Source organism: Copadichromis virginalis, linkage group LG9 (assembly GCF_057382275.1).
Source record: "Copadichromis virginalis isolate Kocher_CV1m ecotype Utaka linkage group LG9, C_Virginalis_male_GT1.1, whole genome shotgun sequence".
NCBI classification, from domain to species: Eukaryota; Metazoa; Chordata; class Actinopteri; order Cichliformes; family Cichlidae; genus Copadichromis; species Copadichromis virginalis.
Window position 1 is genome coordinate 32,643,100 of NC_140626.1, and position 285,608 is coordinate 32,928,707.

Sequence of the window (285,608 nt, forward strand, 5' to 3'; positions counted from 1 at the left end):
ACAGCCCTGTAGTTCCGCTATTGCCTCCTCTGACCACCTCCTAACAGTCCTGGTGGTCACAGGTTCCCTCCTCACAATTGGCACATAGCGGGGGGTGAGGTGAATGTAGTAGTAGTATTTATTTATTTTCATTGTCGGAACAATGAAATTGCGTTTGGGGCTTCCATACAACCCAAAAAAAAAAAGAAGAAAATAATAAATACCCCTTAAAACCCAAGTGTACATATTTAACCCAGTGTGACTCCAATGCAATAAGACAATCCTTAGCAATAACATGAGAACATGACACGTAATGTTCGTAGAAATTCAGACAGAGACCTGAGAAACATGACAGAGTACAACAATGCAATCCATTCAATATTATTGTACTGTGAGATATGATATCAGATATGATAGTTATCTATTTAAGAAAGAGGGGGGGGCAGGAGGGGGAAGAGAATAAAGATATGATGCACCAATGCAGACCAGTTCATTGCTATTAAGAAGTTGAATATGGTTATTGTCCGTGAGAGGGGGGCAGAGAGTTCAGGAGCCTCACAGCCTGTGGATACAGGCTGTTGGCCAGTCTGGATGTTCTGGCCTGTATAGACCTGTACCTTCTCCCTGAGGGCAGCAGATGGAAAAGGTGGCGCGCAGGGTGATGTTGGTCCCGCAGGATACTGTGCACCCTCCTCAGACAGCGAGTGGGGAAGATATTACTGATCTCTGGCAGACTTGTTCCAATAATTCTGCCAGCTTCTTTCACCACCCGCTGGAGTGCTTGCTGATCGGCCTTGGTGCAGCTGGGGAACCACACTAGAAATCCATACGTCAGAACGCTGCTGATGGCACAGTTGTAGAAGTTCAACATCAGAGATCTGGGAATGTGTGCGCTCCGCAGTCTCCTCAGGTAGTAGAGGCGCTGTTGGGCCTTCCGTACAACTGAGGTGATATGGTTGCCCCAGGACAGGTCCTCGGTCACAGTTACCCCCAAGAATTTAAAACTGCTCACCCTCTCCACCGCCTCACTGCCAATGAAGAGAGGCAGATGGTTGTTATGACCCCTCTTCCGGAAATCTACAATGATCTCCTTGGTCTTTTTGGTGTTTAAGACCAAGTTATTGTCGTGGCACCATGACTCTAGTTGTTGCACCTCTGTCCTGTAGTTTGTCTCATCGTTGTTGGATATAAGTCCGAGCACTGTGGTGTCATCGGCAAACTTAACAATGAGATTGGACGCGCAGGAGGAAATACAGTCATGGGTGAAGAGAGTGTATAGCAGAGGGCTCAGAACACACCCCTGAGGGGCACCGGTGTTGACCACAAGGGTGGAAGAGGTGTTCTTACCCACTCTGACACTCTGTCTACGGTTAGTGAGGAAGTCCATAATCCAGTTGCACAGAGAGGAGTTAAGTCCCAGTTGGTGGAGTTTGGGACGGAGTTTGTATGGCCGGATGGTATTAAAAGCCGAGCTGTAGTCTACAAAGAGGAGCCGTGCATAGGTGTTCCTGTGTTCCAAGTGCTTCAGTAATGTGTGCAGCACTGTGGCGATCGCATGCTCGGTTGACCGGTTCTCCCTGTATGCAAACTGGTGCGAGTCCAGGGATGGTGGAAAAGCAGCTCTGATGTGTTTAATGACCAGTCTCTCCAGGCATTTGGCGGGAATGGGGGTGAGTGCCACAGGTCTGAAATCGTTCAGACATGTGACATTTGACTGTTTTGGGATGGGAACGATGGTTGCTGCTTTGAAACAGGATGGTACCAGTGAACAGGACAGCGAGGTGTTATATATAGAGGTGAAGACGTCCGCCAGGTCCGCAGCACAGTCTTTTAGCACCCGGCCCAGCACTCCATCCGGCCCGGCCGCCTTCCTGGTGTTAATGCTCCGGAACACACGCCTCAGCTCATGAGTGCTCAGGACCGGAGCAGGGTCGGTTGAGGGGAGAGGGGACAGGACAGGGTCGGTGTTCTCCCTGTCAAAACGGGCATAAAAGAGATTTAGATCCTCAGCCAGAGTAGAACTGTCGGCTGAGGGTGATGGTGTTCTCCTTTTGTAGTCCGTGATAGCCCTGATGCCCTCCCAGACCTGCCTTGGGTTTGTGTTGTTCTCAAACCTGGCCTCGATACGCCTCCTGTGCTGCTGCTTGGCAGTCTTGATGCCTCTTCTCAGGTTGGCCCTGGCAGCACTGTATGCCTCCTGGTCCCCGGATTTGAAAGCGTTGTTCCTCGTTCGAATAAGTTGTTGAACTCCGTGTGTCATCCAGGGTGGATTATTAGGGAACACACGGAATCGTTTCCAAGTTGTTACATTGTCCACACAGAAACAGATGTAGTCCAAGACAGTGGAGGTGTAACTGTCCAATGCGACACGATTGTCAGTGTCCTGCACCTTGAATACATCCCAGTCTGTGCAGTGGAAACAGTCCTGAAGCATCGGAATAGCATCCTGCGGCCATGTTCTCACGTTTTGGTTGTAATCCCAGTGCTCTTGATCTTTTGTGTGTATATTGGGTGTAGCAGAAGGGAGAGATGGTCTGACAGACCCAGGTGGGGATAAGCCTGGGCTCTGTATGCATTCGCCATGTTGGTGTATACCTGGTCCAACGTTCTATCTCCTCTGGTAGCACACTTCACATTACGGTGGAAGTTGTGAAGTACAGATTTCAGGTCCTCTCCAGTCTTCATATTTACAAAGTGATACAAATCACAGTTTGGCCATAACGAACACAATGTTCCAATATAAGAGTGTCCATAAGTGCAGGTGGTACCAGGACACCCTAGGTCGCAGGTTGATGATCGATGTTGTAATTGTATCACAAGACCTGCAGCAGTATGTTGTGGACACTCAGGTAAAGAGAGGGGCTGAGCTGTTAACTGTTCACCACCTGGTGGTGAGTTGGATCAGGTGGTGGGGAAGACGCTGGACAGACCTCCCGCATCCAAATGTATAGTGAGGGTGGAAGAAAGAAGGTTTGTGAACTTATAAACTTAAAAACTGAGTTTTCTGATTCGAGAAAGGAGTTTAAATGTTATAAAAATGTACCTTAGCAACTGGTTGTATTGTACATAGTACATTTGTAATGAAGTGGCTCTATATAAAGAAATTGTTGAATAATCAAATAATTTGCCCTCTAAACTTTGCACAGACTGCTCCTACCAAGAAGCGAAATTTCCTTCTTGGTTGATTTAGGACTTCTCAGGACACAAGACAAATTTATAAGGTTTAGTCACATCCAGATGCATATTTAATTATTTCTGTGAATGTTAATTATAGAATTTTCTCTCAAAACGTTTTTATTTTACTTTGTAAAGTACTTTGAGATCACTTATCTTAAGCTTCTGAGCTAACTTCTTAGAAAAAAAGAATAAACCTTAAAAATAAAATTGTTTCAAAATTGTTTTTAATAACAAGCACAACATCTGTTTTTTCCTGGCTTTGTACAACAAAACTAAGCATTACTTCAAGTTTTATTGCTAAATGACATTTAAATGGCATAAATCTGAGTTCAAGCGTATTCAGCCACTATGGTTAAACATAGATCTGCTATTTTAAAAAAAACTAACCATACTCACCTGATACCTGAAAAGTAACTTATCAGTAGCACATCACACTTAAAGCACACAATTATCCTTAAAATTTGTTATTCTTGATGAGATCCTTGGCATAATTCATTTTATTTTATTTTCACTGGGAGAAAAATAAGTCTGTGCTAGTTGAGGCAAAAGTAATTTACACATTTCTATTTGTTTACACTGTCTTGTTGTTTAAGAAGGAAATTAAAACGCAGAATATTCTCTAATAGTTCACTTATAAACCTGTATTCTTTAACCATGCCACCCAATTTCTCTCTTCCCCCCCACCTCTCTATACATGGCAATTGTGTAGTATGTGCCACCATGTCGTCAATCTTCGTGATCAGCTCCTCCACCTGCTTTGTGTCTGTGCTTCGGTTGTTGAAGACGTGGAACCTGTTTCCACAGCTTTGGATGACTTGTCGGAGCTCTGGTTTGGCTTCAAGTAAATACTGCTGTATAGTTATGTCCAAGTCTTCAAGTTCATCACCATAGGTGAACAGTACAATAATGTAGTGGTAATTGGTTTTTTTTATCAAGCAGATCCTGCAGGGCTTCCACAGAGTTTTTCTTCTTTGGTGTGAATCAACCAACATGAAGAATAAATGTAAAAAGATGAGGACCCGGTAGAGAGGTAGAGAGTTCAATATATGTGATCATTTCTTTTTTTACAAGTTCTGTGGATTTGCCAGCATTTAGGATCCCTGGTGTGTCTATCAGGGACGGCTGGTATGAATGGACTGACAGGGCTGAGCCCTCCCTATCCTTTTTAATAAAAAATAAATATATATATTTATACTGTATGTATACATTTAAAGTCATCTTAGAACAGATTCTTACATGGTAATGTGACCAAGTGCAACAACAACGCCAACTAATCCAAAGAGAAAAAACAAGAAAAATACAAGATTTACATGGGCTTATTTTTCACAGCCCAAGCTCCACAGGATCATCTACCATTCATCTTCATAGACTGCTGAGTGGCAGGCGTGAGGTCACACCCCTTTGATTAGCTGACCTTTGGGCTAAATTAGTTCAGCCCAGATGTGGGGATTTTGGCAAACAAGAGAAGGGAGCAGATTTAAACCCAGTGGGAGTTTCCCCCCACAGAGGGACAAAAGGACCCCCTGATGATCCTCTAATCGCCTGAGCCAAGGTGTCAAACTGGGTGTGGGTCCCAATCAGCCAGAGTTTCAGGTGAGCTCATTGTGAAACCTGCACCCAACGTTGGCATCCTCGAAAGAGTGACCTTTGACCTTTAGATGCAGATGGACTGCTGAGTCTTGTCCCGTGGAGGTGGCTCTTCTATGTTGTGCCATGTGCTTGTGAAGTGGCTCGCGCTTGCAAATACAAATATTTTTTAAAGTATTTTTTGAAATAAGAATTTGTAAAAAAACACGCTATTTGTGCCTTTCCGAATACCGTATTCGGGTTCAGCTCCACTCCTACTTTTCACATTTGACCAACTTCTAGATGGCATAATTTTGTTAGAGGTCTTAGCTCAACAGGGAGAAACAAAGGCATTGTTGTAAAGGTTTGACAAACATCACATAATGTTGGACTGTAAAGTGGAAATACCTGTCACACCTTTGGGTTTTCACTGGATATGTTTTCATTGTGTGCCCTCATAACCACAAATATGTATGGTGTTTTTTTATGATCAATATCTGTTCAAAAGAAATGTTTGGAACGAGGCCACGAGGAGTTCTGTGGAAATGTCTTAGTCAACAGAGCATTTTCCACAGAACTGTGGTTGTATTCTAAATAAATAAATAAATACAAATATTTTTTAACGTATTTTTACAACAAAGGCATTGTTGTAAAGGTTTGACAAACATCAGATAATGTTGGAATGTTATAAAGTACATAATTGTTTTTTATCTTAATTTCCCTTTTTTTTTTAAAAAAAAAAAAAGTTCTTTGAATTGTTGCCACATAATTTAATTTCAGTTCTCAACATTTTAATTTTAACTAACAGAATCAGCTTAATGCAGAAATCAATAAGCTCCTCAGGAAACTCCAGCCATACAGATATTTTCACAAAATCTAATGGACATAAAGTTGTATTTGTGCATTTCCAAAGAGCTACAAGAGGGGGGTTTATTTGTATGTCCATGCTTGCCTCAGCATGTTTCTATTAAAAGTCACACATATCACACATATTTCCCATTTTACTAATTAACTTGATATCTCTGCATAAATATGTTCACGTTGATATTTGTTTGATACCTTTTTTTCTTTTTTTAAATGAATCATGGCTTTCTCTCCCACTGCCTTCTTTAACTTGGAGGCCTTTAAAGACATGAAAGCTCAGTTGTGCGTCTTTGACTCTCTTTAAGGTTTTTGACATTGAAGTCTGGAACCAAACATGCTTTCAGGTGGAGGAGCAGCAGCACAGTTGGCCATTGTAAACTGAGTGTGTATCACCATCTGCTGGACGTTTGATGTATTGACCTGAACGAGCCTTTGTTGTACCTGTGTGTGTTTAATCTTTTGCATTCTGCCATTCAAACTTTAATGAGTCAAACAAAAAAGTCCTAATATGAAAATAAAAAAAGAACTTAAATAAGAGTAAAAAGGAAACTCCTAAAATTAAACTGAAGAGGTTTGAGTAAAAGGAAAATAATAAATGCTTTGTGTCTTTTGTTTGCTCTGACTCTTGTTCTCATTTTTATTTCAATAAGATCTCTTCACTCATCTTTTATGTTTTATGTGTATATCTTAGATCATTTCCTGTTTTATTTTGAAACTTTTATTTGTTTCGCTTCATATCTTTATATGTAACTATCTTCTCAAACACTCTGCAAACCAATAAATAAATCCATCCATCCATCCATCTTCGTCCGCTTTATCCGAGATCGGGTCGCGGGGGTAGCAGCCTAAGCAAAGAGGCCCAGGCCTCCCTCTCCCCAGCCACCTCCTCCAGCTTGTCCGGAGGAATACCAAGGCATTCCCAGGCCAGCCGAGAGATATAATATAATAATATAATAATAATAAGATCTTTTATGTCTGTTTGTGTTTTCTTTTGGAAAAATCTTTATTTGTGTCGCTTCATATCTTTATATGTAACTATCTTCTCAAACACTCTGCAAACCAATAAATAAATCCAATATATTTTTATAGGATGTTTTTACACTCTGATTTTTTCACTACCTGCTCACTAACAGATGGACCAACACTATCAGTAGTAACAGGATCTGTTTTCAGGAAAATCACAAACTTTATTCATTACTCTTTTTCTACTGATTGAAAACACACACACACTGTTACATGTCTGCAGGCTGCATGTTCTCTTTCCCTCTCCTTTTGTTTTCCGTTCCCTTAGGTCGCAGACTACAGGCTGATGTCAATCTAGGGACGTCCAACTAATTAGAGGAGGGAGGCCCTGATTGGACAAACCAGAAGTGAACACCTTGATAAGGAGACCCACCTGTGGCTGGGCGTGGCTCAATTCCCTCCTTTGAATTGTTTGGCACATGTGTGACGTTTTCCTGCTGTCTTTCTTTTGTTTGATGCTTGTGGTGGGAGTAAAGTGGACTAGGTAAGTTTGGGGGCCCCATACACTTACTCACGTAGAGTCTTTTTGATAGAAACACTAGGTAAGTAGGTTGGTGCCACCCATGTAACTTTGAGCTTGTTTTTAGTGATGGTGAGATGAAGCCTCATGATGAACTGAAGCTTTCCACCCAATTGGTCGACTCATGGTTCGAAGCACTGTGATGATTCATTTGCTCTACTGCGCCATCAAGTGGACAATTCAAGTGAAGCGGGCTCTGTGATTATAATGATGTGTAAACCTCTAAACTGAATAAATAAATTGTTTTCTTGGTTATTTATCCCGAATATTGTCTCAGTATGTGTGCTACAAAAGAGAAAGTGGAAAGTATCAGGACAGCGTTTTGGTATGATTGTGTAACTGTCAGCCTCAGACAGTCAGTCAATACTATAATTCAGATCCTAGATCTGTACATTTGCATATTTGTATAACTATAAAAAGAAAGCTGACACTTTCGAGACTTTATCTAATGTGTGAGCATCACAGCAGATGCCTTTGTGTCAACATAGCTGAGGCTAAAACAGAAAAACGATTTTATGAAAATATTCAGCAGTAGATCAAAACCAAAAGAAAACCATCAATCAACAAATGAACATTACCTGATGCTGCTGAACTGAAGCAGAGCAAATAGAGGTTTTATTAGAGACACACCTTAGCGTTTTGCAATTTTGCATAATGTTAAAAAGTTTCAATTATTTTAGTAGCCTATCGAACGACAGAAATTAGGTTTTCTTTTCGGAAGTATTTAAATGGGAAAGAACAGCGGCTGACAAACAACGGAGGTCTTATGCGTAACAAACAAGCGAATAATGCAGAAAACAGATTTTTAGACGGGAAACTGTTCTTGAAGGTAGGTGTGTGTGTGTGTGTGTGTGTGTGTGTGTGTGTGTGTGTGTGTGTGTGTGTGTGTGTGTGTGAGTGAGAGAGAGCTGTGCATGAAGTGTGATTTTTATCCTGGTGAAAGCAAAACAGCAAAAATCAGAGGAAATTCATGACGATGTTTATGTGAAGCGTAGTTTGGATCTTCTTTTTCTGCTGGTTCGGTCAATATTGTTTGAAGAGAAATAAAACCTGCAGCTTCAGAATCAGCGCAAAAAAGGCGTAAACATGAAGCACGGACCCGCCGACGGATCAGAATCAGTGAACTGTCGGCTTTCAGCCCCGACCGTGTCCGTGCTGTCTGGTGAGAAAGGCGACATCTCACTGATTCTGATCCGTCAGCGGTCCGCGCCTTGTGTTTACGTCTTTGTGCAGAATCGGTGTACCTCCTCTCATTTACTGTTTTAGCTGTTTGGTGGTTGTTGAAATGTAGTAATATTTCTATTAAAAATCGATTCAGGATTTTAATGAATCGACATCCAAGCTAGAATCGATTTTAATTGATAATCCAAACCCGCTCCTAGTACCTGTGTAATCATGCTTATGTACATCTGGATAATGACACAAACTAGTGTTTGGTGCTTCACTTTTTAATAAACTAAAAGACAGAAATCAGATTATAGGATGTGTAGTGTTGTTTATTTATATTATGGTGTTTATCATTTGTGATATTTATTACTGTGTGCATACTTTATTAGGAGAGACAACATTTAAAAAAAAAAAAACATCTCTTCCTTGCTGGTTCCATCGAAGAAGAAATGCATAAGTAACTATGTAGCACGTACGTAATCCAATTCCACAACACAGTGTGATGGGGAATCAGCTGTTTTTCTGCCCATTTTATTTCGAATCTGGCGCGAACCGGTGAACCAGTCCCTGAATCAGTCACGTGGTACGGACTGCCCGCGAGGCCTCGAACGTCACTGCATACGTAATCAAAGCGAGCCTCGATACGCGCTTCACAAAAACGCTCCCGAGATTACCCGACACACGATTCGACGCTTCGACACACAGGACACATCACTACTTGTTTTAAGTTGAGGTCTAGGGCCTTTTTTTCCTGTTTGATGCTTTTCTAGGATAGTAGCTCAGCTAAGTTTTGGTTTTGTCTTTTTGGTGGGGTTTTTTTTTTTGGCACAACCTAACTCCCTTTTTCCCCCACATTTGTTGTCTGACTCTGGGTTATCTGGTTGTCTGACTCTGGGTTATCTGGTTGTCTGACTCTGGAGCGCTGCCATTAAACCTTTTTTCCATAACACCTGTACTGAGTTTCCGGAGTTGTTGTGTTATCCCCTCCTCCTCTCGAGGAGATGTAACACACACAAACAAACTTTGGACCTTTGAGAATCAAGAGTCTTTTTTTCTATAGATATCTTGATGCATTCTCAATCATCCAGGAAAGTAAATCTCCAAAAGTTAATTCTGTTCATCTGGATGTAGAGTTTTGTGGGAGAAATGTTTCGTCACTCATCCAAGGGACTTCTTCAGCCTCAGCTGACTGCAGGTTACTGACTGCGGTTTCCCCAAATCTTATAAACAGCCCATTGTCCCTTCAGTGGGCTGGTTTCATTCATTATGCAAATGTACTGTTTATAAGATTTGGGGAAACCTGCAGTCAGCTGAGACTGAAGAAGTCCCTTGGACGAAACGTTTCTCCCACAAAACTCTACGTCCAGAAAAACAGAATTACAGTTTTTTCTGATTGCTTAAGCACATTTTTTGTAACTATTGGCTAATTTTGCAAAACTCTTCACACAAATAAGAAAACCTGTCACCCAATCATCAAAACATTGTAGTTCTCTTGCAAAAGCAAACACAGCTAGATTAACTCTTCACACCTTCGTAAAAATGGTGTTTCCGTATCAAACAGTACACACAAGCCATCATCTACTAAGCACACAATGCGCCAACTGCACACTGATGGTATGAATACAAAACACATCTGGCTTTTGCTTTCTCTGCGCACAAGGTAGGCTATGTCAGTGTGAGCTCATACGTCTGTCATAGATCCATAAGCATAGAGGGATCCAAACTTCAAGTACTGGTGTACTTGAAACACATCAAAACAAACACAAGTGTTTATTTCCAAGTATAGGATTATTTGCAATCGCCATAATGACTATATGGGTTACTTGGTCTGCAGTGAACATGCTTCCTCTGCCCCAGCATCTGGTAGCAATTCTGTAAAGTAACAATTTCAGTATTTTTACAGCAATGGTATTGGTGTGTTTCTCATTGGCATATGGCAGTGCTACAAATCTTAGTGCAAAGTGACTGTACTCACCGATTCTCATTTCAAAATGTCCTTATGATGCCTGCTACAGTGTAGCAGCTCGAGTTAGGCTGGACCCGTTGGCCAGCTACCCTCAGGGTCATTCCACGGTTGATTACATGGTCCACTATTGTAGCTCTGATGTCATCAGCAATTCTATTTCTTACTCTTCTTACCCTTCCTCTCCCCCCTCCTCGTCCTCCTCTTGCTCCTCCTTGTCCTTGTCGTCCTCTTCATCCTACTTCTTCACCTCCACGTCCTCTTCCTCGGCCTCCTCTACTTCTCACTCTTTCTGCTGCCTCCATTGTACTCCGCACACACAGCTTACCTGTATTATAGTGCTTAGGCTGATTGCAAAGTGAACTAATTATCTAAAACAGTTTTCACATGTGAAAGTGTGCCAGACAGTTGGCAAAGTAGTATAAATAATGGCCGTAAATGTGTATAGTTTTGCTAGGAGTGCGTTGATCATTTGGGAATTGAGTGTAAAGCAGTGAGTTGTGTTTACAGTTCTGCAAAGAGAGTGCTGTGCAGTGGATTGTAGCTACAGGTTTGCAAAGTGTGTGTTACAAAATGGCAAACTGAGTGCAAAGCAGTGTTTGTGCTTTTAGTTTTGCAAACTCAGTGAGTGGTTTTGCTATAATTATCAATAGTTTTAGAAATTGTGCTGTAAGAATCACAGTTAGGGTTTAAGCATTCAGAAAAAACTGTAACTTTTAAGTTAACTGAATTTAAACAAAGGCCTGGATCTGCACCACAGCGACCAACAGAGGGAGCTGTCGTGCCACTCCTGACTTCATAAGTTCTTCTCTTGGCGCCCTATCATCTGCTTTCTCTAATCCTAAAAAGATAAAGTGAAGCTCTTTGAGACCTTCTCTATACTTCTCCATCACTCTCAAAGCAAACATCACATCTGTAGTTCTCTTTCTCAGCATGAAGTTATGCTGCTGCTCATTGATCACCACCTCTCTTCTTATTCCAGCTTCAACAACGTACCATTTCTTCATGATATGGCTCAACAACATTATCCCTCTGTGGTTGCTACAGCTTTGCACATCAACCTTCGTCTTAAAAAACAATTCAAGTACATTTTTCTCCATACCTCAGGTATCCTCTCACTCTCTCCATGATTATTTTAAACCATCTAGTTAAAGAAGAATTGCACGACCCTCTCTCCTACACATTTCCATCAGGTATGTCATCTGGACGACCTTTGCATTCTTCTGTCACTCTCTGTTTATCCTGTTTAACGTAACCTAGTATTCCAGTCTGCCTTCTTCATCTCCCTCCCTATTGTTATTGCTTAAAAATCAATGCATTAAAACATTCTACATTTTATTTATTTTTTACTACTCTTAAAGATTTGAAATGACACAATTGTTTTTTAATGATGCTTTTAATCTGTCGGCTGTGTTTTCTGTTTCCGCTGGCAGTGAATGCATCATGTGGACGTTTTCGAAGCGTCATCCAATCGCTGCTCGGAGGGGCGTGGCTAAATAAACTTGGAGACCCTTGCCCTTGCTGGCTGTGGCACTGGAGTCTCTCATTCATTCAATAAACCCGTTCAGCCGTCATGTTTCCTCGTTCTGGACACACTGAGACGCTCACACACCTGCTGAAACCTGAGCTGTTCTGCACGAGACCACGCGCTGTCTGTCGCCTCTCCGCTGCCCTTAAATCCATCGATAACCTTTTTTATATAAGTGTTTTAGTTTAGCCCTGACGGCTGTGACAGCTGTCATGCGTCAGAGACACCGCTTTGATCTCAAATGTGATGCATAAATATTATTAACTCAACTGTCAAAGTGTGTATTTGCATATTTTGTTTTTTCTCCCGTTGACAAGAGAGAACAAAGAGAAGCTGTCCACATGTCCCTACCACAGGGCCCCCAGCTCAGCTCCAAATTTCATTGGCTACACTTTTATATCATTCGACCTATCGCGTAGGACTCACTGAGGAAACCCTAACATCGGGTTCTGTGATTGGCCTAGACGTTTGGCGCCTCTTGAATCCGCCGCAGCCGTAGTGGGCGGTGAGGCGGAGGACCAGTTTGAACAGAGTCGCTGTTGCCTAGGCGGAAACATTGAAATCCAAATAACTTTTTACAAGCAGGCTGACACCAAACTGTCCCTCATAGACGCACAGTTTCTGTGTCCTAACCAGCCTTGGAGCGAAGGAGCCGATGTGAGTTATTTCATTTACCGGCTCTGGGTGCGTGAAGCCGGGTGTTGCGCGAGCTCGGTCGCTCCCTCCTCCTGAGTTAAACTGCTAGCTAGCCATCGAGCTAACGTTACAGCTAGCCGTAACACGGAGCGAGCTAATCTGCAGCACAAAGGACGACTTTGCCCGGGTTTGTCGCATCGATCCGGATCGCTCCGTTGGATGAGGCCAGAGGCTCGGGTGGAGGTGAGAGAAGCTGTCAGTGTCCGTGGCTGTGTTCACGGTGCTTTTGTTGTGGGCTGCTCTTTGTGCTCTTGGGCGCCTCAATCTTTGTTAACTCGCCAACTGTTAGCTAGCTCGCCGGGGTACCGTGCCAATTCTTGTATCCCCGTAAATATTGACTAGCTTATAAAGAAGCCGTCATTTTTTTTTAAATGACTCGGAGGAGGGTAATCATTCCGATGGATCCACCGTCCACTCGTGTTTTGGGACCTTTGTGAGCATGTTTCAGGGCTAAGGGGAAGCACATTTTGAGGGGAGCCAAACTTGGCACGACATCCGCAAGCTATCGTTAGCTCGAAGCTAGCTCACAGAAAAAGGCTGGTACAGTTTTTTTGATGTATAATTTTTAGTACCTCTCATTTAATTTTCTTTCGTTTTTTGTTCAAGCTTTTGAGGGTTTTATTGTGAAACTGGGGCTGGAGGTGGTGGTAAAAGTAAGTGTCACCTTAAGTTAGGCGATTGTCACATTGATTAAAGTAAAAAAGCTTCCCTCTTGTTTGCCTAGAAGCCTTGCGGGGGCGATATTCAACCACTTCCCTCACCATAAAACTCATAACATCGCCTAGACCAAAAAGAATAGAAGTTTGTGCCGCTTACACATGACAGGAAGCTTGAGTTTCACCTGTTAGTCAAAAGTCATCTTGAGAGTCATGTGGCAGGTTTTGGATAGAGCCCTTCATCTTGAAGGTCAAATGTTTGCAGCGATTTATTTAAGTCAGGACTTTGACTAGGCTGCTCCAAAACATGCATTTGGGGTTTTTTGAACCATTCATGATCATCATCATTTATATAGCACTTTAACAACACACCAAAGTGCTGAACAATACAATAATAATAATATAGAAACTTGGCAAGACAATAAAATGAATAAAAGTGTCAGTCACCCACAGAGTTAAAAGCCAGAGATTAAAAATAGGTCTTCGATCTGGACTGAAAAACCATGTGAAGAGGAAGATTGTTCCAAAGCAACAGAGGTGGACTTGCTGGTGTGTTGGATCATTGTTCTGCTGCATAAACTAAGTGTCCTTCTCCTCCAGGATTTTCTGATAGAGCAGAATTTATGGTACCATTAATTATGGCAAGTTGTCCAGGTCCTAAAGCAGCCCCAGACCATCATTAATACTGCCACCTTGTTTGAATATTGATAAGATGTTCTTTTGATGATGTGCTGTTAGTTTGATGACAGATGTAACGGGAATCAAAGTTCTGCTTTTGTCTCATCAGTCCAGAATATTTTCATGAATTCTGAGCTCACCAGAGACAAGTGACGCCTGCAGTTCTTTAGATGTTGTTCTGTTTTGTTTTTTTGGTTTTTTTCCTGTGACAACCTGGGTGAGCTGCCAAGTAATTTGGAATAATTTTGGTGGGCCATGCACTCCTGGGAAAGTTCACTGCTGTTCCAAGTTTTCTCCATTTGTGGGTAATGGCTCTTACTGTTCTCGTGAGTCCCAAAGCATTAGAAATTTGTATTCTTTTCCAGACTGGTAGATGTCAGTGACTTTGTTTTGCTGCTGTGTCTCTAGACTGTAGCGTGATGTGTTGCTTTTGGAGATCTTTATCCTCCTTCACTTTGACAAACAGGTTCTGTTTAAGTGATTTCTTGACTCAGGTTTGGGTGTGGCTAGTGAAAGTGATTGGGACTTTCCAAGAAATGTGATTATTCCCAGTTTGTTCATGACTTACAAGGGGGGCAGTTACCTTTTCTGTTCTGAGGTCAGGTAATATGAAATTTGAAATTATTTTTGTAAAACGCAGAGTTCACATTCTCTGGAACAAGAAGGGAGAGGAAGCATTCGGTTTGTCATCAGTTCAAAGTCTGCTTCCATGATGATGTGGGAGTCCACTCGTGCCTATGAAACTAGAAATATGAACGCTGAGTCCGGTGCTGAAGTGGCCTGCCTGCAGTCCAGACCTTTCTCACCATAATTCATGCTCAACGTTTGGAGGATAATGAACCAAACAACACAACAAAGACCATCCAGACCTGTTGAGCAGCTAGATTCCTTTGACAGGAATGGGAAAACATTCCTCTCCAGAAGGTCCAGCAGCTGCTCTCCTCAATTCTCAGACATTTACAGGCTGATTAGAAAATACTTTTATAGCATTGTTGGTGATTTTTTTTCCCCCCTCACATCTGTACAGGAAAACCAAGCACAGTTTACCAATCTCGGTATATCCATACTAAGGTTGGGCGATATGTCACAATTTTCCAATCGTCAGTCCAACAATCACTGATGGGCGATATATTCGCGCATGTGCACACTTTTTGATGGGCGGGGCAAAGTAATCATGCATGAACTGATTTGTGCGTTTACAACACAGAATAAGTCCAAACATGGACAAACTAGTTTCCCAAAAAACGCTGTCAGCGTTAACACGGCTTGAACGCGGTCATCACAATTACAATCGTTAACGCTCCCAACACATCTGGAGCGCAGAATGAACAAAATTGGGACAAACTGCCGAAATGCGTTGACGGGGACATTTCAGGGATTTTGACTCAGTCTGGGATCCAGATGGGTTAATTGTTAATCGTGTTAGTCATGTTGACGGCGTGTTAGCGCTCACAGCACAAAAAATATAAAGTCACCATTCTGGGATTTCTTTGGCTTTAAACCAGATGAAAGAGGTAAACCTAAGGATGTAACCAAAGCGGTGTGCTGCAGACGTATAGTGTGAGCAAAGTACTCAAGCACGACTAACTTGCATGAGCATGTACGTGTCCACCATCCGGCTGACTATGCTAGGCTATCACCAGCTTCTGCAGCTCCATCAACAAGCATTTGGGCGCACTCTGAGGTGGGGGCATTTGCTCGCAGATGAAAGAGGGTGCGTTTAAAACGGCGCTATTATTTATTCATTTTTTTGCTGTTGACTGCTTCTATTAGCTCCATCATTATTAGCAAACTTACTCATGGGTAAATAAATAAATGGCTCTTGTAAAAACTTGGATCTGGTGCCCACTGAGGCTGAGCCCATCGTCAATAGTCCATATATTCGTCCAATCACCCAACCCTAATCCGTACGGGATTAAATTGACTCAGTGATAGTCTTGCTCCATTTTGTGCGCAAATCCAACCCTTAAATAAGGTTATAATCGCCTGTTTAGATACTGATTATATGCATTACTGAGACGGTGCCTAATAATCTCTCCACGTTTTAAATACTAATAAGACACAGCAGTGAGTTTACTGTGTGAACATCCCAGCACATTTAACTTGTCCAAAGGGGCTTCAGTGTATCTCTCTTTATTTTCTGTGCTGCAAAATGTGTCAGGCCGGTTCAGTCGTCCACATCTCCATGACGGCCGTCTGTCACGTCTAATCTGAAGTGTGAGGTTTGAGTCAGAGACTCACGGTTACTGACTGACTGCCGGGCAGCAGATGGATCGACAGACGACTGCTGTCATTCACACACAGTCATTAAAAGGAAGGATGAGAACGAGGACTTGGCAGAGGAGGTGCGAGGAAGTAATCCACCTGTGCTTGAATCTCTCCGGGGTTGGCACTTGAATGGTAACGTGAGATTGAACAGAAGGCATTTGAATGCTGGCAGCGAGGTTTCAGACGTTTGATTTGCAGCATATCATTTTTACATCAGCTGTTGAAAGAAAAGAAAATCAGAGGTTGGCTCTGATTGTTGGACGTGAGGTGAAGTTTATTATCTTAACAAATGTATGTTTGGTTTGCATGTCTGGGGCACCAGATCCAAGTTTGGGTTGTGCCAAGAGGAACATTTTATGCCTAAATTATTCAATTAAATAGATAAAGTGTTTTGGCCCTACAGTCCAGTCAAGAAAAGTGTGAAAATATGAGACCTGAAGGTGTCGTGTTCAGGATCCCTAATCTCTTCCTGTCTGGCTGCAGGTGAATCATGGTGCTGACTGGGAAGCGTTCGGAGAAAGGCCCCGCCTGCTGGAAGAGGAGGGTGAAGTCTGAGTACATGAGGCTTCGGCAGCTGAAACGCTTCAGACGGGCTGACGAGGTCAAGGTTCGTTTACGCACTCACACACAGACACACACAGCAGCATTCATGCTGCAGTTATTAAGAGAAGTTGGGTCTGTTTGACTATAGTTTTTATGTTTTTTTAAGAGCACTAGCTGAGGTTGTTTTGGAGTAAAGAACAGATTTATTTATTCGCCCAAAGTTTTTAATCATGAAAGTGGAAACAGGAAGTGTCCCACGGTGTTTGGGCCGGTGATTGCTTTGACTGACTAGACCAGCCGGGGCTGTAAACTCTGTGATTGGCTCTCTGAGAGTTGTCCTATAAATGGTGTTAAAATGGAGAAGAGATGGTTATCAGGAGTCTGATGGATGACGGTGCTTTTGTCTCACTACGTAACGTTTTCAGTACTTTAAGTTGTTTTCACAGCAGCAGTTTCTCACAGATTTAGGTCTCGTTAGTGACGTTATGGCTCCTTTAACCTTTTTCCGTCAGAAATTAAAATGAAAGCTGATCCAAATTAAAGTTTACGTAGCTGAAGGTCCATATAAAGGCTTCAGCACGTGCTGTTTATTTGCTAAAATGGTCACCTGGCTCACCTGCACAGGTACGATCTCTGCGGGTGGTAACACTGAGGGAGAGTGAAGCTGGCCCTGTGTTTTGTTCTGTGCACTGATATAAATTTCCTTTAACTCTCACAGAGCATGTTCAACAGCAACCGTCAGAAAATCATGGAGCGAACTGACATTTTGAACCAGGAGTGGAAAACCCGGCGAATCCAGCCCGTTCACATCATGACGTCGGTCAGCTCATTACGAGGGACTCGAGAGGTGAGCGGTTGATACTGGTATCAAAAATAAAAATACTCTAAAGGCTCAGAGGGCGGTGTCCTGACTGTAACGCACGCTTCCTCTGCAGTGCACCGTGGAGAGCGGCTTCTCCGAGTTCCCTCGACAGGTCATCCCCCTGAAGACTCTGAACGCCGTGGCCTCGGTCCCGGTCATGTACTCCTGGTCGCCGCTACAGCAAAACTTCATGGTGCGTACAAAGCTTTAAAAGCTGCACTTTGTGAACAGCTGAGGCTGGGATTCAGGACAGTATACTACAGTCACAGGTGGCTGAGAAGCTGTGTGTGTGATGTTTCTGGGTTTCCTCCTGCAGGTGGAGGATGAGACGGTGCTCCATAACATTCCCTACATGGGAGACGAGATCCTCGACCAGGACGGGACTTTCATCGAAGAGCTCATCAAGAACTATGACGGCAAAGTCCACGGAGACAGAGGTGAGGGTCAGTGGGCGCAGGAGCAAATGGTCTGAGAGCCAAAGTAGTAATTAATGAAACTTCATCTGATAATCAGTCTGAAGGCAGCAAAAACAGTTACTGAAATGTGACTAATCAGCTGATGGATCAAAGCGCTTTGTTTGTGGATCTTAACCCTGGAGAACCCATGGGGTCAGAGCCGACCCCATGGGTTCTCCAGGGTTAATATAAAGAGCAGAAAAATGGTTTAAAAACGACTGTACGGCGGCAGTTTATCAGAACAAGAACAAGACAATAATTTCGAGTCGTACATGAACACAGGAGCCTCTAACTTTTCAGCGTTTTTTGTTGTGTTTGCATTTTTTAACAGCTCATTTGCAGGATCTAGACCTAGCATGGCAACAGGAAAAACCATTTGAAATGCTGGCGTGTCTCCTCTCTGTTAGCATTAAGCTGCTTCCATAAACATATGGGTCATTTTGTTGAAGCAAAGTGTCTGTCAGGGTGGATGTTTGGCTTCTGGAGCCTCGTTAGCATTAGCCACCTTTTTCCTGAGAGCTCAACCTGCTGGAACCATACGATGGATTTTTCTGGCAATACTTTATTTCTTCAGGTAGTCGGTCATCTGTAGCATGTGTTAGCTGTGGTGTGTTAAACTTTGTGCACAGACGATGGATTTTTTTCCTTCCTTTTCGTATGCACTCATTTCCCTATGAAAATGAGTTGCTACCAAGCATTGGTGCAGAAAATAAATATTTTGTGTGTAACATTGTGTGCAGTCACGGTGCCACTGCTCTGAGGAACAAAGTTGTTTTGGAATCAACATTTCACTTTTCATTCAGACTCGAAACAAATGTGCCGGTCAGAGTTTTCTATTAGGAATAAAAACAAAACTGAATTCAGGAAGTCTAGTAATGAACTTTTTCCACAATTACCTTCTGTAATCAGTTTTGGTTGTTTTCCATTACGATTGAGTATCACTTAATGTGACAGATCGTTGCAGCTGAAAGTCCTGTGCTGCTCGGTGCTCGCATGGCTTCTTGTCAAACTCGGGCTCCTGTGTGGGCGTGCTCCAAAGTTTCTGAAAGAGAGATTTCTGAGTATGTGGGACAGAAAAAAACTAGCAGAGATTAAACGTTTTATCAAAACTCTGCACAGCAGTTTGTAATGTGAGAGCTGATGCAGCACAGCTGTTTGCTGTCCTCCCTCAACATCTGAGAGAAACCGCAAAACCAGGAATGTGAACGTGCTCGTGTGGTTGGTCAGTGTGGTGTCTCATCAGGAAAACAGTGCGATGAATATTTGCTTTGTATCGTCGTCTCAGTAGAAAGAGAAACGGCTCCTCTGCTGCTCTGTAAAACTATCTATCCTGTGTGTTGTGTTTTGCAGAGTGTGGCTTCATCAACGACGAGATCTTCGTCGAGTTGGTCAACGCTCTGGCACAGTACAGTGACAACGAGGATGATGAGGAGGAGGAAGAGCAGGACTTTAAAGTGGACAAGATGGACGTGTGTGATGGCAAAGAGCACCCAGAGGAGCCCCGCAAGGATGGGCTTGTTAACAATGAGAGTAAGTCCTGAGATGTTGGAGCTGTACTGCAGTTAGAAACGTGTAATAACCAATGAAGACGTGTTTGTGCTGACCTGCTGTGAGGGGGTAGCATTCACGCTGGTCCAGCTGACAGTTTTGTGTCCTGATGGAAAGCGTGTGTGTGTCGTCTCCAGGCCGAACCAACAATGACACCAGCAAGAAGTTTCCCTCTGACAAGATTTTTGAGGCCATCTCCTCCATGTTCCCCGACAAGGGCTCCCCCGAGGAGCTCAAAGAAAAGTCAGTGGGTTTGTTTGTGTGCGAGTGAGTCGGTACTGTGACGATAACAGAGGAACTGATTCTAATATGTGTCATGAAAGAAGGTCAAAGAATTTATCCATGAACATAAAAAGCACCTGGTTTCAAGTTGATCTCCTCTTGAGAGATTTCAAGAAGTCCTGTTTTGGCGCTTTGGTCAGATGGGACGAGGCGATGACTTTAAAGGGCGTATTGACAGCAGGTGATCTCACTGGTGTTTGGAACTCAAAGTCCAGTTGGTGCTGAGATTGCTGCATGTTGTGTCACTGGAGACGATGAATCCAGTCATTGCTCAGATGGACTCAGGCGTGATGTTGTCCTGGTGGTTGTTAATTTTGCCAGAACGTCAGATGTGTGCTTCCTACAGCCGCGGCTGTCTCATGTGTGAGCTAAAGAGGACACACACACACACAGATGAGTGCTAATGTTGAGACAAACTGATGATGGCGTGCATCATTAAAGGCGATGCACGTTTTTGTACGAGGAAACGTCAGGACAGGTCTGATTTCAGACTGTTTATGTCTTGGAAGCCTTTCAGGACCACTTTGATTCATTCTGTAAACACACAGACGTCATGAGCTGCTTTTAAAAAGATTTATCAGTAATACTGATGTTGTTCAGGATGATCCAGTATTTAAAATAACTGTTTAGCTGATGGTCTGTTCCATATCTTCTGTTTGTTTACTTGAATGTTGTTTATTTACTGTTCATGCCTCAGCAAACAGACTTTTAATTATAACAACATTAACCTGTTCTTAAGTGTTTAAAATGTTGATTATGATGTAAAATATATACAAAATATAAGAGCAGCAGTTGGTCTTATACGTACTTTAAAGTATTTGTACAATACTAAACTCGAGATTTGACTTAATTTCAATTTAATACTTCAAGACTTACCACAGAACCAAATCCACCAGAGTTTATATTTTACATGCTGTGGAGCCATTTTTGGGAGCATTTCAAGTTGCTATACCTCAGTACAACCGTTATAACCAGATTCTAATAATATGATTGCACTAAGTCCATAGCAACTACAAAAATAGCCAAAAAGTGCAATGAACTACAAAAAATTGAAAATCATTTTTACTTTTTTTTTTAAACACATATTTCTTGTTAGAGAAAATTTTGCTATCCAAAAAGGTTGTACAAAATAGTTTCCAACCACAGGAAATGTGTTTTGAGTGTCTTCATAGTTTTATTTTTGAGCTACACCAATTTTTATATACTGCAGGAAAAAGGAAATTTAATATAATAATGCAAATTTGCAAAAAAAAAAGCAGCATGTGCATCAAAACAAACTATTTCCAGATCTCTTTGGCGTTCTAATCATCCCAGAAACTACACAGAAAATCACCAGTATAGGCTTATAAGGCTCTGAAGGGGGAAACTGGCATAAGTTGTAAGTACAGTTCCTCCGGTTTCATATGCAAAACCATTATTGTGCTAGCTTACGTGGTTGCAGTGCTACCGCTTTAAAAAGAGTCGCACAAAATGAGCGGCCATAAAGGGTTAAACGCATCACGTTAATTTGGATCAGTTCATAAATATAAAATCATTTTTCAGAAACATTTAAACCTCGTGCATGTGTTAGCTGGAGCATTAGTGCAGACTGGAGTCAGGCTCTTTTGTTTTGACCCACTTGGTACTAAACCAGAATATTTAGTGGCTGAACTTTGACTCACAGCTCCTCTGTTGTTGTGACAGCAAATCTCACAGTGTGTGTGTGTGTGTGTGTGTGTGTGTGTGTGTGTGTGTGTGTGTGTGTGTGTGTGTGTGCACTGTACTGCATTCATCGGTGTCTCTGCAGAGCTGTGGAGTACTTTAATAAACTTAATATCAACATCTGTTTAGGGCTGAACGATTATGGAAAATAATCTAATTGCGATTTTTTTGCCCCAATATTGCGATGCGATGCGATTATTTTTTAAGGTCTTTGTCTTCTGTATTATTAAACAAAGACAAGCAATACATCATATAGTATGGCCAATACTATATTACATTAATTTTAAACTGTTCTTTCCTGGAAGACAGACCTCTGTTATGATGACATGAGGTGATGCATGAATTGATGACTGACATTTTTATTTAACTTCTTCAATCACAACAGTATATTTGAACATACACAATAGTTTATTTTTAGCTTACAAACATCTGAGCATAAAGTGCTGACAAGGAACCCTGGTGTAAACATTAAAATGAAAGTCAGTACAATGTGCAGATTGCAGAAATATACATAAAAAAAAATCAGTGGCTTTACCACACTCAGTTTTTCGACATCTGTGAACTACTAGACAGTCATTCAATTAAAAAATATTTAAAGGCGTGAAATTGGACGGTCTAGTTCTGATTAGCGTCACCGCTGTCTCGGTGGAGTTTAATAAACTCGGCCGTCTGCTTCTTGCTATCTAAAATATAACCAGACACTGGTGTAAATTCTCGACTGTCTCATACTTCTGTTTAATAAGTTTTCTGTTTGACGTTTAGTCAGCTGTGTGAAAACCAAGGAGGAACCCACCCGGGGGATTAATAAAGTTTTATTTTATCTAATCTAATAACTTTAATCTCAGCCAAACCGATTTACTCACGAACAAACAAAACACTGAAAAAAGCCCAACAATAACATTTTTAGGTTGTCTAAGTGACTTATATATTACGTTTAACCCGAGCAGCGAAACTCCGCGGTGATCTGAAAATGATGTGCCGGGAGTTGTGCCGTTCTCGGCCGCATCAGTAACCCTCGAGCTCCCGGCTAGCTGTCGAGCTTGGTGGGTAGCAGACGCCTCTGAAAACGTCGAAGCACTTTTGCAAATATGGGATATCTTGATAAACCGAGCAGATATTTGATGTTTACACAACTACTTTCTCGCCTGAAAATATGTTAAAAGTTTATTTTGTGACCCAGAAAGATTAGTATGAGTAATTTTAAAACTTAGTAGCGGCCGCCATTGTTGGAAACTGGAGTTTGGCTGTGCCGCGCTATGAATTCTGGGATATGGTAGTAATTTGGACAGCCTTCGGCACGTCGCTGTGACGTAATCGGTCTACAAATGCGGCCTCAGGAGGATGCAGCCCATGAATTTGGACATGTCCAGAGTATAATCGCAGCCTTTGCGGTTAGAAAATTGCACTTGATCATGTCGCGATATTATCGCAAATGCGATATATCGTTCAGCCCTACATCTGTTCATGTTAAATGTTATAGGAGGCGAGGGGGGCGGGTTTAAATCTGCTGTTTTGGTTTATGGATTTATATCTTTAACCTGACAGACTTTAGTTCTTGTGGGTGTGACTCTTAAATCCATTGTTACACAACACCAGGTGTTTCCTGTTTACGTTCAGGTCTGTGTTGTGAGACAGTGTTACAGCACAGAGCAGCTTTACAGTAACAAACTGATGGGATGTTTTAACCTGATAACTCAGTGATGCGTGTTTGTCTCACTGCGTTCATCTGACTTAAGTAAATTTGATCTCTCTCGTGTGCGTGTTTGTATTCGCAGGTACAAGGAGCTGACTGAGCAGCAGCTGCCCGGCGCCCTGCCGCCTGAATGCACGCCGAACATCGACGGTCCGAACGCTCGCTCCGTGCAGCGCGAGCAGAGCCTGCACTCCTTCCACACTCTGTTCTGCAGACGCTGCTTCAAATACGACTGCTTCCTCCACCGTTAGTGCACAATAAATACACTTCACAGCAGTTCCTGGTTATACAGGCTGGACTGCTACCTCAGAGATCTGTGTAACTGTCACTGTGTGATGTGGTCACATCAGCCTGCAGAGTGACGTTATCACATCTGCAGCTCACCTTCATCAGTACTAATCAAACTTTCTCTGATATGTTCCCACCTGAAAACCAAGAAGTTCACTCTGTTCCCCAAAAGTTATCAAACCTTATCTTTGGAGTTTTAATGAAATAAGAACTCTAACCTCACATAACTCATAGTCCAGCCAGTTTTAAGAATCTTGGGTATAAAAATGGCCTCAAAGCTTTCCATTAAAAACCTGACAGTCATAAAATAACTTGTGGTAATGATTCCTTTAGTTTGATCGTGTCAGTAAAGTAAAGAATAAAACATCACATCCTAAAAAGACTCTGCTCGACTCTGTGCTGATGGTGTTATAAACGCTGCTCGACACGTCATGTGATCGACGCTGAAACGCCAGCAGCTTTTTTTGATATTGGCACCAACCTGAGTTTGTTTTTGTTGGCAGTGTTTGCATCATATAAAATCTTTAAAGGTCGGAGTCTTTGCTTGTTTGACAGATGAGGCTGTTGAATTCCTAGAAGCACTCATCTCTCTCTCTCGTGTCTCTTAGCTTTCCATGCAACTCCCAACACGTACAAGCGGAAGAACTTGGAGAACCTGGTGGACAAAAACCCGTGTGGCATCGACTGCTACATGGACCTGGTGCAGGCGAGTCGCTGCTTTTCTTTTAAACTGAAACAGAAAAGTTATAAAATATATTAACACTCTTCCTGTTGCTTCCTCAGGACGGCATGATGAGGGAGTACGCCACAGGCGTGGGAACCGAGCGGGCAAAGACGCCCTCCAAGCGTAACGGGGGCCGGCGCCGCGGTCGGCTGCCCAACAGCAACAGTAACAGCCGGCCCAGCACCCCCACGGTGTCCTCTGAAACCAAAGACACGGACAGCGACCGCGAGGGCAGCAAAGAGGACGAGCGAGACAACGACAAAGACGACGAGGACAAGAAGGACGAGACCACCAGCAGCTCAGGTGCAGACGGGCGGTTATTACAGACGGTAGAAGTTCAATGTTAACAGGGTTACAGACGTCCGTCTGCAGAGAAGACGCAGAGTCTCTGTTTGTCCATCAAACCTAACAGAAACGTTTCTGCCTGTGAAGCGCAGGCTTCAGAGCAGCGATGACCTCAGAGTCAATGAATCTGCCGACGCAGCAACAGTTCTGTTTATTTTCATGAAGCTATTAAAAAGCTGACATCACATCTCCTCCCTCGCTGTTCTAATTACAGCTCTGATGGGACATTAAGACTTCTGTTATGTCCCTTATTGTCTTTAATAGATCTTTGAAGGAATTGGCAGCAGAATTTAACGCTGGAGCACACAGAGACAGCCAGAGAACCTCAAACTTGATCTCTCAGGAATTCTTTTTCCTGGGAAGTTAAAGTTATTTCCTCTGAGGAGGGCGATTCCCAAACAGCAGGCACATTCATTTGATGCTAATTTAGGACTTTGGATAAATAAAAACCACCAGCTGGAGTGATGTCTGTTTCTGAGCCCCTTTTAAACAAAGACTGTAACATTGCTGCTTCATCAAGACTTTAAAACTGTGATTAGCCCAGACTGTAGAAGAGATCCTGCTGCTCCTGTGAGGCTCTTTGAGTCGAGCATCTCTTCATCCGTGCAGTAACCTGCACCGTGCCTGCGGTTCACTGATGAGAGGCTGAACGCTGGAGCGATGCTCTTGGTACCCCTTCCCCTCTGCATGCAGCCCCCTTGTTGTGGGAGGTTTGTTTGCACTTCAAAGCTGCTGCAGATAAAGTCACAAACACGCGATGTAAACAGCAGACGTGACGACAATAACGGCCTGGAGTTCATACAACGTTATGACACTCTCACTCTTTTCCTTCCTTCCTGTCGTTACTGCACAAACTAGTTTGCAAGCAAAGCAACAGGCAGCAGCAGTGAGTCTTCATACAGTGCAGGCACACGTGGTCATGTGACGCTTGTACTTCAATCATATTGGTGCACGGAGACATTTGAAGTTATTTAAATTTAGGCTCAAAGAGATCGATTTGACCAGGAGTCACTGTGACATCAAATCAAATCACTTTTATTGTCACATCACATGTGCAGGCACACTGGCACAGCACATGCGAGTGAAATTCTTGTGTGCGAGCCCCACAAGCAACAGAGATGTGCAAACACAACAACACAAACGAGCAAAATACAAGAATGGCCAACCTGAAACTAATAAATATATGTACAATATATAATAGTGTATGCATTTCTGGATGTGTATACTAAATATTTTCCTGTGTGTGTGTGTGTGTACACATTTTTACAAATTAAATAGTAAAAAATAATAATAATAATAATAAAATATATAAAATATACAGAGTTGAATATGTGCAAAACAAGTGGCATTACTGTACAGTATGGAGTGCATAATGTTGAAGTTCCAGTAGTGAAGCTGAGGTGTCTATGAAGTGTTCAGCAGTCTGATGGCCTGATGGAAAAAGCTGTCTCTCAGTCTGCTGGTACGGGATCGGATGCTGCAGAACCTCCTTCCTGATGGAAGCAGTCTGAACAGTTTATGGCTGGGGTGACTGGAGTCCTTGATGATCCTCCCCGCTTTCCTCAGGCACCGCTTCCTGTAGATGTCTTGGAGGGAGGGAAGCTCACCTCCAATTATCCGTTCAGAGCACCGCACTACTCGCTGGAGAGCTTTGCAGTTGTAGGCGGTGCTGTTGCCATACCAGGTGGTGATGCATCCAGTGAGGATGCTCTCAATGGCACAGTGATAGAAGGTCCTGAGGATGCGGGGGCTCATGCCGAATCTTTTCAGTCTCCTGAGAAAGAAGAGGCGCTGCTGCGCCTTCTTCACTGTTTTGTTTGTGCGTACTGACCACGTAAGATCCTCAGCCAGATGTACTCCAAGGAACTGGAAGCTGCTCACTCTCTCCACAGCAGCGCCGTTGATGGTGATGGGGGTGTGTACTTCTCTGCACCTCCGGAAGTCCACTATCAACTCCTTTGTCTTTGCGACGTTGAGGGTGAGATGGTTGTCTTGACACCAGTGGGTCAGGGCGCTGACCTCCTCCCTGTAAGCCGTCTCATCACCGTTGGTGATAAGACCCACCACTGTAGTGTCGTCCGCAAACTTCACAATGATGTTGGAGTTGTTAGTGGCTGTGCAGTCGTAGGTGTAGAGTGAGTACAGGAGAGGGCTCAGTACACACCCCTGTGGAGCACCAGTGTTCAGTGTGATGGGGGATGAGGTGATGCTGCCCAGTCTGACCACCTGGCGTCTGTCAGACAGGAAGCTAAGGATCCAGCTGCAGAGGGAGCTGCTCAGTCCTAGATCCTGCAGTTTCCTGTCCAGCTTCGAGGGAACGATGGTATTGAATGCTGAGCTGTAATCTACAAACAGCATTCTCACATACGTGTCTCTCTTCTCCAGGTGTGAAAGGGCAGTATGTAGTGTCAGGGCTATGGCATCATCAGTGGACCTGTTGTGGCGGTATGCGAACTGTAGAGGGTCCAGTGAGTCGGGTAGTGCAGAGCAGATGAAGTCCCTGACCAGCTTCTCGAAGCATTTGCTCACGATGGGGGTCAGGGCTACAGGTCGGCAGTCGTTCAATGAGGAGATGGTGGAGGATTTGGGTACAGGGACGATGGTGGCCATTTTGAAGCAGGCTGGGACTACAGACAGAGAGAGGGAAAGGTTGAAGATGTGCGTGAACACTCCAGCCAGCTGAGCCGCGCATGACCTGAGGACGCGGCCGGGAATCCCGTCCGGACCAGTAGCTTTGCGCGCGTTCACCTTCCTGAAGCACTTCCGCACATCCTCCTCAGACACAGTGTGCGCACTGACGTCATCCGCGGTGCGCACACTGTCCGGTCTCATGGTGTTCGCTGTGTCGAATCTAGCGTAGAATACGTTTAGATCCTCACACAGAGAGGCCGTGGTCTGCGGTGTGCTGGTTTTCCCTCTAAAGTCTGTGATCGTGTTTAGTCCCTGCCACATACTCCGCGGGTTGTCAAACTGTTGCTCCACCCTGTCCCTGTACTCACGTTTGGCTGCTTTGATCGTCTTCCGGAGTTGGTAATGTGCGTGTTTGTAGTCCGATGTGTTCGCGGAGGCAAAGGCGGTGCTCCGTGCCGCGCGAACATCTCCGTTAATCCAGGGTTTTTGATTTGGGAAGGATTTGACTGTTCTGGATGGGACGACATCTTCCACGCATTTCCTGATAAATCCACAGACTGAGTCTGTGTATTCATCAGTATTCATCAGTGTTTGTAATAAGAAGCCTTTTTGTTTTCGTTTATGGTTTTATCTAAAGATTATTTCTCTTGGCAGTCGAACTTTAGGTTGCACTGCTCGGCTGTTTATCTTAGATCCCTCGGAGATGTTTGTCCTTCTGAGGAAATTTAAGCGAGCTCAGTTTCAGCCATGAGACCATCGCGCTCCTTGTTTTATGACACAAACCTTTACCACTGCTGTCTGTTAGACCCTTCCCTGAAAGTAGGACCCTCGTTTATGACCTGTCAAGATCCTCACAAATGCAGGTTTATTTCCTGCGGCGTTGGAAACGTCCTCAGTGTTGATTTGATGTGTGCAGAGGGAAACTCGCGCTGTCAGACTCCCGTGAAGATGAAGCTGTCCGGTGAGGCCGAAGCGGTGGAGTGGAGCGGCGCTGAGGCGTCTCTCTTCAGAGTCCTCATCGGGACGTACTACGACAACTACTGCGCCATCGCGCGGCTCATAGGCACCAAGACCTGCAGACAGGTGAGCTGCCGGTTCATCGCACTCACCGCCGTCTGTTTCAGCTCGTCTTAACTGACCCTGGCTTCACGATGACACTCGGTCTAACACGCCGTCTTTACCGGGTCCTGCAGGTTTACGAGTTCAGGGTCAAGGAGTCGGCCATCATTGCTCGCGCTCCCGCTGAAGACGAGGACACGCCGCCGAGGAAGAAGAAGAGGAAGCACAGACTGTGGGCTACTCACTGCCGCAAGATCCAGCTGAAGAAAGGTCAGAGGTCACAGCAGCACAAAAGTTTACAATAGATTACATCTGCTGACACGTCTGTGAGATCAAGTCAAACTGGAAGTACTTTAATCCTGCTTTCTTTATAATGGTCAGCAGGGGGCGCCGTGTTACCTGTGCAGAAGCACAAACATTTTCCTCGTCTTTACTTTTTGTCATGTTTGCTCCCTTTAAAAGGAGAAATTATTCATTCATATTTGTTTTTGTTTCACGGTGTTCACACATAAAGAGTTTGTTGGTGGAAGGTTGGACAGTAAGGTTTAAACCAAAGGAAGATGGACGACTGGAAGCAAAGCTCGGGCGTTGATGCTGTTCAGAGAAATCACAAGCACACAACTCGCTCTGTTCTTAAACGCCACATCTGACCTCTTACAGATGGCTCATCCAATCACGTGTATAACTACCAGCCATGTGACCACCCCCGTCAGCCCTGCGACTCCTCGTGTCCCTGCGTCACCGCGCAAAACTTCTGTGAGAAGTTCTGCCAGTGCAGCTCGGAGTGTAAGAACTTTTATTTTGAAAAACGAAGTAACCAATCTTCTTTGAGTGTGTTTTCACTGGTTTGCTTTTCCCGTGTTTGCAGGTCAGAACCGCTTCCCGGGCTGCCGCTGCAAAGCTCAGTGTAACACCAAGCAGTGCCCCTGCTACCTGGCAGTGAGGGAGTGCGACCCCGACCTCTGCCTGACCTGCGGCGCCGCCGACCACTGGGACAGCAAGAACGTGTCCTGCAAGAACTGCTCCATCCAGAGAGGCGCCAAGAAGGTAACACGTGCAGCCTTTAATCATCGTTCACTAAAAACAAAACATTTTATTGTGAAATCAAACGTTCTAAAAGCGCCGCCTGATCTGTTCCCGTCCCTCAGCACCTCCTGCTCGCTCCGTCAGACGTGGCCGGCTGGGGCATCTTCATCAAAGAGCCGGTGCAGAAAAACGAGTTCATTTCGGAGTACTGTGGAGAGGTACGGCTGATTGATGGTGGTCGTTTAACCTGCTTTTTTAGACCTGGTTAGAAGTTGAAGAATCTTTGATCTGATGCTGCGATTCTCACTGTGGCCTCTGGTGGGCTGTGACGGTACTGCAAGAGGGCTGCCAGAGGCCATTTACATCATTGCTAAAGGAAGGTTTGGTGTCTGCAGAGGAAAACTGTATCCTGTTTTGTCTTATTGTTTTACATTGTAATGTGTTTTTGGGTGACTTCATTTACTAAAGTCAAGCTCCCCGCTGTGTGGAGCCATGTCCCAAAGGGCCGTGCACGTGCTGGAGTCACAGCTGAATAAATGTGCTCACAGCTGCGCGTTAAACGTCCAACACGTTCTGTTGCAGATCATCTCTCAGGACGAAGCCGACCGCAGAGGCAAAGTCTACGACAAATACATGTGCAGCTTCCTGTTCAACCTGAACAACGGTAAAGCACAGCACGGATAAATATATCTGTTACATCTGAGGTCTTTCTTCTTTATTTTACTGCATTCAGCTCAAACGCGTCTGATCTGCTGAATAAATGAATTCTTCCACTCTTGTTTTTGAGGATAAAGTCAGAAATGCTCTCTTCTTTCCAGACTTTGTTGTTGATGCCACGAGGAAAGGCAACAAGATCCGCTTCGCCAACCACTCGGTGAACCCGAACTGCTATGCAAAAGGTACAAAGACCATGTCGCGGGAGCTTCCTGCTGCTTCCTGCCTCTCTGTGGTAACTCTGCTTCTCCTCTCTGCAGTGATGATGGTGAACGGCGATCACAGGATCGGGATCTTTGCCAAGAGAGCCATCCAGACCGGAGAGGAGCTCTTCTTCGACTACAGGTCAGTGAAGAAAAAGTCAAATCGCTGACTGAGAGAGTCCTGAGGTTTTATCTGAGTGACGATGGAGACGAGGCTGTGATCGTGTGATCATCGCTTTTTTTTTGGTTAACTCTGCATGAAAGTAGTTTTGCTGTGTTTGTGGTAAAACAGGTCAGGGTCACATGGAGGTCTCAGCTGCAGAACAGCTCGGTTAATGTTTCAAAGTGCTTTGAACACGCCTTCATCTACATACATCACCTGCAGTCAGTGTCTCACACTCAGAGCTCTTCGTGTTGTACTTTAAATGTCTTTGTATTGGAGGATTTCTTTAGTTTTGACTCTCATACAGACGCAGCTTTTGGTCTGTGTGCAAAGGTTCCCTGTCATCCAGGTCAGGCCAGTCTAACTGTTTAAGGGTCACGTGATGACTCTGGATCTCCTCCAAGAGGTCAGGATGTTGAATAACCAGGAGTGCCGTCAGCTTTTGATGGCACTCGTTCAAAAGCAGTCAGATGAGAAGTTTAGCTGCTTCAACTCGAGTCCTAAAAGTTTTCTTGGTCTGGCTTTTTTGAAACCGTGTGTGCATATCAAGATTATTATTAAAAAAAGGTCAGTTTTTCTGCTTTTGTGTCTTATTAGCATCAGAAAACATTTCAAAGGTTTGTTTCCTGTTCCTCAGGTACAGCCAGGCCGACGCTCTGAAGTACGTCGGGATCGAGCGTGAGATGGAGATCGCCTGACCGGGACTTCCTGTGTTTTTCAGTGACACAAAGGCCTTACACACACACACAAACAAACAAACCACACCCTCACTTTCAGGAGACTCAGACGATTCGTCACAACGCCACAAAGCTTCAGGAAAAACAAACCGGGGATATTTGAAGCTGATATTTGTTGTTGTCTGAGTTTTTGAGAAACTTGTCATGTTTTTTATCCTTTGATTTGTCGACAAATCTTCCTCTTTGGATTCATAAATCTTCCCTCTGCTGAAAGCGCACCGACAAAAAATATATAAATATCTGTTATCTGTCTCATCTTTGAGTAAAAATGTTCTGGAGAAAAAAAGCCCGACTGTTTTTAAAAGTTCTCAGTTCAAGCTTCAGGGACCAAAATCCTCCACCAGCCACTTTCACACCGCCGACCAGACTGTTTGTACTCCTCGTGTGTGTCTGTGTGTGTGCGTGCGTGTGTGTGTGTGTGTCTGTGTGTGTGCGTGTCTGTGTGTGTGCGTGTCTGTGTGTGTGTGTGCGTGTCTGTGTGTGTGTGCGTGTCTGTGTGTGTGTGTGCGTGTCTGTGTGTGCGTGTCTGTGCGTGTCTGTGTGTGTGTGCGTGTGTGTCGTGTGAACCTGTCACTCCTCAGAGCGCCGCTTCACTGTCTGTCTGTAAATCTGGAGGTCGTTCACGAAGCAGCGTCACACTGAAACCAGCTGACCGCTAAAAACAAAGTCGATGAACAACAGGAATATTTTAAGAATAAAAGAAGCTGTACGTTAAAGATGGACACGGCTGTAGTGCAGTGGGCTGCTGGCTCTGTGAAGGCGTTTTGGTCACCGTTTAATTTTTTTTGCTTTGTTTTTGAGCCAGAAGTGACAAAATCTGGATGAGAGGATTAACTCTTCAGTTACGAGGTTAAGGGTCGGTTGTCAGGCGGCAGGTGCACAGGTGCACCCACAGACAGGTAACTGCTGGCTAACGGTTAGTGACTGCTAACAGCACAGACGGAGCCCAGAGGCCGAGCTCGGAGGCTCAGATTAGCAGTTAGCGTCCATTCTGTAAATAGTACAGAAAGTTTAACACAGGTGAGTGTGGAGTGGGGCGTGTAGCTCATTCTCACTGGTTTCACTGGGCTGATGTTGGGAAATGCTCAGATCAGACATCACCCTCCAGGACTGACATCAGTGTGATCTCCACTCGAGGCTCCTAAAGTGAGTCGGTCCTTTTGTTTAACTCGCCTGTTTGGATTTTCTTTAGGGTTAGAATTTGGGGGTGTGGCTTATTTAACAGGTGAGCCTGTAATTGAAGTTTGTGACCTGAACCTCTGGATCATGTTTGTGCAGTTTGGAGCTTTTTTAATGCAGTTAAAACATCTTTGTGGCTCAACTGAAGATATTAGTGCTGCTGGCATTAATTAGCAGGTATCTGTCGGAGACGCAGGTTTGCTTGAGTCGGAGCTGCTGGACACGCCCACTGAACAGCAGGTGTAGCACCTCTGACATGCTCTCGAATCCTCAGCCTGACGCCATCGTTCACTCGTGTCCTTAACCGCCACACTGCAGCGACTTCTGAGCATGAGTAGAAGCGGCTTTGTGGTGCTGCGGTGGCGTGCGAAGCAACCACTGTGGAGGGCGCACTGACTGTGTCCCAGCCGGGCTCTCCATCAGCGGCCGATCTGGTGCTAACGTTCATTTTTTCCAAAGGAACAAAACTAACGAGCCGAAACAAACGCGATCACCGGCGCGTCGTCACGCTGCAGACCGAGGGACTCGAACTCGTTTAAAGTCCAGATTGTTCCACTTTGTCCAGGTTCAGACGTTTATGTGCATGTTTACTAAACCAGTCGGTGATAAAAGTGACGGGACGCCGTCTCCGTGTGTCCACAGTAAGACGAACGTCTACGCGCTGCCTTCAGAGACGACTGTACAGAAAAACAAAGACGGGCAGTTCTGATGTTTAATGTTTGATCTGTAGAGAAAAACAGTTTCTTTGTAGTTCAGTGGTTTGTGTGTTAGTTACTTTAGTGTAAGTAATCCAAGGCCGTGGGTGAGATCTTCATCAGAGGCTGATGAACTGATGAAGATTCAGGTGAAACTGATAGTTTAGGCTCTCGTGATGTGATCCATCCTAAAGATGTCCTGCAGCGTGTCGTAGAGTCGCTCTTGTGGTTGTTCTTGTGCTGAATTTGCTCCAAACGAATCCCAGGCCTCGTTCTCGATCAGTCTCCGATTCCTCGCACACACCGCGACGTGAAAAGCGAGGTCCGGCGTCCGCCTCCAGCTGGACGTGACTCTGCTTTGTGACGCCGCCTCTGCTTCAGGTGCTTACGTGAAAACTAAGCCGGCCCGCTTTCCTTCAGCCAGGCACTTGACCGCAGCCGCCGGGCGAGCCTTTCAAATCTGGGCGGAGCCTCAGTTTCATGTCCGAGTGCTTTTTGACTCGGGTCGGGTTTTCCCAGCATCCTCAGCAGCGCGCTGAGGTTCCTCTGTTAATCAGGAAACAAGTCTTTTTTTGTATTTGACTTACGCACATTTAATCAAAGTTTTCCCAGCATCCTCTCTGCCTCCTTTGAGGCGTTTTCTATCTTGTGTATACCACCTTTAACTTAAGGATGTAATCACAGCACTAACGAGCCGTCAGTGTTTCGAGCTGAAGCTGAGCTCAGCCACAGTCTGAGGTCTCTGCTTTAATTCATCTCAGTTGGATTTTGACTGTTTGAATTTGAACAGCTTAAAAAAATCGTCAGATAATTCAGTGACTTGAGTTTTACTTTGAAAAACTCTCCTTCCTCTGCACTCTCCCTGATCCTTCCTCCTCCTCTTCCTCCACAATGTGAATCTTCTCTTGTGGGAATTCTGGTGCTCGGAAAGACCCCAAAGTCTGACCAACTCGTAGCAATACCAGCCTCCCCCCTCCTCCACCTCCCTTTTCTTCACCTGTAATTTATTACAAACGTCACAGAGAGCGGAGTGTCGTCTGTAGTCGTCGGGAGACTTCAGGGCCTCTGAAACCTGGTGCTTCACTCGCAGGTTCCCACGTCGATCTGTGCGGGAACCTTTCGTGTTTTTTACTTTTACTGCTGATGCAGATGTTTGTAGCAGCTGCTTTCTAATCAATGAACAGATGTGTAAACGCTGCTGTGACTGGAGGGCTGAGGAGCGTCTCTGAACACGGAGGAGATTGGGGAGCGGTGCTCCTCGGCTCTCCCCGAACTGAAAGCTGCGGGTGTATTTTCTTTTCTTCTTCCTGTCAACAGGACCACGTCTCTCCTCTGATCACACAGGTGCTGATTTTGTAATGTTTACAGGGGTTTTTGTTGTTCAAAGTGTTGCAGATTAAAATATTATAAACTGTTCCCAGTGTCGGTTTTCTTTCTTCATGTAGTCAGAATAACCTATGATCATACTCTTTAGTGGAAAGAAACACAAGTGTACATTAAACCTATAACACCACTGATGAGCAGCCTGAGAGTAGAAACACGGCACACTCTCAGATCTATGAGACTCGCTTTTATTGCTGGTGCAAATATTGAAATAATCCCAAAATAAAGATACAAAAACTTTCCTAGAACTCGTCTTTATTTAAATATCCCTGTGATTGGACAGATGCTGTTCCTGTGAACGTGTTGGCTGTCAGGTGAATGAACCCTGGGTCAGCTTATGGGTCTGATAAGACGGAAGGAAACGATGCTGGAGCCAACGTGTAGTTCCAGCTTCTGATTGGTCTGTTTCAGGGTTTTAAACATGTGACTTCCTGTTGGAGTCATTGCACTCACTCACGTAGCCAGGCTCCTAATGAGGTACATTATGACTCAAATCCACTCAGTGACATTTCACACCCTTAACACAGGGGTGGGGAACTCCAGGGCCGGTGTCCTGCAGGTTTTAGATAAAAGTGATTTAAATGATCTCAACATGTCTTGAAGTTGTCCAGAGGCCTGGTAATGAACATGTGATTCAGGTGTGTTGACCCAGGGTGAGATCTAAAACCTGCAGGACACCCGCCCTTGAGTTCCCCACCCCTGTGTTAATGGGTAACTTGGGCTCCATTTGTTAAATATAAACCTAATTATCTGTTGACATCCCTGATAAACTGATTGTTAGCATTTAATAAATTCAAAGATCTGCAGGAACTCTGTGGAATAAAGTTTGTCAGGTTCCTTAAATGAGATGTGGAAACTCCAGTGAGGACATTTCAGTTTCAGATTTGCGTCTTTTTGTAGTGAATCTCACCTCTAATCTGCATGAAGCAGAGGAACTTGTTTCCTACTTAGTCACCACCACCCAAAGTGAAAGTCTGCTTCAGATCCGAGGTCTCAGGTTTCCCCTCACATCTTCCAGGCTGCCCAGTGTTCGAGACATCAGCCTCATTTTTGATAAACACTTTGTGGTGCTCAAAGAAATCGAGAGCCTCTAATCCCATTAAAATATCCAAAAACACTCATGTGCTTTTTTCATGCAGGGACTATTTTCTTTCTGTTGTCTACATCCGCTCAGTGTGAGCCCTTCATCACAGGTAAAACTTTAAGAGCTGCAGTTCCTCCAACGGCCGCTTGGAGGCTCCATAAGTCTCCACCTTTATATGATCTTTATTTAATAACTCACCTGTTTGAAGCTTCGAGTTTGGTGGGTGACTCCAGGAAGTGTGCTGCAACTTCAGTGACGTGCAAATATTTTATTAACCTGTGTCTATGTGTTGTGCTCAGCTTGTGGACGCTCCGTTCATCAGGATTCAAACCTCTCCAAATATGGTCATTTAATACCGTCACTCGTGTAATACCGCTTTGAACCACAGGGTGGAGCAGCGAGTCAGTGCTGAATGCAATCTAAGGTGTGGGTAGTCATCTGTGCAAAAAGCATGTTAGTCATGCTACTGATTCCAGCGCAGACAGGTCGTTTTTCTGTGTGAGTGCATCATTTCTGTTTTAAATAGAAACCACACAGATCATCTCAGAGTTTTACATTTAATGACATTCCTTCCAGACGACCTGTTTGGCAGCAGTGTTCAAACTGAAGCCTGCAGCAGCCGACATGAGTGCAAGTGTGCGTCTGCAGACCCGTGTGTCACCCAGCCTGCAGATCCTCGGGGTGATTAATTAAAACCAGTTTTATCCAACAGCTTTAAAAATATTTATTTTAAGAATTTAAATAATTACATCATGCCAGAGTATTTTATTATGAATTTATTATTTAAAACAGACATTTTAAGGTTTTTAAATCAAAATATTAAATATATCTGACTGCACTGAAACTCAAACTGAACGACGTGCTGACTCGAACAAACTGTTTTAAACAGAAATGATGCACTGAGATGAAACATGGAGCTCAAAGCTCGAGAGGAGGGTCGCTGCCTCCCTGTGGTCAAAGTGCTCGTTACATTTTTCAGTTGTTATAAAGCAGCAGTGAGTAAACTCAAACATTACTGAACCATGTCTCTCCGAGTACAAAAATATTCCAGCAGCTGGTGGGCTGCAGCTCCGACCTGCTTGAACGTGGCAGCAGCGGAGCTAAACTCTGAGCAACACGTGAACCATAAAACAGCGAGACGCCGGCGAGCTTCTGCTCCAACATTGAGAGCTGAAGAGGACATCAGAGACAAACATTTAAATAAAACCCAATATGAGCTCATCAGCTGACCCTCACCTGTCCGTCCACCATTAACCCGAGCCTATCTGTGCAGTGACTGAGGACCTGTGACCTCTGACCCAGAGCAGAAGCATGTGACTGATTTCAGGGTGTACCGGCCCTTTAAACACGGGTGAACAGAGTGTCGGGGGAGGCGGGCATTAGAGAAATCTTTCCTTGTTTTTATTCATCACACATTTAGAAAATGAACCACACTATACAAATGTCCACCGTTCGGTACAGAGACTCCTGCTCGAACCCACCGACCTCGCTCTGACGCGACCTCAGCGGCTCCTCCTCCTCCGATGCAGTGGCGGACTTTAAGTTACAGGACCGGCGTCGACCTGGTGGGCGTGCGGCAGCAGCGGCCCGGGCGACTCCGCTCTTTATGCTTACGTGAGAATCTTTTTCGTGGTCGCTGTGGCGCAGGTAGGCAGTAGCATGCAGAAACCTTTGGATGCGGCTCTCCTCTGATTGGCTGTAGGCTATTTCATCACGCTTATGTAAAGGGGATGGGGGTGGTGATTGGGGGGCGGGGCTTGTTTATTCCTCTCAGTCTGTGGTTGTTTTTTTACAGTATGACAACAAGGAAGTGAGCGTTCGAGTCGCACGATGAGGCGGGGACGGGCGAGCGTGAAGAAGGGGTTTCCCAGTTCCGACAGGAGGGGCGTTTTCGTTCCTTCATCTCTTGAGGCGAGAGGAGCGAGCTGCCCCTCCCCCCCTCGGGTTTGGTGGCGGTCATCATCAGGGTGGTCACGCTCAGAGGGATCCACACTTTATTACTCAGACATAAAATAAAAAATAAAAAACAAAAAAGATAACAAATTAAAATTAAACTAAGGAGAGCCGGCGGCGACAGGCGGGCAGGTGGGAGGGGGGAGGGCGGGTGGCGCTCAGGCCAGGTAGCTGTACGTGTCCTTCTCGCCGTCCACTCGCTCCAGGTACTCCTTCTCGATCAGGATGTCGATGCATTTCTGTCCACGGGGGAGAAAAAACACTCGTCACACTCTGAGCCACACACACACACACACACACACACACACACACACACACACACAGGTGTGCGTACCTTGATGACGGGGACTCGGGGTTTGAACCGGGATGACAGCTGGTTCAGGACCTCAGCCAGGAGCTGCTGGTGCTTCAGGACCTTCCTCATCTTCATGATCCTCACTATGGCAGCCTGCAGGGGACACAGGAGCGCCGTGTGAGAGCAGGAGGGCAAATCTGACAGCTGGCTCCATGCATGGAGCCTCGGAGAATCAAACTGATTCATGCCCAGCGACGGCGCCTTTTACATGTTTACAACATGGGAAATATTTTTAGGTTTTAGCAGCAGATCCCCCATTTTTTACATTTACAGAGTGACTACAGCAGCCGTCTGAAGAGCAGCGGCACACGTCTCCAGTTTTCCCGCCTTCACAGGGTCGACCGTCTGGTTTTGTGTGTTTGAATCTGATCAGAAAATATTTTAACAGTCACTGTTCTACAGTTTCAGACGAGCTCACCGTAGCTGGGATCATACACACCGTTACTTTAACGCAGATAAGAATCTTTAGCAAACTGATTTGTTTGGATTAGAGGTTTTTGCTTCTGTCACACATTCAAACAAACGTTTCCTCGTTTGCTCCTGATGAACTCTGTGTTCATGCTCTTATGTTTGTGGGTCTGTGACTTTTAGGGGAGCAGAAGCTGCACTGAACCACTTTATGTCCCTTCATGCCCTCATACAGCTCTGCTGGAGACGGAGGAAAAGCTCAGTGTTTGGTTTTTTTCAGCATGTTTTAAACGTGATGCAGAGGGTGGAGTGGAGTGGAGTGGGAGCTGCACCTGGATGAGGAGCTTTCGATCCTCCTCGATGTTCTTGTGAGTCGTCTCCTGCTCCTGTTTCTGCTCCGTCTTCATCGGCACGTTGATGTTCACCCTCAGCTTCTTACTGCGCAGCAAACAAGAGCAACAAGCTTCAGCATCCTCCTACATCACAGGCACACTTTTATTTAAGGCGGATTTAAGGTGGAGCGTGTCTCACTTCTTATATCCAAGGAAGAGTTTGATGACCGTGTCGGACTTGAACTCCACCTCGTCCACGTTGGCGTTCTCGTCCTCCAAAACCTGACGGACACAAAGTTTGGATTCAGCATCAGGTCTGCCATTACTAAAGCGTTTCTATGGAAACTAAAGACCAGCCACACGTGAGGATTTCACCTCCGGACAGAAAGCGTGACTCACCAGCAGCTTCGATTTTAACAGAATCTGAAGAACTTGAACCAAAATGTCCTGAAAACAGAGCAGAGGGGTCAGAGACGCCTGCTCCGCGGCGACAGAGCAGCACGAAGGAAGGCGGCGGTGTTTGTGCGCTTACAGTTTTGATCTGTGTGCTGTCAGTGAGCTGCTGCACCGTGTAGCTGTCCTCCGTGTTGTACTGCAGCAGGATGGCCATCTGGAAGGTGGAGGCCTGCAGCGTGTACCTGTCAACAAGCACAGCAACAGTAAGGAGCGGCGTGGGCTCGGCTCCTCGCGGCCGCCACACGTACCTCACGACGGTGCGCTCAGAGCTCTGCAGGTCTGCTACCAGCCTGAGAGTCACCACAAAAGAAGAATTCAGCACGAGCCTCAGATTCTGCTCCTCTGTGTCACAAATGCCTTAAAACCTTTCAGAGGCACCAAATACTCACTACAGTCCACGTGTGTATTAATCCGCCTCTGAAAATAGTCCCTAAAGTGGTGTTTCATTCACTCCAGTGTGAAATAGAAACTCGGTAAGACACAAAAATACATTTACTGCAACAAACTCGCCGCGCAAGAATCTCAAATATATTTGATGTAACTTTCATGGCTGATCACCAGAGCTGTGGCGCCACAGCGCCCCCTACCTGTGCGCTCACAGACTGCACGCGTACCTGTTCTTGAAGCAGTTGGTGACCAGCTCTCCTTTGGACAGGTGATACAGCCAGGTGAGCTTCCTGCCGCTGTGCCTGCTGGCGTAGAACGCCGTGAAGCGCTGATAGCTCCGCTCCAGCTGTGCAGGAGGAGAGGCAGAGGGTCAGAGCCACGGTACTCAACCTGAGGTCTGCGGACCTGTAAGGGATCTTCTTATTAACACCATTTGTCACGGCACAAAGCTGTGACCCACTTCCACAGTCGTCTGTCTGCACGTCTCTCCTGTAATCTCTCATCATATTAGGTTTTTATTTCTTGGCACCTTCTGGCAGCAGTCGTTTTCTTAGCGCAGCTTATAAAGCAGGAAAACAAATACCAGGCATATGATTTAAACCCTCCATCCACACGTCCTTCAGCTGAAGGCGTTTAAAAAGTAAGAACAAAGTGTTGCTGATGTGTCACCACTCAAACGTCCACACTGAGCTTTAAATGTTTAATGAGGAAATCAAACTGTCCTTGTTTTTACAGGAGAGATTTAGTTAAATACTGAACTAGAGCTTCAAAGATGTACGTTTCAGATGCTGCCGGATGACAAAACCTACGACGTGTTAAATTTACCAGACACGAAACATTCATGAGGGGAAAACTTTAAGTTGAGGAGCAATATCGCTTCACTTTTCAAGGTTTGGTTGGAAAAGACATTCATGTCTTTGAACTCCTGGGATCAATAACTCATAAGCAACATTATGAAAACACCTCCTCCTTCATGTCACACCATTAAAGCAGTCGAGCTAGCAGCTCGTTTTCATTACCAGCAGCACTGCTTGATCATGTTTTTATGACTTATTGATCCTGTGAGATGAAATGTGGGAATCCTTTTCCAATCGTACCTGGAAAAGGTGGAAGCGCCTGCAGGGGGGAGAGGTTTCTTTATCAAATCACGACTTTGATCTTCAGAAGTCAGAGTTTTATCTCTGAAATCAGCAAGAATGAAATTAGAAAAATGAATTTTAAAGCGTGCTGGATTACCTCTGAGGGCAGAGCGAAGGTGCAGGACTGCTGGAAAGGCCAAGAGCCGGAGCTCAGAACCTGGATGCTGAAGTCCACTGTGACACAAACACAATGAAACTGCGTCCATCTTCACATACATGTGAGACTTTATTTTGAATGTGTATTTGATTTAGACAGCTGTGTGTGTGTGTGTGTGCGCGCGCACTTACAGTCCAGCGGCTCAGAGTTGGTCAGGTGCTTCTTGAACTGCTCGTTCAGGTCCTTACTGACTCCGATGTCCTGGAACATTCGCTGCAGTTTGGACGTGTACTCAAAGCCGCACGCTTGCTGCAGGAGGAAGAGAAGAAGTCAAAACAACCCTGCAGACGCCCCACACCCACACACACACACGCTGCCTGGAGTGTGTAACGAGTGCACACGCATGTGATTCCGACCTTGAGTTTGGAGATCATGCTGGCCTCGGCGTCGTCGCTGGCGCTGTTCTGGTGGACCAGACGTTTGGCCAGCATCTTGGCGTAAAACTTCTGGAAAACGTCTTTGTCCTCGATGTACTTGAACACAACCATCTAAGAGAGGAAACAGCGTGGAGTCTTTGGTTTCACTGCAAAACTAAGACATCACCTTACAGAGAAGCTCGGGTCACAGCATCTCACCACTTGGTTCAGAGTGTCCTCCAGTTCAGCCTCCTCTGGGTTTTTGGAGCTGAAAAGGAAACAAAAACAAACAAAATGTTGTTTTCAATCTCATTTGGAGGTTAAATTACAGACAGGCAGATGCTATACTATTGTTCAGCCTCTGAAGCAAAGCTAAACCATCCCTGTGTGGATGAAGTAAACACTGTCTGCTCAGCTGCATCACTCTCACACTCCTCAGCTGCTTTTAAGCAGCTTCGTCCACCTCGCCGCGCTTTGAAAAGCGTCTTTGTTTTTGTCCTGAGTTTAACAAAGCAGTCAGGATGCAGACGCCACTCAGAGTTACTGAACCCACAGAGAGCGCAGTCCTGCTGGGGAGAGTCCCACAGTGGAACAGCATCCACTGATCAGGAAACAACAGCTGCCCAAACAAACCCCTCGTGGCGCACTTCTGTTTGTCACAGAGCTTTTCATCATTCGTTCAATGTTTCACTTTTAGGACTGAAAGTGTTGACTCTGTTTGAAACAGGTCACAGAGGAAGAAGAAAGTAAGAGCTGGCGACAGCACGTTTGACTTTATTTAAAAGACAACGGCAGAAGCCTCAGAAGGAGTCCAGGGAAACTACACGACATGCTGAGCTGCGCGGCTCACATGCATTGTGCACATCACCCACCTCTTCTTCAGTAAAGAGTCGCAGTATCTGGCCAGCAGCTCGGGAGACTTGCTGGACGACTGAGCCATCCTGGTGACGGCGTTGTTGTTGATGAACCGACCACACGCCTTCAAAAGGAGACAAATCCACGAGTCTAAAATTTCACCTGCCTGTAGGAATCCAGTGGATGACATCACACTGTCTGCTGCCATCTGTTATCTACAGTCTGTGGTTACTGACCTTGTCGAGTGCGGCCACGAAGCCGGCGTCGTTGTTGAAGGCAGACATGACCAAAGCGTTGTACTTCTTATGGACGTCCAGGGTGGTCTGCACGTACACTTTGGGGTCCTGGAAACAAACACGCACACACACACACACACACACACACACACACACACACACACACACAGGTCAGAGCCTGTGAGCCATTTTTAACATAAATGCTAACGTGTGATTGTCCTGTTAGTACATCTGCTGTGGAGCTCAGGGATCCGCCCACTCTCTCCATCAATCTGCTTTAAAAACTCCAACAAACTCATTTGGTCTCCGTGTGTTTGACTAACAGGCCACACGTTTATCATCTCACTGCTACCTGACAGACAAACGAAGCTTCAGAGCCTCCTCTCCTTCAGTCGACTCCTTACATTAAACTAGTGAGAAACACTGAGGTGAAAAAAAAAGTCCTGCGTACGTTGAGCGCTGCCTCGCCGCACTTCTCAATGGCGGCCAGGCCCTGGTTGTGGATGTGGGTCTCTAGAAGCTTCTTCAGCTCACCCAGACCGTCTGTGATCCGCGACACCAGGTTGTACATCCGGCCCAGGTCTGAAACACACAGAGAGAAAGCTGCATCTGTGAAACACCAGGTCATCGTTACTGGAGACAAAAGCTTTCAGTTATCCAGGAAAAGATCGATGTTTGGAGTGTGTGTGGAATGCAGCGCGCGCACACACACACACACACACACACACACCAGAGGGGATCAGAGCTGCAAAAATATTTCCCTGTCAGCGTCACGGTGCCGTCTCTCCCATCCAGCAGGGAAAGGACACGGTTACCTTCGTTCTTGTCAGCGTCCAGCAGGTTCTGAAACTCTGTGTGGAAGATCTCCAGGTGCTTCTCGATCAGGACTTGCTCACACTTTCGGGCCAGTTCGTCCTGGGTGGATTCATGGAGGTAAACCTGCACACGCCGCTGCTCCTCCAGGAGACGGGCCTCCGCCTGAGGAAACGCACACAGAGGAAGCAGACGGACTCTGGTCACGACTCGGCGCTAAAAGCTCCACGTGTCTCTGCTCGTTCGCCCACAGCTGTTTGCAGCTGGACAGCACAGCGCCTACCTTCTTCATGTACTCTGTGACGGGGTTCTGCTGCAGGAACTCTGTGCTCTCACGCGTGTAGAAACGTTCTGTGTCAGTGAGGAACTGACATTCAAAGTACTCTTTGTACACGGACAGCGTGGGGCCTTTGGCGAAGGCGTCCTCCTCGTTCAGGCCCAGCTCGACTGCAGGAGGACAGAGGTGGGATTAATGAAAGCATCCACATCCTGTTAATACAAAACAAAAGTGTCTACACATCTAATTTAGCCTGAAACGATCCTTTCATTTAAAACAACAATAATGTAATATGTGCTCGCAGACAGCACCACGTGTCACAGTGAGCAACCAGCTTCATTCAGCCCTGTGCTGCTGTGGTTAGCATCGCCCAGCTGTGAGCAGGCATCTTCATGTTAAATCTTAAACATAATGTACGTGTGACCTTTGCAGAATAGATGTTAGGCTAATAACTCTGAAATCATTCAAATCATTCAACAGCTGCACAAAAGTCAGTCAGAAAAATCTCCAGCTGGGTTTAATTAGTCAGATTTGAGCTCCTGTGAACACGTGTGCAGACTCCAGCATGGGCAGATGTCATTTATTTATATAAGTGAGACAAGTGAAGACACTGCAGACAGTCTGCTGCTCTGATCACCGACAGCTTTTCATGTTAAACCCAACACATGCTCAGAGTAGCTGCTTGTGAGTCTCCACAGCCTCCGTTCACAGCTCCCACCAAACCAAGTAGAATTTCACATCAGCCTGAAAGTTATGCACAGCTCTCAGTCTGTGTGATCATTGCTGATACTCATAACCTGCTTGTGTTTGGTTACTCCCCTGTTGCACTCGAGGACCTACCATAAGACTGGACAACACCACTGATGAGCCGGGTGTTGATGGTCTCACCGTTCCTCTCTCTCTCTATCAGCTTCAGAACGGCGTTTGTTACCTGACAGGGAGAGAGGTTCGCTTCAGTAAACATGCAGAATTCAGCATTTTAATCACTGCGCTGTTTCTTTAAGAAGGAAAACTGCACACCTGTTTGTTGAGGGGTCGGAATAAACACTCCCTCCAGGTCACGAGTGCCAGCTGAGAGGAGGCAGAGTAAAGGAGAACCACAAGTTTAATAAAACAGTGTTTGCTATGAATCTGCTCCTACTGCGACCTGTCAGGTAAAGCTTTTGTGTAACTGCTGTTTGGGGACAGGTGACGTATTTAACTTCGTCCTGCTGGAACTGCATTTTTAACTCTGTGCATTCAAACAGAAAGGAACTGTCAGACTTACCGAGTATATCTCGTAGATGCCCTTGCGTCCCTCGTCACACTCTCGTCTGACCCAGTGGCGGTTGAGGTAGGCGCAGATCCCGTTAAGGACCTTACTGGAGAAACGGTAGTCCTCCCACTGCTGGGTGTAAAACTTCAACACGCACTCGTCCATCAGATCCTCGCCATCCTGCGGACGATAACGCGGAAAGCAAAGGGAGGAGGAGTTGAAAGGTGTCCGTGGTGCACTCGGTGAGGCTGCGACTGGTAACCATGGACTCACCTTGAGTAGGCTCGTCAGGTAGTTCTTCAGGAACTCCTTGAGCCGCTTGTAGAGCTCCAGGCCTACGAACTGAGCCCCGCCTGGAGTGGTGGACTTTTTGGAGGGCTTTGCTGGAGGCACGGAGCCCCGGCCCTGGCTGGACTGGTGGACGCTGGTGCAATAGTTATATACATGTCTGATCGAAGGGTTAAGGTGCGCACGTCACATCAGGGTAACCGCTGCATTCCTCACATCTGGCTGCTTGTAACATCAAGAGCAAGTATGTGAGGAATGTCCTCGGCTGTCGCTCTCTCTTTTCTGCATGAAATCACAGCACATGTGCACAGAGCCCAGTTTAAACCTGGGCCGTCTGCAGGGACACGACCGCAGCGTCGAGCTTCCACGGCCGGGTGGACTTTATTTCATACTTCAGGGAAATGTGCAACCTTTAGCAGGAAAGGTGCACGAGGGGATAATCAGCTCTTCAGACTTTACGCTCACGTCCCCTGCAGACGCATTTTATGGACTTAAACCTTTTCTTTTGCACAGACAAACTTTATAAAGCTTTTTGAAACCAATTTTTAAAACCTACTCAAAGGTTGGAGGGAAGATTACAGTGTGAACATCAAGCTCAGGGTCGGTGAGTAATCCAAACTCTGCAGCAGCATATCAAAGACTAACCTTGTTGTCAAGCTCAGATATTCTTTCCCTGAAGGTCTGTTTGGCCCCGCCCACCAGGGCGTTTATTGTTAAACATGAACTTCTACTGAGAACAACGTGACCTTCATCCCACATGTTCCCTGTGCTGATGTGTTTGTATGAGAGTCACCAAACCTCCAAACATGGCTGTCGGAGGTTTCAGTCTGTCACTGAACGCGGCGCATCGTAACGAACGCCAACGTCTGATCACTGGACTCGTAACTCTCAGCATCTGTTTGCCTTTAGAAACCAAAACCTGTGTGAGGACGTCAGAAGAGCTAAAGCAGAGACAGTTGAAGCAGCGATGCCACGAGATTACCACTGAAGACATGTTGATGGTTTTTCTATTTATGGCAGGAGATTAAGAAATCTCCATGTTCTTCCCTTTAGCGTCCCTGAAAATGAAATCACTGCAGGCTTATGAATATACGCCAGCTATCTCAGCCGTGGAGGCACTCGTACAGCGTCTGCCTTGTTTGTGGTTTGTTTCTTGGCTTCTTTCTAAACGTGTGGAAAAAATAAACCAAATCTTCTTATTTTCTATTTAGTCTTACAGTTCGTTGTAAGTCTGGATAACAGAGCGTCTAATAAAGAGTCAATGGAGCCAAATGTCTTCATCAGAAAGTGAAATTCTTTCAAACACAACTTCAACCACACAAACACTGCTCTGAATCAAAGGTTTGCTTCCTGTTTGCTCCGTGTGTGAAACTCATTAATGGAACAAACGACTAGAAAAAAAGTTTGTGCTTCGGAGAAAAGGAAGTAACACACTAGTGAGATTAACCATCTGAAACAAACACACACGGAAAATTTGCTGTTAGGTTGTTAACTTTTAGCACTAAAGGGATATTGCAGTTCTTAAGGCAGCCACATTAATGATTAGAGGCAATAGAACAGAAGCTATGGCTGCTTGAATGAAGCAAAAATCCTGATCAGGGTGATTTTGGTTAATAATGTAATTCAATTTTTCATCTGCATTTTGTTTTTAAAGTGCCAAATCACAACAACAGCTGCCTCAAGGCGCTTTATTCACAATAATGCAGAGCAGACAGAAACCTGATGATTTAACACAATTATTGCTAAACATCAGTTACTGCACCTGTGGCTTTGTACAGGGGATTTCCTGTAAATAAAACAAATAAATATGTATTTTAAAGAAAGAGGAGAGGGTGGTGGGGGTTGGAGGGGAGTCAGAGACCGACTCCACCGCAGGACACTTGCGGCGAACACAGCCCAGCACGGCAGCAAACTCGAGCGACTGCAAGCTGACGGCCAACTGCCGCGTCCTGCCAAAAGAGGACCTAAGATCTGAGCAGGCCAGAGCCAATCCGGAGCAGCTGAAGCCAACCGTGAATAATCCTTCCACACCTACGGAAATCTCCAGCTTTACTGCCTCTAGATAGATCCTGTTACGCCAGTGTCAGAGTACTACTCCGAATGCTTACTGATTGAGCCTGCTCCTAAATGCCCTTCCTGCCTCTTGCTCAGTAACACACTGGTTTATCACACTTAATAAAGCTGGTTTGTATGATCACACACACTCAGCAGCACCCGCAGTCACACAGGATACGTGTAGAGTTCCATGTAGCGTGACTTGGCCATGCTTTGCCGCGTGTACACCTGCTGGATGCCAGCCCGCAGGTCGTCCCATATCTGGTCCAGGCCTATCTGTTTCAGTCCGTGTGGGTTCTGGGTCCTATTTGACGACATCGTGGTGGAGCCCAGTGTCCTCTCCGCTCCCTACCAATGCCCTCCCTTTCCTGCTCCAGCGAGCGTGTGCTCCTCCCCCTGCGCCTCCTCTCCTTCGCTTGATTTCGGTCCCAACTGCCTCGCTCTTTTCTCAGAGTCTGGAGTCCATCTGGGGACGATGGTGGCGGCCTCGGGAAGCTGTCGTCGGTTATGTGAGACGGGAAGGGGTCCCACTCTGCACGCCTGGGTGGCGCTGTCTGCCACTCCTCCACCTAAAAGCTTCGGAAGTCTTCACCAGATGACCTGCAAAGAAAATGAAGAGACACAAAAAGCCACCTGATTAACAATCTTTGACTTAAAAATAAATAAAAGCTTCACCAAAACTTCTGTTTTAAAGGATTCCCTTCATACATACGGCACTGAAAAATCACTGCAGCAGCCCTGCTGGTGATTAGCCAGGTAGGTTACCTGGATTTACCTTGTTGACACCTGGATCTGAGCCAGCAGACACAATGCTGACCGGACCCAGCGTCAGTCAGCTAATGAGATTAGTCACTACAGCGCCTGCCTAGTTTCCCTTACCACAGCCTCACTGTACACGAACTCCACATCCACAGTCAATAAGGGTTTTTTGGTTGCTAGGAGAAACACACAAACACAATGACCTACATTTATAACCTGTGTTTGCTTTGGCAGTATGGGAATGCATTCTGGGAGATTCTAAATTAATCAGAAACACTGAATTGTCATCTTGAAGGGCTAAAAACAATTAAACAGGCCTGTTTGGGAGTTTTTCAAACCACTGGCGTACTACTGGACAACTCAGATCATATTTTGAAAGTCTGGGAAGTCAACAGGCAATTTATAATCGAAAAAAAGAAAAACAAACACTGGCAAACAGACCAGATAAAAATTCAGACTGGCACATTCATGAGGGGGAAAAACCTTGTAAAGTCTTGTCTTAATTATACGAGTAGAAGAAAGGTGTTGCTGGGGTTGGATCATGCTTCGTGCGAGGTAGTGAATTTCTTTCCAACTTTGGGACGTGAAGCCATGAGGTTCCTAGATTCAGGAAGGAGTTTAAAAACCCATCCTGTGGGAAAGACTGAGTCACGACTATCGCACCACGAGGAGGGTAAACATCGGCAGCACGCAGAGGCCGGATCATTAGGGATAACAGAGAGACCTACAGCTGTAATTTCATCCCTGCTGACAGGACACGAGCAGGAGGTAAACCAACGCCACGGTTTGCAGCATCAACATCTCTGAAGCCACAGAGACGCAGAGACCGAGACACTAGGAACAAAGCAACCAGGTCTGAACTACAATCCACTCGACTTACTGGCTCTTTGTTTTGATTTACAATCACAAGCTGAAGAATATGTATGTTAGGAAACGTGCACAGGTAGCAGTATGTAAGCTAATAAGCTTTTTGAGCATATGTTCTGTGTTTACTGCCATCATCCTGTCAGGAAACAAAGTCTTTCACCAGCTGCAGCCCTTGCAGCTGCGATTGAGCCATCACTTGTAAGGACGTGGTCTAACAGAGACCAAAGCAAACTTATAAAGAAGATATCGTGGGACAGAAGGCAGAGTAGATGAGGCTGCTCTTAGTTACAGAGGCCTTCAGCTGAGAGCTGGATACAAAGACTAAACCAGCACATTTGTGTTGAAGTCCCGATTGAAACAATAAAATCTGTCCTCAAACATCAAGTTCATGAAGTTTAAGTCACATGAGGCTAATAAACCTGTTATTAGCATTATTTTAGTATAAACAGCTCTATTAGTTGGTATAATTACACGAACTACAGTAAACAAACAGTGTTTAACTTTTATGAACATTAGCTGACCATCCAGGAACAAAAGGTTAGGAAACATGACAGATTGCTCGATGGACTTTTGAAGCTCTGCGGGGAAACCACAGAAGTGAAATAAAGAAAAGCTGCTCGGCACGAACCTTGTGAGTTAACATTTAATGTTATGTTTAAAAGAGAATGGGTAATCATAAAAAGACACGGCTCACTGCTAGCCCATGTTTATAATTCTGATTATTTGAGAACAGACATGAAGAGGGAGAAAACAGACTGAAGCTGCTGCTGTGTGACTGGAGGAGGAAGAGGAGGGTGGACGGCCACAAACTGCTGCTTCGTGTAGGCAAGCGCTGCTATATTTAGCAGGAGCAGGCATGACCACTCACGGCTATCAGGGCCAGATATTCAGGACGTGACACGCGCGAAATCGTCTGTTTACTTCCTTCCAACGACCAGTCTGGGTGATTGCAGGTCGTCTCAGCTACAGCTCTGCTTCTGAAGGCGTAGAAAATGAAACACTGGAAATGGGTCTTTGATTGAGACCTTATGTGAGCGTCTAACAGGCAACTGCTCAGATATAACACGCAGAGTTCCAGCAGAAATGACCGACTCGTGTTGGCTTCTTTCTAGAGCAGGGCGATATGACCAAAAACATTTATCACGATATACATTTGAAAATTTGCGATAACGATATAACTGACGATATAATTGACACCAGACAAAATACTTTACAACTCCACAACTTTATTAGTGCAAAACAAACATCAGTGTGTTTTCACTTAAACAAGCAGCTGTTTTATCTGCATTAAAGTTATATAAAAATGTAACAGCGCAAATTCCTGTCTGACAGTTTAACCAAAAGGCGTTTCCAGTGGAAACTGGCCGACATATCCTCAGCACAACCATGTATAATATCCACACAACTTAAAAAGAGGTTATACACACACAATACGGTAATATTATGTTGAAGCACAGTACGTATCACTCCGCGAGGCTCCGCCTACGATAGCCGTAATGCTCCGACAACCCATCAAGCGGTGCGGCTTCGTAGCTCAGCAAAGTCGTACTGAAACATCTGACAGATTTTCGAGCGCCGTGCACATAAACTCGTTTCGAGGTCAGTAAACACAACCAGAGTTCATACATAAGGCACACGGGATTATAAGGGGCTCTGTCGACTTTCAGAAAAATCAAAGGATGATTTTAAGTGTGCCGTATTTTCCAAAAAACACGGTAATAACGACGGCCCGCTAGCATGCGCTACCATAAATAGTGCTTTGTTGTGTATCTGACGGACGGAAGCTAAACCAGTTCCACACCAGTGAAGCTGCAGCATTTTTACAAACCAGTTCTGGTTCATTGGTTTCATTTAACAATCCGCTTTCGCTCTTCTCATTCTCCGTCGCCGCCATGCTTTTCCGCCATGTGTGTATGAGAACAAAGGCACTGCGCATGCGCGTTTTACCCATACTCCATCGCCATATTTCATTTTCTTATCGTTGCCCAACATTACACCGGTATTACCGTGAATGGTATGATATGGCCCAGTCTTACCTCTTTCTGACTGGAATCACAGTAAAACTCACTTTTGCACTCACTTGAGACACAGCAGTGTGATGAAGATGAGCGCTGACGCCACTGAGGAAGATCCTAAACACAGCACTCAGCTCCAGCTCAGCTTGTTTCAGACAGGGGACGTACCCAAGGGGTTATTTTGATCTGTCAATCATGAAAAGCTGCTCTAGTATAACACTAAAAATAGAAATGAGTGTGATGTCCACTTCACAGCAGCCTCGCGTGTTTCTTTTTCTTTTACTGAGTCAAGCTTTGTAACCTTTTGGCTCCTCTTCAGCAGATCCTCGCTTAAACGCAAAAGGTAGCCCCTACCTGAGCTGTTGCCGTGGCAACTGGGGCAGACAATACCTGTGAATACTCATTGGACCACAGCAGGTAAGAGTGTAAGAGCGCTCAGTCTCCGCCATTTCCTGTTCTTGCAGCGGTGAGAAAGGTGCCCTTCACGGCGGCGCTGTGATCAGCTTTCAGATTCCCACAGCAGCAGGTATCCAGTGCCTGACCTATAATCAGCCCCACAGCCGTGTGACGGCGAGTAACAGGAAACGGAAGCTCGCAGAGCGCTTGTTGTGAAATGGGAATCCCAGCCCACGGTTATCAACAACGCCTCTGTGTGCAGCAGGAAGGCAGCGGAGCTCAGAGGTCGTGACTCGTGTCAGCGGACAGCTGACCCAGATAAGTCTGAACCACAGACAGCAACAAGGCCCACAGGAGTCCACGTCTGTTTATGAAGAAGCTTCATGATGAGGAGCAACAAAACGCCGCTCCTCTTCTTTGGACTTTAAGGTCTCAATGCAGGAGACCGCCGAAGCACCACCTGTGGCTTCCCAAGCGGTTTAAGTACATTATGCTACTGGCCGCTAGGCACGCTAACGAGCACACTGACAGGTGCTGCATTTACCATATTCTTCTCACTTAAGGCCTCTAATCATACGGTTTATGTACAATAATAAGTTAATGTGGTTTATGCTTGCTTCGCCCCTTGCTAATAAGCCGTGTGCACCAAAAGTGGCGTCACAGTTGCTGGAGCGCGCTGCAGTTTACTCTGCTTCCTGTTTCAGCTGCTTCTACTCCAATAAAAGGCTGAGGTGGATGTTTTTCCCTGAGAAGAAACACGCATCATTAGGAGACTGCAGCGAGCGCTCGTGCACCAGAGGGGTCATCAGATGGCATCATGGCAACCCTTACTAACACAAACTACGCATTTCTAAAATGGCCCTGCTGAACAGCATTCTGGGTAATGCTAACAGTGTGCTGGGGACTGGGCGGAGCTCATTCAGGAACGATGAAGAAAAGAGCAGACTTCAAAGAGAGCCATCTCTGCCACTTTTAAACAGGCAGACTTGTTTCACTTCATTTCTTCTTCTGTCCTGATTTACAGGACAGGACTGGAGGGGCTTCAGCACCTCCAGGTAACCAGGTAAGTCAAGAACAACATGTCACTCAAAGTTTTAAACCAGGAGACAGAAAATCTGTTCCACAAAGGTATTCATTCCAAAATGGAGCTTAATGAGCCAGATGTGAAGAAGTGTGAAACAGCTGTCTGGGTTACTCCGTTTGTTTTCCTGTCCACCGTTTCTAGAACTTTTAGACAACTTGGCTTTGAAATCCTATGTCAGTCCTGTTCATTAAAACGAGCATTTCCAAAGTCAGAAGTGTATTACAAATACACTTTATTACCATTCACTACTTTGACAGTTGAAAGTCATTTTAACTGACGCAGCCCAAAAAGTTTCTCCCAAAGTCAAGATGACAGTTACTTCTTATCAGAGACGACTGCAAACGGTTAAATGCTTTAAACCAGCAGCACAATCAGAATAAACCAAGAACTAAAGTCTCTCGCTCCACAGCACTTATGGCTTCAGTTCTAGTTACACGTCAGTGTGAACAGCGTCTCACAGACTTTGTACTGAAGAGTTAACAGGTTTATGACGCCTCTGTCGAGTCAAGTCCAGAAATATTTGCTGTAAGTTCTTACCCTGCTCGGCTGCTGCAGAATAACTTCAAAGCCTCCGTGAGCTTTCATATCAACCTCTGCCTGATGATCACCTGTCCCACAGTGTGGCCGACAGGTAAAGCGACTCCTGAGGTTCACAGCTCACCTGCATGTTTCTGGTTTCTCAGCTCGAGCAGAGCGCGAGAGAGGTTTGCTGAACGGGAAGGAAGCAGGAAGAAAGAGCAGGGAACACGCAGTGCTCGGTAAATCAGATTAGCCCAGTATCAGTGTGTCTGGGACAGACTCCACAACCTATTACCCTACCAGGAAACAAACCACCGCCAAACACACCAACACCCACCAGCGCGCTTCACACACCACCTAGAGTTCACATGGGAGCTTTACCAACAGAAGCAAACATTAAAAATCATCTGAGCCACTGTGACATAAATCTGCTTCTGATGAGCACGCAAACAAAACTTCACATCCAAGGATCTCAAACATCAAGCAGACGAACCCTCAGAGTCCCAGATGACACAACAGGATCATCTTAACTCGTGTGACCAAGGGTACACATTACTATGTACAGCTATACTTTTAAATCATGTTTCCTAAAATGAATTCATCATGTTTACAGTAAATGAGCCACTGCTGTGGTGAATTTTATTTTTAAATTACAGCAGATTTATTTATTTGCGTGGCTAGTGAGGACCACCCAAAGAAAATTCCTTGATTTAATTTACATAAGCATGTCAGCATAAGCAAGTTTAATAACCCGCTTGTTAAACAAGGTAAAACTTCAGCTCCCAGAGGCCACCTGGGGCAGGAAAACCTTTGTGCCACTATTCTGAGCGCACGTAAAAAAAAAGTTTGCAAGTGTTGCATTTTGAGGAGAAAATTATTTTGATGTAGTCGGTGATTTTTTGTCAGTTCAGCCTTTCATATTATGTTTAACCCGAGTGACCCGGTCAGCTGGTGGGTAACAGGCATCTCTGAAAACGTTAGAGCTCTTATGCAAATATGTGATGTCTTGATGAATGGAGCAGGTATTAGAAGTTTACACAGAAACATTCTCTCCTGAAAATATCTTAAAAGTTTATTTTGTGACCCAGACAGAGTAATATTTCAAACTCCGCCCCTCTTTGTTTCTCCACCACTGCCTCGTTTGAGTTTCGGACAAATGGATTCAGGGATATTGCATTTCGTCATTTCGAGCTGATTGGAGACCAGAACAGCCAATCAGATTTTTTTGCATCCAAGTCTGTGATTGGCTGGTTTTGTGGCACAAACATAACGGTGTAGAGAAAGAGTTGAGCGCACACGGGCAGAAATGTTGAGAGCGCGAGCAACACGTTGTGAGCGAGCGCACATGCAAAAACTGAGCGAGAGGGGCTGTTGGTGTGTGTGTGTGTGTGTGTGTGTGTGTGTGTGTGTGTGTGTGTGTGTAAAACAGCAAACGCTGAAATACATTTTTTGCACACAGGAATGAATTTTGTTCACTCAAATTCAACTTTTCTTCGCTCAAAATGCAACACTTGCACCTGCAAACGTTTTTGCGTGCGCTCAATACAGATCTATGTAGAGTTTGGTGACACTGACTGAACTGTGTCGCAGACCTGGACAGAAACTATCACTGATTCCTGTCAGTGATGCAGTGTGAGGTTTATTATAGACAAAAGGTATTTCCATCTCTTCTGGTTATTATTATCATCAAGGACATTTTACAGACATTATGAATCAGACTAATTTAGGAAATAATCAGCACATCAGCCAATAACGGAAACATTTGTTCCTTTGTGCTCTATGCACTGATGCACACCCTGGATCAGCCTCTACGCTGACACCAACCTAACCAGACTGATTATGGCCTTTATTAAATCTATGCTCAGTTCACTTATGTCAGCTCCTCTCAGTTTGAGCTCATGAAACTTTATATTAATATCCTTTGAAGTATGTAGAAAAACACTGATATCAGGCTGGTACACTCATATCTGTGTATGTTCACGTCAAGTAAAACTATATGCTGTAGATTTCCAACACTGATATTAATGTGAACAAATAGTAGGTTCAGTAAATTTAACCAAACATGAGAAATAAGTACACGTTTCCCTTTCCCACCTTTAAATCTCTTTATTAGCCATTTCCAAGTATTCCTAATGACACCGTCCTGTTTACAGACCGCGTCATGTCCACAGAGATCACAAGTCATCTTTAACAGGCAGATTTCAGGCGTCCATGCTGAGCAGAGAATGGACGAGACATCTGAACTCAGCATGAGGCAGTGAGCTGTTGTGAAAGAGCCCATCATGAGGAGCAGAGGGCAGCCAGAAGAAAAAATAAATCACTTTACATGCATATTTCCCATCATGCTACACACGGAAAAGCAACATAAGCCTGAAAGCCACAGATCGAGGGATATCCAAGTGCCACAAACAGCTCCACGGCATCGATAAACGTGTCAGGAGGAAGGCACACAGGCTGCATTTTGCGGTTATTTCAAGCTATAAAGAGGCTGACCGAGCTCAAAATATGACCGAGCATTTTCTTTGTTGTGTTTTGCCCTGTGGCAAATCCACCAAATAACCACGCAAGTGAGGAAGGATGGGTGTGCAGCTATTTCATCGTGGTTACTATACAAACCTACAATACACCCTTTATGCTGCCCCCGAGTTCTTCCTGTGTGTTCACTCTCAGCACAGCAGGTCTGCAGGTCAAGGTCAGCATCAATATTCAGCACTTGTTAAGTTATTCATCAGTGTGCAGCATTACATTTTCCATATTTCCAGAACATGTTTCACTGGACCATTTTTCCATTACACCATACACTCTTAGCTGGCTCCATCTACAAAACAGCGTATTAGTAGATTTTGATGACTAATATAAATAAAAACTAATTAGCTACTAAAGCTTTAAGATAAATGTAGTTTAGCACCTTTTCCACTCGCCCTTGTATGCTGCTAGAAATAGAGAGCCGAGGCTTCACGTTGCTTAAAACTGAGCCCAGTTTATTGCTTCTTTTGAGGAATCTGTGTCGAGCTCCACGGAGTCGAGGAAGAGGACAGGAAGTCAGACGCAGAATCAGCAGAGAGAATGAGCTCAATTTTCAAAATAAAAGACCCCAAGCAGACTAAGCTCTTCTGAAACACCTGGAACATGATTACAAAGCTGGAACAAAACTGCATCAGTCATGACACCAAAGACACACACCTGGTGTGTTTTGGGGGTAAATCTGCCAAATTTACAGACGGAAGCCAAACAAGACGTCTGTCTGTTTACGGGCAGATTTCATTTCATCTTCCTTTCCAATCCCACAGCTTTGTCACTAAAACAAACAGCAGTGGATGGGAACAGCTGAGGAAGAAAAACACTTTTCTTCATGTTCAAGCTTGCTGATCAGGTAACACCTGTAAAGGTTTAGATTGTGATCAGTTTCAAGTCAAACCTTGTTCTTTAATGTACGTCTGCGTTCATTTTAACCCTTCTGAAACCCCACGTCTCTGAGAGACCGATGGATCAGAGAGAAAAAGCCCACCGCCATCAAAACGGCAGAGCAGGACACAAGTGAATAAATGCTGACGTCGTCGTCAGGCACTTGCAGAGGCGAGGCCATAGCTCTTAGATTCAACACAAACTTACAGAATTAAACTTTAGCACCACCTTCAGCGATGTAACAAGACTTTTCAGGCTGCTCTTATAAAAGTGAGCCCTGCTCCGGTTTACAGTTCATGCAGATCTACAGTCACAAATGTGAAACAAACTCTTCGCCTTCTCTAATAAACATTTCCTTATTTCAGTACCTCAAACACTTCATTTCATGGTAAACCGGCTGAAACCAGCATGAAAAGCAAATCAAGCAAAGGTTTGATTCACAGGTGAAGTCAGCTGCAAGGAGCCGGCCAATCAGTGTGCTCGACGTCATTTTTAAACTCAGGCCATCAAGTTTTGTTGAACCTGCACGTGCTGAACAAACAGCGTTAGAAACAAGATGACCTGAACTATCAGACACATTTCAGCTTTAAGCAAAAGGGTCAGTAAAAACAGCAGGACAGTGACAGGTTCAACAGAAGTGGAAATATAACTGCTCTTTGGCACCTTTTGTGTTTAGACTCTGAAGATGGTAAAAAGCTTTAATGTCTTTAGCCCACTATAATAAAGGCCTTTTGTCACCTGTTGGTCTAATAATACGTTTTCTTTTTTAATAAGATTAGGTGACGCCTCACTTATGAGGACAAGTGTACATCAAAATACAATAATCAACACTATTCTTCAAAATAAAAGCCCTGATAAAGAAAACTAGCAGGCCATAAACCCAGGGAAGAAACATCTGTCTTTTAAAACTCCTCTGAACCGCAGCATTTTAAAACTGCGTGGGGGGGTCAGCTTTAAAATCAATATAAAGACAAACTCAAAGTAATAAGGTGATTCTGATTACACAATTTTAGTCAAACTGAGCCAATTATTTCACAATTACATACTGCCGAAGACGCAGATTTATGGAACAAAGTTTAAAACTTAGACTTCACCATAACTTGAGTCTATTCCGAAACCTTAAAACAGAATTATAAACAGACGTTTAGATTACAAGTCACCGTGCAATCCCACAGTTACTCATGAAAGCAATGAGTCCACACACACTGTCCATGTAACAAAGACATATATGAAAAGAAAAACAGACATTTGACGACTATCGGTTGTGGATTGACCTCCAGAGGCATTGAAGCACTGTGGGATCATGTTGACGGACCAGAACAAAAGACAAACATCCAAAGAAAAGCTCTGACTGTCTGAAGCCTGGAGGACTTTTTAAAAAAGTGCTCAGATAACATGATTCAAACTCCTTAGACTTGTAAAAATTCGGATTTTGCCTTATTTAGATTTTTATGTTGAATAAATCGCTGCACACATTTCCCATTACTCCAGAAACACAAAGGAGTGAGGTGTAACTCAGACTCGTGCTGTATATTGTCCTGGATCCTGACAAATTCTAGGACTCCATAAAAGGGAAGCAATAATAAGTGAACTAAACTAAAGAGTTAGAATCCGGTACAACTGCCATCGACTCTTAATATCTCGTTTTAATGATCAGTGTCTAAAATAAGTGCACTGTTTAAATTAAGGAGAACTGTGAGGACGTATATCCAGGAATCTCGATTAGTATGAAAACAGACCTTTTCCAACAGCTGCTTCGCTCTGGCAGCTCAGTGTCAGCACTACCTCTGACTCCGAGCTTCTCCTAATATCTCAGGAAATGAGCGACCGTATCGCTGCTCCGCTCCACCAGTTGTTCCAGGAGTGTGTCCTGTTCGAATGACCAAACCGCACCGCACGGTCCACGGGGCTGTGCTCGAAAAAAACCTACCCCCAACGGATACTTGGGTATATTTTGAATATAATGATCCCCGGCGTCTGTTAATTTGGAAAATATTCGCTGTGATTATTCCCCGGAATGGAGTCAGGCGCTGCTACGCAATACTGCTAGCTCCCATTAGCCTCTGAGGCTCGATTAGCCTGGTAGCTTCGTCTGCTGCCCGAACGATGGATGGACCAGCTTCAAATCAAAACACAGCCTCTATGTGACCCACACTTATCAATCGCTTACACACATGTGTGGTACTTGGACTGTATTCAACATAAAGGCTGTCTTCTCACAGTCAAAGGCAGAGGCCAGGACAGACTAACAGCCTGGTGTAAAATGGCAGCCTAGCTCCTCGAGCTTCTCAATAATGAGTCAGGAAAACAGTTCGCTAACCGCCTAGCATTAGCCTGCTGGCTCTCCGCTTAGCAAGCTGGGAGGAAAAAAATCTCCCCCGGCCCAGCTCGAAAATGTCACCTTACCATTTTAAGGCAGTCCCAGTCACTTTGTAATCGCCGGATGAGTTATTTTTCAGTCCCAAAATCGGTGTCCCGCCGCCGTCTCCGAGTGTGTTTGCTGTCGGTTGCTAACTACGACTGCTGCGCTGCTTCGTTCGCACAAAGATCAGCTCACAGCGCCGCGGCCACTGACTGCAGTTGCTTTCAGGCTCCCTCGGAAATACGCAAGGCACCGCCGAAACACGCATACACTCTTTATCATAAAAGAATACGAGGGCTATGAAATACGTTTGTTTCTGCCACTGAAAAAAACATGCCAGGCAGAGGTTCGTCAAAATTTCAACTAACTGACTCAAAGTTGAACTTTTAAAATAATAACTTACATTTTTAACTTAACTCTGCCTGGCATTTTTTTCTGTAACTGAAAAAATACTTCATAAACAACACTGTGAAAATAATATTGGAAGGGTTTTTTTCCCAGAATATTCCAAAATGAAGTGAAAATACTATTCCAGATGAAATACTAATAATACAGTCTAAATAAAATCCAAATACTGACAGTAAAGTTGAAGTGCTTATGACTTACCCCCTGATTATTTGGATAGATGTGTATCAGTGGTTTGGTATGCAATACTAGTTAAATTGTGAAATACTTCTCTGTATCTGCAGTTATAACATCTGGAGTTCCACAAGGATCTATGTTGGGGGACTGTTGTTGTTGTTGTTGTTGTTTTTCTTCCAGTCAGTTAGCCTGGTGAACTCAAACCCAGGACCCTCTTGCTGCAAGGCAATGCTGCTAACTACTTTTAACCAATTTTAAATTTGACAAACAAATAGTTGCACACTTTGTTCTAACTCTAACATTCCCCAGATGTTACAGGCTGAACATCTGTTTTGTCAAACATTTACCACCTGCTGATCTCTGAAACTGTGGCTCATGGACAGTTTGCTGTTGTGTGTTTTTTAATGCAAGTATCAAAACCATGCTGGTACTGGTATTGGATCCATACTTTCTGTCCTTTAAGTTCAACATTCATGCACTGAATTGTGTTCATTTGTGTTAAATAAATCAGTACTGGTATCAGCAATACTGGCCCTGTATTTATTTGGTATCATATCAATACCAAAATTTGCAGCATAGCCCAGCACTACGGTGTGTGTAGACGGAGCCTGAGAAACATTCTGTTTTTCTCTCTCTATTTAATATAAAGTACATTAATTTAAATGTATTATGTAAATAACATTTACTTACTTACTAAGAATAAAGTCAAGACATAATTATGAGATTCAGATTTGAAGAACAAACAAAGAATAAAACCTAAACTATTCACCAGGTCGGTGTCTTTCAGGTGCTAATGGAGAAATCTTCAGCTTACTTTATAAAACCCAGAACAATACAAACACAGAACAGAGGTCAATCGCAGGTCAGGTCTTTTTCAACAATATCAAAGATTACAAATCGCTTGTGAAAGACCCTTCATTGATTTTATGTAATACTCTTGTTAATGTATTACTTAAATTCATTCATTAAACAGCCAGAACAAATGACACAAAATGACATAACTGAATATGCATTGTTTAAATTTAATGAAATACTCAATAAGCCTGTTTTAAGAACCAAACCTTCTGCTCAGACTTTGTGTTTACAGTCTATTAACGGTACTTATTGTAAATAACTGTGTTTAATGTAAAGAGACGACTGATTTTAGTTTGTGCTGAACTTCAGTAGAACTAAGCCTTATGTTCATTATCAGTTAGAGCCCCTCCTCAGCCTTTTCTTCTTCTTCTTTGGTGCAACCCTATAAATACAGTGTACCCCTTTGGCCTCTCCCCTTTCCTACAATTCCCCTGTGGGAGGGGTTTGTGTCCTTTCTTTGTACAACACACATATACAGTATATTTAGCCACCCTGATGTTTCTGATTGTGTTTTTAGTTCTATTATTGTCATCACTGTGTCTGTCTTTGCTAGATGCTGTAAATGTGTAGTACGTGTGTGTCGCATATGTGTTATAGGCACAGTCAGTGCTAGCATGAATAGATAATTCTTGCTAGCTTGGGAGTTGTGGTGGGTGGAGCCAACCCTCTTCCCTGCTGTTTGTAGTTGGTTGTAGGAGCTGGAGCGAGCAGGTTAATGACTTGGAGGTCTTTGTTTCTTTTTACCTTTCATTGTCAGACACAACATAACATACCTTCATACCGTGTACATTGTAACATACCTATAATAGATCCATATTTTGTAATATATCTATATTACTGCCAAAGCACTTTCTGGATGGATGCAAACTGCATTTCGTTGCCTTGTACTTGTAACATGTGCAATGACAATAAAGTTGAATTCTAATTCTAGCAACGCAGGAACACACCGGTCACATATACATATGATTTTACAATATATTTTGGGTTTTTAAAACCTTTTTTGCATGCATGTTTGATTTATATTACTGTTCCCACAGCTTGTATCTTGGCTGTGTTTTTGTATTTTATAGCTTAGTCAATATGGTGCATACCTGCCAAAGAGCTTACAGGTGGAGATTAGCTAGGAGCTAAATCTGGTACAAGGCATTTCCCTGTTGTGTGATCAGTGATTTTGTGCAGGCTCTGTAACATGCAAACGAACAAACAAAGAATGAAGTTATCCACCAGGCTGCTGTCAGCCTGGTTAAGCTTAACATTGAGTCTTTTTTCAAATGAAACATTAATCTGTGCTCTACAGCAGAAAACACAGAAAAGACAGGAGAGCTGCGAGTGCTACATGTACGATACTTTATTTGCAGTTTTTAGAAATGCGCTTGTTCAGCATGTGGCTCAAATATAACAAAGATCCGAACCCTAAATGACTTTAATTTAAATGACTTCAAACATGCATGTGTAGGCTTATCATTCAAATCTGATAAAAACCCGTTTGAAACGCTGGTGTTTTTATCCAAAAATCAAGTTTACAAAGATTTTATTGGTTTAAAGTTAATATTGTTTGTCTTGTCTTTATATAATAGTTTTTACTTTAATTACATTTCTTATATTTTCTCATTAAATGACCAGAAATTTGAATTTTTTAACACTGGAAAAACAAACACAAACATTCTAACGCTGAAATGTCTGAGCTTCCCCGGATCCCCTGAATGCTGCACCTGCTCCACAAAGTCGCCTCCCTATAAGGACTACAATCATGGCCTCACAAAACAATTACAGCTGCTTCCCTACAGCTGTCACGCATGCGCAAAGGTGGGTTTTAGTTGCCATATGACACATTTTAATTATGCGTTCGTGATACAGAAGAATAATGCTGACATTTAGCTTCCTGCTCTTTAATGTGTGTATGTGAAGGTTATGCAAAGAATTCAAAGAGCTCCTCTGACTTGCATTTGACTCATACTAATGAAACATTATAAAAATAACCACAGTCCTCCGGTTCACTGTGTCTGTGCTTCTCGCTGTGCTGTGATCGTTCTTCATGATGGTGTTTTCCTACTGGAAGCTGAATGCTCTCCAGTCACCTTTCCTCTGTGTGCAGTGTGGTGGTCAGTCACCGTTTACCCACCCTGAGCTCCGCCACAGCCTCTGAAACAGCCAGAACACGACCTCTGCTGGCATGGGAGGAAACACAAGCTTGGATTCTAGCAAGGAAGCAGCCTCATCAAAGGGAAGGTGAATCCTCCCCGACCATGTCCGCTGATGCTCCTGCTTCACGTTTATCAGTAAATCCTGAGACGCGGGAGGTAAATTAAAGCTTCAGGTGGCACTGTTTCTTCACATGTGCGCATACACAGATATATAAAGTTTTACAAAATCTAAAGAAACAATCTCCCTCTCACCTCCAGGTGGTGTTGTGTGTGTCTTCTAAAAGCTTGCATCATCTACCACCTGACAATTTGAGTTTTTTATGTTTCTATAGCAGCCAGATGTTGGAGGTTTCTACTGCAGCTGGGCTGCAGGTAACTGAAACTGTTTGTTTATAAAAGAGTTAAAAAATTCTAAATAGAAATCAACACTGGCCAGATTCAGCAACCAGCGGCTCCACCCCAGACCGCTGCCTGAGCCACCAAGCACCAAACCCCTACGACCTCTCCTGTGGGTAGAAATCAGAACTCCGGACATGTCATTGGAGGCGGTTTCAGAGTCGTGGAATAACACCGGGAAAACTTTACGATCTTCATCTTGAAGATGAGTTTTTCTAAATGTCAAAGAGCACGAGCGCTGCTTTGCACACTGAGCTGTGACGCAGAGAGAGAAGCTGCTTGAACATTTATTGTAAATATTAAGTGAACATGTTGTTATTGCGTCACCTGTCCTCTGTGCTGTCCACAGCCTGTTTATGTCAGTTCTGCTCTGTTGTGTTTGAATTACGTAAGAGTGAAGAGTGGCGTGATGCGTTCACAGGCCACACCTCAGTCGGTCAGAGGTGTTACCTGAGTCTGCTTGTTGCAGCAAACCTTTTATTTCCGGTGTTTGCAGTTTGAACACGTGGCTGCAGATTTAATGAAAACTTCAAATAAAATAAAAACAAAGGTAAAGAAAATGCATCAAAATCTTACAAAGAAAAATGAATCTAACCAAACACATCCAACAGGTGAAAGCCTGGAGTACCTGTGAGCAGTGAGCCAGCTTCTGTCTGTGTGTTAGCACACAACTCTTTATATTTATCACATTCGGGCCCGCGATGGTTGCAGTTTGAGCTGCACATATAAGATTCCCTGAGCTCCATGTTACTGACGTGATGGCTGAAAGCTCGGAGGAAGATGTTTGAATCATCGACCTGTTAATAAAGTTATTTCCTATTTCAACTTGGATAAAAAATACATTTTCATTTGACCACAAAGCTACTCACAGAACTTTGAAACAACCATAATCGAACCACTATATGACAACAACGATGACATACGTGAGCTCTGACATCTGTTTGTTCATCTGTAAATATTTCACTAAAAAGACTTATTTAAAGTTTGCTCCTTAAATATGTGATTTATATGTTTGAGCTGCAGCGAGGAGTCGAGGCAGGAGGAGACGCTCAGCTCGTCAGGACGGACGTTTCCTCCAACACCGGCTTCTTCATCTGAAACGACATCGAGAGAAAAGTATTTTCTCTGTGAACTCTTCAGTCCGCTGCTGTTTGCTGTGATCGTACTGATATAACAACAGATAATGACCTGCTGGATGCTCAGAGTTTAAACGAGCTCAGGCAGAGCTTTCACTGGTGGAAGCAGCAAAGAGCTGCGTTCACTGGCGACAGTTTTCAGAAGTGTTTCTGATCTCTGAGCGAGCTCCACCACAGAATCAGCTGCACCACCAAGTATTTTAATGATATTATGAACCGCAGAAGATAATTAACTACACTCACTGCTTCATTAGGTGGCAGCTCAGTGTTTATTTCCACTCAACTGCTTGTTGCCAATCACATGAGAACTTCAGTGGATTTAAGTTCAAACTGAGCATCAGAACGAGGAAGAAAGATGATTCAGTATTTCAGAAACTGCTCATCTTCCCATACAACCATCGCTGAGGTTTACTGAGAATGATGGTCCAACAAACCATCTGGGCTCTCTGGGTGAAAATGCCATGATAGTAACTCAAATAATCACTCTGCAGGTCTGCAGAGGAGCATCTTTGGATGCTCAACATGTTTCAGTTTACAAACGGCGCCCCATATGAAGAAGCTTACCAGAGCATTGTTGCTAACCTTGTCCATCCCCGTATGACTCAGTCTACTCGTCTACTCGGATGATGCACCACGTCACAAAGCTCAGATCACCTCTAAAAACTGGCTTCTTGCCTGTAATCTGGACTAGACTCCAGACTGAGCAGGAGATTCACATCATGGACGTCCAGATAACAAATCTGTGTGATGCTTTCATGTCAATAAGGACAGATGAATGTTTCCTTCTCATTGTTAAAGCTGTGCTACAAAGAACTGAAGCAGCTCTGAAGGCAAACAGACGTCGAAGCTGATAAAATGAGCGAGTGCATCAATCAGCGAGCGTTTGTTCACACTTTTAAACACGTTACTGGTGTCGAAGTCAAAAGAACCACAGATTAAAAAACAAAATCATTTTAAAGATCTTTGAGATCACATCTTACAGACGCCTCAGTCTGATCGCAGGCTTAGTCCCAGTACTTGGTTTCTGTAAGTAAACTGGGAAGCTGAGTTTAATGTGCTTTACTTCTATTGTTTCCAGTTAAACATGAGCTTTGACTACTTTGCAGATCCACTTCAAAGCTTTTATTAGAATTGAAGCGGATCGCCAAGCAGTTTAACTTGAATGTTGTAGTTTGTTTTTCTTCTCGGCATTTCAGGAAGTTTCGTTTTGTGAGCCTTTGAATCCCACGTGGGATGGGCCAGGTGTTCAACATGACAAATAAGAAAATGAGCCGTCAGACCGGTTTCTGCTTCTTCTTCGCCAGCATCATTTCCTGCTGCTGCTTCGAGCGTACTTCCTCCAGACTCATGCAGCCGCCTGTTAGCGCACAAACAAACAGTCAGCGAAAAAAACAACTTTACATATAACAATTAGATCCGCAGGTCCCGCCTCCTCACCAACACTGCTGGGGTTGATGGAAACATACGCCATTGCTCGGCTCAGACGCAGCTCCTCTAAGGCGGCGAGCTCTGCCTCCGCCTCTGCTCAGCCAATCAGACATCACAAAACAAGTATCAACAGCGAAAATGATGATTTAAACAGCTCCGAGACGACGCTGATGAAATGTGACTCACTTTTCTGGATCTCTCTTCTCTTCTTGGGATTTGGGGGGATGACGGTGAAAGCTTTGTTACTGGAACAGGAAACACAAACTCTTTATTTCACTTTCCACGACTTTTTAAACACAAACGCAGAATATGAGAAGAAAAAGTGAATCTCTAATCTGCTGATGGAGTAATACCATTTTATAAACCACTGGCTGCAGACACGCTTCAGAAATCTCTTATCAAACATAAACTGTGATAAAACCACAGAAACAAATCTGCTTCTCCTCTGATGGATGGGAGGGTTCACGCCACAGTTCTGGCTGCGCTGGATTGTGGTCAGGTTGTTTATGTAGTCGCAGCCACAACCCGGCCGAGCATCAAGGCTCGAGTTCTCTCAGCCACCGAAACATTTCAACAGGATGCCACACCCGACATTCACATTTTTTCATTTAAGCAGAAAAATCTAAAGTGTGGAGGAGCCACGCGGACGCACCTGCTCAGGGTGGTAACGTGAGAGAACTAAAGCCCCGAAAACAAAACAAACCACCAGGACCTTCATCCTGAAAGGAAAGCAAACTAAAGCCCCACTGAGGGGGGGCAGGAATCAGAAGATGCTACAGCCCAGCCTCCTTTAAGCAGGGGCAGGACCATCATCCACCAGGTGCACCAGAGAGCGACGGAGGAGAGGGTGGAGGGGACAGGAAATCACAGGGGAAGGGTGTGCAATGATCCGCTTCTTCATCCACCTACTATTCTTTCCTCCCTCCTCACTGAAGGAGACCGGATGGTCTTCGTTAGTGAAGAGAAATAAGAAATAATGATTTTTATTTGTGAATCATTCTCTGGTCTTTGATTACATTTAAACTCATATTTCATCATTTCACTGGAATATTTTAAGGTGCATTTGTGTATTTGTGCACACATTTTTATCATGTGCAGGATATGGACCCAAACTCAGGAGTGAAGGTAAAACGTAGCTTTGATCTGACAGACTCTGGGACCTGAGGGCGAGGAAACACACAACCACAAGGGACGACTCAACGAAGGACAAGAGGACACTGAGACGGTTTCTACAAACACACGAGGGGATGAGTAACAGAACGACGCTGTGGGAGGTTAAACTAACCTGTAGAGACAAAGGACATTACCCGCCAAATTAAAACAGGAAGAGCAACAACAACAGGAAAAAACATGAGTAATTCAACACAAAGAGACAAACAGCCAGACACGGAAACACAACGGAGGCGCGAACAAAACACAAGCCAAAGTGAAACCAAGAGCAGAACTAGAGCTGAAACTAAAACCAAACAAGGAAATAAAAAACCCAAACACCAGACTGAAGTGATCCCAATGAGACGACCTGTTTAAATAAAGGATTAAATAATCAAAAGGAATCCATAAAACATCAGCTGCAGCTCTAATCTGAGCCCCTCTGGAATGAAATGAATTTCTCCAAGCATGACCTGTCTGTGTCCTGCTCTCTCTGTACGCTGTCTTGATGGATTCTTTTAATTCTTAAATTGCCTCTAAAGGAAAGAGAAATGAGGAGCCAGAGGAGGCTGCAGGAGGTGCTACAATCAAAGATGCACAGATGTGGTACGCAGCTGGAAAGCAGTGGGAGGAAGACCCTACAAATGAGGTGTTACCTTGGATTTAGAAGCTGTTATATTTAAGCTGATGGGAGAAAAAGATGAAAACAAATATGTGAATGTTTTTTTAATCCAGAGAGAAAAGCAACAAACTCCTGTGGAGATGTTGGGAACGTTTCCTGCCAGGTGTAAAAATAGCATATTTGAACAACTCGAGTCTTCTTTGTGCTTCAAATCGAAACCCCAAATCTGACAGCCGGCCACACTGTGTGCTGCTGTGACTCGGACATGCAGCAGTTCACCTGCAGCACTGTCGTGCAGTTGGTGGTAAAACATGCAGGGATTAACCTGCTGCACCAGATGGCTGCGTGAAACTTTACTGCAGGACTACACGTGAACGCCTTCCCCTCCAAACGCTGACCTGCACGCAGCCTCGGAGAGAGAAACTCAAACATTCAGCGTACGCAAGCAGCTATTTTAAATCTGAGGGGAGATTCATTGTCCTGATTCAATAAATGAAAACTTCCAGATTCATGCTAAATTATTTCTACTATCTCAGAATTTAAAAAAAAAGAAAAAGTAGAACTGTTAAACAAAAGTTATGCAAACATCCAAATGTTTTTCCAAAGACAGCAGACATCTCTATAAGACAACAGAAAAAATGGCATTAAATACAAAACAATATGAATGCACTCATATCTCATAATTCACAGTCCCACCTCCTCAAGTCTCAGTTTTTACCCCATCTTAGTCCCGCCCACCATAGAAGTCGTCGAGGTAACAGAAAAAAATGATACTTCCTGCCTTCAGAGTCTCGGTGTGAAGCAGTTAAATACGACATGTTTGGCACAGCTGCGCTACAGACGGAGCGATCCTGACATATTTTTATTAAATTTACAGCATCGCTCAGTGTGGCAAGATCATCTCCACTGAAGGCGGGCTCTCACAGTCCCCGCTGACTGCACGTCCAGCTTTACAGCAGAGAGAGGCCTCGATGGATAACTTCCTCCTTCATTTACACTGTGCAGGTGATCTTTGTCACTAATGCAATTCACTGAACTGGACCTGTGGACTGTGTTGGTGCTGCTGTTGTCTCTTAAAGCATAAATAAACACAATTACCTCACAAATAATCTGCTTTTGTGTTTGGTTCAGACCATCGTCTGACTTTTAATGAATGATAGTGTTTTGCTTGGATATATTTGGCTGATATCAGTGTTTACGCGTTTCTATTACAAATATGCTCGTTTCTCAAAAGTCCAAGAGCTTCAAATATAATAAAAGGAAAAAATCAGGCTTCCCAACTTCCTGTCGCTTCCTGCATGCTAAATAATTTTCTTAATGTTTTTAACAGGAGACGCTAAAATATCAAATACTATCGTTCCATTTTTTGATTTCTACAGTTTCTGTGAGCATTGGTGACGCCACAGACTTCTGCGTCACTTTCAACACGCACAACCAGCAGCTTCTTGTTTAGGCTTCAACTTCACTCCATCTTTTCTATACAGCCTATAAATGTGTAAATGTGTAAATCTGCAGCATCCTCTGTGGACGGACTGAACATTATTTTGAGCATAAAAACATTTTTGCTGTGCTGTTTTTACTACAGTCAGCAGGATGTTTTTAATAGTGTTTCGTTTGTCTTTATTGTAGTCTATTTAATTTTACTGAGCTACTTCTATCTGTTTGTTGTGTTTAACTTTATTTTTCGATGCTGTGATGGGTATTACAGTATAATAATAAAGGCGTTTCTCATATCCATTCTCCCTTCACTGCTGTTTGTGAGTGGTGTTACAGATGGATTCACGTGGTCCACTGGGTGTCCACGAGGCCCCTCTGACGTATCTCACCTGTGGCTTGTTGCGTACTTGGCCTCCGCTCGCACTGTCCGCTCCTCTCTTTGATATTTGGGCTCCACGGCGGCATGATTGGCCCTCCTGCAGTCCCGGTTCGCTTTGGAGCCGTTCTGTGGAGGTTTGGGGGCAGTGGAGGTGGACCTGGTTCTCCTCTCGCTCCCTGGTTTGGAGGGTGACCCCTGCGGCCCGCCGGTCGGTCTTTGGCACCGCTCAGGCTGCGGGTTTCTCGGACAGCTGGAGGCGCGGCTTTTGCGCACAGCGGGAACTCGGAGCTCACTCTGCGCCTCTTTGGCCGCTTTGGGTCTCTCCTGGGTTTTCCTCGTTGTATCGACTGGTTTAGGCTTGATGACTTTAGTTCCTGGCATTTTTACCTCATTGGGATGTTTCTGTATCCGGTCTCGAAGGTTGGAAGGGACCCTTCATCATCATCATCATTTTCTTCTTCCTCGTGTGTTTAAACAACATGAACATTAAAATCTTCACTTTTCCTTCACTGGTGAGCCGGTTGCTATGGCGCGCATGCCTTAGCAACCCCCGAGTCAAGGCTGACAGACTGCAGGAAAAATTCTAGTTCATTATTTCAAAATAAAAGCGCAGCGAAAACGCTCCTAACGGGAAAAATGTCTCGGAGAGAAAAGAAGTCTAAATAATAAAATCTCTTTTACATATACAAGATATATTTTATTTATTTCACGGCATAAATAACAGAAAGTGACTGAAAATAAACTAGTAACAATGAAGATTGCACAGAGCTGTTGCTAATTACAGAAAGTAAAATTTGGTGCTTTCAAATCAGACTATCTACTCAGGACTTTGAGCTATTCTTGATCAGATTTATCAGATATATTCTACAAAATCTGCAGCTTTAAAGATTAAATAAAAGGTTCCAAGTAGAAGACGCCGAATAAGCAACCAAGTCACATAAAGTTAACAGACATACAGGCAATTTACAAAGTTGAGCTTTGTAAAAAAAAAAGATGTATTTAAGAAAACATTCTTGATTTGTAGTTTAAAGAAACAGGTGTGTCTGCTTTTGTAACATGTCAGAGGGATACTGATGTATTTTATTATAGGTTGCTTAAACAGGCTTTTGCAAACTGCTGCATCTGTTTTATTTTTGCCTTTTTTTTCTCCTCCAGCATAAAAAATGTCATCAAGAAGCAAATGTCAAACATAAAGTTAGTTTCTCGTTTTATTTTGAAATCTGTGTGGATTTCCGGTTTTACTCCCTCTCTGCTTTCGCTCGAGGCAGGTGCGGATTAAAGTCAGTGACGCAGCAGAGTATTTGTTGTCAGGTCAATCATCCGATTACTGACACGCGACGCTCACAGGTCACATGACCACACATACTGGGAGCTTACAGGACACGCAGAGTCACTGGGAAGTTTTTCTCCCGGCTGAATAAATATGTGATCAGGATTACCGTGGGTCCCTCCGTCCACGCACCGATGCGTTACATGAAGAACGTGGTTTGTGTTGAATAAACAAAGTGGTGCAAGACGCGTTTACAGGAAGTCATAATCCAACTAACAACAGTTTTCATGAAGTGGTCACGATGCAGAAACATGATCAGAATTATTCACGGTTAATGTGGGAACAGGTTAGAAAGAGAGTGAGAGCGATTTTATCTTTGTGAACAGTTTCTGTCCTCCTGTGTGCTTTATGCAAAGATCTGTCAGTGACTCTAACGTCTGTGGCTAAAGAAGTGCATGCCGTGGGTGAGTCACTGAAACTCTTGGGCGCCTTAGCTGCGCGTCGTTTACACACCACAGCCCACCTGAGCTGCTGCTGACTGTGTCCATGTGTTTATAACCACAGTGTAGCATCTCCTCATGGCTGCTGCTAACGAAAGCAGGTCCAAGCCTGGTGGCAGAGAGGTGCACATAATGATCTTGTGAGCGTATATTAGCAGATAAGAAGCAACTAAAGCTTTCAAACAAATGGCATGAAGGAGAAAGTAGCTGCATCCAGAGTGCAAGGACTTTAAACTGTACTTCAGTGGATGTGCTGAGTTCATTTCACGATCTCACCACCGGCCGCTGCAGGGTTAACTGTAGTGGTGTAGGGTTGTGTGAATGGCGGTGCAGTTATTCCTCAGCTGTGGAGCTGTTTGTTTTGCACTCTGCACAGATTCCAGCTGCTGTCATAAATCTGATGTGGGATGGATTCCTGCGTCATTAAAATGTGGGTTTGTTTGAATAAGTGTGCAGAAAATAAGGCAAACAGGAAAACGTCGTCTTTTCTGAGTGAATCGCACAGTTCGTCATGCTCCACAGAGCTTCCTGCTAATTCTGAGGAAGTTGGAGTCTGTGAACATGACTCGTTTATTGTACAAGAAGAAGAAGTTAGCCGATGGTCAAACGGCTGAAAGGTATTTGGTTAAACTTGCAAACACATATTCAAATGAAGCCAAACTGAAGTTCTGAATCTGATGCTTTTGTGAACTTGACAAAAGGTCAAAGGTGAATCCTGTGGACAGGAAGTCTTCATCTTGACTTTGAACTTGACGCATTAAAACCATCAGATGGCAGGCTGTGTAAATTATTACTGTTCTTCCTTATTATAGCTAATTAAGAATGTCGTGGAGTAGTAGTAGAAAAGAAGAACTTGTATTATGTACATTTTGATAATATTTGTTGCAGACACAAAGCTCACATTCTTTGGTAAAGAGCAGTTCAAATGAACTCTGTGCAGAGAGTCGGTGTTTACAGCTTCTGGAAGTCCTAAATGCCATAATGACCAAATGAGTGGCCTGAAAGAAACTAACAACAGTTCTAAACGGTTTATTTAACAGGTTTTTAGAAGTTAACGACACTGGAAACAGCAGCAGGAGATTGTGCAGGTAACTCTCTGGTTACAGGAAGGTTTCAGAATCAAACTTAGTTTCAAGAAGAAGTGGAGCTGGTATTATCTTTATCTAGAGGCTGTGGAGGATGTCCTGACGGGACGGAGGAATCCAGAGGAGACTGGGAGAAGGAGCTGTGGAAAGCGGGCAGGCAGGTACACTGCAGGTGAGGATTCCTAGGATAGCTGGTAGCTACTGTGACAACAATTTATGATAACAAATTGAAGTAACAGGTTTGGACTGAGGAATGTCCGCAACAGAGGAAGGTCATTAGAAAAATTACTGGAGGCAGATAAGAGCAAAAGGTTAAGCAGAGCATGACACAAAAACTTGTTCTAAGCATGAGGGCGATTAGCACTGTTGTAGTGACAACAATCTGACAGAGATGGAAGACCCACCCCAACCTTTAAACAGTGCTCACTGCTGAGAAAATGAAGGCATGTGTGATTAGCAAAGCCTGGGAAACAGAGACTCCTCCAGCTGCCGGCCCACACCTGCACCTGACAGGAGAGAGAACCTCCAGACAGTAATCAGTGCTCCAAGTTCTTCACAGTTTGTGGACTTCTGCTTGTCTACATGCTTCCAAGAACTGATCATTCACCACGGTTTGGTTTCCTGACCATGGATCCAACATGCTGATCTAATGATCTCTGAGCCACTTTTCACTTATGCTCCATGTTTGAGGCAGGCTAGACCTGTAAACGTGCCTCACAAATCTCAGGATTTTCCACAGACAAAGGATTTTTCCAGATTTCCAAAACAGAAGTTGGCTTCATCAGAGAAAGTAACTGTGCACCAACCCTCTGCTACCCCTTGAACTTCCTGCAGATTCCTTGAACTTTGAGGCTTCTCTGCTGTCCCTTGATGCCTCACTGTGCCTGCAGACGCACTCATGCCTGCTCACTTCTGGAACGATGACTCAGCCTCACTCTGGAGGAGGCGGCGCTCCGTCGTGCTGAAGCCTTCGCAGCAGCTGGACGGCTCTCGTGAAGCTTGTGATGATTCAGTTTCTCTCAAGTGGAAAATTCACAGAAGGAATTTCTTTGCATGCGAGGCCATTTTAGGGCTGCATGAGTTCCTTTTGAAGTAACGTTGCTAAAACTGGAAGTTGCTGTGACATCAGCTAACTCGCACACTCTTTATGTCTTTAATGTAACTTTCATACTGACAAAGCTCCTGCTTGTCACAGTCAGAGGACAGAAATATATAAACATAACAACTGAGGCAGCAAAGTTTGCAAAACAGTGTTGGCTTGACTGTAGTCACAGTTTGTGGGATAGCTTACGACTGGGAGGCACGCCTGTTCCTTATACAAGTTTTGGACATATCACATGGATCAAACAAGTTCAGGTTCTGAAATCCTTGCATGATCACAGAGGGTCACAGGGTCAGTTTTTACACTTCAGGCTGAAACATCCTGAACACCACAGAAGGGAAAATAGTTAAAAATCACCAAATTTCAGCCCAAATCTATGAACTCTGAAAATATTTATAATATGAAGGCAAATATTAGGACTGTACTGTCAGTATTTTTACATGGCTTCATAAAAATACTGAAGGTAACGTAAAAAGGAAAATATCGGCGGATCCTGAGGTGGTCGGATGGGAACCTTTCTCAAGTTTGGGTGATTTGATGGAGAATGAGCCAATATCGAACAGTTGCCAACATTCTGGATTAAATCAGCGACATCGCTCGGACTGCATGAGCAGATGTACCAGAGTTTATGCGTCTTTACCTGTTCTGCAGTTTTTCTAATGCGAAATGTTGGATTCACAGCATTTTCAGCACCTCGTGCCCCTCAATGACGTCTCTGACCGCGTCTTTGCTCCCAGTGTTGCTCTCACAGTAACACATCGAGCTGTTGCGCTGGTACAAACTGTGTTACAGTGTGCAGCGTGCATGCACGGCTGTATATCGGCGTCTTTGCGGTCCTCCTGAGCTCTGAGTGGTGCTGTCTCGCATCTGCCGCCCTGCAACGACTGCACTTCCATTGCATTTCTCCAGCAGCGGAATAACCAGGCCCCTCGCAGCCGCTACACGGTGCCCCCGAGCCGGGCTGATTCCCACCGCAGACCCGGGAGGTGAGACGGTGGTGGCACAGCGGAGGACGACGGACTCCATAACCGCTGCGAAGGCCGGATCTACGGCGGAGGAAAGCCCAGGATGTGATGAAATCCTAAACAAAGTGCGACACACACACAGACACACACAAGCCCCTGCACATCATAAACGGGCCCGTCTTGCACTGCAACTTTGCGTTTTGGGCTCTCGGTGGGCGCAGAGGGCGGATAATCATAGAGGTGAGGTCGGGGAAATTATTGTCTGGGGAAGGGTGACGCGCACTTCTCAGCAGCCCCTGCGCTGTCAGACGAGGAAGTGAAGCTTCACACACGCCCATTTGAGCCTGTCGACCCTGCTGAAAAAGCCCAGAGCCGCTCATCAGATAACACAGCAACGGACTTTCCAAACATGCGCCCACTTTCGGATGGACGGCAGCGGGAATAACCTGCAGGACGTCGAGCATTTCAGCAGGTAGGCGAGCGAAGCGCTTTACGCGCAACGTGGACATGACAATTCTTCAAAATGTTATTATCGTGAGATTTCTCCCCTGTGAAGGCCTGTCTCCATCTTTCTTTTTTCTTTTTTATAGTCACATGTATGATCTCTGGCCTAACTGTCACTGTGCACTGTGGCTCATTGCTATCACCACCATCGTCTGAGGCGGACACGTTCAGTTAACAGGCTGCGGGCCAGATGTCAGCATCTGCCCGCTGTGCGTGGACGAGCACCTGCCTGCGTGGTGGTTTTGCGTGAATTTAGCTTACTTCTGGCCGCACGCTCAGCTCCCATTTTAACCAGAAAAGCGACTTCCCAGAAGATCTTGGCCCTTATTGCGCCCTGATCTCCACATTTCTGAACTTCAAACAATGAGCAGAGGCTCCTCGTGTATACTGTATACAGTGCACACAGATAAACTACACGCGTTGGTTCTAAATGGAGACTAATCGCTTTCAGGGTAATATCAGAGTTATTCGTGTCATTTTTAAGCAGAAATTTGTCGGTTCGAGTTGATAAAAGAAGTTGTTTTTATGTTTTCATTCTGCTGTTAAACTGAGCTCTGGATGATTCATATAATAAAACATGGAGTTTACAGACTTTAAACCAAGTTCTGGGAGTTCTTGATGGATTTTTGAGGCTGAAGCAGACTGAAGATAGACAAAGTGATAGACTGAAGAAATTATCTACATATCTTATGATATCTTTCCCTTGTCCAAACGATAGAGTGCACAAGAGTGCAGATTGTGATCTATGAGGAAATATATTTTGCAGGGAGACCTCCTGGACTTATCCTGGGGCTCCTGTGGTTCAGCGGGCCACATTTTGGACAGCACAGGGTTTTTAATCTTGTTGGCTGGTCAGTTTAGCTTAATCACATCAGTCATTTAAATCCTTCTTCAAACACACTGAAATTTGTTGGTTTCAGCTGAAGGTGGTGGTTTAGTTGATTGTCTGGATATTAATCTTTGAGTTCTGTACTGTTGGTCAGACAACAAAAAACAGATTTTCAATTCATATATTCCATAATAATAATATTGTGTTTATATTGAGTACAGATGCTAGAAAATAAACATCTTACAGGGGAACCTCCTGGACCCACACTGGGGCTCATGTGGTTCTTCCTGCCACTTTTTTGGATAACGACTCAATAACAAGGCGAACCATGTAAAGTGTCCATCGTAACTCATTGATGACTCGATGAAATGAAAACCTCAAGAGGAAATTATTCAGAAATCTGACAGAAAGTCTTACGTAGTTTAGTAGATGTGCTGTGGGATTCCTACACACTTACACACTTTGAACAGCAAAACAAAATAAAGAAATAAAAACGTAGACAAACCTGTTAGTTATGGAGTTGTGTATTTGCAAAGGTGGCACAAAGTTGTTGGTGAAAGCAATGTTTTATTCCTCTGTTAGGTCGGGCGTGTTAGTTACACAAATCAGACTTTTTTGTGTGAAAAGTGATGGTAAATAAATCAATAACGGTTAGATTTTCATTCAACATGATCAGTTTTCACAGGATTTATTACACTAGAAGAAAAAAGGGGCCTCATGAAACCACACTGGGGCCCCTGTGGTTGCCACATCTGGACAGCAAAACGAAAGCACAGAGCCATGTGACACTTTTGCATTGTTATTGGCAGTAAATGTTATTGTTCCTGCATGTGTTGATTTATATTGTTCTTATAAGTTCATTTTATAACTGTTTCCAGTAGCTGACTTAATGTCCCAGAGTCTTTGACTTGCTTTGAATTAGAGATGTTTCCATGTACGCCGGGAATCTTTTCAGTAAGTTTGTGGGCCTCACAGCCAACAGTCAGTCAGGAAGTAGTAAGGGTGGAACTTGGTCATGTTATAGCTAGCTGTGATCAATATAAATACAACAGTGTGCATCTTTAAGTGAATATTAATATGAAAGTGAAGGGAGGATGCTTTTAAAATGACTGAATTTTAATCATCAGCTAAATACAGGAAGAGAAAAAAACTGCTGCTGGACTCTGTGTCTGCCAGAGAACTCAGCTGCTGCGCTTAAAGGAGTATTCAAACCCTTATAGGCGACCCGACCTCCTCATTGTTTCCTCTCACATGTCTGCTGTTCCAGAGGTGGATGTGCAGATTGAATACGGCCAAGTCAGTGTATGTTCCCTGTGAGCCAAAAGCTCGGGCTTCGAGCTACTCGAAGCACTCTGTTTTTACCATTTTTATGGCTACAATAGATATTTATGATGTAATAGAGACAGGATATTTCTAATATAGACATCTCAGACAGAGCAGTCCCTCCTGCCCCGCGCTGACAACGGACAGCCAATCAGAAGAAAGCCTTAACCCTTTAAGGAGGAGCTAAAATGTTTTGTTTTTTCTAAAACTACTTATTTCAGACAGGCGGTGGCTGAGGGACCACAGCAAGGCCACAGTGAGACAAAGGAGGATTATTCTGAGATTGAAAGACACTCATTATGGACGTTAATGTCGTGGTCATTTTGAGCAGCAGGAATGATGCCAGACGCTTGCTGATGCTTACCCAAAGCACCTGGTTAAAGTAAAACTAGCTAATAGACATTTAATTATATATTTAAGCCCCTTAGATGAGAGAAAATCTGAAATAAATTCAAACTTATTCCCCCAATTCTTAGAGACGTATGCTGTTCCACCAAAAACAGCTCAAAGAATCATCAAACACCTAAAATGACCATGAAATTCATTACTGTGAACATCTGACCACAGCTGTGTGCTGCAAGTATAAAAATAAAGAGGTGCATTAGTCGTCTTTTAGTTGGGAAATTATTTCTTTTCTAATTTTGTTTTTCTGGTAGAATCTTATCTTTACATTAATCAAGTTTCAGTTCTTGTCATCTAATGAGGTGTTTGCGTTCTGCTCAGCTGCCAGCTCACAGTTCACTTCCATGTTCACCCGTATGTCTTGTAGCCCTCTGTGTCTCTGCTTCTCTGGCTTACAGAGAAAAAACAATTCAGTGTTACAAGATTAAAAACTGTAAAAAACAACAACAACCCAAAACGTGGCTGCTGGAGGCTGGGGGACAGTCGTTACTGTGTGAAATAATACAAAACAAGTAAAACTGTTAAAGCTGGGTTTAAGATTAAATTGTGCACTATTAACAGTTACTGCGCTGAACACTAGAAATAACATCACGGGTACAATAAGGGCTCCCAGCCAGAGAGCTGCAAAATAGCACAATGTGAATACCGTATAAAACTATCATTCTTGTTACACTAATAGAAAGCTGGGGGACCTCCTGGAACCACACCGGGACCTCTGTGGTTTTTCAGGCCACACTTCGGACAGTAAAGGAAGTAAGAAAAACCTGCAGAGTGTTTGCACTCTTGCTGCATGAAAAGTTACCTACTAGAAACCGAGAGGGCATTCAACAACAACAATGTCAATTTAGCAGTGTTACTGCACACTCGAGTGTTTTATTTAAGGGGAAAAATCCCAGCAGCAAACAAAAACAAAGAAATAAAAAGACTAATTTAAAAAATTGAACTGAGTAAAACAAAGCTAACAAAGTCACAGCTAAAGTGTGATCATAACATGTGCTCTGCTCTGTAACATATATGTGGCCCACTTTATAGCACATTTATAGGAAATGTGAAAGATTGGCTTTAAAAGTCGGTGACAGACACCAAGGTCGGAAAACGTGGCTCTGGGATTTTGAGACCTGCTGTGGGTAAAAGTACATATTTATGTAAGATATGACATGTTTGTTACCTGACTATAACCGCTATCACAGGTGTGGCTTTCTTTAGCACTTATCTACTCTAGCTGAGCACCCAAAGCACCTTTTTTGTTACTACAAATTACTGTAATGTGACTATAAACGAAGCCAGGTGGATCCTCCTGCGGGAACCTTTGAGATTCAGTCGTTTTCTGGGGAAGTTTACAGCAGCAACAAAACTCAAAAATCCGGCACAATAACAATGCAACATTCTGCTGAAAAATTAACAACTTCTGTCATTTAAAATAATCCCTGCTGAATCAATGCTTCGGTTTTTGTCTCAAGTCTCTCAGCTGCAGTAAATCTTTCTACAATAGCTCTGTTAGCCAGGCTTCACTGCAAGACGTGAGGAAAGAGGAAAATTGCAAGAAGTCAAAAATGTTCAAAAACTAAACTGACAAATATATTTCCACCCTACTTCCCATTCTCCTTGCCACACCAACATGCCAGTTCCTGTAAAAACTGTGAAAAGTTGTGGAAGTAGACAAATGATGGGAAACTCGTCTAAATATGCAGCTGCTCCTCACTTGAAGCTGAAATGCGTCACATATTCACATCGATGATGAATTCATTCATTTTGATCTCTGTACACTCTGGAAGGTAACAGCTCTCAGCAGGAACCATAGATATATACACCTATAAGCCACATCATTAGGTACACTTTGCTCAGACCAGCTGAACTGACTCTTTGTGACCCAGATTCAACAAGTTGCTGGAAACATCCCTCAAAGATTTTGGTCCACATTTCCTGTTCTTGCCTGACAGGTGTGGTCTTCTGCTGCTGAAGGTTCGGCATGCTGTGCGCTCACACCTGCTCTTCTGCATAACTTAGTTGTGATGATTTGAGTTACTCTCTTCATTCTCCTCTGACACAAACAAGCCGTTTTCACCCAACAGTCTTGTGTTCGCTGGATTTTTCTGTCTTCCTCTGTAAACCTTACAGACAGCCGTGTGCGTAAATCCCAGCAGATGAGCAGCTTCTGAAACACTCAGACCAAAGTCACTAAAATCACCAGAGTAAATGTTGTGATATCAGATGTCCTCCTCCTCCTTTTCCCTCACGGCTCCTTTGTGGTTATACACCTCCCTCTGCTCCTTCCATGTTGTCATTGAAACGAGATAATTGTGCTCTAAATAACTGTGGAGGGGCACGTGTCCCACCTGTGCCCTGTAACTACTCCATACAGGAGCATTTAAGCAAGGCTTTAAGCAAACTGGGCAAGGTCATCATCTAAAATTACATTTAAATCATTTCAATATATGCAAACTCCAGTTTTGTAACATTTGCATGTCTCTGAATAATATAAAGTTTCGCTCACTGCACTGACATGTGGAGGATCAGGGCTCGGCTGGTGGGAGGACGTTTCTCTGCTCTTTGTTTATGATGGAAGGAGGCCGGCTTTACAAAACAAACCGGTCATTTTTGTCTGCTTATTCTGAAGACGTGTAGGGACGTTTGAGCGTCGACAGGATAAACCAACTTTGTTTATCTTCTTGGTGGAAAGGTCATTGTTTTTCTTGTTCCTGTTTTCTTTTCGGGTGTGAAAACTTCACGGATCCTGGGTCTGATGCATCAGTTGCAGATACGTGAGCTGCAGCATGGTTGCTTTCATTGCTGATTAACATGTAGACGGTTTGCTCAGGTGGGTTTTTTCTATGTAATGTCAGAAAAGTCAAAAAGAAGAAAGAAAAGAAGTAAATTTTCATACTTGAGTTGTTCAAGCCAGAAGATATTTGGAAGTTTTGGCTTAAAAGTGACAGAAATGAATCAGGTAACGGTGTTTTAAGGACACTGAGGCAGTCTGCGGTCAGATAATCCAATAATTACAGATTGCGGTATGGAGATCAGGAGACGCTTTTCTGTTTTCGTTTTGCAGCGACGGTTCAGATTAACTGCTGCAGTGGCTCAAATCCAAAACACACGGCTGAAGTTGACACTAAGGGTGTCGTGTTTCAGCTTTAAAGGGCGAGGCGTGAGCAGGTCCTCAGGGGCGAACTTTAACTCCATCCAAAAATTCAAAAAAGGTGAATCAGAGTCGCCTTTACTTTAAAAACTGGCCTAAAAAGATGAAATAGTGTCAACATGAACAAAGTCACATGAACTTAATATATCAAAGCAGAAAAAAAGAGTTAAGTGGACTTTATACAACCTTTGTTTAGCAAATGTTATAATATGTATACTCAGAAAATGTCAGCAGCCTAGATTTGTAAAGACAGTTTTGAGTGCTTGTGTATATTTGATGCTTTAACCTGGGCTTTATTTACTCAAAGTGCTTTTTAAACACTTATTTTAATAATTTTCTGCAGTTGTTTTCTGTGTTTTTACTTCCCCAGTTGTTTCAGTGTTACGCTCAGAACTCAAACTCTCTTTACTTTGTAACATAGTAATGCATTACTTTGTAACAAAGTAATGCATTACTTTGTTACAAAGTAATGCATTACTTTGTTACAAAATAATGCATTACTTAACACTCAGATTTCAGGCATTCCGTCCTAATATTGTGTTGGTCCCCCTTTTGCTGCCAACACAACCCTGACCCGTAAAGGCACGCACTCCTCTAGACTCCTGAATGTGTGCTGTGGATCAGCATCCTCTAAACCCTCTGTTCGGGGCCTTAGAAACTCACTGCTGTGCTCCTCACACCATCCCTGAACCACTTTCTCTGTGGCCAGGCTCATTTTCCTGCTGAAAGAGGCCACAGCCATCAGGGAATACCATTTCCATGAAAGCGTGTACATGTTCTGCATCAGTGCTTAGGAGGATGGTACGTGTCGATGTTTGGGCAGAACGTTGCCTCCTTCCCATAGTGCATCCTGGCGGCAGGTGTTCCCCAGATAAGCAACACACTCATCCGGCCATCATGTGATGTAAAAGAAACGTGGCTCCTCAGACCAGAACACCTTCTTCTGTTTCTTCGTGGTCCAGTCCTGATGCTCACCTGTCTGTTGTCGGTGGTTTTGGAGGTGGACAGAGGTCAGCATGGGCGCCCTGACTGGACTGCACCGAACTGTGATGCTGTGTGATCCTGCATGAACTTTGAGCTACATTGGCTCTCTGTTGGATCAGACCACACAGGCAAGCCTTCACCCGTGCATCAATGACCCTTGGCTGCTCATGACCGTGCCGCTGGTTCCCTGCTGTTCCTTCCTTGGTCCACTTTTTGACTGACCCTGCAGACCGGGAACACCCCACAGGACCTGCAGCTTCAGAGAAGAAGGCGTCACAGTTTGGCCTTTTGTCAAACTCGCTCACATCTTCATGCTTGTCTGTTTTTCCTGCTTCACACACCAACTTAGAGGACAAAATGTTCACTTTCTCCCTGATGTACAATGATGGAGAGTCAGCGTTATTCACCTCACCTGATGTCATGCTGATCGGTGTATTTACACTGCTTTAAAAGTCATTTATTACGCTACTAATTACAGCTTTAAGCAGCGGCATCACATTTGCATGTGCTGCTTAACAAAATATCAGAAGTACATTGACGTGTACCTGTCTGCTCGAATCTCTGTGTTAATCAGGAGAACACGCGGACCATCTTTCTTTCACTAACCTATTTAAATATAAGAATGAAGCTGATAGACTCTACTTCTGGACAGCCAGACCTCAGGGATTGAAAATCTGTTTTTTTGTTTTCCTGGAGACAAACCAGCAAATTTGTTTGTCCACTCAAACTCTGAGTGTTTTTATTGCTTAAACATAACCAGGTGGCTTTTAATCATAACCCTTTGCAAGATTTTGCATTAACTTTTAAAGCCTGATTGCAAAAGGACCATTGGGTTAAAGAGTGTCTCTCAGGCAGACTTTGTCTTTGTTACGATGACAGTGACATTTGTAAATGTAATTACAAATTAAATTATGGGTCACAAAAGCAAAGTTTTTGCAAATAGATATTAATGACTCTCCTTCTGCCTCCCAGGCAAGAAGAACACTTCCTACCCAGGAACAAGAGACATGTCTGTGTTTTAAATCAAAAACACATTTTAAACATCAAAACAGTCGTGTTGGACTTGAACTGTAGTCAGGTCCAGATTTATTCCACCAACTGTTCCACCCTCAAAAAGCAGTTTTTCATCCTTTAAGACCAGAATATGTCAATGCAAATCAATACGAATGAGGTAGTGAAGGCAGACGAGTGTCAGGGGTGATGTGTGAAAGCAGCAAGAGTGAAAAGGAAGGTTTACAAGACAGTAGTGAGACCTGCTGTGATGTAACAGGAGGCTGAAGATGGACAAACCCACCAGAGGGACAGCTCAAAGTTAGAGGCGAGGCTGAGATGGTTTGGACGCGTGCAGAGAGGGAAGACTGGACATGTTGAACAAAAGGGTTGAAGATGGAGCTGCCAGGCAGGAGAAAAAGGGTTGGTGTGACAGAGGAGGACACCGGGGATGGGATCAGGTAGAGAAGAAAGGAGAAAAAGTGAGGCAGATGAAAACTTGTATCCTGAAACGTGACTGAAACCAGAGGCTTTTTAACGTTGTGCAGGAATCCCAAAAAGTTGGGACTTTTGTGGATTTGCTTACCTGGATGACTGAGCGTGCATCAAGACGTTGTGCTGGAACAAATGTGGTTAGAAATGCACGAGCCCGTTCCAGCTTTTGTTACTTGAAAATCAAGCTGTGACGCTGCTTCAGCATCACTCTGGAGTGTCTCGCTGCTAGCTTTGTACAGAACAGGTTAACATGAGGTCGTGTTTGTGCCGATTGTTGGTTTTGGGCTCTTAACTGTTAGATTTGGCCTCCAGCTCGTCTGTGGTGGCGCCGAGGCTTCCCCCGCTGATCATGAATCCTCACGAGGAACGTTAGGACTTATTTCCATGTCTTGTGTTAATTCTGAGAACAAATGTTGCAGTGAGTTTGTTTTCTCTGGAACTTGAAATGCAAAGTATGCAAATTAACTCTGTGCCTCTGTCTGTGTGTGTGTCTGTGCGTCTGTCTGTGTGTCTGTCTGTGTGTGTGTCTGTGCGTCTGTCTGTGTGTCTGTCTGTGTGTCTGTGTGTCTGTCTGTGTGTCTGTCTGTGTGTCTGTCTGTGTGTCTGTGCGTCTGTCTGTCTGTCTGTGTGTCTGTCTGTGTGTCTGTGTGTCTGTGCGTCTGTCTGTGTGTCTGTCTGTGTGTCTGTGTGTCTGTGCGTCTGTCTGTGTGTCTGTGTGTCTGTGTGTCTGTCTGTGTGTCTGTGCGTCTGTCTGTCTGTCTGTGTGTCTGTCTGTGTGTCTGTGTGTCTGTGCGTCTGTCTGTGTGTCTGTCTGTGTGTCTGTGTGTCTGTGCGTCTGTCTGTGTGTCTGTGTGTCTGTCTGTGTGTCTGTGTGTCTGTGTGTCTGTGTGTGTGTCTGTGTGTCTGTGTGTCTGTGTGTCTGTCTGTGTGTCTGTCTGTGTGTCTGTGTGTCTGTCTGTCTGTCTGTGTGTCTGTGTGTGTGTCTGTGTGTCTGTGTGTCTGTGTGTGTGTCTGTGTGTCTGTGCGTCTGTCTGTGTGTCTGTCTGTGTGTCTGTGTGTCTGTGTGTCTGTGCGTCTGTCTGTGTGTCTGTCTGTGTGTCTGTGTGTCTGTCTGTGTGTCTGTCTGTGTGTCTGTGCGTCTGTGTGTCTGTGTGTCTGTGTGTCTGTCTGTGTGTCTGTGTGTCTGTCTGTGTGTCTGTCTGTGTGTCTGTGTGTCTGTGCGTCTGTCTGTGTGTCTGTGTGTCTGTGTGTGTGTCTGTCTGTGTGTCTGTGTGTCTGTGTGTCTGTCTGTGTGTCTGTCTGTGTGTCTGTGCGTCTGTCTGTGTGTCTGTGCGTCTGTGTGTCTGTCTGTGTGTCTGTCTGTGTGTCTGTGCGTCTGTCTGTGTGTCTGTGCGTCTGTGTGTCTGTCTGTGTGTCTGTCTGTGTGTCTGTGCGTCTGTCTGTGTGTCTGTCTGTGTGTCTGTGTGTCTGTCTGTGTGTCTGTCTGTGTGTCTGTCTGTGCGTCTGTGTGTCTGTCTGTGTGTCTGTGCGTCTGTCTGTGTGTCTGTCTGTGCGTCTGTGTGTCTGTCTGTGTGTCTGTGCGTCTGTCTGTGTGTCTGTCTGTGTGTCTGTCTGTGTGTCTGTGCGTCTGTCTGTGTGTCTGTCTGTGTGTCTGTCTGTGCGTCTGTGTGTCTGTCTGTGTGTCTGTGTGTCTGTCTGTGTGTCTGTGTGTCTGTGTGTCTGTGTGTCTGTCTGTGTGTCTGTGCGTCTGTGTGTCTGTGCGTCTGTCTGTGTGTCTGTGCGTCTGTGTGTCTGTGTGTCTGTCTGTGTGTGTGTCTGTGCTCCTCAGCGTGCTTCAGTGTTGAAGGATGGACAGGGAGCTGGTTCGGCAGAGCCAATCAGATCACGGCGAGGCCACCAATGGAACGAGCCCTCCGACCGCCGCTGAGTCCTCCGCCACCCCTCCGACCCCCACGCCTCCTCGGCTTACCCCCAACCCCATGCTCCTGGACTCCCCCGCACCCTCGCTGACACCCACCACCTCCTCCCCTCCCCCGCCTCTCACTCCCGCTCCCTCCATCACCACAAACCATGGACCAAAGGCGGCAGCAGCAACGGCAGGCGCTCCGTCTCCTCACGTCCTCGTCCCGACTCCCCCTAAACTTACCTCCACCCCTGCCCCCACCCTCCGCACATACTCCCGACACAACCATTCTTCCAAAATGTCTTCCTCCGTGCAAACCCCCCCTTCCCCCTCCCTTCTCCCTCCCCCTTCGTCCTCCTCCTCTCCTGTCGTAGCGACCGCTCCTTCACCACTCCTCTCATCCTCTCCAACTTCTTCTGCAACGCACAACAACACCACCATGTCTGCCAAGATCTCCACCAGCCTGACCAACGGGAGCGCTAGGGTCCTCTCTGCAACCTCAACGCCAATCACACCGTTTCACACGCCAGCCAGTCCACCTGGCAGACAGGTAAAGGTCACACACTGACCCCCACATAGAGAAACAGGAACACGTCTTTCATTTAGAAACACTTTGCTGGAGTTTGTCCAGTTTGTCTGTATTGGATCTTTGCTCTTTCTGTGTTCATACATTGCACCCATACAGAATAAGGACGCACGTCTCCACCCTCTCATGACCACATCCAAGAATCCCACCATGACAGTGGCTAAAACGTTAACTTTGAGGCTTCGAAAAGAAAACCTGTGATGCCTCTTTTATGCACAGTCTCTGGGTTACATAAGGAGGAGGCCACCTACTGGCTGTATTCATAAGACTGACAGCAGTCATTCAACAGGCTGATAACATTAGGACCAAATCATTTTTAGCTTCGTCTAAAAAAGACGCAGTAATTTAATCTCAGAAGACGAGCCTGACGCAGAGGACGGATGTAAATAAAACAGCTTGAGCTCAAAGTTTTATCTAGCCTTCCTGCACTCGTGATGTTTACCTGCCATCTTTACAGAACGCACAGCCAAGACTCAAATCACAGTTTTCACTCTTTGGATTTGGTGCAAAGGTGCACAAAGTTGATAGCTAGTGCTAGCTTTGTTAGCAAGCTTCATCCATAAAGTGAAGCTACAGTAAATAAAAATGCAGGTACAGCACATGACAGTCAACCTGCTTAAATGACCGAATCTGTATTTTATTCATATTTCTGTGACACGTGGTGTGTGAGAATCTTTTAAGCTGAGTTTCATTAAATGTTGGAACAACTGTTGAAAGCGACAGCTGACCTGAACAAACGGATTTAAAAAGAAAGATCAGGTGTGAATAATCTAAATGTAAGAATGAAGCCTCGGACCTTTCACCTGTCAGGCTCCATCTGGGTCAGTGTTTGACTGTTTGGGGTTACAGTTTCCTCTTTGTTTGCTTTCATCTGAGTGCGTTTCACATCCTTACACTCGGGTCTCGCTCTCTGTTAATTCAGTGAGTAAACAGGCTGAACTGTGAGCGAGCCACAGAGACGCTGGCGTTCGCACTCTGTATGCAGGCATTGCTGCCAGATACAAAAAGCTGCACAGTCTGCGGTTCCTCACGTTAGAGCTTTAAAGACACGAGCTTGAGATGAGCACGAAATCAGAAACTTCAATCCTGGCTTTTCTGAAGCTGTTCTCAGAACTTGTCATTAGCTGGATGTCAGCAACAGAAAAGGACAGTTACTGATACCCGATGGCCACCGCTGCGATTTTAAATGAAACAATCGACCGATTGTGATTGAAGTTCAGACTTTCCGCTTAATTCGAAGCTCAACAGAAGTAAGTTTGTGTCTTTCTTCCTTTAGTAACTGAAAAGCTGCTGTGTCGGGTTGAGATCAGGTTCCCGACGTGGCCGTTGAAGAGGATCACGTTTCTCTGCACTGGGTCGCTTTTGTGGTCCGGCTCATTGTCCGTCTGCACTCCGATGCTCTGTCCGATCAGCCCTGCAGCGTTTGTCTGAATCTGAGCAGAGGCTACAGCCCCGTACACTTCGCGGCTCATCCCGCTGCTTCTATCAGCAATCGCATCATCAGTAAACACTCGTGACCTGCTTCCACAGCCAGCCGTGCGCGTTTTCTGGTAAAGTCTGGCTCCTGTTCTTGAGTGTAACCAGTGGTTTGCACCCTGTTGGTGTAAACCCTGTGACGATGATCCTCCCTGAGAGCGTTCTGTGGTCTTTAAAGTCTCGTAGTGTTGCTGAGCTGGCCGATGCACCACAATGTTGATTTTTTCTTTCTGCCTGATGGGTTCATTTGTTTTATTTGGACTTTCAGTCGAGTGATGGCCTGTTTGTCTCGCACTGACATTTATTCGGACCTCGTGTTGAGAGTTCCTCTGAAAAAGCAAACAAATGCAAATGAAACACTTGCATTTGGTGGCCGTGAAAACATATTAAACAGTTGTCTAATGAATTCTGAGCCTCTGAAAATGGGCGACTGTGCATTGAAATGGCTGTAATTCCTGAATATTTGAGGGAATACTTTTATTAAACCCCTTTAATTCAAGTCTGAACTTCAGATTTAAAATCCACTCCTTTGCCTAAAAACATGCCAAACAGTTTCTGACAACAAATTTTACAAACCAGTTTTTCAAATCTTTAAATTAAACCTGATAGATGAGATTAAAGAACTATAAACAGATGTGAGCTGCCTGGTGGAGAGAGTTTAATCTGCTTGGATGAAGCTGTCCATTGTTAAAGTATTCATTTAGTGTTTTTCTTTTTTGTAGAAAAGAAGCATTAAAAATTCGACATTTTCATTGTTTACTCTTTTGGTTTCCACCCAAACACACTCGTGACTGCTTTGCTGTTCGAGGAAATATCACAAAAAGTCATCCCTGCTCTGAAGCACTGCCTTAATTGCTTCCCTTCCCCCCTCTCCTGCCTCTGTTCCAGGTATCACAGACTCCTGTGGGCACACCTGGTCTTGTGCGAACCAATCAGAACCCCTCCCCTGTCAGGCATCCCAAGGTGTCCCAGCAGACATTGCTCCTAGGAAAAGGTCTCAAAGGGACAGGCCAAGACCAAGTGTTGCTTAGAGCTCAGATGGTAAACACACACACACACACACACACACACACACACACACACACACACTTTCATATATTTCCACGTGCATTCTGTTCTGCTGCTCACAGTGAACAGGACAGAGTGTGCAGCTGCAGAAAGGATGACGAGTATTAAAATGAGCCAGTTGGCAGGAAAAGCTCCGAGTTTAAAGCTGCAAACAAATCTGAAAACAGACGTTTCAAAGCTTTCAAAGCAGAAATTTCTCCGAATACTAAACAAACACAAACATGATGTAAATGATATGAAATGCACTGCACCAAAAACCCTGTGAGACGTGATCTGAAACAGTCTGAAAACACAGACTATGAAGCAACGTTACCAGGTTAAGGCAGCCGTGTTGAGCTTAAAGTCAGACTTTTAAGTGTTACAGAGGTGCTTTACCTCTCTAAATCACCATGGTAACTGATGATGTACATACTACCTGTTTGGGAGAAGATTATGTGTTTGAAGTTTTAGTTTAAAACAATCTTGAAGCACCACATTTTCCCCAAATCTTTGATTTACAGCAGAGAGTACACATTATACACTCAGAGGCCACTTCATGAGGTACACGTTGCCAGTATGAGGTTGAGCCCTGTTGTCCTGCTGAAAGTGACCTTTGGAAGATGGATACAGAGGATGGACATGTTCAGCAACAATAGGTAGCATCATTTAAACACCACAGCCTAAGAGGCCCAAGCTGTTTCACCACCAGCAGTATGAACAGTTGACACGAAGCTTCATGTTGTTTAGGCCAAATGGTGACACTGAAGTCTTAATGTTGCAGAAGTCGCGACTCATCAGACCAGGAAACATGTTTCCAGGCTTCTGTTGTCCAGTCTTGGGGAGCCTGTGTGGACTGTAGCCTCAGGCTTCTCGTAGCTGACAGAAAGGACACTCGTGTGGTTTGAGGTTGGACTAGCTGTTAGCTCAGAGATGCTCTTCTGCTACGGCTGTAACCAGTGTGTAACAAACCCACAGCAGGCCCGGGTGCATCTTCATGCTTTGCAGCATGCTTTCTTCTTACAATATTCACACGGTTGCTGTAACAGCTGCCAGCCGTACACATCACCACCAACGACCACTAATGACAACAGCACAGGTGTGATTGCAGATCAGCGCAGGTGCGTCCATCTCACCTGCAGCAGCATCGCAGACCACGCCTCGCCACACAGTGCTTATTTGAGTTACTGATCTCTTGAAGCTTTTCTCCTCCGACGTCTGACCTCAGCGAGGCACGTTTCGCCCAGAGAACTGCTGCTCACTGGATATTTTCTTTTTCGGTGGGAAAATCCCAGCAGATCCTGAAATATTCCGACCGTCCCGTCTGGCACCAACAACCTCGCCACATTCAGAGTCACTTAAATCACCTTTTGTTCCACATGCTCAGCTTTAACTTCATCCCGTCGTCTCGACCGTGTCTACATGCCTACATGCATAGAGACGCTGCCCTGTGATTGGCTGACTGTGTATAGCTGCATGCATGTAGCTAGTACCTGACTCCCATCACTAAGTTGAGCAATGCATATGTTTGTGTTTCATTGTCACTGACATTTGCAGGTCAGAAATATACAAATATATCTGTTTTCATCCTTGAGCTGAGCACTGCTGCAACTGCAGTTACTAAGAACAAGAGTGCTGTGCAGCCGCCATGGTAGAGATAAGTCAACAACAAGATAAATGAATTGACAGCTTTAATGATTTCATGTCTTATTTGCATCATCAGTGTTCCACATACTGAATCTTTGTGTCTGCTCTGATCATGTCTCTGATGGCAGACGGTGGTGCTCAGCTAAAGAAGAGTCAGACTGAGCCTGAGCGACAGAAACAAAGTAAACTCTGTTTCTCAATAAAGAACGGTCCCCAGATATTATGAGTGTTCATGTATAGAAAGAGCAAAGCGGCTTGATTGTGACTGATGAGCTCAAAACTACACATCTGTGAAAACCATCAAATTGTCATTATTGACATCATTTGATTATTTGCACAGAAACCTATTTTAGACTAAAGGTTATTTATCTGTTCATAAAAGTTCTTTTAACGGTGAAATATTAAACCATGGTTAATCTCACAAATCATTTCCATCATCTAGATCTGCCACCTGGATTTAAACACTTAAATGTGTTGTAAAAAAGTCTGTTTAACATTGAAAAACACTGAATATGAAGCATCTGCCTCGCAGTTGTATTAATCCACCGCAGAAAATAGTCCCCAGCAAAATTCACAGTTTTCTTGTGTGAGGGTTCAAATCTGATGTTGATCCGTTTGAAAAAGTAACCTTTATGTTTATGGGTGTTTTATCAGGTCATTAAAAGGAAGCAAAGGCCAAGAAGATGCTTCAGTTATGTCTCACACAAACATCTGTGCTTGTCCTGCTCTCCTCTGTTCATCTCCTCCTTCACCTGTTTCCTCCTTTTTCTCCTGCAGCTAATTCTTACATCTGCTATGCGGCCGCCCCAGCCGTGCTCCTCCTCTTCCTCCTCCTCTGTTTCCACTTCTCCTCCTTCCTCTAACCCCGCCTCGGCTCAGGTGAGCAGCGGAGCAAATGTCTTTATATGCACGTGAATGCATCTTTTGAACTGACCTTAGACGGTAAATGCAAAAAGCTGACTTCTTTACACAGTCGTCTGAAACACGCGAAGCTCAGCAAGCACAGCGAGCGAGCTGCTTTTTTCAGTAACTTTCAGTCATTTAATGAAATGCAAATTTGGCATTTTTAGCATGTTTAGTCTCCGTAACTACAAAAGACGCACACGTGAAGAACACATTCAAGCTGTGGTAAAAACTGCCCTGAGTCCCTTTTACACCCCGTCCCAGTGCTGCGATCTAAAAGCAGAATCTGGTTTCTTTGAGCAGCCGTGCGCATGCGTGTCCCGGCTCTGAGACCTGGATGTTTGATCTGTTTTCTGATCGTTCGCTGGAGAAATGAAAGGGTTATGTCAGCGTGTGGGATGCGTGCCAGCTCAACAAAGTCTGGTATATGAGAGATAGCCAGGCTCAACTACTACCCATAATTCCTTCTGGGTGAAACACACTCCTCTCATACGTTGACTGTAACAGACGGCTGTGACTGGGATCAGGATCAGTGGACGATCTCTCCACAGTTGGTCCTCAGACCCACATCAATAGGAAATGTGATCTTGTTTTTCTGTTTTTGTATTTCTTATTTTCACCTTACGAACAATCAGAAAATGTCCGACGTTTAAGACTAAATCTGCTTCAGAGAGCTTTTTTCCTGCTGCCTGTAACATACCCGCCCTCGCTGGTAACAGTTGCTAAGCTGTGACTGGATAGCCAACGCCTTCGTGGGATCTAACTGAACATCTTTGTGTCCCTTCCAGCTCCAGAGTCTCACCTTGAGGCCTCCTCCCCCCGGGACTCTCGCCATCCCTCCTTCCCTACGCCTCAAGCCCAACGCCACGGCCCCGCCTCCCCTCTCTCGACCTCAAGTCCCCCTCTTCCCGATTCTCAAGCCGCGACCTCAGTCCAGCATCACAGCAACGGAGTGTCCAACCACGCCCAGCCGACACCTCGCCGTGCCGCCTCCAAGTAGGTCCCTGAAGGGTGTGATGAGGCCGGATGAGTACGCTCCTCCATGTGAGGGTCTTACATAGTGACTAATATATTATCATAAATTATTATAATTCTGCACTTTCAGTCAGCTGATGTTTTATTTATATTTGATCCTGTTTGAGTTTATTGGTGGATCCAGCTCTCACCCTGACAGTGACTAACCGGGGGGACTGGAGGGAGGTGTGGTTCAGAGTTTCAAAATAAAAGCCATCAGTGGAAGACCAGTATGCTTTCAAAATGATAACAGTTGCTTCAAGGCCCTTTATATTGTAAGGTAGAGACCCTACAATAATACAGAGAAGCCTGAGCAATGAGACAAATCCCTGTAGGCGAGCACTTGGTGGGAAGGAAACCCCTCTTAACAGGAAGAAACCTCAGGACCGGGCAGCCATCTGCTGCAACGGGTTTGAGGTGAAGAAAGGATAAAAGACACAAAATAAAAGCCTCAAATTACATATTGGATGTTATCAACACTCTGAACCTTTCAAAATAAAAGCCTGCAGTTTAAAGCCGTCTGCATCTCTCTGCAGCTGTTCTGGCAGCAAGCCACAGTCTGGTGTTAGCAACAATCACACTTGTGGTGTGAGGTTGCATGTTTAGTTTTCTTTTCTACAAGCAGTGAGTAAACAAAAAAAATTGTTTCAAAATGAGCGTTTTATACTTTCAATCATTTTTTGTCTTCAGTTTTTAAAGAATTACATTTTTTAAATAGATATTTTTCTTTTTTCACTATTTTAATTTTGGTTACTTTTAAAACAAGAAAGGACAAACTTACTGCTTTTAGCTGTTCAGAGCCGTCTTTAGCTGCACTGCTGTGGTCCTGTGTACCGTTTCATTTCAGTGACTTATGAACCAAATAATTCCTCTCTATTACCCGGAGACGTCAGAGCTTCGGTTTACCCTCACAGAGCACAACAAGTCAGTTTTCAGCATGTTTGCCGTCATTGTCTGCAGCTGAACTCATAAATCACTGGAAGAAAACTGCACTGTGCTGCAGAACAAAGTAAATTGAATCATGGGTCTTGATATATTTTGCAGCCTTGAGAGATGAAAATTAGAAAACAAAAACATAATAAAATTTGCATTTGATCATCTAAATAATTCAGAGTTTTTGGAGCCACTGAAAGGAAATGTTTAAATCTTAATGTGAGAAAGTTTTTCAGCCAACACCCTGAATCCTGCAGCCTGCTGTGCATCAGCAGATTACAGTGAAGCACATGAGAATTAAACAACATGCACGAGTGGCAGTCTGTCATTTATCAGATCATTATTAGTCATATCCATCCCTCATAGTTTAATGGTTTCCTCTTCATGCTCGTCTCCCACAGCTCTCTATTCTCCGGTTCGAGCCGTCCCTCTGAGACCCAGACTTCACTCTCCTAACGGTCACAGAGCGGCGTCACCTCGACAGACCTCGGCCCTCCAACCAATCGCTGCTGCTCCCTCCAGCCAGGCGTCTTCCATCAGCCGGCCGCTGGCGGGACTGAAGAGCTGTCCGTTAACTCACAGCCCGGTATCTGTCTCCAGCGCTCTGTCAGCTGTGCCGCATTTTGAGCGCTCGTTGTCTGCAGCGAAGCAGCTTCAGATCATCGCCCTCTCTTCGGGTCGCCAGCCACAGCCGGGAACGTACACGCATGCTTCGGTGCAGCCGCCGCCTCCAGCGGCAGAGTCGCCTGAGGTTTCCGCCCAATCAAAGAGGACTTTGAGCACTGAAGACGTCCTTCCTCCTCCTCCTCCTCCTCCTTTAAACCCCTCGTTGCCAAAAACCACCTCTCCTCTGCCCTCACCTCCATCCCTTCTGAGTCCAGCCTCTCCACAGAGTCAAGCTGAGCCCCAGCCGCAAAATCTGACCCAGAAGGTGGAGGTAAAGGAGGCTGAAGAGCAGAGAAAGAGAGCTGCAGCTGTGAGACAGGAAGTCAAAGATGAGGAAAGCATTGCTAAAGACCTGAGAGTGGAGAAAGATGACCAAAGAGAGAAGGTGAAGGAGGAGGAGCCCAGTGAGGAGCAAATCAACCAGGAGGTGCAGGAAGTTAGCCGAGAGGAAGATCAAATGGAAGTGACAGAAGAAGGCCAAAGTGAGAGAGAGAGGAGAGAGGAAGGCAAGGACAAGAAGATGGAGGAGGAAGAGGAAGGAGAGACTCCAATGGACCAGTCTGAGAACCAGACGGCACAGCTTCCCCATCAGTGCCACAACACGGACCCTATCCCGGAGCCTGATCCTGTTAAAGACTCCACTGTGGACTCAAAACCCATCACGGGTCTCATTTCAACTCCACTTCCAGTCCAAACTCCAGCACCAGTCCCGGTACCAGAGCCAGCTCCAGCCCCCGAAGCCTCTGCCCAGAGTCAGAGGCTGCCAGAGCCTCAGAAAGACCTTCAGCCCGTCAGCCAGGAGGACTTCTGTGAGAACATGTCGACCCAGTCCGACAATCAGTCAGGTACCGTGAACAGCTCAGACGCAGCAACACTTAGTGCTCATATCTGTGTGTTTACACGAGGCTTTGCATTAAAGCGTTTTCCACAGCTTCATCTGTCCGAGCTGTGCTCCCTTAAAGGGTCCACATGATTAGTTGTTATTGCTCCGCTCGTCCTGGAGAAGCACACATGGTCGTGCACAGTGTGCAGCCAGCAGCAGCTTCTGATGCTTCAGGCTACAAAGCAATTGAGCTGTTGAGCAAACTGTCTTCACGGGACGTCTGGTGCAGTAAAGGCTCGCTGCTACCTGCTGCTCACTGGTGAACTTTAGTGTCCTGCTTTGTTTTCGGCTGTAACTTCATGCAATCAATACTTTTTTCAAAACATGTTCCTTTTAATTTTCAGTCAACTCTTTTTTCTTTCTCTGCTCCTCACAGCGCTGTCCAGCCTCTCCTCTCAGTCTCCCCCCTCCTCACCCATCACCACTCCTTCGGCAGAAAACCCTCCTCCTCTCCTCCCGGCGCACACCGCCCTCCCGACTGACCTCAGCCTACCGCAGCATGAGCCAGCGAAGGTGGACAAAGCAGGTGGCGAGCAGCAGCCCCCCACGGAAACTGAGGCAGAGCCTCTCGGACAATTGGAGGACGAGTCAGAGAGCTTCAGCCAATCACTGAGCAGCCCCTGGGAGCCAAGGCCGTGGCCTGAGGGACGGCAGGTTCTCACCCACCTGGTGGAGGGATTTGTCATCCAGGAGGGGCTCCAACCGTTTCCTGTAAGGAGACGTTTGTTTTACATCACAAAGGCAGAAAAAATGAAGTTAGAATTTTAGGTTTTGATGCTTTTAGTGTGAAATAAGTTGGTGTTTAATCTCCTCAGGCTTATTTAAGCATTTCCTAAATAAATTGTGGCTCAGCTGACAGTTCAATCTGGGTTTTACAGTTTATCACCTTTTCTTGGGTTTCCCTTTCTTAGAGACGGCAAATATTACAATTTTGTTACTAAAAGGGGAAAAAACTCAAAGCCTTTCTCGTGTATGAACGTAGAATAAGTTCTGGGTGGATGTAAACGGATTCCCTCCTTACTGCGATTACCTTTTCAGCCACAGGCGGTGCATTTATACTCACCTTATTTCTGTGGTCCAGGTGAACCGCTCATCCCTGCTGGTTCCAGTGCAGGTGCCCAAACCGCAGGAAGTGAATGGGACCAATGGGAAAGCGGCGCTGCCTGTAACGGAAACGATAAAACAAACTGAGCACTCCACAGACTCGGACGAAGAGGAAGGAGGAGACACGGACGACCCTGGGAGCAGTAAGGAGCAGTTTAACTTTTAAACTTCACATCTGCTCGTTTATCTGCTCTGAAGTCTCGATGCATGAAAGTACTGTTGGTAAGAGCTGCAGAATAGAGCAGCCGCACCCACGTCATACTGTCACCAAATCAACAACAAAGATTCATCCCAGAAAACTCAAAACAGAAGCAGGTGACGCATTTTCCCTGCAGCTGTGAGACTTTAAATGAGAGCAGAGCTTAAAACGGACCTGATTGAATCAAGAATAAAAACATAATTCTTGCAGTTTTTATATAAGATTAGTAAGTTTAATATTAAAGGAAAATCAATTAGGCTTAAAGAAAATATATAAAAAGGGTTTCTCGTGGCTGCACACCAAACAAGGACAAAGTCTTTGCATGTTCTCTAAAAACGGTGAGAGATCTTCTATTTCTTGTCTTGACGCAGCGATTGGTCCGCAGGCTCTAACAGTGAACCAAACCGGAGTTCCTGCATTGTGGCACAGCCTCTGCCCACCACTGTAAACCTGTCCCGTCATGTTCTGCACCTGCAGCACTGGGGCTCATTCAACACATGAACAGGCTAAACACTAAATACAAGCTGAGAGCAGCCCTGGGACTGTGCAGTGAAAGTGTGTGTGAGACGTCTAAGAAGTCAACCACTTTTAATACCCTGAAAACTCGGCGGTAAACCTGACGTTTACCCCACACATGCCCGAATCCTGCTCTGCTCACGTCTGTCACTCTGCTGCTGATGTGGTAAATGTGGGAGCTGTTAGTCTTCTAAACTAGCAGTGGGAACCACGTTAGACTCTGTGTTTCTCAGCTTCACCTCCACTGTGTCCCTCTCACAGGGTCGGGCCACAGAGACCGAACGGTGCTGCACTGCCAGTTCTGCGGGAAGAGGGGCCACGCACACAACTTCATGCGCTCCAAACGCTTCTGCTCCACTTCCTGTGCACGCGGGTAAGGCCTCGCTTCATTGGCTTAAGCGCTAAAGAGGGCAGCTGTGATGTCACGGGACCTTTACACAGCGTAGGGGTGCTGCTGTCGCAGCAGCAGCGTGACAGGATGTGGTGTGTGTGGCCTGCGTGGAGGCGCGCAGGTGTCAGATGCAGATACGAGTGTGAATGAAAGCAGCAGAACGAGGAAACATCACCACGTGTCTCTGTGCTTCTCCCCTTCCTCCTCCCCCCTCAGGTTTAACGTTCGACTGACGAAGCGTCTGCGAGCTCTCAGCGCAGGAAGCCGGTCAGAGAAGCCTCGTCCTGCCCTCAACCGGGCGGAGTCAGTCCCTGGGAAACCCCTGCTGCTGCGGCTGGTAGGGACGCTGAACTCGCCAACAGCTTAAAAACAGCAAACAGAGAAGTGCTGAGATGTTTTAAAGAGCCACACTCTGAAAATGAAGTTAGAGCTCCTGAAGTCCTCCACGAGCCGAATGTGACCGTACACATGCACCGGCTGTATTACAGGAGGCTGATTTTCCAAATATTAAACACATTTTTATGCTTTTATTGATCTTTGTGATGTTTATTTGATGGGTTACGTTCCTACAAAAACGCCACTCTGCGTTTGTAGCTTCATATCTTTTGTAAACTTTTTAAATTTCGTCCCAGAAAAACTAAAAAACACTGAAACTAAACTGAAACAAACACATGAATTAAAAATACTTAGTAGTGTAAAACTACATTAGCTCAGTTAGTCGTGTGCAGTGGATTTTAGACTTGGTCTTATGAAATGAGCCATTTGAAGCCATCTGTGGTTCATCTGTGGTTCAGTGACAGCCGACGGCCTTTAGAGGGCAGCAGAGAGCCGAGAAATCAGGAAGCTCCACCGACAGACAGAAAACAGACGCTCAGTTTTAAGTTCTATGCAGCCAGCAGCCACTTTATTCAGTGACACCTTCCTTGTACTGAGTTGGAACTGCGTTTGAGTCGAGAACTTTCTCATAACTCACAGATTCCTCTGAGGTGTTCGTCCATGTCGACATGATAGCATCACACAGTTTCTACATATTTATCGCTCCACCACATCCCACGTGTTCTCTGCTGGAGTGAGAGCTGGTGACTGTGGAGTCGTATACAAGTAACCAGTTTGAGATGATTGAGGTGGAGTGTGGGGTTTAAATGATGCTGCAGGGCCCCACACTATCACCCCAGCAGCTCCCTGAACTGCTGATATCAGGCAGGACGTTTCCTGGCTTTTACATTTCTTACACGCTTTGTTTCCTTTCAGCCTCGTGATCTGTGGAGCGCCGGTCAGCGGGAGAAAGATGGAAAAGAAAAAGCGGCGGCGGCAGAAGAGGACGAAGATGAAGACGATATGGTGGGAGGTGGAGGCAGGGAGGAGGAAGACGATGACGGAGGAGAGGAAGATCCCGCTGTCGCCATGACGGCTAGGATGGAGCGTCGGGCGGCTCGGAGAGCGAGGAGGGCGTCGGCGCCGGCCGTGACCACTTCCACGCCTACCACCACGTTTAAGCCAGCCCCCTCGCAGTGGAGCGTGGAGGAAGTCACCGCCTTCATCCACACGCTGCCAGGTAAACATGAGCCGATGCCCCACACGTAGAGCTTCTCCCGGGACCTTTAACTCAGAACCGTCGGTTTGATTTACGCCACACTCCGTGTCTTAATTGTCAGCAGGCGACGGAGGCGCGCTCACAGCTTCTTCGTATCCCCCAAGTCCCATTAAAGGTTTCGCAAAATGCTGAAATTAACTGCTGAGTGAAGTAATGTGAAGAATACTTCCAACCACACACCGTCAGACTCAGCGAGACTGCTGTGAAACATCTGGGAGAGAAACTGAACCTCTGTTTCACATGAGACAGATGATTCTGTAGTAAACACTGTTAGCTGCCTTTAATATTCATCACTGTCACTTTATTTCTAAGAGAAGATCAGATGTGGATCTTAGAGTTATGCAGATCTCTTCTGGTCGAAACATTCTCCAGATTAGTTTCTGTTAGAAATAAAGTGGATAAACTGATTGTTGGCTAACGATCCTGGATGAACAGTGTGAAACATGTTACTGTAACAAACCAAATCTTTGTTTGTTGGGTCGTTTGTCCACAAACTCCTCCCACACGATCAGGATTTGAGGAACCAAACAAGGGCTCAGGTAGAACTTGGGCTGCTGAAGGTTCTTATCAGAACCTGCATCACATTATTTCATCATGTGGCCTAAAAACCACCAACCAATCATTTAATTGTCGAGTTTATGAACCTTTAAAAAAATGTGTTCACAGGAAAGCCACCAAAATCTAATTTGAAATGGTGTCTTTATTTTTTTATTAGCCACAAAAAGTCATACAAACACATCACGTGTTCCCACTTCTTTAGTTAAATCTACAAAATAATCCCAAAGTTGACACGTTTGAATGCATTAAATAGCTTTTCTGCACAAACAAAGTGATATTAGCCAAAATTAGCATATCTCAGCACAGTGTGCAGTGTGTCTTTAAAGGATTTGAACACAGTAAAGTACCATCAGTACCATGTAATACCTAATCCTAGTCCTAGATGTCGTTGTTACAGCTATCCTCGCGTAGCATGGACAATAAACAAGGAAGCTGTGGACGACATGAGTGCATCAGGGGTGTGCTTCATCAAGAGGATGATAAGAATAATGTACACCAAAATACTGATGAATGAAAACACCAAAAGCTCTTAATATAAAAACAGCAGAGCAGTGACTTGTGACAGAAGGACAGCAGCAACAGTGAAAGGGGAAAACTGCAGTTCCTCTAATGTCCACTCGAGGCTCCAAAACAGAGTCAATCCCCACAGACTAAACTTTGCAGGAGTTTGGAGGTGTTTTTATTAAAAGTCAAGAGTTTAGATCGTTATACGTGACTAAAGTCAGGGCCATGGCTACTTTCTGTGTGACTGAACAGAATCATTTGCTCAGTCAGACACCGTCAGTGTTTTTAAACTCTCCGCGTTGCTGTTTCAGGCTGCAGTGACGTAGCGGAGGCTTTCCGGGTGCAGGAGATCGACGGCCAGGCTCTGCTGCTGCTCACCGAGGACCATCTGATGACCAGCATGAACATAAAACTGGGACCTGCTCTGAAGATCTGCGCTCACATCAACGCACTGAAAAACCAATGAGAGACAAAGAAAAAGAGAAACAACGTGAGAAAAAGAGAAAGCGTTTAAAAAGGAAGAGGGAAAAAAGGCAATAAAGACGCGAGGAAACGAGAGAAGTCGGCGGAAGTCAAAAGCTGACACCAAGGATGACAGAGCAAAGTCACAAAAAGAGATTTGTGGGAATTTATAATTCATGAGATTATAAATCTAGGCGTGGCCTTAGCAGATGGGAGCTGGAGAGGAGTGCGGGAGCATGACGACACCAGAGTCCATGAGAAGTCTCACCAGTTTTGGGCCCTCCGACTGTAGCAGGAGACGGGGGGGTTTTGTAACTTTGTGTATATTTTACATGCCGCTGGAGAGTGTACATTTGAAGCTATTTGATGAAGGATTTTGAACATTTAATATATAAAATTTGTCTATTTAGTTTTTTTAGAACGTGACGTCAGCAACAAATCTATCCAGTAGCTAAACATAACCCGTGTGTGTAAAAGGAAAAAACAATAATGCGTAGACTTTGTAAGTGATTAATGAAAGTTTAATGTTTTATATCACTATATTCTGGACAAAGACATGTCTGTGTATTAAAAAAGTCACTATCAGGGTAGAGGCTGGTGTCTTCAATCGTCACATTTTTATGGTATCCTGCTTGAAATTATTTAATAAATGAATAATTGATCATCAAACGATTTATTTATCTTGTTTTAAATTAATTCCCAAGTAAAAGACCTTTTACTAGCCCAGTGAAAGCGGGCTTTCTAACAAAAATGTGCATAAACACTTCAGACACGTGGAGCAGATGTTCCACTGAGGAGCAAACGTCGGGCCGCCTCCTGGTTTCATGGATGCATAAAATGCTAAAGTTAAAGTTGGCACAGTTTCACAGTGTAGTGGTTATCAGACCCACTTTGTCGGGGTGTGGAGCGATTGAGAGGTTCTGGGATCCCCCGTAGTGCAGTTTACCCCAGTGCCTACAACCTGGCTGCTGCAGGTGTAGAAGCGGGGCTCTGGGGTTAACTTAGACTTAGAGGCTTAGAGCGGTCCTAAAACTATCCTCAGCAGATGGACAACATCTGAGAGACGAGACGACTATCAAGAAGCACTTTTAGCGCTTCATGCTCTGGGGGGCGGGGCTATGGCTCCCCACAGCCTCCAGCAGATCGTTACATGGAGAAACCTTTTGAACTCAGGCGCGTTCACGCACACGGATGATCACAGACACAAACTATATCTTCCTCAGCTTCTACCTTGAAGCATATCGTGCGCTGTCGGTCTTGTGTGCTGCTCAATAGCATTCAGTATTCAGTAGTTACTGTTACTTACACGTATCTAGGTCGTTGCTTTGATCTCTGTATTCTGTTCTATTGTTTGTTTTCTTTCTTCTTTTAACAGCTGATTCAACAGATTCTCTCAGAGTCTTTCTTTCTGTTCAATTTGTAATAACTTAAAGTAAAATAAAATAAATAACAATAGTAATAGAGATCAATCAAGTGCTGTATTATATTGGACAGAAAAACACACAGTGGAACCATCAGTCATGGATTGGCCTCCCCAGAGTCCAGACCTCAACATTACTGAAGGATGGTGGCGCCGCGTTGGCTGAGAACAGAACAAACACAGAAATCGTTTTCAGTCAGATGTTAAGGTTTTAAATGATTTTGAGGTTTGGAAACTTTACTATTTTATATATTTTATATATTTCATTCTTTACTGGGAAACCGTCCTGTCATCCAGGAAATGCAAACCCAGGCTGAAAATCACCTTCATCAAATGATTGGTTTAAAATGATAATAAAAAAGTTTTTTTTTCCTAATATTTAGTTGTGAATCCTTATTTTTAATCAACTGGTGTGAATAACGACAACTTTTTTGTTTAGATTTGAAATATTAATATTAATATTTTTAATGTTTTTAATAAAGCACCTGAGAACTTCCATATACTTTAAGCTGTACTTTAAGACGTCTTATTCACTGAACATTTCTGCTGATGTCCCAAACTGAGTGGACCTGAGCAGATTTCGGCAGAAGTGCTGCTGATGGGATGGCGGGACCACCAGCAGAGGGCAACAGAGGTGCAGGTGAGTGACACATGAGGACAACTCTGGACTTTATGAGCTAAACTGATTTAGCTTCATCAGGAAGGCTTTAGGTGATGCTTGTTTTTCTGCCTGAGCCTGCCTTTCTCCCCGTATCTGGTTTAGGTTAGGATCTCACATGTGCTCCCATTGGCTTTGGAGAGGAGTACGGTTTCCACCACACCCTGTGATAAATCTTATTCTGGGCATTTTTCTCGTGGATCAGCTTCAGGCGCACTGACGGAACAGGACTGCTTTTAAATTTAGACTTTTAAGCTTTTTAAACGTTGTTTAAAGCTCCAACTCAGAGAAAAACTGTCTGCAGTTATTTCTGAATATATATCAGTTTTTGCTTTATTCCAGTGGTTTTTGTTTTCCGGTGTTTTTTGTTGCTTATTAGACAATAACACAGTCATTTATCCGCTTTTAAGCTCTTTTTGAGTCTTTGGCCTATAAAATTTTTCATTTTTAAACTTTTTAAACTCCCGCAGACGTTAAAAAAAGAGGAAAGCTCTCAAGAAGCTGCCACGTTTCTGAATTTAAAAACAGGCTGAATTTCTTTATCTTTCTCTTTTGGGGCGCTTAAAGACGCACGGTGCTCACCATGTCACAGATGCGCAGGCAACTCCTTGGCACCGCGGCCAGCGGAGTGGGCTGGGTGGGGGTGATCGTGGCCACGGCCACCAACGACTGGGTCCGGACCTGCGACTACACCAAGGCCACCTGCGTCCGCATGGACGAGCTGAGCTCCCGAGGCCTGTGGGCAGAGTGCGTCATCTCCCCGTCCCTTCACCACTGCGTGGGCCTCACCCAGATCCTCACACTGCCCGGTGAGATGCGCCAATAAATGCTCTAATACATGATGTGCGTGACGAGATCTTTCAAGTGTGTTTAGCTCACGTTTGCTGCGTGGGTCTGCGGGAGGCAGCGAGTGAGCAGAGTGGCTGCGTGTCAACAAAACAGTTTACGCTTTATATTTAGAGTTGAATTTATTACAGTTAAATATTAATGGTTATTTCACGTTATTAACATTAAGTTATCGACACATGTATTTAAACCGGCATTGTTGTTCACCAACAAAATATATTCGTAACGAGATTTTTTCTTTTTACAGTTTATTCAATATGTTTATCGAACAGTCTCGTTCATCAGAATACAAATAAAAAATGAACAAATACAGTTTTTCACAGCGTTTGTGAGAAACTTTGCTGTTTTTGTTTGAGCATCAGAACATTTAGGTACTTACTTACTTTATAGCAGAGTTTATTTAATGAGGAGAGACAGAATTTCCTTTTAAATTGTGAAGATGTTGTAAATAAGTCTTACCTTTTATAAGAACATCAGTCAAATATCATTTTAATATGAATTTAATTTTTTATATTTATATTTATTTTGAAGCTATAATCGATCATAAACTGCTTTGACACACTTCTATAGACCACTTTGATATACAGCAATCACACAATTTATGCTCGTACTCAATAACTTTTATTGTGAAAGGAAGGATGGGAAGTGTAGAACAAACACTTGTGGAAACTATGGTAACTTATAAGCTTTATTTAAAGAAACAAATATAACTGGTTATTTAAACTCTTTAAATTAAACTGCTTTATGGTGTAAAACATTGTTCATCATATTTCAATAATGTTTACTCAGTCCTCTGTTTATAGGAGTATAGTTCTATTCTCGTGCTCAGTATTATAAATACTGACTATTAATTTCACACGTTTCATATCAAACTATAAACAACAATGTAAAAGCCAATTTTTCCACTTTTTGAGCTTTTAATTTGTTTACTACCAAACAAACCTTCTGCACGTTTACCAAACAGTGCATAACATAATTAAAGGAATTTATCAGCCTTTTGTTCACTACTCAAAAACATAGGACGACACTCGGCCGTCAGAATATAACACAGTCAGTTAAACTTCGGGGATTTTGATCTATGTTGTTAGGAAGCATAAAGCACTGGGCATCCATCTCACCCACTTAGTGCAAAAGTAAAGTGCAGCAGGTGGAGAGACAACAAACCCGAAATAGGAATGGTTTAGCAGGTGGTGGCCACAGACTATTTCTCCTCCTTGTCCCCGCTGACTGATTTTTATCTAGATGTGCACTTTGGGCGAGTCATCGTTTAGCCTGGATTAACAAAGAAAGCTGATACCAGTCATCTCTGACAGGTGGTTCCAGTTAACAGACCCAGCCTGCCAAAGGTTGAGCTTTCTTCTGGTGGTCTTTTGCACAGTTGTTGAGATTTCTGTAGATCTTAACAGCTTGACAGAAAAATGACTGGGCTTCTTTGCGTGCTTTAAGCAGCCTCTTCAGTTCTAAACCAGAAGCCTGAGAGTCCCAGGTGTTTAAAACCTAGTGGGGTTTGTCTCTCATGAGCTTTTGGAGAAATCATTAACACCAGTGTTTTATTACGTTGGATTTATTCTCTGTGTGTTCAGTGAAGACATGAAGAGTGACGTCAGACTGTGTTTGACTGTAACTCAGAGCAAGATTAGACATTACTTTCTGAGTAAAGTAATCTGGCTTTTTCTTGCATCTTTTTCTTGTCTTCGGTGCATGCAACACGTGTGCACATTCCTAATGTGAGCAGCGCCTTGTTGAGTGCCAGAGGTGAGCTGTGCTGAGAACGTTAAACCAAACAGATGCTCTCTCTGCCTCTCAGCCTACGTCCAGACAGCTCGTGCTCTGATGATCTGCGCCTGTTTGCTGGGTCTCCCCGCCACGCTCCTGATCCTCATGTCCATGGCCTGCGTGCGGCTGCAGAACGACACCTCAGCTGTGAAGAAGCGCCGCGCCCGAGTGGGAGGCGTCCTCTTCATCTTTATGGGTGAGGAGGCCGCACACACACACACACACACACACACACACACACACACACAGTTGTGTTTATATCAGTTTGATTATAACTACTACTTTACTAACACTTACCAAAAACACTAGTTGAGTTTAATGTTTTAGCTTTTGTCAGTGAAGTAAAGAGAAATTTCACTTACACTGACTTTCAGTGTTTGCAGTTTATTAGTCCAAAAGATCTTTTCCTCATCACTTTTCCTTGACATCATGAAGGAACGTGTGGAGGAGATTCAGGGAAAAGACTGTCAGAGAATCTGATTACTTAAAGGAGTGGCTGATGACTGAAAAATGCAAATCTCAGACACTTTGTTTCATGTGTTCTGACCATTTTGTTTTATAAAAGCTGGATAGATGAGAACCAAAATCCAGAATAAGGAGGTAGTAAAGGACCCAATGAAGGTGCTCTCTTTGGTATTCAAAGAATTCAACCAGCTCTTATTAATGAAATGTTGCTTTAATAGCAGTGCCATTGATAAATCTGAGGAATGAGTTTGATTTGACAGACTGCAGATTTGATTTGTTATGTTTTTGATTTCAGATAAGAGTGTAGAGGTCAGCACACTGTGAGTACACAGTACTGAGTGTGCAGTTTGTTGAGGACATGTGTTACATATTTTGTAGTTTTAATTTTAGAGGGATGTACAGCGGGGCAAAAAAGTATTTAGTCAGCCACTGATTGTGCAAGTTCCCCCACCTAAAATGATGACAGAGGTCAGTAATTTGCACCAGAGGTACACTTCAACTGTGAGAGACAGAATGTGAAAAAAAAAAATCCATGAATCCACATGGTAGGATTTGTAAAGAATTTATCCGTAAATCAGGGTGGAAAATAAGTATTTGGTCAATAACAAAAATACAACTCAATACTTTGTAACATAACCTTTGTTGGCAATAACAGAGGTCAAACGTTTACTATAGGTCTTTACCAGGTTTGCACACACAGTAGCTGGTATTTTGGCCCATTCCTCCATGCAGATCTTCTCGAGAGCAGTGATGTTTTGGGGCTGTCGCCGAGCAACACGGACTTTCAACTCCCGCCACAGATTTTCTATGGGGTTGAGGTCTGGAGACTGGCTAGGCCACTCCAGGACTTTCAAATGCTTCTTACGGAGCCACTCCTTTGTTGCCCGGGCGGTGTGTTTTGGATCATTGTCATGTTGGAAGACCCAGCCTCGTTTCATCTTCAAAGTTCTCACTGATGGAAGGAGGTTTTGGCTCAAAATCTCACGATACATGGCCCCATTCATTCTGTCCTTAACACGGATCAGTCGTCCTGTCCCCTTGGCAGAAAAACAGCCCCATAGCATGATGTTTCCACCCCCATGCTTCACAGTAGGTATGGTGTTCTTGGGATGCAACTCAGTATTCTTCTTCCTCCAAACACGACGAGTTGAGTTTATACCAAAAAGTTCTACTTTGGTTTCATCTGACCACATGACATTCTCCCAATCCTCTGCTGTATCATCCATGTGCTCTCTGGCAAACTTCAGACGGGCCTGGACATGCACTGGCTTCAGCAGCGGAACACGTCTGGCACTGCGGGATTTGATTCCCTGCCGTTGTAGTGTGTTACTGATGGTGACCTTTGTTACTTTGGTCCCAGCTCTCTGCAGGTCATTCACCAGGTCCCCCCGTGTGGTTCTGGGATCTTTGCTCACCGTTCTCATGATCATTTTGACCCCACGGGATGAGATCTTGCGTGGAGCCCCAGATCGAGGGAGATTATCAGTGGTCTTGTATGTCTTCCATTTTCTGATGATTGCTCCCACAGTTGATTTTTTCACACCAAGCTGCTTGCCTATTGTAGATTCACTCTTCCCAGTCTGGTGCAGGTCTACAATACTTTTCCTGGTGTCCTTCGAAAGCTCTTTGGTCTTGGCCATGGCGGAGTTTGGAGTCTGACTGTTTGAGGCTGTGGACAGGTGTCTTTTATACAGATGATGAGTTCAAACAGGTGCCATTCATACAGGTAACGAGTGGGGGACAGAAAAGCTTCTTACAGAAGACGTTACAGGTCTGTGAGAGCCAGAGATTTTCCTTGTTTGAGGTGACCAAATACTTATTTTCCACCCTAATTTACGAATAAATTCTTTACAAATCCTACCATGTGAATTCATGGATTTCTTTTTCACATTCTGTCTCTCACAGTTGAAGTGTACCTCTGGTGCAAATTACTGACCTCTGTCATCATTTTAAGTGGGGGAACTTGCACAATCGGTGGCTGACTAAATACTTTTTTGCCCCACTGTATTTGTGTGCTCAAATAACCTTTTTGGGACAGTTTCAGAGGACAGATTTGATTTCTGAGGGCAGTTTCTCGTTTTAAGAGACTTTCTCTTACTGCAGTGAACTTCGTGTGGCTGTAGCTCAGGACGTAGCGCTGGTCACCTACTGATCGGGAGGTCGGAGGTTCAATCCCTGCCTCCTCCAGTCTGCATGGCAAGTATCCTTGGGCAAGATACTAACCCTAAGTTACTCTCCGACGCATCTGTTGCAGTATGAATTTGGTTAGACAGCATTCAGTTTAGAGTGGGTGAATGTGGCATGTTGTATAGAGCGCTGGTCTTCCCCGAGTCATTCCCAGCTGTTGCAGGAAGGAGGATGATGGGTCAGGATCTGTCAGGCTGTTTTGCTTCCTGTGAGATAAGACAGGTAGTTCCTGTCCACAAACTCAGGGATGACAGCCAGACAGATGGAGGCACCGAGCACAAAATTATAACCTCTTCTTTTCCCTGTTTTTCACCTTTTGTGTTTAAATATGTCTGAAACCCAGCTGTGTGCAGCATCATATCTACCGTCTGGTTCCCCATCGGCACTAATAAAGAGGAAGATCTGATGTCATTCGGCTTCTCTCTGTACTCCGGCTGGGTCGGCTCCGCCCTCTGCCTCCTAGGTGGCATCATCATCTTGTGCTGCCAGGGCATCGACCCCGGGACCCCGAGTAGGGACGACAGCTTCTACTACTCTGGGAACAGGGGGACGGCCACGCTCCTCGACCCCCCCGCCAACCACGCCAAGAGCGCCCGGGTGTGAAGGAACCAGGCGCTCTATTTTTAACCAAGTTTTCTTTGAGTTTAAAGTCATATTCACCATCGATGAGACATGCCATTATCTGTTTACTGCTTCAAGACTAAAATCCACCATGAAAATGAATGTTAGCAGGAAATGGAGGGATTAATAATAAGCTCACATTCAGAAAATCTTTTGGCCTCAATCTAGGGAAGTCTGGAGAATCTGTGTATGTCCCAAAAATATCTCAGAATAGCAACAAAAAAAAAAGACAAAGTTTTATTATACTGAATGAAAAAACAAGAACGGGATAGAAAGCCAGGAAGACGAGCAAAACAAGTAGCATCAAAACACAACAATGTAAAGACAAACACTCAGGGCAGACCCACACTGAGGACTAACTGGAGACTGAGAAAAGCTGGTAAACACGACACAGGTTAAAGCAATCAAGACATATTCAAAAGGTGGGAAAGTAAAACTCAAACCAAGGCACAAAGTACAAAAGGAAATAAAAAAACTGAGACAACAAAGCTCTCACTGAATGATACAAAGTAACACGATGGAAGAAAGAACAATCAGTCAAAACAGGAATACACAAATCCAATTTACACAAAACAATCTCAACTTCAAACTCTGGCATTACAGGAAAAAACTAAAACTCAAATATACTGTTTCTAAACCAATCACATGACCAGCCCCCGAGGTCATGACTGTGATTGGTCTGTCAGTAGAATTAACCACACGAACATGGTTCGGACGTCCAGTTCAGGGACTCCCATGAGCCGAGGTGAAGCCTAGCAGAAAGCTTGCAGCTGTTTGTAATTTCATTTGCTGTACATGTATAAATACATATTTCACATCTTCAGCTACTCAGTCAGGAAGGACAGTCCCCCTGTTTGACCGGCTGTGACCATCTAAGTTAATCGTTGTCAGCGGCTCTTTGTTTTCACATTATAAATAGCAAACTGTTGTTTTCATGGTCGCTTTAGTGTTTATGATACTTTTAAATTGCAGCTCATATTTAATCCCCCACAGTCGGCTGTCACTTTTTTTATCATTTCTTTTTACTTTTATGTTAACAGCATAATCAAAATAAATCATCTGCATACCCACATGGTTAAATTCTTGTCTGTGTTTAGAAAAAAGGCTTTAAAATCTCTTGGGCTCTCTGAAAACACCCATACACATTTAAATTAAGATTCATGCTTTCTTAAATTTATGTTTTACTGAATATTATTTCTGTATGTTTTCCATTTGATATGAATCCATTTCAAATACGATTTTTTGTTTGTCTTCTTCTACAGTAGGTATCAGATCATCAGAGTTTAGCCTCTTCTGGCTAAAATGAGGCAAAGCTAGCACAGATTAACCGCAAACTACGTACATCAGAGCACGACAGGCTTTGTCTCGTCACTAGTGCTGTGTGATACTGTAAAGTTTGGTATTGATCCGATACCAAGTAAATACAGAGCCAGTACTGATACTATTGACCTATAAAGGCAGCTTATGTGGGGCAGAGAGGTTTATATGACTCACTGTTAATTTGCAAATTCTGAACACATTTCAATGACCACTTAACACTATGGATATTTGGATTGATCCACTCACCTCTACTTATCCTAGCCTTTGGCTGATGCTAGGAACACAATAATTACCGCAGTTGCCATTGACGGCTCACACAGCTCCTTTAAATTTGGAATGATAACACTTCAGCGTCTTCTATCTGTGAGAGAAGCCGCAATAAAACCCCGATTAGACAAACTGCTGCTTCAAATTCTCTTTATTTCTGCACTTTCCACAACAGACACTGAATAACACCATTCACCCCAAAACAATTAAAGAGCGTAAACAAAGAACTCAAACAAAACCAGAGGAAAAGCTAAACCAGCGTGTGCTGTTCACTGTCTCTGAACAGACTTGTGTGAACGGCTATGGGAAGCAGAAAAGAAGACAACGAAGACCTGAATGTGCAAAAGGAAGCAGTGATACTGCAAAGAACCACGTGCAAGTGGCCTGAGTGACCTTTAGGCACAAAAAGTATAAACATTTAATATGAGCTTGGTTCAGAGCAAATGCTGTATGGTAATTAGTCCAAATTCTTTGGGACTAATTGAGACATGATGATGTACTAACTGGTGGCTGTCTACAAAGCTATGGTTAGGTTAATATAAACACATCAGCACTGGGAAGATGGACAATAAGGGTTAAACTGTTCTCAGTAAAAGTTCATGTTGGCCTGATTGGCAGAGAAAATGCCTTCATACAGCTCGAAGAAGATGCTAAAAAAAGACCAAACTTCAGTTAAGAGAACATCTAAGATGATCCATCATCACACGAGGTTAGTCATTAACATGTTTGGGTATGGTTGGGATTAGTCACTATGGAAAGGTCCTGATCTTAAGGTCATAAGCCTTTTGGTGTCTAAAACGTTAGCCTGAAGACATGCAGCACATGAGTAGTGCTAATAAAAATGCTTTATATAGTATCGGTGCTTGTGCCTGTTAAAAATAACAGGAAATTAACTTTAAAAAGATAAGCATCTCACTCAAGCATGCTCAGTTCGTCTTGATTTAAACAACAGATGGGCGTCTACACAGTCTGGATTCTTTTGAACCTCGGCTGAGCACTACTTTAGTAGCTTGCCATCACCAGTGTGTGAATGGGTGGATGACTGGATGTGTAAAGCGCTTTGGGGTCCTTAGGGACTAGTAAAGCGCTATATAAATACAGGCCATTTACCATTTTATTTATTTAAAGAATAGAAAAAGAATAAAGTAAGATTAAGGCAGGTTTGTTTTGTAACAACACTTCTTCTCACACAAGTCCAACTTGTTTCATTAACGGTTGCTGTCACTGTCAGGTTGTCAGAGGCAGGTGGGTGTTTGTGTACATTCGTGCTCATACAGGTAGATCTTCAAAGGCAGCTGGACTTCTTTTAAGTTCTCAAACACATTTCACTTCTCGTCCAAAAGGTTGCAGAAGCTGGAGTAAAGAAGTCCAGTTGCTTTCGATCCAAACAGGTTAAACTGTTTTGAAGCTTCTGCATCTGCTGTTGGCTTCTCTCAGTGCCCTCCTTCCTCTGCTGATATCTGATCCCAGTTTTCATAAAAGCTTCCACAAACATTAAAATATTGCCTCATACGTACGTTTTATTCACTCTTTCATATTACTCAGTTCTCCTCTTCATCATTAAACCCATAATTGGTCCTTCCCTTGGACCTACTGCCTGTCTCCATATACTGGCCTCCTGCTCCAGACTGGTATCCACACTGGTCCCCATTATCTTCATACTGGCTCTGCTCCTGCTCTCCGCTCTCTTGGTCCTCGTATTGGATCTCGTGTTGATTTCCCTGCTGGTAGTGGTATCCTCTCTCCTCGGGTGCAGACCACCCCTGATACGGTCTCTCGTCCTGCTCCTGGGTGTAAAGGTCGTCACCGGGGGAGACGGTGTCATCCAAGTGGTCGTCATAGCGCTGGTAGGAACTGGCATGTGCCTGCTGCTCCCGAGCATTCAGCTCCAGCGTGCTGTGCCACACTCCATAACAAATGTAGATCAACAGACCTGAGGATGGATATGCAGTAGAGGGTGGGTCAGTAGGTACAGAGATCAGTTTGTGTAGGATTGTCAACCTTTATGAATTCCATATGAAGAGAATTACAAAGCTCTTACAAAATCCTGGATACCTCACATGTAAAGCATTTTCTCTCTCCTTTGTCGGGCTTATTGCATCTTAAAAACGTTTGTACCAAGCATCAGAGCAACCAAAGTACCCAACCAGCGAATCAAAAAGCTAGCCAACCAAGCAACGAATAAACCAAGCAAGTAGTCAAGCAGCCAACCAAACAACTTACCTATCAGTCAACAGGTCATGCAACTAACCAGCCAACCAAGCAACCAGATAACAAAACGACTGCTTTATCACCTATCTGACCGAGCAGGCAACTGCAGAACTGGTGTTTTCTCCTTTTAATATATAACTCGATATTTAAATAAACTGATTGTCATTGAATTACTGATTAATGCTCCATTTCAAATCTACAACACTCTATTATCAAGATTGTTTCAGCTCACCTATGAGGCACCAGATGGTGAACCTTGCCCAGGTGAGTGGAGACAGTTTAAGCATGAGGTAACTGTTGACCAATATGGCTGCTGCAGGGACAAAGGGGACACATGGTGCCATGTAGGGCAGGCTCCTGGTGCTCTCTGGTTGCTGTATGATCATAATCAAAAGCTTTGCTAATGACCCTGCCATCATTGTTGCCATCAGTCCAGAAATCACTGCCCCAGCACCTGTGCCCTGCTCAACCCCAAATATGATGGTAGACCAGAGGAGGAAGGACATGAAGAAGAGGGAGAGAGTGCATCTGGTCACTATGCGGCCGGTGGCTGGGGTTGGTCGAACTGACGCATCAGGCATTCCCAAACGCAGCCGCAGGGTGTAGTAATGACCTCCCAGAAGCCTTTTCAGCAGTGAGGGGTGGCCTGTATGAAAATCAGAGTCATCTCCCTCCCCCTCCGTCCTGCCGGTGTGGTAAGAAGATGACCCGTCATTCTCGCTCAAGATCTGATCGTCTTTGGCATCTTCGTGCTTCAGGCCGTCCATGTCCTGAACTTCAGACTCAAACTGATGTGTGTCGGTCTGTTCGTCAGGCTGATAGCGAAGTAGCAGCACGCACACGCTGACCAGAGTGTAAGCCAGCAGGGTGCCAATGGACATCATCTCAATCAGGTCCCTGAGGCTCACCAGCAGAGCGAGGACGGCCGCCAGGCTCCCCGACACCACACACGCCACCGTGGGAGTGTGTGTGAGTGCAGTCACGTGAGACAGAAACCTTAAAACACAGACACAGAAACATTTCTTATTAAAACTCCTTAAGCTGGCTGTGTGTTTTCATGTACCTCCTCACCTGAACAGCAGTCCGTCCCGTGCCATAGCATAGATGACCCTGGGCATCGGAAACAGGGAGCCAAGCAGAGAGACGGTGAGTCCAGCTATAGAGCCCACAGCCACAGTGTACTTCCCCCACATGAAGCCATGCACAGCAAACATCTCCATGAGAGGAGCCGAGACGTCGATCAGGTTATAGGGAACCATGAGAGTTAGGATCACACTCACCTGTGAAATAAAAAAATGCAGAGGTGTGAGAGACTCTATTATCATATATCTATTATTACAATCACCGTTTTATCAGGAATGAACACTTAGATAAAGGTGATTAAGAGGTCACATGTGATGCAGATATTCTTACAGTATATCTTTCAACTGGCTGATACTGTCTTACATCAGGAGATGTGGCTGTTAGAGTCACTGCACCAACGCTCTCAACAGTATCTGTGACATTTGGAACATTTGCAATCGAATCATTTCACAAATACAAACTCGTGGAAATACACATGCCACGGGGTCAGATCTCTGAGTCTTGTCATTGCACTCTTATTGTAAATACCAGCAGTACTTTTTTTACAATTTGCATAATGACTGAAACCCATGACCTCCCAGCCCATTGTTCCTTCGGTGGGCTGGTCACTTGGATGAGTGACAAAACGTTTGTCCCACTGAAAACATTACGTCCAGATGAACAGAGTCATCTTTCGGAGATTTACTTACCTGGATGATTGAGAACGCATCAATACGTTGAAGTTCAGAAGCTTGATGGTATAAAAGCTGTCATGGTGGGGATTGAACCCAGGACATCACAAATGCAAAGCTTGCGCTCTACCACTGAGCTACATCCCCTTAAGTGTGTGTTTCCTAAGTGTTGCTACATGACACTATCAGTGTAGGTCATAGGTCAGTCATCTAGATCATTTTAGTATAAGGAGCTTCATGAAGTTTTGTAAAGATGCGTCACTTCTCATCCAAGAAGCTTTCTCAGTTCTAAAACAAAATGGTGAAGAGTCCTGGGTATTTAAACCCTAGTGAGATTGTCCCTTAAGGAGGTCGTTGACCCACTATTAATCATGTGCCTCATCACATGAGCCAAGGTGTGGAAAAGGCGTGGGTCATCATCAGAGGTTTAGGGTGAAACCACTTTTTCAAGGACTTAGGCTACGTCCACACTAGCCCGGATAGATTTGAAAACGGCGTTTTCGTCTGAAAGTGCTCCGCGTCCACACTATCGTTTTCAGTCGTTTTCACAGAGATGTGCGTCCACATTGAAACGGATGAAAACGCTCACGTTCCAGTACTGCGCACACATGAAACGCAAGAACATTCGGCCTGCCTCATTTCTGTCTGCCGTGTATTTACTTTCCAGCTCTTTGAAACGTCGCGGCAGAATGTCGAGGAAAAGCACCGAGTTTTTTTAAATGGACTAACAATGAGGTGGAGTTGTTGCTGCGAGTAACACAAATGTACAAAGATGCAAAAGCGAGTGAGAATGAAAGAATTTGAAGAAAAGCAATCTGGAGCATCTGCAGACTGATATGAATCTTTGATAGGGCTGTCAAACAAAACAACTGCTGCATAATGCCCTCCGCTATCTTTGTTTAATTGGTCACATGACTGCATCACATTACTAAAATGTGTCATTTTTTTCAAAAAGTCCTGTCCACACTGTGACGCAAAAGCACCTTTTTCACATGTATGCGTTTTCGAGAGCGTTTTCTCTCGGTGTGGGCGGGAGGCCAAACGGAGAGAAAACGATGCGCTTTCAAACAAAAACGCATTAGTGTGGACGTAGCCTTAATCAGATTCTCCACTCAACTTTTCACTAAGAACAACCTCACCCCTGAAACATTGCCTCACCGTATCATGTCACCGACTGAGGCCACCCAAAACATAATTTCTACATCCAAAAGATAGAAGTCACTCTTTTGAGGATGTCAGTGGTTATTTGAAGGTTTTGTGGTGATTTGGAATCTTTATGTGGTCGTCTTGATGCATGCGATGTATAGACTGACCTATGATCAACCTTCTGGGATGATGAGGAAAATCCCAAAAGGCTGGTTCTTTTCATTAACCGAATCAATGTAAGCTTGATGGCCTGGACATCGAGAAAAACTCTGGAGATGCTGGGGATTGAACCCAGGACCTCATACATGCAAAGCATGCACTCTACCACTGAGCTACATCCCCCTGTGGATGTGTTGCTAACAATTTTATAGCCCATCAGAAGCTCTGGTCTGGTAGGTTTTCGGTGGTTATCTAATGCACATCTGAGTCTCTTTGTGGCCACTTGTGTCTCTGCGTTTTGTTTTGTTCTTTGAGTCTCTTTGTTGTCATAAGTCGCTTGTAGTCATATTAAGTGTATTTTTGACCATTTTATCTCGTGGACATTTTGAATGTCTGAATCAAGGAGGGGTTCTTAGGACACTTTTTTCACCATCTTACAATGCTGTGACTGAGCCATTCCCCAGCTCTCTCTGGATGGTACTCATGGCCATTCATCAGTGGTCATGATAATTTGCATTTTAATGTTAATGAAACTGACCTCAGGCCCCATTGTTAGTCAGTGGTGCTAGTTTTGGTCATTATGCAGATATGCTGTTTATAAGTTGGGGAAATCTGCAGTCAGCAGAGACTGAAGAAGTCACTTGGATGTTTCTCCCGCTGAAAACTCAACGTCCAGATGAACAGAATACACTTTCTGGATTTCTTTACCTGGATTTTTGCGCATGCATCAAGATCATTTTCTAAGTATATTGGGGTTTTTTTTTAGTTACCTTATATTTCCTAACCACCGAAACATTTGGGACTTATTTATTTACTGATGTTTGACTGTCTTATAGTTCTGATATGCATCTTGTAGTGATTTTGAGCCTCTTTGTGGCCACTTACGTCTCTGTGTTTTGAGTCTTATTTTGTTGTCCTAATCTCTTCTACCTATATTAAGTGTATTTGTGATCATTAGAGCTCACCTCACAAAAGCAAATTATAGACTGACCTTAAGGAAATGAAAAACTTCCCTATGCATGTGCAAGACGTGAGAGCTCAAAAGCTTGATGGCATAAAATCTGGAGATGCTGGGGATTGAACCCAGGACCTCGTACATGCGAAGCACACGCTCTACCACTGAGCTACATCCCCTTGTTGGGAAAACAGACTTCATCTGTTTCACACATTTTTATGCCTCATCAGAAGGTTTTGGTTTGTAGTAATTTAAGGGCCCTCTGTGATTTAGTATTTATTTGTATCTTAGTTATCCTAATAGTTTTTTGATGATGAAGCACCCAAAGATTCAGGACTTCTCACACATTTGGTGCCATAAAGCCTTGACACATGTCTGCTGTAGTCAAGTCCAGAAGCTTGATTGCCTAGAGACAGAGGTAAAAACTGGAGATGCTGGGGATTGAACCCAGGACCTCATACATGCGAAGTACACGCTCTACCACTGAGCTACATCCCCATCAGAGCTTCTCCAAGCGCATATGTGCTGCATTACACTGTGTAGTTTTCTCACAACTGACATCAGGCTTGAACATATCAGGACTAAAAAGGCAGAAGAAATAATCTGATGGGGAAATTAATTTGGCTGAGTTAAAAACAAACATGCTGGACTCTGTACAGACCGACACATAGGCAGTGAGGCAGGTGACCAGCGAGACAGTGATGGCGTAAGGGATGGAGGTGTTGGGGTTTTTGGCCTCCTCTCCTGTCGTTGCAATGATGTCGAAGCCAATGAAGGCGTAAAAACAGGTCGCTGCACCTTGCATCACCTGAACAGAAAGAACGGGTTACTAACAGATCTCACAGTTTACATCTTAAAAAAGTGCACCTATTCTGCTTTTGTTTGGTCTCTGTAATATAAAGATTATGCTGTTCTAATGCTAGATTCCCATGTTAAACATGGATAATTGTTTAAAATAATGAAGTCAATGCATTCACAAAAAATTCTAGTCAGTTCAGGCTTCTGACGGTTTTTTTTCCTTTCTTTTATCTTTCTGATGTTATAGCGTCTGTGGGTTAGCTTTTTGGGAAGTGCATGTCCTCTTTACAACTGATCAAAATGTAAAGTCTTGAACTGCTCGTTTGTTTGCTTTGATGCTTTTGCTTTTCTGACTAGGTGATCTCTAAACCCAAACTTTAGATCTGAGCAGTTTAAAAATGCCTCAGACCTCAGATCAACAGATATTTGCTCAGTGGGTAAAGCTAACGCTAAGCTAACTCATGCAAGATGACTTTAAGCCTTTGTAATTGCACAAAAGTTGACTCTTTAACTTTCACTTTTCAATCTATTTATAAAATTCAATTTAAATTTGCCTGAATTCACAACACAGTCATCTCAAGATGCTTTATATAGGAAAGAATATTTTGCAGGGAATCCCAGCAATCATACAGTTTCCTGTGACCAAGCAATTGGTGACACTGGGGAGAAAGAACTCCATTTTGACAGGTACAGAAGCACATTCAGAGAAAGGCACCCATCTTCCAAAAAAGAATGTAACCTCTTGATTGGAAGCTGGAAATTAGTTGATAGAGCCCCTTTAGCAAAACAGTTTCTCACCCCCGACCAGCCATACGGGAGGAACTTGCCACCCTCCCAGTTGCTGCTAGAGATGAAGAAGAGTCCGGCGATAATCATGAAGACCCAGACCACCAGGTTGACCACATTCAGGACATTGTTGAAGCCCACAGTGTTACGCACTCCAAGAGCGATTACAGCAGTGACCACCAGGGCAATGAACAAAGCCAGAACGTCAAGATACGTGTCCTCGCCTTTACCTGAGACAGAAGGACAAAGAGTTTAAGCATCAGGTATTAACTATTGTTTTTATTATTCAACATAACATAAATGAGCTTAGAGGTAAATCTTCTTTGACATAACTGTTTATCCTCTCTAACAGATAAGTAAATAAACTGTAAATGGTAAACAAATCACAAAAGCAGTTTTGGAGGCACTGACCGAGGCCTCTGACCGTGCCCAGGTGTGTTATCATGAAGTCACTGATGCTGTGATTGGCCAGCGAGTCGAACATGTTGCTGAGAGCTGAAGCCCCTGCCGCTGTGCCGATCAGGTACTCCAGGATCAGGTTCCAGCCAATGAAGAACGCCACAAATTCTCCAACAGTCACATAACTGTAGGTGTACGCCGAACCGGTCGTTTTGGGGACCCGCACACCGAACTCTGCGTAGCACACACCTTCACGCAAAAGACACACATGTGGCCAGATTGTTCTAAATCTTTTGTTTGGTTGGTTAGAATGCTTAAAGACTTTTGCTTACCTGACAGTATGGACGCCACCGCTGCAATTATGAAGGACAGAATGACCCCAGGCCCAGCCATCGCGTTAGCAACCAGCCCCGCAACGACATACATCCCTGTGCCAACACAGCTTCCCACACCGAGGGAGACCAGGTCCACAGTGGTGAGGACTTTGGCCAGCCCGACCGCCGACCCCTCCGCGAGCTCGGTGAGGTCGTCTGAGCTGTGGGCCATGGAGCCCACAGGTTTGGTCCTCAGCAAGCGAGAGTACATGTTGTACCAGGCATCCCCCAGTGATACCCGACCCAGCCACGCCGCCATCGCTAACCCTGGTTAATACCTGTTAATGTTGGTGAGTTGTGCACTCCTTCCAGCTTCCTCCTGTCACTGTCTCATACTTTCACATCATCATCAGTCTCCATGAAACAGAAGTCTAAAGAGGGCGCAGAAACTCTGTGAAAAGAAAAGGAACAGACTGCAGCACTTCATGGATTACAGTGGAGGGTTTGATAGATAACATGACTGGATCTCTTGATTGTGTTCATTTCAGTTTTCTTTGAGGCTCTTTACGATCATTTAAGTCTGTTGACAGCAGTTTGAATCTTTTTTGATTCTTTGAGTCATTTTTTAGTCTATCTGTGGTCATTTGACGAAGCAAAAGATTGCTTGTTTGATTCTACCCCCTGTAGGGTAACATAAGGAAGGGCATCTGCATATAAACTCTGCCAAAACAAAGACACAGAGTTAGCCACTACAGTGCCCTGTTATGACAAGGGGGTAGACGAAAGTAGTTTAAACAAGTCTCTGTGCAGTGATTCTGAGTGCATTTCTGGTCATTTGTTTGTTTTTGTGATTGCGTGGAGTCTCTTTGTGGTTAGGAAGTTCCTCGGATGGTATTTGTTGTTGTTGTTTCGAATCTCTTAGCAGTTACTTTAAATCTCTTACTTTGAGTATCATAGTAGTCACTTAGTGTCTAATCATTTCTGTATTCAAGCTTTCCAAAAGAAACGTTCACAGCCATTTGAAACTTTGAAGCCTCTGGTCCTGCTGGTGTGTTTTAAAATCGTTCCATGCTAATGAAGCTGGGATACCATCAGCAGTTCTCCTCACTCACTAGAGCGAGACTCCCTCTCTGAAACTTTAATGATGTCCAAGGAGGATCCTGTTTCATGATGGAAAGGTTCGGACGTGGAGTCTAAAACTTAATCACGCACAGGCGAACTTCTACACCTACACGTCCAAAGCTCTCATCTGTTTTAGAGCTTCATACTCAAACATACAAGTTCAGTCAACACCTAAACTGAAATCAGCCCTACAAAAACAGCCTAGGTTCAAAAGAGCAAAGAGACAGTCTGAGGCTTAAAAACTGATAAAAACACAAATCACGCAGTCTGAACGTGCACACCAGAGCACACAGGCAACACACTCACTTGCTGTTCAGTTTCCCTCCTGAGGCAGATTCCTCCGTCCAACGCAGAGCTGGTGGATATGTGACGAGAGGAGATGGCCGTGTTTAATCATTCAGAGCTGAAACCATGTGACCATTTTGATAAAATATTCAACATCTGAGGCTGAGCATGGGCGTGTGCATGTAGCTGTCATTGGTCACTCAAAGAAGGGACGAAAGAGGTGCTGTGAGAGTGTGTTTGAGTTGAGCTGATGTTTGTTTCTGTTAGTGTGCAGGGCTGGGAACTCAACAGGTGTGTGTGTGTGTGGAAAAGCATCTGTTTTCAAAGCTTGCAGGAGCAAACTGATGGCAGCTTTACAAAGGTTCAATATATTGGAAGTTGATGGTATAAAACCTGGAGATGCTGGGGATCGAACCCAGGACATCATACATGCGAAGCACGCGCTCTACCACTGAGCTACATCCCCTTTACACAGCTGGGGTATTTGTTTAGTATTGATATCTCTGAACTTTGATCAAGAAAAATCAAGAAGCTCCAGAAGCTTGATGGAAAAAACTTGGTCAGGCAACCAAGTTCAAGGCAACTCTCAGCAGCTTTGGGGGGGAAAGTAACTGGACTTCATGAAGTTTTGTAAAGATGTTTCACTTCTTAAGAGGCTTTTTCAGTCTTAAAACAATTTGGTAAAGAGTCCTGGTGAGGGTTGTTCCTGAAGGAGGTCGTTGACCCACAATTAATCATGTGCATTATCGCAGGAGCCAAGGTGTGGAAACAGGAGTTGGTCATCACCAAAGGTTATGAGTGAAATCACTCTGAGACCTAACCTCAACCTGTCGTGCGAGGCCGTGTGTGAGGTTGCCGAACAAATGTCTTGCTGACATCAGGAGTCTCTTTGTAATTGTCACATGTATGTTGTTGACATTTATGTGATGGACATTTTGACTGCGTGGTTATTTGTACAGTGTAGATATCTTTGAAAGTGTCTCTCAGCACACAAACGCAATTTGCTAATAGTAACCAAACTTCATGAATCACCTGACAAACGCACAGCGTAGACGTGATGGTCCTTGAGTCTTGTGGACATTTTTTGTCTTACTTTTCCTAATAGTTTCCTGAAAGCCAGAAAGATTTAGGACTTATCATGTTTAGTGCTATAAACCTTGTCACATGTCATTTTAACCTCAGGTCAAAACGTCGATCAACTTCAGAAGCATAAAACCTGGAGCTGCTGGCTGCTCTTCTTGGGTCTTGTGGACATTTTGTGTTGATTTATTGCCGTCTGAGTCTGTTAGACTTTTCTTGTGATTATAGTGCTATGCAGATTCTTTCCCCACATTTTTATAGACCATCAAAGGTTTTCGGCCTGGCGGGTTTCTGTGGTAATTTAAGGAGATGTGTTTTTTTTAGTTTTTGACCTCATGGTTGTTTGTTCAGTATGATCATCTCTGAACTTTGATCAACTCCTGATGGTATAAAACCTGGAGATGCTGGGGATTGAACCCAGGACCTCATACATGCGAAGCACACGCTCTACCACTGAAGAATCGATAGAATAGAATAGAATAGAATAGAATAATCCTTTAATTGTCCCACAAGGGGAAATTTGGGTGTAACAGCAGCAAGAAAGACACATATACAAACAAACAGGACACAGAACAGAAACACACAATTTTTACATATTTACATCAAGGACAATAGTTACCAAAAACAGAGTACTGTACCGTTACTAAAATTAAATACAGATAAGAGGCAAACCCAGGTTGTAGTGCGAATCAGTTGATAAAATAGTGCAGTTACAGCGCTGATGTAAACATCTGTTTGTTGGGAGCAGTGTTGATTGTACAGTCTGACACTGCAGGGAGGAAGGACCTGCAGAAACGCTCCTTCATGCATCGAGGATGCAGCAGTCTGTCAATGAAGCAGCTCTGCAGTTCAGCAACATTTACATGCATGGGCTGGGAGACGCTGTCCATCAGAGATGTTATTTTGGCCAGAGTCCTTCTGTCTCCACCACCTGCACTGGGTCCAGGGTGCATCCCAGAACAGAGCTGGCCTTCCTGATGAGTTTATCCAACCTCTTCCTCTCATCTGCCGATAAACTGCTGCTCCAACATGCAACACTGTAAAAAATGACAGATGCCACCACAGAGTCATAGAAGGTCTTTAATAAGCGCTCCCTGGACTCCAAATGACCTCAGCTGCCTCAGCAGGTAGCGTCTGCGCTGACCCTTCCTGTACAGAGCATCAGTGTTGTGGCTCCAGTCCAGTTTATTCAGATGAACACCCAGGTACCTATAAGAGTCCACTATCTCAATGTCCACTCCCTGGATGTTCACCGCTGTTAGTGTGGTGGGTCTGCGTCTCTGGAAGTCCACCACCAACTCCTTGGTTTTTCCGGCACCAGTCCACAAAGTCCAGAGTCCACTGTCTGTACTCTGAGTCGTCCTCACCTGTGATGAAGCCGACTATGGCAGAGTCGTCAGAGAACTTCTGTAGGTGGCAGCGTGGGGAGTTGATGGAGAAGTCTGCAGTGTAGAGGGTGAAGAGGAACGGTGCTAGCACAGCAGACCAGCGACACAGCCCTGTGACCTCACAGGCATCCTAAGATGCCACACAGTTCATCTGCGCAGCATCTCAGGAGCCTGGAGCTGACGCCATCTGGACCTGCAGCCTTCTGCACCTTGATCTTGCGAAGCTCATTCCTCACTTGAAGTGCTGAGATGGAGAGAGGGGGTTTCGGGGGAGGGCGGTGTATGTTGGAGTCCACAGAAGCCGGGGGTGGGTGTGATGGCTGGGAGCTGGGTTGTGAAGTCCTGATATGAAAGACAGGCAGCGCCTGAAGATGAGGGAGATTGCAGCAGGGGGGACGATCCTGGGGGGAGGGGTGGGTGGTTGATCAAACCTATTAAAATATTTATTGAGGTCATTCACCCACCCCAAGTCTCCTGCAGCCTGGTGCAGAGGTTTCCCACACAGTGGAACGGAAACAGTTCCTCAGGGCCTCTTCAGTCTCTGCCGACCATTTCCTCACTGTGCGTTTAACAACTGGTTCTCTGTGTACCAGAGGTTTATACACAGGCTGGAGACGAACCAGGTTGTGATCTGAGCCCCCCAGGGGAGGGAGAGGTGATGAGCTGCCTCCTTGGTGTTAGCATACAATAAGTCCAATGTTTTATTGTCTCTGGTGTGGCAGGTGACATACTGGGTGAAGGTGGGGAGACTGGAGGACAGGGAGATGTGATTAAAGATCAGGAAAAGGGCCTGAGGGTGCTGTGTTTGGAGTCTGCTGGTTACAGAGTCCCGGACCCAACGCTGCTGCAGCGCTAGCAGCCTGTGAGATTTCAGTTTCAGAATACTTTATTGATGGAAATTATGTAGGAATTCAGGAGGTTTAGTAACATGCTCCTCTGAACATTTACTTGGACAAAAGCAACTGTTGGAAGTGGGATTTGAACCCACACCTCCAGGGGAGACGGCAGCCTAAACTCAGCACCTTAGACCGCTCGGCCATCCTGACTATTTGCTTCAACTATAGCTTATCTATGATAACATGCATCATAAATGATGCATTTTGGTGTGTGCGTTCTGCAGTATTGTGCTTTAAAACCAGGGTATACCTTTTGTAACCTGTAGTTGTTTAACGTGACATTTTGACCTCAGTTTTATTTGTTTTGTGTGGATGTCTTTGAGTAAGTGCAGAAGCTCGATGGTATAAAACCTGGAGATGCTGGGGATCGAACCCAGGACCTCATACATGCAAAGCATGTGCTCTACCACTGAGCTACATCCCCACTGCGAGTCAGTGTGAGTCTGTGTGGTCTGTTTGGTGCTGCAGTACACTAACACCAGGCTTAAAACTTACCAGGACTTCTTAAACTGAAATGTAACTTTGAGAACATGGATCAGAACCCGGAGGTGGTTTTCAAACTGCTGCATCTGCTGAAGAAATAATCTGTTTGGAAACCCTGTACAGACTGACACACAGGCACTGAGGAAAGGGACCGAAGAAGCAGTCAGGGATTCCCCCTCCCACCAGGAGCAGCACCCAGCTGGCCCTCTAAAACCATCAGTCTACACTCTGTCTGTGCAGCTGTATATATGTGCTGTTGCTCGTCACCTGATCCACAGAGTCCGATTACAGCGTTACCTGCATACACAGTTGCATGATGGTATAAAGCAGCCGAAACAGGACACTCCACCACTGTCGGCACAGGACAGTCTGTGGGAAACACGGCTGAGCTCAGAGATGTTCACACCTTCAGGAGCGAAACTGAGCCCAATCAAGAGACTCGCTCAGTTAAAAACAAACAAAATTTTATGCATAATTTTAATGCTTTATTTATCAAGAACATAGGCTCAAGTCTCAATTTCAGGATTTACTGACAAGCTGCCAACCACTGAACCGACATTTATCAGCGTTTTCATTTTCTGCTGCTCCCCGTACTATTTTGAGGCAAATATTTGAGTTATTGCCAGTGTCAATTACTAGTTTCTATGCAGATTCAAATTTACTGTAAACTGTTTTTCCAGAGAACTGTTTCTGTAATAAACACCCATCGTATAAATGTGAGATGACACCAGCCGCTGACTGCAGAGCAGATGAGGTGGATTCCTGAGGTTCACGCTTTATATGCAACAGATGAGCAGATGGGAGTGAATCCAGACACGCTGCCAGAGAAAGCAGCAGCAAAATAAAACATCCTTTTCTGTTTACGGGAATAAAGCAGTTATCCCAGGCGCTTCTTACAGGAGCACAGAGCTGACCCGAGGGGATGGACTCTGCTGGCACGTCCCCCTGAAGCCAGAGTGCAAATTTATTCACTGCTGCTCAAGGTGAAAGAAAACAATAGTGCCTGATTAGGACAACTACAGCTCCCGTGAGGCTTTGTTTCAGTGTAATTTACTTTTTTGCCCTTGTTTTACTGAGACTTTATGAGAAGATATCGGAATTGAAAAAGAGTCTAAACATCTCTCTATTGTAACTTTTTCATAATCCTGGAGGCATTTTTACTGATCTTTGCAGCTCCTTTCTGCTTCTGCTGCAGTTCCTCTAGTGTCCACTTGAGCCTCCAAAACGCTTCACTCCTCATAGACTCCCGTGTTAATGTTGTTTCAAGAGTTTCAGACTTTCCTTTTTGGTAAAGCTTATATTTGTTATGGCTGTCGTTCTTTTTGAATCTTCATGCAGTACGGTACCTTAAATATGTATGTTACCGTTTTTAAAAATCTTGTTCTGTCTCTTTCATCGCTCTTGGCTTTTGTTTCTGCTATCACATGCATGTGAACCTGAGGGACATCCTGACTTAATCTATAGGGTGCAATTGGATTTTGACCCAGTCTTTGCAGCCATAACAGCCTCAACTCTTCTGGAAAGACTTTTCAGGGGTGTGTTTATGGCAATTTTTGACCTTCCTTCCAGAAGTGCATTTGTGAGGCCAAGCGCAGGTGTTGGATGAGTAGGCCTGGGTCAGAGGCTTCTAATTCATCCCAAAGGTGTTCTGTCAGGTTAAGGTCAGGAGTCTGTGCAGGCCTGTCAAGTTCTTCCACACTAAACTCGCTTATCTTTGTCTTTGTGGACCTTCCTTTGTTCACTGGTGCACATTCATGTATGAAGAGTTGGCAGCATGAAATGATCTAAAATGTCTTGGTTGGGCTAAAGGTTGAGGCCATCTCATGAATATAACCTCACCCTGCACCAAACTTTACTCTTAGCACAGTGTAGTCAGACATGTACCATTCTTCCTGGCACCCACCAAACGCAGACTCACCCATCAGATTGAGACAGAGATCAGACAGAGAAGTGTGATTCATCCTCTAAGAGAACAAGTGTCCACTGTAGAAAGTTGGTGACCTCTGTTTACCACGTGCCTGAGCGTCCACCTACCCCACTCTGTGATTTTTACATGGCCTACTGGTTCACGGCTGAGTTTCTGTCGTTCCCAATCATTTCCACTTGACGATAACACCACTGACACACGACTGTGGAATATTTAGTAGTGAGGAATCTTTAAGACTGGACTTGTTGCACAGGTTGCATCCTATCACGGTACCATGCTGGAATTCCCTGAGCTCCTGAGAGCGACACACAAATGTTTGTGGAAACAATCTGCATGCTGATGCTTGATTTCAGTGACTTGCATGGCTGAGTGAATACTTTGGGTAATATAGGGCATCATTTCTTAAAGCAATTTTACATCTTTTGGTGCATCTTCAGTTCTTTTTGTGTCAAGTTTTGTCTCGTTTTGCAGGCGTTTGTGTCTCTGTGGGAACTCTGGGCCTCAAATCATTTTGAGAATTTGTGCGACACTTTTTTGCGCTCAAGCAATATCATTAAGCTGTATCCCATTATATCACACTGATGCTGCTCATAAACTAAACATGCCAGTGCACCACCTGGTGGTTGCTTGGCCACCTCCTATACACCAGCCTGTCCTATTTTTCCAGCTGCTCCCTCCAGGGGTGCACAGAGCGGGTCATCTGCCCAGATCTCAACCTATCGCTGTCACACCAACACTCTCGACTGCATCCATGAACTTCCTGTGGTTTCCATCTTTTCCTCCTGCACTGCAGCTCCATCCACAGTATCCTTTGTCCAAAATATTCATGATCCGTCCTCTACACGTCCAAACCAGCTGAGTCTCCCCTTTCTTTGTTTTTAATACAGCTTTCCAAATTTGACAATCTTATATTCATTCAGAGGATGATGGTTTATAATCCTTACAGAGGTGCCTGCTACATCTGACGTCACCTGTATTTATCATTGTGAGGGAAGCCAAGCAGTGTGAGGACAGCAGAGCAGGAACTGAAAACTGAGCCCATCTCTGGATGAATGAAAACAGCAGTGCATCACTTCCTGTACCTACATGCAGGCTGTGCTTTAAGAACCCCGAAACTAGGAGTATATGAACAGTGCAGCCCTGCTGTGTGTTTACTCTGCTGATGCATGAAGTAGAACTAGCTACACCTGGAAGATTATTACAGTTAACCAGTTTGTCACTTTAACAGCAGTTAACTGGAATAACAGACTAAACTGGTTCTGTGTAAATACTGGAAATGTCTTTGGCTTCTCATTTTATTTGCTTCTGTTTTCTGATCCTAATAAAATGTTATTTTATTCATATTTTCACTTCTTTACTCCTTTGACAACTGATAATAGAGTACACATTACATAATGTACGCTGACATGTTTTCTGCTTCTTCCTCACCAATTTTAAAATTTCTCACATTTTTTTGGGAATGTTTGATAAAATCTACTCGCTCCATAAAACTGATAAACATGATTTCATACACCAGCTAAGCAGGACGCTGCAGGACTGACTTTGTCAGACAAAAACACGACACAGACGAGATTTCTTTCCCACATTTATTCTCCCGCTGACGCACACACAGATGTGGCTGCAGCTGTTTACTCGTCTGCCTCGGACTCCTCGTCATCCTGGCTGATCTGGAAGTATCGCAGCTCGTACGTCTCCTTGTCAGAGGCCACCACCCTCAGCCAGTCGCGGAGGTTGTTCTTCTTCAGGTACTTCTTTGTCAGGTACTTAAGATACCTGTGGAAGAACATTGACCATCAGAACCGTTTCCAGGAAGGTTCTCTGGTTCTTGTGACACTTCTCGTTTTACCTTTTGGAGAACTGCTTCTCAGACGTCACGTTGATCTTGTTCTTCATGCGGCCGACCTGGACGATGTCACCCAGATTCCCCGTCTTCCCGTTCACCTTGATCTTCTCTTTAAGGAAGGTCTCCTATTGGATAGAGCATAGTAATGCACTAGGGAAGAGAACCCTAGTAAATCTGGAGCTAGGGAAGGGCGCCCTAGTCCACAGATTGGGTCAGCTGCTTGCAAAAACCACCAAATTTACCCTTTAATGAATTAATTTGTCGCTTTTGGGGGACACGATTTGAACTGGATTTCTCCTAAAGTAGTGACGACTGCAAGAAGACTTACAAAGCTTGCAGAGTCCAGGATCCCATCCTCCACAGGGTGGGTCAGGTCCAGGGTGAACTTCCATGCAGCCCCCTTCTTGGACTTCTTACCAGCTGGCCTCTTCATTCTGATCTGTGATCATGTTTCACATGTTAACTTTACTAGAACACGCGTAAACTAACATAGTGAGCAAAGCTTATTGCTATAGCTGGTTTCCAAGGTAACAGTGGTGAAGTGACGTCGCCACATGGTTCTTGAGTTATGCAAAGTCTGTTTCTTCAAATGACATTAGATAAATCTCCGGGTACCGGATGGTTAAAGAAAAAAGATGACGAGGAGACCTAAAGCTAAAAATAAGCCAGAGTCGGAGCCGCTCGGTCAAACATAAACCCTTCAGTGCTAATGTTTAGTTTCAGTGTGTGAGGAGTTTCCTGATGCTTTTGGTTGATGTTTGAATACAGTCATAAAAAAAAAAATAATAAAAAATTTGAGGTCACTCGTTTTAAAAGACGCATCAGGCTCTGTTTATTGGCTCGTGCTCTGTTGTGTTTCCAGTGAGGCTTTGAACAAGTCCCTACTGTCATTTATTTTCTCAAAACGAATGTCTTGCGTTAAATATCTGATATTATGTCTGTCTGGATATGGACTCAAGTCCTGGAAGAAAAAAAAAAGGGACATTCAATCTCTGCCAGATTCAGTCTTGTAGAAACCAGTTTTGCAGGTATGGGACTGACATTTTATTTAAAGCCTGTCATGTACAATGGATGTAATATGTGTGCTTTCAATTAAGACAAGTATTTTTCCTTTGGATTGGCAGGAGGTTTTTTTTAAGTTATCATTATTTTACTCGTGAGATTTGGCGTCTATTTTAGTTCCATGATTAGTGATCCCAAACACCAGTAATAGCACCAAAGCTCAAGAACAAAATAGTAATATGATAGACAATGTTCCTTATTTAGTGACAATAGACCAGGGAACATGACTTTAAGTTATGCCGAATTCACCTGTGTATCCTAAAATACACAGATACTAGCCACAAACCCAAACCCGGTAGACTTCCAGGTATTAAAACTGTTTAAAGAAACAAATACGCGTTTTTCCCTGTGGAGTCTGGTCTGCAATCAGAATGAGACACGTGTGACCAAGTGCTACGAGCTAATGCTAACGCGGCTAACTTGTTAGTTTTCTGGATGTAAATAAAGTTTTCTCGGTAGAGCCACCCGTCATTAACGATGGGTGCTTTTATGGGACTTGATCAAAGTGCCAGAGAAACAAAAAGGCGAAGAAACTCAGAACAAATTAAGCAAAAACCGGACGAGCTGCCAGGACTTACCGGCGCCATGTTGAGAGCTCGGACGAGAAAGAAGGCAGCGGAGGTGACGCAGCTGTGACGTCATGCGCGGCGCCCTACCAAATATGGTGAACGGGCTGTAAAAGCACATGGATCAGGAAAATGGGTCGACTTAACGAGCCGTGTGCCTGACTGTTGACACAGCAGAGCTCCAGCTGGAGTGAAAACCGTTTAATCTGCGTTTGGTTTACGTTTGTAAGATGAAACAGCAACAGTTACATTCAAGTGTCACCCTGAAAACAAACAGTTTCACACTTTTTGACAGCTGTTGTTGCTGTCTGTGAGCGAGGATGCAAGTCCAAAGGTCAACCGCAGCCCAAAAACACCCTGATAATAAACCTGCTGAGTCCGGTCAATCATTCACTGCCTCTTCACACACACACACACACACACACACACACACACACACACACACAGGGAAAAACTTCCTCCCGATGAGTCAGAGAACCCATAACTGGTTCGATGGGTCCCATTTTTTCAGCCTTTGTGGTTTGAAGTCTGGCTCACTGTGCAGATATGCAGGCAAGTGAGTGATTCATCTTCACATGAGGCACTGAGGCAGGGCGTGCCCGCCGCTGCTGCCACTTCAGCACAACAAAAGATGCTCAGCACTAAAGTAGAAGCTGCAGCGTTCCACAGGACGGGGCGTGATCAGGTGTTTTGATTCATTAAATAGTATTTAAATCCCCACCGTGCAGCTACAGTCATGTGTGCTCCCTCATGCCACCAACTAAAATGTGATTTGTGGTTTATAATCATTTACATGCGAAACAAAGTTGTTAAAGCTTTTTCTTTTACAATCCTCATCTGTTCATTCCTACATTTCAACTTCTCTGTATTTCAGTAACAGTAGGAAATATGAGAAACGTTACATTTTACAGTGGGTGTGCAGCCCAGGCTCTGAGGCGTGTTACAGAGGAGCAGGCGTCTGCAGCAAATCTCACAGTTCATGATGTGCTGGTTAGAAATGTGACATTACAATCAAACCCTCCACACACATACCTGAAATCAAAGCCTGTAACATTAGAAAGATACATATTTCCCATTACATTCCTTAACATGCTCCAAATGTCCTCCCCCACTAAAGCACTCTGTTACAAACACTCTGATTCGTTTACACGTCCCAAACGCTTGGTACACATTACTCTGTGTGAAATGCATTCTGGGTCGATGATGTAAACCGATTGCACCCCAGAGATATTTTTAGCAGTTCTAGTGGTCAAAAAGTGTGTGTGTGTGTTTCAGGGGGGGGATCTCTCACACACACAACCTCTTTTTGGTTGTAATTTCCAGTAAAAGGAAACCAGTGAAGGGCATTAGTCCTCACTGCTGTGCTCGTCTCTCCTGATGCATTTTAGTCACGTTCCAGCATAAGAGACTTTCAGACGCTCTCTTATCCACGACGGGCCACCGCAGCAGGTAGCGCCACATGTTTGTTTTGTCAGGTTTTCATGTCGGATGCCCTTCATGACACAATCCCAGGGCATCTGTGTCTCCTCCTGGAAGTGAGGAAGAGATAATATGTAAACCACAACACTGTCTGATAGGAAGTAGAAATGTCTTTAGAAAACGTGAAAGAGCCAGAAACATTAGATCCTCTCCTGCTGGGAAGGAAACCGTCTACTCTGAAAGTGAGCCAACAGTCAGGATCCCCACATGGAGGAAGCGCCGTGTGGTGGCCAGGAGAACCGTGTTTAGCCGTGTGAGCAGGAAACAGACGTAGATTTGAAAAAGAAAGGTGGTGTACATGATGGTGTTCTTCAGTATTACTCATAAACTGATTGATCCACACGCTGACCTCGGAGCAAACGGCCTCTTTGCTTATGTGATCATCTTTGATGAGCATTTTCTCCTCAGTGAACTTCAGCTCCACAGATTAGGACCTGGGCAGCGGTGGCCTGTGTTTTTGGCTCCTCCCACCTCGTGTCTGCAGGTCTTCTTACATCTGAGTCGTCTTTTTGCCACGGCTGACCTATAAAGCTGTTTTATAAATAAACGTTACCTACTTACAGCCCATCTGATGGACTTGAGCCCCCGTGACTGCTGCTTGTGCAGTGCAGTGTTTGCACTGTGCGGGTTTGTGTGTTTGCAGGCAGAAGCTGCAGACATTCATCCATTTCTTCCAGCTCTCTCTGTTCAGACCCGCTCTCAGCCGCTCATGCAGGTTCTTATCTGCTTAAACAATGTGCTGCAGGTTGCATACATATGGTTCCATCACCCAACACGAGTATTACTAAACTGAACCATAAAAACTACTTTCCCTGCACCCATTTTACCAGAGCACGCCTGACAGGATCACCTCAGCTGTGAGCCAGGAGATCATGAACAGCCCATCGATGGTCGAGTTAGGACTACAGGAGTTGGTTTCAACTCACAGGAAAATCTTCCATGTGAAAGGCAGCGTCTTCTAGTTTATGACAACCTGCTCATTTAACATGTGCCATCACCAAACCCAACCCTAAACCCTGAAAGTTCGTTAATTGCAAATGTGCAACATTTTAATCAATTTATATTCCAGTTTTCTAATTATTTCACTGGACTCTGAATATGTTTACAGCCTGTTAGAAACACTGTTTTGGTCTGCGTGGATACATTCATTAAAACAATGCAGGTGTTGATCTTCTTTTAATAACTCACCCATCTGGATGCTGTAAAGCCGTGATGGTAGGGGGCGTGGTCTGCAAGGCCTCACCTCAGCTAATCATAACTAAACTTCTCAACTGTTTTCACCGTTTTAGAGCATTTTTAATGCTGATATATAAGAAGTAATATGCTGTGGGTCTAAGCAGGTACTGGAAAATATATTTTCTTAAAAATAGTAATTACACTGTTGAAATAATGGATCCCGAGACCAGAAAACGCGTGTAGGTGGATGCATCCATCCTTCACATACAGTCTTAAATCTATAACTCCTTTAGGGCAGATCGCACCATTATTCGCCTGCTAGGTCCGATGTTTTGTGCATGTCCAACTTCAAAGAGACTCCAGGACAGGACCAGGACACACTGGGGTCTCAGCTGGCTCGGGAACACCTCAGCGACCCACTAGAAGAGCAGGAGGAGGTGGAGAGGAACCCAGAGCCAGACGGGTCAGGAAATGGATGACTCGGATGTCTTTGATCTGAAGAGTTTATCTATGAATTGCAGCAAGGAAAAACCGAGGACACACATTCCAACTCGTACATGTGAACACTTTCAGAACAGATCGTCTTTATACTAAAAGGAAAACAAGATTCATATTTTCAGTGGTCGCAGAGGTCAGTGTGCAGCTTCTGATCTAAGATAAGATAAGCTGTACTTCAGCTGTAAGAGAATGAAACCACCTGGAGTTTTCTGTTAAACTCAGTAAGAGTTGTGTATTCATGCATCAGTGAACAGCAGTTGCACATCCTTCCACCCAGAAGCAGCATCACTACAGAACACCAGGATCAGCATTACTCAAAGGTAATGGTATAGTTCTTGCTGCTGTTCTACCTGTTGGGTGTGGCAGCCAATCAGAAGAAAGCACATTCAGGGAAGTTTGCAATTTGAGGTCAGTGACATAAGTACAGCTGAGTGTCTGCACAGAGACAGATTTCAGGGAGTTAAACTGCTGCTTCCCTGTAAAGGTGCAACAAATGGAAACCGTTGTAACACTGCTCACTCACATGCCTGATTAAAATGCAGCCAGAAGGGAAGATGAAATGAAGAAGTTCGTATTTTGTGTCTGAATTCTTCACACTGCTCAACATGTTTGAGTTTGTATCAACCGCAGCTTTAAAAACGTGTCTCCATCCTGTCAGGCGGGAGTTTTAACAGTCGCGCAAGCTCGTCATAGACGCCACTGCTAGGAAGCAGGGTTTGGGCTCGTCGAGGTAAACCAACGGTTAACCTCGACTGCTCACTTTGTACCAGGATGCATCACTATGGTAACTAATGCTGCAGACCTAACCTGGTCTGGAACAGGTTATGCACCACAATAGAGATTAACCAGTACGACGGCATCACCTACAACCAGTTAAGTCTTACTAACCAAAACTCGTAACACACACACACAGTTTTATCTGCAGCAGCTGTAACCAATGTTCCCTCTAATGTTTCATGTGTCTGAGCGAACACACAAACTCCCTGAGCGTCCCCTGGACCACTGTGAGCAACAGCAGACGTGTGCACTGTGGTCACGCCAGCATCCAATCATCCAAGTTACATGTTTATTAAAATAATCTAATTACAGCATTTATGTTAGACTACTTTTAATTAACTACTTTAGCCCACTTACAATGAGAAGAAATCTTGTTCATGACCTGTGTAGCATGTTAACACTGTTGGAAGGAAAAATAACTTCAACCAATTTTGAAAACACAACTTTCTTTCTTTCTTTTTTCTTTTTTATAAAGCTCTGACTTGTATTATGAGTCTGTGGTCTGGGACAGAGTCTGTAACTGTCTGCAAAATACAGGATATAATGACCAATGTTGGGCAATTAATTATATAGTTACTTCTTCAAAAAAGTTACTGAGTTTTGCAAACAACATTTTTTGCAGCTGTTTACCTAAAAATGCAGCCAAGGTGTTTTTAAAATAAACATTTCAAACTATTTACAGAACAATCAGCTGTTCTGCATCAAATCTGATGCCACACAAATTATTTGTGTCACTCCAAAAATATTTCTGTCCACTATGAGATGAAGGAGAACAACAGCCTGATACCTGCAGGCCTGACAGCAGCAGATGTGTCACTGCTGTAACACCTGTAACACTCAGCAGTCGCCTCATTGTTCTGACACACAACAACACTGTTGACTACACTACAAACTAACTACACACTAACTACACACTCACTACAAACTAACTACACACTCACTACAAACTAACTACACACTAACTACAAACTAACTACACACTAACTACAAACTAACTACACACTAACTACAAACTAACTACACACTAACTACACAAGATTTGTGCTAAACGTGGCAAATCTCTCACATCTCAAAACCCCCATCACCCCTAAAACTTCCCCCTCCCTAAACATTTAAATGCCATGTTGCCATATCATTTTTTTGATTGGTCAACATGGTACATTTTTTCACCAATAGGAAAGGGCGGGGTTTTGGTTTTCTTTTTGCTCGCAGGCTTTCCAGCGTTTTCCTTATAAAACGACGTTTTTACAGTTTCTTCCTGTAATAAATATAAAAACCAAACATTGCAGATATTTTATCATAACTCTGGTTTTCGTGGCCGATCAACACAATTTAAAAACTGCTATAAAGTCCACACATTGTCCGTCAGTTGCTCCGTCTGTCCTGCTCACGTCTCCAATGATTGTACACGTTGTCATTAACGTGGCTTCACTCCACATCAGCCGCTTCGCTAAAACACCGGCACATAAGGACGCTGTCACAGCCTGTCAGCGACGTTGATTAGCTGCGTATATACAAATGTGAATCGCATCATTGGCTGGACTATGGGATAATGTGGCATCGTTCTGATCCCATACAGGAGCAGCCAGTCACTGACTCACACTGCAGAACAGAATTGTTAACATATTTACTTTAATTTCAATCCAGGTTAGATTTTTTTGTGCGCAGAGATCGTGCCAGCAGTGCGCAATTGCGCACGCGCAGCTTAGAGGGAACGCTGGCTGTGACTAAACTTCATATTCAGTCAGCACTGATCAGATGCAGCAAAGTCTCTTTCATGTTTCATGCCCGGTCTGCTTCAGGAGAAACTGAACAGGATGGAGGTGGACCCCTGCCTGGTCGCTTGGATCTCCGACTACCTCACCGACAGACCACAGTACGTCAGGCTGAAGGACATCACGTCTGACACTGTGGTCAGCAGCACAGGAGCACCACAGGGAACTGTGCTGTCCCCTCTTCTCTTCACCCTGTACACCTCTGACTTCTGCTACAACTCTGAATTATGCCACATTCAGAAGTTTGCAGATGACACGGCCATCATGGGGTGTATCTGGGATGATCAGGAAGAGGAGTACAGAAGTCTGGTGAGGAACTTTGTCGCATGGAGTCACACAAACCACCTGCAACTCAACACCTCAAAGACTAAGGAACTGGTTGTGGACTTCGGGAGGTCCAGAGAAGGTCCACTGCCAGTTCAGATAGAGGGGGAGGAGGTGGAGGTGGTCAACAAGTACAAGTACCTCAGGCTGTGGGTGGACAATAAACTGGACTGGTCATGCAACACAGAGCACCTGTATAAAAAAGGCCAAAGCCGACTGTACTTCCTCAGGAGGCTGAGGTCTTTTAACATCTGCAGGAAGCTCCTGAGGATGTTTTACCAGTCGGTGGTTGCTGCAGTACTTTTCTATGCTGTGGTGTGCTGGGGGAGCAGCACAGCAAAGAAGGACTCATCCAGGCTGGAGAAACTGATCAGGAGGGCTAGCTCTGTGGTCGGCATGAAGCTGGACACTCTGGTGACAGTGGCAGAGAAAAGGACATTAAAGAAACTGATGGACATTATGAACAATGCTGGGCATCCTCTGCACACGGCCATAAACAATCAGAAGAGTCTGTTCAGTGACAGGTTGCTTCTCCCCAAGACAAGAACTAACAGACTTAAAAACTCCTTTGTCCCACACGCCATCAGACTGTTTAACTCCTCTCTGGAGGGGAGAGGGAGGGGAAACAGGAGGACAAAGGAGGGAACAACTAAGCTGTAGGTGCTTTTCTACACGGTGCAATATATATGTTTTGTTTTGTCTTCTTTTCTTATATTCGACTGTGCAATAAACTCACTCAAATGAGCAATCCTATTAATCCATTTTGTATATTCTGTATTATTTATATATATCTCTATATATATATATATCTCTAATATATATATATAGAGATATATATATATATATATATATATATGGTGTATTTATGCTTATATCCTGACTCTCATTTCCCTTATCGTATCTGCAACATGCAACTTCTTCGGTGCTTTGCTACTGGAAACTGAATTTCCTGGAGGAACCCACCCGAGGGGTTAATAAAGTTTCATCTAATCTAATGTGCTTATCAGTCTGAGTAACTCTGGGGTAGCTTATTGAGGAGTTTGGGGTAAGAAAAGCCAAACAAAAGATAACTCCGGTATTTCAAACTACTGTTGCTTCCGATCACTCGTCACATGTATAACAGGAGCCGTGAAGCAGAACATCCAGGATGTTCGAAAACGACCATTTTGTGGTGCTTTGCTGCTCCCTGATACGGCGCAGCTACACTACACCCTGCAGGAAAGTATCTTCCTCCAACTTCAGTAGGGTCATGGGATTTACTGCCGAGGATCTGCAGGCTTCATGAACATCCCTGCTACTGTTTTCACTTCAACTCTTTCCCAAACATCATTATAGGGAGACAGCTGCGATGTTTCAGACTGAACGAATCAGCTGGTGGAGAGAAAGGATTCTGCTGACGCACATTTGTCCAAGTTCAAAAAGAACAACAGTGCTCCATTGTAAATATGGTCAACTCACTGAATCTTACAGACAAGCCTTAAAAAGAAGCCCCACCCACCTCCTGCTCAGTCAGTTCTGCTTACAATGGGCAGCCAATCAGGAATCAATTCATATTTGTTTACTCCTAGAGGCCTTCAGGACCACACCCCCGCTCAGAAATACCTACCCAAGAGCCTCAGGAAGCAGTCTTCAGTTGGCTTCAGGGACCCAGCTGGACCTCGAGGGTCTGGAACAGCCTGCTGGATGGAAGGAGGCGCTCGTTTCCTTCAAGTCGCATCTTTAAATTCTTAGGACTTTTCAGAGTTTTTCTGCAACATTTCTCACTATAGTTTGATTCTGCTGCTCCTGTGAAGCCGTTTGAAAGGTGGATTTTGTGGAGCGCTGTATGAAAAGTACTACTGGGATTATCATAGAATAAAGCTGCCTCAATGAGGTCAAGTCACAGAGCTAAAAGTTCCCAAAGCATTTCTCCGCAGTTGAACTAATTTTTCTCTGATTAAATCAAACAGAGCTTCGTCTTAGCTCAGCATTAACTAAACCCACGAGGGAGTTTGTAGTTCCACAGAAGAGTAAAACGGCACCAACAAAGGACGAGTCAGTGAGAACACTTATTTTCATATCTGTGCGAGGTGATCATTTAGATTGACAGCAGTGATAAAGGCGACTCTAGCAGGGTCCAGAAATAAAAACAAGGAGCTGGAATTGAGCCGTGAGCAGTGTTTAGTATTTTTAAGCATATAAATGACAAAATAAGGACTTTGAAATACATGATACAGCAGCCCGCTCACCCACCTTTGAGACCATAAAATACTTGAGACAGAAAACCACACATCGGTTGCAGTTTTTCTCCATTTGTTTCATCGTTTTTATTTTGCCATCTCCAGTCAGGTGACAAAGGCCTCGAGTGAACAAAAAACGTTTGCAACTCTACCACCCTCCCCAACCCGATCGAGCCCCTCAAAAAAAGAAACACACACCTCACTGCAAACCGCCTCCCACATTTCGGAGGCCCACACTGCCACACACTCACGCCCTCTTAAAAACGAAACAACACTCTTTTTTTGTATTTGGGGGATGGCCCCGATGGACGAGAGGTGCGAGTGCACGGGACCCTCACGCCCCCTCAAACTTCTACACAGACAAGAGACTGGCATCACGAGGGTTAATCACTGAAGTTTCTGTTCTTTTTCTTTTTTCTCTTTAAGGGAGGGGGGAAAGGGAGAAAAGAAATCTTGGTTTTAGAGCTTTGACATGCTGGGGGGGACCTCGAGTGCTCTTTACGTGCCGGCCACCACGATCCCCCGATCAGGGGAGGGGAAATAAAAATAAAAGGGACCTAGTCGCACTCAAAGGCCATGCTGGAAAGCGGTATGGCTGCTAGAGGGGCGACCTAATCCAGAATTCAGTATCTACAGGGGCAACCCTCCCTCCCTCCCACGGCTTTAACTCAAAACCAGCCCCTCCCCGACCCCTGATCCCCTTCCCTCTAAAAGGCTTTAAACCTGCTGTATTCAATCTAAAGAATATAAAAAAATAATCATACAAAAGCTGAATCCCGCTGTTATTTCAACATTCAGGAATGTGAGTGGCAAAACCAACACGTCTGAAGGCAAACAGAATACGCAGGAATTGAGCGACTGATCGTGTTTTTGTTTTGAAGTCGTTTTATATAAAGTTGCCAAACAAAACCTCAGTGATCAGGCAGAGGACCACGCAGCGAGCTGCGGCGGAACAATCCCAACAGCAAATGGAAAGGAGAAACCAAAAGGAGGAGGAGCAGAGGGGGGGGGAGAAATAAAAGATCAATGATGAGAGAGAGAGAGAGAGAGATCACAACAGAATGATTGAGGTTGTCTGTGAAGGCCGACGCTTTGGTGACAGAACCAATGAGAATGCAAGAGACTGGTTGTGGGTGGTGCTTGTTGTCCGGGCAGCAAAGTCTATCAACTCCTTATTTGCTGGCCAAGACCTTGGTAGCGACAGCACATTCCTCCCCCATGGCAGCAATCACGGTGACCTGCGGAGAGCGCACAGACACACAAACAACGTGTTCAAGTCAATCATCTGAAACGTTACACGTGCAGCTCTCGCCCTCCTCGCCATCTCCACCCTCTGCTCCCGGGTCAGGACTCCCAACCCCGAAGCCTCCAGCTACATGGAAGCTTGTCTGTGAAGCTTCTCAGTCATCCAGGTCCTCCTAGTCTAGAAGCTTCTTCAGTTCTGAACTGAAGAAGCTTCTCGGATGAGAGGTGGAACGTCTTCAAGCGACTCAAAGTCCAGACGCTTTTCTTTCCAAGACTACACGGAAGTTTAATCAATTTATGACCCAAAAACAAGGTTGTTTTTTAATACTGATGACAAACTGTTTCACAGCCCAGGAATTAGCCCACACCATTGTGCTTTAGACAGATTCACCACTGTGACAGCTACAACGGGGCTTCAGGTCGGGCTGACAAATATGAATTATATGAAAAGACTAAACTCACCATGAATTCTTCACCCGCCTCGAACTTTGACTCGATTTCCTTGCCGACTTCATTGTCGGGGACGCGCAGGTCCTCTCTGATGTCGCCGTTGTCGCTCATCAGGGACATATAGTTCTCATTGATGTTAACCAACTGCAGAAAAACAAAAAGACTTCACTGATCACATCTGCACAGACCTCAAGCTGGTCACAATAAAAACATGCGATCCACATTCTCCAGTCTGGCCACAGTTCAAAGTTTCTGAGTCCCAAATGAAGCTATTCCAGCTGTATAGCACCAGAGTCACTCCTGCACATGTATCACAAAGGAAAACTTTCCACAACGTAATAAACATTTTAATGACTTTCAGCACAACTTTAATGTTAGTTTGGTTTTTTTCAGCCAGAAAATGATACGAAGTCAATTTCTAGCCATGTCTGAATCTCAGAAATCTGTCAACTCCAAGTAGCCTTTTATTTATTCAAGGGTAAAGTGCTCATCAAATTTCCAGGACTGTGGGAAATATGACCTGTTTAAAAAAGAAAAACGAGTTTTGTTAACAATCAAATTATACCAAGCCTCCATTCTGACACTAAATGTCGTGGATGGTCACGTGTAATCACCTCTGAGACCAGGAAACCCCAGCAGTGCCCAAAAATCCTTACTGAGAGGATTTGGCCATTTCCAAGCCACAGATGAAGGAAAGTTAAACTAGAGATTTTCTTTAATGATGCAAGTTATTAATGTGAAGCGTACAGGAGACAGAACCTTTACTTTTTATTTAGGTTAACCACCTAAGCAGCTGTGCTCAGTTTGGTTTTGCTGTCATATGCAAAAGTATCACAGCACAAAGTAAAGACCGGCACTTCACTGAAAAATAAAACAAAGTCCATCCTGATACAGACAACTGTAGAATGAAGCCGACGAACACTTAAACGATCCCGTGTTTGTTTCTGACAGAACTTTACGTGAGCAGACTGCAGCTGAGCCTCAGCACCTCTCACACTTTAACACACAGAGTGAAAACACACCTGTACACACATCTGCAGTCAGTCACCTGGAGCATAAATGCTAATTATACACCATCGGATTAAAGCAGCTGTGGTAGCACATCTGTAACATGACAGTTTAGCTGTTTGCTCTGCATGAGAAATGTATCCATGCAAAGTGCACTAATGTACATTAATTATTCGGACTCTGTGCCGTTTCCATAGAAACGTGTTCATTTGCAAACTCAGCATGTTTAGGTATTGGATGCTGGGCCGACTATCCCACAACGTGATAAAAATGTAAAGGTAGTGAGCAAAAGAAGGACAGTACAGAAACTTTCACTGGCTCAGAAACACACAAGACCACAACCAGTTACACTTTATTTCAAATTCTATCTGCACTGTGGTAAAGGCCTGGAACCAGCTGCGTGCAGCAGCCAGAGGTTACTCAGGGTTCATCTCAGCTGCACCGCTTCACCGATGAACCCGACCTTTGAAACCCGAGTGGTCACATCTTTATTTTAGCAGATATCTGAGCCGTTCATGTAAAGACGCCCATTTCTTAAAGCTTACGTCTCATTTTCTCCAACATGAATGTTAGTGACTGGATTATTTGCAGGCTTATTTAGCGTGAGTGGGATGAGTGAGTGGAAATGTTTCCTTCCATTCTAACATTAAAACATCCACAGGGACGATGAGGTTCAGCAGCACGTGTTCTGCTCTTATCCCAAACATTTCTCCGACTATAAAACAAACTTCAAGTCAGGTTTCTGGACTGACTGATTCACACAACAGAAAGACGCCCTGTGAATATTTCCACCTGCTGACTCACTGTTGGGAGGCAACGACTGGGAACCCAAACACCAGATGATGTATCCGCTCAACCACCATGTAGCCTTTTCAAACAGTCAGCTGACAGGAAGTACCTGATAGTCTATCCTCTTGATGGAGGGAACATCCATGTTGTGGGTGGAGGGGCACATATCTTCATACTTCTTGTTGGTGAAGATGTCGATGCCAACCAGGTTAACCTGAAGGGAAGATGAGGAATTCACAAGTGTTTAAACAAAGAAAACAGGAGCCACTGAAAGCAGCACAACAGCAACTGATCAACCTGCCAGTGTCATGCATCACACCAGCCCGGGGTCAAACTTCAATAAAGGCCTAAACAGAAACCTTAGCCTACTGTCCGACGGCCTGCGTTACGGTTTCAGCTTAACCACATATTCTTTTTTATGAGGGGCTATTTTGGTTTACTTAAAGCTCGATTCTGAAGTTACACCAATTCAAAATCTGCATGAAAAGTCATCTTTGGTCCCAAGTGTTCTTCCTTCCATCAGTCTGAAAGTTTGCACTTAACTAAAAAATGCAATTAAATCTGCTGCTCCTGCAATCAGCTGCAAAATCAAACTTTTTTTTAAAACCCAAATTGAATGAGCAGAAGTTTTCCAGATTTTTTTGCCCTCACTGAATTGATTCAAAGTGACATTAAATACGGTGCAGGCTACAGGTACCCAGCTTCATCACTACCAGCCTTTATTTGGCTCAATGAGATCTTTTGTTTCAGGTCTGCTTAGTTTTAACGTGCATTTCATGTCGAGTGATGCTTATTGTGCATTTTCACTGTGTCACTGCTCTATGCAACAATCGACTGTGCTGCCATCTATCTTTAGACTTTTAGAGTCACATCATCCTGATGGAAGTAAACGTTTAATTAGATTTAAGATCTGAATCTTTCCAAGCTGAAATGGAACATTCAATAAAACGTGACATAAAAAGGTTGTTCAATTTTGTCAACTCTGGATTTTCCCTGCAAACACTTTGGCACAAAAACAGATTTTAGGTCATTGTCTGAAAGAAGAACAGACTGATTTAAAAACAGAACCTTTAAGAGTGAGGCTTAGTTTAATCTAGCATCCGAGGCCCAACCCCCGGGCCTCGGACCGGTCCGTGAGTCGTTTGGTACCGGGCCGCGAGAGTTGAGGCTCAGGTGTGAAATGTATCGGTTTTCAGCGTTATTTTGTCATCGTTTTTATCGTTAACTCGGTTTTCCTGGGTCTTTTCACGTGTGTTATGAATAAATTTTCTTTTTTTCGGTACCGGTACTAGTTTTATTTTGTTGCATTTATCCGCGACACCTTAAAGGCCGGTCCATGGTGCAAAAAAGGTTGGGGACGGCTGTTATAAGGCACAAAGTGATGAAAAATAAAAATTTCACACATTAAAATATCCGAGTTTGGTAAACCACAAAATCTTGGGAAATTCAGACAAACATCCACTGCAGCTTTACTCTCTATTCATTTTCAATTACTCAACACTTGTTTCAAATTTTGGATTTCTCCCTAAAGCTTCTGACAGGCAGATTTAAGTATTTAACCAGGTTTACAAAGCTGGGCTGTAGTAAGTCTTTGCTATAACTGAAACCTGGCTGCACAGAAGGCCGCTTCAGTCAGAAAAGCCCAGATAATTATTGGATTTCATTTTGTTAGTACTAAGATGGAGATTACCATCATGTTAATATAAATCAACCAATAAAAAGGTCAGAAGGCATCTTCAATGGGACTCAAATCTAAGGACTACATTTGTCCCATTTTGTGGTCGTGGAACACTAAAATGAAAAACCCCCCATTTTTATCATGACGGAGTCCCATGTGAGGGCAAAGTACACACAGGAACACTGTGAGTAAAGATAAGAAGGCCTTGTTTTAGTAAAGGCACACATCATGCAGTTTGGATCAGACAGGTTTGAAACCTGAGAATCCAGGCCGAGCCTCAGGTACTGCTCCAAAACTTTATGTTAAACTTTGCAGCTTTCAGCAGTCCTCCACCTGAAAGCTCTCAGCCTGTCTGGTCTTTACTCTGCGCGTTGTCCTGTTTCATGTTCATGGTCCCCCTTTTCTGTCCTGACCAATGCTCTTTACCATGCGGTACAAAATGATCTGAAATAAAAGAAGAGGACTAAACAGCTTCTGAGTTTACCTTAGCATGTCCGTGCTTGCCGGTCTTGGAGGTTGACATCTCCACAATTTTGCAGGGACGACCCTTCAGCACCACGTAGCCGTTCTTACGCAGAGCAGAGCACTGCATGGGGTAGGTGGCGGAGGCGCCAGACTCACCAGTCTGGAAATCGAGATCGGGATCTGCCATGGTGCGATGGGTCTGGGGCGCTGGTGGAGACAGTTACACATCACTAACCCCGAAATCAAGCACAGAAATTTATATCGACAGACTTCCACACTAAGCAGTCACAGGGTTAGGTTCTCGTGGAGAAAGACATGGCATTAACACGACAGCGAGCAAAAATCAGAAGGTAACCTGACCTAGTCAAGTGTACACTTGAAACAGATGACCACGTTCAATACACCTCTTACATCTGTCCAATAGCATCCTGATTTCAAAGCTTCTGATGTCAAGTGTTACGGGGAAAAACCCTGTAAAATGACCCAGTAATTATTCCACTTTCATACATTTGCCAAATTGTGGTTAAATTACAACAGTTTTGGCATCCCTGACCCTGGTCAAATATAATAGTTGTTCTGTACATAACAGAGGACTTAAAGTGTCGGCGTTGGTGTTTTCACAGTAGTTAATGAGGGAAAACATGAATCTCATGACAGTTGTCAACAGCAGCCTGATGTAGATAGAGTCCTGTGAATTAAATGTTTGCAATGTTTGTCAGAGTTTAATGCTTGCTGGAAAAACATTGATTCTACTTCAACTCAGCTAAAGCTTAAGGAGTTTCATGATATTTAAACATGCCTGATTGTGGCTTTGATTTTGACCCAATGTAAACCACAGCCCCCGACTGCTTCCCCATTTTTAAAGGGTTGAAACACTACCTTGGGCATACATTGATTAAAAAAAAGCAATTCAATACAGCCTTGTTTAATATATTAACATTAATACCAAAGAAAAAGCAAATTAGGGGATTTTGCTGTAAACATTGCAATTTTTAAAAATTATGTAAAAAAAAAAAAGTGTTTCTACTTTAATAAATCTGCTATGCTCGGCTGAGTTTTGAGCCACTTTAACAGTTTTCTTTCCTGCTTTGATTTAGACTACCGCAGCCTTTTCCTGGGCCCCACAGAGCTCTCTGCTACTTTTAGGTAGATATCGCGAGATTTCTATTGTAAAATAAATAAATAAATGAATAAAGGTGCAGTCCTCTTGATCTGCTGGGAAATTAATTTGAGTGTGATCCGAGTTATACATTTTGAATATCCAATTTGAAAAAGAAAAAAACAAATCCCTAAGCTCCGCCGAAACGTGGACGTCGCCAACCCGGCTCGACACGAGGCTGGACGGCTGCGCCACTTCTCAATCTGCCGCAGCAGTTTTATCGCAAATGTTAGCAAGCCCAGTGGACGCATGAAGTTCAAAGTCAAAATTCACTCGCAGCCACTTCTTCGCCCCATCGGTGCCACATAAATAAATTAAAGGTTAATCTTTTAATGATCAGAAGTTAAGCTGGCTCAGAGTTTACAAATGTAACATAGCGCTGTGAAGACAGCAGAGAATAGTGCATCAAACGCTAAAATTAGCACGTTTTATTCTGGATGTTTTGGTTTATAACCATTTATTGTAACGCTATCGGGACAGGATTTCGATGCCGCGAGATTTGCGGCTGGCCAACGTGCGCTGCTGTTTCACAAACACCAAGTCCCGTTATCCGAGCTAACGCGCTGCTAGCGGCGGCTAACCGAGCTAGCCGTCCATTCAGCTCGGTCCAAATAAAGGCGCGGATTAATCTCGGATCGACAGCGGACCGGGTACAAACCATCAGTCTGTTTTTTCCTGATCGGCCCGCCGGGTCGTCGGTTAACAGTGCGGATTTTAACCGCGAACCGAAGACAAGAGCGTTAGCGCGGAGAATGACAAGCAGCTTCCACGGAGCGCGCCGCCGAAGGCCGCATGTCCCTTTGATTCAGCATGCTAGCGCTAGTCGGAACATGGACACCCACACCCTACCCTGCCACCGACTACATCCACCGGGAAACCGACTAACTACTCCCTCGGCATCTCAAACCAGTACATGACTACTTTAATACCTCTGAAATCGTTAATGGGTCACCTAAAAACCGCTAAAGTCCACCGTTTATCCCCCCCAAGGCAGCAACACGCGCCATGCCACACTTACCTTCCAAGAAAAAGAGGACCTAAAGTGCGCATGCGCGGCCAACTTGACTGCAGCATCCGTAGAGGAAGAAAGGAGGGGAGGGGCGTTTATGTGTTCCGGTAGCAGCCTGGCAGAAAGGGATGCCAAGTCTGAGGGAAACATGGCAACCCGGCCAAGAGAATACAAAAATACTACTTTTTTTAAAAAAAAAAAAATCCTGGTAATGTACTTACACAATGGTATGGATTAGATTTAGGTTGGCTAATATTTTGTTAAACACGAGGTATTTATTTCTAATACTTAATATTGGGCATGAGGTCTTTTTATTACAACAAATGTGATGTACAGAGCTTTACTAGGTACAGAGGGATAAAGTTGATGAGTCATACCATGACGATATGGGAGAGTTACTGAAGGTAGGTTAAGAAAAAAGGTAACGATCAGATCAGCAGAATAGCTTCATGCATGTCTGAGGGTGGTGCAGGGCACTGAGACAGTGGGGAGGTGTGCTGTAGAAGTGACAGGCCTGGTTTGAGTCCCTACATGTTTGCAGTGATGGTGCACAGACTGACAGATAAGGTCTGTCAGGATGCTCTGTGGACTATGGTATTGCAGATGATATTGTGAGCTGTAGTGACAGCAGGGAGCACGTGGCAGAGAGGTAGAGGTATGCACTGGTGAGAAAAGGGATGAAAATCAGAAGAAAAAAGACATTTATGAATGACAGGGAGATCGGTGTAGCAGTGAGGCTGCAAGGAGCAGAGGTAGTGAAGATAGATGAGTTTAAATACCTGAGGTCAACCAGCCAAAGCAATGGACAGTGAATAAGAGAGTGCAGGCAGAGTCGAGTGGGTGCAGATGTTTATTTGTGACAGAAGGATAGCAGCAAGACTGAAAGGGAAGGTTTTCAAGATGGTAGCGATGCCTGCTGTGATGTATGAATTGGACACGGTGGTACTGACAACAAAAACAGGAGGAAGAGCTGAAGATGTTAATTAAAACATCAGAGGAACAGCTCAGGTTGAGAAGCAAGGCTGTGATGGTTTGGACATGTGCAGAGGAAGGACTGGGGTTATAATGGACAAAGGATGATGAAGATGGAACTAGCGGAAAGGAGGAAGACCTCACCTCAGAGAAGGTTCATGGATGTAGTGGAGGAAGACATGCAGAACGTTGGTGAGGTGTTTTGTTGAACCTTAATAAACTGCTCCTAGATATTTACATGACCTAGTGGCAAGAATAAATCGCCATTAGGCGATCATATACATGACATTCGTATTCATGTATAACATAGAATCAGTGAATTTTCTCTAACGCCTCCTAGTGGCAAAACTCCTTCCATCTTCTTAGGACACTCCTCACTCCTTCAGTACATTTAATACTAATTTAAAGTACTGATAAATATGTAAAGATCCTTTTACTCTGTAGATGCTATGAAGTTTAAGGTCTCCATCCATTAGTTTGGCTTTAACCATATGTTGCTTCAACATAACACATTCAGCATTAATGTTAGCCGAGAAACGTGTACTAATGCCCCAGATCCCATCAGGGGTACTGGCTGTGTGATGTCCTCTTTAATTCTTTGTGTGCGGTACGTCTCTGAAACTTGTTATTTTGGTTTTTCGTAGTCACTTGGATGAGTGGCAGAACGTTTCTCCCGCTGAAAACGTTACATCCTGATGAACAGAATCAACGTTTTGGGATTCCCTTACCTGGATCGAGCATGCATTAAGACGTTACATGGTAGAGTGTGAACATAATGTGCAGATGCACTGAGCTTTGGTCACTCTTGGTGGTTCTCTGTAGTTTCCCTGAAGCCCATGCAGTGACCAGCTCAGTGTTTGATGGATAAAGGAACATGCATGTGTCTACAGTTAAAAAGGATTTGGCTACTTCCTGATTTATTTATTTGAATCTATTTTGCACATTTGTCACACTTAAACATTTCTGATAAAACAAATTTTAATGTTAGTCAGAGAGGTGCAGTCCTCCTGATCTGCTGCCCAGTTGCCTCTTAAACTAGTTGTGCCTCCCTCACCAGTAAAAACTGCAAACAAGTGTTTGTGATAATGGACAACAAGTGTTTCATATCACTGTGGAGGAACTTTGGCCCACTCTTCTTTGAAGAAATGTTTTAATTCAGCCACACTGGAGGATATTCCAGGATGAATGGGATGTTTAAGGTCATCCCAAAGGACCTCAGTCAGCTTTAAGTCTGGCAGCTTTTTTCCCAACTAGGTGTTCCGATGTTTTCAGATGACACGCTCTGGTTCTTTAAACGTTCCTTTTAGCTCTACTTCCATTTCTTCAAGATGCTTTACTTTTTTGTCAGTGGAAATAAAAACGTGTTCTTTATAACTTGCCTTGTTAAATAAAGCTTACCCTGAATAACAACACCATCTGGTACAAATTGGTATTACCCTAAAGTACAGCCTTGCCACATTCAGTTATCTTTTTAACAACATACATGGATGTTTTGTACATAAAGTCAATTTTTCCAGACCGCTTTGAATATATAGGAAGGCAACAATAACTTAATTAACGAGTTGTTACAACCAGGGTGTGCAGAGGAGCACAAAGCTTGCAGCAGATGTGCAACAGCAGCAGAAGACCACGCCCGTTGAGCCTCCTGAGGTTACAGACCACACAGGCTCACTAAAAGTTAGCCACAGAAGAGTGCAAAACTGTTGCCTGGTCTGCAACATTCAGATGGAAGAAAGGTAATTTAACTGACTTTGAATGTGGCATGGTTGTGGCGTCAGAATTTGTGAATGTGAAGCCAACAAACCTGCAGCAACTGTGCGATGCTTTCATCTCAATATGGAACAAAATCTCTGAGGAGTGTTTCCGGGACTGTTTGTGAATCTGTGCTGCAGCCTGTAGAAACTCTGGGACTAAAACAAATGAGTGTTTTTCCTATTAGGTCTTTATCTCACTCAGAACACAGAAGCTGCCGTGTGACTCGGGTATGAATAAAGAGAGCGGGTCAGGTGTGGTTGCTGTACAAGGAGAGGACATTTATTGTAGAATTCCCAACACCACAGATGCGTGTTACCAGGTCGAGGTTGTCTTTTGATTGATTCCAGTGATTCAGACGGGGTGAAAACTCACATGCATGTCACACACCTGTGCACACACCTGCTCACCTCCACGCACGCGCGCACACACACACTCACGCACACTCACGCACACTCAGAGGCTAACAATCGTACATATGTTCACAGTCTTGATACGTACAAAAATTGAAATACAAATACAAATAATACCACAATAAAAACATTGTACTGTTTGATTTTTTTTTTAGAAATTCTTATAGCTATGTTCTCTATTCTGTAGAAAGACAACTATGCTTTAATAAGTGAACATTATTTTTTTGTCTTTCTCTAAAATGATCAGTAGGATATCATCATCATAACGAAAATTCTTACAGTATATATCTCTTTTTTTAATCTATGGTTTCTCAAGCTGACCCTGCCTCCTGACCTTTATTCACAGGGTGCTGCTAACATCCTGCACATGTAAAAGGCTTCAGCTGGCCTTAACGCGCCATCACTCGCCCCCTCCACCATCTCTTTTAAAAACAGCAAAAGAAGATCAAGTAAAGGATGGAGCAGCTTCCTTCTATAAACACAAACGCGTACAGTCAGCAAAGGCTCAGCTCCAGCCTTTAAGAAGACGCTCCTGCTCGCTCTTTACCAGCTGCACTCTGGAAATGATCGTGAACATAAAAACTTTAATGGTAAACGTGTGATCCTCCAGTGTGCAGTTCAGCAGATAAAAGCCCAGCTGTTGTTTTCAGCTCAGAGATGTAGGGTACACAGTCAGACGTCCCCCGCCCCACCGCGTATTGCCTCAAATTTACAACTCATAACAAGTAACGGCGGGTAAAAAAACATGAATGCCATCATGCAAAAACGAAATAAAGGCAAATGAATTATGGAGAGAAAAATCCAAACTAAACTTTTGAGCTTAGTCCCCCTAAAGCGTCGACAGATTCACAAAGGGATGAGCCAGAAAAGAAAGGATAAAAAGCTAGACTGTCATTATTTTCTTTGTCTGTCCTTAACATCAAAGTGAGTATTTACACGAGTGCACACAGCAGCGTGGACAGACGAGAGTAAAAACCTCCAGAAGGTGGCGCCTACTCTACAGCTGAGTTCTTCCTGTGAGAAAATGACGGGAATACTTTTGTTGTTGTGTTGCTGTTGCAGCAATGGTACAATATCTACAACCTCCCTCCCCCTGCTGGGAACAAACCGGGACAAAGCAGCCGGCTGTGCAGCAGCTCCGCGACACTCGCTGCTCGTCTGAACTGTTGTAGCCTCCGACGGGGAAGAACAGCAGCAGCATCAGTGTTCACACTGTGAGAAACGCCGTCTGCACGGCCTCGTGGTTTCCTGCTGGAACAAAGAGCTACATCGGTCTGAGACAAAACATTTAACCGCCATCGTTATCGGCGTGACAACAAGCAGCTTATCCACACTAAGCCTGGGTGTTTTAGAATTTCAACACACACATTTGTTGGTTTTTGGAAGCACCGATTCAGCTTCTTCCAGTTCACATATAAGACACAGCTTTGGCTCTGCAGGTTTGGATATCTGCAGATAGATTCCAGTGTTAAATTCATAACGTGTATTAGCCACTGTGAGGAAGAGCCTTCATGTTTGAGTCTTTCCTCCATAAAGATGACATCTGACGTCCTCCCCCGTATCCTTAACGGGTTCTGACACCTCAATAATACCAATAAACATGTGGTTTGATCACCATTGAAAAGGTTCTTTGCTTTTCAACCCAGAAGCTGCCTATACTGCCGATACAGCTCTAGTAAGCTGCAGAGGCCACAGTGATGCACACCCAGTGGTTTTGCTCTCGACGCAGGCCTGAAATATGACAGAAGCTGCTCACATAACAGAAAACATGCATCCGAGGGGGACAGCGTCAGGGCTCGACTCAGACTTTGCTCTCTTCGGTTCGTAGAACGTGTACTGAACGGGTATGGATTACTAAAAAAGTAAAAATTATTACTGATAAGCTCAGCGTGAGCGTCTATTTTGCACTCGGCCATCATTTCTCATGTCAGCACAGTCTCATAACAAAACATGAAAGTCGTGACAAGGCAAACTGTTTTTGTCATGTTCATGGACACAAACTGTCAGGTTATTTTTATGAGCCCAGACTGATTAAAGTAAGGGTTAAAAACAGGGTTAGACTTGTCACCACAAAACTGTAGCTAGATTTGTCACTGATTAATAGAAAGCTTTGAGACTGTGTTAGTCATTTAACCTCCTCAGACCTGAACTCTTCCACGGCAGCATGTTTAATTTCTCTTTGATATTTGGGCTGATTGGGGCCTGATGATTATTTAAACACAGAATTACCAGATTTTTTTTTTTTTACCTGATTTTTGTTTCTAAGAAACATCAGAGCCACATATGAGGATATTTGTTTAAAATTTCGATACAACAGTGGCAGTAAAACGTCCTCGTAAGTGGATATCAGGCCCTTGTAGAGCAAAATTGAGTATTTTGGTCTAAATAAGCCACATCTGTGGACGCCAGGTCCTGGGAGGTTAAGGTCACACTAACTCTCTTTCCACTGCGTCATTCACATCTCTTCCTCTGCTTTTGAGAAACTAACAAAACAATTTCTCTCTGAGGATTTTTTAACTTCTTCTAAAGCCTGAAATTCTTTATTTGAAAGATTCTGCAAAGCGAGTCGCTTTTGGCTATAAATAAGTCTTTGCCATGATCTCTATTCTTTTAACACTACCTTAAATAAAGCCATCTGTGCGCACCCCTCTCACTTCTTACTGAGTCAAATGTGCATCGAGACAAAGGAAGGCGATTATTTCGAGGGACTAGTTTGTCTCAGCAGAAACTTAAAGGCAGCCAGAAACCACGTTGTGTGCAGGTGACAAAACATCCTCACGATCGTCAACGTTCATTTGGTGGCGCTCAAATCCACAAAACTGTCAGATCCAGCAGGCTTAGTGTGGACGCTCATGCTTCTAACCTAATTTAATCACAGTATAAGAAGCAGTACCAGCTTTCACTGTGACACGCCAAACCACCTGCCGCTGTGCCCGCAGTGTGAACACTGCTGTGATGTAAAGTCACTGATGTGCTACACTCTGCAGCTCCTCACTCAATCGAACGGGGAGGTCGAAGGCTACTCGGCATGTCCACAGCAGCCGTTGGCCTGCAGGGGAGGAGGAGGCGTCGTCCGCCGACAGCACGAGGAGTCGCCTTTGCTCAGCAGGCAGTGGCACCGTCCGCGGGGGCCCTGTAGTGCCCCCTGCAGCTGGAGGGGGGGTGTGTGTGGGGTGGGCACACTCCTGCAGTTTTCTCCTGATGCTCAATTGTCCGTTTATCCACAAACACACGCACACATTTACACACACATACACCGTCCTCCTGTCATCCCTCCATCCCTCAGTGGCCAATGTTCGGGGTGAAGAAAACAAGGGTTGCGGGTCCAAGAGGTGGAAGGGTTACCAGTTCATCATGGAGCTTCTGTTGAGGGTCATGAAGAAGACTTGACTGCTGCCTCCAGAACGCACCGAGGCGAAGAAGACCTGCAGGGAGAGGGCAGCACGTCATACAGGTGTGTTTCAGGTGTGGCACCTTCGCTCGTGTGCGCTGTGTGTGCACAGACTCACCTTGTCGTTCCTCTCCGTCAGGAACTTCAGTCGCTGAGCTCGCTTGTGCATGAAAACTCCGTCGAGGTGTCCCGTCTCCACGGACCGGATCTCAATGGCCTTCTCTCCCCAGCCCATGATCTGATTGGAGTGGATGTAGGCTGCAGGGGAGGAAAGGGTGCACACGCACACACACACAAACACACACACACAAACACACACACACACACACACACACACAGAAGGGGGTTGGACAGGAGAAGACTCAGCACCAGTCTCACACCCAGGCCAGTCACACCTCGAGGCCTCCTCCGCCTCACTTCCGGGAGATTATTGCAGCAGTTTCTGACGGATGTGAACGACCAGCGTTGGGAGAGACGCGTCGCAGGCCTGCTGTCTGGCAAACCTCGTCGCTTTGATGTAAAGCAGTTATCTGAGCTGCCACATTGCACCGGGCTGTCCAGCAGCAGTGTCATTACAGCGTTTAAGGGCAAAGTCAGCCAATCGGAAAACTGTAAGAGCAGAACCCAGTTTAACCTAGTTGCAGGATTAGGGAACACTGTGAAACGTGAGTCCGCAGGGTGGAGGCCAGTAAATGATGACAGCTCGCCCAGCTGTGCACAGCCGTGGCCTTTTAAAATGAACACTCCCCTAAAATGATGGTGAAGTCTCAAGAAGGTTTAGCGGGAAATGTTTGTTTGTGATGTGCACTACAGTGGGAAAGTTCAGGATCTCCTTATTTCTGCTGTGTGAGGTTTCTCTGCTTTATTCTGTTAATGCTGCCTCTCTCAGACCAGCGCGCTCTCAGAGGAAATGAACCTTAATCTCAAGAGTTTCACTTGCTGGTTGAATGAGGGTTAAAAAAGATAAAGAGATAAATATTTAAGCCCCAGAAGTTTCAGCTTCTTTTTTAAATCATAAGAAGAAGTTTGATTTTATACATTTTATTGTGTTGCTTAATTTCTGATAAAAGTGAGAAATTGTAAATGGCCTGTATTTGTATTTGTATAGCACTTTACTCAGTCCCTAAGGACCCCAAAGTGCTTTACACATCCACACATTCACACACTGGTGATGGCAGCTACATTGTAGCCACAGCCACCCTGGGGCGCACTGACAGAGGCGAGGCTGCCGGACACTGGCGCCACCGGGCCCTCCGACCACCACCAGTAGGCAACGGGTGAAGTGTCTTGCCCAAGGACACAACGACCGAGACTGTCGGAGCCGGAGCTCAAACCAGCAACCTTCCGATTACAAGCTGAACTGCCAACTCTTGAGCCACGATCGCCCCAGAAGATCATAATTATAAATCTATATATACCTTTTTACCAGTTTATTTGTTTTACATTTATTTCCCCCTCATAGTGGATGTGTGTAACACTGTATGAGGAAAAACTTAAATTATCACTCACATGTATCCTCTTCCTGTTCACGCCCCAAATGACCTGTATAAATATACAGGATGGAGCTGATTGGGTGTAAATTTTTTCTCTCTACTCCAGGGGTCCCCAGTCCCAGGCCTCGAGGGCCGGTGTCCCTGCAGGTCTTAGATGTGTCCTTGATCCATCACAGCTGATTTGAATGGATAAATGACCTCATCAACATGTCCTGAAGTTCTGCAGAGGCCTGGTAATGAGCTAATCATGTGATACAGGTGTGTTGACCCAGGGTGAGATCTAAAACCTGCAGGACACCGGCCCTCGAGGCCTGGGATTGGGGACCCCTGCTCTACTCTATTACATATGTTACTTGCATGCTGTGTGCAGTATAGTTCTTGATCAGGCTGATGAAGGTTAATTAATAAATGTTGCTGGAGCTTTGACCTCTTTAGATCTTTGTTCTCTTTCATGCACTTTCACAGTGCAGTGAAGTTGTGCCAGAAGCTTCCATTTCATTTATATTAATGCGTCACCAGAATACTGGAGGGAAAGTCTCTAAACTACAAGCTCAGGAAAAGTGGCACTAATAGATTTTTTGATATCTTTTCTTTTATCAGAAGTTATTAAAACCGTGTTCAGGCCGGTCCACCTGGTCACCCAGGGTCAGTGCAGCTTCTTGGTGCTTCTTTTTATTCTCATGTGGGAGAAAAGACAAAAAGGGTCCCACATACGGAGGATCGGGATCGGTTGGGTGTTTATAAGCGCAGCGGAGAGTTAAATAAGTCAGGCGTTTAAGTTTTTATGGGGTGGGGGAGGGGTCGAAGCCGGGCTTGGCTGTGAGACAATCTGGTCTGACAGTTAAATACACAAAAACATGTTAACAGGAGACGATGCCCACACAGAAAATGTGACACGTCAGCAACAGTGCTCCAGGACAGAGACACAGTCACACACGTGTTTTTGTCATTCAGGGTTAAGCACAGAGAAATCTGTAAGAGTGAGGATGGGCGGAGACACACCAGCTTTGACTGACTTGGATCGTAAGATTCAAGATCCACCCCTCATGCTCGGCTGCGCTCTGATGCACTCACGCTACTTCTAAATAATAGATGAATTTAGATGTGCTGCCCCTGCATTGATCTGGTGCAGAGCTTTCATCTCGTTGCTTTGCTGCTGGATCTCACAAACGTTTTGTCTGGACCGGGTTACTGCAGAGCTCGAGCAATCAAGGATGAAAGGAAGAGCGGATGAGAAAGTGCCTTTTGAAATGTTTCACGGTCAACAACGAGACACAACAAGAGGACAGAAGTTAACACAGCAGACACACGACACAAACTCAACTCACAAAGAAGAACGAGCAGACAGTAAACGACTTGTGAGAGCTGGGAGTGAGGAAGGCAAAGATCCGCCGCTATCAGCTCATGCAGCCGCTGGATGTTCAACACTTAACGTTAAAGGGATACGTCGAGGTTTTGGGATGTCATACATTTGGTCAACTTACCCCTCGTGTGATGAGAGCACTGACACTAAACTCTCCATGATCCTGGCGTGTGCGTGTTGCTAAAGCTTGCCTGGTTTTAAGGATTTGCAGACACATCGAGTTTGTTGCAATTCCCCCAGGTCAATGCTGGATGTGTGAGAATGAATCATTTTGTCTACATTTAACTAAACATTTTACTTTTAGTCCTGATCAGTTGCTCGGGTTGCAAAGAGAAGTCAAAATGCAATGAAGTCGTTGAGAAAATGGCCCTCACTCTCCCCTAATCTCAGTCCTGGTTTCATGTCTTGCTGAATTAAACCTGGTGTTCATTTAGTGAAGTTTGGACCTTACATAAGAAAATAAACCAGGTGTGCTTCAGGGTGGCCACACTATGTGTTGACTAAAGTGTATGCAGAGTATATTTGTAATATAAAGAGTTTAATCATGATTACTTTTTGTAAAAGTTCAAATCAATAAAGTCACTCCCTCTGAGCCAGCACGGTTACTTTTTCTAAATCTTGTGCTGATTTTAAAATAAACTGACTTAAATTTTCTCACACGGTAAAGACGTAGAAAGAGGTAACGGAGGCGATGGAGACAGTTTGTTCTCATCAGCTCACTGCTCTGAGTTGACCAAGTGCCCAAACCTGCTGTATCCCTTTAAGCAGGTAATGAAACAGGTGAGTGAGACGACAGTCTGGGCTTCTTGTTTACAGGCGAAAGCAAAAGGCAAGAAAAGGCAAGCGTGTTGCTCTGAGCGGAGAAGGGGTGTGGTAGATAGTGAGGGTGAAAGATGATCTGCTGAGACCGCTTATCAGAGGTCAGAGGTCAGTGGGGTCAGGGAAAAGCGAGCTGATTGGTTGACGTACCGACGGAGGTGGGCATCTCGCCCCACTGCAGCACCACGTCTTTGGTGATGCGTCCGTAGGTGTTGACGTAGACGCCCTCGTCCTCGTAGCACAGCAGCATCTCCATGCCGTCCGTCTTGGGCAGAACCACGATGGCGTGCGGGGTCACCTGACCCTGAATCTGCCAGGACGACAGACGGGAGGGGGGGTGTTGAATGGGGTGGGGGCAGGGGTGTTAGGAGCTGGACCCCTCTAACATCCCCCCTTCCCCACCCTGAGAGAGAAGAAACTGCTGCAACAATAAAGCCTCCCGCTCCTCAGCCACGCAATTGCCATGGAAACAGACACGAGCACAGCGTGATTCATGACTGCCAAAAGCAATGAGAGGCGGTTGCTGTGGTTACCGTCTCCTTGGCCCGTCCATCTCTGACTGTAACCAAAGCGGGGTTAAAGGAGGACAGCGATTCACCCTCTGCCTCTGGATTCAAACACCAGTTCATTCACTAACAAACATTCACTCATTCATCTGCTAATTCACTCACTCGCTGAAACATTTCCATCTGTGACTTACAGCCTCTCCTCCTCACACATTCCTTTGTTCTCTTCATCACTTCTGTTCTGGGGCTGTCACACATTCACCATTTCATTTGTTCTGCTATTAGCTCATTCTTCCTCTCACATTTCCTCACACGTTCACTCCTTAAATCACACTCATATTAAACATGCAGTCAAACACAGTTACATATAAAGTACACATATGCAGTCATGTTTACAGCACATTGATTCATTCGGTGTGATCTACTGTAACCACAGCTGCTATCTGTCTGACCTCGGCCTAACTGGAACATCTGAATGAATTATGGGGGCGTGTCCCCACAGAGCCTCGCACCAGCTTCAACAACAACAGCCAAACTTAACCTTAATGTTACCTAAAATAAACTTTTAATACTTTTTGGGGTAAAGTCAGAAAACTTTTAAAACATTTGTTATGGAATTACCAGTTTAATTCCCTGTAACCACTGAAATTGAAGTTATGGCTCTCTCCTAATTCTTTTACATTGGGCTTTATTATATTATGGGGACATGTTCCCCGAAGGAAGGCAGGTCCCTGTACGTGCACAATAGAGGTTCACAGCTGTTTTCAGAGGACGTACTGTTGTGAAACCACGTACATCCATAGTAGGAGTATTGCTTTTGTGGTGGGAAAGATTTACACCAAGAGTGGGCAACTCCAGGGCCGATGTCCTGCAGGTTTTAGATGTGTCCTTGATCCATCACAGCTGATTTAAATGGCTGAGTTACCTCCTCACCAGAGGCTGGTAATGACCTAATCATGTGATTCAGGTGAGCTGACCCAGGGTGAGATCTAAACCCTGCAGGACACCGGCCCTCGAGGCCTGGAGTTGGACACCCCTGCCTTACAAAGTGATTCACATTGTGAAGAATTGTCCCTGAAGACAAGCAGCAGTGTATTAATACCAGCACACACACACACACACACACACACCACACACACACACACACACACACACACACACTGCCTAAGCCTAAACCTAACCCAAGCCTAACTTTACCCTGAGCTAAAACCAAGTCTTTACTTTAGAAATTACTGATTTACTTTGTGGAGGCCTGTCCTAGTAACACACACACACACACACACGCACGCACGCACGCACGCACGCACGCACACACACACACACACACACACGCACGCACACACACACACACACGCACGCACGCACGCACGCACACACGCACACACACACACACGCACGCACGCACGCACGCACACACACACACACACACGCACACTTACATGTGAGGGGATGTAGATGTCGTAGGGATTTCCAGAATCCACATCAATTACATGGAAGCCAACACTAGAGCCGTAGATGACCTTTAACCTCTGCCCTTCCTCTACAGTCAGGTCCACCAGCTGGGGGCGATGCTGCAGGTCAGTGAAAGACTGGCAGACAGAGAAAAGAAGATTGACTGAGGTTCAGTCATGCACTAAAGCAGCTGGATATAACTTTGTGAATCAGGCGTGTGATATTTCCTCTCTAGTTGCAGAAGACAAATAAAATAAAGAAATACAAAGAAATCAGTATCATGTACTTTTCCAAATATCACAAGTCTTAGCTTGATTACCTTGAAAGCCATAAACTTGTGGTAAGGTTTAGGTGCCCAGGCATAGATCTCAACTGAGTTCTTCAGAGCAATCACCAAGAATTTAATCCTCTCGTACTTCACTGCAGAAATAAAGACACATTTTAATGTGAAATCTCAGGATTTCAGCTAAAAAAGATTTTAATTCAACATAAGATATGATAGATATTAATTTCTAGTTTGTTAGTGAACAGGTCCGCACGTCTCCCATAAACGATCTGAACGTACCGACTTTGTAATGCACGCAGCCCTCCAGGTCCCCGACTGTAATCCAACCCTGTTTCTTCTCCACTTCAGGGTCATTGTGTAATATCCTGTTCCTCAGCCAGGACAGGTAGTAAACCCGCAGCTTGTTCTTCTTCCCTATTTTGGAGGAAAATTCAGAATTCAAATGAAATGATAATTCATTTCCTGTATGGAACAAACATAAATTAAATGGTGTCTGCGTCTTTGTGAGTTTAACCCATCAACTGTGGATCTGTGATGTGGCATTTGGTGAAATCAGCTGCCAACCTGAGATGGTGACCAGGACGTTGAGTCCCTCCAGGACGTCCATCTGTTGGAAGCGCCTTCGATTGATCAGGTTGTAAACTTTGCCTTGACCGCTTCGATCCAGCAGCATCAGGCCGTTCTCCGTTCCCACCAGCAGGTTCACTCCTGCCCAAAACACACACACGCTTCCTTTTTAGCGCCTCTGTATCTGCACAGGATTCAAATTATCACGAGGCTGTTGCTGACGTGACAGTTTTACCCCAGAGAGCCGCACAGAGGATCTCCGAGTTGAAGCGTTTCTTGTATTTACGGATCTCGGGCGTGTCGCTGTGCGGCCTGATGTTAGTGGGGTTGACGTTGACCACGGAGATCTTGCGGGCCTCATTGAGCCTCGCCTGCTCCTGCTCCTGCTTCAGCAACTCATCAGCAAACAGCGCTGCAGCACAAAGTACAACAAAATGCAACATCATCTCATCTGCAGCTGCCCCATCCCTGAGACAATAATACAATATTTTACACTATTTTTTTCATTTTACGCTACTAATATATTGGATTCTATTATTTTCATAATTATAAATTAGACTACATATCTATCTATCTATCTATCTATCTATATATATAAAAATACTGGCAATCAATAACAACAGATACAAACATGATTAAGTCAGGCTGTCAGGATGTGGGTTGCAAAGCAGCTTGCAGATGCATGGCTACTATAGGGGGGGCTAAAGAAACTTTAACCTGAGATTTTCGGGTTAGAAGCATCAGCAGCACTAACACTATATTTGACCTTTCAGAGGGTAAAAACAGTTTGCTGCCAGGCTGCGTTTACTGTACGCCACCTGCTCATGTGACTGATGCTTTAAATTAGAAGAGAAGCCTACCTGAGGCTGAGGTTTTATCATCTTCGTCGGTCGGGGAGGTCCCGTACACCCTCGGATCAACAAATGGCGTGAAGGAGGACTTGGAGCCTCCGCTGCCTCCCATGCCAAACTGCAAGCCACAGAAACACAGACTTTACAGTCCAACACGTGTTTGTCAAACACTTACCATGAACAGCAAAAAATCTGTATAAAAAAACTGGGATCAAAATATAGGAAACACAAAGATTTTCTATGAAGTGTCACAAAATATAAACCGGTCCTCATCAGTGTTTCCTGTATTTTGTCAGAGACCTGTATCAGGTGCTCAGAAAAAGGAAAGGGGTTACTTCCTGGATCAGAGGCTGGAAAACTGAGCGAGGGAGGAACAAACGCAGAAGGATCAAACGAGTAGAGCAAGGCAGGTTGAGTCAAACAGGACAGGGCAGGAAATTAAAGGTGCCACTTTTATCTGTTAACATATAAAACTTTTCGGGGGCATCTCACCGTGTTAGATTTGACATTGAGTTTTCTCTTCTTTGAAATCAATTCAGTTTCCTTCCTGTAGCTCCAATTCACAACAACGGCCACCTTAAGGACCCTTTCCTACAGCGTGACTGGCAAAGGATCGAAGCAAAGGATCACTGAGATCCGCTCATCGGAAGTATAAGGAGACAAAACTGAGCGGCCTAAATATATGAGCAGTGTTGAAATCGTTCCAGATGTGCACAAGAAAATGATCTTGTACAAGCGCTCGGTTTTGTGGCCAATCCTCTGAAACTACATATGCACCTTTTATTCATTTAGTCCACAAGCTTCAATAATGTCAGCCTTAAATGTGGCTGCTGGTAATTTCCCACCCTGATAAAGCAGCAGTGTGGGCAGGTGTCGGGGCGAGCAGGGTTGAGGTTTGTCAGGATACGGGGAGGTTTAGGGTGGAGAGGATTTCAGGGCCGATATCTGGGTGCTGCTCCACCTACTTGGACCCCAGAGGCATCCCCTGGAGAGACCAGGGGGGAGGTGCTTTGCTGCACCAAATCGGGGAGATTGGCGCTGCCATAGAACAGTTTGCCGGGGAAACCGTTGCTGGCGGTTGAGCTCCGCCTCCGTTCCCTGTGTTTCTGGAAAAAGAGAGAGAGGGGCGGGCTACTGTGCAGCGAGGCTGTTTGACAGGTCAGGTGATGGAGGGAGGCGGGACCCATGCAGGTGTGCTTGTTTCAGTGTTATTTTTAAACTGGGGAGGGTGGGCACATGTGCTATCAGGTCTGTGTTTCTACCACGCTTGGCCTTTAACACACACTTACACTGTGGTGAGTCTCTTAGATTGTTTTCTCCAAAACCTTCAGCGGAGTTCAAAGATTATTTGAATAATAAACAGAAATGGATGTGCAATAGTTCTGTTACCTCTAAACTATGCTTTCAGCTCCAGCTCACTGGCCTAGTGCAGAGGCACATGTTCAGCTTCGCTTTGGGCCATTTTCTGTGCGTTTTCCCCTTACACTGTCCTTTCACAATAAAAGCCCCAAAGCACATTCTAAACAAACTGTTTAAATCAGTTTGTTTTGTAAAGCTGATTTTGAATCATATCTGAGATTTGAGGGCAAGCTGTGTAAACAGACCACGATCACTGCCCTCTACTCAGTAAAAAAGCAACAAATCTGGTGCAGAGATGAAGAGTGTCGGCTTCTGTGCAGTCAAGGTCAAAGGTTAAAACGGAGACTCACCTCACGCATCACCAGGGTGCTGTCCTGGGAGCTGTTTGCATACGTGTCCTCGTTGGTGTCGTTGTGCTCTCCCGCTGTGCCGAAGGACTCGTTGGTGCTCTGACTCGCAGCGGGCCTGAAAAACAGATTTTTATCATCTTTTAATAACTTTTTTAAAATGTTTTTTTTTAAACAGACGCATCTGACTTTAAAATAAGAGCTTAACAATTTGAACAGATCCATCTCCTGGGTTATATATGTGATAATGGCGTGTGGAGAAACAAGTAAGAAGTACAAAAAACCCACTCAGTACTGCATAAATACTGCATATATATCATCTTGTGCAAGAGGGGCTTGAAGCCTCTTCTTAACGCCCTTAGCTGTTGTTTCACAGTGAAACATAGAAAAGGAAGGTTTGCCAGATGAATGATGAGTGTAGCACAGAGCTGCAGACTTTGGGAAAACAAGGGAAAAACACAAAAGTCGCCTCTTAACTGCAAAACAAGTATCGGCCAAATGTTTGTGAAAGCAAACCGTCCTCCGAGCTGCACTAATAGCGCTGTGCATCATTAGCCGATGTGCATCCTCCTGCATAACCCTCATAATGACCAAAATTTACAAAATGGACTTAATGGTTTGCTCAATATGACCTGAAATGGGACTGAGCCCATAAGCACACCTGGAAAATGTTGTTTTTCTTTTTTTGCATTCAGAAGAGTCGCCTCCTGGTGGCTATTATTAGAAAGAATCCAGACTTAAGGCACTTCCTGTTGGGTTTCTGTCGTTTCCTGTTTTATTTTGTAAAATCTTACAAATCTTACTGCTGTTAGTGTTCCCTCCTCTGTGATTAAAAGCCTCGCCCTAACTGGCATCATCTTTGTTGTGTTTCACAGCTGCTTCCTATTAGCCAATCACAGCCTGCCTCTAACCATTTGCTCCATCGTTGTCCTTTTTAGCTGCAATTTTTCCTGCGTGTTTGAATTCTTGATGTACTTCTCCTTTTGTCTGCGCCTTATTTTATGGCACACTGACTGATTGCCTTTGACCTCACCCAAAGATTAAACCTTTGTGCTTCCTGCAGTTGGATCCTCAGCGCCTGAGCTGCATCCATCCTTTACAAAATCCATTTTATTAAAAAATGATTAAGAAACATTTCTTACAGGTGTTTCTTTCAGTCTCCGTGCTCAGACCTAAACGTTAGCTGGTACGGTCTGTGGTCGTGCTCTTCGTTGGTTTGGATGCAAAGCTATTCCTGAATTATCACCATCACTCACATGATGCGTGGGATATCACTGACGGCCACAGATCCATCGTTAGCCCCGCCCTCTCCCTCCTCATCCTCGCTGCTGTGGGACTCCTCACTGGACGACGAGTAGTCAGTCACTTTGACCGGCGGGCGGCTGGTTTCCTCGCCCTGCCGCAGCTCTCTAAGCTCTTTGGCCAGAGCCGTCAGATCCTGCAGGAAGACAAATTCAAAAGTGACTCAACACTTATTTATTTTCTTCATTTCTGTAAGTCAGTAGTGTGCAGGTCCAAAATGATCATGCAATAACTATTTTTGTCTTTAATAAGTTTATCTTCTTATATATCCGGCGTGTGGCTTCTTGGAGGTTTAAATATCATAACTGAAAGGAATTCGGTCCATCTATGAAAGTCTTTTGTAGCCTAACTATCACGTCTAAAAAGCTCTGCTAAGCTGTTCCAACACCACAAAAGCACAACTCTCAGGTGTGAAGACAGATTTGCATTTCATTAAATTTTAGATTAATATCACACTGAAAATAAAGTGTTTAATTAGCCGAGTAAGAGCGTTGATGATGGAAAAGTAATTTGGCAGCAAAAGCAATTTTAATTTTAAACGATATTTCAGAATTCACTTGCTCGACACCAGAGACCAGACGAACTATACAAGTTGTCTGAGAGAAAGATTCACAACAAATTCAAGGCAGGAAACATTTTTACAATAAGAAAATCACAGTAATATAAAAACACAGCGATCAAAGAGATGAAACAAAGCTGACCTGAGGCGACGTTTCCTTAAATCAATCATTTAAGGAAAATTCATTTTTACACAAAAATCTCACAGTCTGTGCTGCAAAGTTTGAGGTGGAACAAAGTGAAACATGCTATCACAAACATCTCTCATCATCCTGGATTATGCCCCCCCCACAATAAAAAAAGCTGCATGTCTGATATTCCTTATTTTTGCAATCCTGGAACGCTTCAGTGACTCTCGCAGCTCTCCTGCTCAGAAGCAAAGAGCAGGAAGCAAATGTGTTTTTGGTTTTTGTGCCACCATGCAAGCCGTTAGCGAGTCCGTCGAGAGGAGGACGGTGAAGTGAGAGAAGGAGGATGCACCATGCCTCAAAGTGGGAGGTCAAAGTTCAGCAGACTTGAGCCTCTGTGATATTTTACAGCGAGCAGCCAGGTACATGCACCCTGACGCCTCATCCAGCTTCTGTGCACTGCCTCTGCTGCAAACACGTCACAGCAGCACCAGTTTAAACAAGTTAGAAATGTTTGGCGATGGTTTGAAAAGCAGCCGATATCCTGTCTTTACAGCTGAGATGCTCTTTGCAACATTTTCCTGTTGTGAAGTTTAATACGACAGTAAATGTTTCTCTCTGGATCACAAGAATAACCAAAAGCTTCTCCTGTAAGACCTCCTTAATGCATTAAACCTTCACACGAGAACTCTGTGCAGCACTGTGGTTTCACTGTGAGCCTCACAAACCACGTACGCAGCGTAAAGGAGGAAAATGTATTATTGGAAATTTAAAACACCCCATAAAAACACAAAAAAATAATACACTCATAAATATACAGATAATATATTTATCATCTGTATATTAAATATATATTAAATAATGAATAATTTTATAAATTAGGATGATTATAAAATCCATAATAATTTACTACAAAATAATAAAGTTGCTACAAAAATTAAGTAATAAAGTAATCATATAAATACAGTAAACAAAAAATACAATTAATCTAAAAATCTGAAGTAATTTTACACATAAAAATAAGGACTATAAAATATAAACAGCATTCTAAAAAATACTATAAATATAAAATATTAATATAAATAAATGTTGAAATGAAGAAAATGTAAAAACAGACAAAACAAACTAAAATATCAGACATCATCAATACAAATATAATAAATATAGGATGTCTTTGGCTATTATTAGAAATGTAATAAGGTGAATATAAACATTTCATTTAAATTACTAGGAACTAAATTCAAAGGATTAAAAGACCAAAAGTATTTCACTCTGCACTCTGTCAGTAAGAAAGATTTGAGTTGTGATTATTTGAACTTTGAATCATCGTCCAATCCTGATCCTGCGAATGAATCAGAGACTCAGCAAAACAACTACATGTAAACATCTTCAGTTCACAGCAGGAAAACGTGCACGTGAGCAGTGGGTAGGAAGTGGGGCTTTGGTGGGGCACGGGGGGGAGGGGGGTCTTACCAACTCCTGGAGAGAAATGATAACAAGGAAGAAAAGGGGGGAGGGGGGGGGGCACATGTGGAAATGACACAAGTTATAATTATTATTCATAATTATAACTTATTAAATCCAGACCGAGTCTCTTTGACAGGAAACAGAAGGGAATGTTTTCAGACACATTTTCCAAAAGTAAGAAGATTTTTATTGGAAAACAGTAACTTTGGTTTAAAATCAGGATTTTTTAAGACCTTATATTTTGAAACTGATTGAGAATAATTTCAGAAAGAGAAGTTTGGATGATTTTGATAAAGCTTTAAATCTTTTTTGAAATAGGAGAGACCTTTTCTTCTTTTAAAGTTTCAGGAAGTGAAGGAAATTTGGAAAATAAGATCTTTCTTGAGAACTTTCTTTGAAAACAAAGACCTTAAATACAAATATAACTTATTCGGTATGAAAACCTGATAATGAATTTAAAAAAGCAGCATGAATCGATGATACATACATGAGAACAAGTGGAAAGTTGGTGAAAATTAAAGTCTATTCTAAGAAACTTCAAAGCATTTGGAGACAGTTTTCCAAACTGTGTTTTTTATTCATTCAAAGTGAAAATTCACAGCAAGAAACTAAAAATCAAAGGCTTTGCTGGAGGGCTTCTCAGCGAGGAGCACTTACGGCTTTTCAACTTTTCCAGCTCTCATTATTATCTGGGCCGAAGCCTGTGTTAATGTGAGTGAAAAAAATATCACAAGCCGAGCATGATTTTATTCTGAAAGAATCGCACAGGGTAACATCGGGAGTTTAATTCAGAACGTATGTGAGGGTGCCAGTGCGGTGAGGTGATGAAGGAGGAGAAACATCACTAACCTCGTCTACAGCTTTCTTATAGCTCTGACGGACGATGGAGGAGGGATGGAGGACAGGAAGAGGTTAGTTCAGAGAGAAGAGTCAGTCAGGCTTTCACCGCATGTTTATTTAATGAGTATTCTTAATCTTACGGGGGTTTGTGGCACTGCCACACACAGGAGAGCTGCAGGAGTGTGTGTGTGTTTGTGTTATACACAGTGTGTACTCACTGCAGGCCTGCTGGGTCGGGTTATCTCTCTGTTGTCGTCTTTGGCGTCGTGGCCTTCAGTCTTAGAGGCTGAATTACCTAAAACCCAAACACAAGAGGATGTTTTTCATAAAACAGCAGAGCTTGCACAAATTGGGGAAGACAGAACGCTAAGAAAGAATTCTAAGAAGCAATTTAAAGGCACTTTTTGTAATTACCCTTTACAAATATCTCCACTAGGGGGCAGCATTTCATCAGTGGGTTTGGTGAGCCTTCCAAAATCCAAAATTATCAACTGAGCCTAAAAAAATCAACTGCTATGACTTTACGTCCAAAACGTCTGTGCATAGGGAAATATAAGGTGAGGTTAGACTTTAACGCAATACCAATTTGAACCACAAGGTGGTGCAGCAAGTCAGTGTGACCTTTATTTAATCAGGTTGGCCATTACGAACACAAAGTACCTGTTACCAGGTACTTTTTAGTACCTACTCGGTCGAGGTTCCAAGTGATCCAAGGCAAAAATGTGACGTCAAAAGACTGCAAGCCACCGATTGCTGGTCAGTGGCGTCACTCGATGAGTCATGAGAGAGTGTGTGACGAAATCAAAACGGACATTTCTGAAACCTGGCAATGAGTGAAAAGGCCACAAAAACCAACGCCGTGATCCTTGAGTGTGACTAAAAGCTTCAGGCCGAGCAGCAGGTATGTCATTGTTTTAGCGTTCATGTCACATACTAATTATCACAACCTCGGACACGGTACTATAACCAGGACCACGCACACTGAGAAAATGAGGCGAGGCGAGCTGTACCACCTTGAGTCGCGTTGAGCGATGTCGAGTACTAATGGAAAAAATTTAAACTTGTTAAGGAAACAAGTTCAACAAGCATGAAATATTAACGAAAATGAGACATCAAAATATCTAAAAACATCTCAACACCTGGTAAAACGCTGCCCCCTGGTGGTGGTGAGAGTTTAAGCAAAAAAGTTTCAGAGGGTAATTACAAACAGTACCTTTACACTGAGAGAGACCTTCAAAGGCCTGCTTGGGCGCTCAGACTGGGTTTCGTGGGTTCAGGTCAGGTTTTTGTGAGTTCACAGACAAACAGGTGACTCACCGCGCTCGTTGGAGCCTCCCTGAGAGCTGGGGGTGCTGGAGCTGGAGGAGCTGCCGCTGCTTGTTCTCTTCAGGGGAGTGTCCAAGTACATGTCGGGCCTCCGCAGGTCAGGGTTGCTACAGTAACACAAACACAGCGTTGCCTCAGACATGACTGTGAACAAATACCCACACCCACATTTCCACCGGTCGACATCGGAGCTGCACATACCTGGCCCGTATGAGGTGAGCGCCGGCCCGCGGGCCGAGGCCTGGCCCGTTTCCAGGAGAGTTCTTCCTGACCAAAGCCGGAGAGATGGAGGTCGTCCTCTGAGGAACCTGGAAACACAAAACAGCAGCAGGTTTTAACATCTGTCCGGAAGCAACAGGCTAAAAGCTGACATTTTAAAACATCAGAGAGTTTAAGTACAAAACTGAGAGCTGCAAAGGCATTCTTTAATTCACAAAATTAACTCAAAAAGGAAGCAAAAATGAGCAGAATTTTAGTCTGTGCATTACAATTTTAATCAGGGTGATGGGGATAGACTGTCCTTTATCCATTACAAAGTCTGTTTGTCTTAGTCTTTTAGTTTTAGAGCAGTTACTGACATCATTTGGGTGTTTATATAAGAAAAACGTTTGACAGAATTATGCCTCGCTGAGCAGCTTTAACTAAAGCTCATTTCACTGGGATGAAGGATATTTGCAGCACATAACACAAGACTAAAGAGCAGTGCTCTGAAACCCAGCTTTGCATTTAATCTGAACACAATTAATGTGAAGCTAAATACACAACACAATCATTTTAAATTTCTACCAGAGTAAGTCCTTTTTTCAAATAGATCATGTTTAACTAACGATAAACTAAATGATAAATACAATCAGAAAACACTCAAAAGATCAAAAAGTAAAGAGAAACTCAGAAAAAGACAGAAAAAGGTAAAAACAGACTTTAAAGAAAAGCAAACTCAGCACACGTGGATAAAAACACACTGGCGGTGGCATGCAGAGACCTTAGGGGGCATGTCGTCGTCCTGCCGCAGCCAGGAGCTGCGGTCCAGTTTGTCGAGGGGGGGCGCCAGGCGGGACAGGGGCGGGGGAGGAGGGGTGTCAGAGGTGGGGTCAGAGTTCTGCCGGGGCATGGGAGGCCGGGAGGGGGAGGGCAACGCCGAGGAGGAGGACACGCCGTGGGGGTCGTACAGGGACTGGGAGCCTGACAAGCCATGACTCTTCACCTGCACCAGGTGGGCCATCTGAACACACACACACACACACACACACACACACATGCGCGCAGGCAGGAAACAGGCAAAGTGGAGGGGAGAGAGCAGGATCAGGACAGAGTGATTAGGAGGCAAGTCAAGAGGAAACAATACAGGAGGAGTGATGCAGAGGAAGGAAGATGAGGTCACGGAGGAGGGAAAACACTCCTCGCAGTGCACTGTGTGAGTGTGTGAGTGTGTGTGTGAGAGTGTGTGTGTGTGTGAGTATTTTCTCCAACAGCCCAGCAGACAAACAGCGCCTCCTGCTGGTGACGTGCAGCAGCGTTCTGTCCAAGCCCAGGAGTTTGTCCGTGTCTCCTGATGTCATACAAACAGGTGCATCACACCTGCAGGACTCAGCTCCTACCAGAGTTTTACTGAAACTACTCCCCACAGACCGGCTTTACTTGAGCACAGACGGAGAGATGTCAAGGAAAAGTCTGGCATGTTTCCATCTTGCTTATTTCCATTACCATCCACTGTTCCCATAACATAAACAGACCCCACCCAGTTTGAGGGGGTGACACCTATAAACTGCTGAAAACTCCTCAGACAAGCTGAGACCCAGAACCAAACGTACTGTTACTGATAAGTAACCCTGCCGACTGGATGCCTGTCATTTTGCATCTGTACTCCATCACAGTGGATTTGAAATCAAACAGTGATTCCAGTGCAGGCTTTCACGACGCTTTTATTATTACAACATTTCATGCACCAGTTTTCTTCACTGTATTTATTTCTGATCAAACACTCTCATTCCTCCGGGCCCCTTATTTTAATCTTGATACCTGCTGCCAGCTGGAGGGTCAGTCCAACCAGAGCCCAGAGGGTGGAGAGCCACTACGCCGAGCTCACTCCTGCTGCAGATCAGAAAAGACTACAGACGGTGCAGCTGGACCTCCACCACAGCATGAGAGACTCGCTGCAGGGATGGCTGGTGATACTGCAAAGATACATAACTTTCAACTCAAATACTCACAAAGGAGAAACTCGCAATAACTGCTCATCCTGATCCTCCTCCTGCTCTTCATCTATACGATCAAAAGCCGTCACAAAGCTTTGCGCACTTTCTAGCACAATGCTGCGTCACCGCCTGCCGACACCGCTCCATCACACCCGACAATCTCCTTATTAATCTTTGTCTCACTCTAGCTCCTCTCAGACACTTAATCCCATTCACATAAGCCTCTCCTGCACTAATGAGGCCACTCTGCTGATGTTCAAAAGAGCTCAGAGTTTCATTTCAGCTGCTTCGCCTTTGATGAAACCAAAACCCACGTGTGTCCGTGACGATCGGACGCATCGACGACACGGAGCGACCTCGCTGGCTCCAACACTCGCCGATCTTTGAATTCATCACGTTAAAATGCACTCGTGGGCATCTGTGACGGTTCCACAGAAGTGTGGAGGGTTTGTATCTGCATGTGCGTGCATGTCCAGGACACGCACACGCTTCATTCTCTGCAAATATTTTATGTATAAATTTCTTTGTGTCCAATAACTGAGAGACATTATTGAGGGGCCTGAACGCTGATCACGAAAGGAGCTCTTCTCACTGATTGATTAAAAAAGAAAAAGCTAAAGCGAGTTAAACTAAACTAAACTGACATCCTGTGGACACGATACTGAAGCTAGCAGAGAGGACAACCTCATAACCACAACATCCACAGTCCTGAGTCTAATCCTCTCTTCCTGTTTCAGAGACGGGCCAGTTGGTGAGTCCCAGAGAACCAGTGAATTCCACTGCACCGTACCAACGTACATATCACACTCAGACAAACACACAAACACAGGTCACACACCTGTGGCTCCATGGAGCGGTGCATGGGCGGAGTCCGGGCCTGCTGGATGCCCCCGCTGCTGAAGGACTCGGAGCGAGGCGGCAGGGTTGGGTCTGAGATCCGGTTGGAGACTTTATGCTGCAATGCAGGAGAAGAGGTTCAGCTTGTAATGTTCCCACACACACACACACACACACACACACACACACACCATGATGAAAGTGTCCTCTAAGCTGTGTGTGTCTGTTCACATGTTTTGGTTTTAAAGCTGATTTGACTGATTTCTTCTTCTGGGAGTTTTCCTGTAGCTCGTTACCAAGTCTGAGACATTTTGTTCCAGTTTTGTTCCTCAGGTAGAAACGAATAATTGTTTCAGGAGGTTAAACTGTGCTTCTGCTGAAATCAGAGGAAACAGCTCGTTCTGTGCAGAGCTAAATGGATTCGTTTAAAAATGACGTCTATTTACTGCTTTTAATGCTCGAAAGATGCAGAAAATGAAGCTGGCTTCACCACAACAATTTAAAACTATAACACAGGAGCAACAGCAGAAGCAGCACATCAGACACATGACAGTGAATGAATCTCTTTGCTGCACAGGTTTATTAACCTGCTAAAGAAGCAGAGTTACTGTTTACAGCTCAATATTGTTTATTGTTTAGATGAACTTCGGTGAAGACTTTTTCTGCAGTACGTGATACACACTTATTCATATTTACATAGATATCACGTTGTTCTGCTCCCAACAGGAAGATGTTTTAGTTCATGTCAAACTGTAAATGAAAACTGGAAGTATCGGACTTAATGAAGCGTTTGATGGATACGAAATAAAAACAGGCGTCATTAAAAGATAACGGCTGTTCTCACATGTGGCTAAACCAACATCTGGAGGTCTGATCTCCAGCCAGCGGTGGTGCCGTTAATTCTCCCAATGACTTGATTTATTTGAGCTTCTGTGGAAATGTTTGTGGAAATGTTTTAAAAATGTAATTATTAGTTGGAGCTGAAGTGTGTAGATGGAAAATTGACTCTTTGTATTTGGATTTTTTAAACAAACACATTGATTCATCTAGAAAATCAGTACGTTGGCCTTTACTGAACTTATTACATTTATTATATACTTAACTATTAACAACATGAAACACTGATTGGGGCATTATTACACATTAAGTATGTCTACTTTTACCTTCTTTGCTATCTTTACATAATTAGATACAAATCCTGTATGAATTTGACCTGAAATGTGTTTTACAGTGCAGTAAAGTGAAGTCTGTCTCAGGGCCTTTTCTCCTGCATTAGTTAAATAAAGAGCTCACATCTGATCTCTTTCCCTCAGTTTCATATTCTGCTGCTGGTTACTGTGGCTGATGATTTCAGCTTGTAAATCTACAGGAGAACTTATTTGTCTTCAGGTCAGACAAAAGTGACTTTTTAAAAGAAGTTGTTTTCTGTGTGAATTCAGCTGCTTCTCATTAAATTGTAAAACACTGTAAGTCTGCTCTTCATTCCTCTACTGTCAGCTTAACAAACTATCACGTCTGATGGTTTTGAGCTGGCTGCACACGTCACCTGCGGCCCCCGATGAGGTGCACCTCCACAGGGTCGGTTCTCTCTAAACGGCGGTCATGTGTTTTTAGAGGGGAACATTGTGATGGAAACATTTGCTCTTCTGAAGCTCGAAGGGAAATCCTGGGAGATGAGGGTAGACCTATCTGCACACAGTGTGCTTTCCATGTTCAGCGTCCGCAGGGAGAAACACCGATATAGCTGCAGCTGTCCTACATCTGTCCACCAGCTGCCACCAGGGGGCAGACCTGGAGCTCTGCCCTAAATGTGTGTCTGTCATGAGTTTAAAGTGGCCCTAATTTATGGTTTGGACAAAATCAGCAGAGTTCACACATGAAACACAGATTTTATGAGCTCGTACCTTCTGTGTAAGAGTGTAAAAGGCAAATAAAACCAATGTTACAGAACAAATAACGACTTCAACAACCTGGAATTTAACATGAAGTTAACATGAAGCCTCGAAGAGGAAATCTGATTAAGTACATGTTAGAGATAAAATCACAGCATGCAATAACAGAGCAGCTCTCAGTCTGGGTGGCTTTAAACTCTTACCCGCTTTTATCCTCTTTATTGCTCTAAATCACCAGATAAACTCAAATGACCTGTAAATATTATACAACAGCATGCACAGCATAGGTTTGAGAAGCACCAGAGTGAGAGGTGCTCTGGGTAGAGATCACCCTGCAGCACCAGCACAGTCAGTAGCCTGTAAAATGGAAAGCGATGGTTAAAGTTAAGAGTTGGAAAGAAAAGTAAGAGGGCAGGTGTTACAGCGACCAAGTGTTCTTACATACATCCCCAAAACAACAAAATATGTCATGTCAGCGATGCTGTTTGTGGAATCCAAATTTTAACTTGCATAAAAAACATTTGAAGGGTCTCTGCTGGAGTCACTGACCACCATGTAGTTGGAGCCCCGGAGCAAAACATGGGTTTACTTGTGTTTCAGTGACATACACCTCTTCAGTATTCCAGATAATTAACAGGAATAGAAGGAAAAATGAGATTTGCAGGTTCAAATTTTAGGATAAATATGCTTTTTTTAAAGAAATACACACTAGTAAAACTCTGGGCTCATCTGGTATCAACTAATGTCCTTGTTTTGCAGCAGAACTGCTTCAGCTGTATCGTCGTCTTTTCTTTGTTAGAGAGATTTAATACTTATCTCTGCACAAAACGTTTGTGCTGAACGTGAGAATGTTAGTGCAGTAAAGGCCATCGTGGGGCAGCTCTGAGGTAGACATGCAGGTACACAGGTAAGCTGCAGGTTTGCTACAGCATAGATGTGTAGGAGCTACTCTGTAGGCTCGCTGTAGGCGTGCCATACATTTTGGCTAGGTTACCTAGGTTATTCCTTCGTCTACACCTATATATGCTGTAGATATGCCATAAGAATACATCAGTATGCTATATGTGACATCACTGCGCGCCCTGTAAATGAGTGTGTCTGCAAACAGCATGGTGTCCGTGGAAACTCAACATTTTGAGCTAAAGTGGTTGAAAGTGCAGAGGTAGCCAATCAAAGAGGAGCTTAACCAACAGATCCAAGTGGTGAGAGGAGGTGAGAAAGGGAGGAGTCCACATCATCCCAGAGTTACAGTTAGACAGTTCACCTGGTTAGAGGAGCTCTTATTAGAGATTAAAGGGAAATCATCCCAGCAGGAGGTTAATTAGGAAGCTGGACAGACGGCAAGATGAGGAAGCATCTGTTCCTCCTCCGACTAACCAAGCGGCTGGGGCTGCGGCCCCTGGAGTCAGCGCTCCTGTCGGGACTCCTGTCAGGGCTCCTCCGGGACCCCACAGGCTCAGAGTAGGCGGGCTCGGGGACGCAGGTGATGCGGATTCGAGGTGTGTGAATGTGATGTCTGGTGGGGCTGACGTGGACAGGGTAGGAGGGGGGACGGGGCCGAGGTTTGTACCCAGGGAGCTTGAGGAGCTCTTCAAAGTTGATGTCTTGCTTCTCTGTGAAGGAGTTATAGTTCTTTGGGGCGATGCGGGGGGAGTTGCTCTGAGCTCGATGCATCACCTGGAAGGCAAGGTGGGTGTTTAACGAGGAGAAGACGCACATGAGGACAGGAGGAGGACAGGAGGAGGACACTCGCTGGTTTTGGTGTCCAGAGAGTGAGATCTGTGATCTGCATTCACATTTGTTTGATGGGAGGAACGTAAGCCCTCTTTACAGAAACACTCCAAAAGGCAGAAAAACATCTCACTACGACTCAGTTTGACCTTTAACACGCTGAGCTCATCACCCTGTTAGTGACGAACACGGACGACTCAAGTCACTACACATCAAGCCTTTTTAAAATGAAACTCTTATTTTGGTAGTTTCTCCGCCTGTTTGTTGCCGCTCTGCTGTTTCACCTGGAAAATGAAAGAAATCAGAAAGTTGTCACTTTTATTTATCGCAGACTCTTCTGCAGATCAGCTCCGATGATACCTGCAGGGTGGGAAACTCGAAGCGCGTCCTGAACAAACAGAGCGCGCTGGCCTTTGATTCACACGACTCCAGCTCAGTTAGTGCTGCTATAAATGGAGACATCTGTTTGTGTGAGTCTGAGTGGAACCACAAGCTGCTCAGTGGGTAGAGTCTTGTTCCTGCTCCCACATATAAACCAGCCTTTTGTCTTTGCAGCAGAGCTTCACCTGAGTGTATGTGTGCACATTTGGATGCTAGCAGCACCTGTTTGCACAGCAGCGTCACATCCTCAGAGCGGTAAAAGCTCTTTTCTTGAAACATGTTGGAAGGTGTTGGTGCTTTCCAATAGTCACAAAGGGAAAACAAACAATAGTCTGACTTTTAGTGCGATCGAATGTTTCTCATAACATGTGGCAAAAAACTTGTTTAAATGTAGCTGTATTCTTCATTTTGTCTTTATTTTATGCAAAGATTTGTTTGTATTAATCGATCAAAAAATCAACAATTAGTTTCAGGCTCTGTGTGATGTCAGCGGGGACAGGGTGTCACTAATATGGCCACCTCTGCTGCGAGGGGCAGCCAATCAGAGCAAAGCCGCCTTGAAACAGCTTCTTCCACACTCATCAACATAAATGATGTTGCCGGTTAAATGACTTGTGCCCCCCCAGAAGCATGCACCGGCACTAAAATGAAAGAAAGTAAGGCTCGTCGTGTGAAACTGCGTGCCTGCAGGCTACCTCTTTGGCCCAGGTGGGCTTGTCGTTGCTGCTGGGCGCCTGATCCTTGTAGTGGTACAGCTGCTTCTTGTCCTGCGGCGGTCGCGCCGGCTCCTGCTGCTGCTGCAGCGACACCAGGTACGCCCGCTCCTGCTGCAGCTGCCTCTGCAGCCGCTCGGCCTGCCGCTGCTCCTCGATCTGCTTCCTCTTGTACTCCTGCACACAGAACAGAGAGACGTCAGCTGAGCGCAGGTCGAGCTGCAGAGATAAAAACAACAAGGATCACATTTCCTCAAACAAACAGGCTCGTGTGCTCAGCTCAACATGGCCTGTGTGCACGAGTGCAAAGAGAAACCTTTATGCTACTTTAATTATCCTGCACGTCTTGAGACCAGCTTGCATTTGATCTGCATGTAGACACCAGAGCACTGGTCCTGTGGTGTGTTTAGACCAAATGCAAAACCCACCCGCTGAGATTCTCCCACAGACTGCGAAGCCCGCTGACACTGCTGACTATCAGGATGAGAGAGAGCTGAAAAAGTGGAGCTCTTTGATTGAACTTTTAGATACATGCAGAAAGAATCGCACGACTTCCTCAGAAGCTCTTGTTAATTCCAGCTATCAGCTGTAGTTTGGAAGGAAGTAGCTCTGCCACTGGCTGTTAGGAGTAGACATTTGTGGGTGGAGAAATGATCCAAGAGCACTCCAGTGACTGCAACACAATTACAAAACATTTGATGGCTCAAAAATCTAATTGCCATGCTGGCTAACTCTGCTGCTGCCTCTGAGTAGAATAAGCGTGAGGTCCGTCTCTGCTGCTTCCATCCTGCACGTCAGACACTGTCGAACCTTTGAGGTGCTTTTTGGTTATTTTAATGAATGATGCACCAAAACTAAGCAGCATGGAGCGACACTGCACTGGGGAGGAGTTGTTTTATGATATCACGAACACGTTTAATTTGATGTATCTTGATAATGACCTCCGGGCCACCTGAGCTCTGGGTGTCTTTGTTTGCTTTGCTGCAGGTGCTAATTAGTTCTATGAGCTCCACCTTTTTCTTACCCCCAAGTTCTTCTCACAGTCTTTGAGCTGATCTGTGACATGAAATGAAAGTAATGGCTACTAAAGGTAAAGATGCTGGGAATGACACTGGTCTGCGTAAAGGAACGTCAGTGTGTAGCAGAGCTGCAGCCACAGGAACATGCAGAGCTGCACGCCGTCTGCAGATCTTGGTTCAAGGCAAACTTTGATGGTGCTGCACAATTTTAATATTCATTTAAAGCATCAGATTATAGAACTATTACAGTCACTATCAATGTAAAATGAGCTTTTTGAAACGCATCCCGCACTTTATACTTTACTTCTTTTTTCCCCATTTGTTTCTCTATTAATTGACTGAAAGAGGAAAATTCTTAAATATAAAAAGAAATCTTAGAGAAGCGTGTGTTCTTACGTCGAGGGTCATAAGTGACGAGCTGAATGCCATCGGCTGACATTTCTCCTCACACTGTAACGTCCCTTTAGAGGTCTGGCATTTATCTGAGCCACGTGTGAAAGACTGCAGCAGACCTTTTAGGCGTGTGTGTGTGTGAGTGACTGTGTTTACGTATCTTTGTGGGGACCAAAACGTGAACGTTTACTGTGCTTGTGGGGACCAACGGCCCTTCTGGGGACAAAATCCCTATTCCTACGAGTTTGAAGACGTTTCAGAGTCACAATGTGGGTTTAGTGTCAGGGTTAGGATTAGGCGCTCATTTTGATGGTTAGGGAAGCATTGTGTCAATTAGATGTCCCCACAAAGATATGGAAACACGGTGTGTGTGTGTGTGTGTGTGTGTGTGTGTGTGTGTGTGTGTGTGTGTGTGTGTGTGCGCACTGATCAGTTTGCACCCCTGACTGTTCTGATGTCACTGACTGAGGAAGACGCATCATCACAAACAGTGAAGCTGAATAAAGTCTTCCCAGCGCCGGCGGCCATCGACTGACACGCCCACTGCTGCGTGTGCTGATTGATTTGATGTTTGTTAACTTTTTCTGTGAAAAAAAGAAAAGCCCGACGCGTGAGTCATCTCGGCTTGGTTGGTATTGATCGATTATTGACTGGCCTCACCTTCGCGTCACACTTTATTTATTTGAGTAAACAATAAACAGGCAGACTTCCTGGAAACCGTGCTGCTTTGATTTTTAGGAACCAATGAGAGCCGACTCTGGAAGTGACTTCCTGCAGACCTGGACCTCGCTCTTTGCACCTGAACATTTGGTTTCGATTGGGACCTTTTAAAACTGACTTCTGAGGACAGAGTGTGTGCGTCATGAGCTGTTATTGTAATTATAAGAATTATAATGTGGACCTGGTCGTTGTGTCCTTGGGCAAGACACTTTACCCTACCGCCTACTGGTGTTGGCCAGAGGGGCCGATGGCGCAATATGGCAGCCTGGCTTCTGTTAGTCTGCCCCAGGGCAGCTGTGGCTACAACTGTAGCCTCCACCAGTGTATGAATGTGAGAGTGAATGAATAGTGGCATTGTAAAGCGCTTTGGGTGCCTTGAAAAGCGCTAAATAAATGCAATCCATTATTATTATAAAATATTCAGTGAGTGTTATTTCAGTTGCTTTCTGAGAGATGAGCGTAAAGCTGGGGTCTCATAGCCTCGAACGATTATCATCTAGTCTCTCGTGTACCTGGGGAAACCTGACCAATCGTGCCCGGACATCTTACATTTTGGGGCCAGTGGTGGCTTTTACTGAACTGAAGTTTTAGGAACGCAGCCCACTCCTTTATGGGTGAATGCTCCCTGCTCAGTACGAGGTCTTCCTTTACTTTGGGGTTTAGTAGCTGCTTGTTAGGTTGAAAGGTAATCAGTCCATCTGTTTCTCCCTTGATTCAGAGCTATTATAAATCAACTGATTTATCAGTGTGTGAAACAGAAACGTGCTGTTTGAACTCCGGACAGATTCAGGAGATTATTTTTTCTGTAGTTGTTCTTCTGACTCAAAGCGCTCAGCAGGAAATAGTTGTTTCAGGAATTCTTTAAGTGCTGCAAACACTCTTTGTGGTTTAGTTGAGGAAGTTGCTTGGATAGAGGATACAAAGAAGGCAACCATGATGCCCACTCAGCAGGAGAAAAAGCCCCACACTGTTAACTGTTAATGCACATCAAACTGACTTTAGATTAGGAGGCTGTAAAGCACTGGGTGATGGTAGAGGAAGCAAACTTGGAGCTAGCATTCTTCACCAGGTATAATGTAGCATCCTTAGCGCTTATCAGACAAACGAGGCATTTCCAGGTGCTTCTGGGTGGGAAAACCTCCTAAAACTTATTGCAGAACATAACGAAGCTTAGAAATCAAGCAAACCTAAAGCTGCTCCCAAGCTAGCCTGCACATCAGCCTCCCACTGAACTCACCCGGGAGCATCAATCCCAGGCCTGGAGACCTGAGGCCCTTCCTATGTGAATGAATCATGTAGCGTTTTAACAATTAACACAAACAAATTCAAATGATCACCACTGTGTGACAACACACAGTGAAGCCTTCCCCGAGTTCCAGGTTAGCTCACCGGAGACCACGACAAGGCCAAAATGCAGCAGCCCAGGTTTGAGTGTGACTGCTGTGCTTTCCCCTGCTCTCTCCTTCCTGTTTAGTCGTCACGGCTGCTGCATTAAAAAATGCCCAAATAATAAATATTGTTTTTTTAAACCAACGTGACCTCTGGGTCTAAGCCAACATGCTACTGCCTGAAATCTGATTTCTTTTTCTACCTGCCAGCAGGGGGCGACTGCTCTGGTTGAAAGCAAAAAAGACTTGTGGTTCTATAAATGTCCATGAAAAAAGGACTTCAATAACAAACGAGTTATCGTGGCAGCTGCACCCATCTGTGGTTTGAATGACCAAGCTCGCTACATTTGTAGAATCCAGGGTTGGAATAGGATTAACAAATCTGCTTCTAGTTCATGCTTCTGTTCTTTCACTTCTCTTTCTCGTCTTCCCCCAACCGATCACAGCAGATGTCAACACGTCTCTGAGTCTGGTTCTGTTGGAAGTCCCTTCCTGTTAACAGGGAGTTCTTCCTCCCCGCTGTCGCCAAAAAACAGTCATCTGATTGTTGAAGCTTTCACTGTAATATTTCAGATTGTGTATCTTAGAGTTTAAGGCACTTTGAGTTTTATGTGAATAAAAAATCAAAGCAGGGTACTTTGAGCCCGGCGTTAGGCTCTGCCCTTCATCAGTCTGTGTGTGTTTGTGTGTTGTGTTACCAGCAGTAGGGCCTGCTCCTGCAGGAGCTGCTGCTGCAGGATCTCCAGCTGCCTCTGCTCCTCCTCCAGCTGTCTACGGATATACTCCTAACCAATCAGCAGCCCCAGCCAGCACCACAGGCAGCCAATCAGAGAGCGACCAGGAGAAATGGAAGCGAATCGGAGCCCAGGCAACCAGTGACATCACCCGAGGAGGAAATAGAAGAAAAGGAAAAAGGAAAGAGGAGGAGGACAGCCAAAAGTAGGAGATTTGTTGAAGAGGTGTGAAAGTAGGGATTTAGTCAGGAACAGGCGAGGAGAGAAAAAAGAGGAACAGCAGGAGGCCGTAATTAGTAGAACAGAAAGACAACATGCTTATTATTAAGATGGCAGTGTTAAAGATCAGTGTGAAATCAGCTGTGCAAGAGGAAGAAATCTCTGTCTGAGAGAGCGTTAAGGAAGCGCTGCTGAGAAGTTAACTACGAGTCATTTATAAGTCTCGTGTGTTACAGTATCAGGCTGGAGGTGTGGCGACCCTGCAGCTGAAAATCAGCAACCCGAACCACAACGAGCACACGGCCCACATCTGTGTGTAAAACCTTCACGTAGCGCAGGTTTACACGTTAAAACGAGTTTTCTCTGTCTGTCAGACATGCTCCTCATCATCCGGTGAAACCTTAAAGCCTCATCATGTAGCATGTTTCCCCTCAGTCACATCACAGATTTTTCTGGACTAGAAAATGTTCTGTTGTCACATTTCACGAGTGACCGGCTCCATAAAACGATCGATACCACGTTAAAGGCTGCAGAGGGATTATATCTGCAAGCGGCTGCTTTCTGTTGCTTAAAGTTTTGGGACAAAAAGAGTAAAGAGTAATCTATAATCGCAGAATTGTTTGACATTAATTATAAACCTCTGAAATTAGAGGTTTGAGTAAATGTATTTTTAGGCTGAAGCAACATGACTGAATTTCCATTTTGGTCCAGAAACACAAAAAGCTAACTAATTACAAGCTTCTTTGATTAAATCCAATTTAAATGCCAAATTTAAAATGCATTAAAGCCACAAACTTGAAAAACGTACAATCTGAATATTTTAAAAGTGGAAAACGTCATGAACTGTAGTCACACAGTTAGAACAGAAGCTCCGTGTAGACCACGACTGTTTTAAGTGATCTGTTTACCATTTTACACACATCACACGTCAAAGGTTGTAGACGGATTAAAGGAGGATTATTTGTGTTGGTGCTTAAAATATTAGCACAGCCTTTTACTGCACAATAATACATTTTTGCATAAATGTTTGAGATAAAATGAAGTTTTACAGTCATGTAGTTTTAAGCTGAGTCATGCTGACTTTTAATCTCCACTGTAGGATAAGCTCTAGAGACATTAGAAACCTTCATTTCCCATAATGCAGCTTGGAAATTTCTTTAATTCAGGTCTCATTTAAACCCTGCATGAATAATGCAGGAGTGATGCAGCACGAGAGTTCTCACAGGCTGTGAAGCAGAAGTAAAATGAGGAAAAATGCTCCTTTAGCTTTCAGCTAACTGAGTGTGTAAAGCAATAAAACACAGAGCTGAGCTCAGAGTGAGGGACGGAGCGCACAGTCATCAATGATTTGGTCGGAACACCAAACCATCTGGTTTATTATGAATGTGTTGCTACAACAGTAGAGCTAATTAATTTGTGTTTATTTAACAATTGGTTCAAATTTGCTCGTGTAACAGCTGCGAGTTGTTTCCTAAGACATTAATAATAATTCTCAAAGATTAGTGAGAGCTTATTTAAGTCTCTTATTCTCTGTAAGAAGTTTATGTTCCTGTTCCCTGTTCTAGTTGTTGTAAAGCTCATTTATTTATGATTAATGTACAAATTAACTACCATAAATTCTTTCTACAGCGCCCCCTGGTGTCTGGAGGCCAGCATCTACAATATGTGAAATTCTCCTTTTACATCATCTCTGTAGCGTCTTCTCTGATTTGACATTTCCATGTTTCAGTCGCTCATCAGAGTAACTGACAGGAGATGTGCTGAGAAGCCACACCCCCCCGTATGACACTTGTCAGTCAGGTGTTTCCGTACCTGCTCTCTCTCGGCGTGCCTCCTCTCCTCCTCGCGGCGGAGCTGCTCCATCTCTTCATACCTCCTCCTCTGCTCTCGCTCCTGTTGCTTCCTCAGCTCTCGCTCGCGACGCTGTTGCTGTAGGTGGAAACCGTTTTACACAACAACACCTCAGCTGTCTGCATGTCCGTGTGTGTCTGTGTGTGCGCGTCAGGCATGTTTTCCTGGCATTTGGATGAGCTGAGGTGCTAACAAACAGGTGTGATGTGTTTCACATGCAGGAAAAGTGACTTTATAATCATTCTGATCTGTTTCTCACAGATTCAAACAGCCGAAGGACAAATCGACTTCCTGTGTGTAACGTAACAATCTATCGTTGTCATTATTATTATTATCTGCGGTCTTAAATCTACCTCCTCCAGCCGTCGCCGCTGCTCTTTCTGCTCTTCTATACGTTTTTGTCTCTCGGCCAGTAGCTGGCGCTTGTGCTCCTCGTTCTGCTGCTGCTCCAGCTGCTGACGCCGGATCAGCTCCGACCGCTCCTTATTGGCCAGCTGCAGACGCAGGAAGTCTCGCCTCAGCGTGGACTCGCCCGGAATATTGATGATGGAGCTGGAACAGGATTAAGACTTGTTTGAGTTTTAGCGAATCTGCAAACCTATGGACGAGCAGCAGTAATAATGGGAGCATATAGCAGGTCTTTGCTAAATAAAAGAGAAGTTTAGCCACCATAATGTTTTTGTTTGTGAACTCTCTTTCTGAACACCCATCATGTTTTTTGGAGCTAAGAGTGAGCATCGTCAGATGACAGGGTGGAGTTACAGAACGTGAACTGCCTGCATTCGTAAACTGTTAAAGTGTCACATCTGTAAGTAAGTCCATGGTTGTTATATGAAGCGGTAAATTCTGAGACTGCAAGTGAAGCTACAGCTGAAGTTCCAAGAAGCTGCAGTTCCTGTAGTGGCCACTTGAGGCTGGTGTCAGCGTTGAGTCAGCTGAAAGGATGTTTAATAGACAGCTGTAGCATAGAGCAGCCAGACCTCTAACTTTAAGCCCTAAATAAATTTAAACACGTGAGTTATTTTGTTTTAAACACTTGTGAAGGTGGAAGGTATCTACAAAGACCAAAACATTGTGTTTTAACAGGCTGTAAACCGTTCATTTCTGTTGCAAAGCTGTGGGAGTCGATGGGGAGTGTCTCACTGTCGCTGCCACTCCGGCAACTGGATTTGTGGTGCTTCAGTTTTGGATTCTAGATTTCTGCCTGTTAACACCAGCAGCTACAGTGGAGGCTACGGCATGAGTAAACATACCTGGGCTCTCCTATGTCCCTCTCTTCATCCTCTTCCTCACTCCCACTGTACTCGTACTCCGTCTCATCTGAGGGGAAAACAAACAGAGATTTCAGGTCAGTGTTTACATCTGTTGACAGCGGAGGCTTCAGGCAGCTGTGAGCTGAGGTGAGTTAGTGCCTGCTCACCTCGCTCGCCCCTCCTCTTCTTGGTGCGGTCGATGTGGTCCTTCAGCTGGATGCGGACCTGCCGCTCGTTGGGGAGGTCTCTGATGAAGGGGTGCTTGAGGAGCTGCTCGGTGCTCGGCCTCTGGCTGTGACTCTTCACCAGGCAGCTCTCTATGAACGACTGGAACTTCTTCGACCTGACCGCGAGCACACACACCAGTTAATCGCTGATAGCTCTCTCTCTTAAAACAGCAGCTTCATTAAAGGGAGAGCTGCAGCTTTACCCTCTTACAGGCCACTGTCACATCGTGTTTGTGTAGAGATGTCTGACAGCATGTGTGTGCGTTTAAGTGACTCACCACTTCTTTGATTTGAGTCTCGGGGCAGGATTTCTGGGGATGAGGAAGAGCGCCCTCATTGGATGCATGTCACACAGAGCTGAGGAGGCAAAAGGAAGGAAAGGAGAGAGAGGAAAGGAAAGAAAGCAAAAAGATAGGAATTAAAAAAATTAAAAAGGAAAAATGGGAGAGAGGAGATGAGATTAGGAAAGGTGCCAAAATGTGGATAAAGGAAAGGAGAGGAGATGAGAGAAAGGAAATGATGCAAAGGTGGAGCAAGAGCAGGAAATAAGACAAAAGGGAAGGACAAGAGACAAGAAATGATGAGACATGAAATGGGAGAAGAAGACAGGAGAATAGGAAAGGAAAGGAGAGCAAAGGAAAGGAAAGGAAAGGAAGGGAGAGGAAAGGAAGTATTTAAAGTTGCAGGATAAAAGAAGGGGAGGGAAGGAGACAGGAAGAAGAAGAAGAGGTGCAAAGCAGAAAGAGAAAAAAGAAAAAGACATCGATTTAGTCGTTTAGCTCGCAGACAAACTGTGCTGTGAGTGTCAGCTGATAACGGTGTAATCACACTTACGTGGCGCTCCCTCTGCCATCTCTATGGCTGTGATACCGAGCGACCACAGATCACTCTGCAGAGAGAGAAACACGAAACGTTCACATCCTCCCAACGTGTTACCGACTCAACACTTTCAGGAGATCGGCGCGCCAATCGGTGTACTTGTTAAGCGATAAAAATACAGTCAGCTCCCCATCTGTGCCTGTGCTGCCCGTCTTTAACATTTCAACCATATTATTATTATTATGTTTCTGTTTTTAGGTGCAGATCTGAGCTGTTCGTGCTGTCAGACGGACTCAGGCTTTCTCGTCACGTAAAGCCCCGGAGGGTTGGCGTTAATGGTGTAGGCGCACATCCTCCACCAGCTCGCCACAGGGGTTCGTCCTGTCCCCATTACAGCGCGCTCCTCTTACAGTAACCGCTGCAGACCCACTGATTTCAGCTCTCTGAAGGAACGATACTCGTTTCTGTTGGTGCGCTCGGGTAGCAATAATCAGAGATTACACAACTCCAAAAAACAACAGATATGATGTGAGAGGGATTGTTTTTAAAGGTCAGTGCGCGCTGTTTGTTCACAGCTACAAGCAGTTTGACTCGGACGAGAAATTGAACTACAGGAGGGCAATTTAATAAAAAAGAAAAGCAGGAAAAACTTTACCTTTTCCTTCGTTTTAAAGTGTACTTATTTAGGTTTGTTTGACCAGTGTGGAAAATCACGCGTGCACTGTTAAACTGGATCTGTACTCGTGAGATCTTATCCCAGCTTATTAAGTGCAGATTTAAATGCTCCTTCAGTTCAGATCAAACAAACACGGAGACGTCACTGAGCTCCAACAGCCTGATCAGATCAGCTGTTACGCTAATGTTTAGCATCCAGGCAAAAACACGATTTATGAAGCGTAGCTGAGCTGGAAATCCGCCCATAAACTGTACAGCACTGCTGTAACTTTGTAATTAAAACAAGACGCAAAACTAAATATGAGCAATTTGAAGGGATACATACAGACACATTAGCACAGAGATGGAGGATGAGAGCTGTTATAGGAAAACCTCAGAGACAAATGCTGTCCTATGGCAGGATGAAGACAGCGAAAATCGACCAACACGAGAGAGCGTCTCAGGTCATCCCATACGACTCCTGCTCAAGCTTTAAGCTGGTGCTAACATGAAGCTGGGGAGGCTGAGAATGACTGGTTCATTTTGTTTGCTCGGGGTCCAACAGAGGAGACACTTTTAGCAGGAAAAACAAGCTCTATAAATCATCACTTATCTTATATGATCCTGTGCTAATGACTTCACCCGAGTCTCCTTTCGTTTATCAGGTAAACTGGCGTCTGTGCAACACCAGCTGTGCTGTTTAACCTCACAGAATCAATATGAACTAAACCCTAATCCATTACCAACGATAGGATCAACACAAAACCAGCACGACTGTGTGAAATGGCTCCACACGTCACTAATACAAGCGCCCGTGGACGATGTTCTCGGGTTCCACAAACCGAGGGCTGAACGATCTTCTGTTTTCAGGAAACTCAGTGGTGGTTTAGTGCAGCATAGGTTACCATGACGATGTATCCTAGTACAAAGTTAAGCCTAAAGTTAGCTCACCGAGTCCTGAGGCGACTGTTAGTTAGAATAAATTACCTTGAAGTCATACGTGGCATCAGGATTCTCGTCACAGGCGATGACCTCCGGGGCCATCCAGTACGGGGTCCCAATAAACGTGTTCCTCCGTCCCACCGTACGGTCCAGCTGAGCACTCACACCAAAGTCCACTGCACACAAAACACTGTTCATAGCGCTGCGGTGCAGTGCCGAGCTGTACATGTTATGTTTTTGACAGCACGCATCCAGAGCGGCCCCTCAGGAGCCTTCTAACTATAACACAAGTCACCATAATTAGGATGAAACTTAGAATAAATGCTGCTGCTTCCTCACCGAGTTTGACCTCCGCGTTCTCCGTCAGCAGCACGTTCTGGCCTTTGATATCTCTGTGGATGACCTTGTGCTGGTGGAGGTGGGTCAGACCCTGGAGACAAGGGGAAACAAGTGGCAAAGGTCGTCTTACGATCCAAAACAGAACAGCAGGAGGCAGAGGAGAGGCTCGCTAATCCGTGAGCTTCATCGCTTCATTATTTCAGTTCAGCTCTTTGAGGCCGAAATATGCAGATACACAAAACCAGGTGTACATGTTACATTTGTATTGTTGATTGTCATTTATAATTAACCAATCTGCATTTTTCCTTACAAATCTGTCATTTATATTTATATAAATGTTATAAATTTGATTTCATTTATTTTAGATGCATTTACAAATTTCCTTTCTTGTCAGTTTTGTCCACACACATGTGGCAGACTTTTTCTTTTTTGCAAAGACTCTGACGGTGTTCCTCTGGGAAACAACTGGGTGTTTCTTCTTTGTGGGAAAACATGTAAACATAGGCGACAGCGTTTTGGTTCTTACCCTGAGGATCTCTCTGCAGATGTAGGCGATCCACTCCTCCTTCAGGGAGTTCCCTTTGGTGTTTTTGATCAGATCTGTCACCGAGCCGGCCCCGCAGAACTCCATCACCAGCTGCACAAACATACGTGCAGTTTTTGGGTTTATTATTAACTGTTCACTTCACTGCAAACCTCTATCAGTCATCTCATCCTTTGATCTCTATATACAGGACGTGTTGTCGTTGTGGGTCAGGGGAGCTTTCAGTCAGACTGATTTAAGCTCAGCTAACAAAACGTGTTCGTGTGACTAACCCAGAGCTGGTCGTCCACTCCTGGAGGATTTTTCTTGATGAAGGCTCCATAATAGGTTGCTATGTTCCTGTGGTGGCTGTACTTCTTCAGCATGTTGATCTCGGCTTTAATCTCCTCCTCCTCATCCTAAAGCACACAAACGCAGAGACAGATGCAGCACAATGCCAATAACACACACGGTCGCAGTATAACAGAAAGGCTGGATTAAAGACGGTGTGTGTCACTCACGCCTGTGACATCCATGACCTTGATGGCAGCGAGCTGGCCAGTTTTGACATGGCGACCCTGAAGAACACAGGTGGAGAGGCGATCAAAGACATGAGTCACGGATTTGGATCTAGGACACATTTACTCAACATTTCCGTCCCTTAATCTCTTAAGAACAGAGCAAATCCAGTTTGCTTCCTCTAATTCCTTGTTTTGGAGCGATTTCTGATGGGAATCCAGATGAGCAGGCCTTAGCCCTCTGCAGAGCAGGTTTCTGGGGACATATTTATGTTTTGCACTGTCCATCTGTCCAGAATTTGTGGACAAACAAAAGTGTACAATATACAGTCAGAGACTCTTTTGCAAATATGGTCTCAGTAAAGGTTGACATATTATGGATCCAAGTTCCAAATACTGTTCGAAAATACAGCAACAGCCCTTATTCTCAGTATATTCAGCTGGAAAAAAAACACCTTTACCATGAAACTTCAAAGAAAGAATGATGATGATGATACAGAATCCATCTAACCCAATGTCAACTCCTTCAATAGGCTTCCTCAACGACTAAAATAGAAGCCGGTAGATCCAGATGGAAGACGTTTGATTTTTAACATGTCTTTAATGTATGAAAGTGTGCATGTAAACCCAAACTGTGGTCCTGTGTGCATGCTAACTGGACTGTAAGGAGCCCGGCTGAGATTGGAGAGGAAACTATACAGCTGACAGAGAACCAGCGTTCGAAACCTGACAAGCTGTTTTTGTGGCTGCTTGAGACTTGGGGAAGTCGATGTCTCATTGCCATATGAAGCATCATATTATGCCTCATTATTATGGGGTCTCCTACTAACCTGCTACGCCAATCGGCATGTTGAAGTGTCCTCGGGCGAGATACTGAACCCTGGGCTGCTCCCAGTGCATTCACAGTTATGTGAATGTGTGCATAAATGTTGGGTACAGAGAAAATGAACGCATGTATGTGATTGGGTGAATGAAGCTTTTAGTAAAAATGAATTAATTAGAGTAGAAAAGCACCGGAAGTGCTGCACACCTGTATTTCTTCTGATGGCCAGCAGGGGGCAAAAACAAGTCTGACTGTAGAGAACTCTGTGAGAGGAAAGGTTTGGTTCGCTCTTAGTGAACACTTTCCTGATCTATTCACAGTCTCAGTTGCTCGTTTCAAGGTTTTGTAAATACAATATTATATTTATTAAATATTAACACTCAACAGAGTCTAAAAGGATAACTGCCACATGAGTGTGCAGCATCCCTCTTTGGTTTGTCTAGCCGATGACTTCACACTAACTATGATTGCATTCTTTCCTTTTACATACTTTTTGCCACATGTCTTACTACGTGATCCCGTCTGACAACACACTGTTCTGATCACAAGAGATCGTGTGCCCACGAGAGATGTGTCTGTCTGCAGCTTCCTCCAGCGATAAAAGCACGCCGCTTGCTTGTTTATCGTCGCTGTTACACTTCACAGACGTGTGCAGCCAGATAATCGTCACAGAAGTGAAAAATGAATCACCAGAAAGTACCCTTCACATGTAGCAGAACACTGTGCTTTGCAAACACCTGAGAGCTCCTCTGCTTTTGAATTCAAGTGGGATGCTTTTACATATTCATGCTGTACTATTTATTCATTTTAAGCTCATTAATTCACCTTTAAGTTTGGCCTGGTCTAGAGTTCAGCCACGTGTAGCTTGTCAGGTAGATGAAAACGACAAAGAGCCAAACAGAAGTAAGAATCGATACTTTACGTTACATTGAGCATCGAGCAGCAGCTCTCTGGGAACAAAATTCCTTATTGGTGTTATAGATTAGATTAGTTCGCCTTGTAATCGGAAGGTTGCCGGTTCGAGCCTCGGCTCCGACAGTCTCGGTCGTTGTGTCCTTGGGCAAGACACTTCACCCGTTGCCTACTGGTGGTGGTCGGAGGGCCCGGTGGCGCCAGTGTCTGGCAGCCTTGCCTCGGTGGCTGTGGCTACAATGTAGCTGCCATCACCAGTGTGTGAATGTGTGGATGACTGGATGTGTAAAGCGCTATACAAATACAGGCCATTTAGTTCATTTACCAGAATAGCTGATAGGCTGCTGGAACGATAACAGTAACTCAAACAGCTACTTGTAACAAACAAGGAATACAGACGTGCACAACACAACATGTTGAACCTTGAAACTGATGTTCCACAGCAGCAGAAGAACACAACAAGTGTCCTTCCTGTTAGCTAAGAGGACGAAACTGAGGCTACAATTCACAGGTTCACCAAAACTGGACAGCAGAGGATTGCAAAACGTCGTCTTGTCTGTGTTTACTTCTCCTGCAACATTCCGATGCTAGGGCCAGACTTTGGGGAAATCAGCAGTTCAGGCTGCGGGTGGTGTAATGGTGTAGTACCAGCTGAGTGTCATTTAAACACCAACCTATCTGAGTATTGCTGCTGACCATGTCCATTTCTTTATAACCAGCGTACCCAACTTTATGTTGTGCAACATAACACAACATGTCGCACAGTTTAAGTCACCTCAGTGAGTTCACTGTACTCACATGACCTCAGCAGTCACCACATCTTAATCCAGCAGAGCACCAGATTTACATTATGGATGCTATCATGTAGTCTGGCTGTACCTAACAAAGTGCAAACAACTGTCCCATTAATAAAATAATTCATTCATGGTCAGCGCCCCTCGCCAAGGACTCGCTGATATTTATACTCCCAGACGCTGCAGATATAACGCAGAATAACCATGCGTTCAACTCTGCATTTAAAATATAAACTATAACAGGAAACTGTTCAACTCATGGCTTCAATCTCCGGTTTGTCTTTCCAAAGGTAAAGGCCCCGCGCTCACTGCAGGGCACATCGCCGCAGCCTGTTAGCTCCCATTTTTTCAGCACTGTGACGACTTTGAGTTTAAATAATTTACAGTGAAGCTGAACTAAAATCCAACACTGAGTCTAACATCTCCTCCTCCTCCTTCAAAGCGAAGCCGGTATCACAGCAGCTGTTAAAGCGAGAAAGTGGAAATTCATCCACCTCACTACACACACACACACACACACACACACACACACACACACACACACACACACACACACACACACCATTTCCTAACGGTAACCTAGCAACAGGCCTGGCAGTGAGGGCAATGAATGAATGTGGGGTTGGAGGAGGCAAAGCGATGGCAGTTTGTGTGTGTGTGTACATGTGTGTGTGTTAGAGGCCATGATATTTCACACACTGGGTCACTTGCACATGTGAGTCCCTCAGATTCAGACACACACGCTGAAATAGACAAGCTCACACACACACACTCACGCAGACGGCGTCTCGGTTACTCAGCGTTGCATCAGACACTGAATATATCTGACAGGCTGAAATCACCTCGGAGTGCTGAAAGTCTCTTGTTCTCTCCCCGTCTCTCTTGTGCGTCTCACATCTTTTGTTTCCTGTTTCATCGCGCCGACTCCCTCGATTTCTTTCACCTGTGCCAAGTGTTCGATAATTCAGCCTTTGGAATCGTCAATAACTTTAGGAAAATGTCAGTTTTTTGCTTTAAAGCTGATCTAAAAACCAGCCTGATGATTCACAGCGTGCTAACAATGCCAGTCACATTTTACCGAAAGCTGACCTTGGATCTGTCGTTAACGATCCAATCGAAACCTTTCTAGTCAGATGCCATTTTAGTAGATGTGCTGTGAACCGACTCCAACCTTCACCCACCAGCTGCCATTAAAAGCTCAAGTGTACACCAGCCTCCCTTTAAAATATGATAATTAGTTTAGTCTCCACTGTCTCCCAGTCAGTTCTATGACAGACAGGCAGGAGTGGAAACCACAAAGCAAAACTGTCCATTAATGTCGGTGTAAAGCTTGATTCACGCTCGCTCTGATCGGTCTCAATAACAAACAATGCGTTCGTACCTCCGCACGAGAAAATGTGCACAGCTCTAAACTCTGAGCTGGCCTAACAGTCGGGGAAAAACCTGACGAATGAACACAAATCACACGCACCTTTCCTGCTGTCTCTGTTTATTTACGCGGCGAGAATAAAACTGATTAATTACACCGAAGCATCTTTTACAGCAGGTGTCTAAATCATTTTAGCTCGGGGGCCGCAAACGAACAATTTGATCACAAGTGGGCTAGACCACCACAACTGCTGCATAATAACATACAGTACTGTGCAAAAGTCTTGAGCCACCACTAATTCCTTTATATTCTGCAGGAGAATGGGAAAAGATGCAGTAATGCATGGAAACATGGAAAGTCATTTGGTATGACCGCCTTTACCCTTCAACACGGGCTGAACTCAGCTTTTTGTCATCAGGAATAATTCTCAGACATCAAAGTTCTTCTCTGGGAGTTTGTTCTGTTAACATCGTCCCACACTGCTTCAATAATGAGGCTCTGTGCTTTTCTATTCATGTGTGTTTTTAGTGCATTGTCTCTTTGGGGTCATTGTTTCCAGATGGTATTGTATCCGATCGCACTTTTATATGGAGAAGATCTGCAACACCATTGGATGAAATGCAGCCTGAGACCATGACAGACCCCCACTGTGTTTTCTAGATGGCTGTGGACTGTAACTGTTGGACCTCTCTCCTGATGAGGCCTCAGTAAACAGTGCAAACACTGAATGTCCAGATACATCGCTCAGGTTCTGTGTCAGATCTTTGCTGGATTTTTTAACCATTTCTTAATGACTTCCAGCTTGTTTATTCACTGTAGATCATTTTCAGGCCTTCTCTGTTCTACACGTGTCCGGTTTCCTCACGCTTTTAAGGACACACTTTACATCATGCTTAGATGTGCCATGTTTTTAACTAATAGCTCTTTGGGAATCACCTTGATGGCGCAAAAATACTATTATATGTCTGACAATTATTTTTGGCATCTTTCATAGTTTCAGCTAAGAAATGTGAACAATCAATGTGATACAAGGTTATTTACTAAGCTGTGTAGACACAACACTGATTTATTGCTTCAGTTAGTTCCTGTTTTATGCTTTAATGAGGTCACACTCATAGGTCAGTGTAAAGTGGACTGAAAAACTGCCAGTGCTCAAAGAAAAGTTTTGAAAATCCTTTAGAAATCTGGAGAACTGCTGCAATAATGATCAGCAAGCAACAAACATTTAAGGGGGAAAATAAGTAAATAAACAAACGTCAACATACGAGGAATGTTGGAAAGCCCGAGTGTAAGTGAGGCAGGAGGTACATGATACACTGACGTAGGCGATTAACTGACAGGTGTAGCACAAAGAAGGCAGGAAGTATAAAACAATATGCTCTAATATAATAAAATAAAACAGGAAGTGCCTAACGATGGTGATCATCCTTCTCTCTGTATGTAAGGTTTGTTCATTAAAGCCTGAACTGTCCAGCCCTGCGATTTAAATACTGCCCATGGAAACGCTCCACACCAGCCATGAACTCGTCATATTTAGGATTCAGTACATTCTCTTCCACTGGTCCAATTCAAGTTCACGGGGGGGCTGGAGCCTCTTCCAGCTACCTCGATAACTGCATGTCTGTAGAGCGTGGGAGGAAGAACATGCAGACCCCACACAGGAAGATGGTGGATTTAAACACAGAATCTTCTTGCTGTGAGGCAACAGTGCTAACCACTGCACCATGAGAAGATCAAGATCAAGATAAAGCTGAAACGTATGACTTGGCCTGTTTCGCAATGGAAAATAATCTTTTCAAAAATTCCTGGATCCAGATCTCCAGATGTTACTCATGCCCAGCCGGGACCAAGCTCCACCTTGGATCAAGTTCTCATACAAATCAATCAACAACTTTCTGACTAATTATTTTAAACATAACAGCGCCTTTACAGTCTGACAAAGTAGCAGCCTGTCTCACTCTTCCTGTTGATGGTACACGGCTAAGTCACTAGTAGGCAGCAGCTTTGTGCAGCTGAAGCTAAGTTATAATTCGAAAAGTCAGTAAACCTGCTCCCTGGACCTCGGGTTAAGTGTGTGAAGTGCTGCTGTGACTGCAGGACAAACGGCAGCGATCCAGCACGATGGGGCAATAAAAGGCGAGGCAGATAACGGCGGCGAGATGAGAGGAAGAGATAGCATCTCACAGAGGCTCTTTGTTTTGCTATCTCTCTTCCTCCGACACCGACGGCCGGCCAGACGAATCTCCCAAAGGTGACACAGAGCTCCCAGCGTGTGTTCACGTGTGTGCGCGTGCTCGAGCCAGATTATGGAGGCCGGGCGGCATGAGGAAGCTGCATTAAAATATCACCCGAATCCGCACATATGCAGGGAGAGAGATAAAGATAGCAGCAGAGGGAGAACAGAGGGAGGTGGCAGGTGAGGAGGAGGCGGAGGAGGAGGATGACTGGAGGTAGAAAAGGGCAGAATATCCTTTTGAGGCTGCCTCAGGCGTAAAAACACACCTCAGGTCCCGCGTTCAGACAAGCCTCGCATTCCTAACCTGAACACAAGCCCCGACACATTACGACAGAAACAGACTGACAGACACAAATTAGCGTTTCTCTCTCTGCGCTCTAATGTAACAACACGTCCTCTGGAAACGGCGAGCTTGTGCAACCAGCGTGGGCTTTTGTCTGCGTCCTATTGTCGCAGAAATACACAAATTCACCACGTTTGGCATTTTAGAAGTGACTGCAAAAGGACAACTGAAAATATGAAAACCACAGTTTCAAAGAAGCATTATTCTCTGTTTTAAAGGAGCTTAAAAGCAAACACTGGAGGCCAAAATACACCAAACAGCAGGCTGTTATTTTGTTTTCAAACCCCCATACTGACAGCAGCTAGACTAGCTTATCATCATTCCCAAGGCATGAAATACTGCCATGCTGTCAAAGACAATTTAGTTTCAGAGAAACTCAGATCTGCTTTTGTGTCGGTGCCACGGCGCATCAGCGGCAACAAAAGTGAAAATGATGTCATTCCTAACTCGACAGGTATGGATGTCAGCAGTCCTTGGGGTCACACTTTAAAGCAATACTGACTCTTGACTGCCATTTTTTAATGCAGGGGTCGGCAACCCTGGGCACGAAGGGTTAACTGATGGCACAACTATAGTTGGACTGGCCATTGGTATGCCCGATGTGATTTTTCGTTTTTATGGGTCGATGATTTTTGTTCATTCGTTTGTTTGTTTGTTGTTTTGTTTTTTGTAACGGTATAAACAATGAAAGGTGGTGGATTGGCCAGATGCTGGCAGATGTGTAAAAATAACTCAATTGTTTAGTCGTGTCTGTGGCGGAGCTCCCACTGAGGCCAGCAGGTGGATGAGGGAAAGGGGAGGCAGGAGGAGAGACCCGAGGCGGCCGCCGGTCCGAGCATCAGGTGAACTGAACTTCAGGTAAGAAATTATGACCTGCAGTCTATCTGGGTCAGATATAAACCAAGTTTAGGTGGAGTTTATTTTCGTTGTGCTGACTTTTTCGTACTGCGTGCTAGCTAGCATGACGGAGTTTCTATACAGCTGTTCGGTTGCTATGATGTTACTGATGGTGAACTTTATTTTATTCATGAGGTTCGTTAGTAGAGTTGCCAACGGCTCCTTAAAAATGGAATGGTCCCTCATTCAGAGAAAATATTACGCGTTTCGTTTTGAGCTGAAAAGGAACACAGTTTGTCCCGGACTTCAGCTACAATGGAAAAAGACACAAAGCTGGATTTATGGATAAAAGTGTTTGTTTTTTTGTTTCAAAATAGCTGATAACTATTCGCAGACAGCTGCCAACATCTGCGAACAAATATCATTCTGTAAAGTTGTTTTATAAAGCGTGTAACTGTTCGTGTAGAGTGTTATTAAATTTATTGCTAATGCAGTCATATGGCACATTGATTTCTGAGGAAATTTTAGATGGCACTCATCATCAGAAATGTTGCCAACCCTTGTTTTAATGTCAAAGAGGCTGTAGATGTCTAACGCCTAAACTTAAACGTGACACCCAAATGCATGTTTGGCCCACACCTGGGACACATCTGGCCCTGACTGAGGCTGTCTGGTTGCCACAACTAAGCCGCTGCTGCACCTTAAATTCGCCAGGTGTGCTGTGACACCTGGAGCAAAGCTGTCCCATACAACCCTTCAGAGCCACATCCTGCACACAAGTAAGTGGCAAAATAAGACAGTGTTACCCCATAGTTGACTGCAAACGTGGCTGAAATATGAATGTTTAATTTAAATGGGTATTTCTGTTGCCGACTAACGAAGGCAGCAAGTCAATTGCAGACTCCTGTTTGACATTCATCACCCAAACTGCACTGCTGTCATTACTGTCCTATTTCCAGTCCTGAAACACTACATTAATTTCTACCGGCTCCCTGCTTGCACATCTCAGCTCCGGTTTCTTCTCTGTGCCAGTGGGAGCTCCCTCTCCTCACCTTGTGCTCTCACAGTCTCTTGTGTGTTAAAAATAAAGAATGAGAGGTTGGTACAGAAACATATCTGAGCTTTGCTATCTGACTGTATATAAAAAATAATTGCAGACCCCACAAGTGAAGTGGGGTAATGCCTTAAACCTGCATTCTCTCTAACAGCCAACAGGTTTGCCCGGGTGGATCACTTGGTGTTTTACCTTTTTGCCTTTCAAATTAGCAGGATGTACGCTACGGGTCAGGTCAGTCAGCCAGGAGGAAGCAAAACAATCTGCGGGAGAAAGGCTGTTGACAGCTGTGCCAGCGTTACAGTCCTGGATGCTAATGCTACTAGCTTGGGTTCTCAGGACGACTGTGGCTATAAGACGAGTGATAGCAGTAGACCCGAAGAGCTAGCACTACCTCAATCAGATCTCCTGTGGAGGAGAAAAGTGCAGGAGTCGTGATTTTAGTCAACATTTTTGCAACACATTGCTTTGGCTGTATGTTTTAGGTCATTGTCCATCTGTATTATGGAACGCCGCCCAATCGGTTTGACTGCATTTAGCTGGATTTGAGCAGACAGTCTGTCTCTGAACACATCAGCATTCATTCAGCTTCTTCTGTCCTGTGTCACATCATCAGTAAACACTAGTATTCTGGTAGAGGTTGATCTTTCATCTGTCCAAAGAATGTTTTTCCATTTTGTGCTGGATTTTGAGATGTTTTAGTCCAATCTAGCCTTAATATTGTTGAGGCTTACGAGCGGCTTGCACCTTGCTATGTGGCACATGTTAAGCGGCTGAAACTCTTCATCCAGTGTGAATGTGGATACCCTCAAATGAAAGCTGAGAGTCTACAGATTACACCCATGTCCATTATATAACTAGGATTGTAATATCTTCCTATATGGAAGTCTATGAGGAAATGACCTGACTTCTCACTTTACGACGCCAACAAAAACTGACCTTAAATCTTTATGGTCTTAATCACCAAAAAAGTTTTATTTCACACAACACAACAATCTTTATTTTGTAAATTACAGTTCCATTTAGGGCAAAATAGCTGATAAACAGGGCATGACCGAGGCTACCCTGTGGAAAGCTGACTTTTGCTTCCACTTTTCCAGATGAACTATCCCAGAAATTCAAACGTATGTGTGCTTGTAAACCTGGAGACACGGCTGAAACAAAGATTGTCCGTTTATGATTCTTTTCTTGGAGGTCTGCTTTCAAATCCAAGCCAATTATTTATGGCAACACATATCAGCTTTTCTGTCATGACTCACCTTCTGGTTTCCTACTGAAATGACTTATCTGCCATAACAAAGGTCATTTTCTGATTAATCTCTGCTGATCATTTCTAAAAAAGGAACGATTAGTAACACTTACACGTACAATGCAGCCTGTGATGTACTGCACACTGTTATTTCACTGCATGAATCATGTACCAGTGTCTGCACTAATCTCTGGGGTTTGATGCCAGGAAGTGAGATGCCAGTATTCCCAGGAACTCTCTTCATGGAACGAGCTCTTCTTTCCAGCTAAATGCAGAATAACCTGGAACCTGCTGCAAACTGAAGACTGCTGAAACACATGCAGCAGTTTTCATGCTAAAATGCCGCTTTGCAGCTTAGACAGCTAACGTCCGGATGAGCTCGAAATAAACTGCTGTGTAAAAGGTGTCTGAAGGCCAAAGTGTGTCCAGCTGCAGAGAGCGGCCAGACTCAAGGTCAGGCTGAAAATCCTGCCGTCACACAGAGATGTGACTCAACAGAGCACATTTTTAGACGGAGACTCCTGGAAGACACTCACAGTGTTGCATTTGTTCAGAGTGGCTACTTTCTCAGCTCCACATGAGGCCAACTGCTGTGCGAAGTGGGCACAAGAGTTTCCGAATCCGTTTCAGGAAGTTACAAAGAAGTGTCAGATGCAGAAACTCCAACTTACTCAACAAGCATGCAGGCACTCATCAGCAAACCAGACAAACATTGAACAAGTTTCGCTTTGCAGAAAGACAAGAAACAACAAAAGAGGAAGGTAACCACGCAGGCTGGTATGTTTCCCCAGGCTGTCACATGAAGTGACTAACGTGATGTCATAATGCTGCAACGTGTGCAACAGAAAAAGTTTGCCTTCGAGGCTTTCTGCCAGCAGTTTATGCTAGCAGAAACATGAACAAATAAATACTATTTAATCCTATTGTTTTTACTGCAGCCTTACTAACATGAACAAGTAACTCCATATGTAACATAAACCTCTTGTGTCTGATCCTTTTTAAGGCAACATAGTCTAATCTTTATGTGGACTTTAGTCCTCTACACTACAGAAGGGATTACAGACAGTATACAAAATATAAAGAGTCACCGTTACTTTACCAAGTACTTTGTTTGCTCCACATTTTGAAGACGGTCACACATTAAAGAAGTGCCAGAATAGAAACAATAAAAATTTGATATTTGATATTAGAAGCAACTTTTAACCTTATTTCTACCATTTACTGCTATTCTCGTTCAATGTATGCTTAACAGTTAAGTAAAGCCGTATCCTGTTTTTGTCCAGTAAAACTCGCCACCTGTAGGGGGAGCAGTTCTGTTGCCAACCAGGCTACTTAATGGTGGGGCAGCTTCTGAGCATGACTGAGCGTCTGTAGAGATCTTGGTTTCTATGCATTTGGTTTGCACGCGTCTGAACAGCGTCCCGCAGAAACTTTATGACGTTTGGCCAATATTTTATTTTATTTATTGCAGATTCAGACAGTTAAGAAGCTGTGACTTCACAAAATAAGTTGCACTGATGGTCCTAGAGCAACATTACTATGACACTGTAGCAACAACACCCACAGGAAGCCACACCGTAGGCCAACCTGTTACAATTATTCTTGTATGCATATGCTTTCATTAATCTTCTATTTCCTCCAAAATGCCCATTTGTTCCCTACAGTCTTGTTTTCTTCTGCTGTGCCTTCATTTAAGTCGCAGCAGGAGCCAGCCAGTGTTGTTATTGGTTCTTTCCTCATACAATGAAATCTCCTGTAAATTGCAGACTGCTGTATAAAGTGTTTCTGAATGCTGCATTCAGAGGAAGAAACCAAAATACATGGCAAACAAAAGCCGGTGACATCAGCACCTCCGACAGGCAGCTCCTGTCTTCAGACCTCCTTTTATAGAACAGCGACTTCACTTTCTGAGCTAAAATCAAACACTTCCATTTATGCCGCGTCTCTGCAGCTGAATAAAGCTTTCCAGCTGTCAGGAATCTGATGGAGATGAATGAGTGTGAAGGCTTTGCTGGAGATATTATAAACCGGATCCAGCACCAGAGCCAGTCTTTTACTTTTGCACTTCTGTAGACACGTGTGTTATTGTTGCATATCTGTGCATGAAAAGCATGCACGTTTCCTGCATCTCAGCTATGTGGCTGCGCGAGATTCCTTATTTAACCTGCTAAGCGAATAAAGACTCTACTCTATTATCAATGAGGCCTGCACAGTGAGACGAAATGAGAGGGAGATATTCCGAGAGAGAAAAAGCTTGAAGGCTGGAGGAGCCTCTCTGTGCTTTAATCGATACAACAGATTGAATAAACTCCACTCTGCGAGAGCTCATTCACTGATTAATCAAATCCAGTAAAAACCAAAGCGGCCTCCTCAGTGGTCAAACCCTCCAGTGTGAGCTTTGAAAACTCCCAACAAGCGCAATCAAAAGGTCAGCAACGCACCAAATCTGCTGAACAGTCTCGGCGATGTCAGCGAAACGCCCGCAGTGAAATGTAAACTTAAAGCGTATCTTTCATGCTTTAACGCCCTCCACGAGCAGCCTTTCAGCATCATTCAGATATTTCTCCTTCATTGCTCGCTCACAGCCTGTAACTGTGAAAGATTGCTAAAAACCGGGAGCCGGGAGGGGAGGCGTCAGCAGCCCCGAGGGTGGAAAAAAGATTTGAAAGCTGCTTGAAAATGTTGGCAAGGAGGATGAATGAAAAAAAGGATTCTGCTTTAGTTCAATAAATGCCACAAAACTGGACAGAAACTAAGTGTTTTCATTACAGCATTCGACTTCCCCTTTCAAATGTTTTCACTCATATCTAACGTTTGATGCCTCACTGTAATTTCCTTCAAAGCATCAGCCACGTAATTGCAATTTCTTATGAAGTTTAGAGGATAATTTGGTGCTAATTATAGTGGAAATTGAGACGCGTCACATTAATTAATCTGAATTAATTTCCAGCATAGCCTAGAGAGTCTACTGAGCAATTTGCTTCCGGTATAAAAATAAAATCTTACTTTGCAAAGTGACAAAGTGACAGCTATCACGTCAGGGCTGCAGTCGTTTAGCCTACAGTCATGTGAAAAGAAAGAGCTCTACCACGCAATACCATCTTATAAGTAAGTAAGTAAGTATACCCTCACTACTTCCACAGAAAGAAGCAGTCCGGTATTGCTGATCAAACCCTTCTTATTACCTGATCATCAGCATGTGTGAGCGTTGGCCTGCGCGATGTGACCAAATCCCGATATAAGACATTTATCTCCCCGACAACGCATCAACAACAACAACAACCTTTATTTATAGAGCACATTAAAAGCCTAGGCATACCAAAGTGCTTTACAGAAAAACAATAAAATAATACAGTTAAGAGCATTAATATCAAATATAATAAGAACAGCAGACAATGTTCACAGTAGAAAGCCACTAATAAAATGGACTGCAGCACATAGATTATAGCAGACCCAGTGCCGCATGATAGAGAACACCAATAATGAAGGAATAGTAAAAAGTTAATGCAATAGGTCGCAGTTAACAGTCAGCATTTAACGGGTAGAAAAGGCAAGTTCAAAAAGATAAGTTTTAAGGCGTGCTTTAAAAGAAAAAATAGAATCAGACTCCCGAATGCCAATCGGGAGGCTGTTCCATAACTCAGGTGCAGCAAAGGCAAACGATCGATCGCCTCTAGATTTCAACCGAGATCTGGGCTGAACTAACAATAACTGCGAGGATGACCTTAAAGCCCTGGCAGGGACATAAGGGTTTAAAAGTTCCTTAAGATAGGTTGGTGCAGTATTATTGATAATTTTAAAAGTAAGCAGCAAAATTTTAAATTGAATACGGTATTTGATAGGCAGCCAATGCAGCTCAGCAAGAACCGGAGTAATATGGTCAAACTTCTTGGTTTTAGTTAGAATACGTGCCGCAGCATTCTGAACTGTCTGTAATCTATGTAGAAGGGTAGTATGGAGACCAGAATAGAGTGAGTTACAGTAATTTAGTCTTGACGTTACAAAAGCATGAATGAGCTTTTCTAAGTCATTATACGGGATATAGTGTCTGGCCCTGGAGATGAGACGAAGCTAATAAAAACTAGATCTAACAACAGCAGACACCTGTTTATCAAGTTTAAAGGAGCTGTCAAACAAGACACCCAGATTCCTGACAGTATCAGAGAAAGAACTAGTAAGAAAGCCAAAGGCATCTTGAAGTTTGGCGCGAAGGGCATTACTGCCAAAAATCATGATTTCAGTCTTTTTTTCATTGAGAATAAGAGTATTTGCCAACAGCCATTTCTTGACCTCACTCATGCACTCACGAAAGTTATTTAAAGATAAAGCGAGATCATCATGTAACTCAAAATAAATCTGAATGTCATCCGCATAATAGTGAAAAGCAATGTGGTATTTCTCAAAGATAGCGCTTAAAGGAAGCATATACAGTGAGAAAAGGGTCGGGCCTAACACAGAACCCTGGGGGACACCACAGCAAACAGGTACAGGGGAAGAGGAAGGACGTACATGTCAGGACGATAAATGCATGAAGCTATACATTTTTAGGCACGAGTTGTAATGGCCGCCATTTTCTTTGAGAGTATTTATTACACGGCGTACTGCGGGGTAAAGCCTGTCCTAACGTTTGAGTCTGAGGTTTATTTTGAGCACCTGACGGCTTGCTTTTGCTCCTCATCCATAAACTCTCTCCGTACTCTTTCACATGACTCTTGGGTAGGCGGTACAAGAGGCTTGCCGTGTTTAGTCTGTGGTGGGGAAAGGTTTCCTGCATAATTTGCATTAGTACAGTTTTCTGGTCCGTGTCAGACTTTTTAATAACCAAACCATGTTCATGCTACATGTATAGATAGAGAGTACAGAGGCCCCTTGTTTAGGAATAAGGTTCTCGATTTGTTTTGACTCGTCCTTCTGTTTGTCACCATTTCAGTTAATTTTGAAAAAATCTCAGGATCTTCAGCTTTACTGCGAAAGATTAATGTGGAAAATAAACAAGTGGACGGTGGAGCCACATGCTGGGTTTACTGTCGTTGTTGTCGGCGCTTGTCTGTCCATAGTGTAGATATTTTAAATATAAGAGAAAAAGAGAACTTTAAGAAATTAATAAAGCCACTACAGTGACCATCAAAACCATGAAAAAATATTGCCGTAAACAGTTTGTTTTGCGACACTGCGAAACAAACGATAGCGTGATAGGAAACGACAGACGTCGCCATGTGATACATATCGTTGTAGCGAACAGCCTTATGTGAGCACCTCTATGAAAGCAAACGTCAGACAGTTTGCTACTGTGAAGTATTCAGGTGTGTGTTGAAGACATCAGCAACAATCTTAGAGAAGCAAAAACATTTGAAGTCCATCATTCTGCACAGAGAAAGATTATTCCCAAGTGGAAAACATTCCTGACAGCTGCCAGTCCTTCCAGAGGGGACGTCCCCGCAAATTCACCCAAAGGTCAGACTGTGCAATGCTCAGAGGAACTGCAAAAACCCAGGAGCTTCATCTCAGACTCGGTGGGCCTCCGTTAATATGTCAAATGTTGAAGTTCATAACAGCACAAACACCTCATCCCATCTGTCAGGACAGGGGTGAGTCGACCGTGAACTCCTCTGTACACCAAAGTATCCTTGAGTCGAATGTGAGGCATCTGTGCTGTATCGTTAAAGGTGGTTCATTACAAGTAACGCGTTACTGTAATCCTATTACTTTTTTTCAAGTAACGAGTAATGTAAGGCAGTGGTCCCCTGGGCCACCGACCGGTACCGGTCCGTGAGTCGTTTGGTGCCGGGCCACGAGAGCTGAGGCTTGTGTGTGAAATGTTTATTTTTGTATCATTTTTTTATCATTAACTCGGTTTCGCTGGGTCTGTTCTAGGGGCGGGTTTGGATTATCGATTTATCGATTAAAATCAATTCTGGCTTTGATAACGTGATATCGATTCATTAAAATCCTGAATCGATTTTTAAATATAAATTTATTTTGCCCAAAACGTTATACACAGCGCGGACCCGCGGATCAGAATCAGTGAGATGTCGCCTTTCTCACCCGACGGCACGGACACGGTCGGGGCTGAAAGCCGACAGCTCGCTGACTCTGATCCGTCGGCGGGTCCGCGCTTTGTGTTCACGCCCTTTTTGCGCTGATTCAGCAGGTTTTATCTCTCTCCAAACAATATTGAGCGAACCAGCAGCAAAAGAAGATCCAAACTACGCTTCACATAAACATCGTCATGAATTCACTCTGACTTTTGCTGTTTTGTTTCCACCACAATAAAATCACACTTCATGCACAGCTCTCTCTGTGTACTTCAAGAACAGTTTCCAGTCTAAAAATCTGTTTTCTGCATTATTCGCTTGCTTGTTACGCACACGTCTACCGTTGTTTACAGGCTGTCGGCCGCTGTTTTTTTTTCCTTTTACTTACTTCCGAAAAGTAAGTAAAAGGAAAAAAAAATCTTTTCTGCCATTCAACAGGCTTCTGAACAAATTTAAACTTTTTAAAATTATGCAAAATTGCAAAATGCTCAGCTGTGTCTGTAATCAAACCTCTGTAACTTTGCTCTGCTTCACGTCAGCAGCATCAGGTAATGTTCATGTGTTCATTAATGGTTTTCTTTTGTTTTTGATGTACTGCAGAATATTTTTATAAAATCCCAGAACAGGAAAACCTTCATGTTTTTCTGTTTTATCTTCAGCTACTTTGACACAAAGGCCTCTGCTGTGATGGTCACAGCTTTGATAAAGTCTCGCAGGTGTCAGCTTTCTTTTTATATCTATAAAAATATGGAAATGTACTGATGCATGATCTGAATTATAATATTTCTGACTGTCTGAGGCAAAATTTCCCCGATTCAAATTGAATCGTGGATCGAATCAATTCTAGAAATCGGTGACGATACCCAGCCCTGAGTCCACGTACCGCCAAGATGCTGCAGCAGAGAGTTCTTGTACCTCTGCAACTCTGGTTCCCACAAAGACTTTATATCTGCATGAATCTGAATGGAGCCAGTTAAGCACTGTGGTCGAGTCTGTCCAGAACACCACATCTTGGATGTCAAGGGTCAGTTCTTTCTTCAGAACAGAAGTCAGCTGTGCTCCTGTAAGGGCTCCACACAACTCTAGCCTTGGAATTGAGAGTTGCTTCTTGGGTGCAACTCTCGACCTCGCAGCCAAGAAAGCCACCTGGACCTTTCCTTCTCCTTGGTCGGTCCGTAGATATGCCACAGACCCATAGGCACGCTCAGAGGCATCACAGAACACATGAAGGCTTCGATGGCTGTGACTACAATCCGAGCGTGAGTCAGTGTAGCATCTCGGCAGCGTTATCTGTGAGAGCTGGCTGAGTTCACTTTCCCACAAACGTCAGGCGTGGAGCAGATTCTCAGGTAAGTGAGGATCATCCCATCCTCTTTTCTTGTCCCAGAGGTGTTGCACGATGACCTTTGCCCTGGTTGTATATGGAATAAGAAACCCGAGAGGATCATACTGCTGGGCGAGCAGCCGATAAATGTTGCGCATTGTTGGCTCTGAACTGACGCTCTGCTGATGCTTGTACCGGAGTGCATCAGTCTTACAGTGCCATACGAGTCCTAGAGTGCGCTCTTACGGATCAGCTGACTCCTGGGAGAGCCAGAGAACGCTACCCTCTGACTGGGATTCAACTGGTAGGTGGCTGATGACCGTGTGGACATTGCTAGCCCATTGTCGTAGTTCAAATCCACCCTCCAAGAGGAGAGACTGCAGGCGATCCACCAACTCCTTGGCTTGGCCTTCTGATGGGAGGCTCTGCAAACAGTTGTCAACATAGAAATTACGTTCTATGGACAGACGAGCTTCCTCTCCTGGCTCAGTGTGTTTCTGGACATGATCTTGAAGTGCAAAGGTAGCGCAGCACGGACTGCATGTAGTCCCAAAGGGAAGCACCTGCCATTGGTAGATGGTGGGTTTTTCGTCTACCTTCATGTCTCGCCACAGGAAACAGAGAAAGGGTTTGTCCTCATCTAGCAGACGGACCTGATGGAACATCCCTTTTATGTCACTGCTGAAGGCGACTGGGTGTTCCCTGAACCTGAGAAGGACTCCCAACAGGCTAGCTCCCAGTGTAGGCCCTGGAAGAAGGCAGTCGTTCAGGCTCTGACCCTTGTAGGTGAAGGAACAGTTGAACACTATCCTGTCCTTCCCGTTGTGGTGCACCATGTGATGGGGGATAAACCACGAACAGTTACTCACTGCGGCCTCTTCCGGTGCAACAGCTGTGACGAAGCCAGCCTGCAGCAGTTTTTGGATTTCCCGAGAGTAGGCAGCTGCCTTCTGTGGTTCTCTGGCAAGTCGTTTCTCTGTACCACGAAGCTGGGCCAAAACTGCCTCTGGTGTAGCACGAAGAGGGGGAAGATTCTTCTTCCACAGTAGTGGAGTGGCGTAGCGATTTACTCCATCAATTGTTACTCGAATTGTCCTTTCCTCAAGTCTCTGAATGGCCTCAGCGTCTTGTCGGGACCTAGTAATGAGCCGCTCACTCCGGTATGGCAAGGTATCCATCTTCCAGAGTCTCTCCACATGGCTGAAGAGCTCAGCTTCTGGTGAGGCCCCAGAGGTGAAGAGACACTGCTGTGGGGTTAGCCGCTGACGTAGGAATCTCGATGGACCCTGTAAAGTCCATCCAAGTCGGGTGTGCACAGCTGCAGGTCCACCTGGAGGACCTAGACGTACTGGCTCCACAGGAGTGAGAAGATGTGGATTATCTGACCCAATAAGCAGAAGGGGCTGTACTTCCTTTATGTCTGGCAGTGGCAGGTGCTTAAGGTGACGGTACCGCTCCTGTAATGCTCTTATCGGGTAACTATGGCGTGCTAGGCCAAGTTCCTTTGCTGTGAAGGCTCGGTGGATCTGGAAGGACTTGTTCGGCTGTGAGGCAGGAGAAATGGAGAATGACACAGCAGCACCACGGATGGTACAGCTATCTTGACGGACAGTGCGGAGTGCTAGGTCCTCAGCTTCCCCGTGCAGCCCCAAGCAATCAGCCGCTTCGTGCAGAAGTATGGTACGCTCTGATCCATCATCCAGTATAGCATAGGTTTCAACCATCTTTGTACTGCTCCTAATGATGACACGACTTAGCTTGAGTAACACCTGACTGCTATTGGTTTGCCAGTCTACGTACAGTGTCTCAGAGGTGGAACTTACTAAGCATGTGCTTTCCTCTGGTGCACTGGTTGAATCAGAGGCTGTAGCATCTGGGCTGGTATTGACATCATGAAGAACTTCAAGATGTCGGCGCCCACATGGTTTACACTTGGCTTTGAGGTTACACTTAGCTGCTTGATGATCACGGGCGCATCGCCAGCACCTCTTATTCACCTTGATCCACTCTGTCTTCTGCTCTTTCGACAAGAGTTTGAAGTTACTGCGCTGATTCAGGTAATGCTGCACTGTATTACAGAATGGACAGTACTTCTTGGGCCTTTCTTGTGCCGCTGACATGTCACCTTCCATCTTTCTCCTGGGCTCACTACCATGGAGAATGGTGGCAACCTTCTGAAACTTATGCTCAGGACGTCTTTCCTTTCGTGAAACTTGCCTCTCCCTGTCAGAGTGGCCACAATATTGGTCTCCAATTACCTGGACACGCACCTCATACTCAAGCCATTCAGCATGATGAAGCAGTGTTGGTATAGGAGTGTTGATGGGATTGACAAATCTCTGGAAATTTGCTCTTAGGTCATAAGGTAGCTTAGCTAAGAGGCGAGATACGTGTGAGCCACACCTCAACTCTGTCCGACCTTGTTCTCCCAACTGGTGTAACATACCGACTAGCGCACGGACTTGTAGTGCAAAAGACTTGAAGGCTCTGATGTCACCACTCCTAATGTTGGGTCCATCCATCAGTTTGGTAATCCTTTTTAAGGCCAGATGTTGAGGTTGCCCATACATTTCTGTAAGTGCTCTCATGGTGTCAGCAAATGGGAATGGACTGTTACTGTATGAGTCAGCTACAAGTAGTGCATCTTCACACTTAAGGTGATCTGTCAAGATTTGGAACTTGAAGTGTTCAGGAGCATCAAGTGGAAGTATGTTATCTAGAGCTAGCTTTAATCTTGCAAACTCACGTGGGTCCTCGTGCACAAGGTCGGGGATCGTTGGTTGAGGTCCACGATAAGTCTCTATCGGTTGGGCTCTGCTGAGAGAGAGTGGTGTCTGAGGGCACCCACCTGGTTGCAGGCGATCGGTTGGACACTGTCGGCGGTCATCTGGATAGTTACCACAGCGCCTGTACGGATAACTCGAATCCTGATACCCATATCCATAAGGAGAACGATAGTGACTGTCAGGGCAGCTTGGGTGACCAGGGGTAGGATGCCTGTCATCTTGTCTGTAGTATGGATCATCTTCATAGCAGGCCCCTAGCCTTGGCAATCTAGGAGGAGTGGCAGGCTGACTGCAGTTCCTGTGGCGACGAGCATACACCTCGTCAACCCTTCTTTGGCCTGCATGATACGGTGACCGTCCCCTTGCTGCTGACGCTTGAAGTGGAGAGGGCCTCTCATCTGGTGTCATTGGTGAAAGAAAATCTTGAGATTCAGGGCATGAGTCGACTGAAGGTGATGGTGACTGTGCGCTGCGCTCCCTGTCAAGATCTGCGTCATTTAGACTGTGGGTGAGCTCCTCAATCAGGCCATGCTGGCTGTCCTTTGGATGTTGAGACTCATCCCCAAATGGCACCTGTGGAGCACTTTCAGGCTGATGTGGGCTCTTCTGACCTTTGATTGGCACCAGCTTACTAGTGTGGGCAGGTGTGGTTGACGTCCCATCCTCAGACCGTGATGTGGCATGCTGTGGAGCTAGTACAGGTGAGCTAGAGATCAATTCTGTCAGGCGTTGCACATCTAGTCGGAGTTGATTGTGTTCCTCTTTCATATTGAAATATATTGGAGAATTTCAGGATGAGTAGAATGCTTGCCCTGATCATCATGTGAGAGATGCTGGTAAGTCATCAAATACACTCATGGCTGAACACCAACATAACTGAGTGAAGTAAAACATTAACTTACGGTCTTATGAACGCACACACTGTCCGTTGTTCAGCTGCCGTTTGTCTCTGAACTAAAGTTGCGGACATGCACCCCGATGGTGCATTCAGGGGGCATAGGAAATCCCATACACAAACCTAACCCTTTTGTACAGTCTTTTTCCAAACTGTTTTCCTTTTCAGCTCAAAACGAAACGTGTAATATTTTCTCTGAATGAGGGACCATTCCATTTTTTAAGGAGCCGTTGGCAACTCTACTAACGAACCTTATTAATAAAATAAAGCTCACTATCAGTAACATCATAGCACCACCCAGCTGTATAGAAACTCCGTCATGCTAGCTAGCACGCAGTACGAGTTATTGTAACTGACTGTAAAAAGCACAACGAAAATAAACTCCACCTAAACTTCAAATCTGAGCAAGCACCGAGCACGCTGCCACGGGAATGTGACATTCACAGAGAAACCACCGGCTCCCCCCACGGACATGACCGCTGTGGCACCGGGCAAACCTCCACCCGCCCCACTCCTGCTAAACAGGTGAAAAAAGAATTAAGAACGACCGGAGTCAGTGCTGCTGAGTCTTTGATTTTATTTTTTGGCTTATTCTTTTATATGAAAAGGCTTTTTTTTTTGTTTTATTGGCAAATACAGGACATTGGGCTGTGATCAAATTCAGCGTGCAATACATCAATGAATTACCCAGATTATTTAGCTTGTAACACTTGTTAAAGTAGTCATTCCTACCTGTCTGTATTTGTATAAACAGTTTCTAGTAGTTTTCCTTTCATTATTTCTGGTGGGAATGTTTAAATATGCATTTGTCATCATCTTCAGCATTGTTGTCACTGTTCGTCTGCAAAGTTATGACTCACTGATTAGACGTCTGAAGGTTTTCCAACAGAAACTTGGCTGTGGGATTGAGGAGGAAGTGCAGCCTCGCTTGCATGACTCCAGCATGACAGAGATATGACGCCAAAGCCCAGGTGTTCCTTTACTGAACACCAAGCGCACACTCACCAACACATATGACGTAGCTAACTGTAACCCCGAGTAATTTCCTGCACTAATTTCCTGCCATTGAACGCATCACAAATAAATGACTCCAACCACATGACTTTGCTTCTTTTTTTAATTTTATTTTTTTCTCTGTGTTTTACTTGCATCTATTTGAAAGAGTGAGAGTAAACACAAAGCATTAATTTTATATACTGGAATATGCAGAACATACGTTTAAATGCTAAACAATTTCTTCAAGTCAGAGACTGTTGCATATAATTTCATTTTTGCTTAATGCGATGTGTACTATTTTAATAGATTAAAACTAATAAAATGATTTTTAGATTTTATATGATGGATTATGCAGAAAAAATAGAATTGGGCTGAAAGGCCTATTGCTTTATTACGTATTCATTTTGTTTTTCAAAAGTAACTAAGTAACTAATTACTTTTTAAAATACGTAATCAGTAAAGGAACAGGATTACTTTTTTGGAGAAGTAATCAGTAAGTAGTAAGTAATTACTTTTTAAACCTGAGCAACACTGCTCCCAATCCCCGCTGTGCACCGCGCTGCCTGCACACGTTTGGCTGATCTTCATTACCTTTTATAAGTTTTCAAATAGGAATGCTACAGCTGTGCAGCATGTGCAATAGACGCTGTTATAACAGTAGGATGGCATGCATTGGACTCCTTGCTGCTACTGGTGTTCCAGTTGTGTGGTTTCTCCAGTTAAAATATATGAAGGGTAATAAGAACATAAAACTTCATCTTTGAACCATTATTAAAGTTTGCTCAGATGTTTTTTCAGTGTAACCTCTGCTCTGTGCCGCTGCTGAAACAAGCAGGGTGTCTCCTGCTTTACACAAGGTCTTAATTTACCCACGATGCCTTGAGAACGAGCACAGGTTAATTTCGTTCTATCAATCATTTCCACACAGGAGGCGTCACCTCGTTGAAACGATCAATACAGAACATCCAGCAGACGGAACGAGTTTGTTGCAGCTCTGTGTGCAATTAACACACTCAGACGTGTCGTCTGAGTGTGTTAATTGCTTTCAAAGTGAGACTACACGCACGCAGACACACACACACGCACACACACAGCCTCTCTGCTTTTACAGCCAGCGTGGGCGTCTTAAGAGAAAGTCAGTAGTAACTTCAGTTTTAGTCAAAAATGAGACGGGATGACATTTGTGAGAGCTTGTTTTAGAGACAACGGAGGAGCTAATGGCGTGACTTCTTACTCAGTCTCTCAAAGCTCACATCACAATAAAAAAAGACAACATTTACAAACAAGGCGAGCAGCAGCAACAGTAAAAAAGTAGCGCAGCTTTTTGCCTTCAGTGGTTCTCAGAGTTACGGGACAAAATGTAATTAATCTAACACCACGTTCAGCAGAACAAATCACTGACACATGAAAACATTTTATTATATTCTGTGAAACACTCTGAGGTTAGTGGTTGACCATTACGAGGAAACAAACTGGTAGGAAACAGCAGCAGCTTCCTGCTTTTAAAGTCAAATTTTTACTGACCCCTCCTTCCGCCCTCGTCGACTTGTGAATACAAAACAGCCGCAGAATTGTTAATATCAGGAAAACGATTCTTGCTATTGGTATTTACATTAAAAGCGAACAATTATCTGTTTCCTTATTGCATACATGATGATGTAATTTCAGATATACGGGTAAACAAATCTAAAGCTTCAAGATTTTAAGTTCCTTTTTCAATAGTAGTCAACGTGAGCAGGGTAGCAGATCAGAAATCACTGGGTGCTGCCCCTCTGGAGGTTTCCAGAAGCTGGCCAATCAGAAGAAAACCTCCCCGGGGGTTGCTTAAAAAGAAAGGAGCTAAAAAGTCTTTTCAGTTTTAGAGATGACTTGAGGGGCAACACAAAGGGCCCGTACAAGTTGAGACTAAGGGTTTCTTTTTAGAGCTGTGACTGATGAAAAATGCCATTGCTACTGCCTCTCATCATGGATTTAATTCCACACAATCAAGGAAAAGGAAAAAGCCTGTTTTTGCACACTGCCTTACCTTGTAGACCTGCCCATAGGTGCCATTCCCAACCAGTTCGACCAGCTCAAAGATACCAGCTGGGTCCTGGGTGTGAAAGAGAGACAAGAGAGTGGGAGGTAGAGGTTAAAGAGGGAAGAGAAGGAACAAAAAGCACAACGTTATTCAGGAGAACTTAACTGTGGTTCACAGCTGAGCAGGACAGAAGAAGGATGAAGCCATTCAAAGTGGAATCTGACCTTCATGCATGCACTCATTAAAAGGGTGACTGAGCAATGCATACCTGTGGTATTACCCTGTAAAAAGCCTCCCACTGTCACCACACTGTTATTAGTCCTTCAGTAGATAACCTCTGCATTACTCTTACAGACTCGATTCATTCGGCAGAGCCAGATATGCCTCTTATTCACCAGAATCTCACTTTGCGATCTCTCATCTTGCCACAGAAAAGTTAGATTATAGTTTCGGGTGGACTGTGTGGAAAAAGCACACATTATTCAGATCTATTCCTGTTAATGTCACGTTTTACTGCTTCCTGAATACTGGAAACCTAACATTGCCACTGAACACCTTAATCAATTCATTCAGTACACCACACTGATGGTTAAATCTACCATTAATGGGAAACGTACGTTGATAAAGAACTTCAAAATACCTGACCAAGATGGCAGCCAAGTGGAAGGACTTGCTCCTAGAAGTGTAATAGTTTGAAAGAGCTTCGTGATGGAAACATTAAGGGGAGCACCCCCAGCTGAGCTGTTCACTCAAAACTATTTCCTTTCTATGGAACTAAAAGAAGCACACAGCTGACTAACACCATGGTTCAGGCAAAGGCAAGACAAACCTCTCACCACTTCCTTCTGCACAGTGATCCGACTGTCAGGTGGAGTTCTGAAGAAAAAGTAGTTCCTGCGGACATTTTGAAAAAAGAGATTCTTTGGGTGCCACAGGAGCCGTTTCCACTGCAGTCAGGAGACAGAGAGCGTCTCCAAAACTGGGCACACCAAATCAATGCAGACGGGTCAAATCAGCCCAGAGAAAACCGTGCATTTGGTTTTAAATCTTCCCTTGAAATGTAAAAAAATGTGTTTATTTCTTATTATAACGCAACTACTAACACATGGTACACATACAGGTACAACCCACACAGGTCAAATCCCACCCACATATAAACACACACACAAGATAATCTTATATTCAGGTTTATTCAAATTCAGCAAACCTCCCAAAACACACACGTCGATCTTTAAGCATACCTGAGTGGTGCGTGTTTGGTATTAGCACACCTGCGTGTGCGTGCATGCGTGTCTGTGTGTGTTGGTGTACAGTAGGCCACAGGAGAGCGTTGGGACTGTTACAGCAGAGCCTCCTGAAGGGGATTAGCTTAAAAAGCAGTGTTCCTTTTCAGTCAAGGTCAAACAGAAGCACATCTAATCCTGGAGGAACGAGCCTAGCGTGCATCCACACACACCTGTGCACAGCTTTTACCAGCCGTGAGACCACACATGTATGACAAACACCTGACGTGAAGAAGAAATTTGGATGGCAAATGAGGGGAAAAGCTACAGAAACAAAGGTCTGCATTTAACCTGAGGGGCGGCTAATGAGATTTCACACTGACATGTAAAACACAAGTTTGCATCCACAAGCAGTCTGCAGCTGGGGACCAGCATTTTCCACAACAGAGTCATCGCTACACCTCCTGCACATATTTGAGGAAACTCATGAGCTGTGCACCAGAAATATTCCTTTTACCTCTAATTAATCCTCTCAGGATTCGAGGTTTTCCTTCGCTAACCCCTTCTTTAAACTGTAGCCTGTTACACTGGAGCACTGCGTACACGAGCTGAGTGCCGCTGCAGCTCTGTGAACGCAAAACGATGCAGCAGGGCCGAGACCATTGTCTGCCACAGGTATCATCTCCACTTCTGCAAATTCAACAGTGCAGCAAAACCACAGTGGAAACCCAAAAGAACAACGTGAATAAGCTGTCATTGTTCTCATTCCTTTGTAAGACATCACTCTGCTCACTCATTGGCTGAGAAAAACATCTTTGGAACATATAGACGCTCATGCTGGGTGTAAACAAACCTCTAGCTAAGACAAACCGGTTCAGCCTCAAGCTACAGGTTTTTCTGCATAAATCGAGTCATTTTGACGAACATTTCTAGGGATCTCAGGTTAATCCAAACTACTGGATTAAACAGCGTCAGTGTTCCACGTCTACTTTTGGGCATAACCACTGAACTTTGGGACTTCTTCTCAAAAGCTGAGCGGCTAAGCGGATACTGCTGAGACACCAGAGGAGACGGCACTGACTGTCTTATAAAGAATGAGTGGATTACTAAATGATTCAACTGGGCTCAAGACTCAAGGGGTCAGGAGGCCTGTGGGCTTCAGCTGCAAAATGTCAAACACACTCAGTACAACAAAGAAACACAAAACAACCAGGAAGAGACTCAAAGGGATCATAAACAGACAAAAACAACCAAAGAGAGACACAAAACGACCACAAAGCTTCTCAAGAATACCAAGAAGAATAAAAAAAAACACCAAGAAATTTAAAATAACCAAAATGATCACAAAGAAACACAAAATAGCCACAGAGACCCACAGAGACGATGGAGATAAAAAGCAGCGCTGTGCGTTTTGTGTCTCCTTCCATCTGCAGGATGATTTTTGGACCTTTGCTGCCTGATCTCAGGGGCTGTGGTCTCTGAAACATCCACGACTGCACTGTTTCATGAACACCACGATGCTGCCTGCAGCCGATGCACAGCTGTGATTTTGACCGCGCTCCTTTCGGTTGACACGATCCCCTTTCATTCAAATGTCCCCGACCGTCTCACCTGTCCTGTTTCCGCCAGCCGGCGTCAAATCTACAAAGCCACCCTCCACCTCACCCTCCTGACTCAGCCCCATTTCAGGCAGGCGACTGTAAAATAATGGAATGTGACAGACGCCAAGGTTACGTCCCCATGTGAGCCTCAAACAGCTATTAATACAACATCTGACCGGAGCTATCAGAGGAGCTTAACCCCAGCCTGAGCATCCAGGAGGAGGAAGCAGGTTTGCCTATAGGAGGAGGGGATCACACAAGATCATTTGGGACTCTGCAGAAACAGGAAGTGTGCTAGTGTGAGTGTGCTTGCGACAGGCTTTGCGTCACGCAACCCCCCCCCCCACACACAGCTCTATCTGCTGCGTCCTGGGTGACCTAATTTCAGCTACTCATGGAGGCTGCAAAGGATTTTTACAAGAAAACACACACAGACTCCTCTGTCTTTATTTATCCCAGCGATGTGTGTGTCTGTGTGTGTCTGTGCGTGCGCCTTTTACAGATACAAAGACACACAGGCTTGCAGTCCCACCCGGTCGATCATGTCCAGACTTGATCGTTACTCTGCAGGTACATCTGTGTTGCATAAGCAGCAAAGAAAGGGGAGCTGTGCCTCACACACACACACACACACACACACACACACACACACACACACACTCACACACACACACACACACTGAATTAAAAAATAAGAAAGTTTATACAAATGTGATTCTATCATTAGTTTTCCTCTCACACACACACTCTCACATTCCTGCACTGTCTCCTTCTGCACATCTCACATCCTGGCGGGGGCGCGCGCACGTGCACGCACATAACCCCTTGCACACAGTGCACGCTGCTGCTGCTGCTGTCGCCACAACATCGCGAAATGGCGGAACTCGCTCCTGTTGCGGTTATCGTCGCTATTATTCACGGTGTGTGTGTGAGTGTGTGTGTGTTAGAGTGAGAACCCTAGAGCAAAACGCGCGTGCACGAGTGAGGCAAGTGAGCGCGTGCACCACAAGCCTCCGTATCTGTGTGTGCTGTGAAAGTGTCAATGAGCAGGCAGCTTAACATCTGCCCCACATACCACAGACACAGCAGCCTCTACTTGCTGCCGTGCGCACGCGCAGGTGTGTGTGCGTACGGGGTTGGTGCACGCGCACAGCTCGGAGCGTCGTTACATCGCGTCCCAATTGTTTAGAATAAATAAAAAAGGAACAAACAACAACAGGAGGCTGCCTGAGCCCACACTCTGATATCCGATGTGATTTCCTCAATCACGAGCATCACAGCCCCCCCCCCCGCATACAGCACAGTGTAACTCGTGTGCACGCGCAAGCACGGCAGAAGCAAGAAAGGAGAGGAAGGCACAGAGACGCATCCATCACCGGTGAGGATGGAGAGGAGAAGAAGGAGAAAAGGAGGAGGGGGGACAGGTGTTCGGCAAACTCACACGCACGCGCACAGGCACAGACAGCTCATCACACACGCAGGGACACATTTACCCGTAGTGCAGACAGGTCTATCTCGTCCAGACTCCGTGCCGGGGAGTCGCTCGCCATGGTTCTCTCGGTAGACACGGGACTCAAGATGGAAGCTTCCCCAACGACCATCGACCGAGAGGTGCAGAGCGGCGGGGAGGAACACGCTCACACTCCCGTGCAGTAAACAAACCCCCCACCCACCCCTACAGAAAAAAAATCCTCGGAAAGATCCCGGTGCAGGCGATGCTTCAGCCCGAGAGGAGCAACGAGCGCTCCGGCAGGGCAGAGGAGCCGGAGGAGGAGGGAGGCGGGCGATGTTCGCGGAGTTCCAGGTGCTGCTACATGCTGCTCGCTCTGCGCCGTGGATCCTCTGCTACATGCCTCCACCTCGACACCCCCGCCCCCCCTAGATCCGGACAGTAGAAAGAGGAGAAGACGCGCGCGGACGGAGAAGAGCGCACAGCAGCCGAGGCGCGCGAGGACAGCGTCCGTGCGTCCGTGTGCGAGGCGGAGCAGCAGTGCGCTTCCCGGGAGTGGCCTGACGAGAGAAGGCTGCGCTACTCACGGAGACGCCCACAATGACACAGACACACACACACACACACACACACACACACACACACACACCTTCAGTGCAAAGGTGAAAAGAAGACACATTGACACAGCTGACTGTTCCTGTATTATTTTAGCGCTAATCAGCTCAGACACAAGAAAAACCCTCAAGCGTTAAATGTCAGCACACACAGGAGGGGCCCTGCCCTTTTGTGTGTCCGCTGCCAGAGCGGCTTTCATAGAGCCCACATGGGACTTTTCCAAGACCCATTTCTGCCCTAATGTCACATCAAAGGGACACTTAAGTGGGGACATTAGCGGCCTCTCTGCTTAGGCTGGTCCCAGTTTGTGCCTCCGGACCAGCAGCAGAGGAAAGCTTCAGATCGTTCAGAAGATGTCAAACAGAAGCTTCTCAGGTTATATCCTGAAGACTCTCTAACCATCTGGGTGAAAAGTATTTCTTTTTTAAATAAAACTGCTTTATTTTGTAGAAAAATGCACAACACGCGCAACAAACTCCATAAATCACGCTTCGTGTTGTGTCGCTTGATCTATATTTTTAAAAACATTTTTAAAAATTGTTAAAACTTCAATACTTTTTATTTATTTTTCAGCATAAAAACAAAGACTGAAGGAATGAATACAGAAAGAAATAGTAAGGAGCAGTTCTGGGTGTATTTATCAAAAACAGTAGAAGAAACAAAGGGTGTGTGGTAACTGTCTGCCTTCGTTTTACTTTTTGCTACCTCGAGTGGCAGAATCATCTGCCTCGTCAATAACTCCCACAGACTGTATATAAAAGATGCACATGGAGCCACCCTGGTGCTCATAATCAACCATTTTGAAGCTCCATTCCCGTTTTGTGGCTGCCCCCATCGCCTGGGGCTAGAAAAAGAGCAGAGTAGACTTTACTGGCCTCATTCAGTACACACCACACACAAAACACACAATCTATGACATTATATGATTACTGTGCATCTGGAACTGAACATGTTGATGCTAAGGGTCCTGAATCTTAGTCTGTGCCTGTGTGCCCACACAGATCCTGAATAGTGTTAGTGATGACACCAGAAATCTCCACACCAGAGACTGGAGTGCTAAATAATCAGCTGCTAAGCTAGCTGGTCATTGCACAGACGCACCTCGCTGCAGTTTCCTTCCCATAGTTTTGCTTTGGCCCGATGCTCAGGTGATTTAAGATTTTAGCGTTTCTGAATTTTTGTTGCTTCATTTTGGAGAGAATCATCCGTCACTGTCTCCTCACTCAGTGCACTCACTGCCTGCTGGCTAACCCCAGCGCTTGTCTCTCATGTTTCCTCACAGCTGACTCTCTAACCGTGTCCTCGGTATCACTCAGTGTTAGGATGCCTGGGTCGTTGACCCAGGGTTTTTGAGTTTATGATATTATTTATATTTTCTAGTTTTTGGTTTCTTTGAGTTCTGTCTTATGGTTTATGTCTCTGTCTTCTTTAGTTGCTCTGTCTCCCCTATCACCTGCATCTCCTTGTCTAGTTCGCGTCTCTGTGTATCTTAAGTTCCTATATCCCCGTGTCCAGTCAGTGTTTGTGTCTGCCCTGGTCCCACGTCTCTGTTCCCTCTGTAGTGCCTGCATGTGAGTCTGTGTCTTTGTTCAGTCTGTGTTATGTGTTTCCTGTTTTACTTTGAAGGTCTGTGTCTTTTCTCAGTGTGTTCAGTTTACGCTTCTTTGGTCTCGTCAGTTCTGATTTGTCCCAGCTGTGTTTCCCTCCTGTTACTCATTCCCTGATTGCTCCCTCTGTGTATTTAAGCCCTGTGTTTCTCTGTGTCCGTGTCGCGATCTACTGTTTTCTTAGCTGTGTGTTTTGTCATTTCTCTAGTTTAAGTTTGTTTTGAGTTTTTTTAGTTTTGTTATATTTTGAGTATTAAATTAAAGCCTTTTTTTGAGTTCACGTCTGTCTCCGGAGTCTGCACCTTGGGTCCTATTCCTGCCTGCACACAGCCACACCTAACACTCAGCGTCTGAATCATTCACCCAAATGTCTGAACTGACTCCACCAGCACCATCTTGGCTGCTGCTGGTATCTCATTCAGCCGCCAGCTGAAGGTCACTTCAAAGGAGATTTTTGTAACTAATTTAGTAGCAGTTTTCACCCCCAGGTGTGTCATGATGTTTCTGTTTACCCCGACTTCCTTCACCTTTGCCACAGTTGCAAATAAAAACATTTGTTTAACGACTTAACTGATTAAATAAAGATTCCACTGCTCCATCTTTTGGGACATCTTGGTATTATACCAGCCCCGCCCTGGTTTACTCCACTTTAACAGCTGCTTCTTCACATTCTGTTGATAGTTTTAGTTCATTTTGGAAGATTTTAAACTATTTTTAAAACCCACAATTTTTTGAGGATGTTGTTGTATTTACTTTATTGAAGCCTGGCTCGGAGACTTTTCCTAACAACAACACAAATCTCCTCCTTGCGTTTTCACTCCTGGTGTTCTTTGACCTGTCGGGTTCCGGGGAATCTTTCGTGTTTCAGCCTGTGTAGCTCCACCCACTCCAACCCCAGGCTGCAGTGACCCCACCCTCCCACCCCCGAAGCTGTCTCCAGGTCGAATGCTTAAATGCATGCCTGAAAAGCTCAGCCGTGATTTCACATGCCCTGCTGTCACTACTCTCTGCAGCCACTGACAGATTGTCAGGTAGAGTTCTGCAGGACACGCCCTCCGAACCATGAGTGAGCTGTTGTGCAAGCAGTGAAACACTCTACTGCAAGGTTTTCTGCTGTGTCCTTTAATAGTTTGCACCAAATTTATGTTCCTATGCATGATAAAAAATCTTCATCATGTGCGAGTTTATTGCTCAAACATTTTCTGTTAGTGCAACTTCTCTTTTGTCTTCTTGTTGCATTTCCTCCCTTTTTCCTGTCTGGAGTCTAAAGCAGTGATTCTGTTACCCACAGACAGATATCCTGGTCTAAGAACATTTTAAACTGTCCATGAGAGCAGTGCTTGAGTTTTGGATTGGTAACAAAAAGGGGGGTGTGTGTAACGGGCCACTTTCCCCTCCTGTAAAGAAGAGTCTCTTTGTGTTGTTCGACATCACTCTGGAGTCATTTTGGTTCTCTTCATGTTTCCTTCCTTTAATTTTATGTGTTTTTGTGTCTCTTTGTTATAGTTTTGTTCTACACAGCACCGTCAACTTCATGTTTTAGGGGTTTTTATTCCCAGTTTACTTATTTATTGGACATTTTGAGCATCTTTTCTTTACCATTTTCCACTTTTTTGCTGTGGCTTTGTCATCTGCTTGGATTGGTGGACTTTGTTGTCCTTTAACATTTCTTTTTGATCAATTTGAGTCTTTTTGTTGGACTTTTGGCAATTGGCTGTTGGAATTTGTTTGTTGTCTCTGCTTCTGTGTGTTTTTGCAGTTGTGTCTTTCATGTCATTTTCCTTTTTGAAGCTCGTTGCCATTGTGAGCCACCTTTAGTTGTTAGTGTCCTTTCAGTTTCTTCATGGTTGACTTTTTAGAGCTTTTTGTGATTGTGTTCTTTTTTCTCTTTGTGGTTGCTTTGTGTTTCAGTTTCTTTGTGGGGGTTTTTTGTCTCATGATCTTTCCACATTTCTTTTTGGTCTTGTTGTATGTTTATTGCCTCTCATCTTCTTGCAACTGCTCTCTGCAGTCAGTTTGTGTCTCCGTGGACATTGTTACTTTATGTTTAGTTTGTGGCAGTCTTGCTATCGTCTTGCTTTGTGGTTGTGTTGCAATATTTCTGTTGTTGTTTTGTGTCTGGCGTCTTTGCTCATATTTAGCAAACCATATTTTTGTGTTTAGTTTTTCTTGTGTGTATTTTTAGAGCTGTAATTTCTTCTTTGCCACCTGTTCAGATTTCTTCAGTATTGGAACTTGTGACTGATCTTTCTGTGGTTGTTCTTTGCAGACAGTTTGTGTCTCTTTGTGGCTGCTTTGTCTGAGTCATCGTGGCACTTCGTTTTGCACAGTTTCTTTTTCTTTTTGGTGTCTCTTCTGCCATTTTGCGCCTTTTATAATTGTTTTCTGTCTCTTTTTGGTTGCTTCCCATACTGCTCTTCATTTTGTCTGTAGTCATTTTTCGTCTTTCTTTTACGATGTCTGTGTCTTGTTGTGGTTGGTTTGCGTCTGATTTTTCTGATACGTCTGATTTTTCAACAGTAAATGTTAATTTCCCTCCCAAACCCTGCAACAGGTCTCTTCTAAAATCGTAAGACGACTGTTTGAACCCAGTTTTTCCTCATTTCCACCACTGCATCTGTGACAATGTGACAATTTTGAGAACCAAAGTTCACAGAAGTTGGAGTTTTTTACTAGGCAGGTTTTGTATTAATGAGTTTTTTGCATTCCCCCTCATATAGCCACTGACAGTTGTGATTCAAACTTTGGGAATAGCAAGTTTTGTGGTGCTATGCCAGCGGTTTTTGTGGGAAAATGTGTGGAACCGGTTCTAGATTCAGCACCTGAACTACGCTGGTGAGACAAGTTGGGGCAGGATCATCCTGGCAGTCCAGTTAAATGGAAAACAGATAAGAGCATAATATTAAGAAAGGTCAACTGAACAAACAACGACCAGTTTTAAAGCTTTTATTTTGAAAATTGTAGCTTTTACACATTGTGATGTTTGTTTTGCAGAGACAGCTGCTGATTTGTGAGATACTTTCCAAAAGATACAATATGTTTGTGATTTTGTAAGAAAGCATTTTCTTTATTGAAGAATATTTAAATATTAAACTCGTTAAGTTGGACTTAATGGGACTAAGCTTTCCTCTCACACTTACAGATCTGCCCCGGCTTGCTCTCAGACTCAGGAACACTGCAGCGTGCCTGCTTATGGTCACAAATCGACAACCAATTATTGAGAACAAAATAAAAATAATAACTGTAGTAATACTAGTAATAAAGTAAGTGGGCTGATGTTCCCAGGACACGCCTCATTCTGTGATGTCAATCAAGGCAGGTATTTCCCGCACACTCCCATACACACAAAAGCGCGTTGTCTGGCAACGCTCTGAAGTTTCATGGTGGTCGTGTTTATTTTTCATGGACTGGATTTGGCTTTACTGAGGTTCACATGGGTGGCAGGTTGCAGTGCTGTGGTTACCATGGTCACCTATCAGCCAAAAGGTTCCTGGTATGAGCCCTGCCCTCAAAGGGCTGGTCTTTAGTGTGCGTTCCCTCTGGGTATTCCCACAGAACAGGAAAAACATGCATGCTGATCACAGGTGAGAGGCAGATAACATGCTCCACATGTGTGCTGACGAAGACCAGAGGGCGGGCCCACATTACACCGGTTTTAGAATCGCTGCACTGGCTCCCCGTGTGTTTCAGGATCAATTGTAAAGTTCTTTTACTGGTTTTTAAATGTCTTAATGGTCTCGGGCCTTCTTATCTCTCAGATCTGCTTTTACCATATGAGCCCTCGCGGACCCTGAGGTCCTCTGGTGCTGGCCTTTTGATTGTTCCTAAAGTCAGGACACATACTCACGGAGAGGCAGCGTTTCAGTGGTATGGTCCTCGTCTGTGGAACAGCCTGCCGGAGGAGCTCAGGGCCGCAGAGAACGTACATGTTTTTAAGAACAGGCTCAAGACCCACCTTTTTAATTTAGCTTTTACTTAGCGTTTATTTATTTTATGCTTATTTATTCTATCCTGTTATTCTATTATTAATTTAGGTTTTACCTAATATTTCTTGATTTTATTCTTATTCATTTTTTAATCTTCTTATTCTATTTATATTTATATTTATATTGTATCCCGTTCTTATTTATTATATCTTTTTATCCTGTATATATCCTATTGTGTCATATCTCCAGTGTTTCCTCGGAGGGCGCTCTCTGCACCGGGGCTGTGATCGACCGTGGCTGCTGGGTCTCTGGGGGTCCTCTCAGCCTGGCTGGGGGGCTTCTTTGCCTCCCTCCTGCTGTGTGCCCAGCCTGGAGGCTGCGGTCTGTGAGCGGCTCCCGGTGCAGACGGCTCCCTGTTATAGTGTTTCCTCACCGGGCTCATGTGTGTCCAGCCCAATTTATGTATCCATGATTGTTTATGTTAATGAGAGTGTTGGGAGTGAGTTGGAGGGTGGGGTGGGCTGCTTTTAACCATGTAAAGCACTTTGTGCTACATTGCTGTATAAAAAGTGCTTTATAAATAAAGATTGATTGATGTTTAAAAAAAAAACACGTGCTTTCAGTAAAACTAGAAAAAGTCTAGATAAGTACCGTTACACAGAGCTGTACTGATACACCCAGCCTTCCCTGAGAGTGTAAATATGCTTGAATGAACCAAATCAAAAACTGAGATCAGGCAACAAAACCAGAGTTGAACCTGCTGCAGGTTTTTACTCCAGAGTTAAAGTCGGGATTCAAATCCTGATTTTTCTCATAAACTTGGACAAACATTTGTTTGTTGAGCTGAAACATGAAAAGGGTCAAACACAGCATACCTTTGGCATCACCGCATGTAAAGCATGGGTGTGTGGCGCCATCAAGTGGAAGAAGTGAGACCTACAAGCAGAGAGATCTGGGTACAGTGGAAGGTTTTCTGAGGTAATGCTAATAAATAGCCCTGATAAAAACCGAGCGCTCACGTGTGATGAAGGCACACACAGTGAGACTGTTCACTGCTTCATTACTCGGCCACATCTGGCAGATGTTATGAGATGTGGTGGCTTTTACCCTATTCTGGATCCAAAGCCTTTGTAAAACACAGAAATGCAGTTTGGTTTAATTTCAGTCTTCTCTAATGGCTGCAGAGCTCCAAATACATTACATTAGTGTGGCCCGTGAAGATCTTTTGTCTCTGTGCGCTCTCTTTATCACACTCATGTGCAGTTGAGTTGCTTCTTTAGAAGAAACTACCTGCAAGGCTAAAGTGAGGTAGAATGGTTCCCATATAAAGATTGTTCAGTTTATTTGGACTTAAAGTTCAAAACGAGCCCAGAAATTCATTTTTAAAAGATGTGAATGCTTTTTTGACTAAAGCAAAACCTCTTTATCCATTAATAAAATTAATAACATTATTATTAATAATAAATGTATTTATATAGTACAGCATCACAGGTTGAATCAAAGCCACATATTAAGGTTATGTATACATGTTTGAGCAACCATGTGGTCACACATTCATTCCAACATGCACACTTCCATGGTCCAAAATAAAAGGGGAAAATCAGGGGAAAGCTAACCTGCAAAACCGAGTTTTCAGGTGTCACTTAAAACAGCTGACCTGAGGACTTCAAAAACATGATCGCCTCTGGTTTTAAAACCAGAGGGAGGGTCAGAGGAGACCCTGGTTTGCGGATAAGAGAGCAGTGATAAGGTCTCAGAAGCTCCGCTATAGAAACACGGGTCTGTGCGTTTTTATTTCTCAGTAACGCCTTTGTTACTATTACTATTATTACTATTATTACTTCATTTACCTTCAGCTGCATCTTTTAGCTGTTCTCCCATCAGCAGCAGCTGAAAGCTGAAAGAGAAAGCTGATATAGTGATTTTGAATAAACAGCTGAAGCTCAGCTTTAATCCTCACTGAGCGTTTTCTCTATATTCTGGCATCTTTCTGCTTCCTCCTCTGGTTTCCTTCTCAGCTCTACTACAGATAACTACCACCAGCTGATGAGAGCATCGAGGCATTTAGCCACAATGTTCTAATTATATATTGCAATTTAATATACACTCACTGGTCATTTCATTAGGTACACCTGTTCAGCTGCTCAAGAACACAAATAGTTTTTCACATAATCACATGTCAGCAGCTCATTGTAGTTTTGCATTCCCAGGTCCAAAGTGTCTTCACTCAGTCCTAGCTAGCCATCTGTGCAGTCTCCCTTTGTCACATAGTCTGTTTACTTTACACTCTCAGGTGGTAGAGTGGGTTGTTTACCAATTGGAAGGTCGGTGAATTGATCCCAGACTCCTCCTGTCTTCGTGCTGAAGGATCCTTTGGCAAGACACTGAACCCCTGATGGATCCATCCGTGTGAGTGGGAATGTTAGAAAGCAACTGACCATAAATACAAGTGCTGTATGAGTGTGTGTGGGACTGAATGAATGAGAGATGCAGCTGTTGTTGTTTGAGTAGAAAGTTGTTATATAACTACCAATCCATTTACCATTTCCTTGATTTTTGATTCCTTGCCTTGATTCCTTTAAAAAAAATTTCTGGGTCTTGCTTCATCCCACAAATCTTCACTAACCCCTGAATCCCTGTTAAAAGAAACAGACATGAATGTTTCAGTCCACACTCCATAACAGTTGGTGGCTGCAATGCACCATTCAGTTGTCTGCCAACTGCCAATAAAAGAAAAAGAAGAAAGAAGAAGTTCCAGCTTTACCGAGGCCCTCGCTCATCCATAGGTAAGCAGCACAGGTGCGCCCTAAAGTATCGGAGTGTGCGACCGTGAAGGTTCGTGGGAACGTGCAGGGTGGAGGGATTAATTGTCGCTAAATCTACGTGCTCATACATCAGCCAGCTGTGTGCGCAGCTTCATCTCCAGCTCTGCTCCTTTGGACGCGTCCTAGTTTGTTCTTTTCACTCCTTTAACTAAGTGAGATAAATCAGCACGATAATGGAACAATAAAATGTGCCTCCTTACGAGCAGGATTATGTCAGGCTTTAGTCAAACAGGTTGACGACTCAGTAAAGATTGCAAGGACGTGGCCAAGGTTTCGATGCTGTGGTGACAGCTTTGAGCCATCCACCAGCGCCTATGACCACTTCCTCTGATAACACCTCACCCTCTCATTCAGAAAAAATGAACTCTTAACAGCACAGCTTGCAGCCACATCAGATGCAATGTTAACCATGTTTTTTCCCAGCATTTTTCCAAAGCAATTCACATGTTTGTGCGATTCATATAAACACTTTACTCTAAAACTGTGGGCTCTGTGAAACAAAACAAAAATCTCTTAATATAAGTTCAACAGCTTTGCCTGTTCAGTTTGATAAATTGCTCTCCGTAAAGCGTCGTTTAGTGATGACTGATTTTGACCAGTTTAGGAAAATGTGAATGTTTTATTTCTTGATTTGGAGCTTGTTGGAAGATGTCCAGTGTTTGCTCACAAAAAGTTGGAGCAGAAAAGTCTTTACTGCTCTGTTTTTGTGAATCCTGAGGTCACTCACTGCCAGCAATTCAATTCAATTCAATTCAATTTTATTTATATAGCGCCAAATCACAACATAAGTCGCCTCAAGGCGCTTCATAGATACAGAGAAAAACCCAACAATCATATGACCCCCTATGAGCAGCACTTTGGCGACAGTGGGAAGGAAAAACTCCCTTTTAACAGGAAGAAACCTCCGGCAGAACCAGGCTCAGGGAGGGGCGGGGCCATCTGCTGCGACCGGTTGGGGTGAGAGAAGGAAGACAGGATAAAGACATGCTGTGGAAGAGAGACAGAGGTTAATAACAGATATGATTCAATGCAATACAGTTCCCCCTGGTGAGAGTCTGTATCTGTCACTGATGCTCATCAGAGACCAGAGATGCTTCTTTCAGTTTGTGCATAAAATCTTGTGATTTTAAATGGAGCACCAAAATGCAGTTGCTGTAGAAGTGCAGTTTATCACTAGAGTTGTAGGTTCAAGCTGTGCGAGGGTCCACTCGTGTCTGACTGAGGTCCCCCTCATCAGAGGGTGAACTGTGTTAAACTGCATTCCTGCCAGATTCCTGTGACAAGTCAGTGCAAACAGTAATGCTTTATAATGTTATTGTGGGCTTCATAAAAGGACTGTGTTGAATGAGCAGCCAGACAAAATGAAGATAAGTTGCTAATGAGCACTTCGGGTTCTCCTGTGAAAACATGATTCTATATCTACATGTTAACTGGAGGCTGACACACTTAAGGCATTTAGTTTGGGTGGATTTTAACTTTCCTTCTTGATTATTTCCATCTTGCTTTGACTGCAGCTGTAACGACATTGATTCGAGCAGGAATTTTAAAAAGCATTTTAACAGACAAACAAAGCCGAGAGTCTGTCACATTGAGCCTTCGGTTTAGGAGGAGATCTGCTTCTTTTTATACCAGTAGCTGTTGTGGCTCAGCAGACTCCAACTCCACTGGGTGGAGCTAAAAATGCAGAATGCCACAACTGTGGGAAACGTGGACACTACGGGAGAGTTTGCAGGTCTACAACTGTGCATGAGGTGGCAGACAGCGCAGATGGACTCTTCCTAGGTGAACTGGATTCAGGGGAAGACCCGTGGCTTGCTAACATCTGCGTGAGAGGCAAAAGCATGACCTTTAAATTAGACTCGGGGGCAGATGTCACAGCTATCTCAGAAGAGACATTCAAAGGAGGACATTTCCTACAGTGACAGGAGCACTACAGAGACAATCTATGTAGTCAGAAATCTTTGTGTAGCTCTCTTAAGCATGACCGCTTTCGTGAGACTGAAACTAATTGCCCGAATGGACAATATTGACCTTGAGACAGTAAAAAAAAGTGTACCCGAAACTATGTGATGGGCTCGGGCTTGTTCAAAAACCATACACGATTAAGCTGAAGCCTGACGCTGAACCTTATTCACTGAAAGTGCCAAGGCATGTTCCACTGCCACTACTGGGCAAAGTCAAAACAGAGCTGGAGACAGACTGGTGTTGCGGCATGGTCGTAGCCCCCAAAAAGGACAAAGAGCAAGTCCGCATCTGTGTGGACATGACACTATTAAATGAGTCAGTGTGTCGTGAAAGATATATCCTCCCCTCTGTAGACCAAACACTAGGCATGCTCACAGGTGCGCAGTATTTCTCCAAGCTTGATGTTAACATGGGCTTTTGGCAAATACCGCTGTCCAAAGAATCTGCTCTCCTCACCACATTTATTACGTCAGTTGGTAGGTACCAGAGGTGGGACCAAGTCATTGTTTTGCAAGTCTCAAGTAAGTCTCAAGTCTTTATCCTCAAGTCTCAAGTCAAGTCTCAAGTAATGTCAGGCAAGTCAGAGTCGAGTCTCAAGTCACTGGTGTAAAAGTCCGAGTCAAGTCACAAGTCTGAAACTTTGAATTTCAAGTCCTTTCGAGTCTTTAAAAAAAAAAACGAAAAAATAATGTTGCAGTTATGCTAAATGTAAATATTAGACCATGTAATTTTAAAATCTGTGTTTTTCTCAACACATACAAAATAGTGAACTTAGAAAATATACACAAATTGTGAAATTGCACCTCTTTAAAATGCAGCTCAATTAAACCTAGCTCCAAGAATAATTTTCACCGACAGTTCTGAGATAAGCTGCATGTTATTCTTGGATGCGGTTGTAGGACCGGCTTTAAAATCGCATGACAAAAATATCATACACATTAAAAAGAACTGCATCACCAACGTAGCCTGGACAGCATTTGCTAGTTAGATGAAGTCAGCTATCTCATCTTAGCATATTTATATGCATATTTATAATCATACGGTTCTTGGAGTGAGTGCACACACTCATGAAGTTTAGTAACTTCAGGTCACTGCAACAAGCCCAGGTACAGTTTACCGACGGATGGGTGCAGGACCTTGAAATGCACCGTGTAGAACGAAAGACCATCGTACGTATCATAAGTTTACCAGTCTCACAAATCGTCTTCATAAATACACATTCCTTAACCGTTTATTAATAGGACCTTTGAGCTCAACGGTAATTAATTAGTAGTGGAAATAATTTCTGGTAGCATCACAGAAATGTAGCAGTGACAATAATATTGTATGCTGTAATCGTACTGGACAATTAGTGATACAAAAAACCTGTTTTATCCTGTGAATAAAAGTATATGTTTTTGTCAATGTACCATAATAACAGAAGCGAAACGCAATATTGTGTCAGGACAATTCACTATTTATGCACAATAAATAAAGGAGCATAGCGCGACAATTTCTGTTCAGCGCCAGACTTGCTTGTAACCTATATCACCAATTATGTTAAGAAAAATGACGCATTAACTACAACAGCAGTAAATGCTTGGAGCAGACTAACCTGTGTGTTCTGGGACGTTATATTTGCTCTTTGAATGGCTGCAATCCAGTCGCGTCTTTGTTACTTCGGAAACATGGCTCGAACAATTTCTCTTCAACGACGTAATCCGATAACAACCGATCTCTTTACCCGTCGGCTTCCCGTGGCTGTCATGCGACCGGCTATTGCAGTTAATAATACAACAGCTTCTTGACATTTTTGTGTTTCTTTTTATCGCTGTGTGACTGATTTTAATTGAAAGCCTGCGTGCGCTAGTACCGCTTGCCACGAGTTCCCAGAATCCTTTGCGGTTTTACCCCTGAATGACGTCACATTTTCAATCTCTATATAATATGCATGTTAAATTTTATATTTGGGGTAAAATATCAAGTCTTTTCAAGTAAACCGGTTCAAGTCCAATTCAAGTCCCAAGTCATTGGTGTAAAAGTCCAAGTCAAGTCACAAGTCTTAGAACATTTTTTCAAGTCAAGTCTAAAGTCATAAAATTAATGACTCGAGTCTGACTCGAGTCCAAGTCATGTGACTCGAGTCCACACCTCTGGTAGGTACCATTTCAATCGTTTGCCATTTGGTATTTCCAGTGCACCAGAGCATTTCCAAAACATGATGGTGACGGAAGTGACAGCCGGCCTCGCGGGAGTCGTGTGCCACATGGACGACATCCTGGTCTGGGGATCTACGAGAGGAGCACGACATGAGACTCCACGCTGTCCTCGACAGAGACGTCACCCTGAAGATGTCAAAATGTGAGTTTGGAATTTCCAGTGAAATTCTTAGGATTCATTGTGTCATCAGAAGGTGTGAGTCCTGACCCTGACAAAACCAGTGCGGCACAGAATATGAAAGAGCCAAGCACCGTGAGTGAGCTTAGGAGCTTCTTAGGAATGGCGAATCAGCTGGCAAAATTCACCCCAAAACTCTCCGAAAAAGACAAACCACTGAGAGACTTGCTTTCAACTAAAAACATGTGGTACTGGGGGCAGTTTAACACAAGAACTGAGCTTGAGACCGACCATAAGCCACTCGTGAGCCTACTCGGAGGGCAAGCCTTGGATTTGCTTCCACCGCGGATACAGAGATTCAGCATGCGCCTAATGAGGTACTCTTACACTATAAGGCACATTCCAGGCAAAAGCCTCACCACAGCTGACACGTTCTCACGGTTACCGCTGATAGACAGTGTGATGCCCAGAGACAATGATCTTATGGAGGACACTGATATTTACGTTGACACAGTGCTGGAGGGCTTTCCTACTAGCAGCAAATACCTTGCAGATCTCCGTGAGCAGCTACAGTCTGACAGCGTCTGTTCCCAAGTCATGAAGTTCTGTGCAGAGGGCTGGCCGGACAGGAACCAGCTGCAGCGAGTAAAACACTACTGGTCAGAAAGAGAAGTTTTGAGTGTACACAAGTGATGATCATTTTCAAACCAGTAAATTGAATTTTAAATAAGGCTATTCAGTTTTTAAAAGCATTTATTCAAGTTACAATTCAGATTCAATCCGAGCAATTCAAATTGAAATTTAACTTATTCAAATTCAGTTTCTGATGGCACAGATTTCTGCCCATACACAATTTGCATGTCAAGTGACATCCTTGGCATGCTGTCTGTTAATGTGCAATTTAACACAGTCTTGAATTACACAATCAGTAATCATTTCAGGCATCAGTTAGTTGCCAAGATTATGTTAAGTAAATAACTAATATTAAATGTAGATTTTTATTTATTGGTGTTTGTCATAATCATAACATCACATATTTACCTCTAGTAGAGCCTTCTTGATTTCTTCATTATCAGTTGGAGCCTCAAATGTCTTGTCTTTTCCAACAAGGTACATAAAGAAGTTTGGAGATAAACAACATGGCCCTGAACCACCATGGACAATGGAAACTGCAATCATTCTTCCAATGTAGAAATATTCATTTTCACCTGCAGCTAAAGATAAAGACATTACATTATAATAAAGTCATTTTGACCATGGCAAAAAATGTGAAAAAAATAAACACCTTTACTATGAAATGTGAGATATTTGGCATAGTCTTTTCCTTCGAATATTCTTCTCGTCCTTATGGCTTCCATCAAAAGGGTGAGATATTCTTGAGTAGGCCCACCTGTGTCTATTGCCTCTTCAGCCAGCCCCACGTCATCAGAGAATTTCACCATCATGCCAGAGTTGGGACTTTATGAAGACCTTCTGAAGCCTCGGTAGGCACGATCCCAGACATTGGCCCGGTTAATGTTGAATCTGCTACAGGAGGTTTTGTTGATCTTCAGAGGCGGATTTGAGATGACATCTGCAGCCGTCAATCCATCAGGTTCATCACTGTAGAACCAGTCAGTGAAAAGCAACTAAATATTTACACTATTTACACTTTATGTAATTTTTTTTGTTTAATATCTTGTAAGTTATTTTTTCTTGCTTTATCAACTGGCCTTTTTCTGTTAATTCATTTTAAAAAGCAAAATAGTGATCTGAAGAACAATCATCAGCAACCAAATAATTTTAAGAATCTTTTTTTTTTCTGAATACAAACATCAGCAGAATAACTTCACAGGAACAGTTCAGCTATGTTTGCTCCTGTAAAAGGTTAGGATCAAAAATAGCAGCAGTACCCAGCACTATTTTTAGTAAACAAATATTTGATAAATAAGTTAACTGCAAGTCACACACTATGGGTTTGTTGTATTGCATCTGAAGAACTGCTGTCAATAACGACAGGTGCATAGATATTGTTATACATACTGTTGGAGCTATTTGTTCTTTATTTTTGTTTTTGTTCTTATTTTTGAAATTAGTTAAAGTTTGTTGTTAGTTTACTTATATTTTGGGGTTTATTTGTCGGTTAATATTTTGTTTTAAATGATTTGTTTGTTTGTTGTTATTTTGTTAAATTAGTCAGTAAGAGCTGTAGGGCCATTTTTTCTATAAATAAAGAGACTGGTATAGGACCAGCATGCATTGGGGTGGGCCTATGGTTTTTTACCAGAGCAGGAGAAGCAGCAGGAAGGATCTTGTTATTGCTTGCCAAGATGGATAAATAAACCAAAACTCTCAACTAAAATGTTTGGACAATGGACTTCTTTTGCCTGCGTACGAAATATTACCTCAGTGCAGCAGTGGCTTGTGGACTTTAAGTTGTGGGACGTTTGATCTTTCAAAAGTAAAGGAATTGCCACTACATAAAGTAAAAAACCTTCCCGTGGACAAAGGAATAATCCTTCATTAATGGATATAAGGATTTCAAGGATCACCGTCGAACTCGAATAAAAGTTATTGGATCGTCTGGTGAGTAATCCAGACGGATTTGATGTTGAGGCCTGGATCAACATGTCACTCGTTCATCAAAGCTGGTGAGTGATAATATTGTTTAAGCCGTAAAGGAAAACGGTGAAGCTATTGGAGTTTAAAGACATAATTTCACTACAAAGACTGATGAACTGAGTTTTGACGTACTAAATTGGTGCATAATTGGATCGCTAATTGAAACATGCCAACGCCCTCTGTGGAAATGTTTGTCCGCTGCAAAAGGCAGGTAAATGGATGTCATGTTTGTACTTTAGGCTATGGACTCTCAGTGTGCTGTGCATCTTTATAAAGTTTGAAATAATCCAAGAGGACAATAAAAATGTCGGATATTAAGAGTAAACGAGAGGATGACACTGAGATGCAAGCAGAGAAAAGAAGCGTTAAATTTACGCCAAAAGGTTTGGATTTGTATATAAAGACATGCCAAGAAAAGCGCAGTTCAATGTGTAAGCAAGCATCTAAGTACATGGGGAAAACTTCCGCTTTAATGACCTCATATGAGAACGTTAAGGAAGTGTCTTCTGAATTTGGGAAGTTTATTAAATGCTATCAAGATGCAAACGCTTTGCAAGAATCCTTTTTAAGTTTGCCACTGCCAGAAGATGAAGTGAAAAGGCAAGTTGCACATTTTCAGTCGAAGGTGACAGCATTCTCTGTTTTTATGGACAAAGTAAAGGTTTGGTTGCAGGAGGCGGGCGAGCTGTACACTGAACAAAGCAATACTGTTCGTAATGATAAAGCTGTTGAAAGTTTGGATGAAATAAAACCTGAAGACAGTGTCTCTAATATCTCAAGTGTAAAACCACCTTCAAAAACCTTGTCACAGCAAAGTCGAATTTCATCAACATCTTCCGCACGCATTAAAGCTGCGGCTGACAAGGCAGCGCTCATGGAGCGACTCGCTGCATTAAAGAAAAAACATTCTATCGAAGCGCAAGAGGAAAAACTGAGAAAAGAAAAGGAGACATTATCCTTGGAAACAGAGCTGGCAGCAACTAAGGCAAAGCTTCGTGTCTTAAAAATAAATTCAGTTTGTAGCTCTGAGCATTCTGATGGAATGAACTCTTATTTTGAAAGAGGGCACGTACAAGAAGCGCCTAGTTTAAATCCTTGTGCCGATACATTTGTTCCAACATCAAGAGATTACTCTGGTATAAATTCTGCATCTGAATCACAAGTAATCGTACCTAGACAAAGTCAAACCCAACATCAGGTTGATGATTCAGCTCAAGTGACGCAGCAAACACAGCCTCAGTCTCCTACTTTGACTGGGAACTGCACGAAGGAGATTGTAAATATTATGCAAAAACAAAATGACATCACTACTTTGCTTGTAAAACAAAACTTATCTTCTGTCCTCCCCGCCAGAAACATCCCTGTGTTTGATGGAGACCCTTTACAGTACAGATCATTTATGAATGCCTTTGAAAATGGAGTGGAAGCTAAAACTGATAACTGGAGCGACTGTTTGCATTTTTTAGAGCAGTTCACTAGGGGGCAGCCTAGGGATTTGGTGCATAGTTGTCAGCACTTACCACCTGAGCAGGGCTATTCCACAGCCAAAGATCTTCTTGAAGAACATTTTGGGAACGAAAATAAAATTGCCTCTGCATATATGGAGAGGATTGTGAGTTGGGTACCTATTAAAAGTGAGGATGTGAAAGGTCTACAGTCATTCTCTCTTTTTCTTCAAGGATGTTCGAATCTAACACAGCAAGTTGTTTATATGAAGGAGTTGGATTTGCCCTCAAATATGAGAATGGTTGTTATGAAGCTTCCATACAAATTGAGGGAAAAATGGAGAGTTGTTGCCTATGAACTGCAGGAACAAAATGGTTACAGAGCAGTATTCACTGATCTGGTTGCCTTTATAATAAAACAGGTAAAAGTAGCATCAGATCCAGTGTTTGGCAACATACAAGACTCACAATCTGGAAGCAGCTTTAAAGCTTCAAGTTCTACCAAGCAAAGAAAAAAGGGAAGTAGTTTTGCCACTAATGTCAGTACAGTGCCAGGAATCAAAGCTCAATCAACTGGAAGCAGAACAACTTCCGCCGTTCTGCATAGTTGTTTGTTTTGTTCACACAGCAATCATTTACTAGAGAATTGTAAGCAGTTTAAAGCTAAAACGCATCAGGATAAGTTGACTTTTATCAAGGAAAGGGGAATTTGTTTTGGTTGTTTAAAAGTTGGTCACACAAGCAAAGACTGTAGGAGTCGTTTGGATTGCGACGTGTGTCACCAAAGGCACCCAGGGGTTCTTCATATAGAGCGAAAGGATCCAGGTGCGTCTTCGGAACAAACTCAACAGAGGACAAACTCTAATGTCAACTTTTCAACTGCAACTACTCAGACATGTGGGTATATTGGGGCTGGTCATGAAGTTGATGCAATTTTTTCTATAGTTCCAGTTCAAGTTAAGAGCCAAAAGAGCAATAAAATTGTGCAAACCTATGTGTTTTTGGATCCTGGAAGTTCAGGTACATTCTGTACAGAAACTTTGGCAAAAAGGCTGAATGTAAAAGGTAAAAAGACCAATATCTTTTTGAGAACAATGAGTCAAGATAAGATTGTTAGTACACAAGTTCTGTCTGGTTTGGAAGCAAATGATTTCATGCCATTGCCAGATGTTTTGACTCAAAAGACTATGCCAGTTTCTACAGTTAATATTCCCCAGCAAAGCGACATCGATCAGTGGCCTCATCTTAAACCTGTTAAACTTCACAACGTTAATGCAGAGGTGGAGCTACTGATAGGCACTGATGCTTCCAGTGTTTTGGAGCCATGGAAGGTGATAAACAGTGTGGAGGGTGGACCTTATGCTGCAAAAACAAAAGTTGGCTGGGTCATAAATGGTCCCCTGCGCACTGGAAGTAACAGTGGAAATAAAACCAACTGCACTGCTGTAACAGCCAATAGGATTTCTGTTGAGCGTCTTGAAGAAATGTTGATTAAACAGTACAATCATGATTTTAATGAAAGATCATCAGAGGAGCAGACTGAAGTCCAGAGAGGATCTGTGTTTCATGGATATTGTTAGTAGTTCAATAAAGCTTATTGGAAATCATTATCACATTGATTTGCCTTTCAGGAGAGAAGGTTCCAGTTTGCCAAATAACCTCTGTGTCGCGGAGCAGCGTCTCCAGAGTCTCAGACGGAGATTTGAAAAGGATACTCATTATAAGGATGAATACACTGAATGTGTAAACAACATGCTTGAACAAGGATATGCCGAGTTTGTGCCTGTAGATGAGTTGCACAAAGATGATGGAAAGGTGTGGTACATCCCTCATCATGGAGTGTATCATCCCACAAAGGGCAAATTAAGAGTTGTATTTGACTGTGGAACAACTTATAAAGGAGCATCATTGAACAGTCAGCTTCTACAGGGACCTGATCTCACAAACTCGCTGGTTGGGGTTCTGATCAGATTTAGACAAGAGCCTGTTGCATTAATGGCGGACATTGATTCCATGTTTCACCAAGTGCACGTCTCAGAAAAACATGTTAACTTTCTCCGTTTCCTGTGGTGGCAACATGGTGACACTTCAAGGTCTGCACAGGAATGCAGGATGAAAGTGCATTTGTTTGGAGCTGTATCTTCGCCAAGCTGTGCAAATTATGCTCTACAGAGAACTGCAGATGATAATGCACAACAGTTTCCAGCTGAAGTGGTTGATACAGTCGAAAGAAACTTTTATGTGGATGATTGTTTGAAATCTGTTGCTTCAGAAGAGGAGGCAGAGCACATGGTGAATAGACTGACAGATATCTGCGCTAAAGGAGGATTTAAGCTTTCAAAATGGATCAGCAACAGTCGCACAGTGCTCATGTCAATCCCAGAGGAAAGAAGAGCAAAGGAAATTAAGGATCTGGATTTGGACACAGATCAACTTCTAGTTGAGAGAGCACTGGGTTTACAGTGGTGCATAGCAACAGACAAGTTCCAGTTCAGAACCTCCCTGCAGGACCGTCCAACAACCAGAAGGGGCATTTTGTCTGTGGTCAGCTCACTGTATGATCCTTTGGGAATCTTGTCTCCCTTCAGTATGCCAGCTAAACTGTTGCTACAAGAGCTTTGCTGACAAAATTTAAAGTGGGATGAAGTTATTCCCCACTCTCTTTCCCAGCGGTGGCGTGATTGGCTGGAGGATCTCCAGCTGATTTCAAAGTTCAAAGTGGAACGTTGCATTAAACCAAATTGCTTTGGAAGACCAGATAGGGCACAACTTCATCATTTTTCTGATGCAAGTCAAGATGGGTATGGAACGGTGTCATATTTAAAGTTGGAAAAGAATAACGTCACGCATGTTGCTTTTATCCTGGGAAAGGCTAGAGTTGCTCCTCTCAAGCAAACTACAATTCCCAGGTTGGAATTGACGGCTGCAGTTCTTGCAGTTCGGGTGGACAGGCTTCTGCAAAAGGAGCTGCAGGTCAGGTTGGAAAAATCAGTTTTTTGGACTGATAGTACAACAGTACTGAAATACATCTCCAATGAAACCAGAAGATTCAATACTTTTGTTGCAAACAGAATTGCTGTTATTCGGGAAGCAACAGATGTGAATCAGTGGAGATACGTTTCTTCCAAGGAGAATCCTGCAAATGATGCATCCAGAGGCATGAGAGCTGGGGATTTCCTCAAATGTAGGAGATGGATAAAAGGGCCAGAATTTCTCTATAAGTCAGAAAAGGAATGGCCTAAACTGGATGTGGAGTACAGTGTAATTTCTGCAGATGACCCAGAGGTCAAAAGGGACCTGACAATGAATGCCATTGTGAGAGAATTACAAAATCCTACCAGCTATTTTTTCCTCTACTTCTCGTCTTGGGCAAAACTTAAAATCTCTGTAGCCTGGCTTTTAAAGATGAAAGAGGTCTTGGTGTTGTTGGCACAGAAGAGGAAAGAGTTGCTTGCTGCAGGTTTGAATAAGAATGATCCGGAAGGTCAGAAAGAAGTGGAGATAAGAATGGAAAGATTTAAGACCACTTTGAAGAAAGGAAATCTGACTCCAGAAGACTTGATAAAGGCAGAACAAGCTATTCTTCAATATGCACAACAACAGAAATTTACGACTGAAATGGCTTTAATCCGCAATGGCCTCAAAGGAGTTTCTAAGGGAAATTGTCTCTACAAACTTGATCCAGTGTTGGATGCAGGAATCCTCAGAGTGGGTGGCCGATTGAATAAAGCAGCCATGCCTATGGAATTAAAGCATCCTGTAATTTTGACAAAAGATATGCATGTGTCAACACTGATTTTACGCCATATCCATCAAAGGTTGGGACATGCAGGAAGAGCACACATGCTGTCAAAACTAAGACAAAATTACTGGATACTAAATGCAAATTCTGCTGCCAGGAAAATCATCTCTCGTTGTGTCACGTGTAGACGCAACAGAGGAAAGTTTGTTGAACAAAAGATGGCGGATCTGCCTGAAGAGAGAGTCCTGCCAGACATAGCTCCATTCACAAATGTTGGAGTGGACTATTTTGGACCTATAAGTGTTAAAAGAGGACGAAGTCTCCTTAAAAGGTATGGAGTTCTTTTTACTTGTTTCACCAGTCGTGCAGTACATCTGGAGATTGCATGTACACTTGATACAGACTCTTGTATAAATGCTGTGAGGAGGTTCATCTGTAGACGAGGCCCAGTTTCGACCATCAGATCTGATAATGCTACAAATTTTGTTGGGGCGAATCGAGAGTTGAAAGAAAGTTTGACTGAGCTGGACCATGCCAAAATTCAAAAGGCTTTTGTTCAGGATGGCATGAAATGGAACTTCAACATCCCAGCAGCTTCTCACCAAGGCGGTGTGTGGGAGCGTCTCATTCATTCAGTAAAGAATATTTTAGCCTCAGTTCTTAAGGAGCAAGTTCTGGATGATGAAGGACTCCAAACAGTTTTCTGTGAGGTTGAAGCTATAATGAACGACAGACCCATTACTAAAGTTTCAGATGACTCAAATGATCTTGAAGCACTGACACCCAATCACTTGTTGTTGCTGAAAAATAAACCAGTTTTTCCACCAGGACTGTTTCATCCAAGTGATTTGCATGTCAGGAAAAGGTGGAAACAGGTACAGTACATGGCAGAGTTGTTCTGGAAGAGATGGCTTTCTGAGTACCTACCTCTGATGCAAGAAAGACAAAAATGGATGAGGACTAAAAGATGTCTTATACCTGGAGATGTTGTTTTAATTGCAGACGCTACAGCTCCAAGAGGATCATGGATGATGGCGAAAGTCTTAAATGTAAACCAGGGCCCTATTTCAGGAAGCCGGTTTAGTGCAAACTCTGAGTAAGTATACCCTGAGTTAACGAAAACTCTGGGTTTTCGGTTTCACAAAGCGAGTTTAGATTAATTCTGAGTGAGTTACTATGACGACACACTCCGTGAAGCTAACCTGCCCCCTAGCAGGTTTACTTCAACTAACCCTGACCTTCTCCGCCTCTTTGTCAGAAACCTGACAGTAGGAAGTGTCAGACATGGCGTGCTCCTTCCTTGAAGAGCCAGTAGATGTTGAAGCCCAAATTCTCTCCGCCGGGAGAGAGTGATCAGAGCGCGTTTGGACATTTTATCATTTCCTGATGATTTTCTGTGTGAACGTTACCGTTTCTCAGCACAATCTATAATTTATTTGAATAACATCCTCAGGCCATATATTACGCATGTGACATCGCGGACATCCTCTCAGTTCTGTACATATTATTTGTATTGCACTTCGGTTTTTTGCAAACGGGAGCTTTCTGTATAATATTGGTGACGCTGAGCACATTTCCAAGGCTACCGTCTGTCGGGCAGTCAGGAATGTTACAGTTGCACTGAAACGTCTCCTGTACGCGTTTGTGGTGTTCCCCGGTCATAGACCCACAAGATTTATCAAAGAGGGATGCCACAAAATTGCAGGTATCAGGATGAACGAAACTTAATTCATGATGTGGTAATACTTGGACTACTACTTAAATTTTACATTTATTTTCAGGGTTCCCAGGCGTGATTGGCTGTATAGATGGCACTCACATTCCAATCATTGCTCCTTCAGTAAATGAAGGAGACTATGTGAACAGGAAGTCTTTCCACAGCATTAATGTACAGGTACATAGTTCCCTGTAGCATTCCAAACTAACAAATTATTTCATTATAGTAATGGATGCTAATTTGTGTTCTCTGCACTGTGAAGATCATATGTGATGCTGCCAACATTATCACAAATGTGGAAGCCAACTGCTCAGCCTCTGTGAGTGGTGGTGGTGGAGGACCCCCACCTGTTTTTCGGGCCTCCGCTTTTTTTTCTGTTGGCTATAACGGGTCACATTTGAGCATACAGAGTAAGCAAATATGTACTTGTAATGTGCTCAGATAATTTCAATAAGTGCTTACAGAGGGGAAATTAATGTAGCCTCTAACTGCAATTGATTTACATGGGACAAACAGACCAAGCACTATGGCTCATAATACAATTACACCTTACCTGTTTGGACTATATTTTTATATTTCATTTTTACTTGCTGCCAGGAACGTTTGGGGCCTGTTGGGTTGCACCTGCGCTCACATCACAAAATAAAATGTATAAAATAAAAAATAAAATAAAATATAATAAAATAACGTGTTAAATGGGTGGAAATTCCTAGATCAATGTTTAAATTAACACTCACGCATTGACTCTGTCGGCTATGTTTTGCCATGCATGCTCCCTTTCTTTTGCAGCTGAGGCTGTGTTACTTTTTTTCCGCGGAATTTGCATGTTATCGGCATATGCTGCCATCAGAATTTCGGCCTCAAGCGCTGTGAAATACATTGACCGCGCCTTCTTTCCCTCAGTCTCCATGGTGACTCGCTTAATCTGTGCTCCACTAATCAGGGCTTTATGTATCCTCGTGCGCGCGCTTCACTTGGGGTTAAAGCAACTCCGCGTTGACTGAACTACTTGTTATCAGCCTTTCTGAAACCGAATATTCCGAGTTGGACAGTTCGGGGTTACTCAACCCTGAGTGTCGTTTTTCACTCTGAGTTTTCTAAACTGGCTTCCTGAAATAGGGCCCAGGATGCAAAAGGCTTGGTGCGTTCTGTGAGACTACAAACAAGGACCAGTGTTTTGGAAAGGCCAGTGACAAAACTTATTTTGCTACTGGAAGCCTCATCGTGAAGAAAATCCTCAATGAAAATTAAGGATTTGTTTAAGGGAATAGCTCCTCCTTTTGGGACTTTAAAGTAATTGTGATTGTATGCACAATTAGGGGCCGGAGTGTTGGAGCTATTTGTTTTTTGTTTTTGTTCTTATTTTTGAAATTAGTTAAAGTTTGTTTGTTAGTTTACTTATATTTTGGGGTTTATTTGTCGGTTAATATTTTGTTTTAAATGATTTGTTTGTTTGTTGTTATTTTGTTAAATTAGTTAGTAAGAGCTGTAGGGCCATTTTTTCTATAAATAAAGAGACTGGTTTAGGACCAGCATGCATTGGGGTGGGCCTATGGTTTTTTTACCAGAGCAGGAGAAGCAGCAGGAAGGATCTTGTTATTGCTTGCCAAGATGGATAAATAAACCAAAACTCTCAACTAAAATGTTTGGACAATGGACTTCTTTTGCCTGCGTACGAAATATTACCTCAATGCAGCAGTGGCTTGTGGACTTTAAGTTGTGGGACGTTTGATCTTTCAAAAGTAAAGGAATTGCCACTACACATACTGTGAAATAAGAGTATAAACAGAAGATTAAAATGCATTTTATGCAGTAGTAATTCTGGCTCTACATTTGGCTGGGTTGGGTCTGAAGTACTTCACCGTGGCTGAAATTGCTCAAGTTATGGATTAGATAGAGAGCCTCAATAATTTACCAAAAAAAAAAAAAAAAAACCCAAAAAGAAAAAAACGGTTTCACTGAGCTTATTACTTTAGAATTATTTTCAAGTATATCATTTTATATTTTTTAAATTTTAGAATCAGAATCATAATACTTCATTGATCCCTAGGGGGAAATCATGTAATTTTATAACTTAAGACTAACTTGTAGTATGTTCTCCTGATGTGGATGCCATTTGAGATTCTGTACCACACTGAACCTTCAGCATAAACACAAACACAACACAATACCATATCAACTGCAAATGTAATGGCATGCAAATGAAACTGAACAATTAAATATGCAACATTGTTATACAAAAGAGTATTATATACTTGCACATCAGATGTTTGGGATATTGAAGGTGACCTATAAAATACAGATCCAATGATTAAGAAGAAAATGTTATAAAACATGACATGCTTTAGTGGCCATCAAATGCTAACATTAAAGTGTTAAGAACATTAGATGTTTATATACCTGCCACAGAGGCCAGATCAATGTGCTAGAAGGCAGCCAACTTACCGATGTATAGGCTCTGGTGTACTTGGTGGAGGTTATCCACCAATGGTGTGTATCCAAGGTTATCATATTGGCTCTAAAATTTGCGACCCAACAGTACATGTACAACAGAATTCCTGTTTCCTACCCAGCGCGGTAGTAAAAGAACCTGCAGTCAGCTGAGACTGAAGAAATCACTTGGATGAGTGACTGGAAGGTCAGGGGGTCGAATCCACTGAACGGCTACCCTGAGGTACTGTCCCTACACACTGCTTGGGCACTGGATTGGCTGCCCCCTGCTTGGCTACAGTGAAGCAGTGGGCAGCCACTCCTTCCTATGAGTAATTTCCCTACGGGGATAAATAAAGTATACATCATTAACCAATTATAAACTGGTTTGTTGTTTGCATTTTTTTTCTCCTGTTAGTTGGACCCTATAAGTATAAAAACTAAAATTACCTTTGAACAGAGAGTGTTTTTAAAAAGTTGCGCTCATGAGGACAGCGGGTTTATCTTGCAGCACAACACAAAGTTGCCATATTTCATCAAAGTTTAAAACACTTCACTGAGAGTGAAGGTGCAGAAAATCCAAAATGTAATATCTTAATTTCATGACATTTTCATGACACATGGTCTCGGACAAATCATACATGACCCAGCATTGTTCAAAGAATGCAAGCTTTCTTATTGTGAGTTGCCACAGCTGCCAGAGAGGGGCAGATTTCTGGCTGATCTTAATGAGTCGTTGTTGCTCTTTCTCTCTGAAATTGCTTTACAGAGGATGTAACGTCTGTGATTAAGCAGTGAGCTTTGTGTCCTTGTTGTGATTCAGAAATGACTGATAAGTGGATAACTGGAATATATAGTTTATAGATGTGGTGTGATGCTTGTGCTATTTTTAACAGGACCCCAGAAAACTTTACAGTACTCATGCAACTTTACCAAACTTTTGATGGCTAGATGTGAAGTTCCTGCTGTAAATGCATTCACTCTTTATATTCAGAAATCTGAGCGACATTAAGAGATGTCAGAAATCTTGTATTTAAAATAAATGAGGGAAGTACAATGAGGAATGAGAGAACTGACAGCTTTTATTTTAATGACCCTATCTCAGTTCTTTTAACACAATATATCAGAAAATAAGTTGGTGAAATCTGGACTGATGAGTTTATTGTCAGCATTTTAATCATGAGTTTAAAGGCTGTAGGTTGCAGCCACTGCTCGGTGTATTAATGTAACAGGGCTCAATGCTGGTTCTAATTTCAAGCTTTTCTTTGTGAAATAATTTAGAAATTCATATTTTATTGCACAAATCATTATTTAAATGAGAATTCTTTATTTCTATGTGTGTGATTCTTGCAGTCCTCCATAAGAATCCCACCCTGGTGTAACATTGTTAAAGAGAGACGAGCGTCAGGCTGTTCCAATTCTCAGCACCGCTCTTCTCTTTTCCTGAGTCCTTAGCAATTCTCCTTCCCAGGATGACGTTTTCATCGAGGCAAAGGAAAACAAAACACCACGTGGTTACGCTGCGCAGCTGAGTCACGTGACCGCACAGTAACAAACCACAGCAGAGTCGGAAGAGTGGGGCGGAGCAAATGTGTGCAGGAGAGGAGTCGAGCAGAGAGAGCTGCTTTTTCATGAAACTGGAGTAAAGTAGTGAACTTAGAGGAGAGAAACAAACTAAAGCATCGATCATAAACCACTACCAACGTCCTGATCGATATCTGCATCGATCTGCCCACCCTTGTCTCCTGGATCGTAGCTGAGATCAGCGTGAACCACGTGGGTCTCTGCTCCCTGATCTGTTTCCTGTGTTTGGAAAGAGTTGCAGCTTCATCGCGGAGTTTCTCTCGGTTTGTGGGCTCATCTAAAGGTAAGCACCGAGCTAACTTTACTGTGAGTTCAGTTCATGTTGAGTTTAGCTCCTGAACAGTGGCGGTCGTAGCCTGTTTGGCGCCCTGGGCGAACACTCTCTCCCCCCCCCACGCACAAAACATATTAAGGATTGTACATTAACATAAAACTGTTGTACACACACATATGAAGAGAGAGAGAGTATACATTGTATGCAAACTGCTACCAAACAGCCATCATAATTCGTCATACAATGAGAACAGGACAAATCAACAACTGACACTGACTAATTAATATTAAAATCTGTAACATAACATATTGTTTTGAGTTTAGTCCGTTACTGTTACTATTTTTACCATTTCTTCTTGGAGCAACTGTAACCCACATTATTTCCTTAGGGATTAATAAAGTATTCTGACTCTGATTGTTTCAGGATGAGCTGCCATTATCCAATCACACGTCTGCTTACCTGCATCGTTTGCTCGTTTCTCCTCCTCTTCTTTTCTCTTTTTTCTAAACTGAGCACCTGATGGCTTTGAACTTTTCTTGTCCATCTTACATTGGTTTTAATTTTGCACTCCAGTATGAACACCCATTCCTCAACCCGAGGATCACCACAACATAACACAACAGACCTACACCTTAGTTCACAGGTTCACTTAGTCTAGGGTGCATTTCTGAGATTTCACACAACCCAGGATTCAAATCATGAATCCATAATAGGCTTGGATTTACATCATTATGAATGAAATGTGCTCTATCTGGAAGCAGCAGGACCCCCTCCCCTTTCGATGGGTTGTGTGTGAGACTTTAAATCATCAAACTGTAAATTATACATTTTAAATTGTTATTGATCCTTTACCCCGAGTCCTAAAGTGTACATTTATTTTCTTACTCTTCTTATATTTTTTGTTTGTTTACTTGCACTGCTGTAACTGGAGCCTCGTCGTCTCGTCTCTCTGGACTGTAAGTAGCGGAGATGACAATAAAGTTTACTTTGACTTCAGCAGCGAGCAGGAGCACCGAGGAAAAACATGGGTGCAAATTATAAGTCTGTATCATGATGTCTGGTGTTTTAGTGTTTGTTGGTTTGTTTTTATTTTGTTTTATTTTGCGAGTTGGTTATTAGATGCTGCTCCAGCCGCCGCCCCGCCCTCTCCTCTCTGTGCCGCAAGCAGCAGGCGCACCTCGCAAACGAAGGGCGCCCTTACTCCCAGCAAATGGGCGATAGAAAACCGATCGGTGCCTATGCCATTCCCAATATGCGCTGGGGAGCATGAGTATGAGCATTTTTTTTTTTTTCTTTTGCCGATGCCCGTGATGCCGCCCCCCCACCACGGTGCCTACAGCCTCATTTATATTTGAAGTGACCCGAGCAATCAGTAGTTTTCTGATGAGGCAGCAGCTCTCCAGGGCAGAGACAATGTTCTTATTTTTCTCCTTCTCCCTGAGGGTCTTCCACTTTAAGCTGGGTCCTTTTTATTCCAGTCTCTCTGTAAATAGTTATGTTGTTTATATTTATGTTTAATGTTTTTCTGTTTGAGAATTTTAATACTATTTGAAATAAATTTTTGTAATGACTAATGTCTCAGTTCTACTGCACAGCAGATATTGGCACAGAACTTGACACATGTAGAATTTATTTCATATTATACTAATGAAAATACTAATACTAATGTATAGCAACATAGTGATGACCAACATAGTGATGACCAATTATTTAAGAGAATAAAGAGAGGTTAGTTCCAGGAGCTGCCCCGTCGTCCAGGGGCAGCACCTGGAGCAAATGGTGAAACTCACCAAACTGCTCACGCCTCTGGAGGACCTGATGGACCCAGGTACGGTGAGGACGTCCTTTACGCCGCTGCTCTGTTCTCCACAGTAAATAGAAAAGGGAGACTCTCTCTTCAAACGCTAGCTCGACAGCTGCCATCTTGCAAACATACCGTCTGGCACAACTTCCTCCCACATTTCCACTTCAATAATTCACGTTGGACACGCGTCGAGGTGCGAATTTGCATGCGTCAAGCTAGGGGCGTCTGGCGCGTTTTGGTCGTGTCTACTGCATTCGGTGTGAACACACCATAAAATCTGGGACTCTCCACCATTTGAACCTAGAACTGAAGGAGCTTCTCAGACGAGAGGTGAAACGTCTTCAAGCAACTTAATGAAGTGGTGATCATGTCCAGGCCGTGTTTTATAATCACAGGGGTTGCTGAAGGTGTTGAATGTCTTGGGTGGGGGAGTAACAGGTCATTGTTGGTAGAATCCACAGCAGGAGCTGTTCAGGCTGATGACTAGGTGTGAAATGTTGGTAGAGTGGGGTCTTTAGGTTTGTGCTTGGTTCACTGTCTGAGTGTTTTCCAGACAGAATCAGAGTCATTAGCTGAAAACAGTTTTTGGAGTTTAGCCTCACTAAACCTGAACAAGGAATGAATGAATGCCTTTATTTGTCGGTTGCAGTTGCCTGCAACTGAAATTGCTGGTTTCCAAAAGGGAGTCAGCATGAGAAGAAAACAAGAACTCCATAGCAGATAAAGTAAGCACCGATATTATCATACCATAACACCATAAAACACAGACAAGCAACATGGGGGAGTATGCCGTGTGCACAGCTGCATCTGCAATCTTGCGATCCCGACTCCGGTTGAGCCGCTGTCCACATGGGAGGTAAGCATGGGGAGGCGTTGGATTCGAGTAAGGGAGGGTGGTGGTGAGGGCGTATCAGTGTACATGTGTGTGTGCGTTTCGGGATGCGTGTCCTGTGTTCAGCCTGAGAAAGTGTCCTTCCGCCTATTAGGCAAAGATCAACAGTCCGCAGCCTACTGAGGTGGCAATGAAGAATCAGGCAAGAGAGTCAGCTCGTTCTCGTTATCATATCTGAGGGAAGAATTGTTGTTGTTCGCCTCAGCCTTCAAGTGTCCAGCTGGCGCCTTCAGGGTGGGGGGTAGCCGCATGAGAAATCATGGTTATGTTGTTTTCGGACGAACAGACTGCATCAATTTTACAGTTGTTCTTAATGTCCATCACTGGTCTCCAGGTGTATCTCCCGTTTAAGAGCTGTGAGCTCCTCCAAGATCTTTCCCATATTTTGTTCAGTAAGAACAGTCCCAGCACTCACAGCTCTTCCCACACTTTCGATCATAGCGGCTAGCCTTGTGCCGGTTTGAACAGCAGTCACCACTTTCTTCAATTTCCGATAAGCCAGGGCCATGCCAGCTCCGATCAGCAAGAATCCTGTTATCATGGTTCCAAATAGGTAGATGTCTCCAATATCCTCGATAGACAGTCCCGCTAGGCACACAACATGCCACTTCTGCCACCGGTCCATCATGTATCCAGCAGGGAACGTCCCTTCAGGACACTCGGGCTCTCCCGAACCCAGGCTTCTCGTTGAGAATAGAGTGCCAATTGCGTTAAGGGACCAGTTGATCAAATTCATAGTTCTTCTTTAGGTTTTAGAGAACAAGAGTGAGAATGAGACACTCTCTCAGGGTTTGACTCAGACAAGACCAGACAACGACATAGAAGCAAGCGAGCAGGGAAGATAACCGGGAGGAGAGCGTGAAAGAGGTGTCCGTCTCCTCCGAGAGCCAAAGTGGAAAAAAAGAAACTGTCTCCCCTTTAGCTCTGCTGTGAACCAGAGCTCGTCAGTATTCTAACTCACCCTGGTGTGTGATGCTGTGCAGCTTCCTCACAGATGCTGATGTTACAGGACGTCACAGCATCTCTATAATAATCCAAATTGTTAATAACAATCCTGAAAACCTGCCAGTCGGTGCAGTCCAGACACACCTGCAGATTCTCCACAGCCTCATCAGTCCACTGCTTCAGTGTCTTTACAAAAGCTTAAGACAGTTTCAGTTTGTGCCTGTTTGCAGGGATCAAGTGAACCATGACATGGTCTGAGAATCTTGATGTAGTTTGAGATGATGACCCTCTTACTATCAGCTCACCTTCTGTTTTGTAGAGTATTTTTTTTATCCATTTTGTTTAATAAAATCTATGAGGTTCAAATGAAGCACCAAACTGCAGTTACTCAGTCAGTGGAGGTTTATTACTGCAGTTTCTCACCACTGTTGTTAACTGAAGGCTGACACACTGACTGAAGACATTTAGTTTGAGTGGATTTGAGCTTTCCATCTCAGCTTCTTTTGGTCAAGGATGAAATACATATAAATATATTTTTGTTCCAGCTGATCATCAGGAGGAGACGAGCCATTTAGACTCAGCTCAGCCACTACAGAGGAAACAATGACTTCAACCCAAAAGGTGAGCAAGAATATCACTGTGGACGTTACAACTCTCATTGTAGCATATCATTGTAATGTGATAATATCAGCAGAAGGTGGTGGTAACACACCTACGACGTGTTTGTTGACATCTTTGATTCCACTAATGGAGTTTCAGTTTGTTCCACGACTGCATTTCACTCACTGCCTCTGTTTGTATCTCTGTCACTGCAGGACCAACATGGAGCGAGAAGTCAGCGCTCTCAGGAGGCGGACAAACCTCACAGAAGAAAGGGAGAGAAAACATACAGCTGTGAGGAGTGTGGGAAGGATTTTACTCGGGCCGACAGCTTAAAAACACACCAACTCATCCACAGTCGAGTTAAAGCTTACAGCTGTGAGTTGTGTGGAAAATCTTTTACCCTGGCTGGAAACTTGAAACGACACCAGCTGACCCACAGTGGAGTTAAAGCTTACAGCTGTGAGTTGTGTCGAAAGTTTTTCAACCAGGCTGTACACTTAAAGAGACACCAACTCATCCACAGTGGAATTAAACAGTACAACTGTGACTTGTGTGGAGATTTTTTTACCCACCCTGGAAGCTTGAAAAGACACCAACTCATCCACAGTGTAGTTAAACCGTACACCTGTGACTTGTGTGGAAATGCTTTTACCCAGGCTCAAAGCTTAAAAACACACCAACTCATCCACAGTGGAGTTAAAGCGTACACGTGTGACTTGTGTGGGAAATCTTTTACCCAGGCTCGACACTTAAAAGCACACCAACTCATCCACAGTGGAGTTAAAGCACACAGCTGCGATCAGTGTGGCAAAGCTTTTACTCACAGTAGCCACTTACAGAATCATCTAGTTACCCACTCTGGAATTAATAAGTACAGATGTGACATTTGTGGAAAAACTTTCAGTCGCAATGGAGACCTAAATAGACACATCCGCATTCACACTGGACAGGATGTTTACTGCTGTGATCAGTGTTGGAAACCGTTTACAACAGATGCACAGTTACAAAGCCACATGCTTACTCACACTGAGGAGAGACCTTATAAATGTGACATGTGTGAGAAGACTTTTAAATCTCCACGTTACCTGAAAATACACCAACAGATCCACACCAGAAAGAAACTCTACAAGTGCAGTTACTGTGAGGTATGTATTTATATTTATATCTTCTAATTTCAGTGTCACTGTTTGGCTCATTAAATTGTGTTAGCATGTTAGTAATTCTACTGGACTCAATGGCATCTACTGGAATTTGGAAAATGTCAGTAAAGAACATGATGAGTCATCTAACTAACAGCAATTATTACTGTTACTTTGTATCCATATTTGAGGATTTACAGTTGCAATTGTTTTGAAGCATTATTTAAATTAGTCCTAAGAGCAACTGGTGGAAAGTCACCTTAATTCCAGTCACTCTGCAGTAACTGGATCGAATGGAATATGGATCTTGTAAATGGCACTAATTGATCTTCTCGGATGGGAGGTGAAACATCTTTGAGAAACTTTAAAAACTCCAGATGCTTTTCTTTACAAGCTCCTTAGACTACGATAATGTACGCCTGAGAACCTTCACAGACTGGGTATGATTTTACAACTCCTTTAAATTCTGATTCAGTTTGATTTTGACTATTATAATTATTCCATTTAGCATGGATATATATAGTGTAGAGGAACCCTGTAAAATAAATATATTCATTTCCAAATAAAGAACAGATCTTAACACAGTTACTTATGGTACTTTTTAAATTTTATTTCTGAGATTTGTGGTATTTCACAGTATATTTCCTCCATTTTGCACATGGACATCTGGTTTTATTTGTGGTCTCAGTCCCAGCTCACTTAACTCTCACTTCCAAGTTTCAAAAAAAGAAATATATTTAAAAATCTCCTGAAATTTCCTTTCCTAATAATTTCTGTGAATGTGTGAGTAAGGTATGTTGTATAAGGTGCTTTGAGTGCTCAGAGTGGAAAAGTGCTCTATATGAACCAGTCAATTTTACTTGTATTCACTAACTTAACAACAGGAGGGTCATCTAACTAAAACCAATCAGTGTATCCCACCTGACCCCCTCAGAATCAGCTGACTTTTAATAGTCTCCAAGTTTTATTTAAATGTCCTATGTATGTATAAGTATGGTGAGAGTCTGTTTGCAGCCAGGGTAGCAGTGCTTCTTGCTGTTCCTCTGCATCACAGACATTTATTGTAGCCCATTAAGCTGTTATAATGTAAACAGTAAAATATAATTGGATGTTGTCAGAGATGCTCTTTATTTCAGGTGGCGTTCAGGATTAAAATGTTGAAGGACTGACTTACACTGTCTTTGTGTCTTTGTTTAGAAGCAGAGTGACACAGATGGATCCAGTTTTCAACCCTATTGTCAGTGTGGTGGTGGGAAAGCGTTTCGTTGTGACCTTTGTGGAAAAACTTTCAACCAGCAACGAAGCCTAAAAAAGCATCAGCTTAGACACACACAAGACAAAATGATCTACTGTAAAGAATGTGGAAGAGGCTTCCCCACTCAATCTGATTTTAAACAACATGAACTGTTCCACGGTGGGGTTTAAAAGCACGCCTGTAACCAGTGCTTACCAGCTTAAAAGACATAAACGAGTCCACACAGGAGAGAAACCATACAAGTGTAGACACTGTAACAAAAGGTTCTCACAATCGAGCAGTCGTAACCTTCATGAACGTACACATGTTGAAGGGAACTTCAGCTGTGACCAGTGTGACAAGAGCTTCAAGAATCTCAGTTCATACTCCGAACACAAACGATCCCATTCTCATTATACATTATCTGCTCTGTGCAAACAGAGTAAGCGTGATCATTAAATCATTCCTATTACTGAATCACAATGACTCTGCAGAGACAGAAAGATCCTCTTCTGGGGTCCGTTCTTCGTACCGCGCTAAGTAAGTTAGCTGGATTTGATTGTTGACCATTTCGCGTGATCTTGGATCGTTCGGTTCTCCGAAGCTCATCCGGGACTTGCTGTCATAGCAACAGATCCGTAAGCGTAAACCTGCTCGGGAGCAGGCTTACTTTATGTAAACAGGATTAGATCGCGGCCACGCAGGTATGTCCGCTTCATGTATACGAAAGCAACAGCGATATTTTACCACTGTTTTACCATAAATAAATAACATCAATGTAACTAAAGACAATGCAGTACTTGATCCTTTTATTGATTTCATACAGATACATACAGGTCATTTCCTAAAAAAGGGAAATGTACTATTAATCATTCTATTTCATGTATGTGATTATTACAGATGTAATTCATATTTCAGAGTAGTAATTGTAAATTACTTCGTGTAATCAAGATGAGAGACCACGGCTATAAAAGCGAAGGTGGATTTGGGAAGCCTGTCACAGCCATGTCCTGTCCGTATACGCGAGCCACCCATTGCGGAAGGTGCAAGATTGATAAGGAGAGTTTTCAGAATTCAGCGTTTATTGCGGGATAGACAGGATCCTTTAGCTCAGCGCGACAGTGTGCTCATAGAGAGATATCGATTTTCCCGTGAGGGTATTATTCACTTAACCAACTTGTTGACGAGGGGGTGCAGGACCACCACCTGTCTTTTTTTGCTCTGCCCTTTTATGGGTTGTGGTTATAAACAAACAAACAGATTATTTCAGGGTCTCTTTCCAAGAGACGAAAAGCAATATAAGTGATAAATATTACCATTCTGTAGAATATTCTTATATTTCACTTTTACTTGTTCCCATGTTCTAGTGGGTCCTGTTGTGGCTCTAATGTGAAAGAGGATATAATGTAATATAATATAATAAATCTACCCTACCGCCTACTGGTGTTGGCCAGAGGGGCCGATGGTGCGATATGGCAGCCTGGCTTCTGTCAGTCTGCCCCAGGGCAGCTGTGGCTACAACTGTAGCTGCCTCCACCAGTGTGTGAATGTGAGAGTGAATGAATAGTGGCATTGTAAAGCGCTTTGGGTGCCTTGAAAAGTGCTATATAAATCCAATCCATTATTATTATTATTATTATTATTATTATTATTATTATTATTAATATTATTAAATTACTTACGAGTTTAATTTGTCAGCAACTTTCTGCCAGCCCTCTCTCCTTGCTTTTGCAGCCTTTGCAGTGTTCCCTTGCGTTTTAATTAAACTCTGAAACTCCTGAAATCCCTCAATCAAGAGTTCTTGCTCTGCTGCCGAAAAATACCGAGCGCGCTCCTTCAACATTTTCGCCGACCAATCAAAGGGTTGCCGATCAATGTTTCTACTATCGATGCGTAGCCCCTGTTAAGCCACCCAGTGATCTCACATTACTTCATCCAGCTATACTAATCGTCAACAACAGGTGTGTTCGGAGAACCGGAATAGCGAGCTCAAAGTTGGCGCGATGATTTGATCTTGGATTGTAGTAAGCGAGGTACGAAGAACGAACCCCTGGTTTCAGGGTCAGACTTAAAAACCTTGAGATCAGGCTCCACAGAGTTCAGATGGAATCTCCTGTAAAGAGTGTCAGCTGATGTCACACTTGGATCTCACAAGGTAGCTCTGATTTCTGGACCTGCAGTAAATAATCCTGAATCTTAAATTTAATAAGATGCAAATATAGATGTGTACATCAAGTTTTTGTGTTTTAATTTTAATGGATTTTATTGCTCTGAAATGTTATTCCTGTCACATTTACATAATTCCTCCTCAGAAAACAGTAGTGTTTAGTTGTAATACTTGTATTATAAAGTTATAGAAATATCTTTTAAAGCCAACTGATAAGTGTCAGTCTTGGTAGCTGGGGATCGGTCTGCCAGGGCCTCCGCTCCTGGCCACCGCCTGACTCGCATTGCACCCGACCCCTACCGTGCCTCCTGCGGGTGGTGGGCCTGCAGGAAGATGGGCCCCTGTCCCTTTTTCGGGGTGTGTCCCCATGGACTAAGGCCCGGCCAGCATACGCTCGCCCTCGGGCACCCTCCCCGGGCCTGACTCCAAGGCGTGTCCCCGGTAACCATATCCCAGGCAGGGTGAACTGTTCCCTCGATGGTCTTTTCATAGGGGTCTTCTGAATCGCTCTTTGTCCAACCGATGCCAAACGGATGATGTCACAGGTTCGGAGTTTTGACTGCCGTCCCCTCTTAATTTAACTGTGATTAATATGTTATGAAGCTTAACTTTAATCTCAGCCAAACCGATTTACTCAAATAAAACTTTGAAGTAGACCAAACATTAAGATTTGGAAGTTATCTAAGAGACTTGTATATCATGTTTAACCTGAGTAGGAAAAAGGCCGAGGGGGGGTTGAAAACGATGTGTGGGAGTCTGTTCTCGCTGGGCTCTAGTGATCCCTGACCTCGCAGTCTGCTATCAAGCTGGTGGGTAACAGGCATCTCCGGAAACGTCGAAGCACTTTTGTATGTATGGGATATCTTGATAAATCAAGCAGATATTTGAAGTTTACACAACTACATTCTATCCTGAAAATAACTTAAAAGTTTATTTTGTGACCCAGAAAGAGTAATATTTTAAAAAATTTAGCCACGCTCCTCCGCCGTTGCCGTGTTTAAATTTTGGACAAAATGCATTCTGGGATATTTAGCTGTACAAAGTTCACACAAGTCACCACCAATGCATGCTCGATAAAATGGGCGGAGCGAGAACACATCTGGGAATTTTTTGCGTTCTCTGCTTGATGCGCATGTCACTGTCACTACCTGATCTGTACTGGAAACCCGATCGGTACCACACATGTGCGAAAGGCCACTATTTCTGCTCATTTACGATAGTTACGGGTCAGAGTATCTGTTAAGATGTTAACAATATTAAGTATCTCTTAAAATGTTATAATGAAACATTTATATTTAACGTAGAGAAAAATGAAAAATAAAAAGATAGCCACAGATCAGGACTCCCCGATCCTTACTGCACATGTATGTGCAAAGTCAGACCGTACAAATACCGCGGATGTGCAGAAGTTTTCTTCTTCTTCTGTTTCTTTTAATGGCAGTTTACTCCCCAGTGTACGAGGATACTGCCACCTGCTGACCGAGCGAATGAACCCTTTTTTTAACTGAACTGGGCGTGTTAAATTTGATTTAGTGATAGTCGAGTGTGTTTATACTTGTCTGTGTGGAGAGGATTGTTGGAATAGTGATGAGGATTTCCGCTATCACTGTCAATTGTCAGTAAACACTTAATCTGGGTGATGAATCTTCATGTGACATATTACTAGAGCTGTATTATTAAGTCTGTCATTAGGCGCCATTCTTCTTATTTTAAAGCGTTGTTGTTTAATTGGGGGACGCTCTCTGTTAAGGAGAAAAGCATGAATTTGTTTGTATACGGATTATCTGTTGTTTAAATGTCCCGGGCAGTCGAAAAGGAGGCTAGGAGCTAACTGGACGCTAACCGTGTCACTCAAATAATTAACTGTCGCAATGTTGGCAAAGAGAAGAAATGACGTAAGATTTGCGCATGCATGGTATGGATCGGGTAGCGACAGCGTACTTTGAATTGGAACAGTACTGATGACGTGTCATGAGTAGGGATGGGTATCGTTTAGGTTTTATCCGATACCAGTACCAAACTGGTAGTTTTGAAACTGTGCTTAAACGGTGCTCGAACCGGTGCTTAAAGAATGGAGAACACAAAATTGGTCCAAAAACCTCTCATGTTCAGCTGTTTTTTTATAAAAAGATAACAATGTTAGCCTTTTCTGCAGCTACAGGGGATTTATGGCATCACTCTTGGCCAAAAACTTCTCATGTTTAGCTGTTTTCCTCTTTTTCTTTGGTCATTTTAGCCTTTTTGGCCAGGGTGAAGGGAGTATCTGCCATCAAACAAGAAGACAGCCGCATGTAGCTATGATGATGTTTGCTAGTTCACCTTACATGCATTAATGTAATAACGTGGTTAGCCTACTCAACGTAAATTACACACGAACAACATTAAGCTCCTCACACAGAGAAGAACGGCTGCTGCTGCATCATCATCCTCATCATTTCTGCTACACTGGCAGGGCTAGGGGCCAGGACTCTGCTCTTCGGGTTTTTGGGGGATGTTGCAAACTCCGGGTCCGATAACAGGCACCATACCTGCAGTAGATGCGCTCGGTGTGAGGTCTCGCAGCAAGCTCTCAAATACGGCGCATTTCTCAGCTTGTAACAAAATGCTATACGTCATCAGGTGTTTCATCAGATTCGAGGTGTTACCTCCTTTGACAGTATCACAGTATCAGCTTAAAGCACTTGTTGCTCCTGAGTTTGCATCTTTTTCTGTGAAGTACAGCCAGACTTTGACCGCTTCACCTTGGGCATTTTTAATCTGTAGCTCTGCTCTAACTGAACGTACGTACCTGGGCCCGCCTACTACGCTCGCAAAGGTAAAATGATTGGCTGGAATCCAAAGTGTGTGACATCTCAGGAAAAAAAACACCGAAATAAAGCACCGAAATGTGCGCAGCTTATCGGTCTGGTTACTACCGTTCACGTCAGAACCTGTGCCATCATCGCACCGGATACCGGTACCCATCCCTAATCACGAGTACACGAGAACACAAGTACGCATATTGAGACAGGTCCAATTTCTTCACCCTCTGCCAGGATTCTGTGAGGAACATAACGTCCAAGCTATCACTCATTAAAAAAAGCCATTTAGTATAAATGATTTGTTGGCATATAGATTTGAAACAAAGAACTGAAAAACACTTGAAATATAGTTGCATATAAGACATTCATGAAAACACAAAAACTGTCATTGTAGTGGGGTTTTTTTTTTAGTTTAAAGAATATGATAAATATAAACTACTATGTAAATGATTATTTATGGCAAGAAAATGTATTATTTTCAATTGGATTAATGGAAAACTACCAACAATAACTCAGTGGTATAAAGAAATCTTTAGAGCTTTACCAATGGAAAGACTGAGTGCAAAATTAAGTGGCAATGATGATATTTTTTTGGATATGTGGCGCCCTGTAATGGATTACTTATCTGATGATCTGAAGACAACCATAGTGAGAGGGGCAGGCCCACTCCAATGGCGGGTTGGGTTTGTCAGGACAAATGTGTAAATGCGTGGTAGACCAAATTATTTACCATACTGTATTAGTTTTCTGTTTACATGTCTCAGACTGCTTATTATGTTATTTTTGTTTTTGGTTTTTTTTGTTTTTCCTTTGTTGTGGTTCTGGTAGTTGTTTTTGTTTTTTGGGGAATAAAAGGAAAAAAATAAATAAATAAGAAAAAAGTTTCTCGTACTCATGCTGCCCTGACATACTGCCAACGTATTTTTGGGATAATAATAATAATGGATTGCATTTATATAGCACTTTTCGGGGCCCTCAAAGCGCTTTACAATTCCACTATTCATTCACTCTCACATTCACACACTGGTGGAGGCAGCTACAGTTGTAGCCACAGCTGCCCTGGGGTAGACTGACAGAAGCGAGGCTGCCATATCGCCCCATCGGCCCCTCTGGCCATCACCAGTAGGCGGTAGTTGAAGTGTCTTGCCCAAGGACACAACGACCGAGACTGTCCAAGCCGGGGCTCGAACCGGCAACCTTCCGGTCACAAAACAAACTGCCAAATCTTTGAGGCACGATTGCCCCGATGGCATAGGCACCGATCGGTTTTCTATCGCCCATTTGCTGGGAGTAAAGGCGCCTTCCATTTGCGAGGTACCCCTGCTGCTTGCCAAACATAGGGAGGAGAGGGGGGGGGGGATTCTCTGGCTGGTTGGAGCAGCACCTAATATTCAACTCGCAAAATAAAACAAAATAAAAACAATCCAACAAACACGAAAAGACCAGACATTATAACACAGACTTAGAATTTGCAGCGATGTTTTTTCTAAATTCTATACACGAAAAGTGAGCGCGAGAGCCCTCAGTGTGGCTGCTTGCTGCTTTTCTGAAGTCAAAGTAAAAAGAGGGAGTGTTTGCTCAGGGTACCAAACAGGCTAGGACCGCCCCTGCCCACCTCTACTGATGAGTTTACTGTCAGCATTTTAATTATAAGTTTAAAGGCTGTAGGTTGCAGCAATTGCTCATACACTGTGTATAAATGTTACAGGGCACAGTGCTGGTTCTAATTTCAAGCTTTACATTGTGGATGAATTTACAAATTCATATTTTATTGCACAAATCATTATTTAAGTGAGAATTCTTTATTTCTATGTGTGTGATTCTTGTGGTCCTCCATAAGAATCCCACCCGGGTGTAACATTGTTACAGAGGGATGAGTGTGAGGCTGTTCCAACTCTCAGCACCGCTCTTCTCTTTTCCTGAGTCCTTAGCAATTCTCCTTCCCACGATGACGTTTTCATCGGCACTATCTGATAGTGTGTTTTTTATGTATCTGTATTATATTATACATACACATTAAAAGTTGTCAAGGGAAAATTGTATTTAGTAGTCAGTATAATCTTTTAGTTTGCATATGGTAGAATACTGCATGTAGTTATTTGTATTAGGAAATATTCAACCATGTATACTTAGAGGCATATAATCAATTGTGTGTGATCTCTAGCAGGCTGCAGGCTTGGTGTGCACCCCAGGAATGCACCCCCACGTCCTGGGAGCATGAGAGCTTGTACCTTGTCTTATTGTTTTATGGTAGGATTAACGTAGTTACGTCTGTTCTAGTCTAAGTGCTTTAACTGCTTGACTTCCTCACCGTGTTATCTAGGGTGAGGCTACCCTCTTCCTGACCAAGGATGTTTTCCCTTTGTGCTTTCATGTATATGACCCTTTGATCAGACACACACACACACACACACACACACACACACACACACACACACACACACACACACACACACTGAAGTATAAAATAAAGACCGGGGCAGTGCTCGGCGCGAGTCTCTTAGTAGGGAGCTGCCCTTGCTAGCAAGAGTTCTGTGTGTTTCTCTTCTCTGAGTCTTTGCTGAAGAAGTGTTTTAGAATATTTTCCCTAACAAAAGTGAATCTCTGTCCAAAAAATGCAGTCAGTTTACTTTTTACTCACTATGAGTATCATTCATTATTCTTCCCCAGTAATTAAGGTTAGGATATGTATTTTTTTTTTTGTTCCAATCCATTCTTCTTTTGCAGCATTTAAATAACCTTTATCAGATTTGATGGTTTTGTTACAGACTTTCCAAAAAAGTGTTTTTCTTTCACAAATGTGGGATTAAATTGTGTTAAAATGTACAAAACAGTGATGTCATGTTTTGAGACGAGGACCCAGGCACAGAGAGACTTGATGAATTTAGGAATCTTATGATTTAATAAAGAAATATGCAGACTTGCACAGAGAGGATAAAATTATGATGACTCATAACGGAGAAGAAGACAACAGACGACGAGGACAGGGAGGAACAGGGGTTTAAATGCACCAAGGAGACAGTCACAGAGAACTCGGGACAACTGGAGACATTTAAGGATGCAGGGACTGACAGAGACAGGGAAGAAGTCTCATCGTGACGTGTAAAGTTTATTTTGCCTGGCTGGGCAGCTCTCTGGGTGCTCAGCACCCCCAAAGCTCTGATTCTAGAATCGCCCCTGGTTCTAACCTTCATTTCATGGACGCACAGTGTGAGCACTCAGGTCGCATCAGAGCATCGGGCCGTATAGTGTGAGACCTGCATCGTGACTTACGAACATCTAACCCCTGCGAGTAAATCGTGCAGTTTGAGCAGGAGCTGAATCGCGCGACTGAAAAAATCGCACAGTGTAAGCCGGGCATAAGGAAAAGAGGTTAGCAAAAGGAGATAGGCGGTACTTTTGGAAAAAAAACAACAACAACTCCGCCTGGTTACGCTACGCAGCTGTGTCGCGTGACCACACAGCAACAAACCACAGATGAGCAGGAAAAAGGGGGCGGAGCAAAGTGTGTGTGCGTGCGCAGGAGAGGAGTCGAGCAGAGAGAGCTGCTTTGTCATGAAACGGGAGTAAAGTAGTGAACTTAGAGGAGAGAAACAAACTAAAGTATCGATCATAAACCACTACCAACGTCCTGATCGATATCTGCATCGATCTGCCCACCCTTGTCTCCTGGATCGTAGCTGAGATCAGCGTGAACCACGTGGGTCTCTGCTCCCTGATCTGTTTCCTGTGTTTGGAAAGAGTTGCAGCTTCATCGCGGAGTTTCTCTCGGTTTGTGGGCTCATCTAAAGGTAAGCACCGAGCTAACTTTACTGTGAGTTCAGTTCATGTTGAGTTTAGCTCCTGAATGAGGTCTTCTGCTGCTCTCCTCGGTGTCTGTTCACAGTTTATTGTGAACACGTTGAGAGAAGAGTGAGAGAGTGTTTGAAGTGATAACAGGAAGTCAGAGCGATCTGCTGCAGTATCAGGGTCACAATAAATTTTATAGTCCAGCTGCTGTGGATGAACACATGAGAGGCTGTAAACTCCTACAGTCTCATTTTAATGAGTCTGGCTGCTGTAAAGTGATGCACAGGAAGATGGTAAATGGCCTGTATTTGTATAGCGCTTTACACATTCAGTCACCCACACACTGGTGATGGCAAGCTACAGAGGCGAGGCTGTCGGACACTGTTGCCACCGGGCCCTCTGAACACAATGGGTGAAGTGTCTTGCCCAAGGACACAACAACCGAGACTGTCGTAGCTGGGGCTTGAACCAGCAACCTTCCGATTACAAGACAAACTGCCAACTCTTGAGCCACAATCGCCCCGATGTTAACAACAGATGTTAACAACAGATGTTAACAAAAGCTAATGAAACAGAGATGAAAGTTCATGTTTGAAAGCACTGAGAATTAAAATAAATGGTGGTGGTTAATGTGCAGCTCTTGGTGATTTGGGGGAAGAATTATGTTTTTAATCCTGTTGGGTATTGAATGGTGGTGTCACGGTTGTGGCAGCAATCGTGTGGTGTTGTGGAAAGGACCCTAAATGCTGGCATATATTATATGGCTCTGACCTTTTAACTACATTTCCAGTCACTCCATTTATGGCGTGACCTTTTAACAGACCAACATGTAAAAAGCATAAGTGAGCAGTCCTGCTAATCTTATAACAAGAGGAACATGTGGATTCTTATGCACAACAAAAAATTACAGCGAAGAGTCTGCTCCCTGCATGCTGTTCTGTTTTGTAGAGTTTTCTATACATTTTGTTTAATAAAATCTATAAGGTTCAAATGAAGCACCAAACTGCAGTTACTCAGTTGGTGGAGGTTCAGTAGTGCAGTTTCTCACTGTCATTGTTAACTGGAGGCTGACACACTGACTGAAGACATTCAGTTTGAGTGGATTCGAGCTTTCCATCTCAGCTTCTTTTTGTCACGGGTGGAATACATATTGTCAGGGATTAAACAATTATCAAAACACTCGGGTGAAGAAACGACACTCAGACACTTCAACAGTTTAACGTGCACGGGTGAGAGTTCAACAGATACTCACACCCCGCACTGGTCTTACGTCTTTATTTATACTTCATGGTACATGGTGAAACGCACAGATAAAACAGGAACTTAGCTGCACGCCCTTCACTCGTGGGTGGAGAACATGCAGTTCCTGGAACTTAATCTAACAATAACAGCTGGTTTTCACAACTTAATGTGGTTAATGCTTTGTACGCTATCTATGGCAAACCTTCTGTTGCTATGTGCTGACAACTAGAATATGCTTAAAGAAATGAGCTCTTGCAAGGATGGTTATATTTGCACACATCCCTTGTGATCTCCTCGAACAGTGGTGGCCCACTGTTCAGAGAGTTCATGATAGAAAGACGTTTGCATAAGCAGAAATATTAAACACTTATCAGTATATCACTCAGTTACATTTCATGACAATAAAGGCTTAAAATACTCTAACACATATAAATATGTTTTGTGTTCCAGCTGATCATCAGGAGGAGACGAGCCATTTAGACTCAGCTCAGCCACTACAGAGGAAACAATGACTTCAACCCAAAAGGTGAGCAAGAATATCTCTGTTATTGAACCTGTGTGCAGGTTATGGAGTTTCAGTTTGTTCCACGACTGCATTTCACTCACTGCCTCTGTTTGTATCTCTGTCACTGCAGGACCAACGTGGAGCGAGAAGTCAGCGCTCTCAGGAGGCCGACAAACCTCACAGAAGAAAGGGAGAGAAGAAACACACCTGTGACGATTGTGGGAAGGGTTTTATCAAGGCTAAACACCTGAGAGCACACCAACTCATCCACAGTGGAATTAAACCGTACAGCTGTGACTTGTGTGAAAAATCTTTCACCCAACTTGGACACTTAAAAACACACCAACTCATCCACAGTGGAGTTAAAGCATACAGCTGTGATCAGTGTGGTAAATCTTTTGCTCTCAGTTGCACCTTAAAACGTCATCGAGTTACCCACTCTGGAATCAAAGCGTATAGATGTGACATTTGTGGAGACACTTTCAGTCGGCTAGGGACCCGAAATATTCACCAACGGATTCACACTGGACATGATGTTTGCTGCTGTGTTCAGTGTGGGAAACTGTTTACAACAGATGCACAGTTACAACGCCACATGTTTACCCACAATGAGGAGAGACCTTATAAATGTGACCTGTGTGATAAGACTTTCAAATCTCCAAAGTCCCTGAGAAAACACCAAGAGATCCACACCAGAAAGTAACTCTACAAGTGCAGTTACTGTGAGGTATGTATTTATATTATTATCTTCTTATTTTAGACTGAGTGTTTGGAACAACTCTGTTAATTAAATTGTGTTAGCATGTTAGTAATTCCACTGGATGCAAAGGCATCGACTGGATGTCCGTAAAGAACATAATAAGTCATCTTACTAAAAACAATGATTCCTGTTACTTGGTATCCATGTTTGAGGTACAGTTGCATTTTTTTGAAGCATTGTTTAAATTATTTGTAATTTTCCAACCTCAACCTTCATGTAGATTATAGGGATGGGTAGTCTAAGGAGCTTGTAAAGAAAAGCATTCGGCCTTCTTTAAGTTTCTTGAAGACGTTTCACCTCTCATCCGAGAAACTTCTTCAGTCTTTAGAACAATTAGTTCCATTCACAAGGTCCCAATTTAATTCACTTGATTTGGTAGAGAGTCTCAGCGTTTTTAAACCCTTAGGGCTTTAAAATCTGGGAAAACCTTCACAGACAATAGGGCTGGGTATTGTCACTGATTTCTAAAACTCATTCAGTTCTGATTCACAAGGTCCCGATCCAATTAGTTTAGACTGAATTTGATTTTGACTTTATGTGCTGCCAGACATCTGGCTTTAGTTTTGGCTTCACCCTCAGTGGAGTCTCAGTCCCTGGTCACTTGACTCTCACATGGCCCCCTCTTGTTACCCACTTGCAAGTTTCATACATGGCAAAATACATTTAAAAATATATATTGTACATATCAGAACTGCTCTATTTTACTTGTATTCACTAACTGAACAACAGGAGGGTCATCTAACTAAAAGCAATCAGTGCATCCTACCACACATTCAGAATCAACTTACTTTAATAGTCTGTTAGTTTTATTTACATGTCCTCAAAGTATCAACCAATCAATCAATCTTTATTTATAAAGCACTTTTCATACAGAAATGTAGCACAAAGTGCTTTACATGGTTAAAAGCAGCCCACCCCACCCTCCAACTCACTCCCCACACTCTCTTTTTTTTGCCTGTCCCGTTTGGCTCTTTTGCCATCAGAATTATTGTCTAAAGGCGAAGAAAGATGCCCAACGGATTTACTTTACCAAATTGACCATCCCAGCTTTGCCGTAATGGTCTGTTTGATTCACCTTTTATTGTTTATTTTATTTTTTATTTTCACTTGCTAAATACAGGACAGACTTGACTGAGGAAGAGAAAGGGGAGAAAGAAAGAGGGAAAAACAGCAGAGAAGAGGGACAAGGATAAAGGGCAAAAAAACAAAAACCAACAAAATAAGCAGACAAAAAATACATATATCAATCACCTGGATCACCTGTTGAGAAAGAAAACAAGTAGAAGATAGAATAAACAACAGGACGATGATCTATGGGAATATAACAATAAAAACAAAATATTAAACATTATTGTGCAGCACATAAGATCAACAGAGCACAGTGTGTTTTGAGGTAGGAGCCAAAAAGGGTGTAGTTTGTGTGTGTGTACACCTGTGAGCATGGACGCGCTTGTATTTAAAAGGTTCCTTCATGTAATAATCTGCTAGAGGGTGTGGGGGGGCCATAGCCCCGTCCACCAGGGCATGAAGCAGGTATGGAGGAGATCAAAACTCCCGACATCCAGAGGTTGGCATGTTGACATTTTTGAAGAGGCCGGAGGTTATTAATGTTTTTGGAGTTACTGGATTTATGATAATTGTGTTGCTCTCTGTTTGTGATTATGACGGGTATTATGTTGACTGTGGGAGAGAGAGGTCCGAGTCCAGAGTTTTTGTGTATTACTGTTAAAAGTTGAACAGATATAGGAGCTGGGACCAGGGGGACATCAGTCAGTGGCGGATAGATCAGCAGGTAATGTCGGTTTGAGTAATGACAGGGCGGTGTGCGGGAGTGCTGTACACCAAATGGTAAATTGGCAGACAGCAGACGGCGTCCCCAGGCGTTGAGGTGGAGCCCGTCTGCCCCAAAAAGATGCCTCCTCTCCCAGAAGGCATCAAAATTGTTAATAAAACCCACACCATGGGAGACACAGTGGGAGGAAAGCCAGGTGTTAAGGCTGAGCAGACGGCTGAAATGGCCTATCCCTCTGCCTTCTGATATCCTTTGTTCCAGCTCGATCACTTTTTGGCTCAGGTTGATGCAGCTTTCACAACTGGATGTTGAGGTAAGTGGTGCCATGACTCACGCAGTATTTGACAGTATTTGTTCGCTGCACCTCGTTCACAAAGGCGCTGAGCTGCTTCAGTGGCTTCTCTATCAATGCAACCAAGCTGTGTGTATAGTTTCACTGTGACAGTAAAGTGTAACTGGATGTTGGCAAAGATGCTCTTTATTTCAAGCTTCATTCTGGATTAAAATGTTGAAGGACTGACTTACACTGTCTTTGTGTCTTTGTTTTGAAGCAGAGCGACACAGATGGATCCAGTTCTCAACCCTGTCGTCACTGTGGTGGTGGGAAAGAGTTTCGCTGTGACCTTTGTGGAAAAACTTACAGTAATCAAAAGAGCCTGAAAATACATCAACGTAGACACACTGGAGACAAAATGAACTACTGCAAAGAATGTGGGAGCGGCTTCCCCACTATAAGTGAATTAAAAAAACCATGAACTTTGTCACAGTGGGGTTAAAAAGCACATCTGTGACCAGTGTGGGTCATCCTACACCTCTGCAGGTGAGCTTAATAGACACAAACGAGTCCACCCAAGAGAGAAACCATACAAGTGCAGACACTGTGACAGAAGTTTCTCGTACTCAGGGAGTCGTAACAATCATGAACGTACACACATTGAAGGGAACTTCAGCTGTGACCAGTGTGACAAAAGTTTCAGTAAGCTCAGTTCATACTCCAAACACAAACAATCCCACGCTGCAAATAAATTGTTTCACTATTACCAATGTGCAAAAACATTCACTTCATTATCTGCTCTGAGCAAACATCAGCGTGATCATGAAATCACTCCCATCACTGGATCACAATGAATCTGAAGAGACAGAAAGATCCTCTTCTGGTTTCAGGGTCAGAGGTCTGAAAAAACAGATAAACAGATTTATTAACTATCTACAGCAGCAGTCCCCAGCCTTTTTTGCGCCACGGACTGGTTTAATGTCAGACAATATTTTCATGGACTGACTTTTAAGGCGGATAAATACAACAAAATAAAATGATACGACCAAGACAAACACTGGAATTTTGTAAATAAAATAATAAACGTGAATTCACCGTGTAATCGTGTAACTTTATTAGCAGCGTCCTCCGGAAATGCGCCCACAAGATTGAGAGCAACATCCTCCTCTCTGCCCCTTAATGCTCTCTGGTCACTATGGTAACATGTAGATGTTTCTTTCAAAATAAGACACACAACTACAACATGGGGAAAAGACCCAGGCAAAGAGAGTTAATGAAAACCATAAATTTCACGCCCAAGCCTCAACTCTCGCGGCCCGGTACCAAACAACTCATGGACTGGTACCGGTCCATGGCCTGGGGCTTGGGGACCGCTGAACATGGTTTAACATTCCACATTGTATACAAGACTTACAGGCAAATACAGAAACTAATTTCAGTGTGTTTTTCTTTTTAAGTTTAAAACATATCTTAAGTGGTAAGACAATGAATTTTACTCTGACTGTCCATGTTATATAGCAGTATCCATTTTATCATGCATGTATGCTACTTTTTTCTGCTGACTGTAAATGTTTTTCTTTTGTATTCATGAAATAAACTAGACTTTCACAGTTTACGTTTTTTACTGTTTCTGCTTTTGTTCACTCCAAGTTGGACAAAAACCCACAGACAGGCAGAGTAAACTAACAATGTGAAGCAATCACAGACTGTGTATTAAATGGAAAATGGCCTGTATTTGTATAGCGCTTTACTTAGTCCCTAAGGACCCCAAAGTGCTTTACACTACATACAGTCCACCCATTCACAAACACATTCACACACTGGTGATGGGAAACAACATTGTAGCCACAGTTGCCCTGCCCTGACACTGATTAGCAGAGATGGGCAGTAACGCGTAACGCGTTACTGTAATCTGATTACTTTTTTCAAGTAACGAGTAAAGTAAGGGATTACTATTGCAAAAATGGTAATTAGATTACCGTTACTTTCCCGTAGTAACGCTGCGTTTCTGCGTTACTAAAACCGTGATTTCTTTGCGATAATGTCTCATGACAGTGACGTAAGCGAGTGCGCCGTTGGTGACAACAGCTGTGTGCAGATCAACAATGGATCACATATCGAGTGCAGGAGAGTATGAGCGTGCAGCGTTTAAAGCGTGGAAGTACTGACCTTACTTTGAGTTTGATTCCATAAAAAGTGACAAAAACATTAGTGTCCGCTGTGCGTGGGAAGAAAACTTCTTTTTACAGCGAAAAAACCCCTAAACTTCCAAGCAAGCACCGAGTAGCTACGACGTAATGGGAAACTCACAGAGAAACTCGCGGATTCTTCCACTGACCGCGGCACACCTGCACCAGGGTAAACCTCCGCCTACCCTGCTCCTGCTTTACAGGTGAAAATAGAGCAACAGGACCGCTGAGTCTTTGACTTTATTTATTTTCTGCTGTGTTTTACTTGCATCTATTTGAAAGACTGAGTGTAAACACACAAAATATTTTATTTTATGTGCTGGAATGTGCAGAAAATAGGTTTAAATGTTAAACTAATTTATTCAAGTCAGAGAATGGTGCATATAATTACATTTTTGCTTGATGCATAAAGTTAAAAGATTAAAACTAATAAAACAAGTTTTAAAAAGAGACTTTTCCATTTGATTACATTTTGTATGATGGATTATGTAGAAAAAGTAGAATTGGGCTGAAAGATCTATCGCTTTATCACCTCTTCAGGGTGTAAATCATGTTTTTAAAAAGTAACTAAGTAATTAATTACTTTTGAAAATAAGTAATCAGTAAAGTAACGGGATTACTTTTTGGGGAAGTAATCAGTAATTAGTTACATAAAGTTACATAAAGAGGAACAAACAGTACTCCAAGAACAGACAAAGCCCAGCAGAAACCTTGAGGAGGAGCTCCATCTGCCCCCACCCGGGAAGAGCCTCAGAAAGGAGAGACATCTGAGGCAAGAAGAGGGGTCCCTATTTGCCTCCAACTCTCTCAACAACACCAACGACCAGGACAAGGGACCACGACCTTCCCCAGTCCCCCAAACCCCTGACAGGCCATCACCCTCCTCCCCCTCCCTTTCTCCCTCCTCCCCACACCTGAAATTCACTGAGGAGATGATGGAGCGGGTCAATGCTGGGCTCAGATCTACCCCCCGTCCCAATCCCTTTTTGTCCCCCATAAACCCCCCACCAGAGCGGCCAAAGGTTCGCCATCGAGCCCCACCCTCAACAGAGCAATCGAAGTCACATTGCCCAGCCTCGCCCCCCTTAGTTCCTCTTCATGCCCTGTCTCCGCAGTCTGATGCGTGATGTGTTTAGGGTCCGGGCTGTGAGGATTATGGCAGTGATGACTTTTCCCAGGAGAAGCTGGGACCCTGTTTACTAGAAGGTTTTAAAATTTCTGTACTTTTAGGTGACAGGAGACATGTGGCCTGGTCAAAACACAGAGAGCTGCACTCTAAAAGATCTTTAAACATAGTAAACATACCTTGTGTGCCACAGACTGCTCCCAAACACGAGGGGACAAGTAATACCTCTAAAACACTTAAGTTGGCTTTATTAAACATTAGATCTCTAGCTGGGAAAACATTTTTAATTAATGATTTAATCACTGAGCACAGCCTTGATTTTATGTTTTTAACTGAAACTTGGTTGGACCAAAGTAACAGTGGAGCTGTTCTCATCGAGACGACCCCTCCTACAGTTTTATCAGTGAGGCCAGGGTGAGCAGGAGAGGAGGAGGGGTTGCTGTCTTATTTAATGAATCATTTCAATGTAAGCAGCTATCTCCTGGAAGTTTTCAGTCTTTTGAATATGTGGCTTTACAGCTGAAGGCCCCATCCAAAGTTGTGTTTCTTAATGTTTACAGGCCTCCCAAATACTGCACAGACTTTTTTAATGACCTCAGTGAACTGCTGTCTGTGATCTGTGTTGATTTTGACTGTGTAATTATTGCTGGGGATTTTAACATTCATGTGGACAACCCTCAGGACAAAGGGACTAAAGACCTGAGTAACACTCTGGGCAACTTTGGGCTGACTCAGCATGTAACAGAGGCCACACATAATAGAGGACACACTCTTGACCTACTGATCTCCAAAGGCCTGAGCATTTCAAAGGTTACTGTGTCTGATGTGGGCCTGTCTGATCATTACTGTGTTTTCTTTGAAAGTAAAATCTCAGCCCACACAAATATATCAACAACAGTGATCACAAAACGGTGTATAACTGAACACAGTAGTGCAATTTTTAACCAGGTCTTCCCATTAACACCTGACCTGCCCAGAGGGTCAGTCAATGAGCTCGTCAATAGCTTCAATGCTAACATGTTAAATGTAATGGACACTATTGCTCCCATTAAGGTGAAGGTTATCTCTGGAAGGAAAAAGTCTCCATGGAGAAACTCCACACTGGTGAAAAATGAAAAAAGAGAGTGCAGGAAAGCTGAGCGCAGATGGAGAAAAACAAACCTCCAGGTTCATTATGATATTTATAAAGAGAAACTTCACAATTATAATTTACAACTGAGGAATGCAAGGAGGTCCTACTTCTCTGACATCATCACTAAAAACAGCCATAATGCTCGGGTCTTATTTTCTACAGTTGACAGGCTAACAAACCCCCCTGTGTCAGTGGCAGCTGAACTTCATTCGACCATGGCCTGCAATGACTTTGCCAAATTCTTCACTGAAAAAATCCAAAAAATTAGACAAGCAATTGTTACATCAACAGCAGATCCAGGATATGTACTGTGTCCACCAAAAAACTGTTTAAACACCATGAAACAGTTTCAACCTATTAACAGCAAAGACCTGGAGGACATCTTAGGTCAACTGAACTCCTCCTCCTGCTGTTTAGATGTCCTGCCAACAAGTTTTTTCAAAAAGGTCTCAAAGACTTTAGAGTCAGACCTGTTACAGATCGTCAACTTTTCTTTATTATCAGGTGTGTTTCCAGAATCACTAAAAACTGCTGTAATCAAACCTATACTGAAAAAGGACAATCTTGACAAGACACAAATGAACAACTACAGGCCGATCTCAAATCTCCCGTTTTTAAGTAAGATCATTGAAAAAGCAGTTTCCCAACAGCTCAGTTACTTCTTAAAACAGAATAATTGCTACGATGCCTTCCAGTCAGGTTTTAGACAGAACCACAGCACTGAAACTGCTCTGACCAAAGTGTTTAATGACATATGTCTGAATACAGACAGTGGAAAAATGTCAGTCTTAGTTTTACTGGATCTCAGTGCAGCATTTGATACAGTTGACCACAACATATTACTCAAACGACTGGAGAACTGGACAGGTCTTTCAGGAACTGTACTAAACTGGCTCAAAACATACGTAGAAAACAGGAAATACTTTGTATCAATAGGTAACTTCACATCTGAGCAGACAAGTATCACATGTGGAGTTCCCCAAGGTTCCATCTTGGGACCCCTTCTGTTTAACATCTACATGCTCCCACTGGCACAGATTATAAACAACAACAAAATAAACTATCACAGCTATGCAGATGACACACAAATATATATCACAATGTCACCAGGAGACCGAGGCCCTGTACAGGCTCTTGGTAAATGCATTGAGGAAATCAATGACTGGTTGTGCCACAATTTTCTCCAGCTAAACAAAAACAAAACTGAGGTAATAGTCTTTGGCGCCAAAGAAAAACGATTACAGGTCACCAGAGAACTTCAATCTATACATCTAAAAACCACAAACCAGGCGAGAAATTTGGGTGTAGTGATGGATGCAGACCTAAACTTAGAAAAACACATTAAGACAATAACAAAGTCAGCTTACTATCACCTCAAGAATATATCAAGGATAAAAGATCTGATGTCTCAACAGGACCTGGAAAAACTAGTCCATGCATTCATCTTTAGTAGGCTTGATTACTGTAACAGCATCTTTACAGGTCTACCTAAAAAATCAGTCAGACAACTACAGCTCATTCAGAACTCTGCTGCTCGAGTCCTCACTAAGACCAAAAAAGTGGACCACATCAGTCCAGCTCTGAGGTCCTTACACTGGCTGCCTGTCCGTCAGAGGATAGACTTTAAAGTTCTGATGCTGGCCTATAAAGCTCTGAATGGTTTAGGACCAAAATACATCAATGACCTCCTGACCCAGTATGAACCATCCAGATCCCTCAGGTCATCTGGATCCGGTCTTTTATCAGTTCCCAGAGTCAGAACCAGACACGGAGAAGCTGCATTCAGCTTTTATGCTCCTTATATCTGGAACAAACTCCCAGAAAGCCTCAGATCAGCTGAAACACTCAGTTTATTTAAATCCAGGTTGAAGACTCACCTGTTCTCAGCTGCATTTGAATAAAGCACCAAATCCACACTTTAAGCTTAAATTTCAAAACTTACATTTAACTACTGATTTTATCTACTGTTCTGATTTTATCTGTTTTGATTTTATATACTGTTGTTTGTTGTTTGTTTGTTAATTAGTTAGTTAGTTTATTTGCTTGTTTTAATCAATTTTAAATCATGCTTTTTATTTGTTCTTGTTTCTAATGTCTCTGTAAAGCACTTTGAATCACCTTGTTGTTGAATTGTGCTATACAAATAAACTTGCCTTGCCTTGCCTTGCACTCAGCTCTAATGCTTCTCTATGAGATTGTAATTGTTCTAATTCTTTTTAACAGAACTGAATGTTGCAGTTGCTTTGCACACTGTTAATGACAACTGTGTGCTGTTTTCTTTGTACCAGGTAGGCGCTGTTAAGTATAAGTTTTAATTGATGCTGTTGTATAGGAAAAAAATGATGAACAATGATGATTGTTTTATAATAGAAAATCTGTTTTTATATGTTATTGTTGTTGTTGGTTAGGAAAAAGGAGAAAAATAAATAAATAATACCACTACTATACAATCACAGGTTTGGTTTCAGCCAGAACTTTTAAAAGAAAGACTTTGATAATAATAATGATAATGTACACTTTTATTGATCCCCGTGGGGAAATTCTTCTCTGCATTTAACCCATTCACTCAGTGAAGCAGTGGGCAGCCACCAGTGCAGTGCCCGGGGAGCAGCGTGTGGGGATGGTACCTTGCTCAAGGGTACCTCAGGGTAGCCGTTCAGGGGATTCGAACCCCTGACCTTGCGATCATGGGGCAACCGCTCTACCTACTGAGCTATCCCTGCCCCCCTTTGTTGATGTTATGTTGTATATGTTATGTTTGGAAAGAAAAAAAAGGAAAAGAAACTCCCAAGCTGGTGAACTGAATGTTGCAGTTGCTTTGCACACTGTTAATGAAGACTGTGTGCTGTTTTCTTTTTACCAGTTGCCAGAATAAAGAGGGAGCCCAGAGTAAGGGCAAGTCCAGCGTTGCAGTGCCGTCCTTTCTACATGGGCATATCACACCACTTGCACAATAGACTCACAGATCAGCAACAGCTACATAGACTGTTCCATTTCACAGCCTCGCATTTCCGGCCTTCTCAGTCTTCAAAGGATCCTGCCCACATAGACCGCGAAGGCTGGGTCCTCCGAACAATGCGGCTTATGTTTTGGGATACAGCTACTGAGCCTTGCAATGTTCACACGCCACCATGTTGGATGATGCCATTGCTCTAACACTGTGTATAAATGTAACACGGTTTTATTTTAAAGCTTTACTTTGCGAATGGATTTAAAATTTGTATTTTATTGCACAAATCATTATTTAAGGACAGAATGCTTTATTTCCAGGTGTGTGACGCTTGTGATCGTCCATAAGATTCGCTCCAGGGTGTCACATTGATACAGAGACTAGTGTGAGGCTGTTCCAATTCTCAGCACCGCTCGTCTCTTTTCCTGAGTCCTTAGCAATTCTCCTTCCAAAAAGGACGTTTTAATCAAGGAAAAGGAAATGAGCCGAGGAAAAGGAAAGAGGAGATACTTTTGGAACACACCCCACCTACTCACGATGTATAGTCGAGTCACGTGACCACACAGTAACAAACCACAGCAGAGTCGGAAAAATGGGGCGGAGCAAATGTGTGCAGGAGAGGAGTCGAGCAGAGAGAGCTGCTTTTTCATGAAACGGGAGTAAAGTAGTGAACTTAGAGGAGAGAAACAAATTAAAGTATCGATCATAAACCACTACCAACGTCCTGATCGATATCTGCATCGATCTGCCCACCCTTGTCTCCTGCTCCCTGATCTGTTTCCTGTGTTTGGAAAGAGTTCCGGCTTCATCGCGGAGTTTCTCTCGGTTTGTGGGCTCATCTAAAGGTAAGCACCGAGCTAACTTTACTGTGAGTTCAGTTCATGTTGAGTTTAGCTCCTGAATGAGGTCTTCTGCTGCTCTCCTCGGTGTCTGTTCACAGTTTATTGTGAACACGTTGAGAGAAGAGTGAGAGAGTGTTTGGAGAAAAACACCAACTAATCATTAGCTCAGCATGCTGGGAGAAGTTGAGCTTTCGCTCACAGAAAGTTTGAGCATAATAACTGTGAGTCTGTGAGAAAGAGGTAGGTTAGAGGGTGACAGGTCGCCTAGCAACAGAGGCTTCAGTAAGGGGAAGTTAAGAAATAGGAAGTATAGAGCTGCAGCGCCATATTAATAGAACACAGGAAACCAGAGGGAAAAAGCGGAACCAAGTAACACACACACATTACTCAGACCAGAAGGAGTTGTTTTGATCGAAACTGTGTGTGTGACGTGTAGCAGAACTATATATACAGTGGGGCAAAAAAGTATTTAGTCAGCCACCGATTGTGCAAGTTCCCCCACCTAAAATGATGACAGAGGTCAGTAATTTGCACCAGAGGTACACTTCAACTGTGAGAGACAGAATGTGAAAAAAAAATCCATGAATCCACATGGTAGGATTTGTAAAGAATTTATTCGTAAATCAGGGTGGAAAATAAGTATTTGGTCAATAACAAAAATACAACTCAATACTTTGTAACATAACCTTTGTTGGCAATAACAGAGGTCAAACGTTTACTATAGGTCTTTACCAGGTTTGCACACACAGTAGCTGGTATTTTGGCCCATTCCTCCATGCAGATCTTCTCGAGAGCAGTGATGTTTTGGGGCTGTCGCCGAGCAACACGGACTTTCAACTCCCGCCACAGATTTTCTATGGGGTTGAGGTCTGGAGACTGGCTAGGCCACTCCAGGACTTTCAAATGCTTCTTACGGAGCCACTCCTTTGTTGCCCGGGCGGTGTGTTTTGGATCATTGTCATGTTGGAAGACCCAGCCTCGTTTCATCTTCAAAGTTCTCACTGATGGAAGGAGGTTTTGGCTCAAAATCTCACAATACATGGCCCCATTCATTCTGTCCTTAACACGGATCAGTCGTCCTGTCCCCTTGGCAGAAAAACAGCCCCATAGCATGATGTTTCCACCCCCATGCTTCACAGTAGGTATGGTGTTCTTGGGATGCAACTCAGTATTCTTCTTCCTCCAAACACGACGAGTTGAGTTTATACCAAAAAGTTCTACTTTGGTTTCATCTGACCACATGACATTCTCCCAATCCTCTGCTGTATCATCCATGTGCTCTCTGGCAAACTTCAGACGGGCCTGGACATGCACTGGCTTCAGCAGCGGAACACGTCTGGCACTGCGGGATTTGATTCCCTGCCGTTGTAGTGTGTTACTGATGGTGACCTTTGTTACTTTGGTCCCAGCTCTCTGCAGGTCATTCACCAGGTCCCCCCGTGTGGTTCTGGGATCTTTGCTCACCGTTCTCATGATCATTTTGACCCCACGGGATGAGATCTTGCGTGGAGCTCCAGATCGAGGGTGATTATCAGTGGTCTTGTATGTCTTCCATTTTCTGATGATTGCTCCCACAGTTGATTTTTTCACACCAAGCTGCTTGCCTATTGTAGATTCACTCTTCCCAGTCTGGTGCAGGTCTACAATACTTTTCCTGGTGTCCTTCGAAAGCTCTTTGGTCTTGGCCATGGCGGAGTTTGGAGTCTGACTGTTTGAGGCTGTGGACAGGTGTCTTTTATACAGATGATGAGTTCAAACAGGTGCCATTCATACAGGTAACGAGTGGGGGACAGAAAAGCTTCTTACAGAAGACGTTACAGGTCTGTGAGAGCCAGAGATTTTCCTTGTTTGAGGTGACCAAATACTTATTTTCCACCCTGATTTACGAATAAATTCTTTACAAATCCTACCATGTGAATTCATGGATTTTTTTTTCACATTCTGTCTCTCACAGTTGAAGTGTACCTCTGGTGCAAATTACTGACCTCTGTCATCATTTTAAGTGGGGGAACTTGCACAATCGGTGGCTGACTAAATACTTTTTTGCCCCACTGTATACCCATTCTGGCTTCTAATGCTTTCAGACCTGAGCTTGTGTTAGTGTGACAGGCCTCAATTTCCGGAAATATCTTTATTTTTTTTAGCTTGACCACTCTGAGTCCAGTCTTTCTCTGTCGCCAAAAGAATTCAAAAGAACGGAATTTAATAAGGCTGACACACTGACTGAAGACATTTAGTTTGAGTGGTCCTGACTCTTGGTGGCGCTGTCACTTGGTGTTCGCTCGCTCTGCGGTATAGTATCACTTCCTGTTCCTGCTCAAACACAGTGGTGTTTCTGAGTAGCTTATTTGCTTACCAATTTAATTAACAACTTTTAAATACATTCTTTTTCATAGTATAATCTTCACGTGCTTCATCCGAAGCACACTTTCTGTGTACTCACTACCTAATTTATAGCCAAAGTATTCACTCACTTTCTCTGTACTGTTTCGCTAGCTTAGCCTAGCTCGTAGCCGACTCGTTAGCACCATGGCTACTTCACCTGTCCCTCCTGCTCTTTCTTGCTCATTCAATTCAATTCAATTTTATTTATATAACGCCAAATCACAACAAAAGTCGCCTCAAACCCAACAATCATATGACCCCCTATGAGCAAGCACTTTGGCGATAGTGAGAAGGAAAAACCCCCTTTTAACAGGAAGAAACCTCCGGCAGAACCAGGCTCAGGGAGGGGCGGCCATCTGCTGCGACCGGTTGGGGTGAGAGAAGGAAGACAGGATAAAGACATGCTGTGGAAGAGAGACAGAGGTTAATAACAGATATGATTCAATGCAGAGAGGTCTGTGTCAGATGTTTAGTTACTCCTCGGCCTCCTTTAGCAATAATGATATCTGTAACAAATGTAGCATATTTGCAGCTCTGGAGGCCAGGATTACTGAATTGGAGACTCTGCTTCGCACCCTTCATTCACCCATAGCTAGCCAGGCCCCTGTAGCTGGTGCAGCCGAAGATGGCGTAGGCCCCGCTAGCTGTTCCCCGGCAGACCCCAAGCAGCTGGGGAAAGATGGCGGCTGGGTGATGGTGAGGAGGAAGCATAGTCCTAAACAGAAGCCCCAGGTACACCGTCTAACCGTTTTTCCCCACTCGGCGAAACACCCGCCGGGGGTCAAACTCTGGTAATTGGTGATTCTGTTCTCAGACACGTGAAGCTAGAGACACCGGCAACCATAGTCAATTGTCTTCCAGGGGCCAGAGCAGGCGACATTGAAGGAAATTTAAAACTGCTGGCTAAGGGTAAACATAAATTCAGTAAAATCATAATTCACGTCGGCAGTAATGAAACCCGGTTACGCCAATCGGAGGTCACTAAAATCAATATTGAATCGGTGTGCAACTTTGCCAAAACAATGTTGGACTCTGTAGTTTTCTCTGGTCCCCTCCCCAATCAGACCAGGAGTGACATGTTTAGCCGCATGTTCTTCTTAAATTGCTGGCTGTCTGAGTGGTGTCCCAGAAACGATGTGGTCTTGTTAGGAGAGACGGCATCCATCCCACTTTGGATGGAGCAGCTCTCATTTCTAGAAATATGGACCAATTTATTAAACCCCCCAAAATATGACTATCCAGAGTTGGGACCAGGAAGCAGAGTTGCAGTCTTACACGCCTCTCTGCAGCTTCTCTCCTCCTGCTACCCCAAAAACCCATCTCCATAGAGATTGTGTCAGCTTCCAAAAAGACAAAAAACAAACTAAAAACCAAAAACAAACAACTTAAACATAAACAATTACAAAGAAAGAACAATACAGTATCCACATCTGAACCAAAGAGTAAAACAGTGAAATGTGGATTATTAAATATTAGGTCTCTCTCCTCCAAGTCTGTGTTAGTACATGACTTAATAATTGATCAACAAATTGATTTACTCTGCCTTACAGAAACCTGGTTGCAGCAGGATGATTATGTTAGTTTAAATGAATCAACACCCCCGAGTCATTCTTTTTTTTTTTTTTTTTTTTGCCTGTCCCGTTTGGCTCTTTTGCCATCAGAATTGTTGTCTAAAGGCAAAGAAAGATGCCCAACGGATTTACTTTACCAAATTGACCATCCCAGCCTTGCCGTAATGGTCCATTTGATTCACCTTTTATTGTTTATTTTATTTTCACTTAATGAATACGGGACAGACTTGACTGGGGGAAAGAAGGGGAGAAAGAAAGAGGGAAAGAGAAACAGCTGAGAAGAGGGACGGGGGAGAAGGACAAAAAACAAAAACCAACAGAACGGGCAGAGAAAAAAAAAAGAAAAAAAAGAAAAAGAAATAAAAAATGCATATATCAACCACCTGGATCACCTGCTGAGAAAGAAAGAAGAAAACAAGCAGAAGAGAACAAGAGTAATAGAATAAACAACATCACAATGATATATGGGAATATGACAGTAAATACTAAATGTTAAACATTATTGTGCAGCACATAAGATCAACAGAACACAGTGTGCTTTGAGGTAGGAGCCAAAAAGGGTGTAGTTTGTGGGTGTGATCACCCGTGTGTACACCTGTGAGCATGGACGCGCTTGTTTTTTTAAAAGGTTCCTTCATGTAATGATCTGCTAGAGGGTGTGGGGGGGCCACAGCCCCGTCCTCCAGGGCATGAAGCAGGTATGGAGGAGATCAAAACTCCAGACATCCAGAGGCCCCCAGAACACAAGAGACCAAGGAAGACCAACAGAGGGGCAGCCGCGCCACTGTCCCAGAAAGAGCTGAGGAGAGTCCCAGATGAGGGCTCACTCAGCAGCCGCGGAGCAGAAGCCCGGGGGAGTTGCAGTGACGCGCCCGTGAGCTCCGCCGGCAGCCAGCCGTGCCTGAGTGACCGAGCCCCAGGCCGAGAGGCCGGGGGCACCCCACCTCCGAAGTGGCCCGAGCGAGCCCCAGGCTCCAGGCCCCGATAAGCGGCCGTCAAGGAGTGAGCCGGTGTGTACCTGGACGCCCACCCCCGGACACAAAGAACCACCAACGCACCGACACCTGAGGGAGTCCGCCACTGGCAGGGGAAGTGGTGGTAGGGGGAGATAGGCCTCCAAACCTTGGAGGGCCTGAGATGTCCCCAGAGAGGTGGCGCCTGACACCCAACCTGACATATAGACACAGAAATACAGGCACACACATATACAAACATCCATTCCCACCCTCATGCTCTCATGAATGACTTAGTTAGAATGACTCTCCCCCGAGTCATTCTAACTACCAGAAATCTCGAAGCACAGGCCGAGCGGGCGGTGTGGCAGCAATTTTTCACACCAGCCTATTAATTAATGAAAGACCCAGACAGACTTTTAATTCATTTGAAAGCCTGATGCTTAACATTGTTCACCCCAGCTGTGAAACTCAGAAACCAGTCTTACTTGTTATCATCTATCGTCCACCTGGGCCTTACACAGAGTTTCTGTCTGATTTCTCAGACTTTATATCTAATTTAGTTCTGAGCTCAGATAAAATAATTATTGTGGGTGATTTTAACATCCATGTAGATGCTAAAAATGACAGCCTCAACATGGCATTTAATCTGTTATTAGACTCAATTGGTTTCTCTCAAAATGTAAAAGAACCCACCCACCACTTTAATCACACTCTGGATCTTGTTTTAACATATGGCATAGAAACTGAACATTTAACAGTGTTTCCTGAAAACCCTCTCCTGTCTGATCATTTCCTGATAACATTTACATTTACAATAATTGATTACACAGCGGTAGAGAGTAGACTTTATCAAAGTAGATGTCTTTCTGAAAGCGCTGTAACTAAGTTTAAGAATATAATCCACCCACTGTTATCATCTTCAATGCCCTGTACCAACACAGAGCAGAGCAGCTATCTGAACGCGACCCCAACAGAGGTCGATTATCTTGTTAATAATTTCACCTCCTCACTACGTACGACTCTGGATACTGTAGCTCCTGTGAAAACGAAGGTCTCTAATCAGAAGTACCTGACTCCGTGGTATAATTCTCAAACACATACCCTAAAGCAGATGACTCGTAATCTGGAGAGGAAATGTCACAAATTTAGAGGATCATCATTTTGCCTGGAGAAATAGTTTGCTGCTTTATAAGAAAGCCCTCCGCAAAGCCAGAACATCTTACTATTCATCACTGATTGAAGAAAATAAGAACAACCCTAGGTTTCTCTTCAGCACTGTAGCCAGGCTGACAAAAAGTCAGAGCTCTTTTGAGCCAACCATCCCTTTAATGTTAACTAGTAATGACTTCATGAACTTCTTCACAAATAAAATTTTTATCATTAGAGAAAAAATTACCAATAATCATCCCACAGATGTAATATTATCTACAGCTACTCTTAGTACCATTGATGTTAAGTTAGACTCTTTTTCTCCAATTGATCTTTCTGAGTTAACTTCAATAATTACTTCCTCCAAACCATCAACGTGTCTTTTAGACCCCATTCCTACAAAACTGCTTAAAGAAGTCCTGCCATTAATTAATTCTTCTATCTTAAATATGATCAACCTATCTCTAATGATCGGCTATGTACCACAGGCCTTCAAGCTATCATTAGAAGACATAGCATACATTTTCACTGCTATGCAGATGACACCCAGCTCTATCTGTCCATGAAGCCAGATGACACACACCAATTAGTTAAACTGCAGGAATGTCTTAAAGACATAAAGACCTGGATGGCCGCTAACTTTCTGCTTCTTAATTCAGATCAAACTGAGGTTATTGTACTCGGCCCTGAAAAGCTTATAAATATGGTATCTAACCAGATTCTTACTCTGGATGGCATTACCTTGGCCTCCAGTAACGCTGTGAGGAACCTTGGAGTCATTTTTGACCAGGACATGTCCTTCAACGCACATATTAAACAAATATGTAAGACTGCGTTCTTCCATTTGCGCAACATCTCTAAAATGAGAAATATCCTGTTTCAGAGTGACACTGAAAAACTAGTTCATGCATTTATTACTTCCAGGCTGGACTACTGTAATTCATTATTATCAGGATGTCCAAAAAACTCACTGAAAAGCCTTCAGCTAATCCAAAATGCTGCAGCAAGAGTCCTGACAGGGACTAGAAAGAGAGAGCATATTTCTCCTGTTTTGGCTTCCCTTCATTGGCTTCCTGTTAAGTCCAGAATTGAATTCAATATCCTGCTCCTCACATACAAGGTCTTAAATAATCAGGCCCCATCTTATCTTAATGACCTTGTAGTACCATATCACCCTATTAGAGCACTTCGCTCTCGCACTGCAGGCCTACTTGATGTTCCTAGAGTATTTAAAAGTAGAATGGGAGGGAGAGCCTTCAGTTTTCAGGCCCCTCTTCTGTTGAACCAGCTTCCAGTTTGGATTCGGGAGACAGACACTATCTCTACTTTTAAGATTAGGCTTCAAACTTTCCTTTTTGCTAAAGCATATAGTTAGGGCTGGACCAGGTGACCCTGAATCCTCCCTTAGTTATGCTGCAATAGACGTAGGCTGCCGGGGGATTCCCATGATGCATTGAGTTTTTCCTTTCCAGTCACTTTTCTCACTCACTATGTATTAACAGACCTCTTTGCATTGAATCATATCTGTTATTAACCTCTGTCTCTCTTCCACAGCATGTCTTTATCCTGTCTTCCTTCTCTCACCCCAACCGGTCGCAGCAGATGCCCTCCCTGAGCCTGGTTCTGCCGGAGGTTTCTTCCTGTTAAAAGGGAGTTTTTCCTTCCCACTGTCACCAAAGTGCTTGCTCATAGGGGGTCATATGATTGTTGGGTTTTTCTCTGTATCTATGAAGCGCCTTGAGGCGACTTTTGTTGTGATTTGGCGCTATATAAATAAAAATTGAATTGAATTGAATTTGAGCTTTCCATCACAGCTTCTTTTGGTCAAGGATGAAATACATATAAATATATTTTTTGTTCCAGCTGATCATCAGGAGGCGATGAGCCATTTAGACTCAGCTCAGCCACTACAGAGGAAACAATGACTTCAACCCAAAAGGTGAGCAAAAATATCTCTGTTATTGAAACTGTGTGCACGTCACAACTCTCATTGTAACTCATAATTGTAATGTGATAATATCACCAGAAGGTGGTGGTAACACACCTACGACGTGTTTGTTGACATCTTTGATTCCACTAATGGAGTTTCAGTTTGTTCCACGACTGCATTTAACTTGAGACTGACATGGCGGGAGCATATTGACCGGATTGAAACAAATGCAAAAAAGTTATTAATGTTATGAGGTGTGTAGCTGGGAGGGGTTGGGGAGCGAGCTCTTCTGCTTTGAAAAGACTTTACCAGGCATTAATTAGGTCGGTCTTTGATTATGGGTGTGTGGCATATGGTTCAGCAGCTCCCTATGTGTTGAGAAGTTTAGATGTTCTGCAATCGGAAGCCCTTAGAGTGTGCTGTGGAGCTTTTAAGACGTCTCCAGTTGGTGCCCTACAGGTGGAGATGGGAGAAATGCCCCTAGATCTTAGGAGGAAGCAAGTATCGGTGAATTACTGGGTTCATCTTGGTGGTCATGGTGACGCACATCCCACAAAGGAGGTACTTTTGGAATGCTGGGAGTATGGAAGAAGTCAGAAGGATCATTTTGGAAAGGTGGGGAATCAGTGGGCTAAGGAGTGTCAGGTGTATGAACTTAAAATATGTCCTGCAGTAGTGTTCTCTGTGGTTCCCCCATGATTATTGGAGACCCCTCCTGTGGACTCCTGTATTCATGTGTTCACGGATGGTGCTAAAAGTCCAGTTACTGGAAGTACAGGGTTTGGAATAGCAGTTCCGTCAAAAAATATTGGAATACACAGACGCACTTCAGATGGACTGGCAGTGTACTCGGTTGAAATGGTAGCAATTTTGGTAGCATTGAAATGGGTAGAGTGTTCGAAAATCAGGCAGGTGGTAGTGTGTTCTGACTCGGCAGCTGTTCTTTCAAGTCTACAATCATTTTGTTCGAAGACAAGGCAGGGCATGCTGTATGCTATTCTGGAGACTATCAGCAGAATAAGGTGTTGTGGTGGCAATATTCACTTTCTTTGGCTGCCAGCTCATGTAGGGATCAATGGAAATGAAAAGGTGGATAGGTTGGCGAAAAGAGCGTTGACTAAAAATAGGACTGAGATGGAAATTACAAGCAGCGGATCTGAAGCAAAAGGTATTGTTTGGAGGCAGGTTGTTCAGGAGTGGCAGAAGCGGTGGGATTCAGGGAGTACGGGCAGGCAATTGTATCATCTTAAGAAGGAGGTGGCAGTGAGTAGGTTTTATGGGGGTAATAGGAGAGATGAGGTGGTCATTACCAGGCTTAGACTGGGACATTGTGCATTGAATAAAACACTACAGATGATAGGAGAACATGAGACGGGGCTTTGTGGAGTGTGCCAGGAGGAGATGGAGACAGTAGAGCATGTAATACCCTTACACCGCAGTAAGGGTTATGATGTGCAGAGGAAAGTTCTGCAGAATAGATTGAAGGAGTGGGGAATTGGGGAATTTAATCTGAAGAGTGTGTTGGAGGGTAGTAGGGCACAGGTGAGGGAACTGGTGGGGTTTCTGAAGGATATAGGTGTTTATGAAAGAGTGTAGGGTTTTTTTTGTTTTTTGTTTTTTGTTTTGATACAGCTTGTAAACTCACTGTCTGACCCATACTCCGGAACAGTAAGAGGTGGTAATGCTCCTTTACGTTGGATGTCAACCGCCGTTAAACACAAAGAAGAAGAAGAAGTAGACTGCATTTCACTCACTGCCTCTGTTTGTATCTCTGTCACTGCAGGACCAACATGGAGCGAGAAGTCAGCGCTCTCAGGAGGCCGACAAACCTCACAGAAGAAAGGGAGAGAAAACATACAGCTGTGATGAGCGTGGGAAGGATTTTACCAAGGCTGAACACCTAAAAACACACCAACTCATCCACAGTGGAGTTAAACCGTACAGCTGTGACTTGTGTGGAAAATCTTTTACCCTGGCTGGAAACTTAAAAAAACACAAAATCATCCACAGTGGAGTTAAAGCATACACCTGTGACTTGTGTGGAAAATCTTTTACCCAGGCTGGAAGCTTAAAAACACACCAACTCATCCACAGTGGAGTTAAAGTGTACACCTGTGACTTGTGTGGAAAATCTTTTACCCTGGCTGGAAACTTAAAAACACACCAACTCATCCACAGTCGATATAAAGTGTACACCTGTGACTTGTGTGGAAAATCTTTTACCCAGGCTTTTAGCTTACAAACACACCAACTCATCCACAGTGGAGTTAAAGCGTACACCTGTGACTTGTGTGGAAAATCTTTTACCTGGGCTGGAAGCTTTAAAAGACACCAACTCACCCACAGTGGAGTTAAAGCATACAACTGTGACTTGTGTGGAAAATCTTTTACCCAGGCTGGAAGCTTAAAAGCACACCAACTCATCCACAGTGGAGTTAAGGCATACGCCTGTGACTTGTGTGCAAAATCTTTTACCCTGGCTGGAAACTTAAAAGCACACCAACTCATCCACAGTGGAGTTAAGGCATACACCTGTGACTTGTGTGGAAAATCTTTTACCCAGGCTGGAAGCTTGAAAACACACCAACTCATCCACAGTGGAGTTAAGGCATACACCTGTGACTTGTGTGGAAAATCTTTTACCTGGGTTGGAAGCTTAAAAACACACCAACTTATCCATAGTGGCGTTAAAGCATACACCTGTGACTTGTGTGGAAAATCTTTTACCCAGGCTGTTAACTTACAAACACACCAACTTATCCACAGTGGAGTTAAAGCATACACCTGTGACTTGTGTGGAAAATCTTTTACCCAGGCTGTTAGCTTACAAACACACAAACTCATCCACAGTGGAGTTAAAGCATACACCTGTGACTTGTGTGGAAAATCTTTTACCCACGCTGGAGGCTTAAAAACACACCAACTCAGCCACAGTGGAGTTAAGGCGTACAGCTGTGATCAGTGTGGTAAAGCTTTTGCTCGCCATACCTACTTACAGCATCATCAAGTTATCCACTCCGGATTTAAGGCGTACAGCTGCCACATTTGTGGAAAAACCTTCCGCTGGCTAAGTAGCCGAAATATTCACCTCCGCATTCACACTGGAAATGACGTTTACTGCTGTGACCAGTGTGGTAAACTGTTTGTGAAATATAAAGACTTACAACACCATATGTTTACCCACACTGTTGGGAGACCTTATAAATGTGACGTTTGTGATAAGACCTTTAAAGCTCCACGTTACCTTAAAATCCACCAACAGATCCACACCAGAAAGAAACTGCAAGTGCAGTTACTGTGAGTTATGTATGTATATTGTTATCTTCTTATTTAAGACTGACTTTTTGGATCAACTCTTCGCATTAAATTGTGTTCGCATGTAGGGCTGCGCCATATTATACCGTTCGCGGTAATACCGGTACAATGCTAGGCAACGATAAGAAAATGAAATATTGCGGTAGAATATGGGTAGACCGTGCATGCGCAGTGACGAAAAAGCACGGTGGTAATTGAGAATGAGAATGGGGGGGAAAGCAGATTGTTGAGTGAAACGGATGAACCAGAATTAGTTTGTAAAAATGGTGCAACTTAACTGGTGTGGTGTTTGTTCGTCAGATAGACAACAAAGCACATTTTTTTGCACTAAGGTGCTTGTAAATCTGGGAGTAATCTGGGTCCTAAACTCCTTTAAGGTCCCGAAGTCAAACGAATATCACTAGGAGTTAAAAACTGTCTAAATTCTTCCATCTTTAATAAAACAATCAGCGCTGTTGCTTTACCAGGTGTAACTATGATGTTTAACACCCAGGCATCCATGAAAACAGAATTCATTACATTTAGCAGAGTTAGAAGTTAGCAGGAAGTTAGCGGAAGTTAGCTCGCTAGTTTCGCTAGTTACCTAAGCATGATATAGCATGTTCTGACTGAGAGATTTCTGAAAAAAATCTAACGTACAGCTCTGCTATCACTTCCAACATAAATGAAGACAGGAAACAAAACAGCAGTGACGTTTGTAGGGTTACTGAAGTTTGGCTAGCTGGTATGTAATGTGCTACATGATCGCTAGCGACACAGCTATGTTAGCATAACATAAACAGAAAAGCTGGAGGATGAACGCTAACACTTTTCCACTCAATAAAAGTTAACGTGAAGGTTCCTGATGGTTAGAGACAAATGCAATCGCATGGCAGGATGCTGTAAACAGACCAAACTTCAGTCAGGAGAACAACTAAGATAATCCATCCACAATATGAGGTTAGTCATTAATATACTGCAACAAGAATCAGAATCAGAAACTTTATTGTCATTGTCACAAGAACAATGAAATTAAGAATGGTCCCCGATCATTGCATCATCCCTAGCAATATCAAAATATAAATAAAACAATAAAATTCAATAAATAAAATAGATAGAATACTTAAAATACTAATAAGACGTAACAGTAAAACATTCACATACATTCCCACACACATGCTTCAGACCGTGCATAGATTAACACAAGAGTGGCGTGATGGACATTTTTTTGTAGTACTCAGATGTGTTATTGCAGTTGGATAACAACTGTGTTTGAGTCTGTTAGTCCTTGAGCTGATTGCCCTGTACCGTCTGCCTGAGGGCAACAGTTCAAACAGGGAGTGGCCAGGATGTGAGGTGTCTTTTATGATATTTTGGGCCTTTTTAAAACAGTGGACGTTGTGTAGAACTTCCAGTGTGGGGAGAGAGCAGCCAGTGATCTTTTGGGCGGTGTTAATGATCCCTTGGAGTGCTTTCCATGAACAACATGAGAATAGAGCAGCTGTGATAGAATACAGAATTAATGAATCAATGGTACAGAAGTAGAGGAAGCAAGAAGAATGAGTTGAATAGTTTGATTTATCTGACTGCTTTGTTTCGCTTAATGTGCCTAATAATCCCATGCACCTTGTGGTCCGAAAAATACATATTTGACTTTTTTATTTGGCACACTGCAGTTTAATGTAGCAAAGCACCTCTTTTTAACTTCAGTGGATGTTATACATGGTTATGCTCAGGATATGTCAGCCCATTTCTACTGGAAATGCCTTTTGGTTAAACTTTCAGAAAGGAATTTGCATTTGCACTGTTAAATATTTATATAGCTTTAAAAAACATAAAAAACAGCTGCTTGTTTAAGTAAAATAAATGGATGTTTGGGGGTTTTTTTGCACTGTATTTATTTGCCCAAGAGTAAGTTTGCTAATGTTGTTGGTTGAAGCTAATAGAAGCAGTCACGAGAACTAAATAATAGCGCTGTTTTAACGGCACCCTCATCATAGTGCTCTCAAATGCAGCAGCAATCCATTTACTCAAAGTCATAACAGATAGAAAGCAAGGCAGTAGCCTGTGTTCAGAAAAACCCAAAAACATTTTATTCAAATATAATAACCACAATGGTGGAGAGGGAAACAAAGAGAAACTGGCTTCTTTTTCCAGTATAACCATGTTTACAGGCTGTTCTAGTGTTTATGTTTTACACGCTTGTCCAAACAACAAATAAGTTAAATTTCAAAAGGTCTTTTCCAGCGAACATAAGAAGAAAATAAAAGTCTGGCGTAGAGTTAAGTCTTCAGTGTGATTTAGTGCATCTCAAATAAATGAATAATCCAAAAAGTATTGTTAGGATTTAAATATATATATATTCTTAATGCTTATTTTCTGATTAGATTGTTTCATGTATTTTAATAATAGAGGCCTTTATAAACCAGGCCCAGAGGTGACAAAGATCTAGGTCGGAAGGTGACAAGTTGCCCTGGCAACAGACTTTAGAAAGGAGAAGTAAAAAAAAGAGGAAGTTTAGTGCAGAGCTGCACCTGAAATCTGACACAAAGAAAGAGGAACTGAGTAAACTGAGGGTGTGTGTGTGACGTGCAGCGGAAATATATATAACCATGCTGGCTGCTACTGCTTTCAGACCTGAGCGTGTGTGTTCATGTGTTCGGGTCTCCGTTTCCGGAAATGTAAAATAAAGATAATTTTTTTCAGCTTTCTTTGCTGCCAAAAGAATTCAAAGAACGAAATTTATAGTATCTTTATTAATACTGGAACAAACAAGCAAATAAGGTAAAATATTCCCTCCAAACAAAACGTTTAAAAACATACAAATTTGACAGGAAATCTATCTGCACCTTCCAGTGTGCAATGTGGCAATAAGTTCGCCCATGTTTGGACTTCTTCTGTGTTCCGCAAATCAGTCCGTGGATGATTACATTGCTCCGCCCATCAAAAAGTCTACGCATGCGCGAATATCTCAGTTAGTGGACTGACGATTGTTGGTTGGAAAATTTTTACATTTCACCCAACCTTACTGGGTAGTCTAAAGAGCACTGAAAGGAAGGCAACTGGACTTCCTTGAAGATGTTTCAACTATCTTCCGAGAAGCTTCTTTGGTCCTAAGAGCAATTAGGTCGGTTTACCAGGTCCCAATTCAATTTGATTTTGACTCTATCAGAAATATTATTCTTATATTATAATATTATAATTATGATCATATAGCTTAGATATATATAGTGTAGCCCTGACAGAGCCCATCACCCACTGGGAACGAGTCCTTATTGCCGGCAATGCGAACCAAGCTCTTGCAACGGTTGTATAGGGATCGAATGGCCCGTAGCAATGGGCCAGACACCCCATACTCCCGCAACACCTCCCACAGGACACCCCAAGGGATTGTTCCTCCTGTATCCGAGGTTCGACTAGCGGACGAACTCTCCTTTCCAGCACCCTGGCATAGACTTTCCCAGGGAGGCTGAGGAGTGTGATCCCCTGTAGTTGGAACACACCCTACGGTCCCACTTCTTAAAGATGGGGACTACCACCCCGGTCTGCCAGTCCACAGGTACTGCCCCTGATCTCCACGCAACATTGCAGAGGCGTGTCAACCAGGACAGCCCTACATCGTCCAGAGCCTTCAGGAACTCAGGGCGGACCTCATCAACACCAGGGGCTCTGCCACCAAGGAGTTGTTTAACTGCCTCAGTGACCTCGCCCCCGGAAATTGGCGGGTCATTCCCCTCATCCCCAGACTCTGCTTCCTCCTCGGAAGACGTGTCAGTGGGATTAAGGAGGTCCTCGAAGTATTCCTTCCACCGCCTGAAAATTTTCTCAGTCGACGTCAGCAGCGCTCCTCCAGCACTATACACAGTGCAGGTAGAGCACCGCTTTCCCCTCCTGAGACGCCTGACGGTTTGCCAAAATCTCTTCGAGGCAGTCCAAAAGTCTTTTTCCATGGCCTCTCCGAACTCCTCCGAACTGTTGAAGCTCTGCCGGAGGTGTGCGTGTGTGATCTCGCGGACTGGGGCCTCTGCTAGATGTTCCCAGCACACCCTCACTACGCGTTTAGGTGCACCAGGTCTGTCCAGCGTCCTCCCCCGCCACCTGATCCAACTCACCACCAGGTGGTGATCAGTTGACAGCTCAGCCCTTCTCTTTACCCAAGTGTCCAGAACATATGGTTGCAGGTCTGGTGATACGATTACAAAATTGATCATCGACCTACGGCCTAGAGCGTCCTGGTGCCACGTGCACTCTTATGTTCGAACAAGGTGTTCGTTATGGCCAATTTGTGATTAGCACAGAAGTCCAATAACAAAGCACCACTCGGGTTCAGATCAGGGAGGCTGTTCCTCCCAATCACGCCCCTCCAGGTCTCGCTGTCGTTACCCACGTGAGCATTGAAGTCTCCAGGTGGAGCACCTTCCAGCACCCCCCCCCCCCCCATGGACTAAGGCACGGCCAGACACTCGCCTTGGGCACCCTCCCCGGGCCTGGCTCCAGGGCGGGGCCCCGGTAACCCTATCCCGGGCGGGTTAACTGTTCGCTCGATGTTCTTTTCATAAGGGTCTTCTGAATCGCTCTTTGTCTGGTCCCTCACCCAGGACCAATTTGCCATGGGAGACCCTACCAGGGGGCAAAAGCCCCCAGACAACATATCCCCTGGGATCCCTGGGACACACAAACCCCTCCACCACGCTAAGGTAGCGATTCAAGGAGGAGATTTTCCAATTGGCTAAAAATTACAGGGGAGAGGGATGCTGCTAGCTAGCCAGTCCTGTATAATATGGCCTTAAAGCGAGCAAAAAAAGGTAATTCCTGGACTTTTATGCCAATTTGGACAGAAGACTGGGGTTTTGTGCAACAGAAAGATCATGCTATATGTGCCCTTTGCCTTGAGAGTGTTGGTTGCCAGACCTCCAATGTTAAACAACAGTTTGAGATGAAAGATCAAGAAGCTTCAAGTATGAGGCAGAGAAAGTTGAATCAATTACACGTGCTGTGTCAAGATATGAGAAGCAAGCAAGTACTCTTGCACATTTTTACAGCTGCTAAACATCATGGACCATAAGTAAGTTTTCGTATTGGGCAGTGCATTGCTAAACATGGAGAGCTGTTTACAGACGGAGAATTTATTAAGGAGGCTTTTCTCTCAAGCTCAGAGATGTTATTTAATGGGCTTCCAAACAAAGATGCAATTAAAGCAAGGATTCAAGACATATCTGCATCAGCCAGAACTGTGGAATGATACATCCAGGAAATAGGTAACAATGTCAGAGCCCAACAAACAGCTGCTTTGAAAGAAGCCCAGGTGTTTAGTGTAGCTTTGGACAAAAGCGTTGATATCAGTGAGGTTCCACGTTTGGCTGTTCTGGTAAGATCCTGTGATGTGGAAGTACAAGAGGAACTCTTCTGCTTAACCCCAATGCCTGAAAAAACGTGATGTGGGGTGTGGTGAGGCGTGGTCGGCGACGCCATGCAGGTCTGCAATCACGTCCGCCGTGTGAAAACACGCTCTAAATGATGATCTGTGGTCCCGCCGTGCCTTATTCACACCACGTGAGGGTATTGGCAAGGTTTTTAAGGAGTGTTTTGATGAGCGAGGCATTGGCATTACATTGTGCTGTGACAAATAATGATGCACCAGCCATTGCTGGAAAACACAGGGGTGCTGTTACCTTAATTGAGGAACAAGTTGGTCATCTCATCATTAAACAACACTGAATAAAAGAGTTAGAAAACCTTTGTGCCAAGATGTCAAATTCAGATCTTCATGACGCCATGGCCACAGTGGCAAAAATCGTGAACTTTATAGTTAAGCAATCTGCTTTGACACCGCCAATTCCAGTCTGTGCTCGACGAGATGGATAGCTCATGCATAGACATCCCACTCCACTGTGCTATCAGATGGCATAGCTGTGGAAATGTTCTGGAACGATTTGTGGATTGTTTTGATGTGGTTAGAAAAAATCCTGGCAGAAAAGGTGCAAAGCCGTCCGAAGTCAGAGACCAGAATTGGGTTGAAAAACGGGACACTTCAGCGAGTTACAAAATGTGATCCCCAGATAACACAACTGGCAAATACAAAGCAGGGGCAGGGATCACATTAACCTGCAAATCCCAACATAACTCTTCCAAAATTATTAGACACCCAAGCAATGGCACTGGATTCGCTACTGACGCCAGGTGAACTCCAGGAAGCTCTGATAAATATGCCCAATCATAAGGCTCCAGGTCCAGACGGTTTTTCAACAGATTTTTACAAAGAATTCTGGACGATTGTGGCACCAGCTTTTCACAGGATGTTGCAGGAAATCAAAGAAAATGGTAGACTACCACCATATATGAACTCTGCAAATATCAGTCTCTTACTAAAACCAGGCAAAGACCCTGTATTTCCTTCAAGCTATCGTCCAATATCCCTTATTAATGTAGACCTTAAAATAATCTGCAAAGCTCTCTCAAAAAGATTAGAGAAAATAACCCCCCTTTTAATTCATCCTGACCAAACTGGTTTTATAAAAGTTAGGCACTCATCAACAAATACACGTAGATTACTTAATTTAATAGACCACTCATGCAGTAAAAACATTGAAACCATAATCTTTTCTTTAGATGCAGAAAAAGCATTTGACAGAGTTAACTGGAAATTTCTATTTGCAACTTTACACAAATTTGGTTTTGGATCCTCTTTCATAAACTGGTTAAAAATATTATATAATTCCCCAACAGCTTGTGTCAGAACAAATGACCAAACATCCTCCAGCTTCCCTCTCTTGAGGGGCACCAGGCAGGGATGCCCACTCTCCCCTTCACTGTTTGTAATTTTTATTGAGCCACTAGCAGCAGCAATTAGACAGGCTACAACAATTACGGGCATAAAATGTAAGAATGTAGAACATAAAATCAGCCTTTATGCGGATGATGTGTTACTTTTTCTCCAAAATTCACAAACCAATCTCTCTGGGGTAATTGCATTGATAAATTCTTTCTCAAGTGTCTCAGATTATTCAATTAACTGGTTGAAATCAACAGTTCTTCCGATTAATTGCTCCTTCCATAAATTCTTCTCCTTCCCCACTGCAATCTGGAAATATAAAATATTTAGGTATTAATGTCTCTCCTAAGCTTTCACACTTAACTAAATTAAACCACATCCCACTTCTAAAGAAAGTAGAAGGCGATCTGACTAGATGGAAATCTTTACCCATATTACTCATGGGAAGGGTCGCCGCTATAAAAAAGATGGTCTTGCCAAAAATAAACTATTTATTTTCAATGATCCCAAATAAGCCATCACAAGATTGGTTCAGATCTCTAGACTCGTATATTTCTAAATTCCTTTGGAAAGATAAACCCCCACGTATCAGCTTAAAAACACTACAAAAGACCAAGGATAAAGGAGGATTAGATCTGCCAAACTTTAATCACTATTTTTTAGCCAATAGGCTTCAGTTCATCTGTTTGAGTACTTGTTTGAGTACTTACGATTGTTTTGTTTTTTTGTTGTTGTTTTTTTGTACTTTTCATATTTTACATTTATATTTATTATTGAAACTTGCACCAAGGGAGCGGCACTCCAATTTCGTTGTACTC

The 285,608-nt window shown here is 43.8% G+C and overlaps 12 protein-coding genes, 5 non-coding genes and 1 pseudogene across 33 annotated transcripts; 7 read left to right on the forward strand and 11 right to left on the reverse strand.

The window, feature by feature from the left end:
* The first annotated feature begins 12,238 nt into the window (after window positions 1-12,238).
* ezh2 (enhancer of zeste 2 polycomb repressive complex 2 subunit) lies at window positions 12,239-31,314 on the forward strand. 2 transcript variants are annotated; one of them, XM_085468750.1, is made up of 19 exons: window positions 12,239-12,666; window positions 16,569-16,692; window positions 17,347-17,475; window positions 17,564-17,683; window positions 17,807-17,927; window positions 19,296-19,475; window positions 19,631-19,736; window positions 23,252-23,415; window positions 24,066-24,163; window positions 24,241-24,484; window positions 28,074-28,240; window positions 28,351-28,486; window positions 28,877-29,002; window positions 29,085-29,263; window positions 29,365-29,460; window positions 29,825-29,906; window positions 30,061-30,141; window positions 30,217-30,301; window positions 30,960-31,314. In XM_085468750.1, the coding sequence occupies exons 2-19, from the start codon at window positions 16,576-16,578 to the stop codon at window positions 31,018-31,020; spliced, it is 2,292 nt and encodes a 763-aa protein (XP_085324876.1). In that variant the 5' UTR covers window positions 12,239-12,666; window positions 16,569-16,575; the 3' UTR covers window positions 31,021-31,314. The 2 variants fall into 2 exon arrangements, with proteins under 2 accessions (XP_085324876.1, XP_085324877.1); XM_085468751.1 differs by having other exon boundaries at window positions 12,239-12,444.
* A 5,465-nt stretch (window positions 31,315-36,779) lies between these two features.
* Window positions 36,780-58,356, reverse strand: LOC146702302 (cullin-1). Of its 2 annotated transcripts, none has more exons than XM_085468753.1 (22): window positions 58,174-58,356; window positions 46,901-47,322; window positions 44,653-44,827; window positions 44,392-44,559; window positions 44,145-44,195; window positions 43,965-44,055; window positions 43,131-43,294; window positions 42,850-43,012; window positions 42,486-42,616; window positions 42,035-42,142; window positions 41,816-41,922; window positions 41,163-41,211; window positions 40,944-41,075; window positions 40,719-40,836; window positions 40,528-40,604; window positions 39,519-39,637; window positions 38,981-39,086; window positions 38,848-38,895; window positions 38,648-38,730; window positions 38,449-38,554; window positions 37,688-37,801; window positions 36,780-37,592 (listed from the first exon to the last, which is right to left on the reverse strand). In XM_085468753.1, the coding sequence occupies exons 2-22, from the start codon at window positions 47,038-47,040 to the stop codon at window positions 37,512-37,514; spliced, it is 2,331 nt and encodes a 776-aa protein (XP_085324879.1). In that variant the 5' UTR covers window positions 47,041-47,322; window positions 58,174-58,356; the 3' UTR covers window positions 36,780-37,511. The 2 variants fall into 2 exon arrangements, with proteins under 2 accessions (XP_085324879.1, XP_085324878.1); XM_085468752.1 differs by having other exon boundaries at window positions 41,816-41,964.
* Window positions 58,357-61,790: 3,434 nt separating this feature from the next.
* On the reverse strand, window positions 61,791-68,830 carry LOC146702303 (uncharacterized). The gene is made up of 5 exons (XM_085468754.1): window positions 68,268-68,830; window positions 64,857-64,915; window positions 64,680-64,763; window positions 64,523-64,599; window positions 61,791-63,200 (listed from the first exon to the last, which is right to left on the reverse strand). The coding sequence occupies exons 1-5, from the start codon at window positions 68,636-68,638 to the stop codon at window positions 63,156-63,158; spliced, it is 636 nt and encodes a 211-aa protein (XP_085324880.1). The 5' UTR covers window positions 68,639-68,830; the 3' UTR covers window positions 61,791-63,155.
* Window positions 68,831-72,847: 4,017 nt separating this feature from the next.
* On the forward strand, window positions 72,848-98,897 carry phc3b (polyhomeotic homolog 3b). 3 transcript variants are annotated; one of them, XM_085468755.1, is made up of 12 exons: window positions 72,848-73,651; window positions 83,674-84,298; window positions 86,699-86,851; window positions 89,279-89,380; window positions 90,193-90,448; window positions 91,753-92,862; window positions 93,277-93,611; window positions 93,982-94,147; window positions 94,981-95,092; window positions 95,327-95,447; window positions 96,362-96,665; window positions 98,078-98,897. In XM_085468755.1, exons 2-12 carry the CDS (start codon window positions 83,693-83,695, stop codon window positions 98,230-98,232), a joined length of 3,420 nt encoding a protein of 1,139 aa, XP_085324881.1. In that variant the 5' UTR covers window positions 72,848-73,651; window positions 83,674-83,692; the 3' UTR covers window positions 98,233-98,897. The 3 variants fall into 3 exon arrangements, with proteins under 3 accessions (XP_085324881.1, XP_085324882.1, XP_085324883.1); XM_085468756.1 differs by having other exon boundaries at window positions 90,193-90,400; XM_085468757.1 differs by lacking the exon at window positions 89,279-89,380.
* Window positions 98,898-100,889: 1,992 nt separating this feature from the next.
* cldn11b (claudin 11b) lies at window positions 100,890-106,183 on the forward strand. The gene is made up of 3 exons (XM_085469248.1): window positions 100,890-101,115; window positions 102,960-103,124; window positions 105,924-106,183. Exons 1-3 carry the CDS (start codon window positions 100,890-100,892, stop codon window positions 106,181-106,183), a joined length of 651 nt encoding a protein of 216 aa, XP_085325374.1.
* Window positions 106,184-109,242: 3,059 nt separating this feature from the next.
* LOC146702306 (putative cationic amino acid transporter) lies at window positions 109,243-116,629 on the reverse strand. The gene is made up of 7 exons (XM_085469249.1): window positions 116,329-116,629; window positions 116,009-116,245; window positions 115,610-115,827; window positions 114,675-114,821; window positions 111,071-111,279; window positions 110,232-110,995; window positions 109,243-109,721 (listed from the first exon to the last, which is right to left on the reverse strand). The coding sequence occupies exons 1-7, from the start codon at window positions 116,627-116,629 to the stop codon at window positions 109,330-109,332; spliced, it is 2,268 nt and encodes a 755-aa protein (XP_085325375.1). The 3' UTR covers window positions 109,243-109,329.
* On the reverse strand, window positions 113,170-113,241 carry trnaa-ugc (transfer RNA alanine (anticodon UGC)). The gene has a single exon. It is a non-coding gene; the product is annotated as a tRNA-Ala (tRNA).
* On the reverse strand, window positions 114,121-114,192 carry trnaa-cgc (transfer RNA alanine (anticodon CGC)). The gene has a single exon. It is a non-coding gene; the product is annotated as a tRNA-Ala (tRNA).
* On the reverse strand, window positions 114,440-114,511 carry trnaa-cgc (transfer RNA alanine (anticodon CGC)). The gene has a single exon. It is a non-coding gene; the product is annotated as a tRNA-Ala (tRNA).
* A 1,482-nt stretch (window positions 116,630-118,111) lies between the features above and the next one.
* trnaa-cgc (transfer RNA alanine (anticodon CGC)) lies at window positions 118,112-118,183 on the reverse strand. Its single transcript has one exon. It is a non-coding gene; the product is annotated as a tRNA-Ala (tRNA).
* Window positions 118,184-121,433: 3,250 nt separating this feature from the next.
* trnaa-ugc (transfer RNA alanine (anticodon UGC)) lies at window positions 121,434-121,505 on the reverse strand. Its single transcript has one exon. It is a non-coding gene; the product is annotated as a tRNA-Ala (tRNA).
* A 3,558-nt stretch (window positions 121,506-125,063) lies between these two features.
* rpl22l1 (ribosomal protein L22-like 1) lies at window positions 125,064-127,055 on the reverse strand. The gene is made up of 4 exons (XM_085468758.1): window positions 126,975-127,055; window positions 125,663-125,773; window positions 125,338-125,459; window positions 125,064-125,264 (listed from the first exon to the last, which is right to left on the reverse strand). The coding sequence occupies exons 1-4, from the start codon at window positions 126,981-126,983 to the stop codon at window positions 125,120-125,122; spliced, it is 387 nt and encodes a 128-aa protein (XP_085324884.1). The 5' UTR covers window positions 126,984-127,055; the 3' UTR covers window positions 125,064-125,119.
* Window positions 127,056-135,133: 8,078 nt separating this feature from the next.
* On the reverse strand, window positions 135,134-143,181 carry eif5a (eukaryotic translation initiation factor 5A). 2 transcript variants are annotated; one of them, XM_085468771.1, is made up of 5 exons: window positions 143,028-143,181; window positions 140,865-141,058; window positions 138,812-138,916; window positions 136,918-137,049; window positions 135,134-136,448 (listed from the first exon to the last, which is right to left on the reverse strand). In XM_085468771.1, exons 1-5 carry the CDS (start codon window positions 143,161-143,163, stop codon window positions 136,383-136,385), a joined length of 633 nt encoding a protein of 210 aa, XP_085324897.1. In that variant the 5' UTR covers window positions 143,164-143,181; the 3' UTR covers window positions 135,134-136,382. The 2 variants fall into 2 exon arrangements, with proteins under 2 accessions (XP_085324897.1, XP_085324896.1); XM_085468770.1 differs by having other exon boundaries at window positions 140,865-141,052; window positions 143,023-143,057.
* Window positions 143,182-145,997: 2,816 nt separating this feature from the next.
* Window positions 145,998-212,058, reverse strand: tnikb (TRAF2 and NCK interacting kinase b). Of its 10 annotated transcripts, XM_085468767.1 has the most exons (34): window positions 211,544-212,058; window positions 207,233-207,298; window positions 183,557-183,613; window positions 183,329-183,454; window positions 183,039-183,149; window positions 182,513-182,603; window positions 182,219-182,349; window positions 180,593-180,647; window positions 180,037-180,115; window positions 179,699-179,874; window positions 179,532-179,598; window positions 178,632-178,830; window positions 178,240-178,356; window positions 176,173-176,259; window positions 171,937-172,131; window positions 170,507-170,806; window positions 167,239-167,355; window positions 165,188-165,427; window positions 164,407-164,513; window positions 164,197-164,312; window positions 163,098-163,174; window positions 162,889-162,912; window positions 159,841-160,022; window positions 158,588-158,702; window positions 157,844-157,984; window positions 156,888-156,996; window positions 156,263-156,439; window positions 156,025-156,168; window positions 155,740-155,874; window positions 155,494-155,594; window positions 155,162-155,311; window positions 153,367-153,526; window positions 149,660-149,799; window positions 145,998-149,575 (listed from the first exon to the last, which is right to left on the reverse strand). In XM_085468767.1, the coding sequence occupies exons 1-34, from the start codon at window positions 211,649-211,651 to the stop codon at window positions 149,492-149,494; spliced, it is 4,284 nt and encodes a 1,427-aa protein (XP_085324893.1). In that variant the 5' UTR covers window positions 211,652-212,058; the 3' UTR covers window positions 145,998-149,491. The 10 variants fall into 10 exon arrangements, with proteins under 10 accessions (XP_085324893.1, XP_085324894.1, XP_085324886.1 ...); XM_085468768.1 differs by lacking the exon at window positions 162,889-162,912; XM_085468760.1 differs by lacking the exon at window positions 157,844-157,984.
* A 15,492-nt stretch (window positions 212,059-227,550) lies between these two features.
* Window positions 227,551-233,127, forward strand: LOC146702315 (uncharacterized). Its single transcript, XM_085469250.1, has 2 exons — window positions 227,551-228,561; window positions 232,387-233,127. Exons 1-2 carry the CDS (start codon window positions 227,660-227,662, stop codon window positions 232,415-232,417), a joined length of 933 nt encoding a protein of 310 aa, XP_085325376.1. The 5' UTR covers window positions 227,551-227,659; the 3' UTR covers window positions 232,418-233,127.
* A 5,142-nt stretch (window positions 233,128-238,269) lies between these two features.
* On the forward strand, window positions 238,270-245,090 carry LOC146702316 (uncharacterized; annotated as a pseudogene). The gene is made up of 3 exons (XR_014922294.1): window positions 238,270-238,556; window positions 242,734-242,809; window positions 243,004-245,090. The product of XR_014922294.1 is annotated as an uncharacterized LOC146702316 (transcript).
* An 8,533-nt stretch (window positions 245,091-253,623) lies between these two features.
* On the forward strand, window positions 253,624-260,109 carry LOC146702317 (uncharacterized). 2 transcript variants are annotated; one of them, XM_085468776.1, is made up of 4 exons: window positions 253,624-253,923; window positions 255,614-255,689; window positions 255,799-256,395; window positions 258,772-260,109. In XM_085468776.1, exons 2-3 carry the CDS (start codon window positions 255,672-255,674, stop codon window positions 256,369-256,371), a joined length of 591 nt encoding a protein of 196 aa, XP_085324902.1. In that variant the 5' UTR covers window positions 253,624-253,923; window positions 255,614-255,671; the 3' UTR covers window positions 256,372-256,395; window positions 258,772-260,109. The 2 variants fall into 2 exon arrangements, with proteins under 2 accessions (XP_085324902.1, XP_085324903.1); XM_085468777.1 differs by having other exon boundaries at window positions 258,775-260,109.
* Window positions 260,110-274,147: 14,038 nt separating this feature from the next.
* On the forward strand, window positions 274,148-280,811 carry LOC146702318 (uncharacterized). The gene is made up of 2 exons (XM_085468772.1): window positions 274,148-274,733; window positions 276,508-280,811. Exons 1-2 carry the CDS (start codon window positions 274,716-274,718, stop codon window positions 278,023-278,025), a joined length of 1,536 nt encoding a protein of 511 aa, XP_085324898.1. The 5' UTR covers window positions 274,148-274,715; the 3' UTR covers window positions 278,026-280,811.
* Window positions 280,812-285,608: the final 4,797 nt, after the last annotated feature.

Bases quoted from the DNA above. Each gene is read 5' to 3' on its own strand.
- ezh2 (XM_085468750.1), top strand. From the start codon at position 16,576: ATGGTGCTGACTGGGAAGCGTTCGGAGAAAGGCCCCGCCTGCTGGAAG. The intron at 17,684-17,806 runs GTGCGTACAAAG...TTCCTCCTGCAG, and splicing joins CGCTACAGCAAAACTTCATG to GTGGAGGATGAGACGGTGCT. The intron at 29,461-29,824 runs GTACGGCTGATT...GTTCTGTTGCAG, and splicing joins TTTCGGAGTACTGTGGAGAG to ATCATCTCTCAGGACGAAGC.
- LOC146702302 (XM_085468752.1), bottom strand. From the start codon at position 47,040: ATGTCGTCAAATAGGACCCAGAACCCACACGGACTGAAACAGATAGGC. The intron at 40,837-40,943 runs GTCGGAATCACA...TTCCTCCTGCAG, and splicing joins GCATGATCTCCAAACTCAAG to CAAGCGTGCGGCTTTGAGTA. The intron at 38,896-38,980 runs GTAAGCGCACAA...CTCTGTTTTCAG, and splicing joins ACAGCACACAGATCAAAACT to GACATTTTGGTTCAAGTTCT.
- LOC146702303 (XM_085468754.1), bottom strand. From the start codon at position 68,638: ATGCCAGGAACTAAAGTCATCAAGCCTAAACCAGTCGATACAACGAGG. The intron at 64,916-68,267 runs GTGAGATACGTC...TTCCTGTTCCAG, and splicing joins AAGTACGCAACAAGCCACAG to TAACAAAGCTTTCACCGTCA. The intron at 64,764-64,856 runs GTGAGTCACATT...TTGGCTGAGCAG, and splicing joins GAGAAGAGAGATCCAGAAAA to AGGCGGAGGCAGAGCTCGCC.
- phc3b (XM_085468755.1), top strand. From the start codon at position 83,693: ATGGACAGGGAGCTGGTTCGGCAGAGCCAATCAGATCACGGCGAGGCC. The intron at 93,612-93,981 runs GTAAGGAGACGT...TCTGTGGTCCAG, and splicing joins AGGGGCTCCAACCGTTTCCT to GTGAACCGCTCATCCCTGCT. The intron at 96,666-98,077 runs GTAAACATGAGC...TTGCTGTTTCAG, and splicing joins CTTCATCCACACGCTGCCAG to GCTGCAGTGACGTAGCGGAG.
- cldn11b (XM_085469248.1), top strand. From the start codon at position 100,890: ATGTCACAGATGCGCAGGCAACTCCTTGGCACCGCGGCCAGCGGAGTG. The intron at 101,116-102,959 runs GTGAGATGCGCC...TCTGCCTCTCAG, and splicing joins CCAGATCCTCACACTGCCCG to CCTACGTCCAGACAGCTCGT. The intron at 103,125-105,923 runs GTGAGGAGGCCG...TCTGAAACCCAG, and splicing joins CGTCCTCTTCATCTTTATGG to CTGTGTGCAGCATCATATCT.
- LOC146702306 (XM_085469249.1), bottom strand. From the start codon at position 116,629: ATGGCGGCGTGGCTGGGTCGGGTATCACTGGGGGATGCCTGGTACAAC. The intron at 111,280-114,674 runs GTCTGTACAGAG...TTTATTTCACAG, and splicing joins GCCTCACTGCCTATGTGTCG to GTGAGTGTGATCCTAACTCT. The intron at 109,722-110,231 runs GTGAGCTGAAAC...ATCCATCCTCAG, and splicing joins CACCATCTGGTGCCTCATAG to GTCTGTTGATCTACATTTGT.
- rpl22l1 (XM_085468758.1), bottom strand. The intron at 125,460-125,662 runs GTAAGTCTTCTT...TCTATCCAATAG, and splicing joins TCCTGGACTCTGCAAGCTTT to GAGACCTTCCTTAAAGAGAA. The intron at 125,265-125,337 runs GTAAAACGAGAA...GTTCTTCCACAG, and splicing joins GAGAAGCAGTTCTCCAAAAG to GTATCTTAAGTACCTGACAA.
- eif5a (XM_085468771.1), bottom strand. From the start codon at position 143,163: ATGTTTCCCTCAGACTTGGCATCCCTTTCTGCCAGGCTGCTACCGGAA. The intron at 138,917-140,864 runs GTAAACTCAGAA...TCTTCCCTTCAG, and splicing joins GCAAGCACGGACATGCTAAG to GTTAACCTGGTTGGCATCGA. The intron at 137,050-138,811 runs GTACTTCCTGTC...GTTTTTCTGCAG, and splicing joins TCAAGAGGATAGACTATCAG to TTGGTTAACATCAATGAGAA.
- tnikb (XM_085468767.1), bottom strand. From the start codon at position 211,651: ATGGTCGTTGGGGAAGCTTCCATCTTGAGTCCCGTGTCTACCGAGAGA. The intron at 207,299-211,543 runs GTAAATGTGTCC...TTTCACACCCAG, and splicing joins TAGACCTGTCTGCACTACGG to GACCCAGCTGGTATCTTTGA. The intron at 164,313-164,406 runs GTATGTGCAGCT...GTGTTACTGTAG, and splicing joins GCTCACCTCATACGGGCCAG to CAACCCTGACCTGCGGAGGC.
- LOC146702315 (XM_085469250.1), top strand. From the start codon at position 227,660: ATGTCGGATATTAAGAGTAAACGAGAGGATGACACTGAGATGCAAGCA. The intron at 228,562-232,386 runs TTCAGCTCAAGT...AAGCTATTCTTC, and splicing joins ACCCAACATCAGGTTGATGA to AATATGCACAACAACAGAAA.